This window comes from Esox lucius, chromosome 16 (genome assembly GCF_011004845.1).
Source record: "Esox lucius isolate fEsoLuc1 chromosome 16, fEsoLuc1.pri, whole genome shotgun sequence".
Classification (NCBI taxonomy): Eukaryota; Metazoa; Chordata; class Actinopteri; order Esociformes; family Esocidae; genus Esox; species Esox lucius.
Window position 1 is genome coordinate 1,545,981 of NC_047584.1, and position 288,358 is coordinate 1,834,338.

General features: G+C 41.6%; 2 protein-coding genes and 1 long non-coding RNA gene across 9 annotated transcripts in view; 1 reads left to right on the forward strand and 2 right to left on the reverse strand.

The window, feature by feature from the left end:
- LOC114841027 overlaps positions 1-14,200 on the reverse strand; it is a 14,592-nt gene extending 392 nt beyond the window's left edge. The window contains exons 1-2 of the long non-coding RNA XR_003782995.2: positions 13,952-14,200; positions 3,228-3,344 (exon numbers count right to left, since the gene is read on the reverse strand). This is a non-coding gene — a long non-coding RNA (uncharacterized LOC114841027). The remainder of the gene's footprint in view (positions 1-3,227; positions 3,345-13,951) is intronic.
- A 41,884-nt stretch (positions 14,201-56,084) lies between these two features.
- Positions 56,085-169,981, forward strand: klf12b (Kruppel-like factor 12b). 7 transcript variants are annotated; one of them, XM_029125846.2, is made up of 8 exons: positions 56,085-56,271; positions 85,485-85,656; positions 91,089-91,171; positions 109,773-110,337; positions 135,454-135,589; positions 141,100-141,156; positions 160,748-160,905; positions 163,798-169,981. In XM_029125846.2, exons 3-8 carry the CDS (start codon positions 91,106-91,108, stop codon positions 163,977-163,979), a joined length of 1,164 nt encoding a protein of 387 aa, XP_028981679.1. In that variant the 5' UTR covers positions 56,085-56,271; positions 85,485-85,656; positions 91,089-91,105; the 3' UTR covers positions 163,980-169,981. The 7 variants fall into 7 exon arrangements, with proteins under 7 accessions (XP_028981679.1, XP_028981677.1, XP_034142599.1 ...); XM_034286708.1 differs by lacking the exon at positions 56,085-56,271 and adding an exon at positions 65,795-65,950; XM_029125844.2 differs by lacking the exon at positions 85,485-85,656.
- Positions 169,982-173,003: 3,022 nt separating this feature from the next.
- Positions 173,004-178,928, reverse strand: klf5b (Kruppel-like factor 5b). The gene is made up of 4 exons (XM_010865962.4): positions 178,582-178,928; positions 176,567-177,461; positions 175,012-175,071; positions 173,004-174,664 (listed from the first exon to the last, which is right to left on the reverse strand). The coding sequence occupies exons 1-4, from the start codon at positions 178,780-178,782 to the stop codon at positions 174,486-174,488; spliced, it is 1,335 nt and encodes a 444-aa protein (XP_010864264.2). The 5' UTR covers positions 178,783-178,928; the 3' UTR covers positions 173,004-174,485.
- Between the last annotated feature and the right edge of the window lie 109,430 nt (positions 178,929-288,358).

Consider the following 288,358-nt stretch of genomic DNA (forward strand, 5'->3'; position numbering starts at 1 on the left):
GGTTATGGAGGACCAAACATGCCAACATTTGAAATAAATAAATACATGTATCAATAAATATATTTATGCATAAATGTATTAATCAAATATTATTTCCCGATTTATTTAATTCCTTGATCATTCATGTAATGAGGACTTGCGAGGGTGACGCACGCTCTCTCCCCCGGCCTGGTGTTTGGCGTGTGTCATCACCGGCCTTCTAGTCACACCGCTTCTCCTCCCACGGCACTGTCATATCTTGTTATAGCACACACCTGGTGTCCATTCCCTCGTTAGGTAACCTGGGCGTGTTTGTGAGGTATTGTTCTATGTTTGTGTAGTAAAAATGGTGCCAGAAAATGCCAAACTCACAGCTTCCTGCGGTTTAAAAATCGCACATGTTCAAATTGTAATTTCAATGTGATTTTTGATTACTCTTCAGTTGCACTTCTTATATTGCTCTTGGAATATTGATTCAAAAGAATTTTGCAGCCATGTCAAACGCTCTGACATCCCATGAAAATTGACAACATTTGCCTGATAAGCTATTTCATTGGCTTCAAAATCCATTATTCAGATTGGAAACATGACTTTGGGATGAAAATATTGTGCAAAAATGCAATCAGGTTCAAATTATTTTGATCAAGCAGTTATGTAATAATTGCAACAGCCCTGGTGTAGCCTATCTATGTTCAGTTTGCAACGATTGTGAATGGTTCATTTTGCTGACTAATTTAGTAGAATTCCAGCCATAAAGAACCTGTTATATAGTAGGCTATTATGTGGCTATGTAAAACATATGTCCAATAACGGTTCTTTATGGCCGGAATTCTCTAATTTTAACAGCCATATTGACAGTCAAAAAAGTGGTGATAGGCCCAACCGCATTGGGCTTAACTGACTTTTGAAAGCAATTTCAAATGTTTTTTAAGTAGGTTAGTCTATACTTCCATGGCTTAGTTATGTTAGATTATGGTTAAACTGATAGCTAAATTATTTAGTTTGATGTAGAATTTAATAGCATAATTAGTGTAAAATCTCTGCCTTCAAATATTGTAGTTGTCAGTGTCATCTCAGCCTAAGACAAACTAAGCCTAATGAAAATGTATTATGTTTGCAAGGGCAAACGGATAGCTATCACCCACACTTTGCACTGAGATTTATAACTGGCTGTCTTATCATTTATAGGAAAAGGTAAAGGCGTTCCTCTCTAAACTGAAACAGTAACATTAATTATTAAAAACCTAACTGGATGAAATCTAATATTCGAGATAAATGCAGATTGCGCCTTATACTGGGACTGATGCATAGTTTATATAGTAGGCCTATTTAGAATTCAGTTATTAAATAACAACAATCCCAGATAGCAATGAGCACTGATAAAAGTAGCCTATTACTTTGACCAGTGCAAATGTATGCCAGTTAGCCTATAGAAAAACAGAGAGGGTTTTTTAGAAAGTCAATACAGGCTACAAAAACAGCGTGTCTTTGCGTGTCTCTCGAAGGGGATCTGATGGGGATAACGTGTTGATTTCAACCCCAGTGCATAAGTCTTAACACAGTGGAGTTTGGGGAAAATACAAAGTCTGGTCGTCCTATGCACTGGCACTGAAATTAAGAATTGGGTTTTCCAGCAGGAGAATGCTCCATGCCACACAGTCAGGTCAATCAAGGTGTGGATGGAGGACCAATAGATCAAAACCCTGTCATGGCCAGCCCAATCTTCAGACCTGAACCCCATTGAAAACCTCTGGAATTCATCACAAGCCATCAAACAAAGCCAAGCTACTTGAATTTTTGTGCCAGGAGTGGCATAAAGTCACCCAACAACAATGTGACAGACTGGTGGAGAGCATGCCAAGGCGCATGAAAGCTGTGATAAAAAATCAGTGTTATTCCACCAAATACTGATTTCTGAACTCTTCCTCAGTTAAAACATTTTGTATTTTGTTGTTGAAAAATGTATATTATTTTTTTTTTCTTTGCATTATTTGAGGTCTGAAAACAATGCATATTATTTTGGTTATTTTAACCAGTTCTTATTTTCTACACATAAATACTCTAAATGACAATATTTTGGGGGGAATTTGGGAGTATTGTCAGTAGAATAAATCAAAACTGTAGGTATGTGTTTACATTTTACTTAAACACATACCTATGCATAGTAAAACCATAGAAACTGATAATTTTGCAGTGGTCAACATTTTTTCTAGAGCTGTATATACAGAGGATATAAAAAGTCTACACACCCCTGTTAAAATGCCAGGTTCTTGTGATGTAAAATAATGAGACATAGATAAATCATGTCAGAACTTTTTCCACCTTTAATGTGACTTATAACATGAACAATTCAATTGAAAAACAAATGTAAATCTTTGAGAATTTTTTTTACTCACAATTACCTGGTTGCAAAACTGGGGATGTGGTTTATATAGGTTTATATATGAAACCAAATTACAATTTTAATAATACTTTACATAGGTTAAAGAATATTATAAAGTGGGGCCCAATGAGAAATGGTTAGAGCTTATATAAGCTAATGTCAAGAACATTATCTAATATTTAAAAAATTGATGTTACGGTATTCCCTGATGGCATTGGCTTCTTTCAGTAGGAAAATGCGCCCTTCCACAAAGCAAAAATGGTTCAGGAATGATTTGAGGAACACAACGACAAGTTCAAGGTGTGGACCAATCGAGCATCTGTGGGATGTGCTGGACAAACAAGTCTGATCAATGGAGGCCCCACCTCGCAACTTACCTACCTAATATTTGGCAGGTGGTCATAATGTTTTTGTTGCTGCCAAATGCAGTAAGGAATGCTGACAAAGAAATGCTGAATGTGTAAATGCATAAGTTACAAGGTTTATCAATATCACTGCCCCATCATTAAGGCACAACAAGTGTTAATGTTCTGCTTACATTAATTCTTATGGCATGTAAGACAATTTTTGCCGGATTCTTTCAATTGCGGCCCTGCCAGTGTTAAGCGTTTTCAGTAGAACATTATTCATAAATATAGGAAGTGAAAAAGTGAAACATCAATGTACATTTGAAAGGACTCCTGGGTAGGGAGAAAGATAGTCCAACTGTGACACCTGTGCTGTGTAAATATTTCTATATGTGCTAAAAAGGAAATTACCTTTAACTGTACAGCCTACTGCTTTTTCTGAATACACTTGGTATCTATGTAGGCACTGTAGACATACTAGTATGACCAAACAATGACCATCCTTTTTTTTCCGTTACCTGAACTTTGATGCTGTGTAATGACTTGTGATTAACAAAATCGCCTTCATTCTCACCCAGCGATGCTGTTTATCAGAAGATGGGTGCAGTCTATGGCACAGATCACTCTGGGGAACCCTATGAAAGGAGTATGCTGCATTTAATACACAACAGTAAACTTCATATGGTCTACATTATATATAGATGAAGTAGTCAACGTAAGTTATTGTATACCTGCTATTTCATAAAAGCCCTCTTTAATAGACTGCGTGGGCAAGTGGCCTGGGAACACAACAAATGTATCATGTAGCTCTGTTACAGCATGAACCACCTTGCGAATTGCATGGCAGACAGTGTTTTTGCTTTGGTTCTTTGCTTCACCAACAGCATATATAAAACTACCTGTAGCGAAAAACGCAACACTATGCATACAGCCTGTGGAACTGTAAGCACATGACTTCAATGTGTCGCATTGGCAACATACAGCTCAAGAAGCTGACAATAGGTAATTCCTTCCGCTAATAGTCTATAACTTTCATAAAGATACTCATCAAAAAAAGCCAACAGGTTTTGTCAGTCTCCAAATATTCTTGCTTTTCTAAGAGACTCACTATCCACACACTGAGCTCCACAGGATATTGTAAGAGTGGTGAGGCCATTTTTAGTAGAGAATTGATTGGTCATTAGGTGGTGCTTTTATACGCGTTGATCTGTTATCTCGATTATAACAAGCTCTGGAGCAAGTTAGGTGTGCAGCATAAGTTATCATGGCGATGTTACCCAGTAACAAGTGAACCACCGTTGAAGTAAGCTCGCTGACCCCAAAACCTGCTTCATAGTATAGGCATCAGGTCACAGGGTTGCTTAACATTACTGACCTCTTTGGTAAACAGTGTTTTCATGTTTAACACCCAATGATACGATAATATCACACACCTCTAAAATGCTAAAATTATTATACAAAAGGACAAAGAAAGCAAGGGGTATCATAAAAATGGATAGGTATCAAGCGGATCGCTTTCTCAGTGTACTGCATAGGCTAGCAGCAGGGTGTGATGCATTGTTTATTGTGACACATTCCTCACGTAACCGTCATTAAAATGTTCTGTGGCTTGTGCCACAGTAGACTTTCTGTCGGTTCAGACCAGATGGGATAGCCTTTGTTGCCCTCGCGCATCAATGGACCTTGGGTGCTCAACACCCTGTTGCCGGTTTGTGGTTTGTCCCTCCTCGGACCACTGTTGTTAGGTACTCACTGAGGCAGCCCAGGAGCACTGGCCTTAAACATTTGTCCCTTGTCAAAGTCCCTCAGGTCTTTACTCCGGCCCATTTTTCCTGCATCTAACACGTTGACTACAAGAACTGATTGTTTACTTACCATCTAATCTACCCAGACCTTGATATATGCCTTTGTTAGGAGAAGATCAACGTTATTCACTTCACATGTTAGTGGTCATAATGTTTTGCCTCAAAACAAAACATTAAGTGTAGAAGTAGGATGATAGAAAGAGAAAGAGAGCCAAAGGAGAGACAGATGGAGTGGGAGAGGAGAAAGTAAAGTGACTCTGCTTTATAAAGGCTCTTAGGTAGTAAGGAAATGTTTTCAGGTTGTTCCTTTCACATTCCCTCAATCTCAGTGTTTTGGCATATATTTGATACATTTCTCATACTCACACATATCTACTGTCCACCTCTAAACAAGATATAAAGTAAGTAACGCATTACAAATACTGATGTTACTGGAATTGAGGGTTTTTCTGATACTTGTAAGTTTGAGTACTGTACTCTAACTCAGTGATTTTACTTCTACTTTAATAAAATGTAATTAAAGTAACTGTACATGTATTTGAATAGGATATTTCTGTAGTCCTTCCACCGTTTGTGAGCAAGTAAAAGAGGTAATTTGTTAGTGATTCGCAGTGTGTGGGAAAAACTGTAATGGAACGCTATGTATTGCACATTTTCTTATTTTTTGCATTTAAACAAGAATACAACTTTATATTTTCATCAAGTGGATATGTGAAATGTAGAATGTACGTCATTAGGCAAATGTACACTTCCTTCCCAATCAAAATAAGAGATTGTGTTAGGGTTATGTAAAAACAAATGCTTAGATGTACAGTGGGGAGAACAAGTGTTTGATACACTGCCGATTTTTAAGGTTTTCCCACTTACAAAGCATGTAGAGGTCTGTCATTTTTATCATAGGTACACTTCAACTGTGAGAGATGGAATGTAAAAATCCATAAAATGGAATATCACATTGTATGATTTTTAAATAATTAATTAGCATTTTATTGCATGACATAAGTATTTGATCATCTACCAACCAGTAAGAATTCCGGCTCTCACAGACCTGTTAGTTTGTTCCCTCCTGTTCTCCACTCATTACCTGTATTAACTGCACCTGTTTGAACTTGTTACCTGTAAAAAAGACACCTGTCCACACACTCAATCAAACAGACTTCAAACTCGCCACAATGGCCAAGACCAGAGAGCTGTGTAAAGACATCAGGGATAAAATTGTAAACCTGCACAAGGCTGGGATGGGCTACAGGACAATAGGCAAGCAGCTTGGTGGGAAAGCAACAACTGTTGGCTCAATTATTGCTCAAACCAGCGCATGTCCATGCCCGTCTGAAGTTTGCCAATGACCATCTGGATGATCCAGAGGAGGAATGGGAGAAGGTCATGTGGTCCGATGAGACAAAAATAGAGCTTTTTGGTCTAAACTCCACTCGCCGTGTTTGGAGGAAGAAAAAGGATGAGTACAACCCCAAGAACAACCAGGGCAACTAAGGAGTGGCTCCGTAAGAAGTATCTCAAGGTCCTGGAGTGGCCTAGCCAGTCTCCAGACCTGAACCCAATAGAAAATCTTTGGGGGTAGCTGAAAGTCTGTATTGCCCAGCAACAGCCCCGAAACCTGAAGGATCTGGAGGTCTGTATGGAGGAGTGGGCCAAAATCCCTGCTGCAGTGTGTGCAAACCTGGTCAAGAACTACAGGAAACATATGATCTCTATAATTGCAAACAAAGGTTTCTACATGCTTTGTAAGTGGGAAAACCTGCAAAAACGGCAATGTATCAAATACTTGTTCTCCCCACTGTATGGTTGATTACCTAGAGAGACAATGGAAACTGCTGTAAGTACAAAACAAGTATTAATGAATGTATTTCTAAATTTCTAATATAAATTAAGATCACAACAATGATAGTGATATTGACCAATTCATGAACAACTTTTAATGTAATTGGTAAGCTAACTGATATATCCCAGCTCCTGTTGTAAGTAGGGTTGCCACCTTCAATGTGGAAAAATAAAGGACACCTTGCCAGCGGCTGCAAGCCCGTGGGGTCTGTTGGTCCTCCCTGATGACGGATTTTTTTATGCACCAATTTGTGCTTGATATGCATCAATTTCAAAATCTTCTGCTACTCTCAACATGAATGTAATGTAAATAGTGAATAAGAGGAAAGAACAGTCATCAATTATATTAAGGATTAAATCATCAGATAATAGACATGGGCAAGAAGTTTGGTCTTTCAAAATAAATTCGGAAAAAGCAAGAACCCACACTCCAGGAAGGATGGGGTAGCCCAGCTTTTTTGTTGCTGTTCCCATGATCTGGAATAGTCTCCCATCCCACATAAAGTCCAGTTCCACCATTGACAGTGTTAAATAAAATTTAAAGACCCACCGTTTTTCTCTTGTTTTTAGTTCAGTCTGAGGTTGTCCCTTGGTTTTTGTCCAGTCCATTCTTTACTTATTTTTATCATCCTCTTACTGTGTTTTAATCTGTTTTTGGTTTTATTCAATTTCTCTTTAACTTCATCATCATCATAATTTTCTTCTTATCCGGGGCCGTATCGCAGGGGTAGCAGTCTAAGCAGAGATACCCAGACTTCCCTCTCCCTAGACACTTCCTCCAGCTCTTCCGGGGGGACACCAAGGCATTCCCAGGCCAGCGAGGAGACATAGTCCCTCCAGAGTGTCCTAGGTCTTCCCCGGGGTCTCCTCCCGGTGGGACGGGACTGGAACAGATGCCCAAACCACCTCAGCTGACCCCTCTCGATGTGGAGGAGCAGCGGCTCTACTCTGAGCTCCTCCCGGGTGACCGAGCTTCTCACCCTGACTGAGCTTCTCATCTCTAAGGGATCGCTCAGCCACCCTGCAGAGAAAGCTCATTTCGGCCGCCTGTATCCGGGGTCTTGTCCTTTCGGTCATGACCCAAAGCTCATGACCATAGGTGAGAGTAGGAACGTAGATTGACCGATAAATCGAGAGCTTCGCCTTGCGGCTCAGCTCTTTCTTCACCACGACAGACCGATACATCGACCACATTACTGCAGAAGCTGCACCAATCCCCTCACTCGTGAATAAGACCCCTAGATTCTTAAATTCCTCCACTTGAGGCAGGCACTCTCCACCAACCTGAAGTGGGCAAGCCACCCTTTTCCGACTGAGGACCATGGCCTCGGATATGGAGGTACTGATTCTCATCCCCACCGCTTCACACTTGGCTGCAAACCGTCCCAGTGCATGCTGAAGGTCCTTGCTTGAAGGGGCCAAGACGACATCATCATCCGCAAAGAGTAGAGACGAAAACGTGTGGTCCCCAAACCTGATACCCTCCGGCCCCTGGCTGCGCCTAGAAATTCTGTCCATAAAAATTACAAACAGAACCGGCGACAAAGGGCAGCCCTGCCGGAGTCCAACATGCACTGGGAAAAAGTCTGACTTACTGCCGGCAATGCGGACCAAGCTCCTGCTTCGGTCATACAGGGACCTGACAGCCCTTAGCTAAGGACCCAGGACCCTATATTCCCGAAGCACTCTCCACAGGATGCTGCGAGGGACACAGTCGAATGCCTTCTCTAAATCCACAAAACACAGGTGGTGAGCCCACGGGAAGGTGGCCCCACGTCGCTCCAACGGGCTGAGCCCGGCCGGGCCCCATGGGGAAAGGCCCGGCCACCAGGTGCCCGCGTACGAGCCCCAACCCCGGGCCTGGCTCCAGGGTGGGGCCCCGGCTGCGCCATACCGGGTGACGTCACGGACCTCAAGATTGTTCTCATCATTAAAGGGTTTTGAACCGCTCTTAGTCTGACCCGTCGCCTAGGACCTGTTTGCCTTGGGAGACCCTACCAGGGGCATATAGCCCCAGACAACATAGCTCCTAGGGTCACTCGGGTACTCTCTTTAACTTCTTATTGTATTACTTTGATCTGGATTTGTTGTCTTACGTGTTTTCCATTTTAGCCCTCTATGTATTATGTATACTATTGTATCATATTATGTATTGTTGCCTTTAATGTATTATTCCGCTAATCGTGTACGTATACAGACCAAGGTGGCAAGGGGGCATTTCCCCCCCAGCGAGAATGCTTTGCCCCCCAAAAATAGTTGTACTAATACTGTACTTCATTTATTACTGGTGGGAATGTAGGGAATGTCTGTGTATTTTCTAAGCCCATATAGCGTAATTTAAATGACAAAGAAATCCTCTCCTCTTGAAAGTCATTAGCCCCTGGACAACTTTTGTACATGGCAGCTACATTTATCTACTACCTTGCTGGTTAAAATGAACTATCAGCTGGTTACTCCTCTCCTTGAACTGCCACCTTAACGTGGTGGAGGGGTTTGAGTACCCGAGTGACCCTAGGAGCTATGTTGTCTGGGGCTATATGCCCCTGGTAGGGTCTCCCAAGGCAAACAGGTCCTAGGCGATGGGTCAGACTAAGAGCGGTTCAAAAACCCCTTAATGAAGAAGAAAATTGTGTGTCCTGTGAAGTCGCCCGGCATGGCGCAGCCGGGGCCCCACCCTGGAGCCAGGCCCGGGGTTGGGGCTCGTTCGCGAGCGCCTGGTGGCCGGGCCTTTCCCCATGGGGCCCGGCCGGGCCAAGCCCGAACGAGCAACATGGGGCCGCCCTCCCGTGGGCTCACCACCCACAGGAGGGACCATAAGGGGCCGGTGCAGAGAGGATCGGGCGGCAGTCGAAGGCGGGGGCCTAGACAACCCGATCCCCGGACACGGAAACTAGCTCTAGGGACGTGGAATGTCACCTCGCTGGCGGGGAAGGAGCCTGAGATGGTGCGTGAGGTTGAGAGGTTCCGACTAGAGGTAGTCGGGATCACCTCTACGCACGGCTTGGGCTCTGGAACCACACTCCTTGAGAGAGGATGGACTCTTCACCACTCTGGAGTTGCCCATGGTGAGAGGCGGCGGGCTGGTGTGGGTTTGCTTATAGCTCCCCAGCTCTGCCGCCATGTGTTGGAGTTTACCCGGTGAACGAGAGGGTCGTTTCCCTGCGCCTACGGGTCGGGGATAGGTCTCTCACTGTTGTTTGTGCCTACGGGCCGAACGGCAGGGCAGAGTACCCGACCTTCTTGGAGTCTCTGGGAGGGGTGCTGGAAAGTGCTCCGACTGGGGACTCTATCGTTCTACTGGGGGACTTCAACGCCCACGTGGGCAACGACAGTGACACCTGGAGGGGCGTGATTGGGAGGAACGGCCCCCCTGATCTGAACCCGAGCGGTGTTCAGTTAGTGGACTTCTGTGCTAGTCACAGTTTGTCCATAACGAACACCATGTTCAAGCATAAGGGTGTCCATCAGTGCACGTGGCACCAGGACACCCTAGGCCGCAGGTCGATGATCGACTTTGTTGTCGTTTCATCTGACCTGCGGCCATATGTCTTGGACACTCGGGTGAAGAGAGGGGCGGAGCTGTCAACTGATCACCACCTGGTTGTGAGTTGGATCCGATGGCGGGGGAGGAAGCTGGACAGACTTGGCAGGCCCAAGCGTACTGTAAGGGTCTGCTGGGAACGTCTGGCCGAGTCTCCTGTCAGAGAGATCTTTAACTCCCACCTCCGGCAGAGCTTTGACTGGATCCCGAGGGAGGTTGGAGATATTGAGTCCGAGTGGACCATGTTCTCCACCGCCATTGTTGAAGCGGCCGCTCGGAGCTGTGGCCGTAAGGTCTCCGGTGCCTGTCGAGGCGGCAATCCCCGAACCCGGTGGTGGACACTGGAAGTAAGGGATGCTGTCAAGCTGAAGAAGGAGTCCTATCAGGCCTGGTTGGCTTGTGGGACTCCAGAGGCAGCTGACGGGTACCGACAGGCCAAGCGGACTGCAGCCCGGGTGGTTGTGGAGGCAAAAACTCGGGCCTGGGAGGAGTTCGGTGAGGCCATGGAGAAGGACTATCGGCTGGCCTCGAAGAGATTCTGGCAAACCATCCGGCGCCTCAGGAGAGGGAAACAGTGCCCTACCAACGCTGTTTACAGTAGAGGTGGGCAGCTGTTGACCTCAACTGGGGATGTCGTCGGGCGGTGGAAGGAGTACTTCGAGGATCTCCTCAATCCCGCCGTCACGTCTTCCATTGAGGAAGCAGAGGATGAAGGCTCAGAGGTGGACTCGTCCATCACCCGGGCTGAAGTCACCGAGGTGGTTAAGAAACTCCTCGGTGGCAAGGCACCGGGGGTGGATGAGATCCGCCCTGAGTACCTCAAGTCTCTGGATGTTGTGGGGCTGTCTTGGCTGACACGCCTGTGCAACATCGCGTGGCAGTCGGGGACAGTGCCTCTGGGATGGCAGACCGGGGTGGTGGTCCCTCTTTATAAGAAGGGGGACCGGAGGGTGTGTTCCAACTATAGGGGGATCACACTTCTCAGCCTCCCCGGGAAAGTCTATGCCAGGGTTCTGGAGAGGAGAATACGGCCGATAGTAGAACCTCGGATTCAGGAGGAACAGTGTGGTTTTCGTCCAGGCCGTGGAACACTGGACCAGCTCTATACCCTCTACAGGGTGATGGAGGGTTCATGGGAGTTTGCCCAACCAGTCCACATGTGTTTTGTGGATTTGGAGAAGGCATTCGACTGTGTCCCTCGCGGCATCCTGTGGAGAGTGCTTCGGGAATATGGGGTCCTGGGTCCTTTGCTAAGGGCTGTCAGGTCCCTGTACGACCGAAGCAGGAGCTTGGTCCGCATTGCCGGCAGTAAGTCAGACTTGTTCCCTGTGCATGTTGGACTCCGGCAGGGCTGCCCTTTGTCACCGGTTCTGTTCGTAATTTTTATGGACAGAATTTCTAGGCGCAGCCAGGGGCCGGAGGGTGTCAGGTTTGGGGACCACACGATTTCGTCTCTGCTCTTTGCGGATGATGTTGTCGTGTTGGCCCCTTCAAGCCAGGACCTTCAGCATGCACTTGGACGGTTTGCAGCCGAGTGTGAAGCGGTGGGGATGAAAATCAGTACCTCCAAATCCGAGGCCATGGTCCTCAGTCGGAAAAGGGTGGCTTGCCCACTTCAGGTTGGTGGAGAGTGCCTGCCTCAAGTGGAGGAGTTTAAGTATCTAGGGGTCCTGTTCACGAGTGAGGGAAGGATGGAACGGGAGATTGACAGACGGATCGGTGCAGCTTCTGCAGTAATGCGGTCGATGTATCGGTCTGTCGTGGTGAAGAAAGAGCTGAGCCGCAAGGCGAAGCTCTCGATTTACCGGTCAATCTACGTTCCTACTCTCACCTATGGTCATGAGCTTTGGGTCATGACCGAAAGGACAAGATCCCGGATACAGGCGGCCGAAATGAGCTTTCTCCGCAGGGTGGCTGGGCGATCCCTTAGAGATAGGGTGAGAAGCTCGGTCACCCGGGAGGAGCTCAGAGTAGAGCCGCTGCTCCTCCACATCGAGAGGGGTCAGCTGAGGTGGCTTGGGCATCTGTTTCGGATGCCTCCGGAACGCCTTCCTGGGAAGGTGTTCCGGTCCCGTCCCACCGGGAAGAGACCCCGGGGAAGACCTAGGACACGCTGGAGGGACTATGTCTCCCGGCTGGCCTGGGAACGCCTCGGTGTCCCCCCGGAAGAGCTGGAGGAATTGTCTGGGGAGAGGGAAGTCTGGGCATCCCTGCTTAGACTGCTGCCCCCGCGACCCGGCCCCGGATAAGCGGAAGATGATGCAGATGCAGCTGGTTACTGTCCTTATTTGCTTACCAGTCAAGTAGATACAGGTCGGTAACAAAATGTGATTTCTAAATTTGGGCACTTTATCCTACTTACCAATAATGATTAGCAACTTCAGCACAATGGACGCAAAGCTAGTAAATCTAGCATGTATGGCTGCCTAATTCTATGGGCTATTAGGCTATTGTCATTTGACGTAACAGTGGAATAAAGCGATTTATCAAAAGGCTTACAACACTAGTAATTACGGAAACATGAATACATGGTGAATGAAACCATCAAGGATGTACAGTTCCATTATGCAGTGTGACAGGACGCAGCAACACAAATATAAATCTTAAAGCCCAATTCAATGACATTACAGTTACCAAAGAAATAAGAATGTACTCACAAAAACAATGTTACTTCGACGCTGTAAGCCAGGTGTAATTTTCGCACTCGATCGAATGAAAATGTCACACAAATCCTTTCATACAAAACCTTTCCCTGACTGAGGCAGTTGGTTTCTCGCAATTTCCATGTTTTCTCGAAAAGGGTGGGCCAGTAAATCCACCAACAAATCCAATTCTTCTCCTCCATAGTGTGTTAAAAAACAACAGGGCTCAGAACAAATCTAAAAACAATCTAACAGAAAGCACTGCATCTACTACATCCTTACCCTGAACGGTTGCTAGTTGGGGCCTGGCTCTCTGACCACACCACCTGAAAAAAGCGTATGTCTGCAATTAGGCAAGCTTAGAAGTCTGCTACCTGCCAAAAAACAGGCTCGTTATGGCGAACTCGAAGTCGGATTGGTTGAAGAATATGACAATCAACAACCTCCTCCCATTTTGCTTCAACAGAAGATAGGACAGACAAAATTCTATAGGCCTCAGAATAGATTTTCACCCGGAGACAGCACATGTGGAAAATCTGATTGGATAAAAGCTCTGATATATCTGAGCTGCACTGGAAACAGCACTACTGAGGGAGAGTAAAGCAATGAAACTATGTCAGTAGACTGATGAGAACGAACTTTGTAAAATACATCTAGCATTAAAGAAAATATATACTAAATTAGCACTAAGCCAGCAAAAAGTGCCTCAGCAGCAGTTTGGAAAAATATCTTCTTGTAAATCAAATAATAACTTTATCAGGTGGTCAATGTTTTGTAATTATTAGCAACATTAAATGTTAACTACAGTATCATTCAAATAAAATCTAAAAATTTTATTTTATATTGTGCAAGATGCATACAAAAAAAAACATGCATTATACAGCATACATACAAAATAAACATGAATGAATTGAAATAAAAATGTTACAAAATCAAATAGTAAAGAAAACAAGTCCAGCAACAGATATAGTAAAATTACAAAATAAACATAATTCAATACAAAATAAACCATGGCTAGAATGGCAGTAATATACATAAGTATGACCTAGAAGCAATCAATAGTTATTGAATATCATAGATACATCAGTGCAATAAGCTTATGAATGGTGGCATAACACTACAACTAAAGTCAGAATTAAGAACATTCACACAGAGCTATAGATATATTAAGAGGATAATGCAATCATATACACTCAAAACAATACTGTTTTTTTCAAGCTCAGTTTCTATAACTTGTTTTCCCGCCAATGGTTTTGAACTTGCGTTCAGCTACCAGTAACTTGACTAAAGAATTTGAATGTTAATGTAATATTGCGAACAGTCATTGTTTAAAACAAAACAGTCATTACGTTCTTACTCAGTAACCTAACAACACTTAACGCTAGTTATTTATAATAGAACAGAACAGAACTCACCATAGCTATGTAGGTGACTCGGCTTTCAACAATTTTCGGTCTGATGTCCAAATAATCCTTGATATTCGTTTGTTTCGGGAGTTCATCAAATTGTAGTAAAACAATGTGATAATCCACATGTTGTATTGTCCAATTCAGAGCATATACTGTAGCTTATACTTTACACACTTTGAACAAGAATTGTTCCTGAACGAAAGAACCCACTCACTAAAATGTTCCTACTAGTTTTGACTCTACTAAAGCGTAGGATCCAAATGGCGACTGTCTTGCCCATAGACATATGGTCTTGCCTTACACATGCAATTCACTATAGCGCCATCTACGGTCATGGCGGTGTTTAAACACAGTAAAGAACTGTCCCCCATGAAGCATTAAAGTCGAGGCTATAGGCGAGTAGTTGAGCCGGTACCATGCAGTGGAAAATGGCCTTTAGTTCGGGAAAATATTATGGTAAGCAATGGCAAGATGTGATTACTGTACATGTCTACACAAAGGTCCTTTACACAAGCAATAGTGCAATAGCCAAAGTCTATTTTAATTATAATCTACCAATGTTGACCAAAATTCTGTACACTAAGATTTAACAATGTTAAAATAAATCAAATAATCAGTACAAGAATAAAAGGGGTACCATAACATCTCTGTTGGAAGAAAATGGCAACACAAGCAGATACAGCCTCTTTTCGGCGGCTAGCCGCCAGCATAACGCAGTCGGGCCGTTTGTGGAAAGCCACCTGAGATGCAAATTAGCTTATGCAAATTGAGATCAGGAGAAAAGCAGCAAAAGCTGGTGGCCCGCTGGCTGTACGAAATTATAGCCGCCGGCGACCCGCCAGCAGCAAAACACCGGCGGCGTGCCAGCGATTGCTCACTGGGTATTGATGTTGCAAATGACACACTAGAGAGTTTTACCTACCTTACTTGCGGTCAAGTAAAAAAAAAAGACTGATCGACTTAACATTACATGTGGTATTTTATTATTTACAATTTGTCTGCTAAAGATTGTTTATCAAACAACGTCAGATACAGGTGACAAGATGAGTGTCTCACAGACAGAAAGGTAATCAAGACTTGAACTTCCGGTCAGATTGGTCAATCATCTTGATCAACCATCTTTGATCGCAGACATTTGGTCCCAGATTTCAGTGGAATAAAAACAAAAATGGCTGCGCACGTAAACAGTAATTAGCCAAACAAGCTCAACATAACCTTCATAAAGGTGTTTTTCACTGATCGTATTTTTCCATTACTAAATATGGAAGAATTGGAATTTATAATTTTTTAACATCCTTAGAATTATTAACACACAAACGTTTGTCTGCTTGTTAGCATATGTTTTATTGATAAGACAAGTGGAGTGATCATGAGGAAAATAACACATCTTAGAAGGGCGGATCATAAAATATTCAGTATACTCTTTAACAGTACTACTGCCCCAAAATTGTTTCAAAATATAATTTTAACCAGTTGAAATCAGAATACTGCTCCATATCTAATAAGCAACATGGTGTTAATGGGCTGCTGTGGTGGCAATTTTTTTTGTCATAATAGAAAATTCTTGAATTGTCAGTGCATACTGAAATAATATACATTAAGAAATCAAGAGGCCTTCAGTGATATTTTAAAATGTACTTGTGAAAAGGTTTAAATCTGTCATTTGATGCTACAGAAGTAGCGTTTGAAGCATTTTTCACAAATTCAGAATTGCTGAAAAACCATTACACCTGACTTAATGGGTCCCAATTGCAAATATGTTATTTGGGAGGAAATTGACTCATACCTCTTTTTCAAGATTTTATTTTAAACATGGTGAGCGTGGTGAGCTTGCAAATGTGGGGAACCCCATTAGCGCCACCGTGTGGTTGACAATGGGTAATTTCTTTCCATAATGTCCTTGTTTAACATACGTACCAAGTTGAATTATTATATCATTATCCTTATAGGAGATGTGTCTGTATATGTGCAAAACCATGCCCCTGCACATGTTCATCTGTCAATGGCGGCCATGTTTTTCAACATACTGGCTTCATTGATACAACTTTTCAAGACCATGGTCCCTAGATGCCAAATATGAAAGTGCATGGAGATCGGACATTAAGTGCCAGAGGAGTAAATTTTTTTGTGTTTTTCACAAATTCAAGATGGCTGTGAAACCATTAAAGTGAAGTTACTCAGTCCCAATTGCAAATATGTTCCTCATGAGGAGACGAACCTATCTACCTCCTGTCACTGCACCAGAAGTTGCGGCTCCTTTCAGCCATTTAAAAACACCCTTTTTTGACGGAATAATAATAATCATAATTACAGCTGCAAGTAGCGTTTCAGGGGGCCAAGCGGGGCACAGGAAGCATTTCACTGAATGCTCTCACTAGAGAAATGTTTTGCTATTTAAAAATGCCCAATGCCGCTAGTAGTCAGGATGTCCAATCGAAGAAGAGGAAATCAAAACAAAACAAAAAGACCTTGAAACCAGAAAAGGAACAAGGCAATCCGAGTTCAGCCGATTAGAAGGGATGAATATTGTTGTATGTGGCAGACTGTCTTTAATCATTACGCTATTTAAACAGCAGAATGCATCTTTTACCTCAGCCATTACATTTTTGCTGAAATAACGTGGACAACAGAACAATTATTAACGGAACTGAAGAGTAGTCTTGCACAAAGACTGTATAGATAATAGCTATACAGCCTACTTATAACGAAAACAATGACCCCAATCACTCCAGGGCTGATTCGTCTCTTTGGAAAACAAAAATAAAGAGACAAATCAGCCACGTGAAACACCTAAAACAATTATTCTCCTAAATATATGGTATTACAGATGGGATATATATTGTTGGGTGAAGGCTGAAAAATACCGAGTGGACATACATTTCTGAAATACAAAATTTGGAACATCTCAGAGGGGAATATTGAAGGGTCAGAATATTGAAGAACAGGGATGTCCCAACAACACCACAGGGGCTACTGGTTGTCCCAACAGCTTTCTATCCTCTCCAAATGTACATTTTAACCCAGCCACTATAATTTTGCTGAGATAAAGTGGGAAACAAAACATTTGTTAATGGAACTAAAGTGTTCTGTTTTAAAGATTACTATAGATGGCTAGCTATTAGCTATACCGCTTAATTATAACGAAATCAATGACTCCAATCACTCCATGGCTGGTTCCTTTCTTTGGAAAACAATAACAGTATAAAATGGTCACGTAATACAATTATTCTCTCAAATATATGAAAATCATGGTATTACATATATGTATTATTGTGTGAAGGCTGAAAAGCACCTAGTGGATAAACATTTATAAGATACAGAATTTGGGAATTGAACTGGGGTCACAATATTGAAGGACCGGGATGTTCCCACTACACCACAGGGCCTGCAGGCAGTCCAAATAGTCTGAATGGGTTGTTATCTATAATAACCCAAATAGCATACACAGGCGCATTTTTTGAAAATCCATTTTTTTGTTTGCTGAGTGACAGGAGAATGTGTGTGTCATTTTATGTGGAGATATGGGTGTGTGTAAAGAGAGACGAGAGAAAGTGTATTTGGAGGGAAGGAGTAGAGGGTAGGGTAGGAATATGTGTGTGGAGCAAAGAATGTGTCTTGGTGAGGAGTGGGCTGAGGAGAGTGTGGATTGTGTGTGAAGAGAGAATATAATGTGTGTGTGATAGTGTGGAGGGAGGAGTGCTTATATTAGCCATCTAATGTTAGCCACCCTGCATTAGCCACACAGGTGAGTGACCACTAAAATCCTCTTCCTCTGACGTCACATGCACACGCAGTGGCCAAAATGATATGTCACCCTGGTTGAATTCCTAATACCATTGTCTTCGAAAGGGAAAGGATTTAGCTTCTTAAACTGAAGAATGTTTCGCTCAGTTACCTCATTTAGTGATTAACATCTCCAGAAAGTTAAATCCTTTTTTTGTATTGGTCTTAAGTAATATAAAATTTTTCTGAGATACTGTATTTGGGGTTTTCATTAGTTGTCAGTTATAATCATCAAAATTAAGAGAAAAAAACACTTGAAATATATCAGTCTGTGTGGAATGAATGCATACATTATACAAGTTTCACTTTTTGAATGGAATTACTGAAATAAATCAACTTTTTGATGCTATTCAAATTTTATGACCAGCACCTGTATTGTTGTCTGGCTATACTAGTCTCCTCCTGGCTATACTAGTGATCATATCCCCTGTGCATTCCGAAAAGGAGGGGGTGTTGCTAATATTTATGACATTAAATATACATTTACTCTCAAACACATCACAGATTTTCATTATTTTGATGTTTTACTCATTAAAGTTAACCAGGCTGATAAATCGTTTTACATAGCTACTATTTACAGGCCCCCCAGGCCATAAACAATGTTCCTCAATGAGTTTCCAGAACTCTTGTCCAACCTTGTAGTCATGGCTGATAGTATTCTAATGTTTGGCGATTTCAATATTCATATAGAAAACTCCAATGATCCTCTTCAAAAAGCCTTTGAAGCCATAATTGACTCAGTGGGTTTTATCCAACACATTGCCACAATCACACCTTAGATTTAGTCCTGTCACGAGAAATAGATATTGTAGATCTAATAATTTACCCCCCCAAATCCTGGATTATCGGATCACTGTCTTATTAAATTTACTGTTAAAACAAGAAATCCACTTGCTCCTCAAACAATGAGTTTCAAAAGCCGTACTATAAATTCTCAGACTACAAATAGATTCCTTGATATTCTTACAAGTTCACTCATCAATAAATAAATCTGCAAACGATCAAATATAGGATCTAAACTCAACACTGCGAAATACTTTAGATACAGTTGCACCACTAAAAACAAAAGAAATAGCAACAAGATACTTGCTCCCTGGTAAACAGACAATACTAGAGCACTCAAGCAAGCCACCAGAATATTGGAGCAAAAGTGGCATTCCACCCTGTTGGAAGTATTCAGACTAGCCTGGATAGACAGTACACTACAATACCGAAAATCACTCACATTCGCTCGATCAGCTTATTCCTCCAACCTGATTGAGGCAAACAAAAACAATCCAAAATGTATCTTCGATGCAGTTGCAAAGCTAAAAAAAACAACGCTCAACAAATGAAGTGGGTCTTCACTTTAGCTGTAATGAATACATTAACTACTTTGATGAAAAGATCATCACCATTAGAAAACAATTAACTGACTCCTCCTTAAATAGTTATAGTCCCCAAAATCTCAGTTGTCCTGAGAATGTCCTGAACCTCCAAGACCAGGTGTCAATGGGGACACTTGAATTTTTTGATATGGTATCGCTCAACACATTCACAAAATTTCTAATGAGTTCTAAATCCACAAATTGTCAGATAGACCCGATTCCAACTAAATTACTCAAGGAGCTATGTCCTGTGCTAGGTTTGCCAATGTTGAACATAATACTTTGCTCCCTTTCCTCCAGATGTGTACCAAACTCACTAAAAATAGCGAAAATTAAGCCTCTTCTAAAAAAATCTAATATGGATTCCAAAATATTAAACAATTATAGGCCAAAATCGAACCTCCCGTTCCTCACTAAAACCTTAGAAAACTGAATGCGTTCCTGAAGACAAATAACATTTATGAAATGCTCCAGTCCGGTTTCAGACCCCATCATAATACTGAGATTGCACTCGTAAAGGTAACAAATTACCTTCTACTGGTCTCAGACAAAGGTTCCGCATCCGTTCTGTTACTTCTTGATCTTATTGTTGCTTTTGACACTATTGATCACTCACTTCTCTTAGAGAGACTGGAAACACATATTGGGCTACGTGGTTTACATCTAATTTTATTATTAACCTATAAATCATGGATTTGCTCCTACTTACCTCGCTGAAATGATCCAGCTATACATACCTACACATAACCTACGATTGCAAGATGCAGGCCTTTTAATTGTACCTAGAATCTCTAAACAAACAGCCGGAGCAGGGCCTTTTCTCATAGAGGTCCACTACTTGATTTGTCAATCAAGGTTAGAAATGCAAACTTTCAAGTGTCTACTATAGACTCATCTCTACAGCACAGTCTATAATTAGGTGTAGCTTGGCCAAGGGGCGTGCATGTGACCAGAAAGGCTTGATACTGTCCACCCTTGCTGTCTTGCCAGGTGGGCTCTCATCGCCATTGGGATGACCTCCCTCCAATGCTTTTTGGGGGCAGAGTCACTGGCTTGATGTTTTCTCTCTGTTGTGCACTTGTGCAATTGGGCTGTACTCTGCTGGCAATACTCGGCCCTCATTCAGGGTGGTTGCGGTTGGTGGGTGGATTGATTTCCTGCCTGTTGGGCCCTGTCCGGGGCCTCCCCTAGATTGGGCCACAGTGTCGCCGGACCCCCTGTCTCTGTCCCAAGGTCTTACACTGCTATATTATTGTACTGGGGGTCAGTTCTCCTTCTCCACTAAGTTCTCCTTCTCCACTATAAGTCCTTGTTGATATGAATATTGCATTTTTTGAATTTTCCCTGTCTCCTCCCGTTTTGAACTTAGGAGGGCATGAGGTCCCTGCCCACATCTGCAGAGTACCTGGCTTGGGGGACCCGTTGCTGTCCCTGTCCAGAGTCCTCCTGGTTGTGTCGAGACGATGCCTGACGATTTCAGATGACACTGTGCTGACACCTCCCCTTCCCCCGTGTTGTCCCTTTCCTAGTCCATCAGGTCATGCTTCCAACCTGGACTAAGTTTAAATAGACTTTAGACTCAGCCCACATGCATTTATTAACTATTACAATTATAATCTTAATATGTTCACCTGGCACAGCCAGAAGAGGACTGGTCACCCCTCTGAGCCTGGGTCCTCTTTAGGTTTATTCCTACATTTTGGCATTCTTAGGGAGTTTTTCCTAGCCACTGAAATTCAACACTACTGTTGTTTGCTCCTTGGGGTTTAAGGCCAGGTGTTTTGTAAAAGCACTGTGTAACATCTGCTGATGTAAAAAGGGCTTTATAAATACATTTGATTGATTGTCTGAACAACACCTAGTGGATAAACATTTCTGAGATACAGAGTTTTGAATGTTTGAGAAGGGAATCGAACTGCGGACACAATATTCAAGGACCAGGATGTTCCCAGTACACCACAGGGCCTGCTGGCAGCTCTAATAGTCTCAAGGGGTTGTGATCTATAAAACCCCAAATAGTATACACAGTTGCATACTATGAAAATCCACCAGAAACATTCACAACATGACCGATAACCATTTTGTTTTAGGCATACTATAACATAGCTACTAGCTAAGGTTGCAGCCTTGTCTATTCTGAATAAATCCTAATATGTACTTGGTTTTGTCTGCAGCTATTTAACAAGGGATAACCTCTCACTCCCTCACTTACTAAGTCAGACATTTTATTTTCTTGGCTGGCTTCACTTGGGCGGTCTGGCAAAAAACATGTGTATAGAATGGAGAATGTGTGTACAGTGGGGAGAACAAGTATTTGACACACTGCCGATTTTGCAGGTTTTCTTACTTACAAAGCATGTAGAGAGGAATGTGAGTGACGGAATCTAAAACAAAAATCCAGAAAATCACATTGTATAATTTTTAAATAATTAATTTTCATTTTATTGCATGACATAAATATTTGATCACCTACCAACCAGTAAGAATTCCGGCTCTCACAGACCTGTTAGTTTTTCTTTAAGAAGCCCTCCTGTTCTCCACTCATAACCTGTATTAACTGCACCTGTTTGAACTCGTTACCTGTATAAAAGACACCTGTCCACACAATCAAACAAGATTCCAAACTCTCCACAATGGCCAAGACCAGAGAGCTGTGTAAGGACCATCCATCCATCTTCTTCCGCTCTTCGGGGGGACACCGAGGCGTTCCCAGGCCAGCCGGGAGACATAGTCCCTCCAGCGTGTCCTAGGACTTTCCTGGGGTCTCCTCCTGGTGAGACAGGCCCGGAACACCTTCCCGGGAAGGCGTCCCGGAGGCATCCGAAACAGATGCCCAAGCCATCTCAGCTGACCCCTCTCGATGTGGAGGAGCAATGGCTCTACTCTGAGCTCCTCCCGAGTGACCAAGCTTCTCACCCTATCTCTAAGGGATCGCCCAGCCACCGAGATCTTTCTGACATGACCATAGGTGAGAGTAGGAACGTAGATTGACCGGTAAATCGAGAGCTTCGCCTTGTGGCTCAGCTCTTTCTTCACCACGACAGACCGATACATCGACCGCATTACTGCAGAAGCTGCACCGATCCGTCTGTCAATCTCCTGTTCCATCCGTCCCTCACTTGTGAACAAGACCTTTAGATACTTAAACTCCTCCACTTGAGGCAGGAACTCTCCACCAACCTGATGTGGGCAAGCCATCCTTTTCCGACTGAGAACCATGGCCTCGGATTTGGAGGTAGTGATTTTCATCCCCACCACTTCACACTCGGCTGCAAATTGTCCCAGTGTATGCTGAAGGACCTGGCTTGAAGGGGCCAACACGACAACATCATCCGCAAAGAGCAGAGACGAAATCGTGTGGTGTGGTCCCCAAACCTGACACCCTCCGGCCCCTGGCTGCGCCTAGAAATTCTGTCCATAAAAATTACGAACAGAACCGGCGACAAAGGGCAGCCCTGCCAGAGTCCAACATGCACTGGGAACAAGTCTGACTTACTGCCGGCAATGCGAACCAAGCTCCTGCTTCGGTCGATACAAGGACCCAGGACCCCATACTCCCGAAGCACCCTCCACAGGTTGCCGCGAGGGACACAGTCGAATGCCTTCTCCAAATCCACAAAACACATGTGGATTGGTTGGGCAAACTCCCATGAACCCTCCAGCACCATGTAGAGGGTATAGAGCTGGTCCAGTGTTCCACGGCCCGGACGAAAACCACAATATTCCTCCTGAATCTGAGGTTCTACTATCGGCTGTATTCTCCTCTCCAGTACCCTGGCATAGACTTTCCCGGGGAGGCTGAGAAGTGTGATCCCCCTATAGTTGGAACACACCCTCCGGTCCCCCTTCTTAAAAAGAGGGACCACCACCCCGGTCTGCCTTCCCAGAGGCACTGTCCCCGACCGCCACCTGATGCTGCCGAGGCATGTCGACCAAGACAGCCCCATAACATCCAAAGACTTGAGGTACTCAGGGCGGATCTCATCCACCCCCGGTGCCTTGCCACCGAGGAGTTGCTTGACTACCTCAGTGACTTCAGCCCGGGTGATGGACGAGTCCACCTCTGAGCCCTCAGCCTCTGCTTCCTCAATGGAAGACGTGACGGCAGGATTGAGGAGATCCTTAAAGTACTTCTTCCACCGCCCGACAACATCCCCAGTTGAGGTCAACAACTGCCCACCTCCACTGTAAACAGCGTTGGTAGGGCACTGTTTCCCTCTCCTGAGGCGCCGGACGGTTTGCCAGAATCTCTACGAGGCCTGCCGATAGTCCTTCTCCATGGCCTCACCGAACTCCTCCCAAGCCCGAGTTTTTGCCTCCACAACCACCCAGGCTGCAGTCCGCTTGGCCTGCCGGTACCCGTCAGCTGCCTCAGGAGTCCCACAAGCCAACCAGGCCTGATAGGACTCCTTCTTCAGCTTGACGGCATCCCTTACTTCCGGTGTCCACCACTGGGTTCGGGGATTGCCTACTCGACAGGCACCGGAGACCTTACAGCCACAGCTCCGAGCGGCCGCTTCGACAATAGAGGTGGAGAACATGGTCCACTCGGACTCAATATCTCCAGCTTCCCTCGGGATCCAGTCGGTGCTCTGCCGGAGGTGGGAGTTAAAGATCTCTCTGACAGGAGACTCGGCCAGACGTTCCCAGCAGACCCTTACAATACGCTTGGGTCTGCCGAGTCTGTCCAACTTCCTCCCCCGCCATCGGATCCAACTCACCACCAGGTGGTGATCAGTTGACAGCTCCGCCCCTCTCTTCACCCGAGTGTCCAAGACATACAGCCGCAGGTCAGATGAAACGACAACAAAGTCGATCATCGACCTACGGCCTAGGGTGTCCTGGTGCCACATGAACTGTTGGCGCAATTATTAGAAAATGGAAGAAGTTCAAGATGACGGTCAATCTCCCTCGGTCTGGGGCTCCATGGAAAGATCTCAGCTCGTGGGGCATCAATGATCATGAGGAAGATGAGGGATCAGCCCAGAACTACACGGCAGGACCTGATCAATGACCTGAAGAGAGCTGGTACCACAGTCTCAATGAAAACCATTAGTAACATTAATGCAGCGCATGCAAGGTACCCCTACTCAAGCCAGCACATGTCCATGCCCGTCTGAAGTTTGCCAATGACCATCTGGATGATCCAGAGGAGGAATGGGAGAAGGTCATGTGGTCTGATGAGACAAAAATAGAGCTTTTTGGTCTAAACTCCACTCGTAGTATTTGGAGGAAGAAGAAGGATGAGTACCACCCCAAGAACACCATCCCAACTGTGAAGCATGGACATGTAAATAACATTCTTTGGGGATGCTTTTCTGCAAAGGGGACAGGACGACTGCACCGTATTGAGGGGATGATGGATGGGGCCATGTATCGCGAGATCTTGGCCAACAACCTCCTTCCCTCAGTAAAAGCATTGAAGATGGGTCGTGGCAGGGTCTTCCAGCATGACAACGACCCGAAACACACAGCCAGGGCAACTAAGGAGTGGCTCCATAAGAAGCATCTCAAGGTCCTGGAGTGGCCTAGCCAGTCTCTAGACCTGAACCCAATAGAAAATCTTTGGAAAGACCTGAAAGTCCGTATTGCCCAGTGATAGCCCCGAAACCTGAAGGATCTGGAGGTCTGTATGGAGGAGTGGGCCAAAATCCCTGCTGCAGTGTGTGCAAACCTGGTCTAGAACTACAGGAAATGTATAATCTCTGTAATTACAAACAAAGTGTTCTGTACCAAATATTAAGTTCTGCTTTTCTGATGTATCAAATACTTATGTCATGGAATAAAATGCAAATTATTCTCTTAAAAATCATACAATGTGATTTTTTTTGATTTTTGTTTTAGATTTCCGTCACTCACAGTTGAAGAGTCCCTATGATAAAAATGACAGACTTCTACATGCTTTGTAAGTGGGAAAACCTGCTAAATTGGCAGTGTATCAAATACTCGTTCTCCCCACTGTATGTGTTATGTGTAGAGATATGGGAAATGGTGTTTGTGGGGGAGGAGTCGGATTTCTTGGATGAAAATGGGAATGTCTGAATGCTTAGTGATAGGAGAATGTGTGTGTGATTTTATGTGGAGATACACTCACTTAAAAGATTATTAGGAACACCTGTTCAATTTCTCATTGAGAAAGTTGCTTCAATGCATTTAGAGGTGTGGTCCTGGTCAAGACAATCTCCTGAACTCCAAACTGAATGTCAGAATGGGAAAGAAAGGTGATTTAAGCAATTTTGAGCGTGGCATGGTTGTTGGTGCCAGACGGGCCGGTCTGAGTATTTCACAATCTGCTCAGTTACTGGGATTTTCACGCACCACCATTTCTAGGGTTTACAAAGAATGGTGTGAAAAGGGAAAAACATCCAGTATGCGGCAGTCCTGTGGGTGAAAATGCCTTGTTGATGCTAGACGTCAGAGGAGAATGGGCCGACTGATTCAAGCTGATAGAAGAGCAACTTTGACTGAAATAACCACTTGTCTCCACTACAAATAGGAAAAAGAGGCTACAATTTGCACGAGCTCACCAAAATTGGACAGTTGAAGACTAGAAGAATGTTGCCTGGTCTGATGAGTCTCGATTTCTTTTGAGACATTCAGATGGTAGAGTCAGAATTTGGCGTAAACAGAATGAGAACATGGATCCATCATGCCTTGTTACCACTGTGCAGGCTGGTGGTGGTGGTGTAGGGGGATGTTTTCTTGGCACACTTTAGGCCCCTTAGTGCCAATTGGGCATCGTTTAAATGCCATGGCCTACCTGCATTGTTTCTGACCATGTCCATCCTTTTATGACCACCATGTACCCATCCTCTGATGGCTACTTCCAGCAGGATAATGCACCATGTCACAAAGCTTGAATAATTTCAAATTGGTTTCTTGAACATGACAATTAGTTGACTGTACTGAAATGGCCCCCACAATCACCAGATCTCAACCCAATAGAGCATCTTTGGGATGTGGTGGAACGGGAGCTTCGTGCCCTGGATGTGCATCCCACAAATCTCCATCAACTGCAAGATGCTATCCTATCAATATGGGCCAACATTTCTAAAGAATGCTTTCAGCACCTTTTTGAATCAATGCCACATAGAATTAAGGCAGTTCTGAAGGCGAAAGGGGGTCAAACACAGTATTAATATGGTCATCCTAATAATCCTTTAGGTGAGTGTATAAGAGTGTGTAAAGAGAGATGAGAGAGTGTATTTGGAGGGAGGGAAGAGAGGGTAGGGTAGGAATAGGTGTCTTGGTGAGGAGTGGGGGGAGGAGAGTGCGGATTCTGTGTGAAGAGAGTATATAATGTGTGTGTGATAGTGTTGAGGGAGGAGTGCGTATATTAGCCATTTTGCGTTAGCCACCTAGCATTACCCACCTTGCTTTAGCCACGTCGTGTTAGCCAACTTGCCTTGAGCTTGCTAGCTACCTGAGTGACGGCTAAAATCCTCTTCTTCTAGCGTCACATGCACACAAAGTGGCCAAAATGATATGTCATTCTGCTTGAATTCCAAATACCATTGACTTTGAATGGGAAAGGGTTTAGCCTGTTAAGCTGAAGAATGGTTGGTTCAGGTACCTCATTCAGTGATAAACATCTCCAGAAAGTGGATTTTAGGTGAATTTCTTGAAATCTGTGAGGTTTGTAGCACCACCATGAGAGCTAGCTGTTCATGCCTTTCAGGCTTCATTCCTGGTCTTGGTGTTTATCTGTAAAGCAAGTAGCATCTTTCTTGGATAATCCTTTTAGGATTTATAGCCTTATATTGAGGCCAAATCGTTTGAGTTATCAACTTTTTTACAGATGTTTAGAGATAATGGTCCACAGATCCTTCACAGCAAACAACTTGCCGATCCATTCAATGGTCTCAGAGGAGATGTTGTTAACAAGTTTTTCACAAAATTCAAAATGGTGGAAAATCCAAGGGGTGAATTTGAAAGAATTTGGTCAGCATGAGAAGGGGTATATCTGGAACTTGGTTGTGTATCTCTACGAGATTTGGTTCATGAGATCTGAGCTTCACTTTTTCCATTTTCGACTGAGTGCTACAGCTCCACCACGAGGAGTGTGGGTACCATTATGTCTACAATCAGGCAATGTTTGGAGCGTTTTGAACCAGAGGGGACCGAGCTATGGATCTCTGAAAATGGCCCTGGAGAATAATAATCATAAAACGTACAAACATAAGAGGGTTCCAGCAACTTCGTTGTTTGGCCCCCTAATAATGAATCGGAACAAACACAATAGGGTTTCACCATTGAACTGCTGAAACCCTAATAAAACCAACAAAAACAATAGGGTACCAATACCTATAGTCTGTGGTCCCCTAATAACAGCTTTGCTTTGAACATTATGCACACAAGCCAAACTGAATGAACAGATGTAAATATATATTTGTTGAAAAGACTGCAGGCACGTACTGTATTTACACCTCAGGGTTCAATTAGTGCCATTTAAAGTTTAAGACAAACATCAGCTACAAAAGTTCTAAATACTAGCAGCCTTTACAAATTCAGTTTTTTGCTAACAGATAGACAGAACACTTCAGTTTTGTGTGAAAGTGCAGTGCAGTATGTATGTGACTGTGCAATGTTTTGTGTGGTTCTGTGCTAGTGTGTGGGTGTCTGAGTATGCATGCTATTGAGTGCGTGTGGTGAAGTGGTTGAGTGTGTGTGTGTTGGCGTCTCTGTGTGCACGAGTGAGTGTGCGTACTAGTGTATGTGTGAAAGAGAAATTAACACATTTCTATATATTTGGGTAGCTTAGTTCCAAGACATAGAAAAGCCCCATCAGGTGCTGTAGGTATACATGTGCCATTTCAAGTTAAAAACAAACATCAGCTCCAAAGGTTATAATGGCTAGTAACCTTCCATTAACATTTATTTTTGCTAACAAATAGACAGAACACTTCAGATGTGTAAGTACAGTATATGTGCGACTGTGCAATGTTTTGTGTGGTTCTGTGCTAGTGTGTGAGAGTCTAAGTGTGTGTGCTAGTGAGTGTGTTCGGGTCTGTGTATGCACCAGTGTGCAAAATAGTGTATGTGTGAAATAGAAATTAACATTTTGCCAGCTTAACACAAACGTATAAACCTGGAGTCTTAACTAGTGTTCAAGGATGTCTACTACAAAACCATTCCTGACAATCCAATACATTTGTCTCTTAGGCAAGCATAACCATTATCATGGACCTTGGTTGAATTTTTTTGTTCAAATCCTCCAGCTCAAATTTTCTGTAAAACCTCAAACGTATATATATTTTTTTGGGTAGCTTAGTTCCAAGGCATAGATAAGCCCCATCAGGTCGGTGCATGCATGTGCCACACTGGGAATACCAGAAAGTATATCTGCTCCCTCGATGACTATCTCAGCTTGCTTGGTGTCTTCATCACTGGGTTTGCTGAACACAAAGATGTTGAGGATCTTTGTAGCAAGGTCCTCTTGGATGGTAGCCGTATCTTCATCAACAACCTGGAATACACAAGAGAAAATGAACTTTTAACATATTGAATTCAAATGGGAATGATGCATATAGCTCTAGCGCTCCCTCCCCTTTGAAGATTGGATTGGCATAGTGTAGTATGGAGTGGAGGTTATGGTGAAGACAAATGGTGTAGAAATTCCCACACACTGCTGTTGCAAGTTTCACACCATTTAGCAAATTTGCAAATCATTCTATCAAAGAGCTTTGAATTATAAAAATGGCAGGTTTTTTTTTTACTCAGTAGTCTTTGATGACCCCAATCTGAAAGAGAGAGAGAGAGGGGTTAAGGAAAGAGACGGGAAAAACACGTAAAGGGAGAAAAATCTGACAGAGCAGGAGAGACAAGTTATGGCATTACTTGTGTCATAAAAAAAGGATCAACAAACCTGGGAGGGCTCAAACAGAGATGGCCATCGAGCTTTAAAGATGATCACAGGTGGTTTCTTCAGAAAGACATTGTTTTCGATGCAGTGAGAATGTTTTTGCCATCTTCTCATTGGTGAGTTGCTTATTGTTTCATTTCTTACACTTATAGAGAAGTTCCACTCTCTCCTTTTCAAGAGCTCTGTAATTCCCTACTTTGTACTTGAGGCTGCTGAGCCAACCACATAACTCATTGAAGGATACTGATGTGCATGTCCTCCTAAAGTTTAAAACGGGAGGAGACTAGGAAATTTCAGAAAATGCATTCCTCATATCAACAACGATTTATTGTGGAGAAGGAGAACTTTGTTTGCACTGTTAATCCCAGATGCATCGATGCGCCGTTTTTGCAGTGTTAGTATAAGTATAAAACATTAAATTGTGGTAGAAAGAAAAAAATCCAGCAGCTGAAGAAAGGCTCGGTCCTGTAGTTTTTTTAAAGTTCCATCGTACAGTGGGTGGCCTTGGAATGCGTCTTTGTGTTGCCTCAGCAAGTGCTGCAACACGTTTTAGAGCGCCAGAGATAAAGGTGGCAAAAGCAGTTAAATCTGCAGAAAACACCTTCAGGAAGCTCATCCTTGCAGAACAAAGTTGCTGCAAGGTCAGGTTCAGCTGGTGAGCATGGCAGTGAACAAACTGGGCATGTGGGTATGTCTCTTTCATTAGCGTCTGTACCCCTCGCATGTTTCCACTCATTACAGCCGCACCATCATAAGTCTGAGCGATCAGCTTTTCTCCCAGCTTCAGTGGTTACAGCACACCCTTGAGGCCAAGTGCAGTTTTATCTTTGACTTCCACAAACTCCAAAAACCTCTCTGTCACTGTATTGTCAGACAACATGTATTGCAACACAACCACCATTTGTGATTTACAGGAGACATCAGTTGTCTCATCTGCCTGTATGGCAATAAAAGATGTCGCGTCCACTTGCTTGGCTATCTCCTTCCTGTACACTTCATATATACAGTCTAACAGTTTGTTTTGTACAGTGCTGTATGTCCCTTTGAAGATGGGCTAAGCGTCATAGTGCCTCTGAAGTCTCCAATCGCCCTCACACATAGTCTCGAAAATGCATTTGAATATTCCTGGATTCAGGGAGTCCACTGACTTGTCATGCCCCCACAGTGCAGTTTCACATTTTCCACACAGTTTAATACATGTTATGATCTGACTGAGAACATACCTGTTTTCCACTGTGGAATCTGAGCATTAACAATTACAATACGAATGTACGTTTCATTGAAATTGCATGTGTCTAAATAATGAGAACAACAGAAACATCTCTGTTTAGATTATCTCTCTGTAACAGAAACCTCTCTGTTTATCTCTCTGTAGGAATGTTTACGGTGGTCATATGATTTGGGGGGTTGACTTCTAAAAACATGGTCTTTGTTAGTTAGAAACGCCTTCAATGTATATATCAGTTTGTAACCAACATTTCAGTGAGAAGAAAATAATGGAACGTTCACCGAATGACATCTGTGCTGTAATTTTCCAATAAACTTGAGCGAACTTCTCCCTCGATTTGATACGGGTTCTACATTATTTGACCACTATATGAAACCGCCGATTTCTAACACCTCCATCTGTTTGTTATGCTGCTCAATGGAGCGCCTGTATGCGCTGTCAACTAGGGCTGCAACGTTTACCCTTCCAAGTAAGCCCAATATCACAGCATTGTCCAGGTGACTCCCACTGCTCTCATGTTTTGCAATCCTCTCAGAAAGATGTTTCAAATCTTTGTAACCCGTCCTCAACCAATTACCATCTCCACCAAATAGCAGACATGGAAAACAGAAGAGTGCCTTCTTTTGTATGCTAACCGTTAGCCACTATTTCTTAAGAAAACACATTTACCAGCAGTTTGAGTGATGATAATATCCCATGCATGATGGGCACCAAGTTGCTTTACTTCAAGTTTCTCCTCCAAATTTAGAGTTTCAAACAGGTGCTCAAGTATGAAATCCCCTTTATTAATTTTCTCAAGTTATCTGTCGTTTGTGAAGCTAACCAGCTAGCTAAGACAATCTACCCTCCTCGCTCTTCTTGCCGACTAATGTTGGCGCCAGACAGACATACAGCCAATCAGGTCTGAAATACGAAATTACGCTGTAGTGGGGCTACCGGCTGTCAGCCCCACATGTACCATGTACATTGCATTGTGAGAGAGGGGGTAGCCCCACATTCACGCTTAGCCTATGGCCTACTACTTCAAACTTGTATTGGCAGAACACAGTCTGAAGCAGCAAGGCAACGACCAATGAACATGAAAGAAAATCCTAACACAAATGATATGCAATTTAGGAAGATGCTATATTCATAGATCATAAATTATATCATCATAAAGTAATCTTTGAGAAATAAAAAGAACATATCTTTATTGCAGTTGCCCCACCTGCCCCTAATGACCAGTCACCCGTGGTCCCATCTATAGCACTAACTCCACCAGGTGTTCCAGCTATAGCCATGAAGTCTGCTTTGTTTCTTTGTAGTTTGCGAATGAGGAAACTGAACAGGTTTTTGGATGAATATGGGGTCTGGTGAAGCCATTTATTTTTTGATGTAATATTCAAATGACAGATGACAGAGATATACATAGTTCATCTGCACTGCATAGCTGCATTCTCCCTGTAGCCAAGTAGCATAGAGTTGTCACAGCCTTGATGTCCGGTGTTATTGTTTGGGATGTTTCTGTTTGTTGGTGAAGTGACAGCCTCCCTGATTAGCTCTACTATGATCATAATACCCTCGCGATTAAGCCGATACCTTTTTAAAAGCTCAGTATCAATAAATGTTTCTAAAATGTTGGCCGGATTATGAGGCAGATTGCCAGGCAGCCTTTAGGATTGTTTGTGATTTGGTCTTAGTGACTTAGGAGTCCTCTTGACTAATCCTAACTTTTCCCAGATTTAAGAGCTGGTTTTAGTGCTAAAACGCTTTGTGAAATACTCTTAGGCCTCAAGTCCTACAGCCACACGCCACTTTTTTTAATAGTAACTCTTAAATCAGCAAGTTAGGAGATACTTTTAGCCTTAAGATGTTTTGTGAATACGGCCCCTGATCTCTGGTACAGTCAGAAGGGTGGCTTTGTTAGATAAGGGAAATACTTGTTTAGTCTAAGATAGGGTCAAAAGTTGACTGAGCTATTGTCTTCTGAGACGGATTGCAGAACCTTGAGCATTTGTCATGAAAATATCTGATCTCTGGTACAGTGTCAGGTCAGACATTGCCCTGAGTGCCAGATGGTAAGCTTTCTGCCAGGTAGGAGAGAAAGAGGCTGATCAGTAAATCTGAGAATGACCCCTAGCTTGGAGAGCGCCAGACAACAGCCTAAATGGACTAAAAGGTGACTAACTGGCACCCACACAAATACGATAGGAGCGACATTCAGTACCTGGCTTGGTGAGTTAACCAGTGTGACTCAAAATAATGTTGAGCTGAAGGAACCGCAGCTCAACCGCAGGAACCCAGAGTGGCAACATACAGTGAGAGAAAAAAGTATTTGATCCCCTGCTGATTTTGTACATTTTGTCACGTCCTGGCTGTGCCCCTAGCCATCTCTGCGCTGGGCTCGGGGCATAGCCAGGACAGGACAGGAGGTGGCCTTTAGCCACCTCTACTCCTTTTTTTGGTTTCCCCAATTGGAGGCAGGTGTTAGTTATTGCCTCCAATTGGGGACCCTATTTAAGTTTAGTTTGTAGGCCCCAAGGCGTGGTTCATTTTGGTTTTGTTTGTCCTGTGTAAGGAATACCCACGTCACTGGTTGCTGCCTTTTTGTTTTGTTGGAGTCCTTCTTTCCTTTTTCATTAAAACATGGATTACCCTTGTGACCTTCAGTCTGCGCCTCTGTCCTTTAACCACCACAGCCGTGACACATTTGCCCACTGACAAATAAATTATCAGTCTATAATTTTAATGGTAGGTTTATCTGAACAGTGAGTTACAGAATAACAACAACAAAAATCCTGAAAAATGCATGTCAAAAAATGTATACATTGATTTTAATTTTAATTTATCCCCTCTCAACTAGAAAGATTTCTGGCTCCCAGGTGTCTTCTAAACAGGTAACGAACTGAGATTAGGATCACACTCTTGAAAAGGAGTGCTCCTAATCTCAGCTTGTTACATGGAGAAAAGACACCTGTCCACAGAAGCAATGAAACAATCAGATTCCAAACTCTCCACCATGGCCAAGACCAAAGAGCTGTCCAAGGATGTCAGGGACAAGATTGTAGACCTACACAAGGCTGGAATGGGCTACAAGACCATCGCCAAGCAGCTTGGTGAGAAGGTGACAACAATTGGTGCGATTATTTGCAAATGGAAGAAACACAAAAGAACTGTCCATCTCCCTCCGTCTGTGGCTCCATGCAAGATCTCACCTCGTGGAGTTGCAATGATCATGATAACGGTGAGGAATCAGCCCAGAATTATAGTCACCAAGTAAACAATTGGTAACATATTACGCCGTGAAGGACTGAAATCCTGCAGCGCCTGCAATGTCCCCCTGCTCAAGAAAGCACATGTACAGGCCCGTTTGACGTTTGCCAATGAACATCTGAATGATTCAGAGGAGAACTGGTGAAAGTGTTGTGGTCAGATGAGACCAAAATCGAGCTCTTTGGCATTAACTCAACTCGCCTTGTTTGGAGGAGGAATGCTGTCTATGACCCCAAGAACACCATCCCCAGGTCAAACATGGAGGTGGAAACATTATGCTTTGGGGGTGTTTTTCTGCAAGGGGACAGGACAACTTCACTGCATCAAAGGGACGATGGATGGGGCCATGTACCGTCAAATCGTGGGTGAGAACCTCCTTCCCTCAGCAAGGGCATTGAAAATGGGTTGTGGATGGGTATTCCAGCATGACAATGACCCAAAACAAACGGCCAAGGCAACAAAGGAGTGGCTCAAGAAGAAGCACATTAAGGTCCTGGAGTGACCTAGCCAGTCTCCAGACCTTAATCCCATAGGAAATCTGTGGAGGGAGCTGAAAGTTCAAGTTGCCAAACATCAGCCTCGAAACCTTAATGACTTGGAGAAGATCTGCAAAGAGGAGTGGGACAAAATCCCTCCTGAGATGTGTGCAAACCTGGTGGCCAACTACAAAAAATGTCTGACCACCATGATTGCCAACAAGGGTTTTGCCACCAAGTACTCAGTCATGTTTTACAGAGGGGTACAATACTTATTTCACTCATTAAAATGCAAATACATCTATAACATTTTATAAAATGCGTTTTTCCAAATTTTTTGTTATTCTGTCTCTTACTGTGCAAATAAACCTACCATTAAACTTATAGACTGATCATTTCGTTGTCAGTGGTCAAACGTACAAAATCAGCAGGAGATCAAATACTTTTTTCACTCACTGTGTGTTGCCACTCTGGGTTCCTGCGGTTGAGAGGTGGTTCCTTCAGCTCAATATTATTTTTAGTCACGCTTCTTTAGAACTGGTTCACTCACCGAGCCAGGTACTGAATGTCGCTCCTATTGTATTTGTGTGGGTGCCAATTAGTCCTTCGGTCATCTTTTTAGTCCTTTGGTCACTGTAAAACATTCCTCCATCGGAGGATTGATCAATAGTACCGTTCCAGACTAAGGAAGTGTGTTATAAGCTAGGGTGGAAGTTAACTGACATTTCAGGGGTCAAGTTATGCCATACGCTATATTCCACCACCTGGTAAACTGAGTTTGGTGTAATCCCTCCAACAACAACATCACCTGATCCAAACTGAGAACTGATAATTAACAGGAGGTACGTTTAAAATTCTATGGCCTGAGGCTACAATAATACAAAACACAATACAAGACAATAATGAATGGCCAGGCCAACAAGCACACCTGCAGTTCACTCCTCTCCCAGCCTCTTTCTGTGGTCTGCCAGAAATGTACTTAAAAACCTAAAATTCATAGATGAACCAAGAGTTCCATAAATAAGACTGCATATTTCACCAGCACCTCCCTGGACGGAGAGGCATGGCGAGCAGGGGTACCATGGGTCATCATCGCATTCTAGCACGTCCATTATAGGAGTAGGTTGCGCAAAGGCTTGTGATTTTGCCCTCGGACTGATTGTGCTTCTTGTTTGTTCAATCTTTGTGTAAAGAACAACTTTTCGGCTTTTAGTAGGATAGAGACGCATCCCTGTGTATTCCCCCATCTTTGTTCCATTCTTCAAAGGAATTTCTGAACCAAGAATCAAGGAAACAAGTACACATTAAGCCACAATTTGAAAGCAGGTTGAATGTTTTTCTAGAGAGTGCCAGAGTTGTCATGATACCCTGATCTTGTTCAGACACATCCACTTGACTGAGAGGTTCTGATGGGTGGTGACATACTGTAGTGATGGGCAGAACGCCGCTCTCCGAAACACAAAAACAATCAAAAAATGTGTGTCAAGACTTTACAAAATAAATCAGATATGCAGTGTTACAAATGGATTTTCCTGAATTGTTGAAAGATATTTTGTGTCGCTACAGTTTGGTGAGTGTGCCCATTAAAAAGGTAAACCATGTGGGGGTTTGTATCCCACATTTATCTTGCTGTTACAGCTTGCTTTACATTTAAACAATCATTCATTATTATGTTTGGAGGATTAAGGCAGAGTCAATAATTTAAAAACAATAAATGGTGTTTCAATCAGGCTTGGAATTTTGTCAGTTTAGGGACAAGGCCGTCTGGCCTTTGGTATCAAATATTCTTTATGGGCACAAAGGCCACATGCCAGGGCACAAAGGCCATTGAGTGAAATCAGAGGATTTGGAGCTTACAAATAAACAACTTGAATGGCTGATTCAACAGGTTTTCCCCGGTGGCCTTGAAAAACTAAAAACTCTAGTCATCGGCGATTCCATTATCCACAGTATTAGACTAAAGAATCAGCCGGCGATCATACACTGTTTACTGGGGGTCAGAGACACCGACATAGCCGCAAATCTTGGGCTGGTGCTAGCGATGTCTAAAACTGGCAAGTATAGAGAGTACAAAAATATTGTTATTCACGTTGGCACCAACGATGTTAGGATGAAACAGTCTGTTAGCCAGCCTGCTAGCATAGTGGAGTCTGTCGATAGCATAGCCAGAGTAGTTAGTACAGCTTTACCTATTGCCACTGTGACTCGTTCCAGGCTGAGAAAAGTTAAACAAGGTAGTGCTAACAAAAACAATCCTATTAAGATAAAACCTTCCTCCACCTCAGTCACAAATAAAAATAAAAATGACTGTATCACCTCGCATCTCAAAATGGGACTCCTTAATGTTAGATCCCTTGCTCCAAAGGCATTTGCAGTAAATTAATTAATCTCTGATCATAAACTAGATGTTATTGGTGTATGTGAAACGTGGCTAAAGCCTGATGAATTAATTGCCTTAAATGAGGCCTCTCCTCCTGGCTATACTAGTGATCATATCCCTCGTGCATCCTGAAAAGGAGGGGGTGTTGCTAATATTTATGACAGTAAATATACATTTACTCTCAAACATATCACTGATTTTCAGTCTTTTGAAGTTTTACTCATGAAAGTTAACCAGGCTTATCAATCATTTTACATAGCTACTATTTATAGGCCCCCCGGGCCATACACAATGTTCCTCAATGAGTTTCCAGAATTCTTGTCTAACCTTGTAGTCATGGCAGATAGTATTCTAATTTTTGGCGATTTCAATATTCATATGGAAAAGTCCAATGATCCTCTTCAAAAAGCCTTTGAAGCCATAATTGACTCAATGGGTTTTATCCAACATGTCTCAGGTCCAACACATTGCCACAATCACACCTTAGATTTAGTCCTGTCACGAGAAATAGATATTGTAGATCTAACAATTTCCCCCCAAAATCCTGGATTATCGGAACACTGTCTTATTACATTTACCGTTAAAACAAGAAATCCACTTGCTCTGCAAACAATGAGTTTCAAAAGCCGTACTATAAATTCTCAGACTACAAATAAAATCCTTGAAATTCTTACAAGTTCCCTCATTAATGACAGAGTAAATAAATCTGTAAACGATCAAATCGAGGATCTAAACTCAACACTGTGAAATACATTAGACACAGTTGCACCACTAAAAACAAAAGAAATACACAGCAAGAAACTTGCTCCCTGGTACACAGACAATACTAGAACACTTAAGCAAGCCTCCAGAAAATTGGAGCGCATGTGGCACTCCACCAAGTTGGAAGTCCAGACTAGCCTGGATAGACAGTACACTACAATACCGAAAATCACTCACGCTCGATCACCTTATTTCTCCAACCTGATTGAGGTGAACAAAAACAATCCAAAATGTCTCTTTGATACAGTTGCAAAATTAACAAAAAAGCAAAGCTCAACAAGAAAAGTGGGTCTTCACTTTAGTTGTAATGAATACATGAACTACTTTGATGAAAAGATCATCACCATTAGAAAACATATAACTGACTCCTCCTTAAATAGTTATGGTCCTCAAAATCTTAGTTGTCCTAAAAATGTCCTGAACCTCCCTCCCTGTCCCCACAAAATTACTTAAGGGGCTATTTCCTGTGCTAGGTCAGCCAAATAATAATTTGTTACCTTTCCTCCGGATGTGTACCAAACTCCCAAAAAATTGCGGAAATTAAGCCTCTTCGAAAAAATCTTATCTGGATCCCGACATATTAAACAATTATAGGCCAATATCGAACGTCCCGTTCTTCTCAAAAATCTTAGAAAAATGTGTTTCCCAACAACTGAATGCCTTCCTGAAGACAAATAACATTTATGAAATGCTCCAGTCAGGTTTCAGACCCCATCATTATACTGAGACTGCACTCGTGAAGGTAACAAATAACCTTCTAATGGCCTCAGACAAAGGTTCCGCATCCGTCCTGCTGCTTCTTGATCTTAGTGCTGCTTTTGACACTATTGATCACTCCCTTCTCTTAGACAGACTGGAAACCCATATTGGGCTACGTGGACATGTTCTAGCCTGGTTTAAATCTTATTTATCTGAAAGATATCAGTTTGTTAGTGTGGATGGCATATCCTCTGACAAGTCAAAGGTATGCTTTGGTGTTCCTCAAGGCTCGTTTCTGGGCCCATTATTGTTCTCACTGTACATGCTCCCTCTGGGCGATGTAATCAGAAATCACAATGTACATTTTCATTGTTATATATTTCAATGAAGCTTGGAGAAATTAGCTGCTTTGGAAGCATGTGTTTCAGATATTAGGAAGTGGATGACAGAGAACTTCTTGCTCATAAACTCAAGAAAAACAGAAATGCTTGTTTTAGGACCCAAGAAACAAAGAATGTTGTTAGCAGATCTCATTGTGAACCTCGACGGCTGCATGGTCGTATCCCAAAAAACTGTAAAAAACCGCTCCTTTGAAGATCATATAAAATATGTCTCAAGAGTTGCTTATTTTCATCTTCGAAACATTGCAAAAACGGATGCAGAAAAATGTATCCATGCTTTTGTTACTTCTGGACTATATTACTGCAATGATCTTCTTTCCAGCTACCCTGACAAATCAATAAATAAACTTCAATTAGTGCTGCACACGGCTGCTAGAATCCTAACTAGAACAAATTTTTTTTAACACATTACTCCTGTCCTAGCATCCTTACACTGGCTGCCTGTTAGGGTTAGGTTTTACTCTTAACCTATAAATCAATACATGGACTTGCTCCTACTTACCTTAATGAAATGATCCAGCCATACATACCTACACGTAACCTACGATTGCAAGAGGCAGGCCTTTTAATTTTACCTAGAATTTCTAAACAGGGCCTTTTCTCATAGAGCTCCACTACTGTGGAATGATTCCCTCCCTCCAATGCCTTTCTGGGGAAGAGTCACTGGCTTGTTGTTGTCTCTCTGTTGCACACTTGTGCAATTAGGCTGTACTCTGCTGGCAATACTTGGCCCTCATTCAGGGTGGTTGCGGTTGGTGGGTGTCCCTTTGGTTGATGCCTGGCAATGTGGGTGGATTGATTTCCTGCCTGTTGGGCCCTGTCCGGGGCCTCCCCCGGGTAGGGCCACAGTGTCGCCGGGCCCCCCCGTCTCAGTTCCAAGGTGTTACGCTGCTATACTATTGTGCTGGGGGATTGGGTCAGTTCTCCTTCCCCACAAAGTTCTCCTTCTCCACTATAAATCGTTGTTGATATGAATTTTCCCAGTCTTCTCCCGTTTTAAACTTTAGGAGGACATGAGGTCCTGGTCCACACCTGCGGAGTACCTGGTTTGGGGGGCCCGTTGCAGTCCCTGTCCTTGTCCATCTGGTCATACTTCTGACCTAGTCTAAATTTAAATAGACACTAGATTTAGCCCAGATAAATGTTTTAATTATTCCAATTGGACTCTTAATATCTCACCTGGCACAGCCAGAAGAGGACTGGTCACCCCTCTGAGCCTGGGTCCTCTCTAGGTTTCTTCCTAAAATTCGGCCTTCTTAGGGAGTTTTTCCTAGCCACTGAAATTCAACACCACTGTTGTTTTCTCCAAGGGGTTTAAGGCCGGATGTCTCTGTAAAAGCACTTTGTGACAACTGCTGTTGTAAAAAGGGCTTTATAAATAAATTTGATTGATTGATTGATCAGAAAAAAACACATGCATGACATAAAACCATATACATTATTCACTTTTTAATATCATATTTTGAATAATAACTTATTATAACTGATAGGTTTTTTCCACATAAAAACGTATTTATCATGTTTTAATCCTGGAAATTACATCTACACTCAATATTTTTATAGTGGAATCTGTTTAATTTCAGAAAGTTTTATTTGGGAGCGTTCACAGGACGACCACAAACAGGCAACGGTATTGACAGTTACATCCAAAGCGATAACATTATGACCATTGACAGGTGAAGTGAATAACACTGATAATCTTTTTATCATGGCACCTGTCCCCCTTTTGCCCGCAAAACAGACCTGACTCGTCGAGGCATGGGCTCCACTAAGCCTCTGAAGGTGTGCTGTGCATCAAATCCTTCAAGTCCTGTAAGTTGCGAAGTGGGGCCTCCATGGATCGGCTTGTTTGTCCAGCACATCCCACAGATGCTCGATTGGATTGAGATCTGGGGAATTTGGAGGCCAAGTCACCTTGAACTCGTTGTTGTGTTCCTCAAACCATTCCTGAACCATTTTTGCTCTGTGGCAGGGCGCATTATCCTGCTTAAAGAGGCCCAAGCCATCAGGGAATACCTTTTACCATGAAAGGGTGCACATGGTCTGCAACAGTGCTTAGGTAGGTGGTACATGTCAAAGTAACATCCACATGAATGGCAGGAAAAGTTTCCCAGCAGAACATTGCCCAAAGCATCACACTGCCTCCCCAGTTTGCCTACTTCCCTTAATGCATCCTGATGCCATGTGTTCTCCAGGTAAGCGATGTACACGCACCCGGCCATCCACGTGATGTAATAGAAAACTTGATTCATCAGACCAGGCCACCTTCTTCCATTACTCCATGGTCCAGTTCTGATGTTCATGTGCTCATTGTAGGCACATACACAACAAACTGCGATCCACTGCGTTCTGACACCTATATCAGTACCTGCATTTACCTTTTCAGCAATTTGAGCTACAGTAGCTAGTCTGTTGGATCGGACCACATGGGCCAGCCTTCGCTCCCTACGTGCATCAATGAGCCTTGGCCGCACATGACCCTTTCGCCGGTTTACTGCTTTTCCTTCCTTGGACCACGTTTGATAGGTACTGACCAGTGCAGACCTGGAACACCCCACAAGGGCTGTAGTTTTGGAGATGCTCTGACACAATCGTCTAGCTATCACAATTTGACCCTTGTCAAAGTCGCTCAGATCCTCACGCTTCCCATTTTTCCTGCTGTATAGAAGAGAAAAAAAATTCTCAGATCCATACCTCAATACCTCAAAATTAATTGGATTGCACTTTACCGTGCAGTAGCACAATGACATCAAACATTCTGCAAAAGCAACCAATGTATTTTTGAAGGACATTGGAATGTTCTTGATTTGTTAAAAAACAATAACAGTCTATGTTGGACAGGGTTTGGCCTTTAGTTAATTGGGCTTGATTTGGACCGTGCTATAATTTTCCCGGGCATAGATCTTGCTTTTTGCAAGGAATTCCTCTGGTGATTTGGCTGTGTGCTTCAAACTGTTGCCATGTTGAAAGGGAAATTATTTAGCCTTCTGGCAGGGAGTTGCAGGGTTTGTGTGAAAATATCTCTATTTAGAGAGATTCATTTTCCCCTCTATCCTGTCAAGAAACCATGTCCCAGCTGAAGAGAAGCAGCCCAGTAGCATGATGCTTCATCCTATACACAGTACTATGTACTTTGGGTGAGGAGTCGTGTTAGGTTTGTGCCAAACATGTTTTGAGGCATACAAGTTCTGCCTTGGTCCAATTATGCCACATTTCCACTGGTGCTTTACATAGGTACCAGAGCTACACTGGTGATTTATGCTAATGTTGGCTCTAGACATCCCTGTTTCAACTATACATTTGGTACCAAGGACTTAAGGAGGGGCTCAGGTGGGGAGGAGTAAACTATCAATGCAATTTGGAAATATAAGAGGCAATATTTTTAAGGTAGGAAAATAAAATAAACAATAACACCATGCTCAATTTGTTCATAGTATTTTATATGGTGTTTGAACTTGAGTAATAAAACAAATTTCTTCCTCAAACTTTTGTGACTGGCTCCTCCACCTACACTCGGGACACTGCAACTGTAAGCCAGTGTATTAATTATTTAGTTTAAGTATTATGTCAAAAGAATCAACCCTTAATACAAGGATTTGGGAGAATCCTGAGGTAATTTTGTGTTGTTCTGCAGGCTACGTCTTGGTCTCAGCGTTCCGTTTTTCTATTGAGTCAATGGCAACGCACCACCTCCGGTCATTCCCACTCTTTCTGTTGTGTCTTTGCTTCCCTGTACTGTTGCTTTAATTTCTTTATTTTATCAGGGATCTGTTTGTTAGATCGGATAAAAACCATTACGAGAAGCCTAAAGACGAAGCAAATGATACATATCGCTATTCGAATAGCACAACATGCAGTGATTTCTATTGAGTCAATGGCGTCGAACCACCTACGGCCATTCCAACTCTTTCTGTTTTGAATATTTGCTTCCCTGTACTGTTGCGATATTTTCTTTATTTTATCAAGGATCTGTTTCTTAGATTGGATGAAAACCATTACGAGAACACATCACTATTTAAATAACACATAATGCGGCATTTTCACTGCACGTAACGTGTCAACCCTAAGTCCTAAAGTCCGGGGCTTGGCACAAAGTGAGAGCCAGGCCACTTGGCCATGTCAAAGGAAACAGAAACAGTAATGGACTTTAGGGTAAAACACCAGTGTTTAGCACCAGTGGAAACGAGACCGTAACAAATTTCCCCAATGGTTTTGGGAGATCAAATGTGCTACTGGAAAAATTTAATCTGGCTTAAATGTTTTTTTTTAGGGCAAAATGGATTCTGCTTTGCCTCCCTGAAGCTCAACATTTTGGAAGATATGTGCAATGATTGCAATAAGCAGGGAGTGCCCAATTCTTGACAGAAAGTCCTGCAACTCCTGAAATGATTCCATTGGCCTGTTATATGTAACCCCTTTGATATTATCCTGTTGCTCTTTTGTTAGCTCTTTGTCATTTATGCAATGCAAGGCAAAGATAATCTTACATTTTTTTGATACCCAGAGAAATCATTGATTAATTATTTCTATAAATTATTAAGTTATTGAAGATAATAAAAATGTTTGACCATATGTTTTGATATTAGCCATCAACAAAACCTACTTTGTCAATAAGGTTGTATAGACTTTTGATGTCCACAACACAATTGTATTTATGTAACGGTTCAAACAATGTAAATAAAGATTACTATGCTCTGATCATTTCTACATGCATTTACATAATTTATACACTCACCTAATGGATTATTAGGAACATCTGTTCAATTTCTCATTAATGCAATTATCTAATCAACCAATCACATGGCAGTTGCTTCAATGCATTTAGGGGTGTGGTCCTGGTCAAGACAATTTCCTGAACTCCATACTGAATGTCAGAATGGGAAAGAAAGGTGATTTAAGCAATGTTGAGCATGGCATGGTTGTTGGTGCCAGACGGGTCGGTCTGAGTATTTCACAATCTGCTCAGTTACTGGGATTTTCACACACAACCATTTCTAGGGTTTACAAAGAATGGTGTGAAAAGGGAAAAACATCCAGTATGCCCACAGTCCTGTGGGCAAAAATGCCTTGTTGATGCTAGACGTCAGAGGAGAATGGGCCGACTGATTCAAGCTGATAGAAGAGCAACTTTGACTGAAATAACCACTCATTGCAACCGAGGTATGCAGCAAAGCATTTGTGAAGCCACAACACGCACAACCTTGAGGCGGATGGGCTACAACAGCAGAAGACCCCACCGGGTACCACTCATCTCCACTACAAATAGGAAAAAGAGGCTACAATTTGCATGAGCTCACCAAAATTGGACAGTTGAAGACTGGAAGAATGTTGCCTGGTCTGATGAGTCTCGATTTCTGTTGAGACATTCAGATGGTAGAGTCAGAATTTGGCGTAAACAGAATGAGAACATGGATGGTTGTGACAACTGCGACCTCTGCTGGTTCACCTCCCCCTGCAGCGGGCGGGCCCCAGCGGTCGACGTCACTGGCTTTCTGACACCACCGTCTCATCATACATTTCACCTGTGTCTCGTTTAATGCACCTGTTCCTCATCATCGCTGTTTCCCCCGGTATATATGTTCCCTCTGCTCCCCCTGTCTTTGTGTGTAATTGTCTCCAGTGCCGAAAGGAGCTGTACGACGCTTCGTCACCTATATATATGTATATCTATCTATATTGTATATTTCGTAAGGACGCCATTAAAAGATCCTTCCACCACGCCTTCTCCTGCTCCTCCTTGTTCACCCAAACCCCGAAGCCGTGACAGAATTACACACCTACCACTACAACAAGGATATGGAGCAACAAGGAGCCACAGGCGAGGCCGGTGTTGCGGAGGCGGTAAAAGTACACTTAACCTTGCTGGCCAGCCTAGGCGCCGCTATGGACACTGTGTTGAAAGCGGTGCAGCGCCTAGAGCTGAGCCAGTGGAACCCCGCAGCACCGGCCATCTCTCCACCTCCCCAAGCCGCGCCGCCCAGCATGGGAGTGATGCCCATTCCGCTGCCCAGGGCCTACGACGGGGCGGCGGACCGCTGCCAGGGTTTCCTGCTGCAACTGGACATCGCGCTCCAGGCGATGCATCCTGCGCCGACCGAAGCCCAGAAGATCTCTTCACTCGTCTCCTGCCTGTCCGGGAAAGCCCTGGAGTGGGCCACCGCCGTTTGGAACATCGAGCAGCCCACCCAGGGCAGCTACGCCGAGTTCACCCGCCGCTTCCGAGTCGTGTTTGACCATCCTCACGAAGGGAGAGAGGCGGGTGAACGACTGTTCCACTTACGGCAGGAGACGAGATCGGCGCAGGAGTTCGCTCTGGAGTTCCGGACCCTGGCAGCGGGATCGGGGTGGAACGAGCGGGCTCAGATCGACCACTACCGGTGTAGCCTTCGCGAGGACGTCCGGAGGGAGCTGGCTTGTCGAGACGTGTCCCTCTCCTTTGACCAACTGGCGGACATGTCCATCCGTCTCGACAACCTGCTAGCTGCCCGAGGACGTCCCGGAAGAGGCCCGCCCGTTCCACCCTGCCAACCAGACGCCGCCGTCCCCATGGACCTGGGGGCGGCTGCGCTGTCGGGCAGGTGTAGGGGAGGAGAGGTGCGGAGTGCCTCCAAGAGGAAACGAGGCCGTACAACCGCGCCGCACCGCACCTCCCTCCCCGAGTCGAGAGGTGACAGGCAGGGCACTTCTGCATCACCCCAGGTAGCACATGCACATTCGCCACTAACCTCTTCCCTCTCTATGTGCACTGTCCCTGTTAGGTTCCCCGGCTTTCCGCTGCTTTCCCGGTGTAAGGCGCTGGTAGACTCAGGCGCAGCCGGGAATTTCATGGATAGATCCTTTGCCCTGCGGTCACGCATACCCCTCCAGGCCCTCGACACCCCCCTGCCCGTGAGAGCTCTAGACAGCCGGCCACTAGGGTCAGGTCTGGTCACAAGTTGCACTGTTCCCCTCCTCCTGGTTACCGACAACCGACACAGTGAAACCATTTCATTTCACGTGATCGACTCACCCATGTTCCCAGTCGTTTTAGGTTTCCCCTGGTTGTCCCTACATGACCCCGTCATCTCCTGGTCTAGTCGACGTCTGTCGGGGTGGTCGCGGAAGTGCCAGGGTAGGTGTTTGGGTGTTTCCGTTGGCTCGACCTCGGTGGAAAGTCCAGACAGTGCGCCCGCCGTGCCCATTCCCCCTGAATACAGGGACTTGGCTACGGTTTTCTCCAAGGCCAAGGCTGCTGTGTTGCCACCACACCGGCTGGGGGATTGTGCGATAGACCTCGTTGACGGAGCCGCACTCCTGAAGGGTCACGTGTATCCACTGTCCCGCACCGAAACGGAGACTATGAACGTCTACGTTACGGAAGTGTTGGAACAGGGCTACATTAGGCCCTCCAAGTCACAGGTCTCCTCGAGTTTCTTCTTTGTGAAAAAGAAGGACGGTGGTTTGCGCCCGTGCATCGATTACCGGGCGCTGAACAAGATCACCATTCCGTTCCGCTACCCTCTCCCTTTGATCTCTGCGGAGGTGGAGAGGATGCACGGGGCCCGCTTTTTCACTAAATTAGACCTCAGGAGTGCCTATAACCTGGTGCGTATCCGGGAAGGAGACGAGTGGAAAACGGCCTTTAGTACCACGTCCGGCCATTACGAGTATTTAGTGATGCCGTACGGGTTGATGAATGCTCCTTCAGTCTTTCAGTCCTTCGTCAACGACGTATTCCGGGACTTGTTGTGCGAAGGCGTGGTAGTGTATATTGATGACATCTTGATATTCACTGCCACCCGCGCCAAACATGTCTCGTTAGTGCGCAGAGTACTGGCTCGACTGCTGGAGCATGACCTGTACGTGAAAGCCGAGAAGTGTCTGTTTTTCCAGTCGTCTGTGTCCTTCCTGGGATATCGCTTTTCCAGCACAGGTGTGGCTATGGAGGAGCCTCACATTGACGCCGTGCGTAATTGGCCGACCCCAACCACAGTTAAGGACGTGCAACGTTTCTTAGGCTTCTCTAATTACTACAGGAGGTTTATCCGGGGCTTTAGCCAGGTCGCGGCTCCGATCACCTCCCTTCTGAAGGGGGGGTGACCCGGTTGCGGTGGACCGTGGAAGCGGAGCGGGCGTTTGTGGAACTGAAACACCGTTTCACCACCGCTCCGGTCCTGGCCCATCCCGACCCGTCGCTCCAGTTCATCGTGGAGGTGGACGCGTCCGATTGTGGGCTCGGTGCCATCCTCTCCCAGCGGACGGGGTGTCGTAACACGCTCTGTCCCTGTGCCTTCTTCTCCCAGAAGCTCAGTGCGGCGGAGCGGAACTACGACATTGGTGATCGTGAGCTGCTGGCCGTGGTTCGAGCTCTGTCGGCGTGGAGGCACTGGTTAGAGGGGGCTAAACACCCTTTCCTCGTCTGGACTGACCACCGGAACCTGGAGTACATGCGGGCAGCGAGGAGGCTGACCCCTCGCCAGGCAAGGTGGGCTATGTTCTTCACCCGGTTTGTGTTTACTCTTACCTACAGGCCGGGGAGTAAGAACGTCGGGGCTGACGCGCTGTCCCGCCAGCATGACACGGAGGAGAGGCCAGTGGATGATGCTCCCGTGCTCCTGGAGTCATGCATCGTGGCACCGGTGGTATGGGAACTGGACGCGGACATCGCCAGAGCGCAGCGCGACGAGCCCTCTCCGCCCACATACCCTGAGGGCCGTACGTATGTGCCGGCGTCTGTCCGCGACCGCCTCATCTACTGGGCGCATACATCTCCCTCCTCCGGTCATCCTGGCATCGGGCCAACAGTGCGCGCCCTGGCCGGTAAGTACTGGTGGCCCACTTTAGCCAAGGACGTGAGGGTATACGTCTCTTCCTGCTCGGTATGCGCCCAGAGTAAGGCACCCCGGCACCTACCTGTGGGCAAGTTGCACCCCTTGCCCATTCCACAACGACCATGGTCCCACCTATCTGTTGATTTTTTGACTGATCTCCCCCCTTCCCAGGGCCATACCACCATCCTGGTCGTTGTGGATCGGTTCTCGAAGTCCTGCCGCCTCTTGCCTCTGCCCGGCCTTCCTACTGCCCTACAGACCGCGGAGGCCCTGTTTACACACGTCTTCCGGCACTATGGGGTGCCCGAGGACATCGTGTCTGACCGGGGTCCCCAATTCACGTCCAGGGTGTGGAAAGCATTTATGCAGCACCTGGGGATCTCGGTCAGCCTGACCTCGGGCTACCATCCCCAGTCCAACGGGCAGGTGGAGCGGGTAAACCAAGAAGTGGGTAGGTTCCTCCGGTCCTACTGCCAGGACCGGCCGGGGGAGTGGGCAGAGTTTCTGCCGTGGGCAGAATATGCACTGAATTCTCTGCACCACTCCTCCACGGGCGTGACGCCATTCCAGTGCGTACTGGGCTACCAGCCGGTCCTGGCGCCCTGGACGCCGAGCCAGACCGGTACCCCTGCGGTGGACGACTGGTTCCGGCGGGCAGCGGGCACATGGGAGGCAGTACAATCCCGCCTCCGGCTCGCTGTCCGCCGTCAAAAGACCTCTGCGGACCGCCACCGCGGGGAGGCCCCGGTGTATTGGCCGGGCGACCGGGTCTGGCTCTCGTCCAGGGACCTGCCCCTCCGCCTGCCCTGCCGGAAGCTGGCCCCGCGGTTTGTGGGGCCCTTTAAAGTCCTGAGGAGAGTCAACGAGGTAACATATCGGTTACGCCTTCCCCCCGACTACCGTATTAACCCCTCGTTCCATGTGTCTCTCCTCAGGCCGGTGGTGGATGGTCCCCTTCAGGGGTGTGAGGTGCGGGAGATTCCCCCTCCCCCTCTGGACATCGAGGGGGCCCCGGTGTACTCTGTCCGCTCCATCATCGACTCGAGGCGCCGGGCGGGGGCCTCCAGTACCTCGTGGAGTGGGAGGGGTACGGCCCGGAGGAGCGGAGCTGGGTTCCGGTGAAGGACGTCCTGGCTCCTGTCCTTGTCCGCGACTTCCATCAGCGTCGGCCGGATCGCCCTACTCCGCGCCCCCCGGGTTGGCCCCGAGGCCGGTGTCGTCGCGCGGCTGGGGCCGCGCGTCAGAGGGGGGGTACTGTGACAACTGCGACCTCTGCTGGTTCACCTCCCCCTGCAGCGGGCGGGCCCCAGCGGTCGACGTCACCGGCTTTCTGACACCACCGTCTCATCATACATTTCACCTGTGTCTCGTTTAATGCACCTGTTCCTCATCATCGCTGTTTCCCCCGGTATATATGTTCCCTCTGCTCCCTCTGTCTTTGTGTGTAATTGTCTCCAGTGCCGAAAGGAGCTGTACGACGCTCCTCCTTGTTCACCCAAACCCTGAAGCCGTGACAATGGTGGTGGTGTAATGGTGTGGGGGATGTTTTCTTGGCACACTTTAGGCCCCTTAGTGCCAATTGGGCATCGTTTAAATGCCACGGTCTACCTGAGCATTGTTTCTGACCATGTCCATCCTTTTATGTCCACCATGTACCCATCCTCTGATGGCTACTTCCAGCAGGATAATGCACCATGACACAAAGCTCGAATCATTTCAAATTGGTTTCTTGAACATGACAATGAGTTCACTGTACTGAAATGGCCCCCACAGTCACCAGATCTCAACCCAATAGAGCATCTTTGGGATGTGGTGGAACGGGAGCTTCGTGCCCTGGATGTGCATCCCACAAATCTCCATCAACTGCAAGATGCTATCCTATCAATATGGGCCAACATTTCTAAAGAATGCTTTCAGCACCTTGTTGAATCAATGCCACATAGAATTAAGGCAGTTCTGAAGGCAAAAGGGGGTCAAACACAGTAATAGTATGGTGTTCCTAAGAATCCTTTAGGTGAGTGTATATACAATAACAAAAACACTTATTGTAGAGAAGCATTTTGGCTGATTACACCAAACAAATATTACAAGGACTTGATAACAGATGGCCTCACATTCTCCTAAAGACCTTTCTGATTCCATTGTAAATTCAAGGTTGACTCAATGATGGCAAGTTGGCCAGGCACTGAGGCAACCCCAAACCATAATACCACCACCTCCATGCTTTATGGTTGGAATGAGGTTCTTCTGTTCTAAAGCCATGTTTCATTATCCCCAAACGTGGAGTTCCCAAACAACTCCACCTTTGACTCATCTGTCCATATACTGGACAATACTGTTCCATTTGTTTTGGTCTTTATCCAGGTGTTGTCTAGCAAACATCCTTCTTGTCTTGCATTCTTTTTGGAAAGCAGAAGCTTCTTCCTTCCTGATCTCCCATGTAGTCCAAATTTGTGTTGTCTCTTTCTGATAGTTGACTTATGCACTTCAATATTAATTGTAGCAAGAGTCCGGTAGATCTCATGATGTTACTCTGGGGTTTCTTGAGACTTCTATCAACACCTTTGGTGTAAAGACCTGTCCTATTTATTTTACCAGTGGTCTGGAATTTTCAAAATGTTTAGATAAAATGGCTTTGTAAATAATGGGCATTAAACTTTTGAGGGCCTGGTATAGGTTTTTTGATCTTGGCAACAATGTTTCCACACACCCAAATGGTTAAGACCAAACCAAATCAAACCAAGTTTCTAATGTCTAATCTAAAAGAAGGCCGGACCCTCCAAAGTTACTCACTATTATGTTTCTAGTATCTGATGGTAAAGGTAATGGTGTACAAATGTTTTCTGAATAAGGAAATTGCATATCTGTTCATTTTAATTTAATAAAATTGGGTTAAATTTGATAGATTGTTTATTGGCTATTTATAGATTACGATTATGAGTGGATTACATAAAAAAAAACTTATTTTAATATGTAGGAAGTTGGAAGAAAATGTATTATTAATGCAAATATTTGTTATTGCTGTTTTCATGTTATGATTTTTTACTCAAATGTTAGCCATAGTACACAAATAATATCCATTTGTTCATGGTAAAATTCAGAAGAGTACTTCTACTTTAATAGGATATTTCAGTACTCTTTCTACCATGTACTCTCTCTCTTTCTTGGACACAGCGGGAAACAGGCTGTGTTAGCCCCCACCACTACCCTTGCCTCCCTGTGCAGTGGTCTGCTCTTGAACTGTCATGTCTAAAGTTCAGCCAGAAACAACAGGGTGCCATCGCATGTCAGATCACTCAGCATTTCACAACACAACAGGCTGTTTTTTGCTGAGTCAAATAAACCCTTCTTTTCCTTTAATGCACTCTGTTTCAAATGTGTTTGCCTTAATAATTAACTGTATGATTTTAACGTTGGCAACATTTTTGACTGCTGCTTTATTGATTTGGATTTCTCACTTAGACTTAAATTAAAATTAAATAAATATTATGATTGCGTGTGATTAATCAAATTGAACGGAAAACCTTGACTGTCAGTTAGTGGCACATGTTGCCATGGAAGAGTGCTGGAGAAAGAAGCATGTCCTTCACGGGGGATTATGTCATGGTCTGCAATGTGCAGCATACCTGTCAAGCACCTCAATCATAGATTTTGCTCCAACTCTTTTTTCTATTTTCCATCTGTTACTTCTCTTCCCCCTCTCTAAGTCCTACAGTATACAGCTCTGGAAAAAAATTAAGACACCACTGCATTCTGTATTCTGAGTTCTGCTATTTCTCACTCTCTCTGTTTCTTTCGATCCATCTCTGTATTTATTCCTTTCACTGTTATTGCCCCCTGTTATGTCTCCCCTGCTCGCTTCTCTCACTTTCTATGAACCCCCCTTTAACCATTTCCGTCAGACCTGGCTTCATCCCACTGCCTTTCTCTCAGGGCATTGTGTAGGAGTCTTGCCCAGTCGGAGTGGCCTCGGGAGAGGCCCTCATGGCTGTGGTCTTTCATAAGCTCTGCTGGGGAGCTAGGAAGAGGGCTGGGAGCCCTGGCTCTGGTCCACCACCCGTCCATCCCACCTCCCCCCACATCTGCCGGCAACCACCCCCGCCTCCAACCATCTTCTCCGACCCCAATCCTCCCAAACACCCTCTATCTCCTTCAATCTCCCTGACCAACTCCCCTCCCCCTCCTCACTCACCTCCTTTCCCAACATCTCACTGGAATTTCCACCTGTAACCCCTCTCCTTCCAATTCTACACATCCACATCATCAGAGATGGAAAAAGATACATCAACATGGATTTTAAAATAAAATACCAAATACCTTAATTTTAAATGTATGAAAATAAACTACAAAATACAGCAGCTATGTAACAAAATAAACTACTGTATTTTTGTATTAAAATACTAAAATACTTTTACAGGTGAGGATGAAATCACTTTGCAAACCTTCCATCTATTGGCCTATTTCATCTGTCCCTCAGTTGATTAAGTAGAAAATGTTTCATTGCAACAGCTTTACTCTGCCTAACGAGTCATGCGATAAATCTGACATATGCAATCAGTTAACAGATCGAATATTCACACATCCCTGTGATCACCCAGATGAAGTAGTGTGTATGGCCCCCACGTGCCTGTATGCACTCCCAACAACATCTGGGCATGCTCCTGATGAGATGGCAGGTGGTGTCCTGGGGGATTTCCACCCAGACCTGGATCAAGGCATCAGTAAGCTCCTGGACAGTCTCTGGCGCTACTTGGTGGCGTCGGATGCACCGATACATAACATCCCAGAGGTTCTCAATTGGATTCAGGTCTGGGGAATGTGAGGGTCAGTCAATGGCATCAATATCTTCGTCATCTCGGAACAGCCTACACACTCTGGCCACATGAAGCCGGACTTTGTCCTGCACCAGTGGGAATCCAGGGCCCACTGCACCAGCGTAAGGTCTGACGATGGGTCTGAGGATTTCATCCCGGTACCCAACAGCAGTCAGGGTACCATTGGCTAGCATGTGGATGTCTGCAACCCTCCAAGGATATGCCTTCCCAGACCATCACTGACTGCCAAACCGGTCATGCTGGATGATGTTGCAGGCAGCATAACGTTCACCACGGCGTCTCCAGACTCTTTCACGTCTGTCATATGTTTTCAGTGTGAACCTGCTCTCATCTGTGAAGAGAACGGGGCGCCAACGGTGGACCAGACAATTTTGGTGTTCTCTGGCGAATGCCAGTCAAGCTGCATGGTGCTGAGCTGTGAGCACAGGTCCCAATAGAGGATGTCGGGCCCTCAAGCCACCCTCATAGGTCTGTTTCTAACAGTCTGTATCTGACAGTTTGGTCAGAAACATGCACAGCAGCACCCTGCTGGAGGTCATTTTGTAGGGCTCTTACAGTTCCTCCTCGCACAAAGGAGCAGATACCGGTCCTGCTGCTGGGTTAATGCTCTTCTACGGCCCTGTCCAGCACTCCTTGTGTAATCTCCTGGTATCTCCTCTATGCTCTTGAGACTGTACTGGGAGACACAGCAAACCTTCTTGCGATGGCATGTATCCTAGAGGAGATGGACTACCTGGGCAACCTGAATAGGTTGCAGGTACCGCCTCATGCTACCAGTAGTGACAAGGACACTAGCAAAATGCAAAACTAGAGAAGAATCAGTCAGGAAGGATAAGGAGAGAGCAATTTTCTGTGGCCACCACCTGCAAAACCATTCCTTTTTTGGGGGTTGTCTTGCTTGTTTGCACCAAAACAGGTGGCATTTATTCACAATTGCTTATGCTTCCTAACTGGACAGATTGATATCCCATGAAGTTTAATTTACTTGGTGTTATACTGTGATGATTATGTGTTCCCTTTATTTCTTTGAGCAGTGTATAATAATAAATTGTGTCAGGCAGTCAGTGCATTTTGCATAGAGGACGGGGCATGTCTAATCACTGCCCAACCCTCCCCACAAAGAAAAAAAATGTAGAAATGTATATGTGCTTGTAGAGTCGATTGATAAGCGTTGATCTGTGATGATTGAAACGTGTTGACTATGATGATCAGACCAGGTCGAATTCATATACAATCAGCTGTGTATATGGGGAAACTAAACTGAGGGGGCATGACTTTCTACCTGAGGGGGCAATGCCCCCTTTTGCGGCCCCGTGGAACCGGGCCTGCAATTAATATACAATAATTTAGCAATCAATTAATTATTTATTAATAATTGGACACCTATTTGGAAGTTGAATACAAAAATTTTAGCACTTTTTCAACAATTATTAAATGATCAATATGATTTAATTTTAAATATAGCCAGATTTTAAACTGAATCAAAAAGTAGCAACAGAACTTGTCAAGGAGTATTAACCCAGCTCCAACCACTGAATCTGTTGAAAGCCTAAGAATATAGGTATAGAAGACACAAACACAATAATAGTGTAGTAAAAACATTTACTTAAACTCAAATAAAGAATACTACAATAGAGAATACTACAGACCAGGTATTCCAAAACAGTTCAAAAGTTTTACCAAAAATATGTTCTTATGTCTGAGTGTGGGTGAGAGAGTAGGCGTGTGTTTGAGTGTTATTGACAATAAGGCACACATGTGCATTTAACAAGTTACACCATATTGTGGCATTACAATGTAATATTGTACAATACTGAAAGGCTTTTTTCTTTTGTGCACAACCGACAAAACTTAACAAGGGCAGTAAGTAGCAAGCTAATGTTAACTGTAAGGGTGGCTACTTGGGTCAAATAGTTAGTTAGAACATTACATAAATTGGTAAACGATTTAGCCTAGGCTACTAAAAGGAACATCAAAACTTAACATGAACTGATAATTTTTTTAGCAATTTATGCAAAAAATCCATGGAAAGCTAGCAACCTACATGTTTCTCACCTTGAACTTCTTCGGGTATGGATACATTTTCTGTTCTGATCTCAACAAGTCTGGGCAAATTACTGAGTAGAGATAGCAATTTTATGATGTCACCATGTACACTCTCACAAAGTCTTTTACAGTATTTTTAAACTACAAAATACAAAACACTTAAGTATTTTGATACAAAAAACGATGCCATTTTCATAAACACTATCAAATACAAATGACAAAATACTATTATGTATTTGAAATACATAATAAATACATTTACCACTTTCTATATCATTATGCCCATCTCCTTCCTCACTTTCTCAATGTCCCTGTGCATATGCCAGGGGTTCCTTTTGAGCCTTTGTGTGTGTGTATTGGCAGAGTCTGGTCCCCAAACCCAGCAACTTACATTAGCTTACTAGAGATGTCATTATTTGGTGAGCTCACCAACAATCACGGCAGGCTGGCAGCCACAGCTGCTTTACAGCCTTAAAGAAAGGACCGTCAGGCATCGTTAACTATGAAGTCACTCAGATCATACAATTCAGTAGCTGGAATAAATTAGGCCACAAATATGGAATATTCAAGTGCTACATTTTCTTGTGGATTATTTTGGTATCATGACAATGGGTCTTACCACTGTACATCCTCTTTTGTGAACTCAGTTATAAATACCTATTTTATTATACAATAAAAACATTGACACATTGAACGTACATGTTGGAAGCATTGTACTGTTTAGTTCAGCTAATTATCAGAGACTCTTGAATGAGCATAATGGATCTTTAATAGTCTTTAACAGTCTTTAATACTCAAGATTATCGATGTGTCCAATGGGAAATAGAGAGACTCTGTCAATTATGAATCTTAACATGATATCTAATTATTAAGTGAAGTCATTAATTTTGTAATATTAGCGTGTCTGTGGATTTTATGTGGATTTTTTATGTTGACAATGGCACTGTAGGCTACTGCTGAAAATCCTTGTTGTAAAGCGAACTGTAGGAAACACCTTCCAGTAATTATAACCCATTACAATTAACTTGACCCACAGAGAGCATCGTTCCTTCCGTCCGTCCATCCCCTCTCCCTCCATCTGTCACCTAGCTCCCTCTATCCATCTTTGAATCTCTTCTTGCACTCTATCCATCCATTACCCTCTCTCTCATCCATCCTACGTTTAATTAATTCAGCCTAACCCTTACATCACCAACTGTTCCTGACGTTCTTCCTCTCCTTCCATCTATCTGCCTCCTAACTCTCTCCATCCATCATGCATTTCTATCCTTTCATCCATTTCCTGTTCCCGCCATTCTTCCACTTCCATCCATCCTTATCCATTGATCCATTTCCGCTATTCATGTGTAGACTATTATTGAGTGACGGAAAGAGTGTTAAGTGAAAAGAACCAATATCTACAGTAAAACAGGGTGAATATTTAGTAGGGAGCAGGTGGACCAATCTCACTACTACATTGCAATATTTTTTCTAACAAGCTCTCTCGCTCACATTCTCTTAATGTATGAAGTGTATGTGTGTGAGCTTGTGTGTGTATTAAGCATGAGAGTAGGCTAGTCTGTGATCCTATAGTGGTAATGGCTAATGCTCTAGCTAGCTGCAGGGTCTATCAGCCATGCAAATGAGCCCTGGTTCTTTTACCTTAATTAACAGTCCCAGGGGAGAGACTGCGAGTGGTGAAGCTCCCTTTATCTCCAATCTTCCACTTTCCAGTCTGCAGTGACAGGCATCGCAAAGCACATTTAAAATAAATTTTGGTCATTAAGCAGACCTTCTTAACCCTAATTGCTCATGTACTGAATTCACTTGGGATAAGTGACTTGCTTAAGGCCACAATACAGATTTTCGGTTAATGGATTAGAAGCAGTGACATTACTGTTCATTGGCAATCGCCCTAACAACTAAGACTAACACAATCATACCGTATTTTGAAAGCAGATGTTTGTACCAATAATGTACTTCATTGTGCTCAGAAAGTTGTAGAAGAGAGGGCAAATAACAGTGTTCATCCTCATTCTGAGAGAGTGAGAGTAAGACCATAACAGCGAAAGCAAGTGAGAAAAAGAATGACTGCCTGCCAGAGTGGACCACAGACGTGTCGGAAACCTCCCGCGAAGGGCCCCGTGTAATTCGATGCACGCTGTTCGAGCTTAGAGTATATTGTCTTCCCCTTGCTTATGAAGCCTCCACCCACTGGCCCACCCTACATTTAGCTGATCATGTGACGCGGGCCGGCTGGCTAAGTCATTTGCAAGTACAACAGTTCTCTGTGCGGCTCCCCATTCATTTCCTGAGAACTGCGAGAGCTCAGCGGCTGAGAGACAGAAGGGGAGGGAGCTCCACACAGAGTGAGAGAGGAGCAAGAGAGCAAGAGAGGACTGGAGAAGGGAAAACTGTTTTCTACTGCTCTGCAGCTTCTGACAAGGTCTGTGCATATTTCTCCTCCTTCTGTTGTTCTTATGCTGTGTTTTTCATTTGTCATGTTAGTGTGTGTGTGTGTGTCTGTGTGTGTGTGTGTGTGTGTGTATCGTTGTGTGTAAGAGAATGTGGTTTAGCTGTCATTGCTGTGACAAGGGGTATGACAACTGCTGGTCACCTAGCGACCTACCGCACACTAGCTGATCGGTGTCCGTGCGTGTCTTTGTTTTTCAGTTAGGAGAAAATTGAAACAGGAGCCTATAGCACTGGACTCAGTGCTAGGACTTGCAACACCTATTTTTGGTGTGAATGCACAAGCTGTCATAACACAAGAGGATAACAGTGAGGAGTAACTGTATACGTTATCAGCATCATAGCCATAGGTTGTGGTGGTCTTTAAAAATTTTTTCATTTCACGTTTTATGGCAATGCTTTTGCTTTTTAACGCAAAAGTTGTTTATGATTGAATTATTTATTTTACTATCTTTTGTGTTGGACAATCATGATATTATTTTGTGTTTGGTAAATTAGCGGGTGATATTAGGGTACGAGTAGCTATTGACCAGTGGCTGGAGAAACAGTGCAGGTCTTGCCTGAAAAAGTTGCTTAGTTGTCAAAGCTGGAATGCGATAGCTGCTTATGTTTTTTCTGTGATTATGTGTAAGTTTGTGTTTATCTTTGTATGACAGCCTTGTTTGCCTCCCGTAGCAGCAGCAGAGACATAAAGAGAGACATGTCTGTGAGCAATGGGTTAAACATTGAGAGGCTCGGGTAGCGGAGGAAGGACACCGAGGGGGAGGTGTGTGAGCGCGTGTGTGTATATGTGTGTTGCGGGTGTTACATGGGTGGTGTCTTGGATGTCATCAGCAGTGGCTCTCTCTTCTATAACGGTAATAGTCATTGGTATTGATGGGTAGCTGTCACTGTACTCAGAGACTCAGACAACCCAGGAAGGACTATGGGAGTCTGGCTCAGTGAGGGCTGTGGTGGGGGTGGCTGGAGGCGGGCCCATGCCTGTTCTTTTCAATTACAGGCGACCGGGCCAAAGCTGACAGCAAAGGCATTTGTACACTGGGGTTGGGGGGTGGGGTGAGGCAGGCAGAGGAGGAGGGCCGCAGGGGACTGAGGAGGGAGGGAGAGAGAGATGGGGGAGGAGAAGAGACTCTGGCCCCTGTTCCTGGATCTGATGTGGAAACTAAGCGCTGACCTCTGTGACTTTACCCCTGTGTTGGAAAGAGGCCCGCCACAACTTTAACACTGTGACAGCCGTAGTGTGTGTTTGTGAGTGTGTGTTTGTGTGTGTGTGTGTGTGTGTGGTAGGGTACTATGGAGGAGAGGGGTACAAGCACACCCCCTGCTTCTCAAGGGTATTCAGGAAGCCAGATTAGTGCCCATTTAAACACTCACTTTTAATCCATTTATCCTGGGCCCCTTTTGCTCAGCAATAGTGCAGAGTAATTCTTTATGCCTTATCATTTACACAATACATATATATCAAATTCATTTAAAATAATGATATTTGTACATACAACATATATTAAAATGTTTAAAAATTTACATTTAAACACAATTTGGTCCAGATTTAGCATAAGACTAAACCTAAAAGGATACCCAAAGAAATTTTTTAATGAATTTAACTAATTTTAGTTGTGGAAAAGGCTGATTTGCTGTCTGGGTTGGTAAACCAAAGGCTGGTTTCATATCCACAAAAGGTTTAATCAGCGTCTGTGAAATCAGCCCCAAAAGTGTGTATATCACTCTTAATTACAGAATTGTATGAAAGTTAGACATAGATCCCATTAAATGATTTGGAGAAAACCCTATAAACACTTTGAACTTGATGACAAAAGTTGAAATGCATGCTACTTAACTGTCTTACATTCACTTAAAAAAAAAATCCAAGGGGTTAAACATCTATGGGTGAAAACATAAGCAAACGTCTAGAGGTGATGGACGACAAATTTAGCATGGGCTCTGCAAAGGATGTGAAGATAAGAATGGCCCATGCAGGGTTAAGTTAGGGTTGGTTATTGAAGGTAGACTCAGCAAAATGACGTACGGCATTTTAGTGGGTCAATTTTAGTAACAACTATTGAGAAGGAAGTCTTGCATCGTGCTCATCTCTATCTTCTATGCTTCTTGTGGGAACGTCATTTTGCTAAGTCTACTTTTAAGGTTAGAATTGGTCAGTTGGGTATTAATTATGAATGTTTAAGGTTTATAGTTTGGAAAAAATTTTAAACAAATCTCCTTAGATTTGATGTTCTAACCTTTGAGTCAAAGACAGTGGCTAAAATGTTACCATGCCATGCTTTAGGAAACCCCAAGTCAAAATATCTGAGAATATGTAAATGTATTTTGAAATGAAAAGTGATGCAGATTCTGATTCAAATGTAGTTGTGCACACGACTGTCCCTAGTGGCTAGTTTTCAAATAATATGTGGAAGTGTTCCACACCTTGACAAATGTCTAATATGAATGTGGATCTATGATGATTTGTCTCAAATTAGTTTTCTGACTATTTGACCAAAGTTATAATCCCACCAGTGTTATAAACCTGTACCATCAACCTAGGACATTTAAATTTCCTTCCTGGGGCTGCTATCAGTAGTTCCAAAGGAGATAGATAGATAGCCATCTGCCTTTGTAATCAATTAAGATGGAGCAATCAGTAACAGGCAGTCTATCTGTCTGGTAACCAGTGGGCCTAGTTTGTCAGTTAAGTCAGTAGCAAAATGTTTGTCACCAATCAAGACCTAGTCTGTCTAATCAATTAAAAAGAGCCAATCAGCAATGGACCACAATCTAACCAATCAGTATCTGACCAATTGGTTCAAAGTCAAATTATAATTGCTTAACAGGATCCTGCCACATAATTTGTCTGATATCTAGAGAAATATCAGTGACAAATGTGATAATTTGTGGACAGATGGAAAATTATGAAATGCTACATATTATTCAAAAATATTTTTTTTCAGACTGGAAATTGGAATGTCTCAAACACCAGAATAAGGAAGACAAAGCACAAGTATTTATTATTTATTTTAATATTAAATAAAGTAAAAAAGTGTATATATTGTAACGTTAATATACTGACCTAATTCAATAGCAGAGAACTCTCCAAAAATGCAATCTTGATTCATTGTTCTGTATAGTTTGTAGATGATCTCATTTGGATGCAGTAAGTATCCTGCTTGTCTGAGCCAATTGGGCCAGGGGGTTAGGGCCGAGGCAATAGGGGAGTGCACTCTCACCTAGAGTGCATTGGTGATTAGCCCTGGCTTGTCCCCATCTGTGTGTGTGATGGCCCTTGGTGTGTGTCTGTCTCTGGAGCTGTCAGACCAAGCTATTTACCAGGACAGGACAGAAGCCTCATATTTGACACAAACAACGTAAAGATTCCAGCAACTCGCACACACACGCACTCCCTCCAGCAACACATAAACACACTTTGTCACTGATTTCCCAATGGAACCAGCAAAGCTATAACACATCTACTACATATACACATTTTAAACAGTTGGATCTTGTGTGATACAAATTGCTGGTGAGAGGTTACACAATCGGTGAAAGGGTGGGATTTTTGTGTTTGATTGATGGATTGACTTGTTTGTACAGACCGTTGATTGATGCGATTTAGTGAAAGGAGGTTGAAATCAGAAATACATCAGCAAATCTGAAATTGATTACGGTTGAACACCTCTTGAAGGAAGTCTAATTGGATGTTTGTATAACATTGATGTATTAAGTGGTTCAGAATGTTTCATTGAGAAAGGTAGGAGAATTCATTCATACCTTTGGAAACAGGTTGCATTAATTTCCTATTCATCACAGGTTATTTATCCCCAATCGGAAACCTAGAAATATTTAGAGTATACACACATCCATTTTAGTAAAAGGTTTTACAATGTAATGTAAGAATGATATATATGATATATAAACATACAATCTGAAATTAGTTTGTGTAGGTGTGTGTTTATATAAAGGCTATGTTCAGTCCCTCCTCATTTCGACATTCATTAAGTTGACAAAATGTTCTATCTCCGTGTCCACTTGTATATTTAATCTTTGACCTTTGTGTCCAGCCCACTTTTGTGTACTGAAGCTGTAGGGTGTGTGTGTTTGTGTGTGTTTGTCTGCAAACACCCACGCCCGAGGACAAAGAAGGCGATTCTGGTTATAGTTGTTGACACAAATAGTAATATTATCATCACCTGAAACCATTGACAAAGAGATTATTTAGATTCTAAATGTTTAGATTCTGAAACTTTCTGGGTCAGTGTGTTTGCTATGAGCTATTGGACTAAGGAAGCTTGAGAAAAGTGAGTGCACTTGTTGTGCAATCAGACAACCCTGTTTTTCTGAAGAAAGAGTGAAAACGCATTATAGAACACTGCAACAGATTGCTGCATAGTGACAGTCAAGGACAAACAACAGTGTACATCAAAATGAAAGAAGCCAAGATTGATTGTCGCAGTGTAGACATGGAATAGAAATAACTTACAAAAGAAATTCAGCCACTCTGTGAAAAACAGAAGAACAAAAGGACAAACTCTGTTGGACAAAATATATTTATACCTAGATAGACCTGGGGGAAGAACTTAGCACATTCTAAAAATAGCCACTGTGTTTTCCAAACATCTGTGTGGTTTTAGATAGAGGCTTACTCGTTTGTAGAGATGTATCATCTGACTGACAGTAAATCTTTTCCAAATCTTATTCAGTTCCTTTCCATCTAGTTGAGGCTTTAACATCATCAAATCTAGGCAATATCATTGTCCTGAATAAGGCTCCTTGGAATGGCCTGGGTGATAACCTGGTGCGAATTACTAGAAATGTTGGCAACCATGGAATTAAATAAAAAAGATTGTTTTTTCCCTTTCTTTTTAACTTTCTCTATCATATATACAAAAATTTGAATAGGACTAGTTCTCTATGGTCCTTCTAAGATACTACAGCTTTACACATAAAGCACATCTATTGCCTAGTATAGCCTTGTGCCCAAATGCTGTACAGATCAGTGTGAACTCACTTTCCAGTTGTAGGTCAAGCGTTAGGGGTGGAAAATTATGCAAACAACATGTGGAATCCATTAGGAAAGCCTTTGGCATTCCAGAACCCAGAGCTGGTGTGCATCCCAAATGTGATCCTAGTCCCAGAGTATGCACTACTGTAGACACGAGCCCTATAAACCTTAGTCAAAAATAGTGCACTGTGAAGGGAATAAGGTACTTTTTGGGTTGCATGATAGGTTCAGTTTTAACAGGTCGACAGCCATGTTAATATATGTTCATGTTATGGACCATAACTCCTTCAATTAGTCCGCTAAGCCACAGTGATTAGCATTGACTGTGATAGTTGATAATGAACTGAGAGTAAGAATTGTTAAAGAAAAGCGGGAGTGTTTTGTATTTTTGTGTGTATATGTGCAACAGGAGAGCAAAAGACTGAAAGTTGGATGGATAAAGCAAAAGCAGGATATTTAGACCTAACCAATTCATGAAAAATAAATTAATAATAATAATGAATCATTTTGCACATTAGAAATAATACACCCAAAAGAAAGCAAATTGTAATGCTACCTGACACTATACAGAGTTCACAGTAACAGAATACCAGAACACTGTGACTGATCCAAAATGATGAGAACTGTTTATGTACAAGCATGGCCTTGATAGATTCTGCATAGGGCAGACCAGGCTCTCAATTGAAGATTGGTGAACAAGGTGAAAACTGAGACAAAATAATGCAGTTTACCATCACAGATTTGTGACCTGCTGCAATACAAAATTGACAACCAGGGAAACACTAGAGAGAAAGTGCGAGAGAGAGAGAAACCAAAAGAAACACAGATTATGGTTTTATTAAGTGGCAAGTGTGCTGGAATAGTCTAAAGTTTGGGGGGAACAATTTTTCCCAGATTTTTTGAAATACAGTAGCCACAGTAAGATTTTATATAATGAGTGTGTCAGTGAATAGGAATGTTTTACTTGGTGCAATACTGTATGTTTCCATGCACTGTGTGTGTGCATGTGTGTGTGTGTATATGCATGTCTGTGTGTACATGCATGTCTGTGTGTGTGCAAGTAAGGAGGTTTTTAATGTGTCAGCGTAAATGCTGAGGTCTATATCCTTACTATTCTGAGGGCTCCCTCATAAGACCGTGCAAATAGTAGTGTGTGTGTGCGCGTGTGTGCACTGGTGTGTGTCGGAGAGAGTGAATGTGCTTACCTGAGTAAGCATTTGACTGTAATTGTCTGTATGTGTCTTAATATCTAGTTGCTGTGGATAATAAACCCTTCTTTCACACTTCAGCAATAATCTATAATATATAACTGTTCATAACTTTCGCACATACTTGAGTGTTTGCCTGTGTGTTTACAAGCTAGGTCAGTGTTACAGTGTGTTACATGCACAGCGGATGGTTTCTTTGTGTGTTTCTTTGTCTGTGCGTGCACATTCTGTGGTTATCTTTCAGTCCATGTGCTATAGTATAAACTTGATGGGCCGTTGTGTGAGTGTGTGCATGTACATTCTTTTACACACAAGAAGAGAGATTTGGTACATACACACACTGAGGGAAAGCACGCCCTGAGGGAAATAAGGTAGTAGCCATTTCTAAGATGCCCCCCATTAGTACGATTGTACACCCATCCGAGAGAGGGTGAGAGGAAAAGAAAAAGAGAGCTCTGCCTCTCTTCTTCACTGGCCCTCTGTCACCCTAGGTCCAGCCTACAAGAGCAATCGCTCCACTAAGCTGCATTAACTTATTCGTTAAGTACCATATACCATTATACAGTATTAATGTCTAACATACTATGTGGTTACATTAAAAACACATTTACTTACAATGGTTATGGGTCATCAAAGGGGCCTTCTATCACATTACCTATATATGTGAAATGTAGTATTGATAACATCTACAATGTTATTTGACAGCCCTGGTATTTCAATGAATAGACTCATTTAAATGTGTAGTTGCAGACGATCACCTAGACTTCGTATGAAGTTTGTATACATTTTCCCTTCATATATTTCCTTCATACCGCTAAGTTGAAATGAAAAAAGCCAGTGAGATTTCACACTTTCACTTTCCATGGGCTTTGCTATCACACAAGCAATCAATGGCAACAAAGCAGGGGGGCGACCTATGTCAATTTTCATAAAAAGCTGTCATAACACTTCTCCAAACAACTCAGCTTGCTCAAGAAAGTAATGAGGAAACGAGTCGATCACTCAAATGCAATGCCAGGTGGGGAAAGAGCTTCATAAAGTAACTTAAAAGGAACAGGACTTTCACTTGTTCATCTCATTAGTTCATAAACCCCATCAAAAACATTACACATTACTAAATACTAGGGGTGTAACGGCACAGTTCAGTATGTATCAAAACCTTTAAGTCACGTTCAGCACGATTTCCGAACAGTGGAAAAAAACTGGCAAAATATGCTAAACTATAAGCTAGCAACCAGTAACCAAAAGCTCAGGTTAGCAAGACTAAGAATAATGTCAAACTCTGAGTTTGCACTTTTTGGAACTTGTAATTCTATTTTTCATATTACTATTCGGAACGTCATTCTTTATCAGGCATTGGTGCGGAACCACTTTCTGAACGGTGAGTAATTGCAAAATGCTGTAATAGTTTTTTTTACTGAAAAAAATCCAACCTACTGCATGCTTTAAATACAGTGGCAATGGGCAAAGTTTATAACTTAGAAATGAAAAACATAACATATATTTTAATTTTTGTTTCTTTCCACTTTACCCAAATCATAGTGAACGTCACTTAAAAGTTTCGGTACGTACCGAACCGCGACTTCTGCATACCGTTACACCCCTACTAAATACTCATGAAAGCTATCTGATTATAAAATGTGTTACTGTCTCACACTAGTGAAATGTGAAATATCTGAAGCCATGTTGTGACTTTTGCACTCCTGCAATACAGATGCATCTGCAATACATTTATATACTGGGACAATTAAGACTGATTTGAATTTAACTGGAATCTGACTTTTGCCAAGGAGCTACTTTAGTTGATGCAGCTTAAGCCCTCTGCAGAGAGAGAGACAGGGAAAGAGAAAGAGTGAGGGGGGAGACAAGTGGAGCAAGACAGGGGAGAGAGAGGTGGAGAATGGGAAAGAGAGGGAGAGAGACTGGAACAAAGTGAGGGAGTGCGACAGTGAGGTATACAGGGATAGAGAGAGGTGGAAAGAGGAAGAGGGAAAGGGTGCAGAACATTTGGATGAGTGGTGAAGAGAGGTTGGGGAAAGAGGGGTACAGTGTAAAAGGGAGAGAGGAAGGGTAAATAAGTCAGTGGAGTCATTAAGTGCATTACCTATTGATCTGTGAGAAATTTGACTAACGCATGCGCGCACACAGACACACACATTGTCTACCCATTTATTTCCACTCACATCTGTGTGTGTGTTGGGGGTTGGTAAACAGAGGTAAGTCTTTTTCAACATGCTTGACCATTAAGTCGTGGCTAAGCAATAAAAAGGAACATTCTACTTTCAGTGGAAGTGAAACCCGTTTGCCATATAAGTCATGATCCCTTCAGTGGGTAGTTTTTCAAAATGGGTACCAAAAAAGTTCTGGGGATGTCCTAATTACCCTTTTTTGTTTGCCGATATAATTTATTTTCAATTGTGACTCATTACAATAATTGTTTTTAAAGCTGTTTTAAGTTTTGTCTTCAGAACTGCCATGAGCACAGTTTGTTTTGCTGTTTCACCGCCAGATCTGAGGAACATGATGCAATCTGACATTAGGCGGCTCTGTTTACCTCTTTCAGGAGTACTGTGTGTGTCTGTGTGGGTGTGTGTCTGCTTGCTGAGAGTTTTCACTCAATGGTTAAACAGGTCTCCCATGGTGCTACTTGGCGTGAAGTGTGTGTGTACAGCGTGGTGTGTTTGTGTCTCAATGTGTTTGTTGAGCATTGTGCACATTGTTCTACTCACCCAGGGGGACTCTGATGTCTAGAGACAGCAGCATGTGGGAGCTCTGTGTGTGTGTGTGTGCCCATGGATGTAACACAGGACAGGGTAGGTGCAGGCAGGGGTCACAGGAGTGTATGCATAGCAGACATTTAGATATGGAACCAAAGCGGGTGGAGGGGGGTGTGCAAGGAAGACAGACTTTACAAGAAGTGGGTAAAACCTCTAACGCAAACATTCAGACATGACAGAAAATCCGCATGCGCATTCACGCTCTAAAAACAAAAACCCCCACACAAATATATACACACACACACACAGACACAAACACACAGAGGACAGAACCCAGTTGACTCCTACTTTCAGTCTGACTGTGTTACCTCAAAGCTGAAGAGGAGTTCTTTATTTCCCACAGTTTGACGAGACATGTGAGACAGAGATGGTTAGATGCATTGTCTATAAGCAGCCCTGTTACTGTACAGTATGACCTTTTAAGGTAGAAGATAACTTTTGCTTGTTACTTATTTTATTTTACTTTGAACATAAATAGTTTTTTCATGCATGGATATCTCGCATGCAGTGAATGACTGGCTGAGAAGACATGTTGTTTGTGGAGTGAGTAGTAATCAAAAGGCAGTCAGCGTCTAAAACCAGCTAGACAATGTGCAGAGACACACTAATGACAACATTGCCATACTTGGATTAGAATTTCAACAGCAGACCCTCGGCTTGGACTTCTGATTAGAGGTGTGTTGGTGTGTGTGAGTGGCTGTGTGTTCATGCCTTTGTGTGTGTGTTTTTGTCCATTTGCACACAGTGGACTTGAGCTGCATCCGGCGACCTCATCAACCTCATCATGGTAGCATGACTGACACAGGATCCCCCTTGCAGAAATAGACTAGACCCAAGGGCAATCCACTGGGATGTAGGGACTTCCGTCCTGAAGTGTGTGTTTGTGTGCGTGTGTGTGTGTGTGTGTGCAGGTGTTCATGTTTTACAAACCTGGTTGGCACAAAAAAATCCCCACTAGCATAATAAAACTAGGAATGATGAGTTCAGTTGAGGGTAACAGATACAATTTTTGAAAGAAAAGCAAATTCCTTGTCCATTATAATTACATCAAAATGATCAGAAATACAGTGTAGACATTGTTAATTTTCAAAGTAAAATCTACAGCCTGTAATCAAACCCACAAACACTGGTGCTTCAGATATTCAACTAATCTAAAGTTCATTGCTTCTTTAATCAGCACAACAGTTTTCAGCAGCGCTAACATAATCACAAAAGGGTTTTATAATGATCAATTAGTCTTTTAAAATGATAAACACAATGTGCAATTAGAACACAGGAGTGATGGTTGCTGATAATAGGCCTCTGTACGCCTATGTAGATATTCCATTGAAAATCAGCTGTTTCCAGCTACAATAGTCATTTACCACATTAACAATATCTACACTGTATTTCTGATCAATTTGGTGTTATTGGACAAAAACTTTACCTTTTCTTTCAAAAACAAGGACATTTCTATGTGACCCCCAACCTTTGAATGGTAGTGTAGATATTATCACTCTAAAAATGTAGACCCTGCCTTGGGGTGTTAATGTATGTGTGCAATCTAACCTGACCTGTCTAGCCTGTCATCATCATGATCAAATTAAGTTTTTCATCTTTGATGTGGTGCATTTCGTTCTCTTTTTAAATCTCAACTTTATTTGACCAGACCAGTCGGTGGAGAACTTCTGATTTACAGTGATAGCAATCTGGGAAATTTTAAGGCTTTATACCTCCAATATTGTGTTTTAAAATCTTTTATTACGTTTCATCAAATAGGTTTGAAATTAAGAGACTATTTCTGCTCCCAATAGTTATTGCATTACTGTATGTGGTGTCTGTTGTATATTGTTACATATTATACCATTCAATATGTAACCTTCACAACCTTGCTTCATTTAGGCAGAGCAGTCTGCAGTTACATTCCAACGTCCATTCCAGTACACTACTTTGAATTCATGCTCATTGCTAGTATAATGCAAGTATGTGTAATGTAATGGCAACTTTAGAATGATGGATACTGGAATGTAGGGTTGGGCTGTAATGTATGTTTATGTTTGTTCCTCTCAGCGCTGACCTTTATGCCCCTCCTTGGTCCGATTGTCTGCTCTACCTAAGTGCTGTGTTGTTAGTTATTGGTGAAGGCTTTCTCATACACCAAAAGGGGAGGTCAACTTGACGAGTGTTTCTAACACTGTGGTTTAGAAATGTATGTTTTGATGCATCTTTGTTGTGATGCTCCTTTGGTGGGGGAGGCTAGATAAGTAATGCAGTGAAAATACAGTATGTTAAACTACCTGGCCAAAAAGTCTAGAAGTCACATTTTAAATGTGGATTTGTGCCCCTAACCTTTCATTTAACAGAAGGTTTTAAACCAAACATGAAAGGAAGTTGGTTTGGCAGGGTGGTTAGGTGAGCGTACAGTTGTGCTCAAATGTTTGCATACCCTGTCAGAAATTGTACAATTTTGGCAGTGATTTTTAAAATATGACCTCTTTTATTTAAGGATTGTGATCATATGATGCCATTTATTATCACATAGTTGTTTGGCTCCTTTTTAAATCAGAATGATAACAGAAATCACCCAAATGGCCCTGATCAAAAGTTTACAAACTAAACTTTTGGCCTTGTTACACACAGAAGGTGACAAATATCTGTGACTTTTTAAATTGCAATTAGTATCTGTGTATACATAGTAAATTAGTATGTTAGTAAATTACTTATTAAAAAGTTCAGGGTTCTCTTGATACCAGGCCAAAGTCAGGTAGACCTAGAAAGATTTCAGCCAAAACTGACAGAAGAATTGTTCTGGATACAAAGTAAAACCCACACGTAACCTCAGGAGAAATACTGGCTGCTCTGGAAAAAGACGGTGTAGATGTTTCAAGGAGCACAATACAACGATACTTGAATAAAAATTAACTGCATGGTTAAGTTGCCAGAAAGCCTTTACTGTGCCAATGCCACAAAAAAGCCTGGTTAGAATATGCCCAACAACACCTTGAAACGCCTCACAGCTTCTGGCACACTGTAATTTGGAGTGAAGAGACCAAAATAGAGCTTCATGGTCACAACCATAAATACTGTTTGGAGAGGGGTCAACAAGGCTTATATTGAACAGAATACCATCCCCACTGTGATGCGTGGTGGTGGCTCACTGATGTTTTGGGGGTGTGTGAGCTCTAAAGGCACGGGGAATCTTGTGAAAATGTATGGTAAGATGAATGCAGCATGTTATCAGAAAATACTGGCAGACAATTTGCATTCTTCTGCATGAAAGCTGCGCATTGGACGCTCTGGGACAAGGCCAATTTGACCCTCCAGTGGCTACAGCAGAAAGTTTCTGGAGTGGCCATCACTGTCTCCTGACCTTAATATAATCGAGTCACTCTGGGGTGATCTCAAACCTGCGGTTCATGCAAGACTTTGCATGACTTGGAGGCATTTTGCCAAGAAGAATGGGCAACTATACCACCTGCAAGAATTCGGGGCCTCATAGACAAGTATTACAAAAGATTGCACGCTGTTATTGATGCTAAAGGGGGCAATACACAATATTAAGAACTAAGGGTATGCAAAATTTGGAACAGGGGTCAGTTAATTTGTTTTGCCATGTTTTGTTTTATAATTGTGCCATTCTGTTATAACCTACATTTGAACGTGAATCCCATAAGAAATAAAAGACATGTGTTTTGCCTGCTCACTCAAGTTTTCTTTACAAAGGATACATATATTACCAATTCTCCAAGGGTATGCAAACTTTTGAGCACAATTGTAACATGAACGTCCAGCTACCAAAAGCTTGTGCTTTACAGTCATAACATGGCACAACTTGGAATTGTTCCCACATATTGCATATGCATGCAACATTTTACAAACCCGATTCTAAAAAAGTTGGGACACTGTACAATTGTGAATAAAAACAGAATGCAATGATGTGGAAGTTTCAAATTTCAATATTTTATTCAGAATACAACATAGATGACATATCAAATGTTTAAACTGAGAAAATGTATCACTTTAAGGGAAAAATAAGTTGATTTAAAATTTCATGGCATCAACACATCTCAAAAAAGTTGGGACAGGGCCATGTTTACCACTGTGTGCCATCCCCTCTTCTTTTTATAACAGACTGCAAACGTCTGGGGACTGAGGAGACAAGTTGCTCAAGTTTATGAATAGGAATGTTGTCCCATTCTTGTCTAATACAGGCGCACCTTCCTCTTTATGATGCGCCAAATGTTTTCTATGGGTGATCTGGACTGCAGACTGGCCATTTCAGTACCCGGATCCTTCTTCTATGCAGCCATGACATTGTAATTGATGCAGTATGTGGTCTGGCATTGTCATGTTGGAAAATGCAAGGTCTTCCCTGAAAGAGACGACGTCTGGATGGGAGCATATGTTGTTCTAGAACTTGGATATAACTGTCAGCATTGATGGTGCCTTTCCAGATGTGTAGGCTGCCCATGCCACACGCACTCATGCAACCCCATACCATCAGAGATGCAGGCTTCTGAACTGAGTGCTGATAACAACTTGGGTTGTCCTTGTCCTCTTTAGTTCGGATGATATGGCGTTTTCCAAAATGAACTTCAAATTTTTATTTATCTGACCACAGAACAATTTTCCACTTTGCCACAGTCCATTTTAAATGTTCCTTGGCCCAGAGAAAACGCCTGCGCTTCTGGATCCTGTTTAGATACGGCATCTTTTTTGACCTATAGAGTTTTAGCCGGCAACGGATTGTGGATTGTGTTCACCGACAATGTTTTCTGGAAGTATTCCCTGAGCCCATGTTGTGATTTCCATTACAGTATCATTCCTGTATGTGATGCAGTGCCGTCTGAGGGCCCAAAGATCACGGGCATCCAGTATGGTTTTCCGGCCTTGACCCTTACGCACAGAGATTGTTCCAAATTCTCTGAATCTTTGGATGATATTATGCACTGTAGATGATGATAACTTCAAACTCTTTGCAATTTTTCTCTGAGAAACTCCTTTCTGATATTGCTCCACTATTTTTCGCCGCAGCATTGGGGGAATTGGTGATCATCTGCCCATCTTGATTCTGAGAGACACTGCCACTCTGAGAGGCTCTTTTTATACCCAATTATTTTATTGCCAATTCACAAAATAAGTAGCACATTTGTCTCACTTGTCTCATGTCTCACTTTCAACATTCGTTATGTTATCTATATTCTATTGTGAATTAAATATAAGTTTATGAGATTTGTAAATTATTCCATTCCTTTTTTACTCACAATTTGTACAGTGTCCCAACTTTTTTGGAATCGGGTTTGTACAAATCAGAATTCATAATACATCATATAAATTGAAATGTCATGAAAAATGTGATATGTCATTTTAGGATGAAAGAATTATACAGTAAAGTAATTGGTGGATGCAAATTCAGGTTTGCTATGTTATTTTGACCCAGGTTGCAATAAGAGAGAGCTTGGGTCTTGTGTTAGAAGAATGTTCTCACAGTCTTAAGTTATTTCTTGTTAAAGTAAACATGTACATCATTTTTTCTGTCCGTGAAAGAGATTTGTGCTCTGTGACAAAGGCATGGATTTTGGTGTTTTAAGGTAAAGTAGATGTTGAGTTTATTCACAACCAGAGTTTGAAGTCTTTTAGAGATTCTCAGTGTACAGTTATTTCCACAAATGGAACCGGCTAATAGTGATAATAATACATTATTATATTTTTAATGCACTTTATAATTAAATTATAATTAATAATCTCAAAGTGCATTAAATAAAAAAAAAACAATAACAGATTAATACAAATACAACTAAACAAAAAGACAATAGACATAATATACACATATCATTTATATGGACATGAGACAACAGGACTTACACAGCAGACACTGCAAGGGACATGGGAAACAAGGATCACAGCAAAAAAGACTTCCTACAGAAAAAGGTATTCAAGCCCATTCTACTTTAAATGACCCCAGGGTCTGTGGTGTCTTCAAGTGGTCCAGGGGGGCATTGCAGAAGCCAGATCCATCAAAGAATGTGGCTTGTTCCTAGAGGCCAGGAGCAGAAGGCAATCACTTTACCTAGGGGTTATGGAGGGAGTTCAGTTCTTTGAGGTATTGAGTAGTAGAGCCATAATTACACTGGAATGTCAGCAGCACTGTTTGGAATTATTCACAGAATGAGACAGGGAGCCAGTACAGAGTTGCCAGAATGATGATGTGATGGTATTTCTGCACTCTCGTCAGGATGTTGGCAGTTTTGGATGTATTTGAGGTTGTTTCATGTGGCTGAGGTTGCGGCAAAATCAAGATCCACAAACAGATCCTTCTGAGAAACCCCAGGTAATTTGGATGTTCCAGCTCTTGTTATATCTAGCAATACTAAGTCAATCCACTCTGAGAGTTAGATGTCTTACGAGGTTGGCGTTATTAACAGGGTGAAACACTGCACTCAAGTCAAGGAGGTTCAGGAGAAAGACTACATCAGACACTGTCATTGGAGATACTGATTAAAGCTGGCAATAAAATATGGTGTAGCTAACTTTTGTTTAAATAAATAAATTACGAATATGTTACACTGCTCTTCCATGTCTCAAAGATTGACGTGGTTGGAGTAAAATTTTAACTGTGCCATTTTCTGTGCATCAAAGTATGCTGGAAAGACTGGAGTTTCAGAAAAGCGTGCCAGGATGTGTTTGGTGGATTTCAATTCTGGAGTAAAGCAGGGAGCTGAGCAAGCAAAAGTGACGTCTCATGTTTTCATGCGCAGGAATTGATAATAAAACACCTCTCCACGAGAAAGAGACAGGTACAAGATGATGTTCTGAAAGGTTGGCTTAGTCAATGTTTTCCACTTCCACATATATCTGTAACACTTGGACATTTGTTAGAGGTGGAAGGAATGTTAAGTCCAGGTCAACTATTTTGTGGAAACACACCGAGTTTATAGACCTGCATGTTGTTGATGGGGTGGAGTCAGTGATGTCTCAAACTCAGCAGCAGTGTAACAGAGTGACAGAGACAGAGTGATATAGAAAGTCAATGTGAATATTGAAATCTCTTAAAACATTTTTTTTTTTTTAAATGTCATGTGTAAAAAGGCTATGGGAGGTTGATAAAAAAGATGACCATGGAGTAGAGTGGTTTTACAATGCAATATCGGGGTCAGGGGTGGGCTTCACAGTGCCTTCAGAGCTGAGTGGAGGTTTCAGTTAAGCATATGCTGTCAACCTCCATGTCTACTGTGGTCATTAAGTAGCATTATGTAGCTCCAAGTTGATAATTAAGGGTGCTGTAGATGAAATTCGAGCTGCATAGCTGCATCAAGTCTGTAATGGTCTCTGGGTACAGATGTCCACTCCTGGCCAGTAGTCTTTTTCATCCAACTCCAGAGGCCATATTACACAGCTTTCATTGGGCATCTGCACATTAGACTTCATTTTATTTAACTGATGTTGTCTATATTTGATCTTGTTGGTAAAGAATAACTAGATTTCAGTGTTCAATTGCACATAGGAAACACTATTAAAAACAATGAATTATGCATTTGCAGGAGTAAACTTCTAAGACTGCCATAGGCACCATGGCAACCATAGTGATATAATACATTGAAAATAGTGTGGTAGTCAGTATCTGGTGCTCCATACCAACTATTTTTATTGTGAATTCAGACTGTTGTTTTTATTGTAAATGTTATTTTTTGGCTCCTGACAATTGAATTGATAGAATCAATAACAATCTCCAGTGTGCTCCTGAAATGGAAGGGGGAGAAAAAACTGATGCAGGGCACTATGAGGTAGTAGCACTCTGCTCTCTTGAGTCTGGTCCAAAAATCTCCCAGAAGCATCCAAAAGACTTTGCCTGCCATGCCTGCCAAGGAAAATATGCCTTATGAAATGGAAATTCTGAGGCCATTCACAGAGTACCAGAAAAAAACAACAACATTGTAACTACAATGGTGTCCATCTGAGTACATCCAGGTCTGAGAAATGACAGAATTCATAAACATATTTGCAGTTCCATGCTGTGCACACACACACTAAATGTGAACACAAATACTGTTTCCACAAAGTAGGACTATGTGGAGAAACAATTTACAGGAGTTTGTAGAGTTGAGTTCTGTCACTGTGTTAATTGAGAGAGAGCTTTTTGACAGCCATTTTTGGTGATCTTGATGTAGGGTACTCCTGGAATATGATCATCCACAGGGAGCTAGTTAATATGGAGATTAGATTAAGCCATTATAGAGCCATTATATATCACTGTGTCCGATAACTGTGAAAAGTTGCATATCAGGATTTTGTTGAGGATTACTGTTTTTCTGAAACCATTGTTGTTTGCCAACAGATATCCCAAAACGAACAAGCAATATAGCAATATAGGTATATTTTAATATACTGCTCAAGTCGAATCGATTCCTTATTTTTTTGGAGGGTAGAGAAATGGGAAGTGAATTCTTGCATAGAAATTAACGAAAAGATATACAATAAGAGCTAAGAAGCCACCTCTCTCTCCCTCTCTCTTTCTCTCCCGCTCTGTTTCTCTACTCTCATTACATCACCACATAAGACTCCTGCTTCTGAAATGGACTGGCTGTGCTACTGATACATTCTCAGATCATTAAAACATTTGTTTTTAAACTAGCTGTCATTGTGTCAAAGACAGTATGTGTCTATTTTAACACATATGAATCAATCTTTATATATATATATATATATATATATATATATATATACAAACAAATATTTGTAATGAAGTTCAAGTTGGACAAGTTGTGGGTTTTCATTGAAAATATCAGCAGGCTTTAATTTTCCACTAACCATGGATAAATAGAATAATCAAGCTACTCAAACTTTTATTTTACACAGTGGAATTAATAGCAGAAGTTTAATATATGGCATATTAGTCGCTGAAACCTCTAAACCCCCTTTGGCTATGGTGGTGGAGGGTCTGTTGGCATGCTTCTTGGTGCTTTGAGCTTGGCTGGGCTTTGGCTTCAATCCACTGGGCTCCACTGTACCCCTCTCCCTTCATTCTTATCTGCTTTGCTTTTTCAACCACCCACAAGCTAACAGCTCTACTGTTTGTCCCCTTTTTCAAACCTCTGTCACCCTCCCTCATCCTGTTGGTCCTCTCCCTCTCTCATTCTCTCTCTCTTTTTAAAACAAAATTATCTCACAGTATTTTTGTCCAGGAAGAGGTAAGCATCTATGGCATTGGTTTTCAACCCTATTAGATGTAGAATAATTTTTTCATTAAGATTGTATAATGTTTCTGGATTGTATTGACAGTCAGCTCAACAGCTATAACAATAAATAAAAAATAAATTAAAAAAAATGAATGTACCTACATTTTACCCACCTGAATGCATGTCTAACATACACCTCAATCTAGGATGATATTTATCTTATACTGTGGTTTTGGGTGGCCTCTTCTCAGCTTAAGGTCAACATAAGACATTTCTCTTGATGGTGAACGTGTGTAGTATATGATCTATGAAGCAGCCACTAGGACAATGATTAGCCTTATTAAATTTAAATAAACTGGCAGTTTTCTAGGGCATTGGATTGTGGATGGGCTATTAGGATGCTGACTTTGCCTAGAAAGGTTGTGAGATCAAATCCTTGTAGAGACAAACTTATTCTTTAAAATATATATTTTTTAAACAATTTATGATTGATTAGTTCGATACAGTGGTGAATGATAACGGCTCAGACCATTGGACCAACCTTGAACATTGTTTAAAGATTTGCCAAGCATTTTTGAATGCCTAACCCTAAACATAACTTGAACTTAAAGACATTCCAGTGCAGCCATGCCAATTTTCATTGTATTGTTCATTCCTTAATTTTACTAATAGGGGTATTTTCTCCACAAATCAAATTGGACAATGACACAATTGTTTTTGGGCTAATTAGGAAAATATTTTTGCTTTAATTTCCGGTTCTTTTCACCTACATTGGATGAGTCATGTAGAAATTACAGCACATTTCTTATGAAAATGACAGTGGGGCCATAAAAGCTCTGTTTCAGAGACCTATGAACTACAATGCCCCTTGTTCATTGAATTGGTCACAACTGATACATTTTGTGGATAAAAACACATGAAAACATTAAGTAAACTGAAAGTTAGGCAGGGGTTTTATGGCTAAGGTTAGGGTTAAGATTAGGGTTAGTGTTATTACATTAAAACCTACGGTTTAGCATCTAATTTAACTTTAGCTTTGTTTCTTCTAAACCTGAGATTTTAATCTGACGTCTGTCATTTTTTGCACATTTTGATTTTCGATAGATTTATAAACTTTTTGCATGAGATTGTGTTGAATGGCTAGGTTACAGTTTGCTAAAGAATTACAGAAAACAGCCTGTCTAGTTCTGGAACACAGTGTTTGAGATTCACCTGTACCAGAGAGATGAAAAGAGGAAAGTATGGAGGGATAAAGAAATGGCCTATAGTACAAAGTATTCTACCTCATCTGTGAAACATGAAGATGCCACTGAAACTGGCTCCCCTGTCTTCATTGATGTGACTGCTGAATGGATGCTAAAGTGTACAGAAACAACTTCTCTGCTTAAATACAACCAAATGCCTCTAAACCCATTGAATGGCACTCTATCATGGAGCAAGCCAATGACCACAAACAAATTGCCATAGCTACCAAGGGGTTTTTCAGGCTCATAAAGTGAAACGCTCTTGACTAGCCAAGTCAATAACTCGATCTGAATCCAATTGAGCATTTCTTTCACATTGTGAAGACGAGACTGAAGGCAAAAAGGCCCCAAAAAAAGCAGTAACTGATAATGGCTGCAGTACAGACTTCAAGGAACGATAACCAGTGTCTGGGTATATGCAATCAAGTATTAAACATGACAACTTAACTGTACATAATTAATCTATCAAAATGGTTCGGTACCTTAAATTGGGAGACTACAGTATCTCACAGGAGTACACCCCTTCACATTTTTGTAAATATTAGATTATATCTTTTCATGTTACAACAATGAAGAAATGACACTTTGCTACAATGTAAAGTAGTGAGTGTACAGCTTGTATAACAGTGTAAATAGGCTGTTCCTTCAAAATAACTCATCACACAACCATTAATGTCTAAACCGCTGGCAACAAAAGTTAGTACACCCCTAAGTGAAAATGTCCATATCTCCAGTGGCCACTCCAGAACCTTCAAATATTTCTGCTGTAACCACTGGAGGGTCAACTTGGACTTGCTTAGGGTCATTGTTGTTAGGGTCAAGTCCAAGAGTGTCCCATGTACAGCTTTCGTGCAGAAGAATGCAAATTATTTTCTGAATACATGCTGCATTCATCTTGCCATACATTTTCACAAGATTCCCGTGCCTTTAGAGCTCACACACCCCCAAAACACCAGTGAGCCACCACCCTGCTTCACAGTGGGGATGGTATTCTGTTCACTATATGCCTTGCTGACCCATGTCCAAACATAGCGCTTATGGTTGTGACCATGAAGCTCTATTTTGGTCTCGTCACTCCAAATTACAGTGTGTGAGGCATGTCAAGGTGTTGTTTGGGATATTTTAGCCAAGCTTTTTTGTAGAATTAGCACAGTAAAGGCTTCTTTCTGGCAACTAGACAATTTTTGTCATATTGTGCTCCTTGAAACCACCACACTGTCTTTTTCCAGAGCAGCCTGTATTTCTCCTGAGGTTTTTTTCTTTGTATCCTGAAGAATTCTTATGTCAGTTTTGGCTGAAATCTTTCTTGGTCTACCTGACCTTGGCTTGGTATCAAGATCCCTGAATTTTCCACTTCTTAATAAGTGATTGAACACTACTGACTAGCATTTGCAATATCTTTTTGGATATCTTTTTATATCCTTTTCCATCTTTGTAAAGTTCCATTACCTTGTTACGCAGGTCTTGTGACAGTTCTTTTCTGCTCCCCATGGCTCAGTATCTAGCCTGCTCAGTACATCCACATGAGTGCTAACAAACTAATTGATTATTTATGCACAGACACTAATTGCAATTTAAAAAGCCAGAGGTGTGGGAAATTCACCTTTAATTGTCATTTTCACCTGTGTTTGTCTCCTTGTGTGTCTGTAACAAGGCCAAACATTCAAGGGTATGTAAACTTTTGATCAATCAATCAATCAAATATATAAAGCCCTTTTTACAACAGCAGTTGTCACTAAGTGCTTTACAGAGACACCTGGTCTTAAACCCCAAGGAGCAAACTACAGTAGTGTTGAATTTCAGTGGCTAGGAAAAACTCCCTAAGAAGGCCGAATTTTAGGAAGAAACCTAGAAAGGACCCAGGCTTAGAGGGGTGACCAGTCCTCTTCTGGCTGTGCCAGGTGAGATATTAAGAGTCCAATTGGAGTAATTAATTAATTTCTCTGGGCTAAATCCAGAGGCTATTTGATTTTAGACTAGGTCAGAAGTATGACCAGGTGGACAAGGACAGGGACAGCAACGGGCCCCCCAAACCAGGTAATCCGCAGCTGTGGACCAGGACCTCATCTCCTCCTAAAATTTAAAACTGGTGCATTCCTCATAAAAAAAGTGCATTCCTCATATCCCCCAGCACAATAATATAGCAGCGTAACACCTTGGAACTGAGATGGGGGGGTCCGGCAACACTGTGGCCCTACCCGGGGGAGGCCCCGGACAGGGCCCAACAGGCAGGAAATCAACCAAAGGGACACCCACCAACCGCAACCCTCCTGAATGAGCCAGCAGCGTACAGCCCAATTGCACAAGTGCGCAACAAAGAGTCAACAACAAGCCAGTGACTCTTCCCCCGAAATGCATTGGAGGGAGGGCATCCCAGTGGCGACGAGAGCCCACCTGGCAAGACGGCAAGGGTGGACAGTATCAAGCCTACTGGTCACCTTCACGGCCCCGGGCCAGGCCACACCTAATTATAAACCATGCTGTAGAGATGAGTTTTTAGTAGACACTTGAAAGTTCCAAAGGGACATCAACCAACTGCAACCACCCTGAAATCAGTACAGAGTATTGCCAGCAGAGTTCACCCCAATTGCACAACAGGCGCAACGAAGAGAAAACAAGCCACTGACTCTGCCCCTGAATGGCATTGGAGAGAGGGCACCCCAGTGGTGATGAGAGCCCACCTGGCAAGACAGCAAGGGTGGACAGTACTAAGCCTTTCCGTTCACCTTCATACCCCTGGGCCAGAATGCACTTAATCATAGACCATGCTGACGAGATGAGTCATTAGTAGACACCTGAAAGTTTGCACTGAGTTTGCATTTCTAACCTTAATTGGCAGATCATTCCACAGTAGTGGAGCTCTATGAGAAAAGGCCCTGCCGCCAGCTATTTGTTTAGAAATTCGAGGTACAATTAAAAGACCTGCATCTTGCGATCGTAGGTTACGTGTAGGTATGTATGGCTGGATCATTTCAGCAAGGTAAGTAGGAGCAAGTCCATGTATTGATTTATAGGTTAAGAGTAAAACCTTATCAGCCCTAACCCTAACAGACAGCCAGTGTAAGGACGCTAGGACAGGAGTAATGTGTTCAAACAGTCTAGTCTAGAAGTAGCGAAAGCATTTTTCTGCATCAGTTTTTGATAGAAAGTTTCTAATTTTTGCAATGTTTCGAAGATGAAAATAAACAACTCTTGAGACATATTTTATATGTTCATCAAAGGAGAGGTCAGGGCCAAGGGTAACGCCAAGGTTTTTTACAGTTTTTTGGGATACGACCATGCAGCCGTCGAGGTTCACAGTGAAATCTGCTAACAATGCTCTTTGTTTTTTGGGTCCTAACAAGAGCATTTCTGTTTTCCTTGAGTTTAAGGGCACTTCCTAATATCTGAAACGCATGCTTCCAAAGTAGCTAATTTAGGGGCTTCTCCATGCTATATAACTGTGTGTCAGCAGCACAACAGTGAAAATTTACATTGTGATTTCGGATTACATCGCCCAGAGGCAGCATATATAGTGAGAACAATAATGGGCCCAGAACCGAGCCTTGAGGAACACCAAAGCATACCTTTGACTTGAACAATGCAGTTCGAGAGTTCAGCCATTTGATCAGGGCCATTTGGGTGATTTCTGTTATCATAATGATTTAAAAAGGAGACAAATAACTAAGTGATATTGAATGGCTTCATATGATCACTATCCTTAAATGTTTTTTGTTTCTTTGCATGATCAGTCATATTTTCTAAATCAATGCCAAAATTTCACAATTTCTGCCAGCGTATGCAAACTTGTGAGCACAACTGTATATTATTGTGGATAAAAATATATAAGTAAACAGACATGCATTTTTGTTGAAGAAAATATACACTACTGTTCAAAAGTTTGGGGTCACTTAGAAATGTTTCTCTATTTAAAATAATATCAAATTGATCAGAAATACAGTGCAGACATTAATGCTGTAAATGATTATAGTAGTAAAGTAGTATTGTAGGAATATCTACATAGGCGTACAAGAGGCCTATTATCATCAACCATCAGTCCTGTGTTCCAATGGCACATTGTGTTTGCTAATCCAAGTTCATAATTTTAAAAGGCTTATAACAAATTCTTAAATTATCTAATTGATCATTAGAAAACTGTTGCAATTATGTTAGCACAGCTGAAAACTGTTGTGCTGATTAAACTTGAACTTTGATTGAAGTTGAACGAAAGAAGCAATAAAACTGGCCCACATGAGCAATTGTGGGTTTAATTACAGGCTCAAAATGGCCAGAAACAGGCAACTTTCTTCTGAAATCCGTCAGTCTTTTCTTGTTCTGAGGAATGAAGGCTATTCCATGTAAGAAATTGCCAAGAAACTCAAGATCACATACAACACTGTGTACTTCTTCTTTCACAGAACAGCGCAAACTGGCTGTAACCAGAAAAGAAAGAGGAATGGGAGGGCCCGGTGCACAACTCAGCAAGAGGACAAATACATTAGTGTCCAGTTTGAGAAAGAGATGCCTCACAAGTCCTCAACTGGCAGCTTCATTAAATAGAACCCACAAAACACCTATCTCAAAATCAACAGTGAAGTGAACTTTGGGATGCTGGTCTTCTAGGCAGAGTTGCAAAGAAAAATACGTATCTCAACCTAGCCAAAAGAAAGGATTAAGATGGGAAAAAGTCCGCAGACACTGGACAGAGGAAGAAAAAAAGTGTTATGACAGACAAATCTAAGTTTGAAGTGTTTGGATCACAATGAAGAACATTTGTGAGCCAAATTAAAAGATGCTGGCTTAATGCCATCTGTCAAGCATGATGCAGGCGATGTGATGGTCTGGGGGTGCTTTGGTGGTGGTAAAGTGGGAGATTTGTACAGGGTAAAAGGGATCTTGAAGAAGGAAGGCCATCACTCCATTTTGCAACTCCATGCCATATCCTGTGGAAGACGCTTTATTGAAGCCAATTTCCTCCTACAACAAGGCAATGACACAAAGTACAGCTCCAAACTACACAAGAACGATTAGGGAAGAAACAGTCAGCTGGTACTCTATCTATAATGGAGTGGCCAGCACAGTCACCAGATCTCAACCCTATTGAGCTGTTGTGGGAGGGGCTTGACCGTATGCTACGTAAGAAGTGCCCATCAAGCCAATCTTATATATTTAAACAAAATGGAAGTGTCAAAAACAGCATTAATTATTTTTTTTGGACTGCTAGTTATTTTTCAATTGGAGTTAATTAGATATTTTCATTTGATTTTGATCTCTTGCTTTCTTTCTCTAGCTCTTACACACACTTGTGCGGGCACACTCACACACACACACACACACACACTTCCCTTCCTCTCCATCTCCCCCTCTCTGTTCTATCCCATTCCCATGTGTTTCCCCCCACTGGCCCATGGCAGCAGGTCCAGTCTCTGTGACACAGATGCACAAGATTGCTCTGGGCGCTCGACATGGGAACAAAGCATTGGCGGGGCCGAGTAGGCCCGTCTGTTTGAGAGCGAGAGAGAGATAGAAAAAGGATAGAGAAAAAGAGAGAGAAAAGAGGACTGTGTGTTTGTATGTGCACTCCTCTCCTGAAAATATAAGCAGATAAAACAAGAACGCAGAGGAGAGAAAAACACTTGTGCTTTTTTGGTTTAAGCAATATCATTCTATTCTATTTCCAGAAAAAATGAATAGTTTAGGTCCAATGTGTATTTTTACACCTGTTCTAGGTGCCAGAGAACCCATTGTTCATGTCCAAGTTACTAAATGTTCCCTGTGTTTTGAACTTCAAAAATATCAATGTTTTATTTACTACACACGTCCGTGCAGACTATACCCCAATTACCCTGAATAAAAAAATTGACCTTTGTAAACAAGCAGGTGATTAGCAATGAACGATTGCTTATTAAATTTAACAGATCATAGACTAATTCATTTCACCCTGACACAATACCACTGGCTTTGCACTGGAATAGATTAAATTCTAATGAAAATAGTTTCAGTTGCTCAATAAAGGGACTGGAATAGCCGGGTTAAGGATCACACGAACGCTCATAGAATCACTGTGTGCGTTAATGTGCATTTGTTTCCTAATGCACCCTTTCGCTCATGATTGGGCCTTTGCATGTATGCATAAGTGTGTGTGTCGATATGAATATTGGGTCAGTTTGGGTTCCTAAAGGTCAGGGATTTCTTCTGAGGCCTGTCACCTTCTATTGATCCACTAGTCGTCCTGTTTTGCTGTGTCTCACTGGCCCTTATCCCTCCACGCCAGCCAATTGGCTCAGTCAGCATTGCGCTGATAGCCATCAGGGAGTTAGAAGTGGAGATAGAGGGAGGAGGAGGTTAGTGGTGGGATATTAGGTGCAGGATTGGATGGAGGCCTCAGTTGGACATACAGTCTGAACTGCTAAGATATAACCACAGCAAAACAGTAAAACAGAAACGCATGGACTCACAGACACGCACATAGAGACAAACACACATGCAGTGGATATCAAAAGTCTACACACCCCTGTGAAAATGCCAAGTTTTTGTGATGTAAAAGAATGAGACAAATATAAATCATGTCAGAACATTTTACACTTGTGACCTATAATGTGATCAATTCAATTGAAAACAAAATAAATCTTCAAAGGGGAAAAACAAAAAATAAAAACCTTACAATAACCTGGTTGTATGTGTGCACACCCTCTTATAACTGTGGAAGTGGCTGTGTTCAGAATTTACCAATCACATTCAAACTCATGTTAAATAGAAGTCATTAAACACCTGCCATCATTTAAAGTGACTCTGATTAATCACAAAAAGTTCAGCTGTTCTAATAGGATTTTCCTGTCATTTTCTTAGTTGCATCTCAGAGCAAAAGCCATGGTCTGCAGAGAGCTTCCGAAGCATCAGAGGAATCACATTTTTGAAAGATATCAGTCAGGAGAAGGGTACAAAATAATTTCCAAAGCATTAGATAGACCATGGAACACAGTGAAGACAGTCTTCATCAAGTGGAGAAAGTATGGCACAACAGAGACATTACCAAGAACTGGACGTCCCTCCAAAATTGATGAAAAGACAAGAAGAAAACTGGTCAGGGAGGCTTCCAAGAGGCTTACTGCAACATAAAAGGAACTGCAGGAATGTCTGGAAAGTACTGGCTGTGTGCTACATGTGACAACAATCTCCCGTATTCTTCATATAAATGGGCTATGGGGTAGGGTGGCAAGACTGCAGCCTTTTCTTACAAAGAAAAACATCCAAGCCTGGTTGAAGTTTGCATAAACAAACATCAAGTCTCCCAAAAGCATGTGGGAAAATGTGTTACAGTCTGATGAAACCAAGGTTGAACTTAACTCCAAAAGGTATGTTTGGCGCAGAAACAACACTGCACATAAACCAAAGAACACTATACCCATAGTGAAGCATGGTGGTGGCAGCATCATGCTTTGGGGCTGTATTTCTTCAACTGGAACACAGGCCTTAGTCAGGGTTGAGGGAATTATGAACAGTTCCAAATACCAGGCAATTTTGGCACAAAACCTTCAGGCGTCCATTAGAACGCTGAAGATGAAGAGGAAGTTCACCTTTCAGCATGACAACAACCCAAAGCACACATCTAAATCCACAAAAGCATGGCTTCACCAGAAGAAGATTCGTGTTTTGGAATGGCCCAGCCATAGCCCAGACCTGAATCCAATTGAACATCTGTAGGGTGATCTGAAGAGGGCTGTGCACAAGAGATGTCTTCGCAATCTGACAGCTTTGGAGCACTTTTGCAAAGAAGAGTGGGCAAATATTGCCACTTCAAGATATTCCATGCTAATAGACTCCTACCCAAAAAGCCTGAGTGCTGTAATAAAATCAAAAGGTTTTTCAACAAAGTATTAGTTTAAGGGTGTGCACACTTACGCAACCAGGTTATTGTGAGTTTTTATTGTTTTATTTTTCCCCCTCAGAGATTTCAATTGAATTGTTCACATAATAGGTCACATTAAAGGTGGGAAACGTTCTGACATGATTTATCTTTGTCTAATACTTTTACATCACAAGGACTTGGCATTTTAACAGGGGTGTGTAGACTTTTTATATCCACTGTACAAAACCTCTGATTCTCAAATAAACACTCTCAGACACACACACTCATACAAAACCTCTGACGCACACAAAAACACTATCAATATCTCTCTCAGAACAACAGACAGACACACACACCCTTTCACTCACCCATCCGCTTCAATTTCCTTTCTTTATGGGTGGGGGTGTAGGATTGGCCTATTTCTAGACTGGTTCCTGTCTTGGTATTTGAGGAGAGAGGGTGTAGATGCCTCAACATTCCATATCCCACAGACCACCTCAACCACCCCCAACAGTGCCTCCCTCCCAGTCTTTCTCACACCTGGGATGGTCATTTCAGAGCGGAGCAGGGCAAATGAAAAGATGATCTTAATCTCCTCTCCATTTTCTCTGTCTCCATCTCTCCCTCTCTCTTTCCATCTTTCCCACACACAGAGCCATATACTGCTGATGGAAAGAACAGCACTGGCTTACATAGTCTGGAGAAAAAACCTAAATCCATTGTGTGTGTGCGTGTATATATATAGCTGCTATTGTCCTTATAAGGCAAGGTTCCAAATTGTAACCATTTTAGTCACAATCCTTGATTACAGTGTGTTAGATTTTGATGTATTGGTCAAATGCTGCAAGTTTTAACTGGTTTCATCTTTTTGGGGATGGCTAAAACTCTGATATTCTATCTTATGTTAAAGTAACAGGATGCTTTTACATTGATATGTTTCGATGCATCACAATCCATTATAGCAAGAGTCTGAAAATATATCTTCCAATTAATCAATACCGGTTACCAATGTTGTTTGACATTATGACCTGCAATTGTATTCACTTTTTAAATATAAATATACGTTCTGTGTGTTATATTTTAGCAATTTGTTTGTGTAACAAATGAAATATGTAAAATATTATCAGAATTGGTTGTGCCTATGATAGTACAGTGCATATTTAAGAGAGACAGAGAGAGAAAGAGAGAGAGAGTGTCATTCCATTTGCTCATTACTCAGTGCTTACTCTGCTGTTTTCTGGATGGTCATTACATAAATGACCATTGTCCTGCTTTGGCCATTGATTTGCTATGGGTAGCTGCTTCTGAACAGTTCATCAAGGTAACTGATCTGAGAACACTGGATTAGCCTAAAGACAGTCACTTTGAAAAGATACCATAAAAAACACATGATACTGTAGAAATAATAGAAAATTGTTTTCCATAATGAAAGAAAATAAGAGGAGTGTTGATTCAGAAGAATTAATAATAAGTCCAAAATAATCTAATAATTCTAAGTTAGAAGTCTTACCTAGACTTCTAAGTATCGGCCATTGTATTTGAATGGTGACAGTCTTATCAATGGAAACTTTCACAGATTCTCAAGCGCTTACTGTCAACCATAGGTTTCTTACTGTATGCAAGTATCATTACAGATTCAGTGCCAACAATATTCAAGTTGAACTGTAAATAATGAATACAATAAAATAGATGACCTCTGTTCTGATGGTCTTACATTATATCAAATAAAATAACATTAATCTGTAAAATTGTAAAATTGAACAATATATTTTGAAATATCAATCAGAAAATACCATTTTTGACAGCATCATTCTACTTCGTAGAATATAATCACTGGAATTCATTATGAATTTGATACAGTGTGGTGTCAAACCTTGAAAAAAAGCTACGGTTTTAGACGGTGGTGTTTGTCTGTGAGGTGGTCATTTAGAAGGTGAGGAAAAAACTCTCACTTCTCTCTCCTTTTCTCTCCATATGACTAGAGGCAGGAGTGAGGCTCCACCCATGGTTGCCATGGCAACGCTATCTGTGGCCACCAAGACCTAAAGCCGAAGGACATCCTGGACAACAATACAATAGGTCCACAGCCAGGAGTACCTGGGGGACTCAGATACACAGACACACACAAACACAAACAGAGCTCTACAGCCAGAGGTAGCTGGAGGATTCAGACCTGCTGAAGATAACTGCACACTAGATACACATGACAGAAAATACACCTTCACAAAAACACAAGAGAAAATACCTACAACACTTCACAACCTGTAAGCAAAAGCTACAGTGCTACATATTCTTAGTGTGACTTAAACATTTATTAATGGAAATAATTGAAGTCCAGTTCAAACCCTACCAAAAAGGTTTTCAGCCAAGTATACTCTCATCTCAACAGAGTGCTTTCCATTGGAGTGCTGAGTGGAGACTTGCGCCACACATCCTGTTACCACTGCCAGAAGTGGAGTGTAACTGAGATGTTTAGAGTGTATTTGCTTTGCTTGCATTCCTCCTTGTACTCCTTGTTAAAATAATAAGGGGAGTGGGTTACCTCAGGTCAAACTCAGCCTGGAGAGAAGGAACATGCATTGTTGTCATCGGGTCCTTCTGAGGAACTGTTTTGAAGGCACAGTCGATGCTTGACGCTACAAAGGCTAAGTGAGTTGTTTTGACTCAAACTCATTGGACACATCTCTGTGCCATTTTTAAATCCAGTAGTTGATTGAATAGCCAGTTGCTCTGGGAGGTGTATGTGGGGTAGAGGAAAGAATGATTGGTAACATGGATGTATGTAAGATCTGCTCTGAAGGAAGAAATTAATGTAATAAATGTCCAACGCTTAAGAGATAAGGTTAGGGTTAGATAAGGGTTAAGGTTAGAGTTCAGGATCAGTAAAAAGGCACTGACCCTGGTCCTCTGCATTCAGCCTTTTTCAAATGCAAGCTCTGCCCTCTGTTTAAAATGCAAGTTGAGTCACAAAAACCTCTCATTTCACAAAAACCTCTTATAATCTTCTGAATAAACTGTACCTTTTTTACTACATCATAGTACATTTTCACTTTATTAGGAAGATTAAATGACAATCAATGTTTGTCACTGCATACATTTCTGAGAAATTGCATTACAACATTTGCATCTGTGCCCTAGTATCATTAGATTTGTGTTGTCCAATGCTAGCCTATCACATCAAAATAATTACTGCTCTACTGCAAAAGGAAAGTTGTCATAATGTTTCCTCTAGACAACTGTGTCTCCAAGACCTATAAATTAAGTCTCATAATATTTTTTTAAGAATGTGCAATGAGTTTTGTTTAGGACATTCAAACAGTTCATAAGTACTAGACATTAGTTGAATCACACGCATGCACAGACGTGTGTACAGACAGGCATACACACTGAATGTACAGCTTCTTTGTATTGTCACTTTGGATGAAACTCACCCGTCAATGTCAGCAAAACAAAGGAGATGATTGTTGACTTTAGGAAGCAGAGGAGGGAACATGCCCTAATCCACATCAACAGGACTGCAGTAGAGAGTCAGCAGTTTTAAGTTCCTCATATGCTGCCGTGGACTTGTCATGAACCATCAACACCATTAATGTCGTCGAGAGGGACCAACAGGACTCAACTCCTGAATGCAAATAAAGAAGTTTGGCGTGCCACCATGGGTCCTCTCCTAATATTTCCCTTGCACCTTCAAGAGTGTCTTAACAAGCTGTGTCATGCTCTGTTATGAGAACTGATCCGCCATGCTCTGTTATGAGAACGGATACAGCACAACTTAAATAACAAATACATATATTATTTCACACTCATTTTGATAACTGGATTGTATGCTCATGGTGTATTGGCAACCATGAGCATACAAGAGCTTTTACCCTTAAGAGAACCGTTTAGAGTCACCAGGGCCAGATGGCATTCCAGGCCGTGTCCTCAGGGGGTACACCGACCAGCTAGTGGAGGTTTTCACTTCTATATTCAACCTCTCCCTGACTTTGTCTGTAGTCCCCACCTGCTTCAAACAAACCACCATTGTCCCTGTACCAAAGAAACCTTCCATCACCTGCCTGAATGACTATCGCCCTGTAGCTCTGAACTCTATCATCATGAAGTGCTTTGAGCGGCTGGTCAGAACCCAGATCTGCTCTTCCTGACACCTGGGACCCCTTTCAATTTGCATAACGACCCAATAGATCTACAGACGATGCCATTGCTTTGACGACACACTGCCTTCTCCCACCTGGAAAAAGGCAACACATACGTGAGGATGCTGTTTGTGGACTACAACTTAGCATTCAACACCATTGTGCCCGCTAAGCTTGTTCCTAAGCTCAGGACCCTGGGACTCAACACTTCCCTTTGCAATTGGCTTCTGGACTTCCTTACAGACAGACCCCCGGTGGTGAGAATGGGCAACCTCACCTCCTCTGCACTGACCCTAAGCCACAGAGCCCCCCAGGGCTGTGTACTCTGTCCCCTCCTGTACTCCCTGTTGTACTCCCTGGCTGTGTTGCCACTCCTTAGTTGCCCCATCTTCAATGCTCTTACTGAGGGAAGGTCAAGATCTGGCGATACATGGCACCATCCATCCTCCCCTCAATACGGTGCAGTCGTCCTGTCCCCTTTGCAGAAAAGCATCCCCAAAGAATGATGTTTCCACCTCCATGCTTCACGGTTGGGATGGTGTTTTTGGGGTTGTACTCATCCTTCTTCTTCCTCCCAACACGGCGAGTGGAGTTTAGACCAAAAAGCTCTATTTATGTCTTATCAGACCACATGACCTTCTCCCATTCCTACTCTGGATCATCCAGATGGTCATTGGCAAACTTCAGATGGGCCTGGACATGCGCTGGCTTGAGCAGGGGGACCTTGCATGCGCTGCAGGATTTTAATCCATGACGGCGTAGTGTGTTACTAAAGGTTTTCTTTGAGACTGTGGTCCCAGCTCTCTCCAGGTCATTGACTAGGTCCTGCTGTGTAGTTCTGGGCTGATCCCTCACCTTCCTCATGATCATTGATGCCCCACGAGGTGAGATCTTGCATGGAGCCCCAGACCGAGGGAGATTGAGCGTCATCTTGAACTTATTCAATTTTCTAATAATTGCGCCAACAGTTGCTGCCTTCTCACCAAGCTGCTTGCCTATTGTCCTGTAGCCCATCCCAGCCTTGTGCAGGTCTACAATTTTATCTCTGATGTCCTTACACAGCTCTTGGCCATTGTGGAGCGGTTGGAGTCTGTTTGATTGAGTGTGTGGACAGGTCTTTTATACAGGTAACAAGTTCAAACAGGTGCAGTTAATACAGGTAATGAGTGAAGAACAGGAGGGCTTCTTAAAGAAAAACTAACAAGTCTGTGAGAGACGGAATTCTTACTGGTTGGTCGGTTATCAAATACTAATGTCATGCAATAAAATGCAAATTAATTATTTAAAAATCATACAATGTGATTTTCTGGATTTTTGTTTCAGATTCCGTCTCTCACAGTTAAAGTGTACCTTTGATAAAAATTACAGACCTCTACAGGCTTTGTAAGTAGGAAAACCTGCAAAATCGGCAGTGTATCAAATACTTGTTCTCCCCACTGTATATTACACTATTCTTGGCTGCAGATCCACTTAAATTTAACATTTACATTATTGAAAATGGGAACTGTTTCAACAGATAGTATTACAGATCACTGGCAAGGTAGGAGAATGCAGTGGCTGTTGGATTCAAGCTACTGGTTTCGGGCTGTGAACAAACTTTCTGTCTTAACTACTTGGCATCATTAGCAACTGCTAGGTAGTAGTGCTACATTATTGGTAATTGCCTCTGGTCATCCCCATCAAAGTCTACCAGCGCTTGGGGGTGTGATTACAGAACACTTTTTCTTCAGCTCCAGCACCTGCTGAATAGATGGAAATTTGCTTATTCAGTTTTCAATCCCAACAGTAAGACTGTCACCTTCTTCACAGAAACAAAACAGTCACAATTTGCTTGGTTGTTGTTTTTTAAACTCAACACTAAAACTTTTGAAAAACAAATGAAGGCTCAGGTGCTCAAACATGAGTAGAAGTACAGTCAGTGTGTTTGAAGTGTGTGTCATGTCTGGATAGAGTAGGCAATTAGAAGTGAGTTGAAGAATGTTGTTTGCATAGATACAACAATGTTAGTCCTGGTCCTGGAACACAAGGACAGAGGCAGAGAAATATTAGGGGTTGGGAGTAAGACAGAAAGTAGAGTGATAGAGAATGGGAATGGCAGAATGACATAACAGAAATGAGTGAGAGACAAGATGAAGACATGTTCACAATGTAAGTAATCCAAACACACTAAAATACACCCTGCTGCATTCCAGGTGTTTGTGAATATACAAGTGAGAGTGAAACACAAGGTTTTGTATTTTGATTAACTGAATTAGTAAAAAAAAAATAGTCAGATAGCTTTCATGTAGCAGAGCTAGTTACTTTCTAGCCACCACTAGCCAACTTACTACTAGCCTTGCTAAATAGATGAGTGGAGCAGAGAGATTACATGGTTGTCTGGCTAGGTAATGTCTGGCTGCTATTATGAATAGAGATGAGATGATCACAAACTAATGAAATAATAAAAAAATACTATACAAATCTGAAATATTTAACTGATGTCAATACATGGTGGTTAAGTGTGATAGGCATTGCAGTAATGGGCACAACCAACTACACAAATCACTTAATATAATTATTTCATAATGCAATTAGTTTAAAATTATAATAAAAAATTATAAATAAAAAATCTCAGTTGGATTTTAATAATCTAAACGAAACCAAACCGAGCTCAAAATGGATCTCTCACCACTAGTGTGTTAATGGACAGAAATTAGCGTATACAAGAAAACCTAACACAGATGTGATATGTTTATACGTTCATGGATTGGTGTGTTTCTGTGATTCCTAGTGACCAAGCTGGCCTCTCTCTTTCCTATCACTTTCAACTCTTAAATCATGACTGTACCTTTTTATTATTAACCCACAACAACCATTATCAACAGGTGGCGGTACTGGGGGGGTCTGCCATCTCATTCGCCTGACAGACTGCAAGCAGTTTCCCCTTGCGGAAGTATTTTGAGGCGAGCTTCTCCAGAGGAACACTAAGGAGAAAGAGAGGGAGGAAGAAAGGGATAAAGAAAGAGAGGAAGGAAGAGAGGATAGATGGAAAGTAGACAAAGAAAAGTATCTATAAGGTCAAATGCAGGTTGTGTTGCCTTCATATAAATACTCCCGAAGACACCCTTATAGAGTTGGGATACAACCTGCATTCGGTCAGTATTGACAACAACCTTAAATCACTTTATAAAATATAGCAGGAGCTCATTTATAGGCAAGGATCTGAGATGCAGTGGTGCTCTGACATCTGACTCTTTGTATTAGTAGACACTTCTAAAACAGTCAATTTTTAAATTTGTACCTGTGCTAATATTTTTCTATTCATTGGATGCTGTCGATTTTGTGAAGTATATGTGTGTGTCAAATGTACATATTTTATTTAATGACATTATGTGTGTCAAATTAAGAAGCTTAGTGGTCAAACTCAGCGTCCATCTCACACCTTCTCCCCCTCCCTCTCTTCCTCCACAGACGGCCCCAAGAACAGGATGTTAATGCTTGATGGAATGCCTGCAGTCCGAGTCAAAGCTGAGCCCCTGGAATCGGAACAAGGGGTAAGAGAGACGTTCTTTTCCAGACAATTCCCTTTTTCCTTCCTCCTTCCTTCTCCTGGCAATAGTCCTGTAATCACTCCCAGGCCTGAGTAAGAGAAAAAGACAGTGTGTGAGATAAAGGACAGAAACATTTTAATTGACAGAAGGAAGGAGAGAGGAGAGAAAGAAAGAGATTGAGGAAGGAAGGGATTGAGAGGGAAGAAGTAAGTGAAAGGGAAAGCTAGTGAGTGACCCAGTGAGAGGGAAAGAAATGGAATGAGAGAAGAGTGCAGGGTCTATCCCTATGTCTCTTTCTGGAATATGTCATTCTCAGTCCTCTGCCTGAAACCCACACACTCTGTTTTACCTCTTTATAAACATCATCTTCCCTCCATCCCTCTCTCCGACTCTCTCCTCTTTCCCTCACTCTGTCTCACAAGCTTTCAGACATACCCTCAGTTTCACTCCTTTCTCAGTCCAGGTCAATTCAATTGAAGACTAACATGAGAAAAAAAAAATTCAACAACAGAATAGAATCTTGCATTATCAGTCCTAGCATAATATGAATAGTCATCTTGATACACTTCACCATGATGCTGTTGTCCACCTGTGCATACCTGTATAAAAACTGGCACATTTTAATGGATGTTTTTTAGGTCTCATCTTCTGCAATTGCCTTAAAAAAATCAAAGATGTTAACTTCCTTTTGTAATACCTTGTTCTGCCTTACAATTACATAAAAAAAGACTAAATATTTCTTTCATAGAGATCTACACAACCTACCACACATTCAAATAGAAAGAAAGTCATTTTATTTATTTATGAAAAACAACTCGAACATGCAGCTCATTTTGGTTCATCGTATTGTACTCCTTGAAGAATCATCGTATTGTACTCCTTGAAATAACCACACCGTCTCTTTCCAGAGAAGCCTGTATTTCTCCTGAGGTTACCTGTGGGTTTTTCTTTGTATCCCGAACAATTCTTCTGTCAGTTTTGGCTGAAATTTTTCTTGGTCTACCTGACCTTAACTTGGTATCAAGAGATCCCAGAATTTTCCACTTCTTAATAAGTGATTGAACACTACTGACTGGCATTTGCAAGGCTTTGGATATCTTTTTATATCCTTTTCCATCTTTGTAAAGTTCCATTACCTTGTTAAGCAGGTATTGTGACAGTTCTTTTCTGCTCCCTATGACTCAGTATCTAGTTTGCTCAGCGCATCCACGTTACAGCTAACAAACTCATTGACTATTCATACACAGACACAAATTCACCTTTAATTGCCATTTTCACATGTGTGTCACCTTGAGTATCTGTAATAAGGCCAAACATTCAAGGGTATGTGAACTTTTGATCAGGGCAATTTTGGTTTAGAAAATATGACTGATCATACAAAAATAGGATAATGATCATATGAAGCCATTTATTATCACATAGTTGTTTGGGTCCTTTTTAAATCATAATGATAACCAAAGTCGCCTCTTCACTGTTAATGTTGAGACAGGTGTTTTGTGGGTACTGTTTAATGAAGCTGCCAGTTAAGGACCTGTGATGTGTCTGTTTCCCGAACTAGATACTCTGATCTATTTGTCCTATTGCTTAGCTCCTCTTTCTATTCTGTTTAGAGCTAGTTTGCGCGGTTCTTTGAAGGGAGTAGTACACAGTGTTGTATGAGATCTTGAGTTTCTTGGCAATTTCTCACATGGAATAGCCTTAATTTCTCAGAAGAATAGACTGACGAGTTTCAGAAGAAAGTTCTTTCTGGCTTTTGAGCCTTTCATTGAACCCGCAATTGCTGATGCTCCATATACTCAAATAGCCTAAAGAAGTTTTATTGCTTCTTTAATCAGCACAACAGTTTTCAGCTGTGCTAACATAATTGCAAAAGGGTTTTCTAATGATCACATAGCTTTTTAAAATGACAAACCTGGATTAGCAAACACAATTTACCATTGGAACACAGGAGTGATGGCTGTTGATAATGGGCTTCTGTACGCATGTAGATATTCCCCTGAAATCTTCCAGCTACAATTGTTATTTACAACTTCAACAATGACTACACCATATTTCTGATCAAATTGGTGTTATTTTCATGGAGACAGAAATCACTTTTCTTATGAAAAAATTTAACATTTCTAAGTGACCCCAAACTTTTGAATGGTAGTGTGTGTGTTTATTTCACCTTCTCATACTGTACATTACAGTAATGTTAAGTGAATGCTATGTTGTTGATCCCTTGGTATTTTCAAGTGGTAGAAGCAACATGTTACACGTTTTTTTCTCATCTGCATGACCTGGGGAGTTTGTTAGGATTCAAATGAATATGAAAAGTGCAGGACCCAGGTAAGATTTAAGAGAAGAATTTGACTTATTATTAGGCCAAGACACATAAGTTTTTGCTTTCCAGAAGGCACTGAGTGGAACTGAATTGTCCAGTCTCTGTCCTGACTTAAATCTGTTTTAAAACCAAAAACAATACAGAACCATGGATTTAATACTGCTGTCCATCAATAACTGATTCCCAAACCAAACTTGCTGCACTTGAACCAGACTGGATAGACAGCATGTGTCCGAGGAGTATAACGTTTGTAGAATTGTATTCAAAATTAATCGCAGCAGCAATGACTGACAAAATTCTTACAATATGTATAAAAAAACAAAGGAGAAGGTCAAGGAGGAAAATAAAATCAAGAAGCATTGAATAGTTGTTGAAGAGGAACCCGACTGTGAACCTCCCGTCTTTGGGATGTGAATACAAATACAATCATCAAATCTGCATTATGTTTGAGTAATAAGGAAAAAAAAATATTATTATTTTTTACTTTGTAAAATGTGGTGTAGGATGTTTAAATATAATGGAAAAATCTTATTGTTGATTTAATTTCAAGGCAACAGAATGTGAAGAAGGATATTTGCACTTTCACTATTTACTGCAAATGGATTGTGGATTTCCTTTAACTTTCATTTTGTTTCAGGCTGTTTGTTTCAAATGCAGTTATATCATTGCAATTATTGGCTGCTGGCTTAAGTCATTGTATAAAAGTCCAAAATTATGCTATATCATTGTTTTTAACAGTTAAGTGCTCTTTGGTCTAAAATTATCAGATAGACATGAAGTGGTCTTCTCCTGTGGAGAAGCTGTTGCTAGGTTACAACAGAGCTTTGTGTAGCTGTTGCAGCTGTGTGTGTGCAGATGAGTCCAGACAATGTTTTATTTTTTGTGTGCTGTCGCCATCATGTTTTCTACATTATAATATATCCAGAAAGGTGTTTTCAATAACGTTTTGATCACATGTAATATCAGATTGGCATCAATTCAGAATAAAATAGCAAATTATGTTTTTTATTGTCAATTAAATGACTGAATTTGGGTCGGCCACATGCCACCGAAAACAATATTTAAAGTAGAATGTGTTTCAAAATTAGATTTTTTTTTCTTATTATTTCATGTAGAACATTTTTATTTTGACATGATGTATGGTAATGTTTAACATGTTCTTGAAAAGTGGTCTGGAAATATTAAGATCATTTTATTGATTGTTTGTAAAATTTAATAAGAATTGTGACAGTATAATTGATTTGAAATGACAGTCACATGGACCAAGGTTTGAGCCTGAATCAGGGTTCCACCCTAATCTACTATATTGGTGTCAGTTGTTGGACAGCAACATTGAAAGCTTGTTCCAGTTTTATAGAAGAGCAGGTCTACCATTTTCTTTTTGTAATGAATGAGCTAAAATATAGCACTATACTGAACTTCGTCTGCTTCCATTCAGCTTAAATTTGACATTTACCAAATGAAATTTTCTTGGTGTTATTTTTCCATTATATTTAGAAAGTGAACTTATTATTATGAATAACTTAATATTGTTGTTAGTTTTGTATTATGATAAATGTCAGGGGATCATCCTTTAAGCTTGTATGGCCTTCATTAAATAAAATATGTACATTCTTATGTAATTAAATACTATGAAAATAAAATACATTTACCAGAAGGCATGAGATCAAACACTCTTACCTGAAATTGTGCCCTTTTTATAAGCTGCATTTGACATTAGCATGTAGAGGCACTGTCTTGGTAGCTGTCGACCATATTGCTTTCTCTTGTGCTATGTTTGCAAATCAGTGTAGTGAAATACAAGCGATAAAAGACAGGATAAGAAAATCAGGCCACTTCATTGAGACCAAGCCCTAGTAGCTAAACGCCTCGTTGCTCTCACCAATTCTTTGAAATTTGTAAAGACTTTATAGTGGATTTTACCACAGTGGTGGCTAATAGGCCGGCAACAGGGATCAATACTTGGAGACGCTACATATCCTTGACTCTATCAATATTACTTCTACGAATAGGCTGTAGCCTATGTGTTATCATTCTTTGAAATGTTTTATGTTCATCAAGCAACCATGCTTTACAGATGTCGCTCATCTAATCACAGCATTTTCTTACCACGATAAGACCAGGTAGATTGCGTCAACATGTGCTAGATTACCTCAAGCTATAATTTAATTACCTTAAATTTTCACTTCCTGTTTTTTTCGTTCTACAATGCTGAATAAAGCTTTAGAATGAGAGTTCAGTTTTTGGAGAAACAAAACTATTATATACTTTTCTGTGTCAAACTATAAAACCAAGCACAAGCAATAAAACCAAAAATATGATACTACATTTTTATACTATATTTTACAAAAAAAATCTGCTTAACCAAATACAGGATTTACACTATTCTACAACCTCCAGTTCTATCAGATCCCCAGTATTAATGTGGTTTAGCATGGTTAGCATTTACTAGTCTAAAAACGAATTACAGGATTTGTTTTAAATGTCAAATTAATTTGAGGAATACAAAAAATGTACATTATTAAATGTTTCCTACTTATAGAATTTACACTCCTACATTTTAGTCGCTAAATTACAGGGGTAACACCTTGTATTATGTGATCAATGTAGTTGTAGCAGGCCTTTAGGCACTTGCAGAAGGCCCGGTAAGCGACAAGAAACGCAAAAATATTCTGCCTACCATGTGTATTATACAGTGGGGAGAACAAGTATTTGATACACTGCAGATTTTGCAGGTTTTCCTACTTACAAAGCATGTAGAGGGCTGTAATTTTTATCATAGGTACACTTCAACTGTGAGAGAAGGAATCTAAAACAAAAATCCAGAAAATCACATTGTATGATTTTTAAATAATTAATTTGCATTTTATTGCATGACATAAGTATTTGATCACCTACCAACCAGTAAGAATTCCGGCTCTCACAGACCTGCTAGTTTTTCTTTAAGAAGCCCACCTGTTCTCCAGTCATTACCTGTATTATCTGCACCTGTTTGAACTTGTTCCCTGTATAAAAGACACCTGTCCACACACTCAATCAAACATACTGCAACCTCTCTACAATGGCCAAGACTAGAGAGCTGTGTAACGACAACAGGGATACAACTGTAGACCTGCACAAGGCTGGGATGGGCTACAGGACAATAGGCAAGCAGCTTGGTGAGAAGGCAGCAACTGTTGGCGCAATTATTAGAAAATGGAAGAAGTTCAAGATGACGGTCAATCTCCCTCGGTCTGGGGCTCCATGCAAGATCTCACCTCGTGGGGCATCACAAGATCTCACCTGAAGTTTGCCAATGACCATCTGGATGATCCAGAGGAGTAATGGGAGAAGGTCATGTGGTCTGATGAGACATAAATAGAGCTTTTTGGTACAACCCCAAGAACACCATCCCAACCGTGAAGCATGGAGGTGGAAACATAATTCTTTGGGGATGCTTTTCTGCAAAGTAGACAGGACGACTGCACCGTATTGAGGGGAGGATGGATGGGGCCATGTATTGTGAGATCTTGGCCAACAACCTCCTTCCCTCAGTAAGAGCATTGAAGATGGGTCATGGGTCTTCCAGCATGACAACGACCCGAAACACACAGCCAGGGCAACTTAGAAGCATCTCATGGTCCTGGAGTGGCCTAGTCGGTCTCCAGACCTGAACCCAATAGAAAATCTTCAGAAGGAGATCACTCAAAATGTTCCTTTTCAACTTTTTTGGAAAGAAAAGTAAAAGATGCAGTGGTCTCTTAAATTTTTTTAAAATTTTTCCCTGTTAAAATGTGAGGTCCTTGTGATGTAAAGGAATGAGACAAAGATAAATCTTTGTCCACCTTTAATGTGACCTATAACGTGAACAATTCCATTGAAAGACAAACTGAAAACTTAGAGGGGGAAAAAGAAAAAACTCAGAATAACCTGCTTGAATAAGTGTGCACACCTTTAAACTAATACATTGTTGAAGCAACTTTTGATTTTATTTCAGCACTCAGTCTTTTTGGGTAGGAGTCTATTAGCTTGGGACATCTTGACGTGGCAATATTTGCCCACTCTTCTTTGCAAAAGCACTCTAAATCTGTCAGATTGCGAGGACATCTCCTGTGCACAGCCCTATTCAGATCACCCCACAGATGTTCAATTGGATTCAGGTCTGGCTCTGGCTGGGCCATTCCAAAACTTCTTCTGGTGAAGCCATGTTTTTTGGGATTTGGATGTGTGCTTTGGGTCGTTCTCGTACTGAAAGGTGAATTTCCTCTTCATCTTCATCTTTCTAACGGACGCCTGATGGTTTTGTGCAAAAATTGCCTGGTATTTGGAACTGTTCATAATTCCCTCCACCATGCTTCTACCACCATGCTTCACTGTAGGTATGGTGTTCTTTGGGTGATGTGCAGTGGTGTTTTTTCAGCAAACATGCCTTTTGGAATTATGGCCAAAAAGTTCAACCTTGGTTTCATCAGACCATAACACATTTTCCCAGGTGCATTTGGTGGACTTGACATTTGTTTTTGCAAGTTTTTTTTTGCAATCATAAGGGTGTCCATCAGTGCACGTGGCACCAGGACACCCTAGGCCGCAGGTCGATGATCAACTTTGTTGTCGTTTCATCTGACCTGCGGCCAGATGTCTTGGACACTCGGGTGAAGAGAGGGGCGGAGCTGTCAACTGATCACCACCTGGTTGTGAGTTGGATCCGATGGCGGGGGAGGAAGCTGGACAGACTCGGCAGGCCCAAGCGTACTGTAAGGGTCTGCTGGGAACGTCTGGCCGAGTCTCCTGTCAGAGAGATTTTTAACTCCCACCTCCGGCAGAGCTTTGACTGGATCCCGAGGGAGGCTGGAGATATTGAGTCCGAGTGGACCATGTTCTCCACCGCCATTGTCGAAGCGGCCGCTCGGAGCTGTGGCCGTAAGGTCTCCGGTGCCTGTCGAGGCGGCAATCCCCGAACCCGGTGGTGGACACCGGAAGTAAGGGATGCTGTCAAGCTGAAGAAGGAGTCCTATCAGGCCTGTTTGGCTTGTGGGACTCCAGAGGCAGCTGACGGGTACTGACAGGCCAAGCGGACTGCAGCCCGGGTGGTTGTGGAGGCAAAAACTCGGGCCTGGGAGGAGTTCGGTGAGGCCATGGAGAAGGACTATCTGCTGGCCTCGAAGAGATTCTGGCAAACCATCCGGCGCCTCAGGAGAGGGAAACAGTGCCCTACCAACGCTGTTTACAGTAGAGGTGGGCAGCTGTTGACCTCAACTGGGGATGTCGTCGGGCGGTGGAAGGAGTACTTCGAGGATCTCCTCAATCCCGCCGTCACGTCTTCCATTGAGGAAGCAGAGGATGAGGGCTCAAAGGTGGACTCGTCCATCACCCGGGCTGAAGTCACCGAGGTGGTTAAGAAACTCCTCGGTGGCAAGGCACCGGGGGTGGATGAGATCCGCCCTGAGTACCTCAAGTCTCTGGATGTTGTGGGGCTGTCTTGGCTGACACGCCTGTGCAACATCGCGTGGCAGTCGGGGACAGTGCCTCTGGGATGGCAGACCGGGGTGGTGGTCCCTCTTTATAAGAAGGGGGACCGGAGGGTGTGTTCCAACTATAGGGGGATCACACTTCTCAGCCTCCCCGGGAAAGTCTATGCCAGGGTTCTGGAGAGGAGAATACGGCCGATAGTAGAACCTCGGATTCAGGAGGAACAGTGTGGTTTTCGTCCAGGCCGTGGAACACTGGACCAGCTCTATACCCCCTACAGGGTGATGGAGGGTTCATGGGAGTTTGCCCAACCAGTCCACATGTGTTTTGTGGATTTGGAGAAGGCATTCGACTGTGTCCCTCGCGGCATCCTGTGGAGAGTGCTTCGGGAATATGGGGTCCTGGGTCCTTTGCTAAGGGCTGTCAGGTCCCTGTACGACTGAAGCAGGAGCTTGGTCCGCATTGCCGGCAGTAAGTCAGACTTGTTCACTGTGCATGTTGGACTCCGGCAGGGCTGCCCTTTGTCACCGGTTCTGTTCGTAATTTTTATGGACAGAATTTCTAGGCGCAGCCAGGGGCCGGAGGGTTTCAGGTTTGGGGACCACACGATTTCGTCTCTGCTCTTTGCGGATGATGTTGTCGTGTTGGCCCCTTCAAGCCAGGACCTTCAGCATGCACTTGGACGGTTTGCAGCCGAGTGTGAAGCGGTGGGGATGAAAATCAGTACCTCCAAATCCGAGGCCATGGTCCTCAGTCGGAAAAGGGTGGCTTGCCCACTTCAGGTTGGTGGAGAGTGCCTGACTCAAGTGGAGGAGTTTAAGTATCTAGGGGTCCTGTTCACGAGTGAGGGAAGGATGGAACGGGAGATTGACAGACGGATCGGTGCAGCTTCTGCAGTAATGCGGTCGATGTATCGGTCTGTCGTGGTGAAGAAAGAGCTGAGCCGCAAGGCGAAGCTCTCGATTTACCGGTCAATCTACGTTCCTACTCTCACCTATGGTCATGAGCTTTGGGTCATGACCGAAAGGACAAGATCCCGGATACAGGCGGCCGAAATGAGCTTTCTCCGCAGGGTGGCTGGGCGATCCCTTAGAGATAGGGTGAGAAGCTCGGTCACCCGGGAGGAGCTCAGAGTAGAGCCGCTGCGCCTCCACATCGAGAGGGGTCAGCTGAGGTGGCTTGGGCATCTGTTTCGGATGCCTCCGGAACGCCTTCCTGGGAAGGTGTTCCGGTCCCGTCCCACCGGGAAGAGACCCCGGGGAAGACCTAGGACACGCTGGAGGGACTATGTCTCCCGGCTGGCCTGGGAACGCCTCGGTGTCCCCCCAGAAGAGCTGGAGGAAGTGTCTGGGGAGAGGGAAGTCTGGGCATCCCTGCTTAGACTGCTGCCCCCGGATAAGCGGAAGATGATGCTATGCTATGCTATGTTGTCAGAATTCTAAACTCACAAATGACAACTATTTAGAGAGTATTTACCTATTTTTTTCACCCTATTTTCCGAAAGCCAACAGCCCACGGCACTTAACGATGGTACCCATGCATGATGTCAGTGGATGAAGGCACCATACTCTCAGATTAATGAGTTTTGGTTGAATTTGAATTAACTTACAAATGAAATACAACTTTTCCATGACATTCAACTGTTTAATTAGGCTATTATTGAAATATAATACAAACGATATAGACTACTTGACAATTCAACATATGTAACACACTTTACAGTCAATAGGAGATACAGCTACTTGTGTAGGCTAATTCATCAAATGTCAATCTAAAATGTCAATCTAAATATATATTTTCAAAATGAAGTTCCAACGATCACCAATTATCAATTCAACAAACCTATTACACTGTTAATGTTTTTATTTGGAGAGAAAAACTAAATCGCATACACACCCTGTCACCTCCCTTTGAATTTTCTCTGCTTATTTTACTGAAGAATAAGATTCTACAAATGTATTAGGCTAAATAATTATTCATAAAAATAAAGATGTAAAAGGAGGTACTCGTCGTTGGCATGTTGCGGTGTTCTACAATCTTTTAGACATGGCTGCTATCAACGCACATGTGCTGTACAAGCAATGTCTCAACAAGACAATCAGCAGAAGACATTTCATAATGGATCTGTCATGTGAGCTACGTGAAAACTACATAAACGCCAAGACAGCCAAGAAGCAAGCCGCCAAAGAGGCAGTACGTCCCACTATTCCTCTTCCCAAGCCTCGGCACCTCACACCATGGCAAGAAGACAGTGTCAAGTTGGCAAGTGCACACAGAACAAGACCAATGAGAACTGTGTGCGGTGCAACAGTTTTGTTTGCCGGTCATGCTCAAACAAACCCCCACAGCTGTGCCGACTGTGGGGTAGAAGTTTGAAGTTTGAGCAAGATGTACAGGTGCTGGTCATAAAATTAGAATATCATCAAAAAGTTGATTTATTTCAGTAATTACATTCAAAAAGTGAAACTTGTATATTATATTCATTCATTACACACAGACTGATATATTTGAATTGTTTATTTCTTTTAATTGTGATGATTATAACAACTAATGAAAATCCCAAATTCAGTATCTCTGAAAATTTGAATAATACTTAAGACCAATACAAAAAAAACTTTTTTTGAAATGTCGGCCAACTGAAAAGTATGAACATGAAAAGTATGAGCATGTACAGCACTCAATACTTAGTTGGGGCTCCTTTTGCCTGAATTACTGCAGCAATGCGGCGTGGCATGGAGTCGATCAGTCTGTGGTACTGCTCAGGTGTTATGAGAGCCCAGGTTGCTCTGATGGTGGCCTTCAGCTCTTTCTGCATTGTTGGGTCTGGCGTATCGCATCTTCCTCTTCACAATACCCCATAGATTTTCTATAGGGTTAAGGTCAGGCGAGTTTGCTGGCCAATTAAGAAAAGGGATACCATGTTCCTTAAACCAGGTACTGGTAGCTTTGGCAATGTGTGCAGGTGCCAAGTCCTGTTGGAAAACAGGACTTGGCACCAGGGCACAACAGGCAGGAAATCAAGCCACCCACATTGCCAGGCATCAACCAAAGGGACACCCACCAACTGCAACCCCCTTGAATGAGGGCTGAGTATTGTCAGCAGCGTACAGCCCAATTGCAAAAGAGAGTCAAAAACAAGCCAATGACTCTTCCCCCGAAAGGCATTGGAGGGAGGGCATCCCAGTGGCGACGAGAGCCCACCTGGCAAGACAGCAAGGGTGGACAGTATCAAGCCTACTGGTCACCTTCACGGAATGAATGTATACATTATACAAGTTTCACTTTTTGAATGGAATTACTGAAATAAATCAACTTTTTGATGATATTCTAATTTTATGACCAGCACCTGTATAAATGCATGGGTTTTTGTAGCCCACATCATTCAAAGCAATGACAAATAACCGATAAACATTTAGTGATCCAAATGCAATTAGTAAATACATTCTTTGATCCGTATTTTGCTGTTTTTCTCCCAGGATACCAGCAGACAAATGAATCTAGCTGATCCATTTAGAATATGTTGACCTCCCATATATTCTCTTAAATCCTCTTCATTAGCTTACTCCGGTTGAAATATGTATGGTGCAATATGCCAGTTTAAAACTTATCTGTCTTGATGAGAAGCCATACAGCTTGTAATGACCTGTTCGCCGACATTTCCTGTCAGTGGACTGCCGCAGTCATGACTAAGTTGGTGGACCAGCTGCTAGCCAATAGTCATCAATGACTTATCAGTTCACTTGTATTTTTTTTACACCTTATAGCACGATCGGTATGAAACAGAACACTTATTTTTCAGTCTGTTGTTTGGTGTGCAAAAACTATTCTGCGCTCCTTCTGGACAATTCTGTGTGATACAGTCTATGTCCTAGAAATCTCTTAGACATGATACACACCACCTAAGGTCCCCCAAGGGTGAAGTGCCCCTTTAAAATGCACCCCTTGTCTCTGACAAAAATATTTTTAAAAAGGGGAAAGCCTTCAGCAGTCAGTGACAGCATTGCCTTTCTAGTCATAATCTGCTCTGGAGTGTCGGAGTGCACTTGTTCTGTTAGCTAATAGCTTGTGATTGAAGCTGTTATCCGTATGTATAAAGATATCAGCAGTGTCAGTGAGAGGCAGGATGTGAACAGCCCACACTGGCTTTGAAGTGTTCCAAGATGATATCTTGCCCCTAACTGACAGAGCTTCACTTATAACACACACACTCAAGAGGGCAGGCATGAGTGCACAAGCATGCACACATATGCGAACACACACACAAACAACAGACAAACTTGCTCAGACACACACAATTCTCTTCAACACAGACCAGCAGGTAGGGAGGCAGGCAGACAGACAGACAGTCAGACAATTTAGACTGCAGAAACATGGTCTTGATTTGGGTGGCGGGGGGCCAAGGCTTTGCTGGAAATGGTCTGTCTCGTTAGAGAATTCACCCGCAAGGGCCTGGAAAATCTGCCCTGTCTTACCAATATCCCCTAATAAAGACAATGAGATCAGGACAGAGCCAGGCGTGTCCTGGTGAAATTTGTGTGGGGGAGAGTATTTAAATGTCTTTTTGTGAGTGTGTGCATAGGTATGCTTGTCCAACTATGTACACGTAAGAGACTGCATGTTTTTGTGAAAGAGCAACTTTGGGAGTTTTCGAACAATTTCCATCTCATTTGATATCCATATACAAGCCCACACTAATATGATTTTTGTTTTTAACAAAACCACTAAAAGACCAACAGATACCAGTTAATTTGTCATTGTCTTTTCATTGTTGTGATTAGGTCTATTTATCGGTGTGTTGTTGCATCCATCTTCATGATAGCTAGGTGGAACAGTGCATACATGGCTTGAAATACTATTTTTTTTTAAATCTGGTAATAGTTAAAGAAACAAAATAAGCAAAACAAAACAGTAGTCTTCCACAGCTGCATACAGTGGGCTCAGATTCCTCTGGGTACTTTTGCTTGGGGCGCAAAACACTGTCTTGTTAACACGCACAGAACAAACACAGGCCTGTTAAGCACCCTAGTCCAGTTTAAATTGGAATAGATTTGTTTGGATTAGGAGAACATATTGATATGTTTTGGTTCATGGGAATGTAATTTGTTGCAGAAACACATTTCTGTTCTGTTCTAAATTAATTGTTGATTGAGCTCATGAGCTAGTTTTCTGAGATCATTTGCCCTGAGCTGACATCTTTGTGCTGACATACAGCTCCAGTAATATTTAAGAGGTAATATTTTTCTTTCCTTTCCAGAAAAGTCGAAAAGTAAGATTTTGAGTGAGGAACTGAAGGGTCAAAATTAAGAGACCATTGCAAATTGAACACTTTTGTTCCTCAACCAAAACTTTCCCTTTCTACTTTTTTGGAAAGGAAAGAAAAAGTGCAGTGCAGTGGTCTCTTAATTGTTTCTGAAGCTGTGTGTATGGTATGTGTCTTCATGGCCGTGGGAAGATGCTTTGATCATGGGGTGCTGATGATGGCCAAGCTCGCGTTGGTATGCAATAGATACAGATGACGTGTGCCCATCCGCAGTATTGATGCATGTCACTCGACGTATGCCCATTGGTAGCACTGACGCACACCACACTGAATGAACGGACAGACACACAAAGTTTGCACGCTGATCAGTTAAGATCAAACTCGTCCAGTGGGGCTGAGGCTACAATAGGAGGGCTTGCAGCATTCCCATCACCACTAATTCCCACGGCTATGGGGAGTAACCAACTTTGGTCGTAGTGGGCTGAAACCTTTTTGTTTTTACTTGGTAGTTAATTGCACTGACCTGGTGTTTCTGATTAGAAGGCTGGAATAAAAACATGAAGTGTTTCAGCCAACCAGGAACTGAGCAGCCTAACCCTGCTTGTAAAAATGTTTGATGGTTCTTTGTCATTGGGCTGTTGCTTTCATTGGCATGGAGATGCCAATGAATAATCCTTAATAATTTGTATAAATGGCATTGTGAACTTTTTGAGGATTGAGGATTGTTTTGCCCTGGTTGCCTCTGCTAGAAGGATTAAATATGGCCACACTTGGATATTTTAGAAAGACTAAAATCTTAAACACTTTTAAGAATTTACAACTCTCTAACTCTCCAGAAATCACAATTTTGCAATTACCATCCTAATCTTTGAACTTATAACTTCTGGTTTGAATAATGGAGGACATTAAATAAGCTCAGATAAATTGGTATATCAATGATCTGGATCCTAATTCAACTCTTATTACTTTGACCTTATACCCCTGACCCACACTTGACCCATGCCAGAGTTGAGAGGTCAGTGAGGCTTCTCAATAATTTCATAGCTCAGAGAAGGGTTGTTTTCCAAACCCCAAGCAGAGAGAAACTTCCCTCTCTTGCTAATTCACAAGGTTGTAACTTTTCCTTGGCTGAAAATGAGTGTACTAGGTCTATTGGATTAAAAATAGGACTTGAGAAGAAAAAAAACACAGTCACATGAAAAACCACCCCCTCGACTGTTGATTGTAATTCATTACAGATCTAGAGCATTACAAGTAAGGAAAGAAATGCTGTGCAAAAAATTGTGAGGACCAACTGAAACCCTTCACCAATCCCACCAGAAAAAACATTTATCACATCTGTTGTGGCAATTGGAGCACAGAAGAGAAACTCTTCCCCTCAGACTTACGAGCTGTTGCTTCATGATTAGAGTGTATCCAGCAGATTCCTCTCCCTGATGGACTCACCAAGTCCTTGCCAGAAACTACTGATTAGAACATAATACTATTCACCACCAGATTTGACAAGATGTGTTGTTTTCTAGGTTCTGGTTTTAGTTCACATTGTATAGACAAGCTACAGTGGACATAAACAGTTCTTTAACATGTTATGCTAAGTACTGTAGGACAGAGTATAAAATAAAAGTTTATTCAACTTTTAACATTTAATCCTTATTGCTCCTTTAAGTTGTTCTAGATAACAGCTTCTGTCTATTGGCATGAATGTAAACGTAACTATTGATATTGTTAAATCAATATCATTCTTTGTTATCATAATGTATAATTGTCAAAGAAATACATAAAGTTTGAGCATGGAAGTTTTTATACAATGTGTTTAAGCATACTTATATACCATATACCTTGTTGTTATCCACTTAAACCCTGGAAATACTTTACTGTAGGTGTTTTATAAGAGCTAAACACATTTGCATTTTCATCTTATCTATAGTGACTTTCAGTTGCTATCATCTTAATCATTTAACATGGCTCAGACAACCATATAACCCAGCAATAGTACATTCTACTCACAGAGTCAAGGCTAGAATCAATTTTCAAATAAAGTCAAGTAAGCATTAGTATACTCATGACAAATATTGTTTCTTAAGTAGTTTGGATGTGTATCCTCGTTGATAACTGGTGATATTTAAATACTATGTTTGCAGCAATGGCTCAAACAGTGTTTTTGTGTGGATGTACTTTGTGAAGTTTCATAGAGAACTTTTCATGAAGCCAAGTTCTGGGAGCCATGTCTATTGACAGTATGAACATAACAGTGGACAGCGGTATATCCTAGGAAGTTACGTTGAGGTCAACAGTGTTATGAAATCCTTCTGGACTGACAGAACAGCGGGTCTTGGAGGCCCAGGAATGTGTTAAGTATGGGGTGTGTGGAGGGACAAACTGAACCACCAGCATTGGCCTGAAGAGGCATGGGACAAAAAGAAAGAGGGGAAAGAGACAGAGGGAGCAGGAAATTGGGGCCATATGATTTGTTTTCCACCATAACAAAACTGAGATTTAGGAGATAAATGAGAGATAAATGAGGACCAAGAGAGCTGTGTTCCTGTGGGTGGGACAGAAACCAGGAGGGAGAGAGAGACAAACTCCAGGCAAGCGAGACATTAAGGTGGTGAAATAAAGGTTGGAAATAGAAGAAATGGAGCGGGGCCAAAAGAAGGAGAACATGAGATATGCCCAATAAAAGTCGACAAGAGTCAGAACAGTTAGAAACAGACCAGTAGAGAGAGAGAGGATACCAAAGTTGTTCATCATTTTCTCTCAGTATAGTATGACATCATGGTTACAGCTGATGAATCATATTTGGGAGCTGGCGGCTTCCATGAGGCAGAAGATAGCAATACGGACAGTTTTTCACCCTGTTTAGTCGTCAATTAGTCTTTGCATAAACACGTCTGTTATGTCTTTCATCTTGTTATCTTTACAGTGAAATCTGTGAATCTATTTTATTCTACCTTTTAATGGAGATTGGAAAATGGGTCTGGCAGCTGTTACAGTGGTCTAAAGCATTCTTACATAGCATCTAGCTGTTCAGCACAGTCTAGATTTCAGCTTTGAATCTGCCATAAGCTAACTAGTGGCTGGGAGTTTGCAGGGGCAATGCATTTTGGCTAGGCATTGCCGGATTGTGGGGTGGAACAGTTGCTACATTTTCCATGACACACTGAGCTCTAGTGACTCCTTCAGGTGGTATGGATGCTAACTATGTTCATCATTTGAATGAGTGTGACCTTGCATGTGACAATCTCTAATAATGCCTTCTTTGACACACAGTGAGCAATAAAAGCAGTATGGCTTGAGGTAGAGAAAAGCACAATAAATACATCAGTCAATTAAAAAAAAGGAAGTGTAACTGAGACTGAAATATCGAAAATGTTGTATGTATAATAGATCCAACACCTTCTTCACACTTTGCTTGAAGAGTAACAATGTCAATTTTTACATAATTAATAATAATGAAAAATTACATTTGTAGAGCGCTAAGTGCATTAAAAAAATATATGAAATAAAAAAAGAAAAGAGAAGAAACATGTAAGGACAAGAAAAGCACTGTTATCGTCAAAAGGCCTGGCTATATAATAATGTTTTGCTCTACAGGTAGTCATGCAACCAACTGTTGATAAGACACTGCTTCCTAAGCTTACTGATAGAATAGGAGTTACATTAAGAATAAGGGGAATGTTAATGGGGACTGTTACATGATTATCCATCTGAAATCTCATTCCATCTAAGTCCCACTTTACAAACAAGTAATTGATTCAAAAAACAACTGTAACTTTAATTTTTTCCTGAACCCCAACAATAACTATTACTTTTCGAGTTTGATCTATAGAAACTCACAGTAACTATAGGTAACCAGTCGCCATGTCCATATCTATGTATGTATCTTAGTGTGTACGTGTATGTGCGGTAAGAACAAAACACAGGTCAATAAGCAAATGTTCAAACTATATTACAGGACAAAGCCTACAACTAATAAGTTCTTCTACTCCCACCCAAAGTCCACTCCACAATGTCCACTCTAACACAATGCTGATAAAGTCCAACTTCATTAAGAATCTTCGCCAGCCTAAAGAAAACACTGGCGTGGCAAATAAAAAAGAAGGAAAAATTAAAATTCTGTGTGGAAGGAAAAGCAGAATTTCCCCTCTGGCCTTCTCCCTAAACATAAAACCTAACATTTCTATTTCCCTTTTACCTGTCACTTCCCCATCCCCATAATTCCCAAGAAAAAGGATGAGTAGAACCCCAAGAACACCATCCCAACCATGAAGCATGGAGGTGGAAACATAATTCTTTGGGGATGCTTTTCTGCAATGGGGACAGGACGACTGCACCATATTGAGGGGAGGATGGATGGGGCCATGTATCGCAAGATCTTGGCCAACAACCTCCTTCCCTCAGTAAGAGCATTGAAGATGGGTCATGGCTGAGTCTTCCAGCATGACAACAACCTGAAACACACAGCCAGGGCAACTAAGGAGTGGCTCCGTAAGAAGCATCTCAAGGTCCTGGAGTGGCCTAGCCAGTCTCCAGACCTGAACCCAATAGAAGATCTTTGGAGGGAGCTGAAAGTCTGTATTGCCCAGCGACAGCCCTGAAACCTGAAGGATCTGGAGAAGGTCTGTATGGAGGAGTGGGCCAAAATCCCTGCTGCAGTGTGTGCAAACCTGGTCAAGATCTACAGGAAATGTATGATCTCTGTAATTGCAAACAAAGGTTTCTGTACCAAATATTAAGTTCTGCTTTTCTGATGTATCAAATACTTATGTCATGCAATAAAATGCAAATTATTTACTTAAACATAATACAATGTGATTTTCTGGATTTTTGTTTTAAATTCCGTCACTCACAGTTGAAGAGCACCTATGATAAAAATTCTACATGCTTTGTAAGTGGGAAAACCTGCAAAATCGGCAGTGTGTCAAATACTTCTCCCCACTGTATGTAGGCATGTGTGTAACTGTTGTTAAACAACAAAGTGGTGTTAATATCCTGGTCTGTTTACAAACACAGAGCATTGCACCACCTTCCCCGAACAACCTGCTATACCTGAACCTTATATTAAATGTCATTAGTGGTGATATTTCTAAGACAAGGTAAACTCACTTAGAGACAATGTGTGATTTTGGAAGAGGTTGGCCAATTGACTGGGGTGATCATCTGTTTTTTGTTCCCCTTCAAGGGTTAGGGATAGAGTTAATCTAGGGGTTAAATTTAGGGGCAGGATAAAGATAATGTGAAAGCAAGGCCCTAGGATACAGTGTTACCACTTTTCCTCATCTAATGTGGTATAGGGTTAGGGTTAGTGGAAATAATCTCCTAGAAACTGGCACTTGTGTGGTGTTTCCAATGGGCTGTTTACAGTATGTTTCCAAATATAGACATTCAAATAATTATATATCACAGGGATCTTTTAACTCATGTTTCTCTTTCCTTCCCTCAATCCTCCTAAGGTCAGTCATGAGTTTTTGGCAGGTTTTTGGGGTATGCATACCAAAGGCCCAATCATCACATGTCTAATTTACAGTAAATTCAGAGTCATTGATCTAAAATGTGTTTCTTCTGCTCTCCAGTCTCCCAAAGTACACCGCTACCCCATGATGGACACTGTCCCCCTCCTCCTGAGCAAAGTCAAACCAGAACCTCCAGAGGACCTGCTCTCCCACGACCCTCACTTCCAGACCGAGCCTGTCGACCTGTCAATCAACAAGCCCCGCCCCTCACCCCCCTCCATCATCTCCACCACTTCTCCTGTCACGTCCGCTTTCTCTCCGTCCTCAATATCGTCTACATCCTCATCATCCTCCTCTCCGTCTGTCATCACCTCCGCTTCGTCTGTGCTCACGCCCGGGCCCCTAGTGGCCCCTGGAGCTGGTGTCCGGGGTCATCATCAGCAGCAGTTTTTGCACATCCTTCACCCTGCACCGCCCTCCAGCCCCGTCAACCTAGGAGGGTTACAAGCTGGAGGTGTAGGAGTGGGCGGGAAGATGGGTGGTCACCACGTGCATCGTATCCCTGTGGTGGTGCAGTCACTGCCCCTCATGTACACCACGGCGGTACGCTCACCCGCCAGCCTCCACAACAACGCCATTATGCTACCTCTGCTGGACGACCACAAGAGCCACCATCATGTCAAAGGTGAGACAGAAAGCAGACTTGGTCTGTGTGTTTTTTCCTAATATGCTCTCATTATTTTTCTCTCTCTTTTGACATCCTGAAGATCCTTGTGAGACATGGCAGAACTCTTTCTCTCTGTGATTTCATGTTTTCTTCCTCTGTGTTCTGCCTTCTCTCTGTACAGGAATGTATATGACAAAAGTGGGACATGGATACAGAATCTCACGTTAAATATATCAAGTGCCTTTAAGCGTAAACTATGAGCCCAGTATGAAAAGAAGTATGCAAATAGAAGCATTCACCACTGTGAATTGCTCTAGATAATAGCATGTGTAATATTAATGTTACAATCAATGTTAAATGTAAATGTGTAACTAAAATTTTTTAAAACACATTTTCTTTTAATTCAAATTTATTTGAATCAGCGACCAATTTCTCTGTTAAAAAGTGGGGCCCACAGTTACAACAACATGATATTCACACAACTACTGTAGATACAATGCGTTTACAGTATGTCCCCCAGTGCTTGACAGCATCTGGACAAGCTAAATAATAATACATATACACTCACCTAAAGGATTATTAGGAATACCATACTAATACTGTGTTTGACCCCCTTTCGCCTTCAGAACTGCCTTAATTCTACGTGGCATTGATTCAACAAGGTGATGAAAGCATTCTTTCGAAATGTTGGCCCATATTGATAGGATAGCATCTTGCAGTTGATGGAGATTTGTGGGATGCACATCCAGGGTACGAAGCTCCCGTTCCACCACATCCCAAAGATGCTCTATTGGGTTGAGATCTGGTTACTGTGGGGGCCATTTCAGTACAGTGAACTCATTGTCATGTTCAAGAAACCAATTTGAAATGATTCAAGCTTTGTGACATGGTGCATTATCCTGCTGGAAGTAGCCATCAGAGGATGGGTACATGGTGGTCATAAAGGGATGGACATGGTCAGAAACAATGCTCAGGTAGGCCGTGGCATTTAAACGATGCCCAATTGGCACTAAGGTGCCTAAAGTGTGCCAAGATAACATCCCTCACACCATTACACCACCACCACCAGCCTGCACAGTGGTAACAAGGCATGATGGATCCATGTTCTCATTCTGTTTACGCCAAATTCTGACTCTACCATCTGAATGTCTCAAGAGAAATCGAGATTCATCAGACCAGGCAACATTCTTCCAGTCTTCAACTGTCCAATTTGGGTGAGCTCGTGCAAATTGTAGCCTCTTTTTCCTATTTGTAGTGGAGATGAGTGGTACCCGGTGGGGTCTTCTGCTGTTGTAGCCCATCCGCCTCAAGGTTGTGCGTGTTGTGGCTTCACAAATGTTTGCTGCATACCTCGGTTGTAACGAGTGGTTATTTCAGTCAAAGTTGCTCTTCTATCAGCTTGAATCAGTCGGCCCATTCTCCTCTGACCTCTAGCATCAACAAGGCATTTTCACCCACAGGACTGCTGCATACTGGATGTTTTTCCCTTTTCACACCATTCTTTGTAAACCCTAGAAAAGGTTGTGCGTGAAAATCCCAGTAACTGAGCAGATTGTGAAATACTCAGACCGGCCTGTCTGGCAACCATGCCATGCGCAAAACTGCTTAAATCACCTTTCTTTCCCATTCTGACATTCAGTTTGGAGTTCAGGAGATTATCTTGACCAGGACCACACCCCTAAATGCATAATTTCATACCTGTCTTAAAAAGAATTCCATGGGGGACGTATGACATTTCTATAGCTAATATTACAAAAACTAGACACAATTTGACATGTTTTATGTGTAGATACTATTGATGAGTTACTTAACAGAATATATTGGGGCCCTTTGGTGGTCTAGGACCCCGGGGACTTGATGATGAAGATTTATTTCTAAATACATGGGTGCATATACAGGTGCATCTAAAATAAATTGAATATCGTGGAAAAGTTCATTATTTGTTCTGTAATTCAAATCAAAAAGTTACACCTTTATATATTCTAGATTCATTACACAAAGTGAAAGATTTCAAGCCTTTTTTTTTAAATCTTGATGATTACGGCTTACAGCTCATTGAAATTAAAAATCCAGTATGAATATCTGGAGTCTGTATAATAACCCTGCCTTGTCACCAAGGGCGTAGGAGTGATACTGGGATACACACATTTGACTACAGTGTTAATGTTAATGTATTCACCAAATACATTCTATTTAATATGTAGTTCTACATGTTTTTCCACTTCTAGAATCCACTTCTCGTTAAATTCTCTTTGTCCATGCCTACGTTAGATATAGACATGCTCTGGTTAAAAAAGGCGCTGGCATTATTGACCAATGAAGTGTGAATAGGACCAGTGTGACCAACACATTTTCTCTCTGAGGTAGTCTGGTTGAAAATACTGGGGGTGATAATTGTTTCAACAACACTGCCTTGCAATACTCATTATGTCTGGAAAGGGTGTAGCAAGTAGATAGTTTCCCTAAATAATGTTGTCTTTTTGAACCGAGGCCTTGCAGATGTTGATAGGACTCAAGCCTTCAGTGTGAAAATTGCAGTTTGACTTTAAGAAAGTAGTGATTTCTGAACATGCAATAGTCCTAACTAGCACTGGTAAATTATACTGTGTGTAATATGAGCATTATCAATTACAATGTGAATGTACATTTCATTGGAAGTGAACGTGCCTAGATAATGAGAACAACAGAAACCTCTCTGTTTAGATTATCTCTCTGTAGGTTGCACTCTGATAACCACAGGAATGTTTACACTGACCATTTGGAAACCTGATCTTTGCTAGGTAGACACACCCTTCAATTAATATATCAGCTTGTAACCAACATTACAGTGAGAAGAGAATGAGGTTGTGTAAGGAAGACCAGGTCCGTAACCAAGACTATTAAATGCTGCAATAAATAACTGAATTACTCACTCCCTTGACAACCGGGTATGCGATAATTCTTTTAACCACTATACGAAATGGCTAATTTCTAATCACTTTCTAATCAATTTTTTGCATGGTGGGACTTTTCAGCTGGAAAGTCATTTCAGATAGATGATAATGTAACAAGATTGCATCTTTTAAAATGACTAAAACTACAATGATGTTGGTAACATCTCAGTCAGGCATGTTAGTCCAGCTTTAAGTTTTCCAATCTGCTCCTACAGACCGCCTTGAATTAATATTTCTCACAATCTTACCTGTTGGTTTGGGGCCTCTCTCTCCCATGCTCTGGCTAACTTTCTGACCAGTGTTATTGTTATGACTCTCTTCTGCATAAAGTAAACACATACAGTACAATTGTAAATTCAGCAGCTGTCCTTTTATCAAAGATCCCATTCAATGACTGATTGATTTACATGATTACTGATCAACAGTCTGTTTTGGCATGGCACTTATCAATGATTTTCCTGTTGGTTTGTGCCTGTTTGTTCATGTTTATCACTTTCCTGCTGTGATCATACAGTGGGGAGAACAAGTATTTGATACACTGCTGATTTTGCAGGTTTTCCTACTTGCAAAGCATGTAGAGGTCTGTAATTTGTATCATAGGTACACTTCAACTGTGAGAGACGGAATCTAAAACAAAAATCCAGAAAATCATAATGCATGATTTGTTTAAAATTTATTTGCCTTTTATTGCATAAGTATTTGATCACCTACCAACCAGTAAGAATTCCAGCTCTCACAGACCTGTTAGTTTTTGTTTAAGAAGCCCTCCTCTTCTCCACTCATTACCTGTATTAACTGCACCTGTTTAAACTCGTTACCTGTATAAAAGACATGTCCACACACTCAATCAAACAGACTACAACCTCTCCACAATGGCCAAGACAAGAGAGTTGTGTAAGGACATCAGGGATACAATTGTAGACCTGCACAAGGCTGGGATAGGCTACAGGACAATAGGAAAGCAGCTTGGTAAGAAGGCAACAACTGTTGTCGCAATTATTAGAAAATGGAAGAAGTTCAAGATGACGGTCAATCTCCCTCGGTCTGGGGCTCCATGCAAGATCTCACCTCGTGGGGCATCAACGATCATGAGGAAGGTGTGGGATCAGCCCAGAACTACACGGCAGGACCTGGTCAATGACCTGAAGAGAGCTGGGACCACAGTCTCAAAGAAAACCATTAGTAACACACTACACCGTCATGGATTAAAATCCTGCAGTGCACGCCCTGCTCAAGCCAGCGCATGTCCAGGCCCGTCTGAAGTTTACCAATGACCATCTGGATGATCCAGAGGAGGAATGGGAGAAGGTCATGTGGTCTGATGAGACAAAAATAGAGCTTTTTGGTCTAAACTCCACTCGCCGTGTTTCAAGGAAGGAAAAGGATGAGTACAACCCCAATAACACCATCCCAACCATGAAGCATGGAGGTGGAAACATCATTCTTTGGGGATGCTTTTCTGCAAAGGGAACAGGACGACTGCACCGTATTGAGGGGAGGATGGATGGGGCCATGCATTGCAAAATCTTGGCCAACAACCTCCTTCCCTCAGTCTTCCAGCATGAAAACGACCCGAAACAAACAGCCTAGGCAACTAAGGAGTGGCTCCGTAAGAAGCATCTCAAGGTCCTGGAGTGGCCTAGCCAGTCTCCAGACCTGAACCCAATAGAAAATCTTTGAAGGGAGCTGAAAGTCCGTATTGCCCAGCGACAGCCCTGAAACCTGAAGGATCTGAAGAAGGTCTGTATGGAGGAGTGGGCCAAAATCCCTGCTGCAGTGTGTGCAAACCTGGTCAAGAACTACAGGAAACATATGATCTCTGTAATTGCAAAAAAAGTGTCTGTACCAAATATTAAGTTCTGCTTTTCTGATGTATCAAATACTTATGTTATGCAATAAAATGCTAATTCATTACTTAAAAATCATACAATGTGATTTTCTGGATTTTTGTTTTGGATTCCGTCACTCATAGTTGAAGAGTACCTGTGATAAAAATTACAGAATTTGTAAGCAAGAAAACCTGCAAAATCGGCAGTGTATCAAATACTTGTTCTCCCCACTGTATTAAACAATTATAGGCCAATATCGAACCTTCAATTCCTCTCAAATCTTAGAACAAAGTATTTCCCAACAACTGAATTCCTTCCTGAAGACAAAAACATTTATGAAATGCTCCAGTCCGGTTTCAGACCCCATCATAGCACTCAGACTGCACTCATGAACAAATGACCTAATGGCCTCAGACAAAGGTTCCACATCCATTCTGTTGCTTCTTGATCTTAGTTCTGCCTTTGACACTATTGATCACTCCCTTCACTTAGAGAGATTGGAAACCCGTATTGGGTTCTTAGCCTGGTTTAAATCTTATTCATCTGAAAGATATAATTTCATATGTGGGGATGGCATGTCCTGTGACAAATCGGGTCGGTTGTGGTGTTCCTCAAGGCTTGGTTTTGGCCCATTATTGTTTTAACTATATATGTTGCCTCTGTTGGATGTCATCAGGAATCACAATGTAAATTTTCAGTGTTATACTGATGACACACAGTTGTATATTTTGATGAAACATGGAGAATCCCCAAAATGTGTTTCTTTTGAAGCACGCATTTCAGATATTAGGAAGTGGATGACAAAGAAAGAGCTTTTAAACTCAGGAAAAACAGAAATGCCTATTTTAGGAGTTTTGTTGGCAGACCTCTGATCCTAACTTCTCCTTTAATGAACATATAAAATGTATCTCAATAGCAGCTTTTTTCCATCATCTGATCATTGCAAAAATCTGAAACTTTATAGAAAAACGAATCCATGCTTTTTATATTTCTAGATTAGACTACTTCAATGCTCTTTTCTCCTGTAATCCTGATAAATCAATAAATAAACTTCAGTTTGTGCAGAACACGGCTGTTAGAATCCTAACTAGAACAAAAAAATTTGGACACATTACACCAATACTACCCTCTTTACACTGATTTTAAGATTTTGTTGTTAACCTATAAAGCAATACATGGACTTGCTCCTACCTCACTGAAATGATCCAGCCATACATACCTCAATGTAACCTAAGATCGCAAGATGCAGGCCTTTGAATTGTACCTAGAATTTCCAATAGCCGGAGGCAGGACTTTCTCTCATAGAGCGCCACTACTGTGAAATGATCTGCCAATTAAGGTTAGAAATGCAGACTCAGTGCAAACTTTCAGGTGTCTACTAAAGACTCATCTCGTCAGCATGGTCTGTGATTAAGTGCATTCTGGCCCAGGGGTATAAAGGTGAACGGAAAGGCTTAGTACTGTCCACCCTTGCTGTCTTGCCAGGTGGGCTCTCATCACCACTGGGGTGCCCTCTCTCCAATGCCATTCGGGGGCAGAGTCAGTGGCTTGTTTTCTCTTCGTTGCGCCTGTTGTGCAATTGGGGTGAACTCTGCTGGCAATACTCTGCACTGATTTCAGGGTGGTTGCAGTTGGTTGATGTCCCTTTGGTTGATACTTGGCAATGTGGGTGGATTGACTTCATGCTTGTTGGGCCCTTTCTGGGTCCTCCCCCGGATAGCGCCACACTGTCACTGAACCCCCCTTTCTCAGCCCCAAGGTTTTATACTGCTATATTATTGTGCCGGGGGAATAGGGTCAGCTCTTTTTCTCCACTTGTAAATCTTAAGAATGCACTCTCAAAATGTTCCTTGTCTCTTGTTCTGTTTAAACTTGAGGTCTTGGCCCACACCTCCTGAGTACCAGGCTCAAAAGACTTGTTGCTGCCCCTGTCACCCTGTCCTCCAAAGTCCTCTTCGTTGTGTTGGAGATCAAGGCGATACCTGACGATTCCTCTCCCCTGGGTCGTCCCTGTCCCTGTCCTGTCCATCTGGTCATGCTTCTGACCTGAATTAGGCTTTATAGACTCTGGACACAGCCCACATGCATTTATCTTAGGAAGTCTTGCACCTTGGGGTTTCAGGCTGGGTGTTTTGTAAATGCACTTTGTGACAACTGCTGCTGTAAAAAGGGCTTTATAAATACATTTGATTGATTGATGTACTAGATGTGAAGAGATGGAGAAATGTTTGGCAAGTAGTAAAGTGCAGCTATTTAATTTTCTCCTTACTGTTTGGAGGTGTCTTGATGTGGCTAGTATTATGCTGTTGGTCTTTGTTTGACAGATGGCCAGATGACCATAGCACAAAAAAAGAAACCATCTGTGGCAGGATTTTTTTGGTCTTTATTCATCTGTACTGCCTGTCTGCTCTCCGCCTTCCAGACAATAATTTTTTGAACATTGGTTCAGAGATCCGCATTGATTTAGACTGCATACTTTTTAGGCCTAGAGTTGTGTAGGTTGTCGATGGAGGGCGGGTGGCAGCCAATTGCCCTTTTTGTCCTCTGCAACATCAGATACAGACCCAATCCCTAACCAACCGCTAAAAGGAAGGAGCTGAAGATGGTTTCAGTTGAGTGTGGAGCCGGGTCTGGATAGACTGGGAGATTTGTAGTTTTTTCAGCAGCTGTAATTTGTACATCCGCTGGTGTGCCTTCTTAATCCTGTTGTCTTTCCACCTGAGATTGTGACCATATGGGAGATTAAGAATTTGAAGGATTTTGCAGAGATGGCAGCTAACCCTTCGTTCTTAAGATGTGGGTGTAGGTCTAGCTCATTCCCAGACACTTCCACACAAATTCATAAAAGATCTGGTTGAACACTTTAACCTACATTGCCTTTATTAGCCAATAAGAAAGTCCTTTAAAAATTCAGGCACAATAGGCATTGGTTTAAAACCATCATTTCTGAGCTCAGAAAACACAAGGATACTGACACTCTGGAACAGCTGTGTCAGTATACAGTTATGCTCATAAGCTTGCATACCCTGGCAGAAATTGTGAAGTTTTGGCATTGATTTTGAAAATATGGATGGTGATCATATGAAGCCATTTATTATCACATAGTTGTTTGACTCCTTTTTAAATCATAATGATAACAGCAATCACCCAAATGGCCCTGATGAAACATTTACATACCCTTGAATGTTTGGCCTTGATACAGACACACATGGTGACACACACAGGTGAAAATGGCAATTAAAGGTGAATTTTCCTCACCTGTGGCTTTATTAATTGTCAATGACTTTGTTTGCTCTCAAGTGGAAAATTCTGGGATCTCTTGATACCAAGTCAAGGTCAGGTAGACCAAGAAAGATTTCTGCCAATAATTATTATTATTCGGGATACAAAGAAAAACCCACAGGTAACTTCAGGAGAAATACAGGCTGCTCTGAAAAAAGACGGTGTGGTTGTTTCAAGGAGCACAATACAACAATATTTGAACAAATATGTGCAGCATGGTCAAGTTGCCAGAAAGAAGCCTTTTCTGCACCAATGCCACAAAAAAGCCTGGTTACAATATGCCTGACAACACCTTGACACACCTCACAGCTTCTGGCACACTGTAATTTGAAGTGACAAGACCAAAATAGAGCTTCATGGTCTCAACCATAAGCGCTATGTTTGGAGAGGGGTCAACAAGGCCTATAGTGAACAAATACCATCCCCACTGTGAAGCATGGTGGTGGCTCACTGATGTTTTGGGGGGGGTTGTGAACTCTAAATGCACAGGGAATCTTGTGATAATTTGTGGCAAGATGAATGCAGAATTATATCAGAAAATACTGGCAGACAATTTGCATTCTTCTGCATGAAAGCTGCACATGGGATGCTCTTGGACTTTCCAGCACAACAATGACCCTAAGCACAAGGCAAGTTGACCCTTCAGTGGTTACAACACAGAAATGTGAAGGTTCTGGAGTGGCCATCACAGTCTCTTGGCCATAATATCATCGAACCACTCTGGGGAGAGCTCAAACGTGCAGTTCATGCAAGACCACCAAAGACTTTGCATGTCCTGGAGGCATTTTGCCAAGAAGAATGGGCAGCTATACCACCTGCAAGAATTTGGGGCCTTATAGACAGCTATTACAAAAGACAGCTATTACGGGGAACTTTCCAGAAATCAACCAGTACCAATAATATTTTGTATGTGTTAAGTATCAGGTTGTTCTGACTGTAACAGGCCGTCAGCTGTTCCACGGTACATGGTCACAAAATCGTCAATGATAAGAGTAGTGTCATCTGACAAACTTTAGTTTGTCAGATGCATTGTCAGAAGTAGAGTGGTTGGTAGAGCGGTGAGAGCACATATTATTGTAACACTTCAGTGCTGAGGGACACAGAGTCCGAATCAAGCTCTCCTTTTAGAGAGAAGATGAGATTTAGTGGATGAAAAATTATCAATGTGTGGATTCTTCTCCCTGGTCAGCCTTTTGCCTCTAGTCCAGGTAACTAAGCCCAGACAGGCTGCTGTCTCATTCCCCTAATCTGAAACACATCTGGGCTAGTTATACTTAGATTTGAGATAGAAGAGAAGAAATGAGTGGGACTGAGAGTGTGTGTGTGGACTGATTGTACATTATGTGCATATATGCATGCATGTGTGTGTCTATGGATGTGTACATACTTGGCTTGCGCAATACTGACTGAACCTTCTGTTTCAGGGTAGGTTGCCTTCCTACAGGGTGTGGTTTTACAGTCGGCGTGTGTTAACCACGAGTGACTGGGTGTTTCTGTCAAGTGTACTGGAGCTGGACACTGGGGAGTGGTTTGTTGTAAAATAACCTTGTTTATCTGAGCTTGCTGTCCGTCACTCCCTGCCGGATTGACAAACACGCGCGCACACACACACACACACACACACACACACACACACACACTCATTGGGTAGGCGGGAGAGTCCACTGAGACGGGCGTTTTAAACGCTGGGTGTCTGCTCTTTGGGAAAGAAGAGAGGATGAAAGAGAAAAACAAGGCTTGCATAACAGGGTGGAGACCGATATTGGTTGGCACTCATTGACAGCAAACACACATAGACACTCATGCATGCACTGACACACACACAGCAACATCAGCAGCTCCACCCAGAGTGTGAAAGGAGAGCAGGGGAATCAGGGTCAGCGCTGGGTGGGGCAGACACAGTCACTGTGGTAATACCGCCAGAACACTAGGCATACAGAGAACAGCATTGTACTGTATAATCAGTGTATGTGTGTGTGTGTGTGTTTACATGCATGAAACAGCAGAACATGACACAGGCAGACGATTGCATTGTACTACTGTGTTATTTGGTTGAGTAGTATTCATGCAGTGGTGTCTAAACATACTCTTTCTGGTTGGAAAAAGCACTCCAAGGTGAGACAAACTATGCCACCTCATTTGTAAAATATCTTATCAAGATTTTGTTAGGCTCTTTAAATGTGTAGCTAAATAAGCTCTAAAAGCTAAAAGAAAATATTTTTTGGGTGATTATTTGTTCCTTTATGCATTAGCTGTATTGAACTGTATCAAAGTGCTGTTCGATGAGGAGAACGGTTGGAGAACAGCTCTCTTTTCTTCCCTCCCTCATGCTCACACACATACATGCACAAGGCCCCACGCCCACCCAGCCTCATACACACACTCAGGTTGGCCATCCTCTTTCAGAGAGAGGGTGTGTGCTTTTCCTCTCGGAGTGCTCCGGTCTCCTGCAGCAGGTTGCTATGGAAACTAGGCTTGACTGAAAACAACAGGCGAGAAGGAACGAGAAAAGGAAAAAGAAACTCACCAGGGCTCTGCCCACCTCCTCTTTTGTGTCCCCTTCCTTCACTCAGCTTTCAAATGAGCGTCTCCACTAATCAGCCTGTGTAATTAGGAGCCTTGTTGAGAATGTAGATTCTCGTTGTTGAGGGGAAGGAAGACCATGTAAAGGAAAGCCAGAGACGTTTTTCAGTATTGGCAATGTTTTGGAATAGCAATTTTCCAAAATATCTTTGAGCATTTCCTTAAGACTGTCTGACATACCAACGTTAGTTGAGACTGGTTTCAAATTCTTTTGAAAATATGCCTTTGATTTAGTTACACTAATCATGCTCAGTAACTTAGGTAATGAAGGGATTGCTTATTTACCCAGAGTCATGTCTTTGGATGCAGTTTGGAAATATTGAAAGTTAGCATTTTGTTAGCTTAGCTTATTAAAGGAAAGTCTCCCGGTAGAGTTTTACAAGCAAGGTAGGCCTAAACAACTTGCTCCAAGGCTGGGTGGTTTGCCATTTATAGAAGTGGTTGTCAAACCTATGCCTGAAGACTGTCAGCAATTGAAAATATTTAATATTTTCCAGGGCTTTCACAATGGATGCTAGTGTATCTAAAACCTTAATCACCGAATGGGAGACCAGATGCATATATTCTCAATGATCTTACCTGGTAAAATCAGTGGCCTGGGGTGATCCAGTGGTCTGGGCTGCTGCCTTTTGTGCACTGCTGTGCATGGTTTTGGGTCTAACCAACTTCTCCTTCATCAGGGGATCTCTTTCATTCAACACTGTCTCTGTCAAAGGCCTAAAAAAATATGCCAAATGTATCATTCAAATTCAACCCTGTTTCCAAAAAAGAATGCAATAAAGACAGAATGCAATTAATGTGCAAATCATTTATCCCTAATTTAATTTAATACTCTGTAAGAATTCGGAAACTGAGGAGACCAATTGATGTAGTTTTGAAAGTGAAATGTTTTCCCATTCTTGCTTAATAAAGGTTTTCAGCTGCTCAACATTTCGTTTCAAAATGCAGCAAATGTTTTCAGTGGGTGACAGGTATGGACTGCAGGTAGGCCAGTTTAGCACTCTGACTCTTTTACTCAGGAGCCATGCTGTTACAATACATGCAGAATGTGGTTTGGCATTGTCTTGCTGAAATAAGCAATGCCTCCCCAAAAAAGACATTGTCTGGATGGCAGCATATGTTGCTCCAGAACCGAATAAACAAATATATTGTTCAGCATTAATGGCGTCTTCACAGATGTGCAAGTCACCCATGCTATGTACACTAATGTACCCCCATACCATCCCGGATGCTGGCTTATGAACTGTATGCTGATAACAAGCCAGATGGTCCCTCTCCTCTTTAGCCCAGAGGACGTGGAGTCCATGATTTACAAAAATAATTTCACACTTTCATTTGTCAGACCCAAGGACAGTTTTCCACTTCACCTCAGTCCATCTTAAATGAGCTCCGCCCCAGAGAAGGTAGCAGCGGTTGGTGGCTCTTGTTTATATACGGTTTGCATGGTAGAGTTTTAACTTGCATTTGTACTGTAGGATTGTATTATTGTATAAGCTCAAGCTGTTCAACTCAAATACAGTATGTGTCCACTCAACTACTGTACTGTCGGCAGGGGGAATGTTTTCAGCACAATCCCAGCTCTATATAAATGATAGACTACTTGTGTGTAAAAAGGCGTTGGTTTTGGGGGATTCGTCTACAGCTCTAAGTTGCTTGTAAAGTAATAGCAAGGTTAACATTGTCAGAACAGAAAACAATAGCTAGATAATTGACCGGAAACAAAGAAAGGCGGTGATGAAAAAGTTTGAGAAAGCAGAAAAAGGATTCTTAAGTCCGATGCTGCCAAATGCGTACAATTTTAAAAAATATTGAAAAGTTTGAGTTTTTTTTTTTGAGTGCTGTGTCTGAGATGGAGACAGATGGAAGATCAGTTGCTGCTGAAGCTTTAGTGGGGACAGTAGTGCAGTGGATGTAGGAAAAAAAAGACCCCTAGCTCAAGTCATTTTCATGCAGTTCACACTACTTCTGCTAGTTACAGTGGATATAAAATGTCTACACACCCCTGTTAAAATGTGAAAGAATGAGACAAAGATAAATCAAGTCAGAACTTTTTCCACTTTTAATGTGACCTATAATGTGAACAATTCAATTGAAAAACTGAAATATTCGAGGGGGAAAAATAAAAACCTTAAAATAATCTGGTTGCATAAGTGTGCACACCCTCTTATAACTGGGGATGTGTTCAGAATTAACCAATCACATTCAAACTCATGTTAAATAGAAGTAATTACACACCTGCCATCATTTAAAGTGACTCTGATTAATCACAAATAAAGTTCAGCTGTTCCAGTAGGATTTTCTTTAAAGGTATATTGTATTAAACTGCTTAGACTAATTAGCAAAGAACTCCCATATATCAATATTTCATTCTTTCATGATAATTGGTTACGTAGTGACAAGTGATAGCAAGCGTGTTACTGAAACACATTATTGAAATATGAGTAGATTAGGTGGAATTTGGGGTAAACAGACTGGGCTACTTGCAATATAGTCTAACATGTTGAAAACATAAATTATAGCAATAGCAGCCTACTACTGTAAACATTTGTACAGAATTTTACATTGAACACAAGTAGCTAGTCATGTATTAACATGAAACATTGAATAAATGCATGAATACAGAATGTATAGGCTTCCATGAAAGGCACTAATTTGCAATAGTTTTTGTATAGCCTGTTAGATAAGGTATTATAAGCCATTGGCGTACTTATGTTCTCCTTTTTCTGAATCGTGTGTTCATCTATTCACTACTACAATGTTGTTGGGCGCAATGCAGACAGACAAGTTTCTGCACCAGGGTCAAATGCAGCGGAGGTAGGAAGACAACATTGAGAGACACGCTGACACTTATGTCACCAGTTTTTTATATTAATTTACCTTTAGGATATGAGGTACCTGTCAATGTGTGGGTAGGATCACACTCCTACCCTACACCACTCCTACCACACACAGATCACACTCTTATGCACCTTCCCTTACACCACACATATGCATGCACTCGCAGCTCACACTAGGCACACACAAACACCTTAGCATACCCTTAATTCACAAATAACTGTATAGCATAAAGGATTTAAACATTTTGAAGACTGTTGGTACACACAAACACTATTACTGCTGCTACTACTTATTGTTTTTGCATATTTTGTAGAATTAATTTTAATTAATTAATGATTAATTAATCATTCTACACATTGCTATTTTGTGTATATGTGTATATGTTTTTATTGTCTTTGTATTCATGTGAATTCCAATGTTGAGAGCAGTCTGCGAGAAAGCATTTCACTGCAACATTTACATCCTATACTCTGGGCATGTGACAAATAGACTTTGACAACCAGCCACTTGTTGCTAAATTACTTAACAGTGTAATGGATCAATAGGAACATAACATGGATGTATTAAAACATTTGTCCTGTGGTCTTCTAGTATCAGTGTGGTGAGGAAGGATGCTAATGTAGGCCTAGCAGAGACAGGGAGGAGTGTGGTAGAGGCAGGAAGGAAACAGTGACACACAAATTTACTTTGGGTTTCTAATTAACTCTAGAGTAGGGGGAACAGATATGACAATAATGCTAATGATGTCTGCATGTAGATATGTTTTAACTTAACTGTACATTAATAACAAGGACAATCAGACCGACAGACAAGTTCACAGAGTGATACCAAAGGGGAACAAGGAGAATCAGACAGACCAACATATTGTAGAATGAGAGTAAAGACAGTGACAGCAGATAAAATGTATAGACAGACAGCACCCAACAGTGGTACAACAGACTCAGATGCACAGCCATTGTTTTTTAAAAATATTGTACGGCATGGCTGCCTAACCCTGTTCCTGGGGATCTACTGTACCGTCCTGTAGATTTTTTTTCCAACCCTAATTTAACACACCTGATTGTAATAATTAACTGGATGAAAAGCAAAATCAGGTTACTGGCAACTGGGGTTGGAGAGAAAACCTACAGGACAGTAGATCTCCAGAATTGGGGTTGGGAAGTCCTGTTGTATTGTATGTGTGTATTTGTTATAATCATGCTCTTTAAAAAGTAGTGAGCATCGTCTGCCACTCACTTATAAGTTAAAGGTTTAAATAACTGTGATATACTGTATTGCTTATATGTACACAAACGTAAGTAGTGAATGCGTGTGTCCATGGGTGGGAATGTGCAGGCGTGGTAATGTGGGCTGGTGTGGCTACAGTGCCAGGGCAGACTTTTGTCCCTGTCCGCCACAGCCCAATCATGTTAGTGACCTTTAGCCAATACACCTAATTAGTTGTGAGATCTTCCACCAGGGTTTTTTTCACATCACACAACTTTTCCAGTCTTTTGTTGCCTGTGTCCCAGCTTTTTTGAAACGTGTTGCTGGCATAAAATTTAAAGTGTATTTTTTTAGAAATCGATTTTTTAAGAAACAATAACATTTCTCAGTTTCAACATGTGATATGTTGTCTTTGTACTATTTTCTGATTAATATAGGGTTTATATGATTTGCCCATCATTGCATTCTGTTTTTTTTCACATTTTACACAGCGTCCCAGCTTTTTTGGAAACAGGGTTGTAAATTAAAAAAATTTCCAAACTACAACCAGGTGAATTAGTTGAGATACTATGATTCAGAGCTATAGCAAATTGGAGAATTAAGGTTAAAGGGGTCCTGGAGATAAGGGGTCCTGGAGAAGAGGTTTGAGAACCACTTATTTATAGTCAAAGCTTTATAATCTTTTCACATGCTGAATTTGATAAAAAACTAGATTACGTCAATTCTGTCCTATTATCAGTTTCCCAAAGCATCGACTTTTGATGCCACACACCGCTTGAACCTACAATGAAACAATGAAATGTGAGGAACTGCAAATAAATCAATTATTTAAACATTATAGCTTAATGTGTACTTGTAAACTGTATAAATATTCCCTGACTTTGAGTGGAGCTGGCTATTGTACCATAGGACTTCCAACAATTGTCCTATGCTAAGGTTTGATTGATTATCTCCAAACTATGTATTAAATGACAGTCGACATTGGGTAAAGACTGACATCTTGAAATCTTGGTTTGAATACCATCTGAACCCTGATTTGTTAATAACACTATGTCTACTTCCTCCAGACATGTATTATTAGTAACCATTATTGTCACTGTCTGCTCAAATAATTGATTTTGTTGCACCATTAACGAAATTTTGCATGGCAATATGCAATCTTTTTTTTTTTATTGGTCTCAACATTGTTCAAATGAGGATAATTTTCGCTTTTTGTAGGTTTCATGTGGTTTTTTTGTGGTGATTTTACTGTTTCTTGGGGAAATAGTGCAGTGATTGGTCAAATGCAAGCAAACTTTAGATATTTCAAAGATTGCAGAATCCTGAAGAGACTGGCTAGTCGATGGGTGGAGTGGGAGTAACATCAAGATAGCATATACATATACAGTACATAACTTGTAATTTCAATGTTTTGTTATGTAAACAGGGTTGGATGGAGAAGCTCCTCCCGGGTGACCGAGCTTCTCACCCTATCTTTAAGGGATCGCCCAGTCACCCTGCGGAGAAAGCTCATTTCGGCCGCCTTTATCCGGGATCTTGTCCTTTCGGTCATGACCCAAAGCTCATGACCATAGGTGAGAGTATGAACGTAGATTGACCTGTAAATCGAGAGCTTCGCCTTGCGGCTCAGCTCTTTCTTCACCACGACAGACCGATACATCGACCGCATTACTGCAGAAGCTGCACCGATCCGTCTGTCAATCTCCCGTTCCATCCTTCCCTCACTCGTGAACAGGACCCCTAGATACTTAAACTCCTCCACTTGAGGCAGGCACTCTCCACCAACCTGAAGTGGGCAAGCCACCCTTTTCCGACTGAGGACCATGGCCTCGGATTTGGAGGTACTGATTTTCATCCCCACCGCTTCACACTCGGCTGCAAACCGTCCAATTGCATGCTGAAGGTCCTGGCTTGAAGGGGCCAACACGACAACATCATCCGCAAAGAGCAGAGACGAAATCGTGTGGTCCCCAAACCTGACACCCTCCGGCCCCTGGCTGCGCCTAGAAATTCTGTCCATAAAAATTACGAACAGAACCGGTGACAAAGGGCAGCCCTGCCGGAGTCCAACATGCACAGGGAACAAGTCTGACTTACTGCCGGCAATGCGGACCAAGCTCCTGCTTCGGTTGTACAGGGACCTGACAGCCCTTAGCAAGGGACCCAGGACCCCATATTCCCGAAGCACTCTCCACAGGATGCCGCGAGGGACACAGTCGAATGCCTTCTCCAAATCCACAAAACACATGTGGATTGGTTGGGCAAACTCCCATGAACCCTCCATCACCCTGTAGAGGGTATAGAGCTGGTCCAGTGTTCCACGGCCTGGACGAAAACCACACTGTTCCTCCTGAATCCGAGGTTCTACTATCGGCCGTATTCTCCTCTCCAGAACCCTGGCATAGACTTTCCCGGGGAGGCTGAGAAGTGTGATCCCCCTATAGTTAGAACACACCCTCCGGTCCCCCTTCTTAAAAAGAGGGACCACCACCCCGGTCTGCCATCCCAGAGGCACTGTCCCCGACTGCCACGCGATGTTGCACAGGCGTGTCAGCCAAGACAGCCCCACAACATCCAGAGACTTGAGGTACTCAGGGCGGATCTCATCCACCCCCGGTGCCATGCCACCGAGGAGTTTCTTAACCACCTCTGTGACTTCAGCCCGGGTGATGGACGAGTCCACCTCTGAGCCCTCATCCTCTGCTTCCTCAATGGAAGACGTGACGACGGGATTGAGGAGATCCTCGAAGTACTCCTTCCACCGCCCGACGACATCCCCAGTTGAGGTCAACAGCTGCCCACCTCTACTGTAAACAGCGTTGGTAGGGCACTGTTTCCCTCTCCTGAGGCGCCGGATGGTTTGCCAGAATCTCTTCGAGGCCAGCCGATAGTCCTTCTCCATGGCCTCACCGAACTCCTCCCAGGCCCGAGTTTTTGCCTCCACAACCACCCGGGCTGCAGTCCGCTTGGCCTTTCGGTACCCGTCAGCTGCCTCAGGAGTCCCACAAGCCAACCAGGCCTGATAGGACTCCTTCTTCAGCTTGACGGCATCCCTTACTTCCGGTGTCCACCACCGGGTTCGGGGATTGCCGCCTCGACAGGCACCGGAGACCTTACAGCCACAGCTCCTAGCGGCCGCTTCAACAATGGCGGTGGAGAACATGGTCCACTCGGACTCAATATCTCCAGCCTCCCTCGGGATCCAGTCAAAGCTCTGCCGGAGGTGGGAGTTAAAGATCTCTCTGACAGGAGACTCGGCCAGACGTTCCCAGCAGACCCTTACAGTATGCTTGGGCCTGCCGAGTCTGTCCAGCTTCCTCCCCCGCCATCGGATCCAACTCACAACCAGGTGGTGATCAGTTGACAGCTCCGCCCCTCTCTTCACCCGAGTGTCCAAGACATACCTAGGGTGTCCTGGTGCCACGTGCACTGATGGACACCCTTATGCTTGAACATGGTGTTCGTTATGGACAAACTGTGACTAGCACAGAAGTCCAAGAACTGAACACCGCTCGGGTTCAGATCAGGGGGGCTAGTTTCCGTGTCCAGGGATCGGGTTGTCTAGGCCCCTGCCTTCGACTGCCGCCCGATCCTCTCTGCACCGGCCCCTTATGGTCCCTCCTGTGGGTGGTGAGCCCACGGGAGGGCGGCCCCATGTCGCTCGTTCGGGCTGGGCCCGGCCGGGCCCCATGGGGAAAGGCCCGGCCACCAGGCGCTCGCGAACGAGCCCCAACCCCGGGCCTGGCTCCAGGGTGGGGCCCCGGCTGCGCCATGCCGGGCGACGTCACAGAACACAAGTTAGTTTTCATCATTAAGGGGTTTTTGAACCTCTCTTAGTCTGACCCTTCGCCTAGGACCTGTTTGCCTTGGGAGACCCTACCACCACGTTAAGGTGGCAGTTCAAGGAGGGGATTAAGAGGCATTAGAAAAAAAATTAAAAATAATAATAATTTGATTAGCCTATAACATTGAACATCGTTTGCGGGATCAATCAATGTTAGAGGTTACAAAGCTGGCAAAAAACGGAATCTACATTTAACGTATGGGTTATGTACAGTGCCTTTGGAAAGGGTTTTTAAACCATTGCTTTCTACTTCAACTATTGGGCTACATCTCTACACTACATGGTAAAGGTCTGTCAGATATTCAGTTGTTACAATTAATCAAATAACCCTCGATCTTCCAGAACCTGACTGTTTATCTGAACATAACCCAAAATCGAATGATTTGTTAGCCTATTGTGATGTTTGTTGTATTCATGTTTTTAATTGGCTCAAAACATTGTTGAAAAAATAAATGCAATTTCTCAAATTGTTGTATATTAAAATCTATAAATCCGTAGCTTTTCGAGCATACACTACATCTGCGGTAGACTGATGTTTGGCTCAACAACCACCAACATTGTCAAAACGTTGCAGAAACCCCGAACGCGAATACGTTTTTTTGCCGCACCAACGTAACCTGTGATTATTAGGCTACCAGCGACTGATATTTAAAACGCTAATGTAAGAAATAATCTATGATTATACACCTGCAATATAGCTTAAATTAAGTCAACGTGGTCAGCAGCCACTGATAATCAATGGATGCAATTTTCTGAGATGCAAAGCAAGCAGAATCACATGGTCTACCTGTTTGGACAGAGTTGAGGTGGCTTTGTCAAATGCAAATCATCCTTCGGCAGATTGCTTTCCAACACACCCTTTTCTCCTTAAATATAGTGATACATTCCATTAAATGTTTTTTGTTACAGCTATCTAACAAATAGTTGCCTAATCTTCAGTGCAACTCTTCCTGGCTGTGTTGTTCGTGCATTTGACAAATAAACGTTGAAACCTGAAAAATATATAATACGTAGGTCTATCGCCTATCATTGTTCTGAGAAAGATGCGACAAGTAGATAACTAAATCACATTTAGAAAGATTGGCTAATATTATTGTACACTCTTTTTACTAAACTGGTTATGTATTTAAAACATTACATAAAAAAATAAGCATGTAACGTGTCATAATTATGGTGCACATTTATTATTTTTCAATTGAAGTAATCCAAAGGTAATCATAATTTTTGTATCTGTAATACGATTACAATATTTTCGTTGGTAACATAACGGAATCCCTTACTCGCCAACTCTGTATATAAATATTAGCATGTTTTCTTGTCTATAATGGTTCTGTAAACTGTCACGTGCAGTAGCTAATGTATTGCTGGTAATCAATACTTATTTGGAGAAAAAGTGTGTACAAATTTGTCAAATACTATTTGATCAATGAAATAAAGTAAAACCCTCACTTTTAGTGTACTATATGAAAAACGTTGCAACGTGATTGGGATCAATTCTATTTCAATTCAGCCATTAAGTAAATTGATATTCCAGCTTTCCTGCTTGATTACGATTCCTTTTTTTACATGCTAGGGTTCCTATCTACACTGATTATATTGAAATAGTGTTTAACTATTTCAGTGACATTTTACTGTATAAGCTAGATGAAATGCCACACATTTATATTGGATTGGTCAGGGTTTTCTTCTAGGATTACTCTGTGTCTGACTGTTCAGTATTTTAAGTCAAGGGAATGCTTAACAGGACATGGGCTAAAGGCCCTGGGGATGATCCAATGAGTGACCTATGGAGAAGTTGTCACAACTTCAGGGCAGTGTACAGTATCTGAATTTCGCTTGCAACAAAAGGGCATTGCTTCTGTTGGTTGGATGTAATCGTCTGGCCAATGAACAATTCACAAGCGTAGAAATTAACTTGGTAACTAAGGAGAAATGAGACTTAAAATTATCAGAAGTGGACAACACTAGTCCTAGTGCAGCAATAGTATACTTTTATTCTAGTACAACACAAACATCTTACAGTGTTTTAAATGTAGATTATGCAAGCTTTCCCTTTATCCCACCATAAGATATAAAGTGAGATTTTTGGGGGGATTTTGCTGCCTGTGTAAATCTCACATTTGCACAATACCCAAAAGCATTTTCTTTCAAAGCAATATGCTTAGTAACATACAGTGGGGAGAACAAGTACTTGATACACTGCCAATTTTGCAGGTTTTCCTACTTACAAGCATGTAGATGTCTGTAATTTTTTATCATTGGTACACTTCATCTGTGAGAGACGGAATCTAAAACAAAAATCCAGAAAATTACATTGTATGATTTTTAAATAATTAATTTGCATTTTATTGCATTACATAAGTATTTGATCACCTACCAACCAGTAAGAATTCCGTCTCTCTTAGACCTGTTAGTTTTTTTTTAAGAAGCCCTCCTGTTCTCCACTCATTACCTGTATTAACTGCACCTGTTTGTCCACACACTCAATCAAACAGACTGCAACCTCTCCACAATGGCAAAAACCAGAGAGCTGTGTAAGGACATCAGGGATACAATTGTAGACCTGCACAAGGCTGGAATGGGCTACAGGACAATAGGCAAGCAGCTTGGTAAGAAGGCAACAGCTGTTGTCGCAATTATTAGAAAATGGAAAAAGTTCAAGATGATGGTCAATCTTCCTCGGTCTGGGGCTCCATGCAAGATCTCACCTCATGGGGCATCAATGATCATGAGGAAGGATCAGCCCAGAACTACACGGCAGGACCTGGTCAATGACCTGAAGAGAGCTGGGACCACAGTCTCAAAGCAAGCCATTAGTAACACACTACGCCGTCATTAATTAAAATCCTGCAGCGCACGCAAGGTCCCCCTGCTCAAGCTAGCGCATGTCCAGGCCCATCTGAAGATTCCCAATGACCATCTGGATGATCCAGAGGAGGAATGGGAGAAGGTCATGTGGTCTGATGAGACAAAAATAGAGCTTTTTGGTCTAAACTCCACTCGCCGTGTTTGGAGGAAGAAGGATGAATAGAGGTGGAAACATCATTCTTTGGGGATGCTTTTCTGCAAAGGGGACAGGACGACTGCACCGTATTGAGGGGAGGATGGATGGGGCCATGTATCGCGAGATCTTGGCCAACCACCTCCTTCCCTCAGTAAGAGCATTGAAGATGGGTCTTCCAGCATGACAACGACCCGAAACACACAGCCAGGGCAACTAAGGAGTGGCTCCGTAAGAAGCATCTCAAGGTCCTGGAGTGGCCTAGCCAGTCTCCAGACCTGAACCCAATAGAAAATCTTTGGAGGGAGCTGAAAGTCCGTATTGCCCAGTGACAGCCCCTAAACCTGAAGGTCTGTATGGAGGAGTGAGCCAAAATCCCTGCTGCAGTGTGTGCAAACCTGGTCAAGAACTACAGGAAATGTATGATCTCTGTAATTGCAAACAAAGGTTCTGTACCAAATATTAAGTTCTGCTTTTCTGATGTATCAAATACTTATGTCATGCAATTACATGCAAATTAATTACTTAAAAATCATACAGTGTGATTTCCTGGATTTTTATTTTAGATTCCGACAATTGAAAAGTGCCTATAATAAAAAAAAATTACAGACCTCTACACGCTTTGTAAGTGGGAAAACCTGCCAAATCGGCATTGTATCAAATACTTGTTCTCCCCACTGTATTGTGTTGTTTTTTTCTGAATCACAGACAGCCCATACTAGTCCTGGGGGACATCACATGTCTTTTTATTGTTATTATTTGCTCTCACCTGATGTCACTGGTCTGAATTATTCACAGATTGGAAGGAGAGAATAAAAAACAGAAGCGCTTCGGCTCTCCACGACCTGAGTTGGGCAGAACTAGTTAGCTTATCCCACATGAACTGTGGGCAAGTAAACACTAATACGCTTAACAGGCTATGACTATCACATGGTCCCCCACCCACTGCTCAAAGACAACAGCAAAAACCCTGCACACTGCACCACCCAGCCTCTTATCTACAGGGCAGGGGTGATAGTAGCTGATAACGCCTGTGACGGTGGGTGTATTTGAATGTGTGTATGCATGTGTGTGTGGCCATCTCTGGGATATGCCCATCCTCAGTACAGATCCTGCAGGCACTTCCTGTCAGAAGCTGTCAATCAAATTGGAAATCTGGCCTGAGGGCAGGACAGCCTTTAGCATAGCATCAGTGTCACACCCCGTAGTGCCACACATACAGCGGTTCAGACTTTGTCTACCATTCATGGTGTACTGGGAGTTTTCAGCATCTATTGTAGTTTGCTGACAGGTTGGAGGCACAGGAGGCTGGGACACCCCCACAGCCACTGCGAGGCGGGGGGGTCCCCCACACCCCTAGGCTCCCGCCCTGCATAGCAAAAATAATAAGCTAGGCCTATATAAAAAAAAAATTTAAGGAAAAACTCCTCTTGTTGAGAGCCCTTAGTTTCGACTGCCAGGTAAAAGAAGCCTGTGAAGGAGGGTACATAACACATCTTCTACCATATTGCTTCCAGTCGAAAAGAGGTCTAAATAGTCTCAAAATCCCTGAATCTGGCAACAGTGGCCTTTGTATATCTTACGTGCATTACCTCAACAGACTGTCAAGTGATATAAATGCCCCTAAAACTGAAAATATTTTAGTCTGGATGACTAAAACTAGACTAAATCAACCAGGCAAGCCTTGTTCTGCCGGCCTGCGATTAGAAGTGATGAATATCGTTGTCCTCACTGGATTCGAACCTGGGAAACCCACGTGAGAGCCGGCCTGCGATTAGAAGTGATGAATATTGTTGTCCTCACAGGATTCGAACCATATGTACAGCTCCGTGGCGTAGTGGTTAAGCATTGTGTTAAACTGACTAACGTTTCTTATGTAGTTTACCTCCACCACAAATAGCATCTATGAACTGTATGGCTATTGCCACTGGCTGTTTTAACAGCTTATTATTCAGTAATAGGCTTACTAGTATCCACTAACTTACTACATGGAATAGACATAAGAATTGAGCAATTTCTAGCGAGACTGAAGATGAACTTTACACTGCCAAAGCAATTTCATTTCATGGCACAACAACGTTTACTTTTCTTTCATTTGTGAATGACATTGATACAATAAATGGAAAAATAGGTGACGATAACTGACTTTTTCGTCAAGTGAAAAGACGAGAGAATCGTGGAAACCCTTACTCTTTTTACTACCCAAGGGGTTGTGATTTAGCCTACATTACCCCAACAAGTATGTACGGATGCGTACCTCAAAAATCCATCAGAAATACCTCAAAAATCCATGTTTAAGCGTAAACAGTTGTATTTTAGGCTTACTATGATAAAGTCAGTCGGTCAGTCACTCAATCAGTAAGAGACATTCGATCTTCTTGGCCTTATGCGGTCTGGCAAAAAAAATTCTCCAAAATGAACACTGCATGACATCATTGCCTTGGTCCAGCAGAAATTGTAGCTTTTCTTCTCCTAATCTCCCCCCAGCACCGAGCTATATAAGGCAACAGTGGCCTTTGCATATCTTATGTGCATTATATGTTGAACAACACAATATTATAAGAGATATTACAATATTCTGCACTAATGCACCCCCATACCAACACGGATGTTGGCCTTTGAACTGTGCGCTGATGACAAGCCGCTCCCTCTCTTCTTTAGCCCAAGGACACAGCGTCCATGATTCAAAAAATTCATCAGACCACAGGACAAGTTTCCATTTCACCTTACTCAATCTTAAATGAGCTCGGGCCCAGAGAACGTGGCAGCATTTCTGGATGTTGTTTATATCTGGTTTCTGCTTTGCAGAGGGTCTGGAGATCACGGCCATCCAATATTGGTTTTTGGCCTTGTATCTTCTGTACAGAGATTTCTCCAGATTCTCCGGATTCTCTGAATCTTTCAATGATATTATGTACCGTAGATGATGAGATCCCCAAACATTTAAACATTTTACATTGAGAAATCATGTTACTTACTCCACAATATATATATTTTTTGCATTACTCAACTTCTCCAGTCTATTGTTGCCCCTGTCCCCGGTTTTTTAAATTTGCTGCTGCCATCAAATTCAAAGTGGGCATATATTTTTCAAGAAACAACATTTCTCAGTTTCAACATTTGATATGTTGTCAATGTACTATTTTCTATTGAATATAGGGTTTAAATTATTTGCACATCATTGCATTCTGTTTTTCTTTACATTTTACACTGTGTCCCAACTTTTTTGGAAACAGTGTTGTAATTAGGGGTTGTTGATAGCCAATGACACATTGTAATTTTTGCATTTTGGCCATCAAGTAGACACTCGTGTCCATAGTACTTTACAGAAGCAATTTGGTTTAAGTGCCTTGCTCAAGCGAGGAACAAAAGATTTGTTGTACAATGTCAGTTTGTGGAATCGAACCAACAACTAATGATCCTGCCTACTAGGATATCTGCCACCCCACTATTACAAATCGTTTTAATTTCTCTGTTTGGTAGCTACAGTCAGCTTATACTGTAATTCGGGACATTCAGTCATTGTTGTCAACATGGTATGTCTGACACGTAACCACACAAAAGTACCACAGTATATTGTGTAATATGGTGAATAACTCCTCTCTGTCTCCATGGCAGCACACACAGACCACAATGGCTTGTCACCACGACACATCAAGAGTGACAGTGATGATGACGACCTGCCCAACGTCACCCTGGACAGCGTAAATGAGACAGGCTCTACCGCTCTGTCTATAGCACGAGCTGTGCAGGAGTAAGTACCGAAGTGTATGTGTTTATTACAGTTTTTTACAATTGCTAACACTAAAACTTATATATATACAATATAAAAAACTATTTTGCAGAAGAGCATTTACCCCAGTCCATAAGCAATATTCACCTTTTTTCACACCCTTTTTGCAAAACCCGACATGCAACACTTTTTGTAAAGCACAGTGGTTATAAGCACAGTGGTTTCAATATACCGAACTCAAATCGATGCATGTCTAACTCTCAACACAAAGTTGTCGAGGTGTAAACACGATGAAGCATAACTAGTCAACAACCAATCAGGATGTTGGAATGTATAAAGGTACGCTCATTTGTGTTTTGGAACAATGGATGGAATCATCAGAGAGAGAGAGAGAGGAAGAATGAGAGGAGATGAATGTGAGAGGAAGTGTTTAATGAGTTTTGAAACACTGTATTTGATCATGTTCTTGTGCATGGTATTGTTAGATCTAGATATTTTGAAGCATTAGGCTAATAGTTGTTCATGCACAGGTGAAATAATAAAGCAGGGTATGACTATGACATTGAGGGAAGCTGGCCTGAGAATACAGCCAATCCTGTGATGTTTCACTGTTGTATCGATTGTCTGGACTTTTCGAAAATATTTTTGGCACTCACATGTGTAAACACACGTATTCCCTCTTGCCAGTCCTGGGCTGAACTGTTGATTAATTACAGCACAAAACCCCCCACAAAAAGTAACGAAAATGGTATTTGTGTATTGTCTATACTCTTCAGCATACTCTCTAGACAAAATGTAGAGTCTATAATATCATGCAAAATGCATACGTTTTGGAAAAATGTATGGTTCTTGATTCATGCTTTTTTTAATTAATATTATTGTTAATTCCTCTTGGCTATGTGCAATGGGTATTCAGTAGTGTCATGTACAGTTGTGCTCAAAAGTTTGCATACCCTTGGAGAATTTATAATATGTGTACCATTTGTAAAGAAAACATGAGTGAGTATGAACTGACCCCTGTTCAAAAGTCTCCAAACCCTTAGTTCTTAATACTGTATTGAGCCCTTTAGCATCAATGACAGCGTGCCGTCTTTTGTAATAATTGTCTCTGAGGCCCCGAATTCTTGAAGGTGGTATAGCTGATCAATTATCTTGGCAAAATGCCTTCAGGTCATGCAAAGTCTTTGGTCGTCTTGCATGAGCCACATGTTTGAGAACTTTTTCCGCTGTAACCACTGGAGTATCAACTCGGCCTTGTGCTTAGAGTCATTGTCGTGCTGGAAAGTTCAAGAGTGTCCCACGCGCAGCTTTCGTGCAGAAGAATGCAAATTGTCTGCCAGTACTTACCTTCTGCTGCATTAATCTTGCCATACATTTTCACAAGATTTCCTGTGCCTTAAGAGCTCACACACCCCCAAAACACCAGTGAGCCACCACCATGGTTCACAGTGGGGATGGTATTCTGTTCACTATAGGCCTTGTTGACCCCTCTCCAAACATAGCGCTCATGGTTATGACCATAAAGCTCTATTTTGGTCTCATCACTCCAAATTACAGTGTGACAGAAGCTGTAAGGCATGTCAAGATGTTGTCAGGCATATTGCTCAATGCATCCATGTGATAGCTAACAAACTCATTGACTATTTATACACAGACACTAATTGCAATTTAAAAAGCCGTAGGTGTGGGAAATTCACAGTGGCTTCATATGATCACTATCTTTAAATAAAATAGTTTGTTTTCATGATCAGTCATATTTTCAAAATCAATGCCAAAATTTCACAGTTTCTGCCCGGGTATGCAAATTTATGATTTTTTTTAATGATTTTGTCTTGCATTTGTGGGCAAAGTATAATTCTTAAGATAGATCATTTTATTTTGAGAAGACTGTTTCATTTTGTGTGAGATGGGAGGGTTTCAATCAATATGGAGTACATTTTGTGTTTATTTAGTTGTGTTTATTGTTGTGAGAAAATGCAGTACTTATTCAGGAAAAGTGTGTTAGCAGTTGTTAAAGTACTAGCATGTGTATGTTTTGTATGTCTTGTGTGTGCTTGTTTGCACATTCAGTGTCTGTCCGTATAGCCTTAAACCAGCTTCTCGATTGTAAGTGTCTAGTCTGTGTATAAAAAGATGAGTCAGGGCTTCCCCATTCCTCCTAGCCCAGTCTTATAATCAGAACCAGGGTTTCATTCGGCTCTGCTCCCCCCAAACCTCCATCTCTAGTACTCAGTACATACTTTAACCACCAGACTCAGGACATCCCCCTTCTGTTGAAGCCCAGTCAGATGATCATAACCAGGGCTCATAGTCTGAGCTCCTCCCTTAAACCCATAAAGCTCCAGACACAGAACTACAGTCTCTGCCCAGACTCTGTACTGTTACCCGGCAGACTGGCCAGACTTATACAGATAGGTCCAGAAATATTTGGACACTGACACAATTTTCATAATTGTGTCTCTGTACGCCACCACAATTGATTTGAAATGAAACAACCGAGATGCAGTTGAAGTGCAGACATTCAGCTTTAACTCAAGGGGTTGAACAAAAATATTGTATGAACCGTTTAGGAACTGCAACAATTTATATACACAGTTTATATACACAGTATCAAAATAAGGTTATTTTTGGTCAAGGTTGGCTAAAGGTACAGTGGGTATAGAAATGAATCACCCACTTTTTTAAAAAAATCACATTTTGTTGCTTTGCAGCCTGAAATGAAGACAGATACAGCTTTTGTTTCATTCAGCTGTATTTACTCAGTGCAACTTATAACATCCAAGTGAAAGATATAAAACCGTCATGTCAGAAAAAAATATAATAATAAAACAACATAATCACTGAGTTGGAAAAAGGATCACCCCCTTGTGTCAGTATTTTGTTGAACCACCTTTTGCTTTAATTACATCCTTTAGTCTGTTGGGATATGTCTCTACTAACTTTGCACATCTAGACGTTGCAATATTTGACCACTCTTCTTTGTAGAACTGCTCAAGTTCAGTTAAATTTGATGGTGACCGTTTGTGGACTGCTGTCTTCAAGTCATTCCACAGATTTTCAATGGATTTTCAATTAAGTCCGGGCTCTGACTAGGCAATGCAATGACATTCACCTTTTTCTCCTTAAACCACTGTGTTGTCAGTTTTGCTGTGTGCTTTGGGTCATTGTCATGTTAGAAGGTAAATCTTCTTCCCATTGACAACTTTCTGGCAGCGAACAGCAGATTTTCCTCAAGAATTTGACAGTATTTTTCCCCTTCCAGTTTTCCTTCTATCCTGACAAGTGCTCCAGTCGCTGGTGCATAGAAACAACCCCATAACATGATATTACCACCTCCATGCTTTACTGTAGGAATGGTGTTATTTGGATAGTGAGCTGTATTGGATTTTCGCCAGACATCGTTTGGCATTGAGGCAAAATAATTACATTTTAGTCTCATCTGACCATAACACCTTCAAGGTACGTTTTGGCAAAGCTCAGTCATGACTGCATGTGGCCTTTCTTGAGGAGTGGCTTTTTTCTTGCAACCCTCCCATACAAGCCACATTTGAGGAGAATTTGTGATATTGTTTTCACATGCACACAATGACCACTCTTTGTCATGAATTCCTGCAATTGCTTTAGAGTTGCTGTAGGCCTCGTGGTAGCCTCTCTGACCAGTTTCCTCCTGGCTCTTTCATCCAGTTTTGAGCGACGTCCTGACCCAGGGAGGGTCTGTGTTGTACCAAATCCCTTCCACTTCTTAATAATAGACTTCACTGTGCTTCTAGGCACTGATAAAGCCTTTGAATTTTTTTTGCCTTGCCACCCATAGTTGATTGTTTTCTTCAGTTGCACTACCAAGGACTGAAATGTTCAGGAAAAGCTTGTTTCATGCTGAGCTAATCAAAATGACCACAGCTGATCACAACTGAAAGTCAATTGGCTTTGTGTGCTATTGAGAAGGTGATTAACTACACCTGGTTGGGTTTACAGGTCATTATTAGGAGGGGGGTGATTCTGTTTTTGAATTTGTAATTTTTTTATTCTGACAAGTTGGTATTATATCTTTCACTTGGATGTTATAAGTTGTAAATACAGCTGAATAAAACAAATTTTTTTTTGTCCGTTTTCATTTCAGGCTGCAAAGCAAGAAAATTTGATTATTTTAACGGGGGCTGATTCTTTTCTATACCCACTGTATACCGGCCTCATAGTTTGTGTTAGACACTGATATAATATGACAATGTCTATCTAAATAAAGATGTTAAAGTCTACTCTGTCTTCATCCATCCAACACCTACAAAAGTCACAAAAACGGCTGTACTATGTAGTCAAAATACTTTCTTTAAATATAGTTTATAGTAAATGAACATGTACATACAGTATATTCTGTTTCTAAGCAAGATTTCTCAGAATTTTTCTGAATCATTTAAAAAACACATTTAGTCATTAGCCCATTAATCTCAAAATAAAGTAATTAAAAAAATTATCATAATTTAACAACCAGATCTCCCTTGGTCTGAACAGAATATATTGAATTATGACTATTTCAAAACCAAACAAAGATGAATCTGTGAAACACGCAGTTTTGCACCCGTGTTCCTGATGATTATTAGTGACATACAAATGATAGCTAGCATGTCATTTATGGGAAATTCAATTTCGAGATCTTGTCGATTTCCAAAACCACCTATCTGTTTTCCTTATTCATGTCACTTATAGAAAGATCTTATATGCCAATCAACTCGATAGCCCCACTACAACCCCTGGGAGAGACGTGCAATGACGTGCTGTTCACAGCCTATTCATTACGGACCTCGTCTTTTTCTATGTATTCTTTTTTGTTCGTTTTTTTGGTATGATGAGACGTTCAATACAAACATATTCTTGTATTTGTCAAATTCATTAACCATTTAAAACTAAAAAAATATGTAATTCATAATTATTTTGACTGTTGTATATACACTCACCTAAAGGATTATTAGGAACACCATACTAATACTGTGTTTGACCCCCTTTCGCCTTCAGAACTGCCTTAATTCTACGTGGCATTGATTCAACAAGGTGATGAAAGCATTCTTAAGAAATGTTGGCCCATATTGATAGGATAGCATCTTGCAGTTGATTGAGATTTGTGGGATGCACATCCAGGGCACGAAGCTCCCGTTCCACCACATCCCAAAGATGCTCTATTGGGTTGAGATCTGGTGACTGTGGGGGCCATTTCAGTACAGTGAACTCATTGTCATGTTCAAGAAACCAATTTGAAATTATTCGATCTTTATTATATGGTGCATTATCCTGCTGGAAGTAGCCATCAGAGGATGGGTACATGGTGGTCATAAAAGGATGGACATGGTCAGAAACAATGCTCACGTAGGCCGTGGCATTTAAATGATGCCCAATTGGCACTAAGGTACCTAAAGTGTGCCAAGAAAACATCCCCCACACCATTACACCACCTGCACATTGGTAACAAGGCATGATGGATCCATGTTCTCATTCTGTTTACGCCAAATTCTGACTCTACCATCTGAATGTCTCAACAGAAATCGAGACTCATCAGACCAGGCAACATTCTTCCAGTCTTCAACTGTCCAATTTTGGTGAGCTTGTGCAAATTGTAGCCTCTTTTTCCTATTTGTAGTGGAGATGAGTGGTACCCGGTGGGGTCTTCTGCTGTTGTAGCCCATCTGCCTCAAGGTTGTGCGTGTTTTGGCTTCACAAATGCTTTGCTGTATACCTCGGTTGTAACGAGTGGTTATTTCTGTCACGATTCCCGGGACTCAGAAGCAGAGGTAGGATCCAGAAGCAGATACAGACACCGGGGTAAAAGGACAATGATGATGATTATTGTAGTAGTCCGAGATGACAGTGGAGATACGTGAGAATTACGTAGGCGGGTATGAATGTATTGTTGGAGGGTGGATAGTGGGTAGCAGAGGTACGAAGTCCGGGAGGCAAGAATGGTCGAATAGTCAGGCAGGGTTCAGTTAACAGAGCGGGGAGTCAGTCCAGGCGAAGGTCGATAACGGGAAGGCAGAAAGGTGGTTGGGAGGGAGGTACAGGACGGGTCTCGGAACAAGGGGCTGGAAACGAACGGGGGAAAAAACACGGTGAGCAGAAGATAACAAAAACAGAATACTCGGGAAATAGGATAGCTTGCTTAATTAGGTAGAGAACACTGTAATAATTACGTGGCTGTACAATAATCCGGCAGGGACTGAAAGCAGAACTCTCCTATTTATAGGGAGAGTGGCAATCAGCCCCCCAGGTGTGTAGACTGGTGCAGGTGCTCAGGATCAGTGGTGATTATGGGTGCCTTCGTGGAGTGCCGGGAACAAGGAGACTGGTACTTGGGGAGATGTAATGACAGACAAACAGCTCAGGAGGGCTGAGTCCTGACAGGACCCCCCCTCGAGGGACGCCACCGGGCGGACCACCTGGGGCGTCGGGACGGCGCCTGTAGAAATCCCGGACGAGAGAGGCGTCCAGGATATGGCCGCGGGGAATCCAGCACCTCTCTTCAGGCCCGTAACCCTCCCAGTTGACGAGGAACTGGACCCCCCGGCCCCTCCGTCGGGAGTCCAAAAGGCGGCGGATGGTGTAGACCGGACCCCAGTCGATGATGCGAGGAGGCGGAGGCAGAAGGGAGCTGAGACAGACAGGCTTGAGCTGGGAGGTGTGGAAGACCGGGTGTACCTTCATGGCAGGTGGCAGTTTCAGACGGACACAAACAGGGTTAACGACACGGTGGACAACAAAAGGACCCAGATAACGGGAGGAGAGTTTGCGGGAGTCCGTTTTAACGGGAAGGTGCTTCGCCGACAACCATACCTTGTCTCCAGGCGAGTAGACGGGGGCTGGGGTCCGTCGCCGTTCAGCTTGACGTTTGTAGACATCGTTGTTGCGTAGCAGCGCCCCCCGTGCACGGTGCCAGGTCCGATGACACAGACGGATGTGGGACTGCACGGAGGGCACTGACAGGTCCTTCTCGTGAGTAGGGAACAAGGGGGGTTGGTAACCATATAGATTCTGAAATGGGGACATACCTGTGGCAGCTGTGGGAAGTGTGTTGTGGGCGTAAGCGACCCAGGGGAGTTGGGAGGACCAGTGAGTGGGATCAGAGGAGGCCAGGCAGCGAAGGGTCGACTCCATCTTCTGGTTGGCCCTCTCTGCCTGGCCGTTCGACTGAGGGTGGTACCCAGAAGACAGGCTGACCGAGGCCCCAATGGGGTGTCAGAATTCCTTCCACACATTGGACCTCGGTCGGACACCACATCTGAGGGCAGGCCATGGTGTTGAAAGACCTCTCTGACAAGAAGGTCTGCCATTTCACTGGCAGACGAGAGCTTGGGCAGAGGAATGTAGTAGGCTTATTTCGTGAACCGGTCGACAATAGTTAATATCACCGTGTTACCGTCAGAGGGGGGTAATCCGGTAACAAAGTCCAAGGACAGGTGGGACCAAGGACGTTTCGGGACAGGCAGGGGGTGTAGTTGACCGGAACTGGGCTGGTTGGAACCTTTGTTTAGAGCACAGATGGGACAAGCAGTAACATATGACCTGACATCCGTATTGACAGATGGCCACCAGAACCTCCTATTAAGAAATGCTTTGGTGCGGCTGATGCCAGGGTGGCAAGTCAGGCGGGTAGCATGGGCCCATTTCAACACTGTAGGACGGAGGGCGTCATGAACGTACAGGAGGCCAGGAGGTACGTTACCGGGGCCAGGGTCGTTCTTGAGTGCTGCTCTTACGTCCTCCTCCACCTTCCAGGTGATGGTACCGATGACGCACTGGCTGGGGAGGACGGTATCAGGGGTTCGGGAAACAACCTCCTCCTTGTCGTAAACCCGGGATAGGGCGTCGGGTTTCCCGTTCTTGGAACCGGGCCTGAAGGTTATGGAAATGGAAAAACTTGCAAAAAACAATGCCCACCTGGCTTGACGGGAGTTGAGGCGTTTTGCCGTCCTGATGTATTCCAGATTCTTGTGATCCGTCCAAACAATGAAAGGGTGTTCAGCCCCCTCCAGCCAGTGATGCCATTCCTCTAATGCAGCCTTGACTGCCAGCAACTCCCGGTTACCGACATCATAGTTCCTCTCCGCAGGTGACAACCTGGTGGACAAAAAGGCACAGGGATGCACCTTACCATCCATAGCGGAGCGTTGGGACAGCACTGCCCCGATACCAGTTTCGGATGCGTCGACCTCAACGATGAATTGTCTGGTGGGTTTGGGTTGGGCCAGAATGGGCGCAGAGGTGAAATGCCTCTTTAAGTCCTGGAAAGCAGTGTCTGCCGCGAGCGTCCAGATGAAAGGACGGAGTGTTGAGGTAAGCGCTGTCAGGGGAGAAGCCACTTGTTCGAAGTTACGGATGAACCTCCTATAAAAATTAGCGAAACTCAGAAAGGACTGGAGTTGCTTACGGGTCTCCGGGGTTGGCCAATTTAGGACAGCAGTGACTTTGGTGTTGTCCATCTTGATCTTGCCCTCCTCAACGATGAAGCCCAAAAAGGAGGTGGAACGGGTGTGAAAAAGGCACTTCTCTGCCTTGACATACAACCGGTTCTCCTGTAGGCGTTGTAACATCTGTCTAACATGGCGGGCATGGGTGGCTAGGTCGGGAGAAAAAATAAGAATGTCATCCAGATATACAAACAATCCAAGAAAATCGCGCAAGACATCGTTAATAAACTGTTGAAAAATAGCAGGGGCGTTGGTGAGGCCAAACGGCATAACGAGGTACTCGAAATGACCCAAAGGGGTGTTAAAACCTGTTAGCCACTCGTCACCCTCCTTCATCCGTATAAGGTGGTAGGCGTTCCTTAGATCCAGCTTGGTGAAGATAGTAGACCCCTGTAGAGAATCGAAGGCGGAGTTCATTAATGGTAGAGGATATTTGTTTTTGACGGTGATGTCATTGAGACCTCGGAAGTCTATACACGGGCGGAGTCCCCCATCTTTTTTTCCCACAAAGAAAAAACCTGCCCCTAGAGGTGACGACGAAGGGCGAATATGACCAGCTGACAAGGACGCATGAATGTAGTTCTCGAGTGCCTCTCGCTCAGGCTTAGACACGCTATACAGTTTGGGCTTGGGAAATGTGACATTGGATAATAACTGTATAGAGCAGTCATACGGACGGTGGGGTGGTAATTCTAGGGTATGGTCTTTACTGAAAACCTCCTTCAGATCGTGATACTCAGAGGGCACAGCAGACAGGTCTACAGGGGGTATGTCTCTCTTGGTTTTGGCGGTGGCTGGGGAACAGGCTGACGTCAGACATGAGACGTGACAAGTCGGACTCCACTTGATAACACAACCGGTGGCCCAGTCGACAACAGGATTGTGCTTAACAAGCCACGTGTGCCCTAATATGACAGGGTTTTGAGGTGACGAAATAACCAGGAATGCAATGGACTCGAAATGGTTACCAGATAACTGTAAGCGGATAGGCTGTGTCTTAGTGGTGATATGGGAAATAAGCCGTCCGTCTATGGTCCGGGCATCAATGCTTTTCGTCAGAGTGAGTGTAGGTAATCCCAATTGGTGAATGAGCTCTTGATCGATAAAGCTATCGTCCACCCCAGAGTCGAGTAAGGCATGACATGGAGTAGAATGTCCGGTATAGTGGATTATGGCAGGAAATGTTGTGCGTGGTCTGGAGGAGGGCCCTGATGTATCGTGGCTTGCTAGGGTGGTCCCTACGTCCTGCGAGCCCGGTAGTTTCCCGGTCTAACAGGACAAGATGATAAAAAATTACCGGATTCCCCACAATATAAACAGTTCTTATTTTCCATGCGCCTCCTCCTTTCAGCCTCGGTAAGGTGAGACCGGCCGAGTTGCATGGGTTCCGGCTCGAGTACAGTGGAGTGAGGTGTAGACGGCTTCGGGTTGGTACTCCCAGCGCTCTGATAAACACCGGCTGAGAGAACCGGTGGATGGGAGCGGCTCTCCGTCTGTCGTCTCTCGCTCTTGCGTTCTCTCATGCGGTTGTCGACCCGGATAGCCAGATCAATGAGGGCGTCTAAGGAGTTCGGCTCAGGGTAGGATACCAACCCGTCTTTAACGGCATCTGACAGCCCATTTTGGAACGCTGCCTGAAGTGCTTCAACATCCCAGCCGCTCTCTACCGCTAGGATACGGAAGGAAATTGAGAAGTCTGCAACGCTGTTAGCTCCCTGTTTGATGTTCAACAAACGTCTGGAAGCCTGTTTACCAACAGTGGAGTGGTCAAATACTTTCTTCATCTCTGTAGTGAATGAGGCGTATGACTCAACTCCTAGCTCCAACTTCTCCCAAACGGCTGCAGCCCACCTCAGTGCCTCTCCTCCGAGCAGGCTGACAATGAAGGCAATCTTAGATCGCTCTGTGGCGTTGGTACGGGGCTGCTGATCGAAAACCAGGCCACATTGCAACAAAAAGGTGCGACAACCCTCCACATTCCCCTCATACCTTGCAGGAGGAGATACCCATGGTTCACGGACAACGTCAAGTCGGGGTGAGGGTTGAGCAGGAGCGACTGGTGCTGGAGGAGCGGGAACGATAGGAGCGGGTGTGCTATAATGCTGTCTCATTGAAGCCAGGTCGGTCGACAGGTCCTGGAGTGTCGATATGATCTCCTGGAGGGCAGTACTGTGAGAACCCAATAGTGCCCCTTGGTGGGACATGGCTTGACGTACGGCGTCCATCTCCGCTGGATCCAACTGGTCGGATTATTCTGTCAAGATTCCCGGGACTCAGGACAGAGGTAGGATCCAGAAGCAGATACAGACACCGGGGTAAAAGGACAATGATGATGATTATTGTAGTAGTCGGAGATGACAGTGGAGATACGTGAGAATTACGTAGGTGGGTATGAATGTATTGTTGGAGGGTGGATAGTGGGTAGCAGAGGTACGAAGTCCGGGAGGCAAGAATGGTCGAATAGTCAGGCAGGGTTCAGTTAACAGAGCGGGGAGTCAGTCCAGGCGAAGGTCGATAACGGGAAGGCAGAAAGGTGGTTGGGAGGGAGGTACAGGACGAGTCTCGGAACAAGGGGCTGGAAACGAACGGGGGAAAAAACACGGTGAGCAGAAGATAACAAAAACAGGATACTCGGGAAATAGGATAGCTTGCTTAATTAGGTAGAGAACACTGTAATAATTACGTGGCTGTACAATAATCCGGCAGGGACTGAAAGCAGAACTCTCCTATTTATAGGGAGAGTGGCAATCAGCCCCCCAGGTGTGTAGACTGGTGCAGGTGCTCAGGATCAGTGGTGATTATGGGTGCCTTCGTGGAGTGCCGGGAACAAGGAGACTGGTACTTGGGGAGATGTAATGACAGACAAACAGCTCAGGAGGGCTGAGTCCTGACAATTTCAGTCAAAGTTGCTCTTCTATCAGCTTGAATCAGTCGGCCCATTCTCCTCTGACCTCTAGCATCAACAAGGCATTTTCGCCCACAGGACTGTGGGCATACTGGATGTTTTTCCCTTTTCACACCATTCTTTGTAAACCCTAGAAATGGTTGTGCGTGAAAATCCTAGTAACTGAGCAGATTGTGAAATACTCAGACCGGCCCGTCGGGCACCAACAACCATGCCTCGCTCAAAATTGCTTAAATCACCTTTCTTTCCCATTCTGACATTCAGTTTGGAGTTCAGGAGATTATCTTGACCAGGACCACACCCCTAAATGCATTGAAGCAACTGCCATGTGATTGGTTGATTAGATAATTGCATTAATGAGAAATTGAACAGGTGTTCCTAATAATCCTTTAGGTGAGTGTAGTTTGATAATGTCCCAGTAGATGAACTGATGCTCTGGCTGGATGGTGATGCTGCGGAGGAGAATGTGTATGGGACGATTTGTATACTAATAGGGACGATTTGTATACTAATGAAACCAAACGGCGTTTGGCTCTGGCGGTTACTGGGGGTCAAAAAGGCCTTGCGGTTCTAATGTTAAAAAACCCCTGGGTTGTTTTCACAGTATGTTTTGGATCATTGTCCATCTGTAAAGTGAAGCGCGGTCCAGTCAATTTAGCTGAATTTGGCTGAATCTGAGCAGACAATATATCCCTATACACTTCAGAATTTATCCAGCTGCTTTTGTCTTCTGTCACATCATCAGTGAACACTAGTGACCCAGTGCCATTGGAAGCCATGCCCATGCATGCCCATGCCATCCCACTGCCTCCACCGTGTTACAGATGATGTGGTATGTGTCGGATCATGAGCCATTCCAAGCCTTCTCTACACTTTATTATTCCCATCATTCTGGTACAGGTGATTCTTAATTTCATCTGTCCAAACAATGTTGTTCTGAACTGTGGGGACTTTTTATATGTTTTTTGGCGAAGTCTAATCTGTTGTTTTTTGGCAAAGCCTTTCTATTTTTGAGGCTTATAAATGGTTTGCACCTTGTGGTGAACCCTTTGTATTTGCTCTCGTGAAGTCTTCTCTTTATGTTTGACTTGGATAATGATATGCCTACCTCCTGGAGAGTGTTCCTCACTTAGATAAAGGTCACACTGACAATGGCTCCGCATTCACGATGTAGTTTTTTGCTTTATTTAGTTTTTATTTGTGTTCATGCTACACCAGCACATTATCACAGGATTTTACACAAATTCTGTATTTGAAGATCGTGACATGCACACATAAAAGGCATTTATTTCGTGTGTAGGACACTATTTTCTTCTTATAGCGAATCACATACTGTAGGTATCCACTTTTCGTGTACATGAAAAGATGTTTGTGCAGGAGTCTGAGGGAAATAATAATTTGTTAGTTAATTCTTCTGTTACCTCACAAGTAGTCTATACTGAGACCATCGTTACAAAGCCTGCAATGTATTCCCATCCATTCCCAGATCAAATGTGTTCCAATTAAATATCTTACAGTTTTTGTGCAAACATTATAAAGACGTTTGTGTAATATGCACAAAAAACTGAAACTTTTGTTGAAAGAAATTATGAAGAAAGTAGTGTAATATACATTAAAACTAGATCTGTATATGATCATGAATCATGAATCATGAAGAAAATAGTGTCCTGTACATGAAATCAACTGCCTTATGTTCACTAGAAAATTGTGTCATGTACACAAAAATGCCTTTTTACGTGTGCATGTCACGATTTTGTAATACAGAATTTGTATAGATGTCACAAAATCCTGGGATCCTCTGTTGGCTGCACTGTTGCTCATACAGTATGATCATTTAACACTTTTGGAAGTTCATTCATCACCGAATACAGACTTTTTCTCTACTTACCGGAGCGCTTGCTGTGATTCCTTTTTCCTATTGCTGATTTGTTATCTATACGCAGACGGATGAGAAAGAAGAGAGGCAAACGTGCCGGTGGCCTATATAGATCTCAGACAAGATATTGCACTCCGCCGTTACCGAGCATTTTACTCGCAAATGTTCAGTCACTGGACAATAAAATGGACGAACTACACGCTCTGATTAACTTCCAGCGGGGCATTGTGAACTGCTGTGTGCTGGCTTTTTTTGAGACCTGGCTAGACCCTATGGTGCCTGACTCGGCCATCAACCCAGCTGGTTTTTCCATGCAGGACACAATTTCTGAGTCAAGGCGGAAGGGTCTGCATTATGGTTAACTCTTGCTGGGGCTCGGATGTTGCAGTACTTTCAACACACTGTTCATCAGACCTGGAGCTAAATTACAGCCCTTCTACCTTCTGTGGGAATCCGCTATAATCACAGTAGTCTGCATACCCCCGCAGGCGATATGAGGAAGTTTTTTTCCTAAATATCACTTGCACATTAACTTTCCTACCCATGGGGACCAGACTCTTTGTAATTCACAAATACGGAACAGTTGCAAGCCCCACCCCCACCCGACATTTGATAAGGTGGATCACACCTCGATTCTGCTCCTCCCATCATACAGACAACGCCTAAAGCAGGAAAAATTGTTTTTTTTTGGCGTCTCAACACTGGAATGAGGAATCCATTATCACTCTCCAGGACTACTTTGAAACAACAGATTGGCAGATGCTCTCATAGACTATAAAAGGAGAAACAGCAATGATGCCCAGCCTGCCGCCTCTCTCCCTGTCGAGCTCAACATCTTCTATGCCCGGTTTGAGGTGACCAACACCAATCCTTCTGGAAGGCTTGGTGAGGACCACAAAGACTGCACTCTGTTCCTAACCACGGCTGATGTTAGGAGAGCTTTTTAAAGAGGGAACCCTAGAAACCCTCTGACCCACCTGGGCCAAACGGCGCATCCTCAGGGGGTGCGCCGACCAGCAAGCGGAGGTTTTCACCTCTATATTCAACCTCAGCCTGATTCAGCCTGTTTCCCACCTGACAGTCATGAGTGCATCGCCTGACTGCTGAGATGGACCAATCAGTGGACACCCCTCCTAATTGCACCGCCTGTTCCTTTTTCCATTACCCAATCACATCACACATCCCTGGTTTAAAAACCCAGTCAGTTGGTTCTTTATCCCACATGGATGCTATTTTGTCCGCTAAGCTTGTTCCTAAGCTCAGGACCCTAGGACTTAACACTTTCCTTTGCAATTGGATCCTGGAACAACAATGATTAAAAGCACAATTAATGCATTGTCCAAACTTTCTTGATTTTGGATATAGAGCGCATATCCTTTTGCAAAATGATCATTGCAAAACACATCGGTGGACACACATGCAGTGGCAGTCACTACAATTAGGCAAGGTAAGCAGCTGCCTATGGCCCCAGAAGGCCTTGGGCCCCATGAAAATTCTAACTGAAATAAAAATAAATAAATGTAAAAATACTTTTTTATATTTATTATTTCTCCTAAGATCTGATCACATTACTCAAAATGATGCTCAAATTAAATCATGCCTTCTAGTATATTTTTTAGGTTTGAGACCGAACCAACCCTGTCTTACTCAAATGGTCTGTCCCAAATAGTTTTTCACCGTGGTAGCCCAAAAAATTTTAGGTAGCTTACGCACTCAGCCTGCTACACTAGACCAGAGCTGTATAGCAAAGTTTTGAAAATGTGAAATCCTTGTATGTGAGCGGGGCCGAAAATAGAAGGAAGGAGGAAAATACCATGAGTGTCCATAACTGGAGTACCTCAGCAGCGACTACTACTTGTGTCACAAATGTGAATAGCTTAGCAGCTGTGACTATTACTGAATATTAAGGTTTGACAGACACATAAAAAAGATGTTTACCCTCCCCTGGCTCCCCATGAAAGTTTTACAGTAGTGACACACAGTGTAATGTCTGATCCAGTTATATGTGGCCCTCCCAGCTGACAGATAGGGAAAGGTGCAAAACAAGTGAGAAAAGGAAGGTATATGAATGCACTTGATTGATCATGTTTAAGAATCTGTACACTTGAACAAAGTGACTAAAAGCTTTGTGCTTTACTGTAGTCGTAAAGCATAGATGATGTTGGAGTTTCCACCAGTCTCAGCCTAGGGCACCCAAATCACTAAAACCACCATTGCACACACATTTCTTTAAAGAATGTTATCACAATAATGTGTGTAATCAGGAAATAACTTGTGCACAAAATTCTACCCTTCAGTGCTATATCATTTACAATGTAGGCAGTGATCTGGTAAATGGGGTTTGTCTCATGTTTATGATTAGAGCTAAAGAATACCCTCCCTACACATACACACACACTTTAAATTACAATAAAATAGTATTTGAACATCACTAAAGTTATAATGTGCATTGACACTTAAGAATTCAAACTGCAACAATTTGTTGCCTTAATATAATAAGTTAAAAAATATAAATATACTTGAGTACAGGTAGTTACTTTAAATTTTATACTGTAGTAATTAATTAAACAAATTATGTCCAACTGGGTCCAGATTTGAGTTGTGTTAGCTTACAACCCTGTTTCCAAAAAAGTTAGGACACGGTGTAAAATGGAAATAAAAACAGAATGCAAAGATGTGCAAACCCTATTTTCAATCTAAAATAGTACAAAGAGAGCGTATCAAATGTTGAAACAGAAAATGTTTATTGTTCCTTGAAAAATATATGCCCACTTTGAATTTGCTGCTAGTTTACTGCCATATTTGCCATATCTAAATGTTCAGTAATACTACCCAGATTGCTGCTAGTTTACAGTATTATTTTTTAACTGCTGCTAGTGTACAGTGTTATGTATATTGTAGCTTTATTATGTAATTTTTTGTGTGGCTCAATTTTTGCTTATATATTCTTCTTCTTAAATCCCACTATTTTGTTGTCACGTGCCATGTCATAAGACTTTCATTGTGCAGGATGATGCTGTGTTGCTCAGCGCATTTGACAAAAAGCCTTGAAACTTAAATTTGATGCGGGCAACACATTTCAAAAAGGCTGGGATAGGGGCAACAAATGACTGGAAAAGTTGTGTAATACAAAAAAAGAACCTGGTGGAACAACTCACAACTAATTAGGTTAATTGGCAACAGGTCACTAACATGATTGATTATAAAAAGAGCATCCCAGAGAGGATGAGTAAAGATGCGGAAGGGCTCACCACTCTGTAAAAGACTGCGGAGACACGAAGTGCAACAATTTAAGGATAACATTTCTCAACGTGTATTTGCAAAGAGTATGGAACTCTCACCATCTACGATACATAATATAATTAAAAGATCCAGAGAATCTGGAGAAATCTCTGTACGGAAGGGACAAGGCCGAAAACCAATAATGGATGGCCGTGATCTTCAGGCCCCTCAGGCAGCACTGCATTAAAAACAGTCATGATTATGTAGTGGAAATCAATGCATGGGCTTAGGAACACTTCTGAAAACCACAAATTCAAGTTGAAACTCGACCATGCAAAGAAGAAACCATATATAAACAAGTTCCAGAAACACTGCTGCGTTTACAGGTTCAAGCTAATTTTAGATGGCTGAGGCAATGTGGAAAACTGTTCGACTGTAATTATTTTTGGGATTCATGGGAATCTGGGCTAAAAAGGGACCATCCAGCTTGTTATCAGTGTACAGATTAAAAGCCAGCATCTGTTATGGGGGTGTACTAGTGCACATGGCATAGGTGACTTGCACATCTGTGAAAGCACAATTAATGCTGAACAATATACACTCACCTAAAGGATTATTAGGAACACCTGTTCAATTTCTCATTAATGCAATTATCTAATCAACCAATCACATGGCAGTTGCTTCAATGCATTTAGGGGTGTGGTCCTGGTCAAGACAATCTCCTGAACTCCAAACAGAGTGTCAGAATGGGAAAGAAAGGTGATTTAAGCAATTTTGAGCGTGGCATGGTTGTTGGTGCCAGACGGGCCGGACTGAGTATATCACAATCTGCTCAGTTACTGGGAGTCTCACGCACAACCTTTTCTAGGGTTTACAAAGAATGCTGTGAAAAGGGAAAAACATCCAGTAGCCGGCAGTCCTGTGGGCGAAAATGCCTTGTTGATGCTAGAGGTCAGAGGAGAATGGGCAGACTGATTCAAGCTGATAGAAGAGCAACTTTGACTGAAATAACCACTCGTTACAACCGAGGTATGCAGCAAAGCATTTGTGAAGCCACAACACGCACAACCTTGAGGCGGATGGGCTACAACAGAAGACCCCACCGGGTACCACTCATCTCCACTACAAATAGGAAAAGAGGCTACAATTTGCACGAGCTCACCAAAATTGGACAGTTGAAGACTGGAAGAATGTTGCCTGGTCTGATGAGTCTCGATTTCTGTTGAGACATTCAGATGGTAGAGTCAGAATTTGACGTAAACAGAATGAGAACATGGATCCATCATGCCTTGTTACCACTGTGCATGCTGGTGGTGGTGGTGTAATGGTGTGGGGGATGTTTTCTTGGCACACTTGGGCATCGTTTAAATGCCACGGCCTACCTGAGCATTGTTTCTGACCATGTCCATCCCTTTATGACCACCATGTACCCATCCTCTGATGGCTACTTCCAGCAGGATAATGCACCATGTCACAAAGCTCGAATCATTTCAAATTGGTTTCTTGAACATGACAATGAGTTCACTGTTCTGAAATGGCCCCCACAGTCACCAGATCTCAACCCAATAGAGCATCTTTGGGATGTGGTGGAACGGGAGCTTCGTGCCCTGGATGTGCATCCCACAAATCTCCATCAACTGCAAGATGCCATCCTATCAATATGGGCCAACATTTCTGAAGAATGCTTTCAGCACCTTGTTGAATCAATGCCACGTAGAATTAAGGCAGTTCTGAAGGCGAAAGGGGGTCAAACACAGTATTAGTATGGTGTTCCTAATAATCCTTTAGGTGAGTGTATTTGTTTATTCGGTTTTGGAGCAACATATGCTGCCATCCTGACAATGTCCCTCATTCATGAAACGTGTGAACGATAAAATTTGATCTTAAAATTATCATATGATAATTTCACCAACAGAGCTTTTATTCATCAATATTATCATTGTCGTATCCTTACGATCAAACTCACGTCTGATCGGAGACCATGTAAACCAACATACATTTTTTTATATCATGCTTGATTCGCAATAAGACCATCATAATCACAAAAAACCACACTCATAACAGCCTCAGTAACAACAACCACAATTATAATAATAGGTAATATTAAATGAGATGTTGAGGATTAAAACATATAAAAACGTACCACAATATTAAATATTATATCACTATCGCTATTATTGTATTACTTATTTAACTTGGTTCTGCATAATCTCTCTTATTTCTGTTGTTCACACGTTTGTAAGATTTGAAATGCCTTTGCGTATGTAATGCGCTAGAGTAATAAACTTGCTTTGCCTTGCTTTTCCTAAGTCACTCAGGCCATATACTGGGAGATCATAAATTGTGGTTATAATTTTGGTGGCTGACATCTTGATTAGCTAACAGGTCTTAAACTGACTAGTGAGAGGATAAATAAACCAATGGGTCTGGGTTGAGCAGTTACCCTAATGATGGTAGAGCTTGCTCTTTTAAAGGACTTTGGCTCTGGACTGAGGCAAAAATGTGATCTCAGTCACTTTTGTGACCTGCGCTGATTATCGTCATAGAGAATGACGAATGGTTAATTAGCCATTTCAGGCTATAATTTATGTTCAAATCTGTAAATTCATAGGTTGCTAATCGCCACATCCTCATAAATTCCAGGTGTTATTAATCTGCAATGACATCTACTCTCACTTCGACCAGGTGCGACAGGTTCGTGAATCACACTTAGAGTTGATCGTAAGTCTCTCCCAACATCTTTTCTGAGAAGGTTTCATGAATGAGGGCTAAATGTCTTTTTCAGAGAAGGCCTTGCTTATTTCAGCAAGACAATGTCAAACCATATTCTGCACGTATTACAACAGCATGGCTCCGTAGTATGAGTCCAGATGCTTTACTGGACTACCAGCAGTCCAAACCTGTCACCCATTGAAAACATTTGGCGCATTATGAAACAAACAACATGACAAAGGAGACCCCAACCTGTTGAGCAGCTGAAATCCTAAATCAAGCAAGAATGGGAAAACTTTTCACTTTCGAAACTACAGCTATTAGTGTCTTCAGTTCCCAAATGCTTACGGAGTGTTGTTAAAAGAGGAGGAGATGCAACATAGTAATAAACATGCCCCTGTCCCAACTGAAATTTGTTGCTGGCATGAAATACGAAATGGGCATATATTTTTCCAAAAACAATATAATTTCTCTGGGTCAACATTTGATATGTTGTCTTTGTATCATTTGATCAGTACTGTTCAGAGTGATTTTCTGTTGCAGCCTGAGGCCAGTCCAGTGGTACTGGAGCTGATATCGAGCAGTTTTGTTCTCGATGTAGTAACAGATGTTCCATCATGGGGGGCAGAAAACCTCCACACACACAATCACACACAAGAAAACATTTTACTGTGTGCACACAGAAACACTTACACACATACTGGTTGTCCAAAGGAGAACAAAGGTTGCCAGGACCCAACCTTTCACGGCTCGAACTTTCACTCGGCTATGCCAATGCCTTTCCTCACTCAGCTGTGTGTGTGCGTGGTTTGCGGTATGTATGCAAGTGTGGGGGTATGTGGGTGCTTGTGTATATGGTTGTGCATGCTTGTGTGTACAAATAGATGTGTAGTAAACCGTGTGTATATATGAATGTGTTTTTGTGTGTGTGTGTGCTTGTGTATGCTCCTATGTACATGAATGTCCCTGTACAGAGGACACAGCAGCTGGCCTCAGAAAGAGGTCAGTTTGATTGTAAACAGGAAGGCTGATATGTACTGTATGTTTGTCTGTGGACAACAAAGCTCACTCAACTACTCAGAGTTGGTTCTATGGTTGTACCAAGGAACCAGAAATAATTTGTTGGTTTTAGTACTGCTCTGAAGTTAGCATTCTTAGCCTTGGTATAACTGTGAAATATTATATTATATTTCATGAAATATTTTATTATACCACATATGTATGACTTGGAATACATTCTCATTTTCAGCAACCATTTGAGACTGATTAGGGTTAACTGCCTTGCTCACTGATAGAATGACAGGGACACATTGCTGGCACAGGGATTCAATCTAGCAATGTTTTGTTATGTTTCCCTGCCTCCCCAACTAAAGATTACATTTTTCTGGCTTCTAATACCTAACATTGCTAACCTCATTAACTAATTAACCAGTATGGTTTCTTCAGATATGATATGTAATAATTAGTATCTCTAATGGAGTATATTAGCCCTTAAAATGGGAAATGGCGTGTTGATAAAACAAATTTATGTTGTGCTGTTAGTTGATTTACTGTACAGTACAGGCTGTTTGTTATCCAGCTCCTTATTCAGTATAAATTATTATAAAGGGCTGATTTATTTTTGGTATGATAAACCACTTATTTTTACTAATCTGCATTGATAGAAATAAGGCACAGTATGGTTTGAGGTATGTGACCAATAAACTACAGTTAATAACGCAGCATTTCTGAACATCTTGTTTTGTCTAGCTGTACTGTCATCAATCTGTGAATACCAACAGTAAATGTTGAGGATGAGAAAGAGAGGAGGCCCTCATTTTATTTGAGGCCCGACTAATCTACATAGATACAGAACAAGAAATAAACAAATAGGGAGAGAAAGAGGAGAATTCAGCGATCATGGATTCTACACAGGCTTCTTGGGCAGCCTTCTACATATTCCTGTTTTTCCTTGGGGAAATGGTGAATGGACGATTGTGGGGAAAAAGGGGATAATGGAGAGCCGCAGAGGAAAAGAGGGAGATGGAGCTTAAGACAGAAGGGTAGAGATAGTGGGGAAGTGAGTGGAGAGGGTGCTGTGGTGATTTCTGTCTGGTCCCCAAGTGCCTGAGGCTGCAGAGCAGGTGAAGGGAGAAAAGGAGATGGCGTGCAAATAGAGAAAGGTTGTGTGTGTGTGTGCGTGTGCACATGTGTGCGTGAGATTCCTCTTGGGCTTTTGGAAGTCCCCACTCCATTAATTGTGTGTGTGTGTGTGTGTGTGTGTGTGCGCGCGCGCGCGCGTGTGTGTGTATGTATGCACTTTTATGCTTGATTTTGTGTTTGGTACTCTGCCTCAATTCCGTATGTGATGCTCTCACAAGGCTTGTTTTCTGAACTTTGGTGTTATTATCCCCCTTTCCTCTGAGACACTCAGGGCCACTGTCCTGTACAAAGAGTTGGTGACACACACAAATGCTAACAACCCCTCCCCCCACCAGCACATGCGTACATACGGATAAGGGTGAAGGGAAAAGACAAAACAAAGGGACAAAAACAGAGCAGAGAGTTGGAAAAAAAATATCAGCTGCACAGTTTCCTTCCTGAGCATTGGTTGGTTTTGGAGAGGCACACACAGTCTTTCACACAGGCTGGGATGGCAGGGTTGCACCGGGTTCAAGGTTGCCGCTCTGCCACAGCTCTCAGAAGCTATTATTACTGCCAGATCTATTGTTACTACTTCCACAAATGTGGCTATTATTGCTATGTGTAGAACTAGAGTAGTAGGGATAATAATAATGGATGATTTTACCCCCTCAAAGAACCTTTTGAAGAAACATATGGGGTTCTGTGTTTTCTTCAACGAATTTTCAAGGATCACAGCTGGAGAATTGCAGACGTTAGTTGGGTCTTGATGTCAGAGAGTCTCCAAAACTACGATCAGACGCCACCTACATAACCACGTTGTTTGGGAGGGTTGCCATAAAAAAGCCTTTTCTGTCATCAAATAACAACCTTAAGCGCCTACATTTTGTCAAACATTACTGCAAATTAACAAAAAATAGAGCTTTTTGGAAACAAACAGCAGTGGTGGATTTGCCATAGACATGAAGATAGCCATGCAGAAAAGTACATCATCCCCACTATGAAGTATGGATTTTTGTTCTGGGAGTGTTTTCCTTTCCAAGGCCCTGGACTACTTGTTACTATACATGGTATCATGGACTCCATTAAGTACCTGCAGATATTAAATCAAAACCTGACTGCCTCTGCCAGAAAGCTTAAATTGAGCCATGGCTGGATCTTCCAGGAGGACAATGAGCCAAATCAACACAAAGATCATTCACTGACCACAGAATCAAGGTTTTGCCGAGGCCATCCCAGTTTCAAAACCTGAAGAGGAGATATTTTTTATGGAAGAATGGTCTCAGATCCCTTGGCATGTGAATACTCAGAGCTGTTATCTTGGCAAAGGGAGGGTGCACAAAGTTTTCTAGTTAATATTTTGCATGAAAGATCAAGGAAAAAAAAAAAATTCACAGCCCGTTTTGCTCCTATATATCAAGGGTGCCAATATTAGTGGAAGGTACTGTAGATCCAATTGAGTCTGATCAAATTTCAATGCAATTTTCAAAGAGCAAAATGCTGAATATCAACATGCATGTCATAATGGCCACACACAAGCTGTATTACATAGACTTAGAAAAGTGATGATTGACTAAAATAAATATGATAGTTGACCCTATAATGTTAGATTTGTTATTGCTCATCTTTAAAAAAAAAATCTACTTTGCGTTAGCTTAACCATTGAAGTCCTTGTACTCATAAACACACCACTTTCGCCTGTCACTTATAAGAAAATTAACTGATTCCCATAATGGGAAAAAAAGGCTTACAGTAATGAGTATTTTAGTTTTCATACTGGTTCCAAATGGAATTCTAACCTAGCCCCTTAGTGCTACTCTCTTACAAAGCGATCATTAAATAAATGACCAGATGGAGCCCAACATGGTTTGCAACTCTCAAACATGTCTGTTTCATTTACAGGGTATTTACTATTATATGGACATTTAATTATTGTTCCTCATGCAAGTGGGATTGGGATGACCTCACACATGACCATCAGACAATGCCTTGCTCCTTGATGTTTATGCTTCTATTTTGCTCTAAGCATATTTACATTTAGTGTGTGTACTTGACTGTATTTCTACTTATTTCTTCTTTATAATACGTTATTCAACACAAAAAGAACAAAAGTCCCTGGAGGATATCTTTAATGCGATATTAAAAGCAGAAGTAATAATAATAACATAAAGAAAGTAGCAGCAGAAAATATCTGTAATCTAAACAGAATTACAATCAACCTTAAACTATCCTTTATCCTCTGCTTAAAAACCTGTCTGATTCATAGTGTCCTCAGTTATATCATAATCATGGAATCACTTTGGGATAAAGTCAGAAAGTAAACATCCTCCTCCTCTCTTCTGCTGGATGAGTTCAGTGTTTCCACTGTAAATCCTTCTCTTCTCTTGTTGTCATCCCCTTTTCTTTCACTGCTGGTGTATTTTGTAGGATGTTTTTAAGATTCTGGTTATTTTTTTTAACTACAGTAGGCTTCTTGTCAGTTTTCCTTTAGATACATTATTTTGAGTAAATCGGTCAGTTTATGTAGAGTATGGCTGACTTTGACAAAGTTTAGAGAGAAGAAGTGGGAGAGGCTGTACAGAGAAAGAGGTAGAGGGGAGCCGGAGTTCAGTATCATATCTGACCTATGTGCTCATTTCCTGTTTGGCCCCAATGTGGCAGATGGCCAAGAGCAACAGGTGATCCCTGTGTGTGTGTGTGTGTGTGCGTGTGTGTGGGGGGGTTGAATCTCTGTTGTATCTTTGTTGCGCGTGCGTGTGTCTACACACAGCAAGACAGGAAGTGGGCTGCATGTGGTGGAGACAGTTCACTGGAGGGCCTGTCTGGCCACGCCCCCCTCTTTACTCAACCACCCAAATAGACCCGTCCAGGCCCCCAGTAGACACGGCCGCTGCTCCTCTCTCTGCTCCCCCTCTCTTCTGTCTGCACCCCCTAACCTCATCTCTTTTCCACCCTTGAAAGAGGCCCCTCATGCACCCTCCAGAAAAAACAGACCCCACCAAGACTGCTTCTCTTGTTCCATTTCTTTCCTTTGACTAGCCCTCTCTTACTCATGCCCCCAATTCTTTAAACACCCAACACCCTACCTCCAAATATACTTTGGGTGCTTCTTATTCTCCTCCATGCGCCTTACTCTTCCACTCTTACTGTAAGAACCCCTCACCCCAATTTCATCCACTGAAAAGGCATTGTGGGTATCCTGGTTGACAACAATCGATAAGGAGACTAGGACCAGTTACATTTAATCCCATCCCTTTCTCCTCCTGATATCCCTGCCTTTTGTGTACAAATTGTGTTTGTATGCATGTAACAGAAAACCTCTGTGCGTGTCCGGGAGTGTGTGAGACTGTGGCATTGTGTTAGTAGTGACACAAATCTGTTAACTCTCCAATCCAAGTGGACCAGCCAGTGATTGTAACCATTACTAGAAACATGCACTGTTACATGTACATACTCTCCGCATTTCCCCACAGCAACTAACACAGATAAACCTGAATACTTTAGTTGGCAGGGTTTCTCTGTGTACCAGTAGCTTTATTTTTATACACTGTGTTGTGAACCTTTTGTTGTGTGAAATATGTAATATATGAAAAGGTCATGGCACATTTTAACATACTAAACAACTCAACAGTCATTATGTTTAAGAAATTGCATGAAGAAAATAAATATTACTCTGTCCTACATTAAGTCATACCTTATCTAATTTTCGGCACCAGTTTCCTGTGAAACTACTAAGGTGTTAGTGCGCCATCTAAAGGCCATTTCAATATTTTTACGCATGTTGAATTTACTGAATAAGAATGGATCCTTGTCATACAGTTCCTGACGAATAATATAAATTACATTTGCTGAATACATTAAATCCTAATGATCCACCTTTTATGTTGCAGTTCAATGTCACCATTCAGTATTGAGAGCCTACGGCGCCCCCGGAGGTCCGAGTCACCAGACTCCAAGAAGAGACGTATCCACAGATGTGACTTTGAGGGCTGCAATAAAGTCTACACCAAGAGCTCCCATCTAAAAGCACACCGGAGGACTCATACAGGTGAGTCTGTGTTTGTGTGTGTTTACTCTTCTACTCATTACAATTGTCTTCATCTCTTCATGTTTTCCCAAACTCCCATGGAAGGTGTGTCATGATAGCATTGATTTATAGAGAGATGTTATTGGATTAACAGTACAAAGTAATCACTGACAGGTTTCTACTCATTCACTCCAAGTTGATTCTGGTCCAGATACACACACATTGATGCAGGCTCAGCGCCAGGACGAAGGACGATTTTTTTTTGCTACTTTATTATAGGGTATTTAAACCATTTGATGCATACAATCACACCAGTGTGATCAGGCTAAAGTGGTCCCTGAAGCATACAATCATTGGTCAGATTGTGCTATATTTACTCACATTTAGCTTAAACCGTGTTTATAACTTTATTTCCTCATTGTAATTGTCTGAAGATCTACACTATGATATTAACGAGGTAGCGAGTGTTCAAATCAGGACAAGAAGGGTTACTTATGTACCAACAGGCAGCCATATTTTTGTAAAATAAACATAATATGTCTGACACAAAAACAAATGATATTAACGACTAGAACATCTTGCCATATCCTGGGAGAGCAGACAATCGGTCAAAATAATTTTGTAAAAACTTAATAGAAGTTACTTTACCCCTTTTTCGACACTGATATGTTTGTTTATCAACCAAAAATAAGGAAAGGTGATAAGAACTCCGGATTATTATTATTATTATTTGTCCCTCCCCAATATATCACTGTACACATAACTATGTCATTTCAGTAATGTTTATAACATGCAATGAAAGCACTTGATTATAGCACGCTGATTATAGATACTTAATAGCGTGTTTTTAAGTTTCAAAAGAATTCGACTGCCGCCCGTTTGCCTCACAATGGTTTGGTCCAGTCCTCAACAGTGTCACATCATGCAGGTACTACATAACTACAGTGCATGTGTGGGAATCTGAGGGACTGTGTTGTTGGTGGCTGTCTATCAGTAACTATATCAAACAAAGTATATGTTAGACATTTCTTTACTTCTACCACTCAATACAGTAGGGCACATGTATAACCGTCAACTTAATTTTTACTGCATTGAATTACTGGTCACACTGTTAGCTAGCGGTTAGCTGATGTTTCCTAGCTACAATAACACTAACCAGTGTTGACTATGTCTCCCGGCTGGCCTGGGAATGCCTCTGTGTCCCCCCGGAAGAGCTAGAGGAAGTGTCTAGGGAGAGGGAAGTCTGGGCATCTCTGCTTAGACTGCTGCCCCCGCGACCCGTCAATGAGAAGCTTGCAATGCAATGTGTGTAGTGTTCCCTAGCTGGCAAGGTGACTGTGTTCATGTCAACCGTCCGAAAGGCACTCAATGCACGTAGCTAATCCAGTCAGTTTATTTTAGGTTGGGAGGGTTCACACACACAATAGCTTAATTTGCAGAGCTACAGTAGCGAGCAAACGGATTGTGGAAACTAAAACAGTATTACAGCACTACTTTTCGTGTCCTATCACCTATTTCCTGATAGTTAGCTTATGTTTTATTAATACAAGTGAAGCGTGTCAGAATCTTTTGCGCTGCAAAAGGAAAGCATGTTTTACGGTTGGTCAATGATTATTCAATATACTTTTTTTAATGTAGCCTATTTCCACCAGTAGTAGTTTCCTGATATAATTTAAATAAAACATTTGATGCATTACTAGTAAGCAGCATGATGTTTTTGGGAAGCGGTGGATGAAATGTATTGTGATGGCATAAGCACATTCTGGAACAATGAGTACTGAAATCACGCGAAAAAAAATGTGTTAAGTGATATTTGAAACGTATGCGTGAAAAGGTTAAATCTTAAACTGGGGGGGCAGAAAATACAACTGAGGGGGCTAAGCCCCCTCTTGCCCCCTCGTGGCGCCAGGCCAACACTGACGCCACACTATCGAAATGCGCTCAACTAAAAACAATGCTCCTTCTATTATTAGTATTGTATTCATCCTGAACTCTAAAACCCTTTTTTGGGGTTAATCAAATGAAAAGATCCCTTCAAAATATTTCTTTAAGAACCCCATTTTAGGGGTTCCACAAAACATTTTTTATAACTTTTTGAAATTCAATTTGAAGTGGGTAGGTTCTCCCTGTAGTTATTTTCTGAAACATCATAAGGAGTTTTTAGAAAAACAGTCAAAAAATGTTTTTTGCGCCTGTTGCTTTCTGTGACAGCGACAAATAAATGTTGGTTTGAAATGTGAGGTAAGGTCGTTCTGTACCGATGTTGTACAGAATGAACCTGCAGATGCAAGTCACTGATTTTTGTGGAGAACTACAGGGTGTTTTCCTGGGTCCCGTAAAGGTTCTTGACACTCTGGGTGGTGAACACTGTTGATTTGTCAGCCGTGATGTAGGGATTTTGGAGCGTTACCTGGGAGGTAGAGCAGCTCTGTTTTTGGTTGAGGTGGTGGGCCAGCATTTTTGTCTGTCATGCATGCAGAGATGCACGTCACCCCTAGTTGTCAGAAGTAGGAAGCTGAAAAGTAGTTGAGAATATGAAGACATGACGGATATGACTGAGACAAGTTGACTTGATGTAAAGAGAAGCAGAACTGGCTTGCTAATGTCATTAGCTTTCAGTATGACCCTAGCATAGAGAATAATACTCAGTGAGTATAATGAGCCAATTCAGGAATGTTTATTTAACTTACGCAAAAGCAATGCATACACACGAGCTGCCAGTATAAAAATGTATCGAACCCTCAATTCTGGCATCCTTTTACCAAGTTAGCTAAACAGGACCGCAACATTAAAATGGCAGATGCCTTCAATCCGAATATTCATTTCCTCACAGACTCTGTAATTGTAAATATTAGTATGTTATGAAAGTCGCCCTTTTACAAAGTCTCTGTCTGTTTGTGTTGACCTGTCTAGGTGAGAAGCCATACAAATGCACCTGGGAGGGCTGCACATGGAAGTTTGCCCGCTCTGATGAGTTGACGCGGCACTATCGGAAACATACAGGTGTCAAGCCCTTCAAGTGTGCAGACTGTGACCGCAGTTTCTCACGCTCAGACCATCTTGCCCTGCACCGACGGAGACATATGTTGGTGTGAGACAGTAGCTGGATGATGATGTCGTCAGTTGGAGTAGAAACAAACACATCTCCGCCGGGGGGAGCAGGGTCTCTCCCTCAATGTGGTTCAGCTGGACTGGACACACCGTTGTCTGTCAGTGAGGCGGAGAATAGAGAGGAGCAAAATGCACAAAAAGGCATCTCTGTCCACAGAGCAAAAAAATATATATAAGAAAACAGGGTCGATTCCGGATCCTCGTTGACTGAAGAGGGTCGGAACCGGATAAGGCTCTTTTGTTGTAATTTTGAAGTTTGGAGTTTCTACAGAAACCTGTATTTTTTCCTAGCACTGTTCTTAACTGGTTTCACTTTGGAGTTTTTTCTTTTTCATGTTCTTCTTCGTTCAGTTGGAAGGAAACAGCAATCAAACAGTTTTTTTTTTCTTAGTGTCTTGGTTTTTGTAATGTTGTTCAAAATGGCTGCTTTTCTCGCATCTATAATGTGAAAGAACTCTGTGGATTGGATGGCTGGATGTATTGATTTAAGGGCTGTGTGATTGTGTGTTTTTAAGTATAAGGCAGACCTTCACCTTGGATTGGACAATGGAATTATCAAATATTTTGATTCCATCAGTATTGTTGCACAGTTCCCCTCTCTGTCAATTACTCCCAGCCATGCTGTGATTTAGGACAACCGGCATCAGAGGGCGCCATCCACTCATCAAAGCTGATTTGAGTGTCCAAGAAAGAGTTATTGTACCATTGTTCTAGATTCAGAAGCTTGTGGAGCATCCCAATGGGCCAGTGAAATGGCTATAAGGTTGGCGGTGTTAGGCCCAACCCAAGGTCAGCAAACGGGCGAATGAGATATACCAGTATATTCACAACCGGAGAGCATCAACAACCTCACTTCTCAAACTGATCCTTGCATATTACCATACATACAGTTTTAGTATACCTGCGTTTTGTTTTTAGAATTTGTTTTGTTTTTAATACAATGACTCCACCACATGCTGTTCATCACCTTGAGCCTCATTCTGTAAAAAACTAACAAACAAACAAAAAAACTGTTGGTGGATTTTGTGCTGTGATTAGCAATCAGTAAAGTGCAATCTCATTGGGTACATGTAGTTTCAATATGGAGACTTATTGTTTTTAGTTTATCATATCTTTGTGTATGTGTACGCCTGCTTTTGATACATTTCACAAAGAAAGTTCAACCCCACACCTTAATGTACAATGAACTTTAAAACAATCAAATGAACATATCTGTTATGTGAAAACAACTTTGCACCTTACAGATTCACAACTTGTATATCAATTCTATAACATTCAAGGATTTTGTTTTGTATCCCGGCTCTTTACAGTGAAAAGGATTGGCATTGTGATCAGTTCTGTGTTAGTAGTCTAGAGCTAAAGCATATGGAACAGGGAAATGTTCTTGCAACCGTTTTCTGATTACTGATGTCATACCTGATCGTCCTTGATCACAGATTTCTACCAGTGCCAGTACCAGTTTTTTGATTCTACAATATGCTAATAATATCTATATTTCTACTGGATTTGTAGTTATAGCACGAATTTAGGTTTTGTAGCTAGAGCACTGTTTTAGGCAAGCTCATTTTATGTAGATACCCCAACCCTTAAACTGTTTGGAAAAGGTCACATTAATGATTGGTGGTTGAAGAACAGTTTTTTTTTTTACATATGTATCTTTTGAACTGACCTACATATATGTAAAACCTCCACTTCCATTTCTACATACTGTATTACGTGTACGCGTGGACAGACAGATGGATCTGTAGCTGAGTCTTGGCTAGTGGGTAAAGATAGCAGTGTTACTTTTTCTGTCCACAAAATAATGATGTGAAATACTCAGATCCAGCTTTTCTTACATTTTGTCATAAATGTCCCACAATGACAGAATGAGATACCAGTATTCATATTATTGTTTCTTCTGTGTCATCTACCATATTCATTGTAAAGGTTTATGCAACACTCTAAAACCAAATTATCTGCTATTAAACTGATTAAAAAGGCATCTACTGCTAAATATAGATTTTTTTTTTTTACTGGGCAGTTCTGAATGTTGATTGGTGGAAAGTTGTTGTACAGTCAACTCAAGAAGTATTGGCACGCTTTAAAAGATGAGCAAAAGTGAATGCAAAAAACACAAAGTTATATTTTTGTTTGGTTCAAACGTAAGGGGGAACCATATACTTGAATTTTTAACACAATAACAAACAAAAAACACTTGAGTGGTACAGTTGAGTGGTACAATTTCTTCTTCTACAAAAGTATTGGCATCCCAAACTAATATTTTAAAGAAAAACAAACAAATTGGCTTCTGTTATGAAATATCAGATTTTAGTTGGTCTCAGTCTCCAGGATCTGCATTGAGGCCTTTCATCTGTTTTTGTTTCCCTGGGGTATGAAAATGAGGTTGCACGCATATAACATCCCTTTGTCATCCATCACCATGGATAAAACCAAAGAGCTATCAACTTAAAGAAGATAGATGGTAGTTGACATACACAAGTCAGTTAAAAGGCATAAAAAAATACATGAACATTTGAAAATACCTCTAAGTACACACAAAGCAATACTCAAAATGTTTCAGATGTCTGGAAAAGTTGAAAATTTGCCCCAAAATTGGACAGTGAAGATGGTGAGAGAGGCAAAGAACAATCCTACGTTCACAGTTTCAGAACTACCCAGTCGAGTGGAATTCTGGAGTTGTCATGTCTCAAATCAACTTCTAGACTGGCTTTTGATGTCAACAAGCTCTAAAGGTTACACGAAAAAAGCCTTTAACTCAGCCCAACCCAAAATATCAGTGCCTCAACTCTGCCAAGTGTTATTAGAACTACAATTAGAATTGTGTTTTGTGGTGAGATTATATATTTGCTGTTTGGGAATGCACACCATTGGCATGTTTGGCGACAAAAGGTTACTGCATACAAGGAAAAGCACCTGATACTCACAATGTGGTGGATTATTGATGCTTTGGGGCTGTTTTGCTACTAATGGTCCACAGGGTCTTGTTAAGTCTGATGGCATCATACATTTCAGTACCCAAAGCCTGGTTGCCTCAGTCAGGAGATGCCATTACTTTTGCTACAAATAATAATTTATGTTTGAGAAATTATGTATTAAAAAGTACATGGCTCTCCCTAAAGTTATTGTTTGTGTGGTTGATTATTTTGCATTCACTTTCATGAAGGAAGCCTATACTTCTTGAGCTGACTGTTTATGTGAAGGTATAAACAGGAATTAAACACACTTTTTACTTCTGTAATTAAATTGGTAACCAGTTTTTAATAGCAATAAGGTTTGTAGTACATGGCCAATTATCCACAGATAGGAGCTATAACGGGGGACTCAGCGTTGCATTGTGCCTAAAAACAGTCGTTAGACTGAATATTGGCCATATACTACACCTTCTCAGGCATTATTGCTTAAATAAATAATATAATAGTGATTTACAGCTATATACAATATATAATAATTCTAACAAATAATTACGGTTCAGCTTTCATTTAGTCTTAGCTATGACATCAACCACTTATGTTTAAGTTTCACAAATATTGACATCAACTGCAAATAATTGATTGAAGACAATTTATCCAGCAAGTTGGAAAGGGACATACACCTAACACTACTTAAACCTTTCTAAGATTAAAGCAATATTTTCAACATTTCTTATTACTGCAAGTTTAGCAAATATAGCTTTTTACAATTATGTGACAGATCTGACAGAGTCTATCATTATCAAAGCCATTGTTAACAGAATCCCATATGTGTGATAATTGTGTGTTCAAAGTATTTGTGTAGCGCACTTCAATTCACATTATAGTCATACGTTGCATATGCTGAATCCCTGCTTACAGTTTTAAAAGCTTCTTTCAGAAGGCCAGTAAGTTTGAGGAAATATTCACAAAAAATATTTTTGTTTCACTTTAATTAGGCTACTGTTAAACAGTCCAAAACTGCTTCATGTGAGCAATCATGTCAGTTTTCAGTATATATCACTTTAAAAAGTGTGTATATATACACAGTATGCAGCCAGTTTTGATGCTGTTTATTAAATGTTATATATTTCAAAAATGTCAGTGCTGACATGAAACATTTTGTATTAGTGAACTAATGATAAAATATATATACACACTTCGGGGGTCGATCTTTAATGTTTTTTTGAATCTAGTGCATATGGACACATTTTCTTTGGACCTTAATAAGACACAGATACACCAGTGTAGTGGTCCTCTACTAGAATACAAACCTGTTTATCCGAACAAAAATTTATTTTGCAGAAATATTTGCCCAATTTGTCTCTTTTTTTAGTATTCTGAAGTATTATAATATATGTAATATTATGTCATATGTTGTGTGAACATTTTTAATTGTGTTGCCTTTTTTGGGCTCAAGAATATCATTGTTTATGATGAAGTATAATTTTTTTATTAATTTTAAATGTTAAGTACATTTATACATAGTAGTAATTACCATCGTATTTTATTACTCATATACTGTACTTTTCCAAAATGAAGGGCACTTCAACTTGCATATAAAGATTTCTGTAAAAAAAAGATATTTTAAAATGTTGTAATATATGTGACAGTAGAAATAAAAAATATAACTCTGTTCTACAGGTTGTACATACATACAGAAATAGGGCTTTTGATTATTAGATATGAGGAAATTAATGTATACATGTAAAATCTTTTTCAGAGACACTAATTTATCTGATTTGATATACAATAAGATGGGGCTATTGATGCTGACCAGTTTTGTTATCTAAAATACTAAGATAGACCCTAAATGACAAATGTGATGTCAGAAATTAGCAATTTGTATTTAATTATTTCTCAAAACCAAGCATTTTCCACAAGTGTATTGTACCTGTGGCTTTTATATATTGATCAAACCCAAATATGTCATTCTCCGCCCAGTCATGTTAAGTAGAATTATCTTCCAAATACAAGTACCGATTAGTATCTACAATATATACTGTATCAAACTTTTATGCTGTCATTTTTGGACGTAGGATTTTTATTTACATTATCATCATTAATCCATGATGATGATGATGATGATGATGATCATTAATCCAAATTCTACATTTTATTTTATTAAACTTCACCTAAAGGGTATAGCTAATATTTTGCATGTGAACACAGAGGCTTTTTGTATGAATGCTTTACCACTCCCCTTTGGCATTATCAAAATGTTTTACAAGCATAATTTTGTATTGGTAAGCAGGGTCAAAGTTATGCAATAATGAATAGTGCCTCCAATCACAGCAAATATCCTAAACGTTTCTACATGAACACAATTTACATGTATCATATAATTCAAATAGACCTTGCACTTCATACTCAGAGAAGTATTTGTACAAATAATTAAAAGCACATCAACTCTGATACCATCATGCAAACACCCACATCCCATGTTTAGGTTTCGTTTTAATGCACTTAGTCTTGCCACATTCTTTCAAATACAATAACCTAAAATACCAGCTTTTTAAATGATGTATGTACCTCCCATGGAAGCTGCATATGATTTTCATAGATGCATTTACAGTATTGCCATCACTTAGATTAATTAATTATTGTATAATTTCACTATAATTTGGGTTTTTACCTCTCTGATATACTGGTCATTTGTTTTTGTTTTTCAAAATCAGTCACACCATAATGCATTACGTGAAAGCACAGAAGTGAGAGCCATTTTAATCAACCGATTTTACAGTGTTGAATGTGTGATATACTGGGAAAGCTTTGTTGAATGTGTAAAGGCCGGAATACTAACCCTTGAGGAGCACCTTCTGAAATAATTCTGATTACATTTCTGTATCCGTTCAATATTTCTTTAATTTCAATTTTGGTTTCAATTATCTCTGCTTTTGAACAATTATGTAGTGACGCCAATGCCTTTGTTTCAAGTTTACTGCTATTACGTACAGTAATTGTTGTTCCTGTATTTATGTATAGTGACTGTATTGTAAATATATTTAGAGCTTTTCATTCTTACTGTAAAATTGTGATATTGCCCCAACAGTGCTTCAAAGGGAGACCCTAGCTGAATAAATTCTCCAAATTGATTTGGAATCCCAATTTTTCAATGTTTGAAAGAACAAGTGTTTTCGTTCTTCTTTTCTTTAGTTCTTTCTGTTCAACAAAAGTGATCTAAATAGTCTGTCAATGCTTTTTGCTTTCTTTCTCTGTATTTTTTCATATGGATTGGAGCTGTGAAATGAAACCAAGTTAAAACATATACATGTATATTATTATGAATGGAGGCATGAAGGTTAATAAAGTTGCATTTTGTATGTAAGACACTCGTATCAGAACTCATTTAGATGTGAGCCTGTGTTGTTAGTGGTATGTGGTTTTGATTTCACTGGGACATTTGAGCACTATACTCACATTCACTGGCATTCAGAAACCTAAGCTTAGTATTAGGAGAGTTATTTCGAATGATAGCCATACACAGTTGTGTGCAGCTATGAGATCTAATTTGATCACTGAAATGGTAATACAGTACGTCCTAAAATGTAATGATTAGATGGGACATACTCTTTGGTGGACATTATTTGTCCAAGTGACTATACTATCATGGCACATTGCTAGACTTTTGTATGGTCCTTTAAACAGGTACTAGTCAAAAGTTTGGACACGCTTACCCATTTAAGTGAACCTTTTGACTGTTACTGTATATCTTCCAACACAAGGAGCTTTCACTGATCCCTCCAACATAGGTGGAAATCCTGGGGAAAACTATGATTTGTCTACCCCAAAATATATCAATGTAAACATAACTAAGTAATATCAATAATATTACTAATACGCAGTGAAAGCAATTGTGCTCATTATAGACACTTAATAGCGTGTTTTTAAGATTCAAAAGATTGCAACCCCCCGCCCTTTGCCTCCCAATGATTTCATCCACTAATCAGTGGCACATGGTCCACATACAAAAATCTCTCCACAGTTAGTTCACCAAAAAAGTGGTTAATATCTAATTTACTATGACTCATCACATTCAATCACCTGCTTCTTTTCCAGTATAATTAAAATTTAAAAAGTTAAATTATACACTTACCTGGCTTAGTTTCTCAGAACAACAACAATCTTGAACCAATTGTTGAACAACATACAATCATTAAGATACATCTGTATTTTATGGAAAAGGGTTTTAACTGGAACAGTCATTCTATGGACATTAGAATATTTCAAGGCTGTCCTTTATTTTAAAATTGTCTATGATAAGAAAATCACTCATTCAACCTGTTTCAATTGATAAAAAGTGTGTAAAAAGTAGAGAATTGTCTGAGGTCTGACAATTTTGTAGCCTAGTATGGACAATCTCAAGGTTAGAAGTCCATCTAAAGACCTTTATGTTCCTATTCCATTATACATGAACGTCGCTGCAAGAGAAAACTTGATGGAAGACTGCATAGAAGTATTATTGAAATGGTGGCGAAAGCCTGCCAAACAGATTCAAGCTGAACGTAAGACACAGGATACGATAGTATCAAATTCCACCATCTGTCACCAACTCAGTGAAAGGAGGTTTTATGGTAGAAGAATTTTTCAGCAACAACAATTTACTGTTGACAAATGAGACCAAATTCAATGATTTTGGAAAATCACAATCCCTGTGTTTACAGAAAACACAATGAATACAAAAACACATCACTGGTGTTAGGATTTCATTGCTGCATCTGGCTGTGGGTGCCTTGAACATGTCATCATAGCATCATGAAATCAGGAGAATATCTAGGCACATTGGAACGCAATGTCAAACCCATTGTCAAAAAGCTGGATCTCCGTCAAAGGTCATGGGTCTTACAAAATACTTAAAACATAACCCAGGAGTAGTTTTAGATAAAACGCAGGACTGCAGTGAGTCCATATCTACCATAAAGGGTGGGCCAAACTGCTAGTGAAGGAAGCTCATTCATGGCTATAGGAAACACTTGATAGCAGTTTTTTTGGCCAATATTTATGCATCTGTCAATTCCATTTTTGTTTATTCTCTGATTTAAAAGGATATACACTGCAAAAAAAATCTTAAATCACACATCAGGTCTCGATGAATGAAATATATTAAAGATCAAAATATTTACTGTACATGGTGTAATTAATTGAGGGCATAATGATGTAACAACAGTCAATGGAAACCAAAATCACCAACTGATTGAGAACTGGATCGAGCTGCACGGTGCTGGGCTGTGAGCACAGGTCCCACCAGAGGACATCGGGCCCTCATGCAACCGTCATGGAGTCTGTTTCTGACAGTTTGGTCAGAAACATGCACAACAGTAACCCGAAATTTTTGTCATTTTGTAGAGCTCAGGCAGTGGTCCTCCTGTTCCTCCTTGCACAAAGGAGCAGATACTGTTCCTGCTGCTGGGTTGATGCCCTTTGACGGCCCTGTCCAGCTCTCCTTGTGTAATGGCCTGTCTCTTGGTATCTCCTCAATGCCCTTGAGACTGTACTGGGAGACATAGCAAACTTTCTTTCAACGGCAAGTATGGATTTGCCATGCTGGTGGAGCTGGACTACCTGAGCAACCTGAATGGGCTGCAGGTACCGCCTCGTGCTACCAGTAGTGACAAGGACACTAGCAAAATGCAAAACTAAAGAAGTCAGGAAGGATAAAGAGAGAGTAACTGTCTGTGGCCACCACCTGTAAAACCAGTCACTTTTTGGGTGTTGTCTTGCTGTTGCCTCTCCAGTGGACCTGTTGTCACTTTCATTTGCAACAAAACAGGTGACACTGATTCCCAATCGTTTATGCTTCCTAACTGGACAGATTGATATCCCAGCAATTTAACTGACTTGGTGTTATACTGTGATGATTACATGTTTCCTTAATTTTTTTGAGCAGTGTATTAGGTTCTGAAACATATGTTCTGTAATAATAACAGTGATATAAACAATTGTGGAGACCAAATACTTGGTCAATTTCTACTTTTAGACTTGGACATTTTCTACAGAAACACTACGAGTTATTTGAAGAAAGTGCAAGGATGCCAATACTTTTGGCCACAACTGGAATGGGATTTTGCAAAGGTGTGACAACCTAATTTATTTTACATTAAGCCACATACATTTTTGTCTTGGTTTTGCTCTACAAGAAACTGACAAATGACATTTCAAACACAAATAATTAGCAAATGTTAAAAAGAAATGATAAGATAAACAAGTGTTTTCTATGCAAGGCCTATGCAGATTGGTGATGTTCTTTTCTCAGAGGCTAGTGTCAATAGAGGTGTGAGATTCTAAAATGTATTGTTAATACAATATCAATACATGCTTATTCCACATGTACTGTAACATGAAAGCAATAACAACTTTTCTTATTGCATACATTGTAAACCAAACGTTTATTAGATATTTTTTCCTTTTGCTCAAGTAGCTGTCTTGGCCTATATATTTTACAAGTAGGCAATCTCAAAATGCTGAACACATAAAAAATATGTGAAGCACTATTTACAAGTAAGTGTAATTCTAATCTTTACAGTATAGAAGAGCAATAAACAAAACATTGACAACAGCTTTAGAAATAGAGAAAATAATACATATTTACATAAACAAATTAACCTGAAATTATAGCTCTTAATAATCAATTTATTCAATCAAATTATCTATTATAAAAACATATTGTATAACGCAATTTGTAGACAATGTGTCAGCAAACAAATGTACATTTTTCAGTGTAACAGACAATTTCTTTAATGAATTCATAAAACATTAAAAAGGCACTTGGAAAAGCTGTTTTATATTAATTGTAAAACAAGATTTAAAAAAATATTAGAATTCCCTTTGTAAGTTTACAGTATTAAAAGGTGGTCATCCACGTCAATAGCAATACATTCTCAATAATTTGCCTTTCTTTGGCAATACTCAGTAGAAAAAGCAGAGATGACTCTGTAGATTGAGTAAACCCAATTGTTCCACTTGTCCAATATATTCCAGAACTAGCACAACTGAAATGTATTAGTTCTGCCAAACAAAATGTTTTAGTTTGCAAAACCTTTTATCAAACAGAACACTGAGGGACCTACCTGCATTTTTCTAAATAGAAACTATTGCAATAACACAAATTCCAACTAAAACAGCTTGTTTGGAGGGATGATTACACCCTGATTAACTTACCACCTTGTCAACTCCAAGATAAGTTCGATCTGATGTGCCAGATTGGAATAGATCAAATATACTGCATGTTTTGAATGCAGATATTTTAGCAGAGGTTTGGGGATACTGTTCTAAAAGTAGCTTTTGTACCATTATAGTTTGACTTTTTCCACCTTTTTGATTATTCAAAAATAAATCTGCCAATATTTACTGAAATAAATACTTGGAAAATCTACACCCACATTGCAGTGTAAGATACACAGATATAATAAAAAAAAAATTTGTCCTCACATTCCTTAATATTTGTTGTGTTTTTTCTCAGTAAGCACATAAAGCCTAATCCTGTGGGGAAAATAATGTCTTTCATCCAATTTTAAATACATACAGTACATGTAGATTTCTCTAGCTCTGGTGCCTTTTCATGTGTAGTGCCAGGTGGTCAGACCGAGAGAAACAGCGGTTGCACACACCACACTGGAAGGGCTTGGCCCCTGTGTGTTTCCTGAAGTGGCGAGTCAGCTCGTCAGAGCGAGCGAAGCGCCACTCGCACCCCTCCCAGGAGCATTGGTACGGCTTCTCTCCTAGAATACAGCAGATATTATACTACAATAGAAACAGAAGCGATCAATGGCATGTCACACTTTTACAATGCTAAATACTTCTCCGTATTGATTAATTTATATATAAAAACACAAACCGGTTTGAGCCAGGAAACATTTTGGGTTTGTTTGTTCACGTTCTTTCAAAACAGCTTTCCTGTTCGACTATGCATGGAAACATTTAGTGGGCTAGATCTTAGTCAGCATACAGAATGCAGCCGCATGCCAAAAGCATTTTTCTGCCTGGCAACATAACATGCTGGCCCACCAAAATAAGAGACGAGTCGCCCAGAACAGGAATTCTGTAATGTTAACAGTAAAACACTTACCCGTATGGGTTCGCAAATGGGCCTTTAAATGGGAAGACTTGGTGTAGACTTTCTTACATCCTGATTAAAAAGGATGAAACAAAATAAATATCATTACAACATAACCATTTATCAATAATATAAAAAAAAAAAAAACATCCAATATCTGACAGAGGTGTTAATGACCATTATTAAATTACAAGCACACAATGATTTAGCCTATAATTTAATTGTTTCTTCATCCTTTCAATTAAATTCCAGTTTGAAAAAAAGTTATCAGGCACTTACAAGCCTTTATAACTCTAGAGCAAACCAAAGCCTATATCCGACTACATGTTTCTCAAAAACATCATATTGACAAATAATTTCACTTAGTGAAATGTGCATGAAAATGTGAATGACCTACAGACTCAAGGTAAATCATCATTGAAGTAATTCTGTAAGTCCCTTAGAAACAAGTGTACAGTACATCTGTGTAGTACTGGATAAGTGGAAACAATATGGATCCTTCATCTTGCCCACTGGTACATTAGGCTAGGTGGAAGTTTTCCATATTATTCCAAACACCTAATAAATCCCTTTACATCTCCTAGCTAGGGCAGGACACTCTAACCATATTGGATGAAAGATAAAATCCTGTAGGTTTTCAATCATCTTAACAACCAATGAATTATTAGGACATACAGGTGGGCTGCTGTCCAGGAACTCAGTTGAAGAGGCTTGTGCTTCACTCTAAAAAGTAACTTTTAGGAATCATTCACTTAAAAACTGCGAAGCAACCTGTAACGCAGTGGTTAAAATGGCCCATGTGCACCATCATGCGCCAATAGATTTTTTCTATCCCCATCAGATGCTTGTGCTAACCCATACCAAGATGGAATTCGCAGAGCAATGAGTGCGTCAAAGTGAACCAGGTCCTAATGGAGCACCTAGCAAGCCTGTCTGACACACCTAGATGTTTAGATACAATCATTAAACAACTTGTTTGTGTAAATGTATTTAGCAACATTTGCACAAATAGTGTGGTTATTACTTTTCTGATAGTTCCTTAAGTAACCTTTTAAAGAACGCATTGGGGTTCATTTTTAGTATGCTCTTCAAATGGTTCTTTAAAGAACCTTTGAAAGGAGTTTTTGAAGAACCATTTTTCAATCACAAAAAAAACTTTGAGGGGTTCTCCCACAGTTTCAATGAAAAAGCCCTAAAAGATTCTCTAAGAACAGGGGGAATCAAAGATCGAGACGTCCTCTGATGCACATCTCACCAAGCTGTTCTGCTTTAGGAACTTGATTGCTAAACCAGGAAGTATTAGTCGGCACATACACTCATACCCTACCAGAATGAATCACCAAAGCGCGTCGAGACAAGGCAACCTTGTCTCACCTCAACCAATCCAACAGGGGGAAGAGCTGAGACAATTTATGCCAGCACTGTCAGTATGCTACAACCAGGATTCAAACTTCTGATCACAATTAAACAGAGAGAATAACATGGACCACTGTGCTACTTAGGGGCCCTTCTTCCGGTAATATCTATCTCTGTCTATGTATTGGGACTCCCAGTTAAGTCTCCTTACCTGGAACATCACAATGATGTATCCTCCTCCTCTCCAGGTCAGGGTTATTCCTACGGTTATACCTGCCTGGGCCAGACTGGGCCAAAGTTGGGGACACTGGCCTAACACCAGCGATCTGGCCTGATCCATGACTAGAACTTTGCCCATGTCCAAGATCTGGAACCTGAGTTTGTCCAAGACTGGAGCACTGAACTGATCCTAGAACTGTGCTTTGGAGTGGCTGAAGACTAGGACTCAATTTGGAGGCAATACTTGCAGCGTAAGATGGAGGTGGAGAAGGATTCTGTCCTAGCTCTTTTCTTCTGTCTGGACTCCCTGGCTCAGAGTTGGGCGGGGACGGAGGAAGATAGGCTGGTCTGTGCTGCAAGTGGCTTGAGAACTGATTTGTCAGAGGATAGCTGCCATTTTGTGGACATCCCATTAAATTGACTGCAGTCTGGGGGGGCGATAAGTGGATGTTACTGAAAGGGACAGATAAGGTGGATACAGGGACTTCACGGTGGGGATTGGAGTTCACTGGATGACCGGGAACTGGCTGGTCCAGCTCAGAGTTCAACAGCTGGAACAACGGAACATCTGGGAAGTCCAGGGAGGGCATTTCCTGTTTGATGAACACATTACTTCCTGTACCTATTGAAGTGCCATAAAGCTCAGGGTCTTCTGGAAGGGTTGTTGGACCAGGGTTATCCTGACAACTGAGGGAGTGGGAGAGAGGCTCTGTCTTGATGGGTCTCATAGGCCGACACAAGCTGGGGCGCAAGTAGTTAACATCAGGGAGGAGGAGGCTCATGTTGATGCTGTATGGGGTACTAAGGTCCTCTGTGAAAGATGGCTGTCGGGTGTCTGGGACTTTCTGAGGGTGAGGTGACAGATATTTGTCCATCTCACATTTACCCTGAAGATTAAAATGTTCATCATTAATGTATTGACTTTTTTATGTGAAGTATTTGTGAGTTACAAAATGCAGTTTTGTGAACATCCATTACATTGTGACATCATAAAAAGCCATTAGGACTATCAAGCTACTTAGTTCCAACAATCCAATCCTTCAAAATCATGGCCTATAAAGTAGATATAGATACATGTTTAGCTTTAACACAGGGCAATAACAAAATAAACCATGTGAAGGCTCCTGGAACATGAAGTTGCATATGCCAATTGCTACATATCTCTAAAATGAAATGCAGCCCTATCAGAAAGGAGTGGTGGCCACGTTCATTTCAACCAGTCAGCATTGAAACAGTGAATATGAACAATACACTTAACTCCTCACTCATTACATAAATTCCCTCTTCTCCCGTAAAACCTTGAATTTCGCTTTTCCAAAGACTACGCTGACCAATGCAATACATGATCACATTGCGCAACATTGGTCCTCTGGTTATAATCAAATAATATTAAATTAAATGGACAGTATCTAGGAAAACCAAACATCTGGAATCAGTGCGAAAGGTTTTGGGAAATTATCGTGCTCCGATGTAGGTTACCGAAAGCTATTACCACCCTCTAAGCATCCGGGCATCTGAAGATGTGCTCCTGTCAAGGCTATGGGAATCTATGTCTGAATATAGACTGTCCAGCTGCTGCCTGCATCTCTGTCATAAGTTTTGAAATGGAAAAAAAAATGTAACCTTATCAGTCCATCATCTGTTTGTAAACGTAGTCCTTTTGCTTGCTTATTACATAGCAAAATAGAATCCTATACGATAACCGAAATATTAACGTGTTCATACTCATAATGACACCCGCTGTCGTCTCAGGGTGTAGTAATGTGGCATATAGCCAGGATACTACAACCTGTCTATGTGATATGGGTAAACACAATTTCGGTATTTTTCTTTACAAATCTAATGGGCTACATACTTAGAACTATTAAAAAAGACCCACGCCGTCAATACACTGTTTTCTGCTACCTTCCTCTTATAAAACTGGGCGTGATAGTGGCGGTGCGCCAACGATGGCATGCAATATTGCTCGGTGAAACTGTAAACTCGTTTTCTAATTAAGTACCCTACCAGATTGTAGTCATGAAATGAAGAGCTTCCACTCATTATATTTCTCATGTTGTAGAGGACTTGACCATATTCTTCTTTTTCTGCTTCTCCACCTCCTCCCCTTAGCCTGCCCGTCATTGGTGGTGCGGCGGGTTTACAGTGGTCGAGCGCGTCCTGCCCCGGAGCGACCCAAACATTTTTGGTTAACAAGTCACTGGCCATAAACGCTGATTATATTACGTGCAATAGTCCGTTAAATTAGCCCAATAAGAATAACTTCAGATAGCACTAAATCTTATATCAACAAATATCTGAAGCCAGACAACTGTCAGACGCAGCTCACACTCTTGTTTTGCGCTTGTGCTTGTCAAATTACGCAACTGCGTGATAGCAGTGCGTCTGCCTGTATAGGGCGGGGCTGGAAATGTAAAAAAACACAAGCTATGTTTCAATAATAAAATGGGCAAGACATAAACCTTAAATTAACGCGTAGCTTAGCTTTTACATTCAAATTCAAGATGGGAGTAAGGAGAGAAATAGACAGAGTGGAATGACAACAACGTGACATTAACTTCTTAAATGAGGGGAGGATTTTAAAATTTTATTTAGGCCTACATATACAACGCATTTAAAAAAAAAAAGTAACATCTTGACTCATGAAAGCTATTTTCCAACATCTTTTGTGGGAATTAAATATTTGTTGAACTAACATTGTCATACTTGTCACTTTGTGACACCAGGCTTTTTGTGTGCCATCATGAATTCAGTACAGGTCTATGCTATCAATCCATCATGTTAAGCCTCTCTATCAAATCATTTATGCCCAGTATCCATATCATTTACTGAATAAAAATATGTTTAGTCCCTACTTAATCTGAGTCTAGGAAACCAGGGCAAATAGTTGCCAATTTGATGATTTTTTATTTTGTTTCTACTAAATTGGCCAATAAGATTTTAACTGTAATAGAGAAAAATATAGCCTACTTCATGTGTCTAAGAAAACGTCTCAATCTTGAAGTGTTATGATGAGTATAATTAATTCTTTAGTGAAATGTGCTTGTGTCAGTGAGAGTGCTTGGGTTCCTCCTAGTGCTGGAATGTGTCAGAGAAACTGGTCTTTCTGACCATATATATTGTTTACCATTAGGAGCACCATTAACTCTGATTCTGTACATTTACTTATATTTCTTAGGTACATCTTACAAAAGATGAAATACCAAGAGTTCACAGATTTCAGATTTCAGATTTTTAAATGAATGTATTGAGTTCTTGTTTTAAGAATGTTTAACTGACTTTAATTTGCTGGGTTTTCTTCAAGCAACAATATGAGATCTTTAAACTAACATGAAAATTCATTATTATGTGAACTAGTAGCTTTTGAATGAATTTGTTCAGTTTCATGCAAACTATTGTCATGCATATTAACTTGAGATATGTATTTTTACAGATCAGGCATCATCATGGCCTGTATAAATAAATATAAAACAATCAGAGTTCTACAACATAAAAATAGATACAATTATCTTACCAGAACTAAATGTTTACATTAATTTCGAATGCTTTTTCCTGGGATGTAGAACATCTTAAAATATGTACAGAAAAGACAAGTGCAGGCGTTGTTGCAAGAAAGCTAAGGTCAAAAGCGTGTTTTTTCTCAGTGATGCTTATATAACAGGTTATAATATATATTGTATTTTAAAGTATTTTTTGGCCTTTTTCAACCTTAGGTCCATGTTCCGTCGGAACAAAACAGAATAAATAACCTAGACAGTATGTTCTACCTGTACCTGTCCATAAAGTAACACTCAGTTGTGTTTTCGGTGTACCCCTAATGAACAGGACACTGGGCAGTGGACCAGTGCTGATCACTGTAATTTCACTAACTATTCTTAAAGACCAGAGTCATCTGCATCACTTAACAGTTTAATCAAAGCTGTACTTCCTAAGGACGAGAACCACAGACGGACCATTAGACCATAGCTGGTAGTCCCTGTTCCAAGAAGGGTTGAGAACTACTGCCTTATAGAACATATGTCTTGACAGTCTGGTCGGGTCTCTGGTCAGGCATGTTAAAAACGCAACTGCAGTGCAGCTGTCTTACAGGACTGCATATTTTATGCCAACATTCCAGTGGCAGCCGTGATGTCTGCAAAGACTCTGACAGGGGGCGACATTTAGGGGATGTTTGGATGAAAATAGCTCCACATTTCATTCAGAAACACTTTATGCAACATACCAATCATGTATTAAGGAACTGGTCTTTATGGTCTGGTATTTAATTTTGAGTTTCATGTTTATATGTTGTTCATTGTTGTGCACTGTTAACATGTCGTTCATTGTTCATGCTATAATGCATTATAAATACATTGATCAGCCATAACATTATGACCACCTGCTTAATATTATGTAGGTCCCCCTTTTGCCACCAAAACAACCCTGACCAGTTGAGGCATGGACTCCACTAGACCTCTGAAGGTTTGCTGTGTTATCTGGCACCAAGACATTAGCAGCAGATCCTTTCAGTCCTGTAAGTTGTGAGGTGGGGACCCATGGATCGGACTTGTTTGTCCAGCACATCTCACAGATGTTCGATTGGATTGAGATCTGGGGAATTTGGAGGCCAAGTCAACACATTCCTGAACCATTTTTGCTTTGTGGCAGGGCGCATTATCCTGCTGAAAGAGGCCAATGTCATCAGGGAATATCATTGCCATGAATGGGTGCATATGGTCTGCAACAATGCTTAGGTAGGTGGTATGTGTCAAAGAAACATCCACATGAATGTCTGGACCCAAGGTTCCCCAGCAGAAAATTGCCCAAAGCATCACACTGCCTCCGCCAGCGTGCCATCTTCCCATAATGCATCCTGGTGCCATGTGTTCTCCAGGTAAGCGACGCACACGCACCCGGCCATCCACGTGATGTAAAAGGAAATGTGATTCATCAGACCCGGCCACATTCTTCCATTGCTCCGTGGTCCAGTTCTGATGCACACGTGCACTTTGAAGGCGCTTTCGGCAGTGGACAGGGGTCAGCATGGGTACCCTGACTGGTCTGCGGCTAAGCAGTCCCATACGCAACAAACTGTGATGCACTGTGTGTTATGACGCCTTTCTATCAGTACCAGCAATAATATTTTCAACAATTTGAGCTACAATAGCTCGTCTTTCGGATTGGACTGCACAGACCAGCCTTCGCTCCCCAAGTGACTGCCCATGATCCTTCCTTGGACCACTTTTGATAGGTACTAACCACTGCAGACCGGGGAACATCCTACAAAGGCTACAGTTTTGGAGAAGCTCTGACCCAGTCATCTAGCCATCACAATTTGGCCCTTGTCAAAGTTACTCAGATCCTTATGGTTGTCAATTTTTCCTGCTTCTATTACATCAACTTTGAGGACAGAATGTTCACTTGCTGCCTAATAATCCCGATAGATTTACTCATCATCTGTAGTTAAGATAATAAAAGTTGGTTGTTAGGTTCAGTTCCCACACACTTCACTTGACTACTAACAGGCGTTTGTGTAACCTGTCCTAACAGGAAACACAGGTATGTGTTGGCAAAGAATACAAAACGTGAGGTTCTGGGTAGTTAATAACACAAACACACACACACACAGAAACACCCTCACCCACACAAGCACACAAAGACAAGTTCATTAAAATAGCAAAACATGACCTCATGTTGCCACTCCCATCCTTTAGGGGTTTTCTGTTTTGTCTCTTGACTCCTGACACTTCTTAAAATCACCTTCAAACATATTTTGGAATTGTGAATGAATGTACAGTACCAACAGCAGAAAAACAACTGAAATGCATATCGTAGAATAAAAAAACAACAACTTTGAACTAGATCTACTATTATCAATGAATATAACATTCACTGTAAAGTGTTTTGTTAAAATATGTTTTCAGTTGTTTTCAGGAGAAGAGAAAGGGTTGCAAATCTGTTCACTATTTTTGTAAATGAGCAAAAAATAATGCATAAAAATTATTAGTAGTCATTCAGTTACAGTGTAACATTATTATTTATATGATTGTTTATGCAGAGAATGCTGTTGTACACATATGGTTTAATTCAACTTCTCCTGTCCAACATTGTGATTTCAATTGCAAAGCATTGCTTTGTTGTGGCATATGGCCTAAAGTATATTTAAGGTTTAAAGGCTGAAAGCCTGGCAACTCGTTCTTATACTTGCCATTCACCTTTACGCCCCTGGGCCAGACTACAGTTAATCATAGACCCATAGCGAAGATATTATTCTTCAATAAAGACTTAAATGTTGACACTGAGTCTGCATCTCTCATGTATCGACAGTTAATAAAAAAAATTGTTTTGCTCTACCTGTCTCCAGCAGTTCTAGGAACAGAAAGTAGGCATGTGTCTTGTGACTGAAGTGTATGTAAACTGAATAACTATGGTATGACTCATTTGGAAAGATAAGTAGGAAAGATAAGTCTATGTAATGCTTGTTTTTTAGGTTATCAGTAAAAACCTGAAATCACCCTCAGCCTTAACAATCAGCTAGATTTATAAATTAGTAATGGAAGCCCATTTTGTGTCTCTAGTCAAGATTCTGGAAGTTTTACTAAACAGTACTATTATTTAGAGTGAGAACAACCTGGCTGAGAGCTGCAAAAGGGGGCTCTTGAAAGCACCTCAGCTGCCACCCCAAGTCTCATCTAGCAAAGTTAGTTAGTTACTTGTTGAGTTCTGTGGACATATCCGTTTTTTGTGTATATAGTGGAAAATGGTATGCCACAGAGAAGTGTGATAAACCCTTTATTGTTTTTGATTATGATTGAGGATGTTTTTGCTACCTGAAATAATGAGATGTACACTCACCTAAAGGATAATTAGGAACACCTGTTCAATTTCTCATTAATGCAATTATCTAATCAACCAATCACATGGCAGTTGCTTCAATGCATTTAGGGGTGTGGTCCTTGGTCAAGACAATCGCCTGAACTCCATACTGAATGTCAGAATGGGAAAGAAAGGTGATTTAAGCAATTTTGAGCGTGGCATGGTTGTTGGTGCCAGACGGGCCGGTCTGAGTATTTCACAATCTGCTCAGTTACTGGGATTTTCCCGCACAACCATTTCTAGGGTTTACAAAGAATGGTGTGAAAAGGGAAAAACATCCAGTATGCGGCATTCCTGTGGGCGAAAATGCCTTGTTGATGCTAGAGGTCAGAGGAGAATGGGCCGACTGATTCAAGCTGATAGAAGAGCAACTTTGACTGAAATAACCACTCGTTACAACCGAGGTATGCAGCAAAGCATTTGTGAAGCCACAACACGCACAACCTTGAGGCGGATGGGCTACAACAGCAGAAGACCCCACCGGGTACCACTCATCTCCACTACAAATAGGAAAAAGAGGCTACAATTTGCACGAGCTCACGAAAATTGGACAGTTGAAGACTGGAAGAATGTTGCCTGGTCTGATGAGTCTCGATTTCTGTTGAGACATTCAGATGGTAGAGTCAGAATTTGGCGTAAACAGAATGAGAACATGGATGGTGGTGGTGTAATGGTGTGGGGGATGTTTTCTTGGCACACTTTAGGCCCGTTAGTGGCAATTGGGCATCGTTTAAATGCCACGGTCTACCTGAGCATTGTTTCTGACCATGTCCATCCCTTTATGACCACCATGTACCCATCCTCTGATGGCTACTTCCAGCAGGATAATGCACCATGTCACAAAGCTTGAATCATTTCAAACTGGTTTCTTGAACATGACAATGAGTTTACTGTACTGAAATGGTCCCCACAGTCCAAATGGACCAGATCTCAACCCAATCTTTGGGATGTGGTGGAACGGGAGCTTCGTGCCCTGGATGTGCATCCCACAAATCTCCATCAACTGCAAGTTGCTATCCTATCAATATGGGCCAACATTTCTAAAGAATGCTTTCAGCACCTTGTTGAATCAATGCCACGTAGAATTAAGGCAGTTCTGAAGGCGAAAGGGGGTCAAACACAGTATTAGTATGGTGTTCCTAATAATCCTTTAGGTGAGTGTATATCAACTGAGATCTGGTTAGGTGAACTGAGAATTGTTAATGAACTACTCTTTCAAAGAAAAAGGAGGAGCAGGAGAACGGCGTAATACTTCTTAGTGTATCTTTTAATAATTGTGAAATACAAATGATGAAGCGCAACACTGCTCTTTTAAACAGCGAGACAATAACACACAAAGACAGGGGAAGCAGAGGGAACATATATACTGGGGGGAATGATGAGGATGAGAACAAGGTGCGCTAAACAAGACACAGGTGAAATGCATAATGAGATGGACGGTGGTGTCAGAAGGCCGGTGACGTCGAACGCTGGAGCCCGTCTGCTGCAGTGGGAGGTGAAGCAGCAGAGGGCGCAGTTGTCACAGAGAGTGATACTTCAATGTAAGCAAACTATCTTACCTGATGATGAGTAATTGAAACAGCAATGGGAAATTGAAAATCATTCTTCTGTTCTTTTTGTTGTTTTGTTAATTGTTAGTTGTTAAACCGACAATAGAAAATAGTGGAATTGTTATTTTGCTACACTAGCAGAACAGAAGCACCAAAATGTTAATGTTTTAACTATACTGTTACTGTTTAAAACTGTTTTAATCTATATAGACAAAGGAAGCAGAAAGATATTGGAAATATACAGTGGGGAGAATTGTATTTGATACACTGCTGATTTTGCAGGTTTTCCTACTTACGATGCATGTAGAGGTGTAATTTTTATCATAGGTACACTTCAACTGTGAGAGACGGAATCTAAAACAAAAATCCAGAAAATCACATTGTATGATTTTTAAATATTGATTTTGAATTTTATTGCATGACATAAGAATTTGATCACCTACCAAACAGTAAGAATTCCATTTCTCACAGACCTGTTAGTTTTTCTTTAAGAAGCCCTCCTGTTCTCCACTCATTACCTGTATTAACTGCACCTGTTTGAACTCGTTACCTGTATAAAAGACACCTGTCCACACACTCAATCAAACAGACTCCAACCTCTCCACAATGGTCAAGACCATAGAGCTGTGTACGGACATCAGGGATAAGATTGTAGACCTGCACAAGGCTGGGATGGCCTACAGGACAATAGGCAAGCAGCTTGGTGAGAAGGCATCAACTGTTGGCGCAATTATTAGAAAATGGAAAAAGTTCAAGATGACGATCAATCTCCCTCGGCCTGGGGCTCCATGCAAGATCTCACCTCGTAGGGCAACAATGATCATGAGGAAGGTGAGGGATCAGCCCAGAACTACACGGCAGGACCTGGTCAATGACCTGAAGAGAGCTGGGACCACAGTCTCAAAGAAAACCATTAGTAACACACTACATTGTCCATACCATACCATACCATCTTCTTCCGCTTATCTGGGGCCGGGTCGCGGGGGCAGCAGTCTAAGCAGGGATGCCCAGACTTCCCTCTCCCCAGACACTTCCTCTAGCTCTTCCGGGGGGACACCGAGGTGTTCCCAGGCCAGCCGGGAGACATAGTCCCTCCAGCGTGTCCTAGGTCTTCCCCGGGGTCTCCTCCCGGTGGGACGGGACCGAAACACCTTCCCAGGAAGGCGTTCCGGAGGCATCCGAAAAAGATGCCCAAGCCACCTCAGCTGACCCCTCTCGATGTGGAGGAGCAGCGGCTCTACTCTGAGCTCGTCCCGGGTGACCGAGCTTCTCACCCTATCTCTAAGGGATCGCCAGGCCACCCTGCGGAGAAAGCTCATTTCGGCCGCCTGTATCCGGGATCTTGTCCTTTCGGTCATGACCCAAAGCTCATGACCATAGGTGAGAGTAGGAACATAGATTGACTGGTAAATCGAGAGCTTCGCCTTGCGGCTCAGCTCTTTCTTCACCACGACAGACCGATACATCGACTGCATTACTGCAGAAGCTGCACCGATCCGTCTGTCAATCTCCCGTTCCATCCTTCCCTCACTCATGAACAAGACCCCTAGATACTTAAACTCCTCCACTTGAGGCAGGCAATCTCCACCAACCTGAAGTGGGCAAGCCACCCTTTTCCGACTGAGGACCATGGCCTCGGATTTGGAGGTACTGATTTTCATCCCCACCGCTTCACACTCGGCTGCAAACCGTCCCAGCGCATGCTGAAGGTCCTGGTTAGAAGGGGCCAACACGACAACATCATCTGCAAAGAGCAGAGACGAAATTGAGTGGTCCCCAAACCTGACACCCTCCGGCCCCTGGCTGCGCCTAGAAATTCTGTCCATAAAAATTACGAACAGAACCGGTGACAAAGGGCAGCCCTGCCGGAGTCCAACATGCACTGGGAACAAGTCTGACTTACTGCCGGCAATGCGGACCAAGCTCCTGCTTCGGTTGTACAGGGACCTGACAGCCCTTAGCAAAGGACCCAGGACCCCATATTCCCCAAGCACCCTCCACAAGATGCCGCGAGGGACACAGTCAAATGCCTTCTCCAAATCCACAAAACACATGTGGATTGGTTGGGCAAACTCCCATGAACCCTCCAACACCCTGTAGAGGGTATAGAGCTGGTCCAGTGTTCCACAGCCCGGACGAAAACCACACTGTTCCTCCTGAATCCGAGGTTCTACTATCGGCCGTATTCTCCTCTCCAGAACCCTGGCATAGACTTTCCCGGGGAGGCTGAGAAGTGTGATCCCCCTATAGTTGGAACACACCCTCCGGTCCCCCCTCTTAAAAAGAGGGACCACCACCCCGGTCTGCCATCCCAGAGGCACTGTCCCCGACCGCCACACGATGTTGCACAGGCGTGTCAACCAAGACAGCCCCACAACATCCAGAGACTTGACCGGGTTCGGGGATTGCCGCCTCGACAGGCACCGGAGACCTTACGGCCACAGCTCCGAGCGGCCGCTTCGACAATGGCGGTGAAGAACATGGTCCACTCGGACTCAATATCTCCAGCCTCCCTCGGGATCCAGTCGAAGCGCTGCCGGAGGTGGGAGTTAAAGATCTCTCTGACAGGAGACTCTGCCCGACGTTCCCAGCAGACCCTTACAGTACGCTTGGGCCTGCCGAGTCTATCCAGCTTCTTCCCCCGCCATCGGATCCAACTCACCACCAGGTGGTGATCAGTTGACAGCTCCGCCCCTCTCTTCACCCGAGTGTCCAAGACATACGACCGCAGGTCAGATGAGACGACAACAAAGTCGATCATCGACCTGCGGCCTAGGGTGTCCTGGTGCCACGTGCACTGAACATGGTGTTCGTTATGGACTAACTGTGACTAGCACAGAAGTCCAATAACTGAACACCACTCGGGTTCAGATCAGGTGGGCCGTTCCTCCCAATCACGCCCCTCCAGGTGTCACTGTCGTTGCCCACGTGGGCGTTGAAGTCCCCCAGTAGAACAATAGAGTCCCCAGTCGGAGCACTTTCCAGCACCCCTCCCAGAGACTCCAAGAAGGTCGGGTACTCTGCACTGCCGTTCGGCCCGTAGGCACAAACAACAGTGAGAGACCTATCCCCGACACGTAGGCGCAGGGAAACGACCCTCTCGTTCACCGGGGTAAACTCCAACACATGGCGGCAGAGCTGGGGAGCTATAAGCAAACCCACACCAGCCCGCCGCCTCTCACCATGGGCAACTCCAGATTGGTGAAGAGTCCATCCTCTCTCAAGGAGTGTGGTTCCAGAGCCCAAGCCGTGCGTAGAGGTGATCCCGACTACCTCTAATCGGAACCTCTCAACCTCACGCACTAACTCAGGCTCCTTCCCCGCCAGCGAGGTGACGTTCCACGTCCCTAGAGCTAGTTTCCGTGTCCAGGGATCGGGTTGTCTAGGCCCCCGCCTTCGACTGCCGCCCGATCCTCTCTGCACCAACCCCTTATGGTCCCTCCTGTGGGTGGTGAGCCCACGGGAGGGCGGCCCCACGTCGCCCGTTCGGGCTGAACCCGGCCGGGCCCCATTAGGTAAGGCCCGGCCACCAGGCGCTCGCATACGAGCCCCAACCCCGGGCCTGGCTCCAGGGTGGGGCCCCGGCCACGTCACGGAACTCATAATTTTAATCATCATTAAGGGGTTTTTGAACCACTCTTAGTCTGACCCGTCGCCTAAGACCTGTTTGCCTTGGGAGACCCTACCAGGGGCATATAGCCCCAGACAACATAGCTCCTAGGGTCACTCGGGTATTCAAACCCCTCCACCACGTTAAGGTGGCAGTTCTTGGAGGGGCACTACATTGTCATGGATTTAAATCCTGCAGCGCATGCAAGGTCTCCCTGCTCAAGCCAGCGCATGTCCAGGCCCGTCTGAAGTTTGCCAATGACCATCTGGATGATCCAGAGGAGGAATGGGAGAAGGTCATGTGGTTTGATGAGACAAAAATAGAACTTTTTGGTCTAAATTCCATTTGCCGTGTTTGGAGGAAGAAGAAGGATGAGTACAACTCCAAGAACACCATCCCAACTGGGAAGCATGGAGGTGGAAACATCATTCTTTGGGGATGCTTTTCTGCAAAGGGGACAGGACGACTGCACCATATTGAGGGGAGGATGGATGGGGCCATGTATTGCGAGATCTTGGCCAAAAACGTCCTTCCCTCAGTAAGAGCATTGAAGATGGGGTCGTGGCTGGGTCTTCCAGCATGACAACGACCCAAAACACACAGCCTGGGCAACTAAGGAGTGGCTCCGTAAGAAGCATCTCAAGGTCCTGGAGTGGCCTAGCCAGTCTCCAGACCTGAACCCAATAGAAAATCTTTGGAGGGAGCTGAAAGTCCGTATTGCCCAGCGACAGTCCTGAAACCTGAAGGATCTGGAGAAGGTCTGTATGGAGGAGTGGGCCAAAATCCCTGCTACAGTGTGTTTAAACCTGGTCAAGAACTACAGGAAACATATGCAATCTGTAATTGCAAACAAAAGTTTCTGTACCAAATATTAAGTTCTGCTTTTCTGATGTATCAAATACTTATGTCATGCAATAAAATGCAAATTCATTACTTAAAAATCATACAATGTGATTTTCTGGATTTTTGTTTTAGATTCTGTCACTGACAGTTGAAGAGTACCTATGATATGATACTTGTTCTCCCCACTGTAGGGTTTGAGTGTTTGGTAGGACTGGGTTCTAATGCATTAACAAGATGCAATAAACTAATGTAATGGACATATTTCTGATTGTGTACTGTGCAGTTGCAACTAATCTTCTCAATGAGAATTCACTGACAGGTACCCGACACTTGAAAGCAATTCGGCGATAGAGGACTGGTTGGAGCCCAGAGAGACTGAGTTTGGCTTAAAGGACAACTGTGAGGTGGGCTGAGATAAGATGGATCTCTCACACACACACACCCACAGACTGTCCTACAGCTACAAGCGGACTCTACCCTGGGGTGCCACACGTCTACAGTAATGCCTGCTTCCTGACAGCTGGTCTACTTCTAGTACTGATGATTCTGCCATGAGATGGAGAAGGCAACCTCCAACCGAGAGGATGGAGGCTAAGGAAAGCTCCGGTTCTAGACAATGTTTACTGGGGCGCGGTAGACCAACTGCACCAACCCTAACCCTACCAGGCACTCTTCATCTGCCATCCAGGTAGCTGAGAGAGGAACCTGGGGTTGACGACACATGCTTCAGGAGGGCTTCTGTGTTTAAAGATAAGGCACAGTGAATTGAAGTCACTGAGGGAAAAGTGAGTTTCTTTAGTAACTATCACTTCCAACCCGGCCTGGTAGCACCAAGGAGAGCACACAGATTCTCCTGACCCGGCTGATAAAGCAGCTAGAATGGAGACAACTAGAACTGTGTCATTGTAACCTGTATTTGAGCTATGAAGGACATCTTGGAATATACATCTGACTTTCACGTTCTGTTACAATGGTCTGCCAAGAAATGGTTCACAACTGGCTGTCTGGCGTTTGGAGGAGTGGAACATTTGTGATGACTTTGGAAGTACATCTAATTGAAACCACGAGAGGACTTTTCAGTGAATCAAGTAATTGGCATGAGAGGACTTTGTACTAGTAACAAATTGAAGGAGGCATTCAGTGGTAGGTGTTTACACACCCACGTGTCGATGCTACATATCTGCATACTGTCAATATGTGTCACTTGAATTAATTTCCTTTTACCAGTGATTTTGACATAAAAGGTTTTTGCTGTACTATGTTATAGTTCTGTATAATGAAAATGTGTGATTGTGGAGTTAATACGAATGTTAATGGTCTTGAAGCATGTAAATGAGGATCCAGACATTTCAGATTTGTTCTGTTCTCTAATCATTAGGGTAATGATATTGACTGGGTCTTGTTGTTACAGAGTACTGTTTTGTTGCGGTCTACATCCTAATGAGTAAACTGTTTAAGGATTGATACCAAGGGTTGATTTGGTATCAAGAGGATTGATTTTTGTGGAAATCTGATGTGTACTTGGTCCTATACATGAATGGGACCAAGTATGAATGGGTTACTAGTTAAAGGAACTGATTCCCCATGTTTGGATAAGAAAAGGAATGAAGGAGAGGGGGATCTGGTGTTTAGGGTCATTATTGACTGGTATCAGCAGATTATAGGGTTACTCGTAAATCTGCCTATCTATTGTTTGTCCAGATGCTGTGAGTCTTCTCATAGAGTTGAAGAGGTTACCCATGTTGGGGAGGATAGCTTGCCCTTTGTGTGAAGCCTAGGTATTGATAGAACAAAGGGAATTAGTTTTATTGACAGGACAGCTGGGCAGAAACTTACCACACCCCTTTAACTGTAATAAAGACTGTTCATGTATCTACTTTAGAGACTCCTCGGATGATTATGTTTGTAAGCGTTTGACACGTCTCTGTATTTACAAATAAACTGTTAATTGTGCCAAGGAAATTTTTTCTCTGTACTTCCTCCTTTAAGAGTGTCGATTGATGGAATTACCATCACACAGCCCCTGAGAGGTCACTGTTGAAAGATGATGCAGACTGTCTGCTGTACATAGGGATTCCACTACTAGAATTCAACACTCTTGTGTTTTGCTTACAGTGTTTTGCCCCCACGTCATCAACAATGCCCGTTGTAGACCAGATTCTGTTGACACTAATGAAACTTTGTTATAGTTGATTTAGCAAGACGCTTCAAAAGGTCACCCGGTCAGGTCAGTAAAACATTGAAATTCTGGATAGATATAATTGCTGAGCACTCCAAGGATCTTATTCCATGGCTGCCTATTGAGACAATAAATGCTACTATGTCACAGGTTTTCAGGATAATTTTTCAAACACAACATGTGTTATTGACTGCGCAGAGAGTGTTTTGCAGAAGGCAAACTATTTTGACGCAAGAACTGAATCTTACAGTCAGTACTATGCCAGTAATACTGTAAAATATCTAGTTGCAACTGCTCCATCAGGAATGGTTATGTTCATTTCAGAGGCTTGTGGTGGGAAATGTAGCGATACGTTCATTTTTACAGAACTCGAGGTGAAGGGGTACCGTGGGTTCACAATTAGGGACTTGCTAGAGGAACTTGGTCTTACCAGCATTTACACGCAAGCGAAGTCAGTTGACAAATTCGCAGGTCACTCGCACACGGCGCTTTGCTAATGTATGTATTCATGTGGAACGAGCAATAATGTGTCTTAAAGTATACAAGATTCTCTTTCAAACTGTGCCTATTAGTTTGGTCCCAAAAATTGAGAAGATACTTAAAATTTGTGCGGCTCTTGTAAATCTGAGAGGAGAGCTTATTTCTAGCAAATAGACATAGGTTAACACAATCAACATGACTAACAACATGCAGTGATCGTTTATGTATTCCAAACATGTACATAACTTTATTCCTGTTAATAAATGGCAAGATATTGCCAGAATTTGTAACATTCTCTTATTCCAACTGTTAGCTGTATGTTTTAAATCATTGTTTGGTCAACTTGTTTATTTTAACTTGACTTTGGTACTAGGAAATTTACTTTGTACTATGAAAAATAAACTGGTGAGAGATCATTACACTGTGTTTTTGTAGGTACATCTCTTACTAAATTGATGATCTAATAAGTTATGATCTTATGTATTATTTATATATTTATTAAAACAGTAATTCATAATGTTCATGCTAAAACTAATGCTAATGCTCACCCCAATTTTCTTAAAGAGCTCCAGGTACATTGGACAAAGATCTTCTTTTCAGCAAAATCATCAGCCAACCTGTCTAAAAAGTGGAACTTCTTCAGCAGTTGCACATGTGCATCTGTGAACTCTTTATCAAATGGAATTTCCACTTCTATGTGCTGGCTTGGTGTCCAGATGACCTGCTTGCAGCTCAGTAGGCCCAGGCACATCATGGTCACGTGCATCTGAAAGCAGGAATAAGAAAGCTCATTGCCACAAAATTGTGATTAGTCTGAGTTTAAAATACGATGTTCAATACTTGTAATAATACAGATAATAATCTGTTTTCTTAACGTTTTACCCACCTGAAAGTAATACAGTAAACACCCAGCTATCCGCGGTTCCACATTCGCAAACTCAAGTATCTGCAAACATTTTTCAAAGTTCGAAATTCTAAAAACGCGCTAATTTCACCCATCCAAGCGTCAATCTGGGTAACTGCATGAAGTGCAAATCTAAAGAAAATATAAAGTAAACTGTCCATTACATAACGATTATGCAAATAAACGGTCACACACACGATATGTTGTTTTCCTAGATGCGATTTTGTTGAATTAATACTTATCTGCGATTTGTGTCACTTTTCCGTGATTTTCCACATCCACGAGGGTTCGCAGAACTGATCCCTCACGGATATGGGGGATGTACTGTATCCATCTTTTCCAGTGGGACAAATTACACTCACCTAAAGGATTATTAGGAACACCTGTTCAATTTCTCATTAATGCAATTATCTAATCAACCAATCACATGGCAGTTGCTTCAATGCATTTAGGGGTGTGGTCCTGGTCAAGACAATCTCCAGAACTCCAAACTGCATGTCAGAATGGGAAAGAAAGGTAATTTAAGCAATTTTGAGCGTGGCACGGTTGTTGGTGCCAGACGGGCCGGTCTGAGTATTTCACAATCTGCTCAGTTACTGGGATTTTCACGCACAACCATTTCTAGGGTTTACAAAGAGTGGTGTGAAAAGGGAAAAACATCCAGTATGCGGCAGTCCTGTGGGCGAAAATGCCTTGTTGATGCTAGAGGTCAGAGGAGAATGGGCCGACTGATTCAAACTGATAGAAGAGCAACTTTGACTGAAATAACCACTTGTTACAACCGAGGTATGCAGCAAAGCATTTGTGAAGCCACAACACGCACAACCTTGAGGCGGATGGGCTACAACAGCAGAAGACCCCACCGGGTACCACTCATCTCCACTACAAATAGGAAAAAGAGGCTACAATTTGCATGAGCTCACCAAAATTAGACAGTTGAAGACTGGAAGAATGTTGCCTGGTCTGATGAGTCTCGATTTCTGTTGAGACATTCAGATGGTAGTCAGAATTTGGCGTAAACAGAATGAGAACATGGATCCATCATGCCTTGTTACCACTGTGCAGGCTGGTGGTGGTGGTTTAATGGTGTGGGGGATGTTTTCTTGGCACACTTTAGGCCCCTTAAATGCCACGGCCTACCTGAGCATTGTTTCTGACCATGTCCATCCCTTCATGACCACCATGTACCCATCCTCTGATGGCTACTTCCAGCAGGATAATGCACCATGTCACAAAGCTCGAATCATTTCAAATTGGTTTCTTGAACATGACAATGAGTTCACTGTACTGAAATGGTCCCCACAGTCACCAGATCTCAACCCAATAGAGCATTGACTCTTTAGGAATCTGCATGATTCCTAAAGAGTCGCAGGGAGGTTATGGAATCGTCCTGAGATGACGTTGATGGGCCTGGATATGTGTGGTGGGGTCAGTGATGTTTAAAATGTATGTGTTTTGCCTTCCTCAGCCCTACATTCATCATCCACTTCCTTTGCACATCAGTGCATGCCATTCCTGTTTCGCCTTGACTTACTGCACTCTCAACCTAAATTGAGAAAAATATGTTTAGTTATTATCTAACCCAGTGTTTCACAAACCTCTCCTGGAGTACCCGTTGTCCTGCACTTTCATTTACAGTGGATATGAAAAGTCTACACTCCCCTATTAAAATGCCAGGTTTTTGTAATGTAAAAGAATGATACAAAGATAAATCATGTCAGAACTTTTTCCACTTTTAATGTGACCTATAATGTGAACAATTCAATTGAAAAACAAACTGAAATCTTCGAGGGGGAAAATTTTTAAATAAAAACCTTACAATAACCAGGGAGAATCTGAACGCTTTTTGAAAACTCAGAGTAGTAACGTTAGGTTTGACATTACTCAACATGGTAGCGTTTGTGGTGAAAGATTAGAAAACAAGAATTACTTGCTCCGCGCAGGGAACAGTATATTTTTTTCTTTAGGTCATACTCAATAGCACAGGTGATTGTGATGTTTAAACTTACTTTTGGGTAACTGAAGAAATGTTATGCCTCTGGCTAGCCAGCCTTAACGTTACTTAACTGCCAACACCGTAGCCTTTTTGTTGTCGTCATGTCAACGCTCCAAACTAAAACTTCTGAAATGAAACAGATTCCAGAATCTATAAAAATGTTGAGGGGGAGTAGATTTTATTTCAAGGATTAAAACATGACAGTTTAACTTTTTATGTGGAAAAAACATCAGTTATTTTAAAATTTATATTTGAAGCTTTTCGATCATAAATTAAATTAAGTATTGTTTATTTCAAACTGGAAACATCGCACATAATTCACGCAAGGTATCATGGGACACTGGAAACTCGTGGATACACTTTTCTTTTTTTTGCTGGACCGCGTTAGCGGAGCCAGCCATGAAGAGCAAAGGTCTCTGACTGAGTGACTTTGTGACTAGTTAATTGTCCCTTGTGAAATAGCGTAGTGGTTAGAGACACAATCTGCCATGCAGTTGACCAGTGTTTGCCGACAACTCAAATTATACATTAGGATTTGTTCAGAATTGACAGAGACTTTGCTGGCTACAAGCATCAGTAGCTATGTTATAGTAAGCCTAAAACAAATTTTTTTACAGTTGGTGGATTTTTGAAGTATGCATCCGCGTATGCTTTTTGGGGTAATATATATCACAACAGCTGGAGACAATGTGGAGGTGCAGCAACAGCCAGCAGGACCTGTGGTGTCAATATTATGATACTGGTTCGATTCCCCATTCCAAATTTTGTCTCTCAGAAATGTTCCACTCTGTACTTTTCAGCCTTTGCACAAAATTATATATCCACTCTGTAATACCATGATTCTCATTTATTTAAGAGAATAATAATATTATGTGACCCTTTTAAACTGTTATTGTTTTCTAAAGAAACAAACCAGCCATGGAGTGACTGGAGTCATTGTTTTTGTTATAGGTAGGCTGTATAGCTATTAGCTAGCCATCTACAGTCATCTTTGTACAAGAGTACACTATAGTTCTGTTAACAATTGTTCTGTTGCTCACGTTATTTCATCAAAAATGTAATGGCTGTGGTAAAAGTTACATTTGATTATGTGGGAATATCCCTGACCTTCAATATGTTGACCCCGGTTCAACTCCCCTCTCAAACGTTCAAATTTTTGTCTCTCTGAAATATTTATCCACTCTGTACCTTTCAGCCGTCGCACAACAATACATCCACTCTGTAATACCATGAATGTCATATATTTCAAAGAAATGTATTACGTGACCCTTTTTTTTTTTTTTTTTTACTGTGCTTTAAAAGAGACAAACCCAGTTAGCAATCGATGGCGGCCCACCAGCGTTTTGCTGCTGCTGAGCCGCAGGAGGCTCTAATGTCCTTTAGCCAGCGGGCCACTAGCTTTTGCCGCTTTTCTCCTCATCTCAGCTTTCCACCAGCGGTACGACTGCTTTACCTTGGCGGCTAGCCGCCAAAGAGAGGGCACGTGCTGTGATTTGCTGTATCTGCTTGTGTTGCCATTTTCTTCCAGCAGAGATGCTATTGTACCCCTTTTATTCTTGTACTGATTATTTGTATTAACTTTATTTTAATATTGTTAAATCTTAGTGTACAGAATTTTGGTAAACACTGGTAGTAAATAAATAAAATAGACTTTGACTTTTGCACGGCTTGTTTAAAGGACCTTTGTGTAGACATGTACAGTAAACACATAGAAACTGCCGTCTCTTGCGATTGCTTACCATCATTTGTTTTGTTTTGTGCTTTTTCGCATATCAACTGTTGAACAGGTATGGTAACATCGTTAGCTAACATGTCTAAATTGTGTTTCAACAAGTTACAATGTAATAATATTTGTGCTGATTCCTTGTAACTTTTATCAACTGATATGTAACGTTAGCTAAATCGTGTTTCTTTGTGTAACGTTATCCACATCATGTGGATAACGTTACTCTTTGCAGTAACATTTAGCTAGACTAGCTAAACCTGCACTTGTAGTTCCAAACCTGTGGCTCAAAGGGGGAGTTTGCTACTGGCCACCACACTGCATCACCAGCAGGAAGTCCTTCAGCCACAACAAGTTTGCCAGAACCTGATACCAGGGAGGCTGTCCCTTATAAGCTCATCAAGCATGCATGTGAATTTGAAAATGTAATAACAATTTGAAACCTGGAAGGAAAATATGTTTTGCAGGGTAAATGCTTACAAAACCTTAATTTTTGACACATGAGAAAATGGACAGTGTGTATCGCCAGAAGAGTGAAATTTGTTCCAGTGTAGGCCCCTACCGCCCCAAGGACGCACATCTACACCACAACACCCCGTGGATTGCAGCCCTGGAGCTATGTGAATTACATGTTGATCTGGTTTTTGCTGCAATGTTTACTGGGTTTCACCATATTTACCTGTTCACCAACTTTTGTTCATTTTTAGGATGGAGCAAGCACAGTACTCCAAGGCACCAGAGGTACTCCACACCACCATGTGGAGGACTGCTACATAGGTATGTGTGGGTTAATTCACTTAACCCAGATGCTTAACTTGTTATTAAAGCATTTTGCTTTACAATTTTATTTGTCAATTTAAATTACATTTTAAGGGCAAGAAGGCAGAAGTCTTAGCTCTGCACATGGCGATTTGAGTTCTGATTGTAAAATAACCAGATATTTATGACTGAATACTTAACTGTCTGTCTTCGGTTGAAGTAGTTGTGCAACGTAAAGCTGAACCTGGAGCAATTGTCGTTATCATTTAGGAAAAGAAAGAAACATTGAAATGACTATGCGAGAGCTACAAGTGAAACTATGACAACATAGGATGGCTGGCTGGATAGCTGGCTAGCTAACAAACTATTGTTGGGGAAGTTTCTGAAGCCTGATGCATTCTTACTGATTAAAGGACTTGAGTCCCATTGTTTAGATAGGTAAAGGAATGTGGGGAACTGGTATTTGCATAGAGGGCATCTATTGTCTGTTCGGGTTCAGTTGGAACTCTTAGAATTGAAGAAGTTACCTATGGGGGGAAGGAGAGCTTGTCCTTTGTGTGAAGCTTAGGTAGTAACATAACAAAGGGAATGTGTTTTATTGATATAGGACACCACACCCCTTTTCACTGTAATAAATACGGATTGTGCATGTTTTGAGTTAGAGACTCCTCAGACGATTTTGTGTGTGTAAGCAGTTGACTCGTCTCTCATATGTGCATAATAGTTAATAAAACTGTTAGAATGTACAAAGAGAAATTTGTCTCTGTGTCCCTTACTCCGAGTGTTGATACATGGAATTTCCATCACACTACTTTGACAAGGATAAATAAATAGGGCTGAGAGTGTCGCTACTGTACCTAGTAATGAAGCCTATACCCGGTTAACTAGCTAGTAGCATACCGATACAACGCTAGATTTTTGTCAGACACAAAACAAACAAATAGCTAGTTGGTTACAGTAGATATCAAGCCATTTCTTCCAATGATGTTTATATAAACAGCTTACCAGTTTTCTGCATAGTTGACTTCAGGAAATATCACAATTTGTGGCTCTCAAACCAAGACCTGATGTAAGACTAAAGGCAAGGCTCTGATTGGTTGGAGCACAGGCCAAGATGGTGTAAAGAAAGCTACCGAAGAGATCGTACAAATCATTTTTGCAAATCTAATGCGGAATGTTTGCGTCAAAATTCTGTAAACAAACCAGAATCAATCCACAAACGCAGTCGGCTATCCACAAATACGATACGTTCCACAAACTCAAATGTCACTCACAAGTACCTCTACAACTGATGAAAATAGTTTGAAGATTCTGAATTACACTTGTGGACCGCGTTTCCTATTTACAGATCATGATGTATTTGTTTGTAGAATCTGTGCAATTGTAGGTTTTTATGTAGTATAAAACATCGCAAAACTTGAGTCAAAATGTTACAAACAAATAGGAACCAATCCAGAAATATAATGTGATACAAAAGTAGTGAATTCACTCTTCAAAGGTGCGAGGGAATAGCAAATACTTTTTCATATATTAACATTCTTGCTTTGAGGTACAAGTAGAAAGGAGTTTATTTATTTGTGGATTGTGTTTTGTATTTGCAGATCATGAGACATTTGTTTGTGGATGTTACATTTATTTGTAAATTGTATTTTCTCTGTACACATTGTAATACACATTTGTAAATTGTGGTCTGCACATTTGCAATAATTTAGAAGCAATTCTATCTCCATATTCCTCCATTGTATTCACACTTTTACATGATTAGGGTTGTGTTTCTGCTTCAATTAAATATAAAAATATTTATAAAGAAAGGGGCACATGAGTCCAGGGATCTTGATGATACCAGTAAAAAAATTCTGCAAAGTCGTGACCCCTTTAATTGTTGCATATGCATATTCGATGATGGTTGAGTTACTTCTAGTGACATATTGATTGAGTTGTATAAAAATATAATACAGTACATCCCCGTATCCGCGAGGGATCGGTTCTGCAAACCCTCGCGGATGTGGAAAATCGCGGATAAGTGACACAAATCGCGGATAAGTATTAATTCAACACAATCGCATATAGGAAAACAATATATCGTGCGCGTGACCGTTTATTTGCATAATCGTTATGTAATGGACAGTTTATTTTATATTTTCTTTATATTTGCACTTCATGCAATTAACCGGATCAACACTTGGATACTTGAGTTTGTGAATGTGGAACCGCAGATAGCTGGGGGTTTACTGTATAACAATAAGACAGACTAACTTTCTGTTAGCTTTGATTGAAGAGCATATATGTCTGTTTTTGTAGTTATCGTATAGGTTCACAGAACTGGCTAGTGCTATAACAGATTGGCTTATTCTGAGATTAAACACTCACGATCAATGCCAAAATCTAAGCAATGCTGGTCGTTTCATTTCATACTGAATAACAATCACATAGTAAGTTCTGACTTCTATTGATAACATCTCTGTTACTCATTAGTAGGTAGCAATAACATATTTTGACGACATGTAAAAGATAAAGGAATAAACATTCATGAGCAGTGAAAAAAAATATAAGTGATTAAAGTGACTTTCTATGATGTTTCCAGCACCATGAATCCTTTTTGAAACCATTAAGAAATAAAAATATATCCGCAAGTGGAAATAGCGGGGTCCTTTCCTTCCGGGACCACCATGGCACCCATTTATTCTTAATTCATTGTCATTCATTCCTCAGTAACTCCCATTCTTTCCCCACTGACTCCCATTCCTTCCCTATAGACACCCACTGAATAACCACTGACTCCCATTAATTCCCAATTGACCTCCAGTCATTCCCCATTGACTTCCATGCGTTCCCCATAGACCACAATTAATTCCCCAATTCCCCCCATTAATTCCCCATTGACTTCTATGCGCTCCCCATAGACTCCCACTGAATCACCATTGGCCCCCATTCATTCTTAATAGACTCTTATTCATTCCCTATTGACTTCCATTCCTTTCCTATGGAGCCCTATGCATTTATTGATCAATCAATCAAATGTATTTATAAGCCCTTTTTACATCAGCAGTTTACAAAACACCCAGCCTGAAACCCAAAGGAGCAAGCAACAAAAGTGTTGAAGCACAGTGGCTAGGAAAACCCCCCTAAAAGGAGCTGTTTTGGAATTTTGGAAGAAACCTAGAGAGGAATCAGGTTCTGAGAGGAGACCTTCTGGCTGTTCCGGGTGATCATTTTAAGAGTATAAGTTAATTCCAGAATCCTGGCGCCATTTTTGAACAGCAAACATCACGCTTATCTTATGCCTTGGGAATTTAACATTCCCGAACCCTGCCACCCTATTGCTAAACATCAGACTTCTCGTAACATCAAATGTCTGGTGAATTTAACATCCCCAGAACCCTGGAGCCCTATTGTTAAACATCAAAGCCACCATAAATATAATACTAACTGCACACCCCCATACCATATTTCATCCCCCCAGACATGCATATGTCATACAGGAAGTTACACCCCTTAACATACGTCACACAGAAAGTACCAGCCCGGAACACACGTCATGCCGGAAGTCCCACTCCGGAACATATATCAACAACGGAAGTCACCTACCTCCCTGACAATGTTCCTTCTCTGTTGAATAGTTCTTTGTTGTTGGTTTTCTTGATGGTGAGCATGTTGGGGTCTTCCTTGGTATAGCAAGTCATTTTCTAAGATAACCAGTGCTTTCATATTCTTAAAGTACCAAATCGTTTTTTTGGTCAACCAATCATTACCGTTTTGGGATGGCTCTGATTTATTTTGTTTAATCTACATCATGATGGTAAGCTAAACAGGGATTGATACTTCTTAGTAGTTAATATAGGATGCCTTCTGTCACTTTTGGATGATTCATCAAAACCTCATTCCATCAGCAAGGGCTTTGAAGATGAAACATGGCTGGGTCTTTCAGCATGACAATGATCCCAAACACACCACCCAGGCAACGAAGGAGTGGCTTCCTAAGAAGCATTTCAAGGTCCTGGCCAAAATACCAGCAACAGTGTGTGAAAACCTTGTGAAGACTTACAGAAAACGTTTGACCTCTGTCATTGCCAACCAAGGGTATATAACAAAGTATTGAGATGAACTTTTGTAATTGACCAAATACTTATTTTCCACCATAATTTACAAATAAATTCACAAGAAATCCTACAATGTGATTTTCTGGATATTTCTTTCTCATTTTGTCTCTCATAGTTGAAGTGTACCTATGATGAAAATTACAGGCCTCTCTCATCTTTTTAAGTGGGAGAACTTGCACAATTGGTGGCTGACTAAATACTTTTTTGACCCACTGTACGTTACACAGGATGTCCCCATTCCAAGGCGGAAGTCTCGCCTATAAACCGGAAGTCCCGCCTACTGTCAATTAATCATCCAAAAGTGACAGAAGGCGTCCTATATTAACTACTAAGAAGTATCAATCCCTGTTTAGCTTACCATCATGATGTAGATTAAACAAAATAAATCAGAGCAATCCCAAAACGGTAATGATTGGTTGACCAAAAAACTATTTAAGAATATGAAAGCATTGGTTATCTTAGAAAATGACTTGCTATACCAAGGAAGACCCCAACATGCTCACCATCAAGAAAACCAACAACAAAGAACTATTCAACAGAGAAGGAACATTGTCAGGGAGGTAGGTGACTGCATAGATATCATATATAAAGGCTAGACGTCTCATGGCGCAGTCACTTCCGGCATCACCGGTGGCCATCTTGTGACAGGCAGGCTTCCTGGCGGGCTCTGTGGTACCTGATGTAAGGTGAGTGATCAGCACTAACAGAAATACTCTTATCTCGCTGAAACCTTGACGGATTTACAAACGGTTTGGTTTCTTACAAACGTTATTAACGTGGCTATAATTCTGAATGCTTGATAATGTTGAAATTCCAGCTTTTCTTTTCTAAAAACGTCTTAATCGTGCATAGTTGGATCACGGCTACTTGCGCAAGTTATCAAGGCAGATATCACAAACAAGCTGTTCGATTATAAAGGTTTTACTGACACCAATAACGATTTTATGACAACTAATCTTTTGTCTAAATTACAATATTTGTGGATGTGGTTGTACTTATTTGCTGGCTAAGAACAATAAGCTTTGAGTGAGACCTATCGCATCTAACGTTACAGTCAGGTTGGTTCCTGTGCTGCTTGAAGGACAGCGATATGTCCTGACCTACAGGTTCAGCCAGGACCACTTGGAGCTTCTCTTCAACTCCATCAGAGCATCTGGTAGGGTTCATAATTTATATTTACCAGGCGCAACACTAAGTAACACAGTGTCAGCAAATGCTTGTATTGTTTTCAGTTTGTCGGTCCATATGTTTTTTTACTTTTGGTAAAATGTGTTTTCTGAAGACATACCCTAACCCTAAGACATACACAATACCTGGAAGTGTCACAAACCATTTTGAGTATTTAGAAAAATGCCTGTGTTTGACTATTTGTTTGCAGAACTTATCATCACTGATACAGTCTGAATTCTATGATAATGTCATTCAACCTATTTTATGTGGAAAGATCATTCAGGGGTGGCTAATTCTAATAAGTATTTTTTTGTAAAAATGTTTTAAGCATAAAACATTTTAAAGCATGTATTGAATATCTGTGTACTATACTCGTATATCTTTTTTTTTTTAACGATGGCTGGAATAACAACCCTAATGCCAGCCAGTTCAAGTACATCTTTAGGATGTAAAGCTGATGGCCCAGTGTGTGGTTGTTAAACCATGCAGAGGCAAGGTGACGGCACAGGATGACACTGAGTCCCTACCAGCTATCATCGACACCTCTACAAGCCTGTCAGCGGTAGATGTGTCCTCTGCAGCAGGAAGAGAAGATCTTCTATCCCCGTTTGCTGAAATTCCTGCCCTAGTACATGATCACAGCTACCTTCCCATCCACTTCGATGGTCTTGTGGACAACGCTCTCATGTACATTTCAGGTGAAGGCTAACTGAAAGTCAATTTTCCCTATAACCAAAAGTGCCAATAGTCACAATCTGGAGAAAAACAATCTCACGATTGTCCAAAAAGAGAAGTGTTCCCTTAATTTCCCCATGCTTATTAATTATTATTGTTATAAGTTATGATATTACTAACTCAAATTTCAGGATTTGTTGTGCGACAGGCTCTGAAGAAGCTGTCGTGTGATGTCTGCCGTGCCAGCCTGGTGACAGATGCTGCATCTGCCATCAAGGACCAGAGCTACCACCTGCTGACTTTAAAAAACAATGGTCTGGTGATTCCATCAGAGGGAACCGTGAGGGTCGTCAGGGCAGCACAGTGAGTCATTCGGCAGTCATCAGGCAATACCAGACGATCACAGCCAATCAAACTGCTTGAGGTTGTTTACATTGTCTGAAAAAGGATCGGTTCAGAGGATGTTTGTGTTGGGATAGACAGTATGGGATAGACAGCCACCACCATAGGCTGTTAAAAAAAATTCTGTCCCTGTTTTTTAAGTTAAGGCTGCACCACATCGCCAGAATTACAATCCTCAGCTTACAGAGCAACAACATGCGACAGAAACTTAATAAAACTGTCCTTTTCAAAGGGAGTAAGCTCAAGGTATGTGTTTTCAAGGTACTGTCCTCTTTTACTTCAACAGTAGTGTAGTTCTCTCTACAGCATTTCTTTTTTGGATATTTGTAAAGGGGAATCATGTACCTATTTTTTTTTTCGTGTGTGCAAATAAATGTCACTTTTATAATAGTTTAAAAATAGAGACTTGTGTAATTATTCCATATTTTTTGTAGTCATTCTATATCAGAACCCCTGACATACAATCCAAATAGTATACAAGTAACATCAGTGTTACCTATCATTTGATTTCATTTCAGTATGCTTCTACACAAAGAGGTTGCTACACAGTAAGCATTTTATTGTCAGCATTTTGTCTGACCAAAAGTCCTATGGGGAGTTTCCATAGGGCATTTTACAATACGCATGACCATACCTTGGCAAATAATGGTCTAAAGTACTCAATTTCATTCTATATTGATCTGCTTTTGCACACAGCTTCACAAGACCTGGTGCTATGGCTCAGTTGTGTTTCTAAAGTCATATCAAGTGACCTAGAGGGCTGAAATGTGGTCAGTTCAGAGATGCATGTTATCCGGCAGAAAGAAAAAACATGGAATAATTAAAATTATTTTATTATAATAGTAATTTTATTATAATAGTACAAAAGTGTATATGTCTTGTTGCCATTCTGTAGCCTATTTATTGATTTAACATAAATACCTTGTGTTTGTATATTCATTACACCTATCTGGTTCTGTTCAAAGATATTTTCATATGGAAGTCCATGGTTTTAATGGTTCATATGTATGCAGTGTCATAACTTCATCTCTGACGTTTATAGCAAATCAAACCCTTTGAAAATGTTATGTTTTTTTAAATAACCAAGTTATGGTTATTTAAAAAGTACATGCACCATAAAACACAATGTTACGAGTGAGCGAGCGGCCTGTGGCAAGATGGCCGCCATGTGCGGACGTTGACCTCCATTGGCCAACAGCATGGATAACTGCAGCTTGCACCAGTCGCTCACGCTGCGCCCCCCGCTCACACCGCACAGCCCCCGCTCAAGCCACGCCCCCCGCTCACGCCGCGCCCCTTTGTTTTCTTTGCCTTCAAAATAAAAGCCCCTTTCTTTTTTTGGCTGTACAAAAAATGTATTTATAATTGTTGTATTGGATTAGTTTTTGTATTTGCTAATGTATAATAAATTGAACTGCAAACAACAAAACTATTTAGAAGTAAGCAAAAACACATGACAATAAATAATAAGTCTTAATAAGTGGATGTGGATGTAAGTTATGTACTATGTGACAGTACTGTCACATAGTGGGCTGGTCACAAGAGGACTAGAAGGCTCTCTCTGGGTCGAAGCACTGAAAGAAAAATCCTCCACTGCAGTTTACATGTGATTCCAAAGGACTTTATGCTGATCAGTATCTGTACGTAGATGTAGGCCCTTTAATCCTGTGGGTATGGAAAAGTCAGACTGTCTGTATTATTATATTAACAAATGATAAATGTACAGCTCTGGGTAGAAATCATATTGGTGCAATGCATTCAATAAACCGGATCACCAGTTGTACACACGATCTCCCCAGTGTTCAGAAATGGACTCAATATTCAGAGGATTTGAATTTTATTACACATTGAACAGGACGTTATTAAAACCAAAAAAGCATAAAGTAGACTCTCAATAGATGTTAGTTTTAACATTTTTTAAATTATACAAAAAGTTCACCCAAAGGTTGTTTAAACATATGACATCTCTTTTTTGTCATAACCAATTAATTAACAGTCTGTAATAACACTGGAGAATTCAAAATCCAATCCCAAGTTTCCAGCCACAAATTGTCACGGGGGCCTGCAGCTTGAAAAACACCCAGCTGGCTCAGGGTTGTCTGCCAACAGTTAGTATACGTGTCCGTTCTCACTGAAAGAGAAAATAAGTAAATAAATGTAGCAAATACATATTCAATTATTTTTTTCCCCCACACCCCTTTGTTACACACAAACACCTTATTTTTACCTATTGCATTTGGCGGCAAAAGTGATCGCAGTAACCTGGATGTGGGTCTTCTGAGTAAACTGCTTCAAGTACACCCCTTTGTCCTGTTCTAACATATCCTGTAAAAGAAAAAACAGAATGATGATTATACTGACCAGTGACCACTAGACTCAGGATGTGGTCTAAGCGTAGTTATGACATCAATACTGAGTATAATGACATAGATTCAAATCCATCCAGTGTTAAGATGTTTACCAGGTGTGCAGTTTTTTAAAAGCATTCCACATTCACGACAGGTGTCCACGGTGTACATGGTGTAGAATTCTTTTCTTTAGGACTCAGAAAACCTGCTCCATGTAGTGACACCTGTGAAAAACAAATTATCAATCAAAAGTGAACATTTCCATAAGGTTAGTGAAAACACACGTGAGGTACTCAAGTATTGTATACCACAGCACCCTTTATTTAAACACTAACTGTCAAGCCACTGAAAATGTGCCCGTCTCCTGAAGGAGTCAGTGGACACACAAGAGCCAATCTTAAGTATGCCTTATCTCCTTCCTGTAGTACCACTTCATTTAGGATTAAAGAAAGCACACACGTTGGTAACTGTAAAATACAGGTCAGGCAAAATCAAGCATAGTAAAGACAACACACTGACTACACTATTGCCTGTATAAATGGCAACAATCATAGTATAGCAGAAATATGAAAATTAACAATTATTGGTGAGAACATCTATCATAACACATTGCCCTGATATTGATATGACTGTACTAAGGGATGTATAAGCATGAGACTCTTGCAGTGACAGTGCAATTATTGTGCATAAGGTGCTCTATAGTGTGTGTCATGGTGGTAGTGTAAATAAGTCCAATAGTGCAAGGATAAAGGGAGGTGTTGTGCCATGTTTATTGGCCAATATAGCCAGTAAAAAGTGTAAGCAGTAAGTAAACATTACCTCCAATATGATGCACCTGTCATCTTTTTCTAATCAAAACCTTTTGAGGAAAATGATATTATATAAAAAAAAGAAAATTATATTATAAAAAAAACATAAGGTTGTTTTATATATATAAAACAACCTTACGTTTTTTTTTTTTTGAATTAATCAAGACAGGATAAGGCCACTGGGTGTCTTCTGCCATCATCATGCTCACCTCATGTTCCCTCTTGCTGACCTTTGGGACCCTGTATATCGGCTGCAGTGAACCTTGGAGCAATGCTCTGGCCTCATTAGTCCAGTATGCAAACCTCTGTCCATGGCTTTTGAGTAAGATATTAGTAAAATAATAAAAAAAGTAAACTAATGTAGAAGCAATGTATTGTAGGAAGTAACATTTAGAGTTGTCTTACCCGTCAGTCTGGAACCGTTCCATTAGACTAATGCACCACCATTTTCGGATGCGTGCCATGTCCCTCTAAAAGAAATAGAATATTTAAGTTGAGGAGGAATGTTCATGTTCAGTCACAAATCACTATTTGTCTGCAAACCATTGGCATGTCAATTACAGCAGAGTACAAAAAGTTATAGAGCCATGTTAAATAGTCCCACAAATAGTTCTTTGATGTGTGGTTAATACTGTAGTGCACAGTACTTTATAGATCATGCTTAGTTAGACTTCTGGAAATTGTAAACAATTAACCAAAGTCAATGTCATGTTAGGGTGGATTTAAGTTTGTCTTATACTTGCTCCTATGTGAGAAGAACAATACTGACCTCAATGAACCAAAATGGAGCCTCTGTGCTCAGGCTGAGTGCATACTGTAAAGTGTAAAAGGCAAAGATCTGTGAGGTTATATCATTTTCAGATAATAATAAAAAAAAAAAACTTTAATCAGAGACTAAAAAGAAATTTACCATCAACAGTAAGATGCCACAAGAATTTACAGTAGTTTGATGAGGGAAACCCTGCAACAATTGGGCAAAGTGTTAAATAAGCAATATAAAAGTATTTGGGTCAAATCAGAAATATAGACATGTGCATCCAGGTACATAAGTTGTTGGAGAGATGCACCTCAATGTCTTTGCCAAATTTAGTTGTCCACTGGCCCAGAGCAATGTGATGAGCTAAGTCACTGTCAAAATCAATCAAAATTACACACCTTATACTTGTAATAGTATCAGAAAACTGAAGACAATTCATATTACTCTATTCCCTTATATTCAAAATACCACTGTATGCTATTGAAATAGAAGAGTTACAATAGCCACCCACAGGGCTTAAACAAAATAAACTAACTTATATAGCCATTGAACGAGGCTAAACATTAAAACAGCCTTTGAACAAGGCTTTACTTTCATGCTTATGGAATCCAAATACAAATCATAGTACCCTGTTGCAGACCTGTTGGTTGTGAATTTTGTTATTGGCCAAATCTGGACAATTTGTACCTGCATTTTTGGAGTACTATGAATTCTATAGGATTGCAATACTGAACAAGCCCCAGAACAGGGCTGATTGTTGTCATGTTACGAAACCTAAAGATGGTATGGTAACAACGATTGCCAAAGCCAAAAATATCAAGCGAAGTACCTCACTCAAACTAACACACACACACTACGCTAGCATACATGTGCATACACATAGGTATTTTAAGCTAACGTTAGCATACTTTTAAAACACCCTTTTAACTATAAGCAATCGTCAACCTGAAATCAATAGCTATCGGTAGTAGCCTAATATTAATTTTAAACAAACCGTAACGGGCTAAATAACTCCATATTGCTATTATCAGTAACTTACCAGGTGCTTCCCGGGAGTTGTTGCCGCCATGACTCAATATGGCAATCATAGACTGTATATAAAATGGACGACGCCCTTTCGCTCTTTTCCATTGGTGAAAAATGAAGCCGCCAGTGTCCCAATACGACGCTGACATCTTGGACTTGCGTCTGCGCAGATAGCGATCTTGGGACCAGTTCTGCGCAGTAGTTATGCGCAGTAGCGAGCAGGAAGTAAAGCCGTAAACCTGCGAAATCAACGGCCCCTCCCCTGTGCCCCGCCCTCACTCTCCCTCGCAGAATGCGCATACCGTAATCAATCGCAAGTCCAAGTACAGTACAACCTTTGCTTGTTAAACCTAGACGATATGTTATAGCCTAACTTACATCATGTTTAACCTTAATTTGGAATAGGCCTAATACAAAAATAATTGGTAACTTCTAGCTAACGATCACCTGCTAGCTATTAACGAGGCTTGTTGTCTTTTAGCTAACGTTAGCTAGCCCATTACATTTATTTACTAATTAAATAGCTTATAAATTTAACTTACCGAAAAAAATTCTAAGATCGATTGGAAATGCCAGATCGGTTAGCACAATGTACTGCAGAACAACCCATTATGTCCGTGTGAAATTATATAAATTATAGAAATTTAGAGATTAAATGTAAAGCTCCAATCTCCTCAGTCCTCCGAAGGAGGATGGCGCTTCAGTGGCTCCTTGGCTCAGATAGCTGTCAATCAAAGCTGTGAATCACGACATCACACCACCGTTTTTAGAGCATTAAATAACTAACTAAAAACCAACTTATTTTAAAAACAAACTCTTGAATTTACATTAGCGTAGCGTGATACAAACTACAGTAAATGACAGAAACCAGCTTCGGAAAAAAGATAATTGAAGGGTAATTTAATTGTTTAGTTGGTCTCGCGTCCCATTGAATAACATGGGGAGGGCGGGGTTTATGACCTATACTGGGACCACTCACCAGGGGGCGATCGAGACGTTTTGGCTTCACTTTTCAGGGCTTGTGCGGCACGCTTGATGGCAATATGGTCCATCTGCGTCTTGTAAACAAACCGTACATGTCTGAAAGTCGGAAGTTGCGTGCCAGCGGGGGCGCGGCGTGAGCGGTCGCGGCGTGAGCAGGGGGCCTGGCGTGAGCGACTGCTGCAAGCTGCAGTTGGACCCTTCTCGATCCATTCGCCTTATTCACCTACGGCACTTCCTTTAAACCAAAACGAGGCTGTGGGGAAGTAACGTTGGCCCGCCCATCTGTAGACTTCTGTCATAACGTTACCTACAATGCCGCCGCATTGTTGTGTTCCCAAATGTACGTGTTCAAAGAGAAAGAAATCCTATACAGGTCAAACCTTCCATTGTTTCCCCAAAAATCCTGTACTTTGCTGTGAATGGATTCATAAAATAAGATCCCGGTCGCCATTTCAAGGTAAGATATTAACATTAGTTTACGATGCTAACGTTAGCCATATTTACGTTAACTGTCATATAGATAAACCTTCTGGCTAAATAGACATGACTTGATTAGCCACAAACCGGTCCTTTTTAAGTTGTAACAAGCGAAGGGCTGATTCGGGGGTAACGTTAAGCAAGTTGTTGCTCTTTTTACTAGCCTGGTCAGCTAACGTCCTGCCGTGGGTAGCCTACAGCAAAATATAAACAAGACGTGATCTGTGCCTGTTTATGATAATAATGTTGAGATAAATGTAGTTTAAATAATGCTGATTTAATAACCATGTATTCTTATGTTTTTGTTTTATTAAATTGTATGCTGCAGCCAGGTTAGGGAAAAATATGATTGAATACAATAACCATAAAAAGTTTAGAACTCCAAACATTACACTCAGCCACACTCACTCAGACTTTACACCTGGCTCAGATAGAGAGACAGGATTAAAACCCCACAATTAACATACAAATGAAACTGCCCCCTATACAGCACAAAGAGACCTTCTGTCTCCAGCCCCCTGATGTTCTAGTCTAGGTTAGGACAATAGAATGTAAATTACTGTAACCTGATTAAGATTTCACACCTGTATGCAAAGAACCTGTTGATCTATGACCGAGAGTAAGAGCATGTCCATCCTCATTGGATAGCGAAAACCAAGAGATTCGTCCAACATGTCACCATGCCAACGAAGAGCCAATAAGGATGGGTCTTACTCACGAGAGTGAAAAGTAACCGCCCCTGTGGCGGGAGTATCAAAACCGATGTTCGATCTTGATTCGGGGCGAATATTTTGTGGAAGCTCGAGAGTTGAGCAAATATTTGACCGCTGCAGTGTATTTCATGTATTTTGACTTATCAATTCATATTAATAAATCTTTGTGCTATTTCCATTTGGACCGGAGCCTCGTCCTTCTTCAGAAATTCTGATACACGTAAAATTCTTAACAATAAACATTGCTAATCTAGACCATGTTAAGCACACAACTACGTATAAACAGTAACATCCATTTTACTGGGTTTGTGCATCCCAGTAGACAACATTACTGATTAGTTTTTAGCATCTCTGTTACCTGTGAGACCTGAATAGTACCTTCCCCAACCCTACGTAACATCGCTATGTGAACTGAGCAACCCATGCCTGTAAACAAATTAACTTATACTTAATATTTATTCATTTTAATAACCAACAGTAGCACCCTGCCTTGCTTTGTAGTGACACATTGGAAACAAGCTATTTTGACTGATGGTTCCAATACACTTTTAGCTAAAGATCACATCAACTGCACATAACATGTTATTTTTAGTCTAGCAGAGAAAGATGAACTGTTGATATGAACGATCAAGATGAACTGTTGATATGAACGATCAAGATGAACATTTGGCAAGCGTATTTGTTCTAGCAGTGGCACCACTCCGCAAACTGAGCAGTCATGATACCTGAATGTTGTAAGGTGCCTCGTTTTTTCGCATTGAGTGAAAAGACTTCGCTCTCACACTGACTGTTTCGCTCCTCTTGACTGTCGGTAAAATAATTTATTGTTAACACTCAAAATAAGCCATTTTGGTGTGGTTAATATATCTTAACAATGCTTAGCATCAGCTTGTAATGTTGTCACGTCCTGTTGTTTTATCTAGCTAACAAGCTAACTTTAAAAGTAACGTTAACTAATGTTGATTTCAGAAAAAAAGCTGTGATCGTCCGTGCATTACCTTCCACGTCGTGCACATATCCCTCGATCCAGTTGCTGTATCCTTTCAGCAAAACAGCCCGGGGAATCATGCAGTCCTTATTGGCCCATTTTTCGACATAGTCCACTGTTATTTTGGGAAGACATGAAAGATTTGATGTTCACACAGGTATCGCTATGATGACAGACGCCCGCTCAAGATGGAGGCGCGGTGAATAAGGTCAATTGCTTTGGTCTGAAGTAGAGTACCTGGATAGAGACGATGGAGGATCTCCGTGAACTTTCCAGGGAGTTGGTGAGAGACATTTTAAACTTAGCAGAGGATGTAGAAGCAGGACCTGCTTACCCAGAGCATGTAGCATGTAGCTAGTACATTTCCTCAGTCGGAAAAGGGTGGCTTGCCCACTTCAGGTTGGTGGAGAGTGCCTGCCTCAAGTGGAGGAGTTTAAGTATCTAGGGGTCTTGTTCACGAGTGAGGGAAGGATGGAACGGGAGATTGACAGACGGATCGGTGCAGCTTCTGCAGTAATGCAGTCGATGTATCGGTCTGTCGTGGTGAAGAAAGAGTTGAGCCGCAAGGCGAAGCTCTCGATTTACCAGTCAATCTACGTTCCTACTCTCACCTATGGTCATGAGCTTTGGGTCATGACCGAAAGGACAAGATCCCGGATACAGGCGGCCGAAATGAGCTTTCTCCGCAGGGTGGCCGGGCGATCCCTTAGAGATAGGGTGAGAAGCTCGGTCACCCGGGAGGAGCTCAGAGTAGAGCCGCTGCTCCTCCACATCGAGAGGGGTCAGCTGAGGTGGCTTGGGCATCTTTTTCGGATGCCTCCGGAACGCCTTCCTGGGAAGGTGTTCCGCTCCCGTCCCACCGGGAAGAGACCCCGGGGAAGACCTAGGACACGCTGGAGGGACTATGTCTCCCGGCTGGCCTGGGAACGCCTCGGTGTCCCCCCGGAAGAGCTAGAGGAAGTGTCTGGGGAGAGGGAAGTCTGGGCATCCCTGCTTAGACTGCTGCCCCCGCGACCCGGCCCCCGAAAAAGCGGAAGAAGATGGATGGATGGACCACTATATCCTCAAAATAAGTAGCCAGTGAGTGTGTGGTTATTCATTTTAATTTCCTCCCCTCAGTCTCACAACTGCAAGAGTCTTTACGCAGAGTTGATGCAGAGGGAGTCTACATGAGACGTCTGAGGCTGCGTGTATTAAGGCGACGGCAGTATTCTGTTCCTGGCCCAAACTCTTTGTGGCATATAGATGGCCACCATAAGCTCATCAGGTCAGTGATATTAGATAAACAATGCATCTTTCTAGATGTTTCATTACATGTTTTACAATAAAGTTTTTTTTTGTGTGTGTTTTTTTCATGTGTTCACAACAGGTGGAGATTTGTTGTCCATGGTGGGGTGGATGGATTCAGTCGTTTAGTGGTCTACCTGACTGTGTCTGGCAATAATAGAGCTCATACGGTCTTACAGAGCTTTATCGCCACTGTTGAGCAGTATGGGCTGCCATCAAGGGTACGGTCTGATAAAGGGGGGTAGAATGCAGATGTAGCAGAATTCATGATCAGAAGCAGAGGTACTGACAGGAATTCACACATCACAGGCAGAAGTGTCCACAATCAGCGGTTAATAAATGTGTTTGGCAACTAGGCTTACACAACTAACATACCAGTTCAATGTACCAGTTCAGGTCACATAAATTAACATTTTGCAATTTTATCCTAAACACAGAATAGAGAGGATGTGGAGAGATGTTTATGAACATGCCCTGGACCTCTTCTATCAGATCTTCAATTCATTGGAAGATCAGGGAACACTGAATCCAGACAATGAAGTCCATCTTTTCGCTGTGCACTGTATCTTCCTTCCACTGGTTCAGAAAAGCCTTGACTCTTTCTGAGATGCTTGGAACTTTCATGGTCTTAGAACTGAAAGGAATCAGTCCCCACAGCAACTCTGGAGAAGTTACAGAGAGCAAGGCCCTGAGGAGGATCCTACTGAGGTTAATGATTAACTTTAAACACTTTTTAAAATTGTTTCTCCAAAAGAATTATAGGAGAAAATATTGCGCTAAATGTGGTACTTTAAATGAAACATTTATTATAGACTATTGTCTCCCCAGCTTTCAAAGATCAACCTGTGAGCTGTAGTTTCTACAGTGCTTACTATGCACAGCTGTATTATTTTACAAAACTGAATTTAATAACTAACATTTCATTTCTCACCGACTTGGTGACCAAAAATAGCAATCTTGTGTAATGACATGTCAAACTAGTTTTAAGTACAAGATTGGATGAAAAGCATAATCATTCAGGTTCCTGAAGAGTATGGGATCGACTGGAACGGACCTCACAGCCTTCATGGAGGCACTGTGTCAGTCCCCGAGGTTCAGCTGGCCCGTGAGCTCTCAGGTCGCAATTTTGCCAGCTCCAGTAATTTCTGTTACTGATGCACTTAGACTATATGTAGAGACTGTGGAAGTGTTATCAAGAATCTTAGCAGACTGATGTCCAACCCATGTTTTTATTTGTTGTGTTAAAACAAGCAAGGAAAAAAAAAAGAAAAAAGCTGTTTTACTTTGAAGCTTCCTGTCTCATTATGGTCCACAGAATGACTAACATGAATGCTGTACTGTTAGCACTGAAGGTGCATAACTGTTTGGTTTCAGTAAATGGAAAAAAATTTAGAATAATTTTCAAAGACACTGAATTTGTGTCAATTCATCTGAACCACATATGCATCGACATCGGTCTAAAAAAGCTTAAACAAGCCCAAATCCAGTACATTTTCGTGCAGCGACAAGTGCTTTCTCAAAGTCCATGTAGTTTTTGAAATGAGCTGGCAGCTTTAGTGTTTCAAAGAATGTGGAGGATGTAGGAAGGGTTCCCCCAGAAATCTCTACTCTCAGTTCAGGACCGCTGACTTGGGCCAGGGTCAGCAGCTGGGCCAGGGTACCTGATGAAGCTAAAAGTCATAAAATGGATTAAAGACATTTAGTTCAACTTTAATTGATCATATCTATCCATGAGACATAGAAGCATTTGTAAAGAGAGCAAATAAAGTGTTTATACCGGTTTCAATGGACATCCTTAGAAAGCTAGTGATGCGGCAGGTGGAGTCTAAGTCAAAGTCTTCATCCTCGCTGTCCTCAACTGGCCATGTGATTTTTTTCTAGGAACATCTTAAAGAAAACAAAAACATTTACTATTTTAAAGGGAGAACTTATTTTGGTGAAGGAATATGCAGATCACATTCTTGTAAAATGGAAAAATAACCAGCTCAGTCATTGAAAATACACGTAAATTCCTCCAGTTAAGTCACAAATATAAATACATTACTGACTTACCTGGGGTGTGAACTGCATTTCAGCCATTTTGGGGAAAAGTGGGACAACATCTGGCCTAGATGTCAGCAGGGGCCACACCATCACATCTTTCAGTCCCTTTCTCAACTGTTTAATTTGGCACACAGTCCTCCCAGTGACCCAAGAGACAGACCGACCCATATTACAGCCCAAATCCTTAACCCAAATTTGACAAAAGATGGGAACATTTTCATAAAAGCACAATAAAGTGCTTCATAAAATCCATTAAAACTCTAGTACTTAAACTCTTGTGTTAACATTACAAGCCAGGGTTCACAACACATTGTATAATTTCAACAAGTACAGCAATTAATTATGTCACTTAACCAGCAGGAACTCACTGCATGGAGTAGAAGTTTGTTATGTAGCCATCTCCGATTTGTTTTGGTGACTGCCGGAAGATCCCAAGACATGGAAAGATCTGAAACTGTGTCCTTCTGTTCCAGTGTAAGTTCTTCATGTTCAAGCTAGAATTTAGACCATACAAGTTATTATATCTGCCCAAACAATACAATTTTAAGCTTTTTATGTTACATGCCAGTTCTATGATGCTCCTGATGTGCAGATCAGAACAGTCTTCTGTAACAACAGTTGCCATTTCAGGGTCCCCATTGAACAGTACATGAATTACAGCAGGACTTAATCCTGTGACATGGGGACCGTCATGCAGAAAGGTATGGGCCAACATCCTTCCTGCAACCCAGAAGAGGTTGCTTTCAATAAGTGCCTCTGATGTTGCTGGAACAAGATGGTCAGGTTCACCTTCAAATAGCAGTGTTCGGCCCATTCCTCCTGTAAAGTACCAAGAGAGAAGGGGATATAGTCACAACAATTAACCTCTTAAATACATAAAAAAAATTACTTCATATTAACCTTGAAAATAGTAAGAGACTTACCAAGATCTAGACTGAATCCAAACTGGAGTTTGGATATGATTGTTGTCATAAAGTACTGCATCACTCCCTCTCTGATAGCCTGAAATAAAATACTGATAATAACACAGTGGAAAAACAGTGGCGGACTAATACAGGTAACTGCATTAGGTAACATTTAACAAGCAAGGGAGAAAAAGTAGTAAAAATTCTATTGGCTGTAATTCTAGAATGGCATCCTTAATATTGATTCTTCCAGATAACAAGAGTATATTGTGCACAATATTCACGTACATATTTTCATCAATTATATAATTTTGTGCTTTCCATTCTCCCATTTAACAATTCCATCTAAGCTACTTGAGTGGTATAAACTGTACTGATGTATTTATATTATAAACTTTATATTACTTACCAACCAGAGTACAATTAAGTGGACATGCCCATTCTTGCTGCTGTTTATAGAATAAGAGAAGTTGCCGTTCCCTTTCCTCTTCAGAGTCCCTTACATCCATCTTCATTCTAAGTGGTTTCCCAGTTGCATGTTCCCTTAGCAGACTCTCTTTGAAAACTTTGGCAGCTTGAGTGGGTTCTTTAATAAGCTTCCATTCTGAACAAACAACAATAAAAAGTTATCTATTCCAGAGAGACATGTTGTGAGTTGGCATGTTACCTGCAGAAAGATATTTCCTCTCACTCTACAGAACAGGAGGAAGGTTCATTTCACTGACAAAACGTGAGACCCAACATATTCCGAATCTGTCACAACGCTGAGTTGACATAAAAACAGCATTCTGAACAAAAACTAAATATTAGAAAAATAGAAAAACCCAGTTGCATGTTATTGTCTGTAACTATATTATCTCATCTAATTATATCTTATACAGGTGTTATCTTTCTATTGACTTTTCAGTGACACACAATCTTATAGCAACACTACTGTGATGACACAAACCACTGTCTGTTTCTTTGCCAGCCAACTCCTTGTTGACAATCACTGCTGGTACTACTGCACTCTCAGCTGATGTTTCAGGCCTCACTGGAACAATGTCACTGACTAGGGCTGTCTCACTAAAAAAAATTTCACTTTGGCTCCCCTCTTGTTCTCTTTCTGATTCCTGCATGGGTGTCCTTGAAGTTAACACAATTGAAATGATGATCTTACCCACTTATTTGTGTGCACAACATTCAAAGAGAGACATATTCCCAAAGAAAATGAATATGCTACCCTTGCATTGCTTTAGGAAGTACATACCCATTGCAGCTCAATCTGTGCAGCTTCATCTCTGAAAAAGGAACTTCCTTCTGACAAGTAATGCAGGGGATGACTGGACCAGAGGCAGGATGTGAGCTCTCCTAACAACAACAAATGGCTTTTAATTAATGATTAAAAGTCACCAGTAATCGTTGTTTTCATTATGTATTAAACTAGGTCTCTGTAAATTTATGTACACAATCTAAGGGTAGATCCTGTTGAAGTGCCGATTAGTGAACTAGTTTTATGCTCCCCCATTAGCAATGAACGTGTCACGCATGAAGCCTCATGAGCCTATACCGCATACAAATACATTTTCGAGTCGATCTAATTTAACCCACACGTGTGTCCCGAATCATTAATTAGTAGCACACCTGGCTAACATGAAAATACTTAGCTTACCTTGGACAGGTGTACGTGATTGAGCGGCAGGTCTCTGCTGTGACTGAGGCGCCGGAGCCTCGGGAGCCGCCGGAGCCCTGCTCAGCGCTTCCTCAATCAAATTAGCTGCTTCTCTCAGCAGCTCCGGGCAACTTTTAGACATTTTGTCCTGCACCTCGTACGGCGTCTCAACATTGGGGCTAGCAGGACAGAGTCTTCTCCTTGATTTTTAGCCGTCGCAATGAAAGTTCTGTTTAACAGAGTATCTAAACAAACGTAGAGGTGAATAGCGCAACCCAGTGTATTGGAATGTGTTCAGTAGCTCTGTATCAATCCATTATCTGGAATTGATTTGTCTTGGCTTGATGCACAGGGTAACCAATCAGGCGTTAGGTTCCGCCTACCAACTTTTGATGGGTCTGTTTGACTGTTTTAAGTCATTCATGAGGCACTGCAACGCAGGATCATGAAATGTAAATTGTGAAATAATTATATATGTATTTTACATAAAATGAATTAGTATTTCCTGAATTAATTAATTCCTGAATTAATTCCCTCCATGAACTGCCACCTTAACGTGGTGGAGGGTTTTGAGTACCCGAGTGACCCTAGAAGCTATGTTGTCTGGGGCTATATGCCCCTGGTAGGGTCTCCCAAGGCAAACAGGTCCTAGGCGACGGGTCAGACTAAGAGCGGGTCAAAACCCCCTTAATGATGAAATAAATTATGAGTTCCGTGACGTCGCCCAGTATGGCGCAGCCGGGGCCCCACCCTGGAGCCAGGCCCGGGGTTGGGGCTCGTATGTGAGCGCCTGGTGGCCGGCCTTTCCCCATGGGGCCCGGCCGGGCTCAGCCCGAAGGAGCGACGTGGGGCCGCCTTCCCGTGGGCTCACCACCCACAGGAGGGACCATAAGGAGCCGGTGCGGAGAGGATCGGGCGGCAGTCGAAGGCAGGGGCCTAGACAACCCGATCCCTGGACACGGAAACTAGCTCTAGGGACGTGGAACGTCATCTCGCTGGCGGGGAAGGAGCCTGAGATTGTGCGTGAGGTTGAGAGGTTCCGACTAGAGGTAGTCGGGATCACCTACACGCACGGCTTGGGCTCTGGAACCACACTCCTCGAGAGAGGATGGACTCTTCACCACTCTGGAGTTGCCCATGGTGAGAGGCGGCGGACTGGTGTGGGTTTTGTGATGGCAATTTCTAAAGTCCAAATAGTTCTATGAAAATGGTAGGTAAGACAGGAGAAATCAATTGTGCAATAAACGGTTTTAATTTTACTTGCAAGGAGAAAGTATACAGGTTACAAGGTAACAGTGGATAGTCTCTAAATAAAACATCATTTCGACAGTATTATTACATAGGAAAAAGGGGTGTGGTAAGATGCTGCCATCTGTCTTATGTCAATCAAACACATTCCCTTTGTTCTATCACACAAGTCGAATGCTATCTTCCCTCACCTTATCCTTCCTGCCATAATGTTTACTGTAGTGTTTACCCAAAGGGGCCAACTGACCTTACTGCCCCCTGTTGTATCTTCTCCCATCCTGTCCTAAAACCCATTGATCTGCATCTGGACAGACAATAGATGCCCCCTATGCAAATACCAGATCCCCCACATTCCTCTACCTATCTTAACAGTGGGACTCAGTCCTTTACTCAGTGAGAATACATTGTTTAAAAACATTTCCACAACAATCCATCCTCTTGATACCATGTCAAACCTTGGTATCAAACCTTAAACAGTTCACTCATTAGGATGTAGACTGCAACAAAACAGTACTCTTTAACAACATGACCCAGTCAATATCGTTACCCTTGATGATTAGAGAACTGAACAAATCTGAAATGCCTGAATCCTCCTTTACATTCTTCTAGATCATTACCTTCCGTATTAACTCCAAGATCACACATTGTCATCATACAGAATCATAACATAGTACAGCAAAACTTTTATGTTAAAATCATCATAAACACCTATCACTGAATGCATCCTTCAATTTATCACTGTTACAAAGTTCTCTCATGCCAATTGCTCGATTCACTGAAAAGTCCTCTCCATGGTTCCATTTGGATGTACTTCCAAAGTCATCACAAATGTTCTGCTCCTCCAAACGTCAGACAGTCAGTTATGAACCATTTATTTGGCAGGTCGATGTAACAGAACAAAAAAGTCAGATGTATATTCCAAGGTGTTGTCCTTCATAGCTCAGATGCAGACACAGCTCTTGTTGTCTCCATTCTAGCTGTTTTATCAGCCAGGCCAGGAGAATCTGTGTGTTCTCCCTTGTGAACTCCAAGATGACCAGTTTTAGCTAAAGGTTCTAGAGCTAAAGGCCATGTAGAAAGTGACTGGTTACGAGCACCAGAAAATTCACTTTTCCCTCAGTGACTTCAATTCCCTGTGTCTAACCGTTAAACACTGAAATCCTCCTGTAGCGTGTCGTCGACCCCAGGTTCCTCTCTCAGCTACCTGGACAGCAGATGAGATGTACCTGGTATGGACCCAATCAGCGTAGCATGATGTTGTGCAGTAGATCTTTCCTACGCCTCCATCCTCTCGGTCGGAGGTTGCCTTCTCCATCACATTGCAGAATCAGCAGGACTCAAATCAGTTCAGCTACAACCTTTTTTCCTCATCATTCACCTCAAATAAACCTCTGTTAACCATTAACTTTCCAATGATTGCCTACTAGGACAGAAATGTAATACCCAATTTTGATAATGTCTGTTTCTCTTCTAAAGAGTCCAAACAAGTTAAAATCCACCTCAAACTGTTTTTTTTTTCCTGTCAGTGAGCGGAGTGCTACAGGGTGTCTGTACCTCTCTTTATGCAATTTAGACTATGTAAGACTTCTCAACTTGGTTTTCCCGAAATATAACTTGATGCAGAATTATTTTCTCAATATCAAATCAAAACATGGCAAAATTTAGTAAACATGTAAGAAATAACAAAATGTGCTCCCGGCACGTTTTTACCCACTTATTCCATAATGCATAAGATTAATATGATTACTTCTAATCAAATATTAAACTAACTGAACAGTAACACACCCATCAAATTAGTTATTGCTTAGCTAAACCATTTCAAAATGGCAAGATGTATTCTACTCAACCATAACCATGTTAGATTTCGCATAAAACATACTTTTCAAAAACCCAATTTGACAAACTAGATTATTCACGTAACTTCTTTAAGTACCTATTTAATTTGCTTTGAACTCTTAAGTTCAACTCTTTTCCACTATAGATAATCATTTCATACAATCCCCCCTGCTTTCAAGACAGAGTCAACGACAAATGACTCTAAGCTTGAAAGCAGAACCATTACAGAACCGAAATTAAAAAGAAAATCGATAGTTAGGAGGAATCTAACATACATCCAGTAAACGTCGCAAACTGAATATCCAACCAAAACAACCGAAAATAAGAAAAACATCCTCAAAGGAAATAAAAACAGCACCACACACACGGTCGCTCGTGTGAAGGAAGCATATTGAAACATCTCCCAAATTAGCATATCAAAATTAGCAATTCCACAGGCAATGGCCAAACTAAGTTGAGACCAACAAACATCATGACTCAATTTACCTCCTAAAGTCTAGGGAATTTACTCAATTTTAGATGTCTATGTAATTCAAAATAGTGGCGGACAGCCAAAATTGCTACTTCCATGTATAAGTCATGCAAAGACATCAAATTTGTTCTCAGCAATTAACAATGTTGGATGACTTAAGGTCTCCACCCTTCCAACAATTTGATTCGAAATCATAAATGTAAACATTAAAGCAACCAAAAGGAAAACTCATCCAGCTTTCACTTAATGTTTTATCATCCCAAACTGAACATGCTCGTGTTGGTAAAATTACCTCGGGTGAGAACAGGCTGAACACTCGAATTCAACCCTTACTAATATGCTACCTTGATATAATGTTAAGGGTGGCGGAAGCCATCCTAGTGGACCTGCCCACCCTTCCTGAAGCCCTGAGCTCCACACATATATGGTGAGCCATTTAACAAGGCCAAATGTTCGTTTATGGTCCTCAGACTATCCTATCAATTTAGCCTACATCATTCGTTAACTGAAGATTTTAGATTTAGTGTCCAACCTATCTAATATTTTCGCAGTTTGTAAAAATGTGCTTATCATTATCTATACAAAAAATCTACAGAAAACAGACATATGACTTCACTAAAATCAAGGAACAATCAGTGAGCGAACCCCATGATACCCCAGGCTAGAACTCTAAACGCAGACACATCAATCAACCCCATGTGTCAGTTTACCAGGCTAGAATTCATAAAGCCAGCAACGGGCATCAGGCATAGGCCCGAAAACACAAGAATTAACCCAGGTATCATTGGAAATACAAATAAGAGAAACTATATTATTTAACCAAACTCAATTTAGCATTTAAAATAGGACGTCTAATTTTACGGGTTTATTTAAACGGGGAATAAACTGGCTTTGGCTATTTGGGGAATAAACGGGCCGTAGTCATTTTACCCTCTTTTGCAGGCTATGACTATATTGGCTGAATCCAGTCTTCATTGGAAACAGCATGTTATCTTAATACTAAAAACTTTCGCTATCGTCTGCATCCCACTCCATACAAGGAGAGAGAAAACACTATTTTAACCCCTCATTACGAAACCACAAGACCATATTTTACCAAATCACAGAATCATCATTATACCAATTTCTAAGCTATCCCTCTAATTATATTTATGCCATTATTTTCTTAAACTCCTAAGTTAGCAGGCTAACACTCCCACGTGTGCCAGCCATCAGCACTACACCATAAGGCAAATTCAATTTCACAATTTCAGCACAAATAAGGCAAAAGCCAAAAGAGTAGGCTTTGCATAATAACCATATTAACAACGCAATGTAAGCGTTCGCCCAAACGCACACCAAACAAGACGAAACATTGCGATTACAAAACTTCCAAGTTAACACCAACCTCGGTAAACGAGATCCAATATTCTATCAAGGAATATACAATGCAGCCAATCGGATCCCTCGTGGACAGGGAATACCAAAATGGACTAATGCATTTACTAGACCAACCACAACCAGACAATGACAAATGCCCGTGACTCGGGCCATAACCGCATACAGAACAAACACAAGTGGCGCGTGCATATACAACTTCTGTAGCAACTACTGATCCAAACCATAAGCTGACTAACAATTGCGGCAATTTACAGGAGCCTTCTACAGGCACTGAAAGTATGAGATCCAATCTCAATTGCATATTTAAATCCACCCTAAATTGCAGATGTTCAAGCAGTCCAACCGCTTATAATCCAGCACTAATCGCAACGCAATAGGTTAGCTGCATAGGAATGGTTGTCAGGCCTAACTACAGTCACTATTAGCACGCTATACTCCATCACGCAGTCCAACTGCTGCACGGGAATTGGTGTCAGGACACGGAACAAAAACGGCATGTTTCTAACTACAGCCGCCCTGACTGCAAAACTTCTAGTCACCATACTTACTCAAATCCATCTATCAATTTCCACAAAACCATCAAAGCTGACTTACAAAAACCAACCACATTGTTTACTAAAGCATATGAAAACTGTATTAAGGAACAATTTCACCGGTTGATGCTCCCCCTGGTCCCCTGTTTCCCCTGGTTCAGCGTTCCTGCGTGTTCCCGTTGGATCGTTCATGGCGAGGCCAAAGAGAAGCCGAAACTGTCTCTATTCTTGTGGGAACAATACGTCTGTAGAGCCGTTGTCTTGATTCGCACAGGCATCTTCCCAAATCCAATGTCCAGTCGAATGTCCAGTGGTAGCTTCATAACTTTAAACGTAGCGGTTAGCAAAGTTTCTTCCTCAACCCCGGGTCTGTAGTCTTCTTTGGTTTCAGCCGCAAACACCGGAGATTACGGGTGTGTACATCTGGTGTGTACAACTCCCCACTTTTGGAACTTCTCTTGAAACGCGTAGACATGCTCAACACTTCCAAAGCGGAGCAGAAAACGGCCTCCAGCGGCCCACAGCATTTTCACATTCACCACGAAAAGGTCCACAGAGCTTGGCCACGTTATGACTCCAACGATGCAGTGTCCCGAGCGGGCCTCCAAGGAGACCCACCGATCGGTCCAGCTGAACTCCGCGGGGTGGGATGATGGGCGATCAGAGGAGAACGAGCCATCTAACCTGAGCAAAAAAACTACAACACAGATCAATATACTCCACACAAACTTTCCCAAAGCTTCCATCACTCCACACTGTCTACACACCATAGCCTACGCCTTCCAAACAACTTCACATACGTTACCACGTCCATCTACCTACAATCAGCCCGACAGGCCGCGCATCCATCACCGAACGAAAACGCCAGTCGCCGGAAAACCTAATAACACTCAAAGAAACATTGTTCACATGTCCAAACACCATAAACGTCAGTGATAATTTTTGCCGGTCCAGCGTAACACAAGAGACCGGCAAAGATTTACTTTCGCACTTCCCCATGTTCCAGATTTACCCAGTAAATCTAGTTTATCTCAACCAACCAGAAAGCGAAGTCGAGCTCGTCAGCCCACAAATGAGATTTTATAAAAGGTCCAACCTTTTACTGCAGATATTAAACTATAAAGTCCAACTTTAAGTTTTTAAACCGCGGTTTAACTGTATTGTGTTCTTACCTCCAAATTCAATTTCCGCAGGAAACCTGTACTGATCAGGCACGAGTCACAGCTCCTGTCAGGCACTTTCTCAGCCCGTCAAAGGATAAGCCTTTTCTGGACGATACTAGAATTCCAGAGCTTTCTCTGGCCGTGCACGGTTAACCTGTTAGGAAAGGGAGTCGAACCGATCAGGATTAGGATCCCGGACGTGCCCCCAAAATGTGATCAATTGTGCAATAAAAGGTTTTAATTTTACTTGCAAGGAGAAAGTATACAGGTTACAAGGTAACAGTGGATAGTCTCTAAATAAAACATCATTTCGACAGTATTTATTACATAGGAAAAAGGGGTGTGGTAAGATGCTGCCATCTGTCTTATGTCAATCAAACACATTCCCTTTGTTCTATCACACAAGTCGAATGCTATCTTCCCCCACATTATCCTTCCTGCCATAATGTTTACTGTTGTGTTACCCAAAGGGGCCAACTGACCTTACTGCCCCCTGTTGTATCTTCTCCTATCCTGTCCTAAAACCTGTTGATCTGCATCTGGACAGACAATAGATGCCCCCTATGCAAATACCAGAGTTTGCCCAACCAATCCACATGTGTTTGTGGATTTGGAGAAGGCATTCGACTGTGTCCCTCGCGGCATCCTGTGGAGAGTGCTTTGGGAATATGGGGTCCTGGGTCCTTTGCTAAGGGCTGTCAGGTCCCTGTACGACCAAAGCAGGAGCTTGGTCCGCATTGCCGGCAGTAAGTCAGACTTGTTCCCAGTGCATGTTGGACTCCGGCAGGGTTGCCCTTTGTCGCCGGTTCTGTTCGTAATTTTTATGGACAGAATTTATAGGCGCAGCCAGGGGCCAGAGGGTGTCAGGTTTGGGGACCACACGATTTCGTCTCTGCTCTTTGCGGATTATGTTGTCGTGTTGGCCCCTTAAGCCAGGACCTTCAACTGGGATGGTTTGCAGCCGAGTGTGAAGCAGTGGGGATGAGAATCAGTACTTCCAAATCCGAGGCCATGGTCCTCAGTTGGAAAAGGGTGGCTTGCCCACTTCAGGTTGGTGGAGAGTGCCTGCCTCAAGTGGAGGAGTTTAAATATCTAGGGGTCTTGTTCACGAGTGAGGGAAGGATGGAATGGGAGATTGACAGATGGATCGGTGCAGCTTCTGCAGTAATGCGGTCGATGTATCGATCTGTCGTGGTGAAGAAAGATTTACCGGTTTACCGGTTCCTACCTTCCTACTCTCACCTATGGTCATGAGCTTTGGGTCATGACCGAAAGGACAAGATCCTGGATACAGGCGACCGAAATGAGCTTTCTCCGCAGGGTGGCTAGGCGATCCCTGAGAGAGAGGGTGAGAAGCTCGGTCACCTGGGAGGAGCTCAGAGTAGTGCCGCTGCTCCTCCACATCGAGATGGGTCAGCTGAGTTGGCTTGGGCATCTGTTTCGGATTTTCGGAGGAGACCCCGGGGAAGACCTAGGACACGCTGGAGGGACTATGTCTCCCGGCTGGCCTGGGAACGCCTTGGTGTCCCCCCGGAAGAGCTGGAGGAAGTGTCTGGGGAGAGGGAAGTCTGGGCATCTCTGCTTAGACTGCTGCCCCCGCGACCCGGCCCCGGATAAGCGGAAGATGATGGAATTAATTAATGACATTTAATAACACATTTATGTATTTAATTCTAATTTTAATTAATTAATGACACATTTAAGTAATTATTTAATGGTGTATTCATTTATTTAATTGTGGCAATTTTAGTCCTCCATAGACAACTGGGTATCATTATTTCAACCACTATACGAAACGGCTGATTTCTAACAAGCCTCAAAAACACGACTGGAAAGTTCTGGAAAAATGTATAGTGGACAGATGAGACAAATACAGCATTGTAAGTACACTCTAAAACAGTGATGGCAATAGGAACGGGTGGTGAAAAAAAAAATGATAAGGTAGAGTGGGTGTTATGCTATGTGCATGGTATGAGTATGGCTGCTACTGGAACTTTTCCAATACTTTTCTTCATAGAGTATGTAATTGCTGACAGCTGCAGTAGAATCAATTCTAAAGTGCACAGAAATATCATTATTTTGTCGTTTTGCTAGGGAAATGGTGGACGGGCATAAGTGACATTGACTCAGACACCAATGTTTACAAGTTTGAATCAAGAGAAAAGTGCAGGTGATTTTTATTCTAACCTGACCCCTAATCTTAATCATAACCTTTACCATATGGGGTATTAGCAAACCTTAACCTGCTGCACTACAAACAAGTATTGTAGCACTTTCCTCTGTGTGAATCCACATTTGGGAGTCAAAATTATCTGCACTGTATTTAGGAATTCTCTAATATAAAAGTTATGAACATAGCGGATGGACGATCGATGAAAGTACTCGTTCAGCATAGACAGGTATCCAACAATCAGATTAGTCTGAGAGTTGGAACAAGGACCAGGAACTTCCAGAATAAAAGGTTGGTGGCATGAAAACCTGGAGGCATGTAGGCTAAACTAAAGAGACTATATAATAGTAATTATTTGAACTTGTATAGCACTTTTTATAGGTACTCAAAGAATTTCACGGGGTGAGCATACAGGGTAAAATCAAAACTAGGGAGTCATGAGATGGATGGAATGCAAGAGAAGGAAAAAAATTCTTGTTTTTGTATTAGCAAGGCTAATTTAAAGTCATTGAAGGCCAATGACTGTTCATCAGGGCAATGTTCTGACCATCCTATGAGCCAGTTAGGTCTGTGTATCATTTTCCTTTATTAATTTAATTTAACTTTATTTAGACAGAGTCAGAAAGAGACATAGATCTTTTTTTACAGTTGAGCCCTGTGTTACAGCAAATAAGAAACATTAAATAAGAAACCAGGCAAGCCTAGTTCAGCTGGCCCACAATAAAAGCTGATGATCATTGTTGCCTTCAACTGGATTCAAACCAAGTTCACCCATGTAAGAGGCTGTGTCTTTAACCACTACACCATGGAGCTATACATCTGCTCAAAGTTGGTATAACATTTCAACATTGAATACATTTGTAACACATTCACATCACGCCGACTTTGAATATGTCGCTAGACACCATTAGGCATTGTGTTAAACTGAGTAGCTTTTCTTACGAAGTTTACATCCATAACAAATAGCATCTATGACCTGTATGGCTTTTGCCACTGGCTTTTTAACAGCTTATTAGCCATTTGTGAATGACATTGATGGACATATTAGCCATGGGTTAAAGTGTCCCCCCCAATAATTTTGTTTTGCATAATACATTTATTTTGAAAATTTTGAATTACGCTTTGGAACTTGTCACGTCTCCGTCACAACCGAATCCAACATTCTCATTCATTCTTTCATGACGAGCAGTTTGTGTAGGCTGGCTAAGTGGATTACTGTAGCTATAAGTTGTTTCACAGTATGTACAACATGTATAAACATCAATTATTTTCATAGCTATAGAACGAATGAACGTAATAAAATATAAGCTTTCTTCTGGCAAAAAAAATAGTTGAGACGTAATTAGCTAGCTATCTTTCTTTTCAAGTTAAGATAGACTGTTGATCTGTCATCATGTCAATCAATCAGAGTCATTGAATAGGATCTCTGATAGCAAGACAACAGCTTAATTTAGGATTGTACTGTACACTCATTTCATTCAGAAGAAATCAGAAAGGTAGGCTGATCGAGGGAGGGAGAGGCCCCAAACCAATGGGTAAGATAGAAAGAAGTTATAATTCAAGGTGGTTTATAGGAGTAGATTGGAAAAAGTACAGCTGGACTAACATGCCTGACTGAGATGTTACCAACATCATTGTAGTATTAGTCATTTTAAAAATGCACTCTGGTTACATTATCATCTATCTGAGATTACCTTCCAGCTGAAAAGACCCACCATGCAAAGAAGTCACACAAGGTATAATTTACCAATGCTAGTTAGGACTATTGCATGTTCAGAAATCACTACTTTCTTTAAGTCAAACTGGAATTTTCACACTGAACGCTTGAGTCCAGTTATCACCCCCAGTATTTTCAACCAGACTACCTCTGAGCGAAACTGTCGGTTGCACTGGTCCTATTCGCACTTCATTGGTAAATAATGCCAACGCCTTTTTTATTACCAGAGCATGTCTATATCTAACGTAGTCGTGGACAAAGCGAATCACACTAGAAGTGGATTCTAGAAGTGGAAAACACAGAACTACATATTAAAAATAAATGTTGCTGAATAAATTAAAATTCACACTTAGTCAAATGTGTCCTCACTAACATCAGAGTCACTCCTATGCCCTTGGGAACATCATACTATAAAGAATAAACACGTGCGCAGAACATGATCCGCACAAGCTTCTGGCTCTATTGCACCAGAGATACTATTGAGCAAAAGGTCAAAGACAGTCCAGATCCACAGCGATGGCCAATAAAATATTACAAGGCATTTCAGTCTTCAGACAGGAATTTAAAGCTACTCGTACAATATAAATACATAATTGTATATTTACAATCACAACAGCAAGCATAAACATTTTAAACGTCACTCTCTCCTGTATCCCAAACCATGTAAAACACCTCATTACGAACCTGGGGTCTTAATTGTCCATACCCACACTTTTATTTGGCAAAATGAGTCCATGACCACAAGAGAGCGACAAGACAGAGCAAGATTTGCATTTGGGTGCTTGGGTGGTTGTGATGCGTTGAGCACATGCCTGGCATTCTGGCATTCCCTCTGATCTACGGTCCAGTTGTTAGGCATATTCTAAAGTTTTAATTCTGGGGATCTGTGGGTGAGCTCAGCTCACTTTCACCGTAGAGGAAGACCCAGGGCCAAGTATGACAGTTGGTTCATTGAGATGCTCCAGGATTTAAATGGCAACGGGTAAAGGTCACTCTCCTTCGTGACAGTCCATCAGTCAATTCTTAATTTGCAGATCCCATTAATATACAGTAACATACATTTCAGATTCCTGTAACCATTTATAATTAAACATTCAATTCATAAGCCATGTCTACAAATGTATACATGCGTATGGGAACTTCATAAACTAACATAAATTCAATAAATTCACATACATTTTAATGATTAGATCTTTTTAGAAATAAATTACATTTTGTTATTGCATATTATCGAAATATTATGTGAAAACATACAGAAGATTTTGAACTTTCTTACGAGTAAAGACATTTAAGAAATCCATAAATCATCAAATCTATCAATAAGTCTTTTTTTAGATGTAAGTGTGGCAGATTCATACCATACCCAGCAGATGGCAATAGTAAGCTGTAGAGTAGGGATCTATTCATTTTGCATGTCTGAATTAAAGGAAAATGGTATGGTAGGCCTATGCTGTCTGTAATAAAGGTATGGACACAGATCTATTAACTACAGTACAAGTAGCTACCAGTGAAATTGCTTTTGTAGTCATGTCTCTTTTTTTGGGGCAGTTTATGCAGTATATTTGGGACAAAATCATTACATAATATGTTTTTACTCATACATTGTAAAATGTATAGGTTTATAAGTATAAGTATTGCTATAGATAATTACTCCCATCTGGGCAGGGAGAGGAAACTGAAGGTAATTTAATGATTCCTGCACTGCACATATCCAATATTGCATAGTTGCACGTGTACATAGTTTAGATATATATTTTTCATATTTTAAATCTGGGTTCATAATTGGATTTGTAGCCAAAACTACATTTACACCTCTGACAGGTTTCAACAAGTGTGAATTCTATAAGCTGCTTACTATTTAAGTTAGTTGTTATACCTACCTCATGTCTGTTTGGTGTTAAGTGTGAGTAACTTGTGTGTGTACGTTCTGCTGTTGTGAAACAGAAATTTCTCTTTGGGGATCAATGAAGTTTTATCTATCTAAATAAATTATTTTAGTTTAGACTAAATCATAAACTCGAGCAACAGCAAATTCATACCAAGCTGGGAATATAATATTAGCTGTACTGGAAAACTGTGCACATACTCAGGCCTAATCAAATGTTCAGTTTCACTTAAAACAGATTAGAAGTAATCTATAAAAAATGATATAGCTTCATATCGATTATTTATATAACTACAATGTGTATTGACTGTACTCAATTATAAACATAATAAATTGATATACAATAATCAAACAGTTAGTATAAGTTTGGGATTTGGCCAATTATATATTGTGGAATACACTTGAATATTTTTTTTGCATTGATCTGATGATTGTTGAATTGAACGGGTCATGTAATGGGCCGGCACTTTTCTAAAGCCCTTTTAGATCATACACAGACACTCAAATCACATGCTCTCTTGGACACCCTCTATTTGCAATAGATTGAATATCATCATAGAAGTCTATTCTGGTCTCCTCATTCTCGCCGAGGATTGGCTAAGAAGCTCTTAAGAATTTATCTTATCTAATATCATTTAATTTGGCTTTAGTAATCACTTCATGCCACACACACATACACATTATTGTTGCTGATGTTTATAAAACAGCAGATGAGGCTAATGCAGTTCTCCTGGGAGAGGTTCAATATAATTTGTTCATTAAATGGAATAATTTAATTACACTAACTCCAAAAGAATTCATCATTATAATTGTTTCTGGAGCTAACCAAACTAATTGAGCTCTAAGTGAAAACAACTTTGTTTCTAATGCTGGTAATGTGCCGGCTGACACAGTTGTCTAGTGTTGCATTTGTTCCTTGTTCCGATCATTTTACCCTGCCTTTCTCTTTACACTGTTTTCTGTTTGATATCCAGCCATAGCACACCAGCTTAATTCGAACAATCATTGCTGCCATTTTAGTTACTCTCTACAGGTAGGCGCAAAAAGAAATCAACAGAAAATAGTTTGTTTGTATAAATACAAAAAATATACAAATTTGAACATATAGTTAAATGCATTTATTAAAGAAACAGAATTTGTTTTTATCTTATTAGCATTTAGGCGCAATAAATAGGTGTACTACTATTTAAGCTAAAACTTTCCAACTGATATGGTTTTATATGTATTTAACATTTAATTTGGAATTTTAAGTTGGAATTCAATATTAATATTACATTTTGAATTGTAGGTACTTTCTTCTAGTGTGTGGAGACAGACAGTAAAGACTATTTGACCATGGCCAAAAAGGCACTGGTCTTAAGTATATCCCTGTGTAGGGGATAGTGCGTTATAGGGGATGAAAATGATTGAACTCATCCTAACACCATTTTCTGTTGACTTTCTCATTTGACTTTCTCTGTTGCCCTTTCATAAAGTGTGTCAAGATTATTAACCTATACCAAACATACCTCCAAACTGTAAAACTGGATTTCACCACAACAAACCAGAGAGTCCAATTCATCTTTCGAGGGCCAAAATAATCAAATGTAATTTTGCCTGTAATCTGCCTGAAGAATGTGTGCTGTTTGAAGTTGACATTGCTCAATCTTTTGCAGGGGAATAATTGCCTATTGACTGAGACAGGAGGGCCCACTAAGGCAAGAATCTCTAAGGTCTGCACCTTGCAGGTGTGCCCTTGGACACACAGCCGGCTCCTTGTTCAAGAAAGGGTGAATGGAGGGGGGAGTCTAGATTGAAGGAATACATCTGACAGTTGAAACTTTGCTTGGCAATGGAATGAATATCAAGAGACAAAATACGAGACAGTATCTAAGCCACATGGAGCAGAAACAAAGATATGTTGGTTCTCCATCATTCTTCCTGTCTAATGCACCTGCAAATGTCTTCATAATAAAATGTTATCCATTTGTTGGACAATGTCTCCAAACTGCCCAGGGTTTAATCTTTGATTTGGGCAACGGGACATTTCTAGGGGGAAAAACGACTTGATAAGAAACAATGGTAGTTATAAATAACTTATAATTTACATTTTAGACCTTTAGCAGATGCTCTTATCCAGTGAGATATACAGTTATTGCATTCATCTTAAGTAAGATAGATTTGATAAACACAAAACAGTTACAATAACTACATTTTAGTCAATGAAGTTGCTAACAGCAGAGACATTGCTAAAAACAACAATAGAAAACAGTGCAAAAATGGCAACAGTATTCATTATCGATTGGACTTCAATTACTTTAACATTAGAAAATTACTCAATAATTGCATTATTGTTAGAACAGTTTCTTATTTGTTTATACAAGGTATGTTTGAGATTAAACATTACAGTATCAGTATCACAATTATCTATTAAAATCACCCAGTTTGCATTGAAGAATGCTGTACTTATTATAGCTTCACCAATTGCTTTTCTTCATTATGTCAGCATTGCAAGAACACACAAGGACATTTTCCACCACGTTTAAGAAAATCTGTAGGCAATGTATATCTGCATCATTCGTCAAACCTACTCATGACTTTCATGGGCCTAATAATTGAGGGCAGAAATATGTTTCTCTCAAGACATGGCACTGAAAGCTGGCGAACAGCTGTTCCAACCCCAGAGAATCATATGGAAGAATGCATTATCAGCCTTGTTTGAATATTCGCTCCGATTTGGAATAATCAGGCAGCTATTCAATTGGTGCGATAGCCAAACACAGATGCCAAAGCAAAGCTGAAGTGAATAGTAAATTGCTGCACCACTGAATCACCACCAAGAACAAGAGAATGCAAGTAGAAAATACAAACACAAGTGTGCTATACACAGTTTACAAACCTTTTTATCTGGTAAATTTACTAAGACCTGCAATAAATTATTTTTAACTGCCTTGCTCAATGACAGAACAAAATATATTTCACCTTATTGGTTAGGCTGTCACTCCTTTTTACAAAAACTTATTGGTACAATGATAGTCACCTTGCTTCTCAAACACCTGCGCAAACCTAAGAGCACACATTTTCAAAAGAAACATATTCAAGCTATTCTTTTTTTATTTATTAAATAGAGACAGTGGGGAAAGATAAAGGAAAGAGTTTAATCTGAAATAGCAGTGACAGGGATTCAAACCCAAGCTGCAGCTATACTTCTGCATCTCTGGGCAATCTAGGTCACTTAAAATCTTCTTCAGCGGTTTCTGTAAAACAATATATGTATTTTGGCTCTAGGGAGAACCTGGAAAACAAAGGGTTAATTTTCTATTGGAAAAAAATATATTATTACCTTTAACAACTAAAGGTTACTAAAGATACTAAAGTTACTAAACATTTTTACTATCCATTTGCTTTATTATTTTACTTTTAGATTATTCTCTGTCCTTCCGTCTTCACCACATTCATGTATTTCCAACTTCTTCAAGGTGATCTGTTGATTATTAGGACTACACATTAATATTGATCACACTAAATTATTAGATATGCATCCGTCAGCAAATTCAGTCTGAGATAAATTTTCTTAGATTAATTAATTAGTCTGTGCATTTAATTTGATTATATAACAATTTGCAAATGGTTACACGTATCTGAAGAAAACATGCTATCAGAACTTTAATGTGGACTGACATAATTGAATCTAGTAGAGGCAGGCCTGGAGTATTAGTGGCATTCCTGGTAAATGTATTATCCTAAACATTGAATATACTGTATAACAGATTGCAGCCACTAACCACCTCAACCTGTCCCTGAGGCTTGACATCTGCAAGGAAGCAGGCTGCAATTACATGTAACACTTAAACACATCTTAAATTGTCATGTGGCTATGTAACTTCCGAGTAATTCAATGTTGTTTCTACACTTACTACATAGGTTACAGGTCGCCCAAAAATTACCTGTGCTAATTCTACTTTCACGAGAATTAGATACCACCTTTTTACATTACTTTTTAAATGTGTTTGTGTATTTTTCCCATTTAGCATAGTAATCAGGTAACATATTAAACAGGTTTGAAATGAAGTGACAGAAAAACAAAGTAAATGCTGCCATCTAGTGTACCACAGTCCCCGAAAAGTTCCAGTCCACCTCAAGTCTTGCTGAGGTCCAGTCTAAATAGTTATTAGGCAGATTCTTAGATCAGTCCTATTTCAGGTCACAAAGGTACAAGTTATATTTTACACATAAAAAAATATCTACAATCAAATCTCTGACCAGTAGGGGTGCCTATAGGCTTGTTTGTACAAAAAGGTATTCATACTTTGGTACTCTTTCACAGTACAGGATTTTTTTTAATGTGAAGCCTGTCATCACAACTCATTATAAAGTGCATCCTCCACAACTACCTAACTTCTATGAAGCTTCTTTCATATTCATATCTCAAGCAGCAATAATCTGACAAAGTCCTTCTCTATTAGCCTAAGCCCTTCAGTCTACAGGAATTCACTTAAGAATCTAGTGTTTCTTGTGCTCCACCCATTCATTGCCCTGAAAGTTGATACAATAGCAAAGCATGACATAATTAAGATAACATCCTATGGTTCCCATGTATGGAGATAGAGTTCTATCAAAATGTTGTTAACTTGTATGTAGTCACAAATATGCAACTGTCAAATAAAAATCACTGTCAAGAAATATATGCATGTAGTTTCACAAACATATGTAAAAACCCAAAATCAAAAAGATGATTAGCAAATAAATGTAAGACTGTGTTCTATGTTGAATTATGTTTTTCTGAATGTTACAGCATTTGTCACCTGCATTTTACAGATTTGTAACTTGCATTACATTTATGAGTGGTCTTACATATTTGTGAGTTGCTCCACATATTTGTGAGGGCCGCTACATATTTGTGAGTAGCATTGCATATTTGTGAGTCGCATTTTATGGATCAGTTGCATACAGAATCCAGATTAGGACCTCTCGAGATCTGTTCATGCTTAGGCTCCAGAACCCCTATACAGATGTCCAGGCCCGGTGCCAGGACGAAGTGACTGAGGGGGCAGAAAATAATGGCGAGAGGGCGAACCTTCTTTTTTTAAAACTTAAACTGGGGGGGCAGATAATTCAACTGAGGGAGCTAAACCCCCTCTTGCCCCCTCGTTGCACTGGGCCTGCAGATGTCGTTCATCTAATTCCAGTGCCAAGAGGGTGGTCCATGACGAGGCATGCTTCGTTGTACTGCGGCGAGTTGCAGTGCCTTGCGGCATGGACAAAAACATAAAATAAAAAATAAGAATGGTCACCAGGGGGCATCTGTGAGAACGTCAATACCCGCCTGCATATTTATATGGCCAGAATAAAACATTCAAATTGGAGGAATATTGTCTACTATGATCCTGTTTTTGGATTTCTCTGTTGCTGTGTTTAATTCCATGTTGCTGTGTTATTGTGCTTGATTAACTGTTATTTCTGAGAATGTATATTTAATTATAGGTCTACAAAACATGAATCTCGGGTGAGACAAAGTGTCTGTTATAATACTTGTACTGTTACATGCCTAATCAGTTATTAAGTAAGAATAAGGTGTAAATAAACGGTATTTCATCTCTAAATAGTTTTCGGTTTGTGAGTTTAGAATTCTGACAACGGAACGGATATGCTACACCTATTTAGGACAAGTCATGGAATGAGGGTGTAACCTTCCAAATGGTAGGCCCTTCCAAATCAATTGCATTGCCAAATAAATAAAGGTTAGACTACAACAGTCAGGCAAGTAGGCCTGACAATTTTATTTCGATGAAATAATGACAAAAAAGTAATATAAAAATCCAGATGTTTAATTAATATTTGAAATAATGTACATTCTTAAATTTGTATTGCCTAGACAACAATCATTTTGCACACTATTTTGATTCCAAAATCATGTTTCCAGTCTGAACAAGGGATTTTGAGGCCAATGTTAGAAACAACTCAACAAATAGGCTACCATGCGAATTACGTCCATTTCCATTGTATGTCAGCTCTGGGGAAAGTTATAGGCTATAGATGATTTAGGCTACTGAAACTCCTTTGCGTCTAAATTCCAGTATGTTTAAATCAAGTTGAGAATAGTTTTGCAATGCCCCATAATGTAGCCTAATTTGGCAACATGATTATTTAATAGGCAAGCGCGTTTCAGTCGCTTATTTGTCTTATCAAAATTCCATAATTCCAGCCATATAGAAGAGCTACCGGACATACGTTTTAAATAGCCATACTGTATAATAGCTACACTTCAACGGCAATAAAACACAAAATCTATGATCCAACAAATGTTTTTTATTTAAATAAGTCAGCAGAATGAACTCTTCCCAATCTTTGTGAACTGAGCACATAGGCTACAGTACACCTACTGATGGTGCAACTGAGGCCAGCAAACGAGATTCAGTAAATGATCTGAGCCTATAGTAGGCTATTATTTTCTGCAAAGCCTGTCAAAAGCACTTTGGCACGTGTGGGCTAGACATCCTATGGAAACGGTTGTGTGGTATTTGTTGAGATGTTTCTAACATTGACCTCAAAATCCCTTTGTCAGATTGGAAACATGACATTGGAATCAAAACATTGTGCAAAAAAGATTGTTGTCTATAAAAATAATTGCAATGTCAAATAATTTCGACCAGGCAGTAATGTAATAATTGCAACCAAGGGCGTAGGAGTGACTCTGATATTGAGGGGGACACGTTCACAAAGTATGAATGTTAATGTATTCACCAAAATGTCTATTTAATATGTATTTCTATGTGTTTTACACTTCTAGATTTTAGTTCAATTCTTTGTCCATGATTACGTTAGATATGGACAAGCTCTGGTTAAAAAAAGGCATTGGCATTATTTACCAATGAAGTGCGAATAAAAAGACTTGTTGCTGTCCCTGTCCAAAGTCCTCCTGGTTGTGTTGCAGATCAAGATGATACCTCACGATTTCAGATGCCACTCTGCTGAACCCCGTCCCCGGGTTGTCCCTGTCCTTATCCATCTGGTCATGCTTCTGACCTAGACTAGGTTTAAAAGACCCTGGACTCAGCCCACATGCATTTTTGCCAGACCACGTAAGCAGAGCCGGCCAAGAAGAGTGAATGTATCTTACTGAGTGAGTGATTGACCAAGTTCGTATCTCCTCGCAGGCGAAGCCAAGTACGCATTATGAATTATTCCGTTTAGACGAAAACTTTGCTGGAATTTTACGGTTATATTATGACTGTTTCTGGTGGATTTTTGAAGTACCCGTACGAGCAAGCGTTTTGTTCTTATATATATGTTCTTATGCCATGAAATGAAATAGCTTTGGCAGACTCGCTAGTATTTGCTCAATTCTTATAACTATTCCAGTAAGTTAGTAGATACTGGTAAAACCTATTACTGGCTAATATGCTGTCAAAATGCTGTTAAGAAACGTTAGTCAGTTTAACTGTATCAATGTCATTCACAAATGGCCAATTATCAGTTAAAATGGCCAGTGGCAAAAGAGGATTTGTTCAAAATAAACACAAGAGGCTATACTGACAGGGGCCAAAGTATTGCTGTGTGGTGTAGTGGTTAACAACACTGCCTTTCACGTGGCTGACCCGTGTTTGAATCTTGAGAGGGCAACACTTTTTATTGCAGGCCGGCTGAACTAGGCTTGCCTGGTTTCTTGTTTAATTATTACAACTTGTACTCTTAAAATGTTCACCCAGCACAGCCAGAAGAGGACTGGTCACCACTGAGCCTGCTTCCTGTCTAGGTTTCTTCCTAAATGTCAGCCTTCTTAGAGAGTTTTTCCTAGGCACTGACATTCAACACTTGTTGCTTGCTCCTTGGGGTTTCAGGCTGGGTATTTTGTAAAAGCACTTTGTGTCTCTGATTGATTTACATGATGACAGGTCAACAGTCTATCTTGCAGTGGCACTTATCAATAATTTACCTATTGATTTGTGGCTCCTTTCTCTCTCTCCTTGCCAGTTTGTTCATGTCTATCACTTTCCTGCCATGATCATACATAGCATGAAGTAACATTTTTAAATCCTGAAAACACTGTAGCTATGTCTAGATGATTCAAAATATAAACTGAAGTAAAAAAAATAGCCAGCTCTTGTTACCAAGAACCTTATCTACTTACACTCCATTCTTGACTGGTGGTGGCTCGTCCATTACTTTGCTAGCTACTTGCAGACCCTATGGTGAAGACTAAGACAGAGATTGTGCAAATCATTCACTATCACTTTCTCACACACCCATTGGAACTACTGTGTTATCTAGCAAGCAACCTACTATAACGTTAGTTGGATTAAACTTGAAAATAAAGATAGCTAGCTAACTATAGCTATATGGCTACAATTCGGGAATTTTAAATGTAGAGTAAACTCTGACAATCTTTTGTTGGTTTTCAAGTCAATTTGCCAATTGTCACAAGACGTGTTTTTCCACCATGCCGTACTTCAAAACTATGATCGTTACAAAGTTATTCTTTCTATTTTATTGCTTAAGGTAATTCAAACGTTTAAACAAATAGTTTTTATGGTCATCATGTCATGTCATCTTCTTCCGCTTATCCGGGGCCGGGTCGCGGGGGCAGCAGTCTAAGCAGGGATGCCCAGACTTCCCTCTCCCCAGACACTTCCTCTAGCTCTTCCGGGGGGACACCGAGGCGTTCCCAGGCCAGCCGGGAGACATAGTCCCTCCAGCGAGTCCTAGGTCTTCCCCGGGGTCTCCTCCCGGTGGGACGGGACCGGAACACCTTCCCAGGAAGGCGTTCCGGAGGCATCCGAAAAAGATGCCCAAGCCACCTCAGCTGACCCCTCTCGATGTGGAGGAGCAGCGGCTCTACTCTGAGCTCCTCCCGGGTGACCGAGCTTCTCACCCTATCTCTAAGGGATCGCCCGGCCACCCTGCGGAGAAAGCTCATTTCGATCCGTGCGGAGAAGCTGCACCGATCCGTCTGTCAATCTCCCGTTCCATCCTTCCCTCACTCGTGAACAAGACCCCTAGATACTTAAACTCCTCCACTTGAGGCAGGCACTCTCCACCAACCTGAAGCGGGCAAGCCACCCTTTTCCGACTGAGGACCATGGCCTCGGATTTGGAGGTACTGATTTTCATCCCCACCGCTTCACACTCGGCTGCAAACCGTCCCAGCGCATGTTGAAGGTCCTGGTTAGAAGGGGCCAACACGACAACATCATCTGCAAAAAGCAGAGACGAAATTGTGTGGTCCCCAAACCTGACACCCTCCGGCCCCTGGTTGCGCCTAGAAATTCTGTCCATAAAAATTACGAACAGAACCGGTGACAAAGGGCAGCCCTGCCGGAGTCCAACATGCACTGGGAACAAGTCTGACTTACTGCCGGCAATGCGGACCAAGCTCCTGCTTCGGTTGTACAGGGACCTGACAGCCCTTAGCAAAGGACCCAGGACCCCATATTCCCCAAGCACCCTCCACAAGATGCCGCGAGGGACACAGTCGAATGCCTTCTCCAAATCCACAAAACACATGTGGATTGGTTGGGCAAACTCCCATGAACCCTCCAACACCCCGTAGAGGGTATAGAGCTGGTCCAGTGTTCCACGGCCCGGACGAAAACCACACTGTTCCTCCTGAATCCGAGGTTCTACTATCGGCCGTATTCTCCTCTCCAGTACCCTGGCATAGACTTTCCCGGGGAGGCTGAGAAGTGTGATCCCCCTATAGTTGGAACACACCCTCCGGTCCCCCTTCTTAAAAAGAGGGACCACCACACCGGTCTGCCATCCCAGAGGCACTGTCCCCGACCTTGTTGCACAGGCGTGTCAACCAAGACAGCCCCACAACATCCAGAGACTTGAGGTACTCAGGGCGGATCTCATCCACCCCCGGTGCCTTGCCACCGAGGAGTTTCTTGACCACCTCAGTGACTTCAGCCCGGGTGATGGACGAGTCCACCTCTGAGCCCTCATCCTCTGCTTCCTCAATGGAAGAAGTGACAGCGGGATTGAGGAGATCCTCGAAGTATTCCTTCCACCGCCCGACGACATCCTCAGTTGAGGTCAACAGCTGCCCACCTCTCCTGTAAACAGCGTTGGTAGGGCACTGTTTCCCTCTCCTGAGGCGCCGGATGGTTTGCCAGAATCTCTTCGAGGCCAGCCGATAGTCCTTCTCCATGGCCTCACCGAACTCCTCCCAGGCCCGAGTTTTTGCCTCCACAACCACCCGGGCTGCAGCCCGCTTGGCCTGTCGGTACCCGTCAGCTGCGTCAGGAGTCCCACAAGCCAACCAGGCCTGATAGGACTCCTTCTTCAGCTTGACGGCATCCCTTACTTCCGGTGTCCACCACCGGGTTCGGGGATTGCCGCCTCGACAGGCACCGGAGACCTTACGGCCACAGCTCCGAGCGGCCGCTTCGACAATGGCGGTGGAGAACATGGTCCACTCGGACTCAATATCTCCAACCTCCCTCAGGATCCAGTCGAAGCTCTGCCGGAGGTGGGAGTTAAAGATCTCTCTGACAGGAGACTCGGCCAGACGTTCCCAGCAGACCCTTACAGTTCGCTTGGGCCTGCCGAGTCTGTCCAGCTTTCTCCCCCGCCATCGGATCCAACTCACCACCAGGTGGTGATCAGTTGACAGCTCCGCCCCTCTCTTCACCCGAGTGTCCAAGACATACGGCCGCAGGTCAGATGAGACGACAACAAAGTCGATCATCGACCTGCGGCCTAGGGTGTCCTGGTGCCACGTGCACTGATGGACACCCTTATGCTTGAACATGGTGTTCGTTATGGACAAACTGTGACTAGCACAGAAGTCCAATAACTGAACACCACTCGGGTTCAGATCAGGGGGGCCGTTCCTCCCAATCACGCCCCTCCAGGTGTCACTGTCGTTGCCCACGTGGGCGTTGAAGTCCCCCAGTAGAACAATAGAGTCCCCAGTCGGAGCACTTTCCAGCACCCCTCCCAGAGACTCCAAGAAGGTCGGGTACTCTGCACTGCCGTTCGGCCCGTAGGCACAAACAACAGTGAGAGACCTATCCCCGACCCGTAGGCGCAGGGAAACGACCCTCTCGTTCACCGGGGTAAACTCCAACACATGGCGGCAGAGCTGGGGAGGTATAAGCAAACCCACACCAGCCCGCCGCCTCTCACCATGGGCAACTCCAGAGTGGTGAAGAGTCCATCCTCTCTCAAGGAGTTTGGTTCCAGAGCCCAAGCCGTGCGTAGAGGTGATCCCGACTACCTCTAATCGGAACCTCTCAACCTCACGCACTAGCTCAGGCTCCTTCCCCGCCAGCGAGGTGACATTCCACGTCCCTAGAGCTAGTTTCTGTGTCCAGAGATCGGGTTGTCTAGGCCCCTGCCTTCGACTGCCGCCCGATCCTCTTCGCACCGGCCCCTTATGGTCCCTCCTGTGGGTGGTGAGCCCACGGGAGGGCGGCCCCACGTCACCCATTCGGGCTGAGCCCGGCCGGGCCCCATGGGGGAAGGCCTGGCCACCAGGCGCTCGCATACGAGCCCCAACCCCGGGCCTGGCTCCAGGGTGGGGCCCCGGCTGCGCCATACCGGGCGACGTCACGGTACTCATAATGTTGTTCTTCATTAAGGGGGGTTTGAACCGCTCTTAGTCTGACCCGTCGCCTAAGACCTGTTTGCCTTGGGAGACCCTACCAGGGGCATATAGCCCCAGACAACATAGCTCCTAGGGTCACTCGGGTACTCAAACCCCTCCACCACGTTAAGGTGGCAGTTCTTGGAGGGGTTGTGTCGGCTATTTGTGTATTTATTAAAACATTTAGTAATTATATCAGTGACGAAATTGCAACTACAAACATTTCGCCTTCTGGGGACGGATTAGGCACATCCACCCATGCACTATGCGTATCAGCATTACATATTTTCAAAACGGTTTGTGATAGAGAGATTCGGTTCAGTTTTCTTTACTGTTTTCCTGATATTCCGCTGAAATGGCCATATGCTTTGTGTTTACGTGGCACATTTCCTGGTTGTCATCATCCATCCAATGTAGACGAACCCTAAGGCACACCAGGTTGGGCGGATGGCACAAATGAAGGTCCCTGAGGGGAGACACGACCTCCCCATCCTGGGGAAAACTATGATTTCCATCCTGGGGAAAACTAGCTTCAGTAAAATAAACCAGTGTTTGCCGTTGTTTGAATTCGAGTCAATGAGAGAAGCTTAAAGTGTAATGTAGTATACCTTAGCTGGCAAGGTGATCATGTTCGTCTCTATCATCTGAAATGCACTCAATGCACGTAGCTATTGTTAGGTTAATCCAGTAAGTTTGTTTAATGTTGGTAGGGTTCACACACACCTGAATTTGCAGAGCTACAGTAGTGAGCCAACCGATGGCGCAATTCCGGATTACATCACCCAGAGGCAGCATATATAGTGAGAACAATAATGGGCCCAGAACCAAGCCTTGAGGAACACCAAAACATACCTTTGATTTGTCAGAGAACATGCCATCCACACATACGAACTGATATCTTTCAGATAAATAAGATTTAAACCAGGCTAGAACATGTCCACTTAGCCCAATATGGGTCTCAAGTCTGTTTAAGAGAAGGGAGTGATCAATAGTTTCAAAAGCAGAACTAAGATCAAGAAGCAAAGGGACGGATGGGGAACCTTTGTCTGAGGCCATTAGAAGGTCATTTGTTACCTTCACAAGTGCAGTCTCAGTACTATGATGGGATCTGAAACCGGACTGGAGCATTTCATAAATGTTATTTGCCTTCAGGAAGGCATTCAGTTGTAGGGAAACACATTTTTCTAAGATTTGTGAGAGGAATGGGTGGTTCGATATTGGCCTATAATTGTTTAATATGTCTGGATCCAGATTCTATTTTTTTAGAAGAAGCTTAATTTTGGCTATGTTTGGTGAGTTTGGTACACATCTGGAGGAAAGTGAGCAATTTTTTATGTTCAACATTGGCTGACCTAGCACTGGAAATCGATTCTTAAGTAATTTTGTTGGAATCAGGTCTAGCTGACAATTTGTGGGCTTAGAACTCATTACAAATTTAGTGAATGTGTCGAGCGATACAGTATCAAATTCTGAATTCAAGTGTCCCCATTGACACCTGGTCAGGGAGGTTCAGGACATTCTCAGGACAACTGAGATTTTGGGGACTTTAACTGTTTAAGGAGGAGTCAGTTATTTGTTTTCTAATGGTGATGATCTTTTCATCAAAGAAGTTCATGTATGTAAGTTAATGTAATGTCTGTATGACTGTGTAACAAAATATTGTCCGGTTCATTTGTATTTTGAGGTGTGGTCTGTTGATATGTGTAGATGTTGATGGTCGTTCTATGTCTGGTCTGATGTTATCTTTATCTTTCGCCATATCTCTGGCTTAACGTGTAAATAATGATCCACTTACAGGTTAAAATATTATTTTAACTCTAACATACATTTACATACATCACAGTTTTGATGAGTTGACTGTAGATATGTATTACCTTCAGCTTCCAAGCATTGTGTAATGGGGTAACTGTGATCAAAAATACTTTGACACTGTGCAGCCACAAGGTGGGGGTCCATAACTGAACCCATTATGGTGATGTAGTGTGCATCATCAGCAGGTCCTCACTCTGTTGGTTGATATACAGAGTACAAAGATTCAGCTGTGTGCATATTGTGGTAGTGTTAATAAAGTTTTAGTACAAGGCAAAACATTTCTAAATAATTATACTTACACAAAAAGTATCTGTTCAGGATGTGTAAGATCGCAACTGTGCAGTTCAATCAACACTGTTGATGGTTACTTGGTCTGAAATTAAAAAAAACGGGGTAACAAGCGCATACAGGCATTTAAAGCTGATTAACAATAAGGTTAAAAGACTGCTTACCAAGGTCTGAAAGGCCAAAAAAAAAAAATCCAAACATGGCTGGGTTTAATTCCGCTCAACCTAAACCAGAGAGATAAAACAGACAATATGACAGTAGGACACGCCTCTTACCTTTGTCAATGGTTATAGGTCATCGTTCTTCACTTTAGTGAACATGTTAGTGAACATTAATGTCTTCAACATTTAACAAACACAAGTCCATAATACAGCAATAAAAAATCGGATTTCACAAGTTGCTTCAAGTCATTACAAGAATGCTGCACATCTTACAAGGAAGACCCAGCATCCAACCACACTAACACAGACGGGTATTCTCAAACTCGCAAAAACTCCAGTTTGTAAACATCGTTGCCTGTCAAACATTTCTACCAATGTGAAGAAAATCTCGCATTAATCCCAGTTGTACAATTTCATAAGACGCCTTCACAAAAGTTTTGTTTACCTGACATAACATATCTTGGCCTGTCAACGAATCACCATTGTTCATGCAAATTTATACTTAACCTTCAGGGAAACATTGTAACATTTTGCTATATAATGCTACTTAAAAGTTAATGCTGGTTTAAAACACTAATTTCAGAAATCATCATTGCTCATACATACATGTACCAATATTATCGTTTTTATTTTTAACAATATTTTAAACTCAACCACGATACAATCAACCTAGTCATGTGTGGTCAACCCAGGTGTTGTATGTCCCTTCAAAATAATAGCATTGCTCATGCCATGTTTGTTTACCGTAGTGTTTTGGTGGACTACAAACCATGTGTGGAACACAGTATGTTTTTCAACCTGCATATACTACAGTTTGTACTTGTGGTTATTTAGCGACCATAACTATGGGCAGATCTGATCTTAAGGCCCATCTCTTTTTAAAATGAAAAATGGGCAAAAACTGATTAATTAAGGAAATGAAAAAATAATGATGCTTTTAGACAGGTATACGGCATGATAGCATTAAGCAATATACATCCATCATGCTCTGTGTTACAGTGGGGATAACATGTATTTGATACACTACCGATTTTGCAGGTTTTCCCACTTACAAAGCATGTAGAAGTCTGTCATTTTTATCATAGGTACTCTTCCACTGTGAGTGATGGAATCTAAAACAGAAATCCCGAAAATCACATTGTATGATTTTTGAGTAATTAATTTGCATTTTATTCAATGACATAAGTATTTGATACATCAGAAAAGCAGAACTTAGTATTTGGTACAGAAACCTTTGTTTGAAATTACAAAGATCATATGTTTCCTATAGTTCTTGACCAGGTTTGCACACACCGCAGCAGGGATTTTGGCCCACTCCTCCATACAGACCTTCTCCAGATGTTGCTTGGGCTGTTGCTGGGCAATACGGGCTTTCTGCTCCCTCCAAAGTTTTCTATTGGGTTCAGGTCTGGAGACTGGCTAGGCCACTCCAGGACCTTGAGATGCTTCTTACGGAGCCACTCCTTAGTTGCCCTGGTTGTGTGTTTCGGGTCGTTGTCATACTGGAAGACCCAGCCATGACCCATCTTCAATGCTCTTACTGAGGGAAGGTTGTTGGCCAAGATCTCGCAATACATGGCCCCATCCATCCTCCACTCAATACGGTGTAATCGTCCTGTCCCCTTTGCAGAAAAGCATCCCCAAAGAATGATGTTTCCACTTCAATGCTTCACGGTTGGGATGGTGTTCTTGGAGTTGTACACATCCTTCTTCTTCCTCCAAACACGGCTCATCAGACCACATGACCTTTACCCATTCCTCCTCTGGATCATCCAGATGGTCATTGGCAAACTTCAGACGGGCCTGGACATGCGCTGGCTTGAGCAGGGGGACCTTGCGTGCACTGCAGGATTTTAACCAATGACGTCGTAGTGTGTTACTAATGGTTTTCTTTGAGACTGTGGTCCCAGCTCTCTTTAGGTCATTGACCAGGTCCCGCCGTGTAGTTCTGGGCTGATCCTTCACCTTAGTCATGATCATTGATGCCCCACAAGGTGAGATCTTGCATGGAGCCCCAGACAGAGGGAGATTAACCCATTTTCTTATAATTGCGCCAACAGTTGTTGCCTTCTCACCAAGCTGCTTGCCTATTGTCCTGTAGCCCATCCCAGCCTTGTACAGGTCTACAATTTTATCCCTGATGTCCTTACACAGCTCTCTGGTCTTGGCCATTGTGGAGAGGTTGGAGTCTGTTTGATTGTGTGGACAGGTGTCTTTTATACAGGTAACAAGTTCAAATAGGTGCAGTTAATACAGGTAATGAGTGGAGAACAGGAGGGCTTCTTAAAGAAAAACAGGTCTGTGAGAGCCGGAATTCTTACTGTTTGGTAGGTGATCAAATACTTATGTCATGCAATAAAATGCAAATTAGTTATTTAAAAATCATACAATATGATTTTCTGGATTTTTTTTTTTATGATAAAAATTATAGAGCCTGTACATGCTTTGTAAGTAGGAAAACCTGCAAAATCGGCAGTGTATCAAATACTTGTTCTCCCCACTGTATGTATAAAAATGCTGAGCAGGCCCAATTGTTTAATTTAGCTGATCAAGACTATTACAGGTGGCAACAACAAAACCAATACCTTCCCAGATTTGTATTTGTATGGAAAATACCCACCCTATTCTTACTGTACATTTTTTTTTGACTTTGCTAGGGCATGGGCAAATACAAAGTCTACAAACCTCTGTGAAAATGCCAGGTTTTTGTGATGTAGAATGAGACAAAGGTAAATCATGTGAGAGCATTTTCCTCTTTCAATGTGACTATAATGTGAACAATTCAATTGAAAAACAAACTGAAATCTTCGAGGGGGAAAAAGGAAAAATAAAACCCTACAATAACCTGGTTGCATAAGTGTGCACACCCTCTTATAACTGGGGATGTGGCTGTTTTCAGAATGAAGCAATCACATTCAAACTCATGTTAAATAGAAATAATTACACACCTGCCATAATTTAAGCGCCTCTGATTAATCACAAATTAAGTTCAGCTGTTCCAGTAGGATAGTGCTGACATTTTCTTAGTTGCATCTCAGAGCAAAAGCCATTTTCTGCAGGGAGCTTCCAAAGCATCAGAGGGATCTCATTGTTGAAAGATATCAGTCAGGAGAAGGGTACAAAATAATTTCCAAAGCATTAGATATACCATGGAACACAGTGAAGACAGTCATCATCAAGTGGACAAAATATGGCACAACAGAGACATTACCAAGAACTGGACGTCCCTCCAAAATTGGTGAAAAGGCGAGAAGAAAACTGGTCAGGGAGGCTTCCAAGAGGCCTACAGCAACATTAAAGGAACTGCAGGAATTTCTGGCAAGTACTGGCTGTGTTCAACATGTGACAACAATCTCCCATATTCTTTATATGAATGGGCTATGGGGTAGGGTGGCAAGACGGAAGCCTTTTCTTACAAAGAAAAACATCACAAGTCTGGCTGAAGTTTGCAAAAACAAACATCAAGTCACCCAATAGCATGTGGGAAAATGTGTTATGGTCTGATGAAACCAAGGTTGAACTTTTTGGCCATAATTCCAAAAGGTATGTTTGGTGCAAAAACAACACTGCACATCACCCATAAAACACCATACCCACAGCAAAGCATGGTGGTGGCAGCATCATGCTTTAGGGCTGTTTTTCTTCAGCTGGAACTGGGGCCTTAGTCAAGGTGGAGGGAATTATGAACAGTTCCGAATACCAGGCAATTTTGGCACAAAACCTTCAGGGGTCCATTAGAACGCTGAAGATGAAGAGGAAGTTCATCTTTCAGTACGACAAAGACCCAAAAGCACACATCCAAATCAACAAAAGCATGTGTTGTTGCTAAAATACAACTCAAATGTATTTTTAATTTTACTGCCATGTCTATAAATTAAACATGCAATTGATACGTTTAGCCATCAGTTAGAAGTGGAATTATAAAAACAAATGAAAACAGAGAAATTACTTAACTACTGGGAGTGGATTATCTACTGAGGCTTGAAAACAACACCCTCTCTACCAAAGGCACAGTTTTAAAAGTTCATGTCACCAGAATGATTTAAGGTGAACTAACGCTGGCTTAGACAAACTTTTCTAGCAATTATTTTTGATGAAAAAATCATGGCAACATTGCTTTCCACTAAACATTTGCCTATATTAGCATGTCATTGTACAAATGACAACAGAGAATTAACTTAGCTACCTGAGCATAGATTAGCTACTGAGGCTTGAAAGAATAACACCATTTTTAAAAGGTCATATACATTTTAGCTAATCCGTATTTTATAAGGTTCATGTCCCCAGAATGATTTTAGATGGACTAACGTTAGCTTAAACTGAGGTTAGTTTAAAATATTTGTGTTAGCCAAAGTTACTAGCTAGATAACGTCATTAACATTTATGGCTAACGTTAGCGTCATTAGCAATATTTTTATTGATTCTGAAAGCTAGTTCTGTTAAAAAGAATAATCATGGCAATGTTGTATTCCACTAAATATGCCTGTAGTAGCAAGTCATTGTACATATGAAAAAAGTGGATTAACTTAGTTGATGAGCATAGATTAGCTACTGGGGCTGGAAAAATAGACACCATAACTAAAAGGCAAATGATTAGTAGCTAAACTGTTTATAATTTTCATATCATCAGAATTATTTTATATGGAGTAACTATCTTGCTAACATCGTTAGTATAATTGCTAACGGTAGCATTGTTGCTATTGCATTTGTTATTTCTGTGGCACGAGTAGGGTTCTTTTGTAGTTTGGCTGTAAATGTAGCTGAGATAGTAGATTGATTGAGCGTTTTCTTTCCACTTTTATCAGTGTCTTTGTGATGCTCATTCTCAATTAACTATTATCTAAAACTGTGAATCTCCTACCAGACTCCTAATAAAAACCAATAGCTTCTAACTAATGAGGCAATATGAATTCCATGTACAGTAGTGTGTTGCATTGGGGGTTAAAGAGGGACTAGAACATTTATTTTTGCTGGATGTAGCACAGTGCCCCATGATTTCACATTATATTTGTAATTTTACAAACTTTCTAGAGTGTTTCGTGTAATATATTCACTGCGGTACTGAAGTTTTTTTGCAAAAACTATCCCTTGTACATTACAGTGGGGCGATGGAAAATATAGTGTGGTTGGATGTATTACACAATCCCTCTCCAAAGCTAATGAGAACAAGCAATTGAACAACCACAACATCAAAATGTGATTTTTTTAATATTAATGTGCTCCAACCATTCTTTGTGCTCCACCTTATAATATTCCTTAACTTATGTAAAGTATTATTGAAATAGTAATTTTGTTTCATTTATAATTTCCCCCACATAGTTTGCCTACACATTACAAACTATGGACACACCGCAGACCTTTATTTTGAAGGCAACATGAAAATCGAAAGTCTTATTGTTGCAGTCAAATCCTTTTCCTGAATGGCTGCAAGCTAGGGGGTTGGTCGACCCTTCCTCAGTGGCGGAGCTTAACCTTCTCTCCCATGGGTGCGAACCTTAGCTGCGGAGCTTCCCCCCATCGCAAAAGTCTTGCTATCTGATTTCCCAACTAAAAGATATGCAGATATTATGATAAATATTTAATACTATTCTCCCAAATATTTATGAACATTTCATGTACCATGATGAGCAGAGGCTTGTTATTAGGCTACAACTAAATGTACCTGCACATACAAAACTTTGCTGCTAGCTGCTTTTGGACCTGGATCATAACTGTAATCTCTTTCGCTATGAGCTGCGATGTTGCTCCTGTCATTGTAATGTCAGATCTATGAATTTTCTCTTGCTTCTGCTGCTCAACAACTTTACTAAAGACGTTTCTGAAGGGCACGTATCATTATATTACATTTTTATAATTTTTTAGCTTTTCTTTCCTCTGAGTGGCAGACATTTCTACATTCCATTTTTATGTTTTGTTACTTAATTTTCCACTGCTCAAATCAGTGGCGTCGTTTGACATGGGCGTCCGGGGCTATAGCCTCTGATCTTTTATGAATAGCCCCGGATCTTAAATTGACCAAATATTATAATACAAAAAAAATTGCCCCATATCTATTAATCTATAACTACGATTGTGCATTGTGTCATTGTAGACATGTAGGCCGCTAGTGTGTACATCAGAGTTTTCCATGTGTACATTCAAAACCCTTTACTTTCTGTCCCGGACGGGGCAGATGGGTGGGCTATGTCCCGAATGTATTGTGATCCTAGCCTCTGGTTCAAATTCTTAGCAAGTGAGCAGACAAAATCCGACGTTATACCCAGGGTTCCCAGATTCACTGACAGTATAGGCCCAATCATCCGCGGACTCTACATAAAAACTGCACACTGTCATTAAATATACCTGTATACATGTAGGAATGTTTCGCGGCATACTGAAACAATTACATATCCTCTGATTGCATACAAAGTCCTTTGTTGTTTGCATTAAGTCTGTTGACGGTGTTTACAACGCATCTTTTCGCTACCATCCACACTCAAGGAGATCAGTACTCCAATAATCTATGCATCTTTTGTTATCGCTATCATAACTGCCATGATTGTCCTTTTCTTGTAAATGTAATCTGTGGACAGATGTTTTATGCAAGAGGAACCATTGGCACTGCAATGAAATGTTAAAATTTTGCCTGAAAGTTTTTAACAGTATCAAAGTCTGGGATTTCCTCATCGTCGTCCGATTCATCTTCTGAGTCATGGCATCACTGTACTACAGAAAGTAGTTTCTCACAACTTTGTTGATAACACCAGCAAAATTCAGGGCAATGATGTGATTCACAGCTGTAGCAATGGGATCACTGTTTTCCATTTTTGAAAATCCTGGGATCACAATGATTTATTGACCAAGCATTTGTGTTATGACAAAAGCTGTTTACATGATAGACCAATCAGAAATCAGTATGTCAGCATGTCCAGCCCCTTCATTATTTCAGCCAAAGGAAGGAAAAGTCCTGTATTTTCCGCAGGCTAAACAAGGGTTTTAGTTAAAAATTGTATTTGCATTTACACTTCGCATACTAGTTTGTTATGAAGTCACATTGAAGTTCACATCTTCAAGAAGGCATTTCTGCAAAAAAGACAAAATGTTTTTTCTTCATATTAACGTCTCTCCTGAAAGCCGTTAATATGTGACATAAGCCCAGTTTCCTGAATTCTGTCAAGATTATGCAGGAAACATTCCCATCAGGCAACGCTGGCTATACTCCCACGGTCACATTACAGAATCATAAAAAATATTAATGTTTATCACATCAGTGTCAGCTAAATAGTATGTAGCAAATTAATCATAATATAAAATTTTTCTGCTTGCTATCATTTTTTCATCCATAAGATAAACTTCTTGGGGGCCCCTGTGATTGGCTGCCATGGGTGCACCATCGCAGCCATTAAAACTCCTCTGCCCTTCCTCACAATAACCATGTTTTTAAAAAAAAGGCTTTGCCAGTAAATCCGCCACAAATCCATTTCTTCTCCTCCATTGACAACAAAAACAACAAGTCTATGTAAAAATCTAAACTAAAAATCTAAAGGAAAGCACTACATATAAAAATCTAAACATAAGGAAAGAAAGTTAAAATAAATATTAGATGTTCCTACATTACGTATTAACTAGTTTTACCTCAGTTAGGTAGCTGGCTCGCCAATCACACCACCTGAAAAATGCACACGTAGGCGACTAGGTGAGCTAGAAGGCTAATCTGTGTGAAAGAATATGCTTAACATGGTAAACTCTAAATCTGATTGGTTGAAGAATGACAGTCAACAAAATCCTCCCTATTTGCTTCAACAGCAGATAGGATTCAATTAATTATATTGGCCTCAGGGTACATGTTCACCCGGAGACGGCACATGTGGAAAATCTGATTGGATAAAAGCTCTGTTTTATCTAAGCTGCACTGGAATCGCAACTGGAAGTGTAACTGAGGGAGCGAATAGCAATGAATATAAATGAAACTACGTCAATAGACTGATGGGAACAAACTTTTGTAAAATACTTATAGCGTTAATGCAGGAAGAAATTTAGACCACCGCACCTTTTCGTTTCCAAAAAAGTAAAAAATTAAGAGACCACTGCAAATTGAACGCTTCTGTTCCTCACTTAAAACCTTCCATTTCAACTTTTTTGGAAAGGAAAGATAAAGGTTCAGTGGTCTCTTAATTTTTTCCGGAGCTGTATATTGCAATGCATACAGTCAAGGGTTGTCATTCTTGTTTTGTAGAGGAATGTTGGTTCATTAAAAAAAAATCTACAATGCATCCATTAGTAGTTAGTGTAGGGTATATTGTGTCAGAATGTTGATTTATGGCCCTGGGGGGCGGGACTTCCATATTGATGTGACAGGTGGGCGGGACATCCGGTTTGTAGGGTGGGACTTCCGGTATGACGTATGTTAGGGTGGGACTTCCGGTATGACGTATGTTAGGGTGGGGCTTCAGGAGTGACGTATGCATGTCCGGTGACTTTGATTTATGATTACATTGATGTGTCAGTGTTTGATGTTTTACAACGCCTGATGAGCAAACCAGACTAGTGTTATAACAGGTGGGTTATGTTTGATGATTAACAAATGGGGCTTAGGGTTCCGGAATGTTAAATTCCCAGGCAGTAAATAAGTGTTGTGTCAGCGGTAAGTTGTTTGGTGTACAGCAAATGGTGTTCGACAAATATAAAACCCTGGTGTTTTATCTTCTGACAAGTGTTGCAACAGCTGGCATACAAACGGTGTTTGTTAACCTTTCATGTTTTATGGGTTGACTGGCGTGGTATGTGTATTTAAACCACGCTGACATCGGGGTTGGTCATTCAGTCTTGCCTGAGCGAACTTACCTACACATTACAAAACATGGAGGATTGTGCTGCTATCAATGTTTTGGGTGAAACACCGGTGAAAGCTAACAGCTTAAACGCAGCTCAGCGATTTGGTAAGAAATTGCAAATGGACCGCAGAGATGCAATCAACATACCAGCCCCGAAGAAACCGATGCAGAGTTTAACCCGAATCCATCAATTACACCCGGATATGGTGGCACAGGAGTGGAAATTGGACGATGGTCGGATCGGGGGATACATATTCAACCCAGAGCAACCGGAGGTTGCATTTTATGAATTACCCGAAGGCCAAGTGTTTAAGGCTGGTGTGACTGATCAAATGGTTTTTAATGCCCGTTTATGGGCCACCTTTCGAAAAGTGTTTTATTTGGGGCCAAAACAAGGCCCACATAATACAGTAGATGTACTGTTTAAAGTTGTCGAGGGGCTGAAAGAGTATGACTCTGTCAGATTGGAGTTATTTCCGGAAAATATCGGCGTTAGTTTGTGACTGCGGACTGATCGACTGACCTAAGACCCCGAAGCCCCGCCTTAAGCCAACACCTTCATCAGCACAGCATAAAAACCGACAGACCGCCGGTGACATTCAAGCAGTCGGAAGAATTTACGAAACATGTCTCAAGATTACAACCAAGCGGTGATTGAAGAACCCAAGGCTGAGGACTGGCTGTGTGACGCCTTCTACGGAACCCCCGACCCAGACAGCTCGACTCCACCGGCATACCCAACAAGAAACTACCATTGGATTGACAGGGTTGGTGATCAACTAGGTCCTCTTAAACTGTCATACCTTTCAAATGCTAACAAGAGTTATCACAAAATGGACAAACAACTTGCACCAAAAATTTTAAAGATCATCAAAGCAACAATGGGTATGATTCTGGAAAACGTTGTTGGGGCTATTCTACACAAAGCATGCATCGGATGCGAAGTGGACCACCCGAGCCAGACAAGACATTCATGTCTCGAACCGCCTGAGTATTTTTTTGAGGCCCATTATGATGACATTGTGGCGACAGTTTTAACACCGCGACTGAAACATGTGTTGGTCAAGGCTTTGAACGCATCTGGTTTTCACACACCGATGACTGATGTTCACGAGGTCGCTGAGAACTTTCTGCACGAGCTCAAGTTGGAGCCGAACATCACACAGAGACAGAGTGAGAACAGGGATGAGTACATGGACAAATTTAATGAGGATGTTGTATGCGACGCAGCGGGGTCATGGTGTGATGAAAGCAAAGAGTCTGTTTTCTAAGGCCAGGGTAGCTTCAGTTCTCATGTTAACATGTATATAAACAAAGACTATGAGAAATCTGAATGTTTGTGTAACTTTTCTGAATATATTGGTTGTGTAATTTCGAAAACTCAAATAAAACATTGTTAAACATGTATTAATTCTCATTATTGCTCGAACACTCTACGATGTCTGAACAGGTTATGAAAAGTATTTACTATGACCCGGCAAACCCAGGTGCTTATGTGGGTAGAGAGGGTTTGAAAAGAGCATACTTGGAAAAAACCGGGGAGATCCTCAAAAATGGTGAGGCCGATGACTGGCTGCTCGCCCAGGATACATACACGCTACACAGGCCTGTAGCTATACATTTTAAAAGAAATAGAGTTATTGTTCATGATATAAATTCACAATTTCAGCTGGATTTGGTTGACATGAGTGCTTACAGTGTGGAAAACGATAACATGAAATTTATGTTAACATGCATAGATGTATTAAGCAAATATGCATGGATTCGCATGCTGAGAAATAAAAGCGCTATAGAGGTAAAGCGAGCATTTGAAGACATATTAAAAGAAGGAAGAACACCACAAAAAGTCCAAACGGACAAGGGGAAGGAGTTTTTTAATTCACATTTTGAAATGTTGATGAAGAAGTACAACATAAAACATTTTGCTACAGGAAATGATGTCAAAGCGAGTATCGTTGAGAGGTTTAATAAAACCATTAAATCACGAATGTGGAGGTATCTGACAGCAGCCAACACTCACCGCTATGTCGAGGTTATTCAAGATTTAGTTCGTGGGTACAACCATAGCTACCATCGGTCTATTAAGATGAAGCCTGCTGACGTTTGTGAAGAAAATGTTAGATTAGTTCTCAAGAACCTGTATGGCACAACATTAACGAGAAATGGTAATCAAAGCTACAAGTTCCAGATTGGGGATACTGTGAGACTCTCAAAGCTGAGAGGTGCGTTTACAAAAGGCTATGAAAAAGGGTACACAGATGAATATTTTACAATAACAGAATGCATTCCTCGGGTACCTCCTGTATATAGAATAAAAGATTACGATGGTGATGTGATAGTTGGGACCTTTTATGAACAGGAATTGCTGAAAATAATCGTGGCCAAGGATAAAACTTTTAAAGTGGAAGCAGTTTTGAATGAGAAAGTACAGAAAGGGAGGAAAATGTGTCTTGTGAAATGGCTTGGTTGGCCTGAGAAATTCAACAGCTGGATACCATCGGAACAAGTGGTTGACCTAGAAACTGGATAAAACTCCAGGGTTTACAGGATCACGTCATTTACATTGACTGCGATCAGCATGGGTGACGGTGGCTTCTACATAACGCTGCCCAGTAACTCATCGAGACATGTCTATCCAAGCAACACAAGTTCGTGCTATACCACTAAATTTGCCAAAGGTATAGATTTGAAAGGCGATTGGGAAGTATCTTTGATAGAGTTCCAATACCCGCATACGTGGAATACTTTTACACGGGGCGAAAACGCATTTGAACTACATGACTTGAAAAATGACAAAACTTGGAAATATGCACTCGACACCGGTTATTACAGCAGCATATTAAAACTAGTGATAGAGCTCAACACACATGGTTTATCGGTGGGGTACGATGAATTTAAAAATAGTGTTTCTAAAAGGTGAACCACAGTTTAGTTAGAAATTTAGCGCAAAACTGGAACAGATATTGGGGTTAAAACCAGGCAAGCGGTGGCCCGCCACATGGTACGGAACATACCCCACAGATATTCTGGCGGGGTTTAACACCCTATACATCTACACAGATATAATTGATTATCAATGTGTTGGTGACAGTCATGTCCCACTGCTGCGAACTGTACATATTACAGGGAGAAAGAATGAAGTTGTCACAGTGACGTACGACAAGCCACACTACGTACCTCTTAGTAAGAGACAATTTGATGAGATCTGTATTGAAGTAAAATCTGATCAAAACCAGCTGGTTTCATTTGTAGTGGGGAAGGTGATTGCAAAATTACACTTCAGACCCGTCAAACAATCTTTTAGAGTTTAAGATGCAGCCGCAGAAGCTCTATGATGATCCTCAAAGGTATGTTGAATACTACACAACACAGGCCGGTAACGGTTTACCAGGGTATCATGGTAGCTCAGCAAGGGCTTTTCCGGATGGCAATACCTTTGCTGAAGCGCGGGTTCTCCATAGCAAAACCACATCTGAAGAGTGCGGCTAGGAATATAGTCGCCGATGTTGTCAACAGTGTTATGTCACAACAAACAAAACAGCAGGATGGTTCTGGATTAATGGTTATGTCTCGAGGTGTTAGAAAGAGACCACCTGGTAGGCGGAGCCTACCCGAGAGTAAAAAACGCAAGAATGAGACAAAAACAAGAGCCAAGGTTAAAAGAGGACATACACCCCGGAGGACACTCAAAGGGAACACGATAAATCTGATTAAGAATATATTTTAGAGAGATGGCACTCCTACACCGTATGTCTGGCGAATGTATGAAGACAGAGTTGGATTTATTCACAGTTCCATTCACACAGACATCTATCGAGAAAAATACATACATTGAAATACCGACCCTATGGAGTTCTTTATTGCCGGGAATGGCGAAGACTACGTTGATCTAAACAATACTTTGCTGTACCTACGTGTAAAAGTCACTAAACCGGACGGAACCAATATTGATGCCGGAGCACGTGTTGGGGTTATCAACTATCCGATAGCCACCCTATTTTCAAAAGTGGATGTCTCCTTGGGTGATCATTTAATTAGCCAGAGTAGCAACACATACCCCTACAGAGCCGTTATAGAGAGCATTCTGAATTATGGATGTGATACATTAAAGACACAGTTTTCAGCTGGGTTGTTTTACAAGGATGCCGCAGGTCACATGGATGTTACGGACCCTGCAGGCGAGAACGATGGACTTACGAAAAGGGCAGCCTATTCGGCGGATAGCACAACATTTGAAATGATCGGCCCTGTTCATAGCGATATCTTCTTTCAAGAGAAACTTATGTTAAACGGCGTTGACATAAAGGTTAGGATGGTGCGCGGTAAAGATGAGTTCTGCCTTATGGGGGTCGGGGATGTGCGTTATCGTTTGCATATACTATCAGCATCACTATTTGTCAAGAAAGTGTCTGTTTCGCCAGCCGTGAAACTTGGACACGCTCAAGCGCTACTCTCAACCAATGCCAAGTACCCAATTGAAAGAGTGTGTATGAAGACGTTTAGTTTACCGGCTGGGGATCGTGTTTGTAACCAGGAAAACCTATTTTTAGGACCTCTGCCAAAATGTATTGTAATCGGATTGGTGGACAATGACAGTTTTACCGGAAGTTACACAAAGAATCCATTTCATTTCAAACATTATAATTTGGAGTTTATGGCTATGTATGTAGATGGTCAGCAATTTCCTAGCAAACCATTCCAACCAAATTACACAACAGGGTCAGCAGTGCGTGAATTTTACCAATTGGCCTTAGCTTCAGGAAAACACCTAAAGGACCAAGCCTTGGCTATTGACAGGTCGGACTTCTTACACGGCTATGCCCTTTATGCATTCAACTGCGCGCCAGACGAGGAATGTGGTCAGCACATATCCTTGATCAAGTCAGGGAATGTACGACTTGAGATGAGGTTCAGACAACCACTACCCCACACAATTAATTTAGTTGTTTATTCAATCTTTGACTCCATTATCGAAGTGTCAAACCGGCGACAAGTCATGGTTGACTACTATTAGGAGTACTGTGTGGAAATGAATACCGCAGAGTTGACCAGTGTGGTGAAACAATTTTCATCTAGGACCCACTTCTATGGTGTGCTGGCAAGTGACCAACTACCTAGGGTGCCTGTCCGAGATGTTGCATCAATGATGATTGTTAATACACACCCAAGCAATCAACCCGGGGAGCACTGGCTGGCTATTTACATAACGGATGATGGCATTGGAAGGTTTTATGACAGTTTTGGAAACCCCCCGGATTTTACATATTTTCCCAAGTCAATCAAGGCCTTTCTGAAAACCTGTGAGAATGTGGAATACAGCTCAAAACAAGTACAGGACCTGGTTTCAACCACGTGTGGACAGCATTGTGTGTTCTTTCTCTTTCTAATGACAAAAGGTCTGAGTTATAAAGATTTTATGTCTTTTTATGCTGATGATTTACGAGAAAATGATGCCCTAGTCTCAAAGTTTGTAGCTAAGATGTACCAGAGTAAGCGTGATAAGCAAATGTTTAATTGCATACAACATGCTCAATCTTGTGAAACGTTTAATTTGTGCCATGGTTGTTGAAGAAATAGAAAAGCCAATCACGTGTATGTCAACTTTATTATTCAAAAATAAAAACATTTGTAAAACCACATCAATGTTTACATAGTATTTTTCATACAACATTTATTCAAGATAAAACAAACATACAATGTATCACAAATAAAATAAAAACACATTAAAATGGAAGCCATTTTGCGGGGTCCGTGGTATGAGGTTCAAAGAAAGCTTTGGTTGTTTGAAAACCAGTTGCTGGTGGTGTGGCTAAATCATCCATTGTGTCACCAGACTTTTGTTTATACAAATTGATTTTACGTCTTACATGCACATTTGGAATAGTTGTAAAAGGCATGTTGAGACATGCCATGGCCTCTAAAAACACACCCCACCCCAACGGTCTTCTATCGTCAGCAATTTTATTGGTAGCTGTCACACTTTTAACAAGATCCAATAGGTGCGAGCCCTTGATTATCTCTCCTTTGAAAACGAATTCACCATTAGAATTCCATGAAGTCAAATCTTTAGACCTGTGCATTCTATTAAGAATATATTCAACATTCTTTCTACACTTCACAGGCACATTATCCAAAATTTCATCAACAAGGTCAACATTTCGGTCAACAGTTTGCTTATTCTCAGTCACGTTTACTACAGCAGTCCCGGTCTCAGACCCGGGTAGACTTAAAGTCAGGGTGTTTGTATCAAGCTCCCCCTGGCGCACAACAGTCAAAAATCTTTGTAAAATGGCAGAGTATCTTTTAGCTTTCTCATGTAAATCCATATCAGGCTTCAACAGTATATTGCGAATCGATGAGTCCAAATCATTTTCAACAGACTGTCTTACATCGGTGCTAGTCGTTTTGGATTCTCGCAGTTTTTCTAACTGATGTTGTGGCACCAGAAACATTTTCTGAGCATGCTCCATGTTGTTTAACCCTGTCTCGATGCAATTAGACTGGTTAAGAATGGAACTGCAACGCTTAGTAACGGCAGTAGAAAACCTCCAGATTGGTTGATGGTTTTTCTTTTCCTTGCAACTGAAGTGTTCTTTCTAGACATGTATATAATTTTGGCTTTTTGTCTCTTTACTTTTCGGAGCTGCGACTCGGTTAAGGGTATATTACCGCGCCTTAGATTAAGCGCTATTTCACAGAGTGATAGAATGAGGTCGGTGGATGCTGATTCTAAAATAACTTTTCGTTGACTTGCCGGTGCCTTAAATATCATTTTCAAAAGTGGTACATTTCTACAAATGCGTTTAGACATGATCAAACTTTCTTAGGAACGTACACGACAGGCCAATCCCCTGAAAATAACCCTGTTCTCAGACGGTAGTATTCTGGTGTTGTAGCTTTAAAGTCAATAAGTAAATAACCAAAAGGCGGATGTGTTGCATCTTTAAAACTCTCCATGAAGAATCGAGGAAGACCGGGGTATATCTGTCTGCCTAAAATACTAATCTGCTGATTGTCGCGGGGGTTTTTAAACAAGATGAGGTAGTTTGTGTTCAAGTTAATAGTTCTACTAGATTTGCCTTTAACAAACATGTTTTGGACGAGGTAAATTGCACTCAGGTTACGGTGGTGTGAATATTGTGTGAAAACTCGCTCCATCTCCAAACTCTCTGATGCACTTTTCATTAAATCGTCAATAATTAAAAGGTTGTTTTTCTGAATCGGTAGCAGATTGTCATCACACAGCGATGTTGGTAGACCTTCTATGAAATGTATCTCCCTTACTTTCAACAGTTCGTCATACAGCGGTTGCCAACATGAATAAACCCAGACGATATTTTGAATTTCTTTGGAGAATATAACCTCTGCATTATCCAACAACATTTTCACAAAATATGTTTTACCAGAGTTACTGGGGCCACTAATGACACAGCTGAACGGGTGTTGTAGTCGCGGGTCAAAACAGCTATCCATCCTAGACTGTGGTTTAGTACCCATAAGGCCTTGTGCTGTAATCAGGGAGCAGTACACGCTTGTTGTACACAACTCTGAAACGCTTAGACACTACTCGGTTTTTCAACATGAATGTTCTTTTATCGCTAGCAATTGTGTCTGCATTAGCAAGGACATGATCATCATCACCGCCCTCACCCCGTACAAAGTTGTCAACCAGTCGTGTCAGCGTCTCCAAATTAACAACGGCTGTGTTGTAGCTGTTGAGCGTAATGCCTTTTGCTTTGAGACAGGTCAGACCTTTAACGGTTTTGTAACCATATGTCTTTGGCCCGCCACTAACAAATTGAGCTATGCTGTCACCATCCGGTAACTCATCGGTCAAGTCACCCAAGAACGGGCCCAGTGGGGGGACCCAATCCCCATGGCGTGTGACAAAGATCACGGAATCAGTGTCTGTGTAGAGTACACGTCTATCCAACTTCTCCAAGAGTGAATACAACTCGAGTCTAGCATAAGCGGTTGTGAACGCGGCAATAAAAATTTTGCCCGTTACGTGGTTTGATTGGTGTCTGTTTTGTGTAACGCCACTGTACCATCGCAACAGTGTCTGAGATGAACGAGAAATAACCAACATCTATTTCACTGGAAAAAAGGTAGTGGCTAAACTCCTCCGGATCTGTAATTAACATTGTGTTCATAAGGTTAGTCCGCTCACCCATCTGACCCCAAAGACTATTCATTGCCAATTTAGCTAAAGATCGCCTAGCACTGTTTACAACAATGTTTTCCTTGTCAAGCTGCACACCCTCCTTTTCATGATATTCACAGATATACCGGTCTTTAGCCTCATCGTCAACCACAGATGGTGGGAAGCCACTAGCTTCCTGCTTGTGCTTCAGGAATGTTCTCATGTAATCTGCAAAAAGATCATCTGATGTCCTGGTGAAATCCCAGACTTCAAATATTTCCACAATGCGATAACCTTTCTCAACAGCCTTGACCAGCTCAATAGAAACCCAGGTACCGGTTAAAGATCTTTCTGAATCAGTATGTGAACAATCAGTTACCTGGTTTTCAGACTTTGCACATAATCTACACAATGGAAAGAACAGCTTACCGCCAACCCTGTGTGGTAAAACGGGGTGATAAAGGCCTTTCGGTGGACACACTGTAGCCTTAACAATACCAAAGTAGTTGTCTAGTGGTTTGAAATCTCGAAAGATTATGTCTGGATGCCCAATCGGATAAGTCTTTGTCTTGTTGCAGAATGGGTAAAGACTACAGACATTGTTATACTGAATAGTCTCCCCTTCTCGAGCCGTAAACTTCAGATGAATCGCATTAGTACGACCACCAAAAAGAGCATCCCGAGGGTCAAGGCGCTCTGGAGAACCAAAGGTCTTCAAGAAAGCTTTGACATTTACGGATGTGTTTTTAAGCCGGTTCCACTCACACTCCCATATGTATTGAACATGTACGTTGTGTTGTTCTTTCAAAGCCTCTAGCTTTGTCAACCATTGCTGGTGCATCAACCCATACTGAATCTTTGTCATTGGATTGATGCTGGTTGAACAATGACACTTTGGGTGACCGTGCCAGAAACAACCTAGAAATTCATAGACCGTGCTAAAACCATCACGTTCAGCATAACCATCAACGTAGTAGGGACCGATTTTCACTTCACCCCTGTTCAGGGCGTGCTGTATTGATATATTCTCATCAGAGGCCACATATTCAAGCCACTGGATTGAGCTGTTTGAGAATGTCTTCTGACAACGGTTGTAGTTGTCTGAGGGGACCAATGCAATGGTGTCCTTGTTGAGGAATCTGTTGCAAAAGACTTTCATGCAAGCCGAAGCAATCGTAATTGACCGGAATGGGTCAACACCACCACACTCCAGGAACTCGAGTCTGTAGCGCATACAACCCTCTCTCAAGATGACCACATCATTCACGCAGTAAGCCTTTATTTCATCCTGCATGACAAAGGGGTCTGCGGAAACAGTTGCATACCATTGCAAAAACTCATCTTTTTCTTTAGCCATCATGGTATTCACGCCATAGTAATGCGGTTCCGGATGGGGGCCAACATAGTTCTCATTCTCCTTGATGTTAAATTTGTAAGGAAAGTAGCCTTTTTTCGAATCCTTAAAACCCATAGCACGTGGCAAGGCTGACCGCTTCATAGGTAGAAAGGAATGACTATCAATGTATCTCTGATTGAAAGTGCTGTCTGTAAAAATCATGAGCTTGCTACCATTAGCAATAAGTGTCGTGCCAATACCATTGTTAGCAAGGTACTGCATCAAGATGTAACCATTAATTCACAGCCACATATAAATGTCTTTTTTTTTATTGATAATCTGATCTATCAACAATGTTTGAGCTTTGCGTCGCGGGGCACCACCCTCACGGTTTTTGACAATTTGTACCACCAGTTCTAGTGATTCATCAATCATAAGCTCAGTATTACTCTGCATAACACTTTCAAGTAAATTACCAAACGTGCGTTCATTATATTCATACGCTCTCATGGTCACATGTACGGGATCTATCAGAGATTCACCAATCAACTCAATCTGCAGACGATCACCGGGCCCTTGTACAAAGTCTGAGGCTCTAACAATCAAAGTATCCAAGCCTGCCATAATACTTGTGTAGAATGTGCCAAAATCACCAACTTCACCAGTATTTTGTAGATTTATCAACTGTCGTAATTCAACATTGTCAAACGCATTACGCTGTATAACTCTAACATCGCCATCACTGCACTGAGTTTGCATCAGAGAGCTCGAAGGAGTGTCAACTAGATAGTGTGAAAAATGGGGGCTACTAAGCTCAGTTAACAAGCCTTGTATCTGAGGATTATTGTGCGCATCGCTGTGTAACAAAGTAGCGGTTGGTTCATTTGTATTTTGGGGTATGGTCGATTGATTATTTGTAGAGGTTGTTGGCTGTTGGCTGTTGTTAGCATTATCTTTCGCCATTTCTCTGGTTTAACGTGTAAATAACAATCCACTTTTCAGATTTGAATATTCTAACTCAAACATACATTTACATACAGCACAGTTTTGAAGAGTTGGCTGTATTACCTTCAGCTTTCAAGCCTGAAAGAAAACAAAAACCCCCTCACGCTGTGCAGCCACAAGGAAGGGTGTATTATTGGAACATTATTAACTGTTTCCAAGCCTCCAACATCCAGCACACTAGTTGGCTGTAATGGCAATCAACCACAGTCTTAAAACAACAAATCCTCTGATTGTAACCTAAATTCAGACATGAAAAGGTAGCGAAATGCAAATCCCATATTTTCTGGATTGAGTACCGAAACAATAGCGACTTGATGTGGTCTCTCTTTCTCCGTACCCATCTTTCATCTGATCACTGACCTCCCTTCGGGACTGAAGTTGACAACAGACCTTGGGAATGGGATGACGTTCAGAGTTCCCGAAATAACAATTCCGAGGCTCCCTCTTCCTCTCCTGCTCAACAATTCAATCACACAATCTCCTCTGCTTTTTCTCATTGTTTAATTTTCTGACTGAGGCCTATCTTTGATATCTCTAGCTAGCTGTTCTTATCTATGACCTTCAGCTTGTTTCTTTTTTGCCGCTTCCCCCCACCTACTCACTGTGACCTTCACAGGGGTGTCATTACTCCGTGACCCCATCTGACAATCCTCTCATGTGGAATGTACATATGCCTGAATCACCGTGAATCGCTGCAGATCGCCACAGCATGGGGTGAAGTGAAGTACTTAAAGAAATATGACTTGACATGCTTTATCAAATGGGGAAAGATGGAGACGAAACAGCTGCCGGTGCTGTCGTAAGCAATCTGGCCGTGATTGAATAAAAGTGTCAGGAAAAGGGCCGCTTGATGGTCTTTTGTTCTCCCCCATCCAGCTTGATGTTAGTTTGAGCTGTCAGGAGGGAATCACAGCTGGGTGATTTATCAATACTTAGAGTGACCTTGCAGCCACACTGCACAGACACGTGCATGTGTGTTAGTGTGTACTTGCAGGCAGCCACCAAGAATCCCTGGATTAAAAACAGTTAAAGAGGACAACGTTTGCACAGTTTGCATTTCATACACATAGATAGACACAAGCAAATGCCTTACATCCTTCAACACACCACTGGTTTGACAAAGTCCATTTTCTTCTAAAACACAGTAGGTTTCTTTAGTTATAGGATTTATCTTATAACTAAAGTCTACAAGTATTTAATGCTCATGAGATGTCATAACTGGTTAAGAAGCTCTCTTGATTTCATAACTGGTTAAGAAGCTCTCTTGATTATGTAAAAAGGCTGAAAGTCATTGATTCCTTAACCTTAGACTGGTAATTCCATTGGAGTTGTTCAAACAATGTTTTTATATTTCTGTATGATCATCCCATTATTAATCTAGACCTACATGCAACGTAATACCTATTTCTTAATACAATCTAATACCTAGCTCTGTAGCTCAAATGGATGGGGTACTACAGACTTTTTCGTAACTTGTGACTTTGTGACAGAAAATGTACAATGCAGTGAGTACTTTACTTTAGATTGCCCCTTGCTTATGAAAGACAATCATTTATCTGAAGGTTACTCACCAGTGGGTGGTGCTGAAAGACAGAATCTAAATCATCTTTGTTGGAGCAGGTGCTGGTTTATACAGAAAGGGGCATTCGTTTACTAACACTAATGGGAAAGGCCAAAATGCAGCGGAAGGGCCAACTATTGTTAACTGTTGATTTAACTCAGTGTTATGTTGTGAAGCAAACATTATAGCTTCCCATCATAGTTGTTACGAGATTGCAGTTGTTTAAAGAAGGCTGTAATCTTTTACTGTATGCTTATTTAGCTTAAATTTTATGAATGCTACGGAACTGTCAACATTGACTGTGATAAACTGTACTGTATATAATGTGTATTTATTATGGCCATGGCGGAAATGAAAGCAATAACACTGGTAGTGTAATATAAAAGTACAGGGGTCTCTATCGCTCTCTCTCTCTATATCTATCTATCTATCTATCTATCTATCTATCTATCTATCTATCTATCTATCTATCTATCTATCTATCTATCTATCTATCTATCTATCTATCTATCTATCTATCTATCTATCTATATATATATATATATATATATATATATATATATATATATATGAATTTCATATCACGCTGCATGATATTAATGCTGAGCCAAGAACATTCAGTAAGTACTATGACTGCAAGTTAAATACAGATTTTTTTTTAAACTTTGCACTGGTTGTGTAATATGTTGTTCATCGCATTATCTATAAGCAGAATCACTTTCATACCTCAGATAGTAAGACGTTTGACACCAAAAGGCTTTGATGACATGGAGCACACATTTGCAAAAACATATTCATGGGCTTTATTGTTTGGCTCAACAGCACCACTTTTACTACCAGTGGCCAAATATCACAGACTGCAACTTGAATAGGTTGGTTTAATATACTACTGCTATTTAAATGAGGTACCACCTTTCCTTTGACATCAGAGTTTGTAATTTTGTTTCGGCAAGGTAGTCCAAACTTACCAAACTTTGTTGAGAATGACACCTATACATCTGCTGAAAAATAGAAGATGCTTACATCAAGACAAGTACAGCTCATTCCAACTTGCTGTTGGCCGAGCTCCCAGGAATGCAGTTAGTGAGTATACTATCACTGCCTATTCATGGAGGCACAGCTGCTGTGGACATATGCTCTCCACCAAAGGAGGAGGACTTCAGTGGGCCCACCTTGCACAGGTTAACAGATGAATGGCACCCCCTTCTTTGACAGTCTGTCCTCTTCTCTCTCTCTTTCTCTGTCTTTATCTCCTTTTGTGCTTGCTCGACAGTTAACTTACCCTCAAAATCCGTCAGAAATATGAAACTTATTTTCTCTCATCCAAAGCAGATGAGATGAAAGGTTATTATTTTGTATTCCCTTAAATGAAAGTTGGTATTATTTAGATATTACAATTTCTACATTTACATTTTACTCATTTAGCAGACATTTAAATCAACCAAGACTGACAGGAGGAATTTGGGGTTAGTGCTTTGCTCAAGGAAAAAAATAACAATTTTCCATTTTGTCTGCTTGAGGATTTGAATAATCAATCTTTTGGTTTCTGACCCAAAGCTGTAAGCTCTAGGCTATCTGCCTCCACCATACAACATTACAATATTAATATTCTGGATCGCAACTCTTCTTCCCAATGTGTGTTTAGATGTGTAAAGTATTCTTTATGATATACAATTAATGTAAATTGTTTCCCATTAGATGAGATGTGAGTTTTTCATGGTCCATTACTGACTAACATGACAATCCTAAAAAGTGCTGAAATCATCTAAATGATGAGCCCAAGGATCTGTGTGCGTCCGTTTCTGCCTACCCAACGTCTTTCCTTGGCTTTATTAAGGAGGTGAGTGGGGTCAGATCAATATGCATATAATTTGGGGTTACAGACAGTTACTTGGGATTTAAGCTCCTTGATGAAAGACCGCTATGAATAAATGTAATCTCTTCTCTCTCATTTCTCGTCATTTGGAGCCCCAGCCTAGGAGTAGAATCTTAGTGGCTTCTGTTAAAAGCTCTGAAGAATATAATGATGGCAGATGCTATTTGCACCCAGGTGTCCGTAGCTAACAATGCTATTTGCACCCAGGTGTCTGTAGCAAACCATGACATTGGCACCCGGGGTGGAAATAGCCCATGTATCTACACTCACCTAAAGGATTATTAGGAACACCATACTAATACTGTGTTTGACCCCCTTTCACCTTCAGAACTGCCTTAATTCTACGTGGCATTGATTCAACAAGGTGCTGAAAGCATTCTTTAGAAATGTTGGCCCATATTGATAGGATAGCATCTTGAAGTTGATGGAGATTTGTGGGATGCACATCCATTGCACGAAGCTCCTGTTCCACCACATCCCAAAGATGCTCTATTGGGTTGAGATCTGGTGACTGTGGGGGCCATTTCAGTACAGTGAACTCATTGTCATGTTCAAGAAACCAATTTGAAATGATTCGAGCTTTGTGACATGGTGCATTATCCTGCTGGAAGTAGCCATCAGAGGATGGGTACATGGTGGTCATAAAGGGATGGACATGGTCAGAAACAATGCTCAGGTAGGCCGTGGCATTTAAACGATGCCCAATTGGCACTAAGGGGCCTAAAGTGTGCCAAGAAAACATCCCCCACACCATTACACCACCACCACCAGCCTGCACAGTGGTAACAAGGCATGATGGATCCATGTTCTCATTCTGTTTACGCCAAATTCTGACTCTACCATCTGAATGTCTCAACAGAAATCGAGACTCATCAGACCAGGCAACATTCTTCCATTCTTCAACTGTCCAATTTTGGTGAGCTCGTGCAAATTGTAGCCTCTTTTTCCTATTTGTAGTGGAGATGAGTGATACCCGGTGGGGTCTTCTGCTGTTGTAGCCCATCCGCCTCAAGGTTATGCATGTTGTGGCTTCACAAATGCTTTGCTGCATACCTCGGCTGTAACAAGTGGTTATTTCAGTCAAAGTTGCTCTTCTATCAGCTTGAATCAGTCGGCCCATTCTCCTCTGACCTCTAGCATCAACAAGGCATTTTCGCCCACAGGACTGCCGCATACTGGATGTTTTTCCCTTTTCAAACCATTCTTTGGAAACCCTAGAAATGGTTGTGCGTGAAAATATTGTGAAAAGATTGTGAAATACTCAGACCGGCCCGTCTGGCACCAACAACCATGCCACACTCAAAATTGCTTAAATCACTTTTCTTTCCCATTCTGACATTCAGTTTGGAGTTCAGGAGATTGTTTTGACCAGGACCACACCCCTAAATGCATTGAAGCAACTGCCATGTGATTGGTTGATTAGATAATTGCATTAATGAGAAATTGAACAGGTGTTCCTAATAATCCTTTAAGTGAGTGTATTTACACCCAGGTGTATATACTAGCAAATGTTTACCTGTCTGTCCGTCGCCAACTACACTGGTGGTAGTGCTGCTATAGTTTTTTAGACATTGAAGAATATTTCACTGGTCATTCTGAGATCACTCACCCCAACGTACTTCAAATTCACCCAAAATAGTCTTGTTTGTTTGTGCTAGCCGCCCAACCTGCTCCGAATTGACTCACAATAGGCACAATTGTCATTTGTGCTGGTACAGTTTCTGGTACATAACCTACTGTTCTACTGGATAGCGCTTTGGCTTTACTCTCTTTCCACTTTAGCTCTGTCATTACTTCTACTGTTTTGGTAAGAAAGTCGCAAAAACTATATATTAACCGGCACAAATGGAACACAAACGATTTAGTATATTTTGAGTGAATTTATAGCATGTTGGAGGCCTGAGTGACCTCGGAATGATCTATAAAATATTCTTTAGGACTAATATCTAAAAAATTACAGCAGCACATATGGAGCACAAACAATTAAAGGTATTTTACCTGCGTAAAAATGCAAACTTGGGCAAATAGGCTTAATCGTATGTGCTGGTTTGTGCCATTAACATTTTTGTGCTGCTTTCATCTTTTAGCAATAAAATTATATTTTTTAGTTCAAATTTGCTCAAAATAGTGCTCCATTTATACCGATTAAAGGTTTGTTTTTGCGACTGCTTTCTTACCAATAGTGACAGAGCTATAGTGGAAAGAGAGTAAAGCCAGTGCATAAACAAAAATGTTAACAGCACAAATAAACAAGACTATTTTCGTTGAATTCGGAGGATGTTGGGGGGCTGAGTGACCTCAGGATGACCTATAAAATATTATTTATCTATAAGCACAAACATTTTAACGGCACAGACTAGCACAAATGGAGCACAAATGATTGAGCCTATTTTACTGAAGTTTTCCGTTGGGTGGGGGGCTCTATATTCACACAAGCTCTATATTCACACTTTGGTGTTGGCTGGCTAGCACAAAACATGCATATCTGTGCTGAGCTTGGAATCATTAATCATATATGTCAGAAGAACCAGTGTATAAAGTCAAATCCAGGTCATCAAAAGCACCTTAGAAACTTTGATAATATATATTGTTAGAAATCTGCAGTTTCGTATAGTGGTCAAATAATGTAGAACCCGTATCAAATCGAGGGAGAACTTCGCTCACGTTTATTGGAAAATTGCAGCACAGATGTCATTCGGTGAACGTTCTATCTTCTTCTCACTGAAATGTTGGTTACAAACGGATATATACATTGAAGGCGTTTCTAACTAACAAAGACCATGTTTTTAGAAGTCAACCCCCCAAATCATATGACCATCGTAAACATTCCTATAGAGAGATAAACAGAGAGGTTTCTGTTACAGAGAGATAATCTAAACAGAAAGGTTTCTGTTGTTCTCATTATCTAGGCACATTCACTTCCAATTAAATGTACATTCATATTGTAATTGTTAATGCTCAGATTCTACAATATGTATATTCCCCCATTTCCCAATGTCCACATCTTACATTAGCTAGTTAACATCATGACAGTGGACACATTATTACAGTCTAATATTGAACCATTAGCCCATTTTGCCCAAGCATGTTCAGCTGTAGCCAGTTAGAGCTAGCTAGCTAGCACTAACACTACTAGTTAGTAAAATTACTGTATGCCTTCATCATTGCTGGCTAACATTTGCTAAATTAGCTAACCATAGAAGTTTGCACATTGGATCATTTTAGTTTAGTTATACAAACAGCGAGAAAAAAACAACGTTGTTGAAAAGTTTATATTTTGTGTTTTATGTAGCCTACCTTTTTAAATGTAATCCTCCTGTGGCACCTGCACTCATAGAGGCACGTAGATAACAACTTTTGTATTTTTTTTACTTTGACATTGAACAAGCACAGTACACCGAGATGCAGTAAAAGCCATGCCACCCTGCGAGGATCGAACTCACAACCTAGAGATTACAAAACTGACACCCTACCTACCTAAGGAGTCAGCTGCCGCTGCCAAGTGACAAGTATCCTTTGGCGTCTGTTGCCGTTGATGCACGTAGCTATCCATAATGTTTTGCGTTGGGTGGGTGTAAATAGCCGATTAACTGCCGTGTGGCTATTCTCACCCAGATGCAAATAGACACTCTGTATAATGATTGCTGTACTTCTGAGACAATTGGAAAATGCTATTTGTGCAGTTATTAGTGTTTCATGTGGTTATGCATATTATTTGGAATGAATAAACAAACACACGCCATCACACTGTAAAATGGCAATCATGTTTATTTACATATTCAATGGTTCTTCATTATTTATTATAGAGATGTATACCTATCTACTTAATTTCTGTCCTAGTAGGCAATCATTGGAATGTTTACATTTAACATTTGTTTCTGTAAGGTGTGAATGCAGGGACAAAAGGTTTGTTTGTTATTGCCTAGCCTGCTTGTTTCTCAAGATAACACCACTCTCATATGACATGGTCCCAGAACAGATCGGAATGTTGCCCTAATTGATAAGGGGTCTATTCTTCAGGACTAGTTTTGTTGTCCTTAGGTCAGTAAACCAACCCCCACACTTTTGGTTAGGGGATATAAACCAGAGTGGAGTTTAGCAAAGCTCTCTTGCATTTTTCCTAACATCTGCATGCTTCATTGCTCTTGCAAACCTCTTAAATCTCCGGAGAACTTTGATGCTTGTACCGTAATTGTAATACTCTATATATTAAATTATTTTGTTATATTAATTAATTGACTATTTGGAATTAATCTAAAATGGATCAAAATTCAGTTCCTTGAATTGCATTTTACCTTTGACATTTCCATAGTTAAACATTAGCAAACACGGTTCTCATTTGTCAGGTACTGTATTTATACAGTTAGTAAGCATCACTTGACATGCGGAACGTTAAAAACCTAAACGCCTACCTAGCTCCCTCCCTGTGTTGATAAGTTTTTTACACACTGACCATCACACTAAAGACAGCTGATAAGAGGCATTTACACATTGTGTTGAGGGGATTGAATTAATTTGCGATTGAATTGCTGTGTTTAATCCCGAGTGAAAAGCTATTATGCCATAAAAATGGCAGTTCCAGTTTGGGGCTGAGCCCATCTGTCACCTGAATAACTGTTTGTTAGGCACAATGCTGGAACCCCAGATGGGGATGTAGAACAACCCCCATCTCTCATGGAGACAAGTCCAGGTAGTGTCCTCCTCAAACTGTCGGGGCAATTCGGTACAAAGAAAAGTTAAGGTAATTGACTGGAAAGCCATCGATGGGACCAATGAGTACTCTCCAGCCTTCTGCACCATCAGACAAGGTCTCCTTTATTGGGAAATTTGGTGGAGGGGTAAGGTAAAAAACTACTCATGGTAGTGACTGGTGGGGCCCCGTCTCAAGTCGGCGCATGGGCATGAATACATTCTGGTAAAGGTGGAGTACATTACAAAGTTCCCCGAAACCATCCAGCTCAAAAGCTATAGTAAAAGAGCAATTTTTCTGGCCAGAGACAGCAAAGATTGGAACAGATGTTGTTAACCCACTTGATGTTTGCACTGAGAGAAGTAACCCTAAGCGTCAACATGATTCTACCCATTTGAAATATTGTATGGCAGGCCATCTATCGGGATCCTTTTAAGTCTACCATTGAATATGTAACTCTCATGATGGTGGCCCATTGGAGTATAATATAACCCATCTCGAAGGAACACATGCAGAAGGCTCAACAAGCGCAGGAGCATGTTTAAAATATCTGAGCAGTACAGTTGTGCTGATGAGTTTGCATATCCTGGCAGAAATTGCAAAATGTTGGCATTGATTTTGAAAATATGACTGATCATGTAAGGATCGTGATCATATGAAGCCAGTTATTATCACAGTTGTTTGGCTCCATTTTAAATCATTTACACAACAGAAATCTCCCAAATGACCCTGATCAAAAGTTTACATACCCTTGAATGTTTGGCCTTGTTCCAGACACACAAGGTGACATACAGAGGTTAAAATGGCAATTAAAGGTTAATTTCCCAAATCTGTGTATTTTTCAAATGCAGTTAGTGTCTGTGTATAAATAGTACATTTGTTTGTTAGCTCTCACGTGGATGCTCTGAGCAGGCTAGATACTGAGCCATGGGGAGCAGAAAAGAACTGTCAAAAATCCTGCGTAAAATGGTAATGGAACTTAATAAAGATGGAAAAGGACATAAAATGACATACAAAGCCTTGCAAATGCCAGTCAGTACTGTTCAATCACTTATTATGAAGTGGAAAATTCGAAGGAAGATTTCAGCCAGAAGAATTGTTTGGGAAAGAAAAACCCACAGGTAACCTTGGGAGAAATACAGGCTGCTCTGGAAAAAGACAATGTGGTTGTTTCAAAGAGCACAATATGACAATACTTGAACAAGAATAAGCTGTGTGATCAAGTTGCCAGAAAGAAGCCTTTACTTCGCCATTGCCACAAAAAAGCCCAGTTACAATATGCCCAACAACACCTTTGCATGCCTTGCAGCTTCTGGCACACTGTAATTTGGAGTGACGAGACCAAAATAGAGCTTTATTGTCACAAACATAAGCATTATGTTGGAGAGGGGTCAACAAGGCCTATAGTGAAAACAATACCATCCCCACTGTGGAGCATGGTGGTGGCTCACTGATGTTTTGGGGATGTGTGAGCTCTAAAGGCATGGGGAATCTTGTAAAAATTGATGGCAAGCTGAATGCAGCATGTTATCAGAAAATAATGGCAGACAATTTGCATTCTTCTGCACTAAAGCTGCGCATGGACTTTCCAGCACAACAATGACCCTAAGCACAAGGCCAAGTTGACCCTCCAGTGGTTACAGCACAAAAAGGCGAAGGTTATGGAGTGGCCATCACAGTCTCCTAACAGTCTCCTGAATATCATCGAGCCACTCTGGGGAGATCTCAAATGTGCGGTTCATGCATGACGACCAAAGACTTTGCATGACCTGGAGGCATTTTGCCAAGACAAGTTGGCAGCTATACCACCTGCCAGAATTCAGTGCCTCATAGACAACTATTACAAAAGACTGCACGTTGTCATTGATGTTAAAGGGGGCAACACACAGTATTAAGAACTAACGGTATGGAGACTTTTGAACAGGGGTCAGTTAATTTTTTCCTTTGTTGCCATGTTTTGTTTTATGATTGTGCTATTCTGTTATCACCTGCAGTTGAATATGAATCCCATAAGAAATAAAAGAAATGTGTTTTGCCTGATCACTTGTGTTTTCTTTACAAATGGTACATATATTATCAGTTCTATAATATATGTATGCAAACTTTTGAGCACAACTGTAATTCAACAGTGTGCCATTGAAGACAGTTTGCCATCAGACACAGTTTACTAACACAGCGGAAGGGGCCCTACAAAGTGGTAGAGTGAGTCTCACTGGTCAACTACCCACAGGACCAACCAGGGAGAAGTACGGGTGTAATTCTCTTTAAAAAATAATTTGGAACGAAAGGTTACCCTCCTACTAGCAACAGTGTCAGAAAAGGAGAAAATAAAGACTAAAGCTTTCATAAGTATGGGGCAAAACCTCAGTGAACCGCACTGAACCAGGGAAGTAGTTGCATATAAGGAAATACTGAATCCCCAAGACTCATCATGCTCTGACCTTAAAAAAGATCAGGCAGATGCATCATTTGGGGATCTTCGAACCATCCACCAGCACCCGGGGATTAAATCCTATATCATTCTGTGATGCATATCCCTTGCCTAGAGTGGCCAAGGTTATTATTATTGAACAGCTAGGGATAGCTAAATACATTTCTAAGGGGTACTGGCAGGTGCCAGTGGCACCCAAGGACAAGACAGTAATCGCAACCCCATGCAGCTACTTTCGATATGCCTTCCCTTCAAGATGCAGGGCGGGGCTGCCACATTCCAAGGCTGATGAATTCGGGACTACGACCACATCAGAAATTACTGAGTATCTTGTCAAACTTTATGGAGAAACAATGTATTTTCTTTACTGTCTGCCTACTCTCTTCTGTTCCCTTTTTGCCTTTAAAGGTCAAAGGTGGGGCCCTGAGTTGTGTAGTGTTCTACTTCACTGCCTCGTAGTACATCATTTATGCCAGCTGTTTGAATTATGGTCACAATATACCCAACAGTGCCATAGAGTACGGCTGAGGGTGACGTAAATTGGCTTAGTGCTGCCCAGAGTGGACGAGGTGATTCTGGACAGGGTTTCCTTATGTCGTTTACCACTACCGCTAGCGATATATGTGGTTGGCCAGGCTCCTGAGACCTCAGTTTTTGTTGTTGACCAGAAATGTGTTAATGTTTAGCGAGTGTGTGCAGGTAAAAACATCCTGGCTAAAACAATTCCACTGAGGCTGTCGTGAGAAAGCTCTTTTGGATCTTTTGCTGAATGGAGGAGTGGAGGATAGCTCATCAGTTGCCTACAACAAATTCACACTCCACTCGACCACACCAGCACTTATTATTTTAGTGGTCATGGATGAATGCAATTCTAGACAGCAGAGGAAAGAGAAATTTGGGGTGCTTACTCCACACTGGTTTGTTTTCTTTTTTTCTTTTTATACCGTGCACTATTGTTATTAATAAAATACTTTCCAGGGCCCTTAACACTGGTCCTGGAACAGAAATATAAATACTGTCTGTTCCATGTGTCTTTCCCTGTTACACAGTATAATAATTATATTTAATATATACACTACGGTTCAAAGGTTTGGGGTCACTTAGAAATGTCATTGTTTTCCATAAAATGGTTAGAAATAATAAATAAATAATAAACTCAATTTACAAAAAAGTTCTGACAACATATCAAACAACATATAAATTGTTGAAACTGAGAAATGTTATTGTTTCTTGGAAAAGATATGCCCACTTTGAACTTTATGCCAGCCACACGTTTCTAAAAAGCTGGGACTAGGGCAACAAAAGACTGGAAAAGTTGTGTAATGCAAAATAAAAACTGATTGAACATAACTAAGGAGGTCAGTTGGCAACAGGTCAGTAACACGATTCGGTATATAAAGTTCATTCCAGAGAGGTTGATTATTTCAGAAGTTAAGATGGGGAGGGGTTCAACACTGATACACTTCCAAAAACCATTGCCTGTGAACACAGTATGTCGCTGAATACACAAATGCAAGTTCAATCTTTACCAAGGTAAATCTCTACCAAAGAAAAAACCATATACAAACAAGATGCAGAAATGCCGCTGCCTTCTCTGGGCCTGAGCTCATTTAAGATGGACTAAGGAGAAGTGGAAAACTGTCTTGTGGTGTGACATATCAAAAATGTAAATTATGTTAGGAAATCATGGACACCTCAACCTCCAGACTAAAGAGGAGAGAGACCGGCTTCTTATCAGTGCATGGTTCAAAAGCCAGCACCCTTGATGGTATGGGGGTGCATTAATGCACATGGCATGGGTTACTTGCACATCTGTGAAGGCACCATTACTGCTGAACAATATACACAGGTTTTGGAGCAACATGGGAAGACCTTGCTTATTTCAGCAAGACTGTCCCAAACCACATTCTGCACATATTACAACAGCATGTAATTTTCCTTTAACAATTATATTTGTCAGTTTATATTTTGTATTTGTACAATTTTCAATTAAATTTAGGGATAAATTATTTGCAGATCATTGCATTCTGTTTTATTTGCATTTTATGCAGCGTCCCAACTTTTTTGCAAACAGTGATGTAAATAATAATTGTGTCCTTCAAACTTTGGTTTTGTCAAAGAATCCTCCATGTGCAATTATAGTTACTGCCTTGCAGACCTTTGGCATTCTCTTTGTATTTTGCTGAGTTAATATGAGGAGATTCCTGAAGCACCTCCCACAAGTTGGATTGGCTTGATGGGCTCTTACGTATCACACAGTCAAGCTTCTGCCACAACAGCTTAATAGGGTTGAGATCCGGGGACTGCAGGCCACTCCATTATAGACAAAATACTAGGTGACTGCTTCTTCCCTAAATAGTTCTTCCATAGTTTGGATATGTGGTTTGGGTCAATGTCCTCTTGTAGGACAAAAGCCCCGTCCACAGGGTATGGCATGGCGTTGCAAAATGGAAAGTCAGAAATAAACTTAGATTAGAGGAAGGATTACATTTAACTATAATCAATGTAATTCTTGGTTTTACATTTGGTGCAACAACATTTATAGATTACCCTCCCTTAGATTCACTTTGGTGCACACACAAATACCGTAAATTCCCATTGATACAATGTATGTACGAGTCAAAGCAATAGGTTCTGTGCACCAGCGTACCCAGATAGCAAAAAATATCCGCACAGCTTCTTTTTGCCGCCGGCCCTAAGCTGTCGGCTATAGGTGCGTCCTGCTGGCGGGGATGAAACGTTTGCCGCCGAATACGTCACTCCCATTTCTTGCGAGATTTCTTGACTGCTTCATTTTCTCTGGCGGTTGCCTCGGTCTAAAGGACCGCGGTCCTCCGGCGGCAAGACACTTTTAAATACAAGGCTACTCTCAAAATCGACCGGCCATGTTGGTTTGGACACACATTTGCATCAGTTCGTCGCTCAATCGCAAGTTACAGCCTGCAGTTTGCTAGCTAGCAAAGTCATCGACTACCATCGTTTAAGTAAGTACATGTTTCCTTTTTGTGTAACGCAATATTATGTTTACATTGTTTTTAGTTTATATATTTAAAATGTGTAGTCATCTTTGTTCTTGCTTAACTAGCTACGCAATTGTTCTTGCCTTGTTTACGCAATGTTGTTAGTACATGTAGAATTTTAATGAGCTATAATAGGTAGCAAAAGCTTTACATCTAGAAAGACTAAGTTTAACTTTTTGTGTTTTCTTACAAAAATAACGATGTATATATGTTATTTAAATTATTTTGTTTGCCTGATCAAGTATGCTGCTAGTCCAGTGGCTAGAGTGGCTAGTAAGTGTTAGCTAGCACATGCTGTTTTGCCTTTGTTACAGTACACACTGTGGCTAGCAAGTTTTGTGCTGTGTTGCTACTGTACTGGATTTAAGGCGATTATGGTTTCTAATTCTCTGAACTGCTGTACTTTTTATGTTTGAGGAACATTCTGTGTTCACTTGAATCACAACACTCGGTGAATACATTTTATTTTTAACAATTTCACTGTTCCACATTTGGCTGATAATGTTTCCCCCCCACAGCAAAGTTACTGTATATTCCTAACATTAACAATCCGGTTTTGTTCATGTTTTCTTGCAGATACCTTGGCCAGAGCATAACCGGTTATCTTCACCCAAGAGACCTACTGTTGGTCAATCGTTTTGGTTTTAAAGGTAAATGCATTGTTAGTCACAATGTTTAGTTACTGGGCCAAAAGGAAAATAATATTGAAAAGAGTTGAGAGGGACAAACAGGACATTCACTTGAATCACTACATGCTACAGAAGTTGCATCGATTCCAGAAAACCAGGAAAATGTTCAGCCATCTGTAGACTTCAGAGCTGGTATGTAAAATGTATTGCTGTGATGCTTAATGTGTGATCCTGTAACTAAACTATACACTTTGTTTGATTTTCAAATTTCTGTTCCCTCTTTCTCGGAACCAGGTTTCTCCCCAGTAATCCAGACTCCACTTCACAGAGCCAAGAGTTTGGTACAAGTAAGTGATGTTATTTGTGACGTTTTTTGTCTTGGAAACTATTGCTTCTATTTAAGGAATCCTTTTATCCATAATCTGTTTTTCATTAGGGCACTTGACTTTCTGGATAAAAGGTGTCGAGGTGTGTTGTATATATCATTAGATTTGCACAGTTCAATTATTGTTTCATTACTGAATATGCAATCTCTGCAGTGAAATTAAAGCTGTTATGTTTGTTCCCCCAGCTCGTCAAGTACTAAGCTTTACACCACCAGCAGCAAATTTACCCTGGCAGCATATGGGTGAAAACACTGGAGGTATGTAATACGTTGCGCTAAACTAAGTTTTACATTTAAGGCCAATTCATTAAATGTATGCAATTACTTCAAACATTTTTACGTCAATGATTATCAATAGGAGAAAGTCATCGCTTTGTTATTGGCCCTTGGACGCCCCTGGCATCTCGTGTACAGCACAAAGTTTTCAGCTATGAAGGTATATTCAGGCCTATGTCTTATTGTCCAGTGTTTTACCAGTATTGAAAATATTGCCTAGTAGTTCTCTCTCTTCTTCTTCCGCTTCATCCGGGGCCGGGTCGCGGGGGCAGCAGTCTAAGCAGGGATGCCCAGACTTCCCTCTCCCCAGACACTTCCTCCAGCTCTTCCGGGGGGACACCGAGGCGTTCCCAGGCCAGCCGGGAGACATAGTCCCTCCAGCGTGTCCTAGGTCTTCCCCGGGGTCTCCTCCCGGTGGGACGGGACCGGAACACCTTCCCAGGAAGGCGTTCCGGAGGCATCCGAAACAGATGCCCAAGCCACCTCAGCTGACCCCTCTCGATGTGGAGGAGCAGCGGCTCTACTCTGAGCTCCTCCCGGGTGACCGAGCTTCTCACCCTATCTCTAAGGGAACGCCCAGCCACCCTGCGGAGAAAGCTCATTTCGGCCGCCTGTATCCGGGATCTTGTCCTTTCGGTCATGACCCAAAGCTCATGACCATAGGTGAGAGTAGGAACGTAGATTGACCGGTAAATCGAGAGCTTCGCCTTGCGGCTCAGCTCTTTCTTCACCACGACAGACCGATACATCGACCGCATTACTGCAGAAGCTGCACCGATCCGTCTGTCAATCTCCCGTTCCATCCTTCCCTCACTCATGAACAAGACCCCTAGATACTTAAACTCCTCCACTTGAGGCAGGCACTCTCCACCAACCTGAAGTGAGCAGGCCACCCTTTTCCGACTGAGGACCATGGCCTAGTAGTTGATTTTTTTATTTATTTTATGTAGATTTCCAGTGACTCCAGAATGAAAACCAAGCTCTGAGGGACGAGAACCAAGCTCTGAGGGAATGCAATGCACAAGCAGGTGAGAACGTGCACTCTTTCTTAAATTTTACTTTTTTGAGTGTAATGTAGGTTCAGAATTACCATATGCCTTTGATTTTGTAGCTTTGTGTTGACAGCGGCTCACTTCAAGAGCAGGTGAAGCAAGTAGGGACAATGTTGAAGACGTTTGCTCTCACTGGGCAATCAGGTACAACTTGCAAACAACACCTGTGGTTGTTAGTTTAATACCTGTACATGTAGTAGACCTAGATATAAATGTCGTAGTTTAGTATCTGAGGGACCAGGACTGACTACTTTATTCTTTTATTCTGGGAACCCCTGTAGGTGCATTACCTGAAAGGAGCATCTGACCGTGAAGGCAGAAAAAGCCGCACAGCTGAGAAGGACCTACAGCCGACCCCTTAAACCTAGGCTGACTACTGACACCCCAGCATCACTGAACTGGAACACTTTCTTTATCCTGCAGTCAGTAACATCAAGAAGCCAGAAGTGCCAGACTACACTCACCAAATCCACCCTGTTTTTTTTTTGTATTTTAACTTTAGTATTGGCTTATTTCATACCGTCTTAACGATTCTATTATAGTTTGTAAATCCTATTTCATACCTGTTACTTGATATTGCACATTAACTAGTACCAACATTTTACTTTCATTTCATCAGTGTGCTTAACTGTTATTCTATTAATAATAGCTTGGAAATACTATTTACTTCCTCTGATACTTAATACTGTACATTACCTGGTACCAAATATTCTACTTACTGTTTTTAACATCACCATTTTTCATTCCATCACAGTGCTTAACTGTTATTCTATTGTTAAATATAGCTTGTAAATCCTTGTGCCACAGGTCAGCATTGCAGTTATAATGGTCTGTTCTACTACTGTTTTTACCTCCGTATTTTTATATAAATATATATATCAAGTTTTGTTTATCACAGATACAAGAGACACAGATCTTATTGCAGCACGGTGTAAATCTTGTGCTCCAGGTCAGCAATGCCATTATAACGGTCTATTCTACTGTAGAGCTATACTATAAATTATTACCACTTTTCCTATTGTTAGAAATGGCTTGAAAATGTGATGTTATACCTTGATTTTTGGTATCCTGCACATTCTTTGGTACCAAATATCCTCATTACTTATGTTTACTGGTAATTATTTTCATCCCAGAGCTGACGTCTTTATATTATTAACAATTATTGTGTTTGTGTTATAATTTGCTTGTATGGCTGTTTTTTACCAAAATTTAATTGGAAACCTGCATGTTCTGTAGTGTGTATTTATATGTATATTTCTTTTCTGCCTGTTATTTATTTCAGTGATCTGACACATCTTGTTTGAATTACAGTTACTATACTTTGAAATGTGGAATTAAAACACCAAATGGAAATTTGTCTGGTAAGATCAATCATTATTCTCGATAAACTGCATGCTATAAATATTAAATATATATATATATAAATTCGGCAGATCGCTCGAAAATAGTGTTTGCCGCGGAAGGTCCGCCTTTTAAAAAGCGGCTGCCGCCGGCGGTGAGCCGGCAAACGTGTTTGCGATTTAGACATTCTGACGCTTCTACTGTCTTTGGAGGACCGCCTCCGGTCCGCCGACTCATTGCTATCTGGGTAGTAACGAACTTCCGCTCTTGTCTAGAAGTCTGCATTGCAGTTTCCGGTTTACTTACTAATACTCATCCGCATTAGTAAACACCTAAACTCACAACAAGATGAGTGATGCTGTTGTACGGAGAAAAAAAAGAAATATAATGTACGTGACTCATTTAATTTTCAAGGTACAAGTGGGGCATCATTTTAGTCAGGAGAATGTCCTCTTTTTAATAAAATATGGCTTGCGCCATTCAATGACTTCAAACGCTAGACTAGAAAGTCAGGAAAGGCGATTTTTTATATACTTCCACGTAACGCAGGTTTAAGTGCAATTAATATCATATAAGACCAGATGTTTACTTCCTATGCCAGTTATTTTTCAGTTTCGTTGTGAAATGAGGTTACAGTAGTAAAATAAAAGAGGAGACCTGTTTTGGTGCTTTTTTGAGGCTATGGAATTTTAAGCTTAATTCAGGTTAGAAGAGGCTAAACAAAGGTTTGTTTCAATTCACTTGCTATGGGGACGCGCTAGCTTCCAGCTCAGCCAGCATTCTTTTGCCGTTTTTGAGGCTGGGGTGAATTTTAATGCGTTCTATTGTCCTGCCTAATACTACACTAAAAAGAAACACATCGCTAACTAGCTTACACCACAGTAAACTACTTACCCTCGTAGTTGTGCAGATAACTCAATACGTAGCGTTTGAATCCCTTGTTCCGCTTGCTTATTGCAGCAGAGGACCAGGCATCAACAATTCGATGGACATCAATGCTTATTTTAGGCAGGTCTTGGAGACATCTACTAAAAACAGAAATTTTGGGCGACGCGGGTGATCGCCTTAAGTAAACCAGAAACTGATATGCCGGCATCTGGCTAAAGCGGAACTTCGTCCATACGCTTGTGCACAGAGCCTATAAAAGGTGCCTTATGCAACTTAACGCCACCTATCGGCAGTGAGTTGCATAACCGTTCTATAACTCCATTAGGATGTGACATTGTCATTACTAACTACAGGCATACTGACCGGTTTGAAGCAGTGTCACCTCCAACCGTTGATACTGGAACAGTGAACACAGACTTTCATTTCAAATGGGGGTAGAAACCTTCTTAAAACATATCTGAGCTCATAAAAATTTAAAAAACAAGATTTTCTGCATAGTAGAATAATTTTTCCGTCATCAACGATCTAGTAACTTAGAAAGATTTCCTTGACTATCTAGTCAACCAGCTAAATCAGGTGATGTAACCTACTTGTCAAGTAGAAAGGTAACCATCTCTGCATCACTGTTCACAGAAACTTCAGCTCTCGCCATCAAATGCAAAAAGTACCCTTGTTTGGCTTATACTTGCGTTGCTTCTGTATATTTTAATTTCTACAGCGTTCAGTGTAGGCTGCATGGACCCACACAACGCTTGTCATTGGCCTTCGCCTCACATACCTTCAAGGAAGTACACGCCTACGAACATCCTGGCCTTCTAAGTTTTAGTGTCAGTCCCACACTCTGCCAGAGACTGTGTTTTAACGTTAACTGGTGGTATGTAAGGGTTATTATCAGATATTTTACATGGAAAATGCTGCATAAGGCACTTTTTAAATTGATGGTGTGGGTTATAAACGGGGAATTAAGGTAAAAATGTCCTCATGTTATTAATAAAAACTGAACCATGTTAGTTAGTACAAGATCATACAAAATCAGTAGTAAATTATTGTTAGTCATTGGCTTTCTCATTCATATCCATGTGATTAGGGGTGGGCGGTATTCCGGTATGAACACATATTCCGATATGGCGTGGTGTCATGATATGGATTGTGCCATATCATGGATATCACAATATATTAATGAATGTATTAAGTAAAGTGTTTCTGTTTGTTATAAAATATAAGTCAAGTGATAGAGCCTAATGGGCTAGTTCAAATGTGTATATTTTACCCAAAAAAAATTTTTTTCATGGACGCTGCACGCATTGGGCCAGCCAATGAAAGTCAACAAACAAGCATGAGCAACCCAAGAGGAAGCAAACGTTCATAGGAGTAAGCTGCTTTAGTTAGGAAGAGTAAGCAAAGCATTAAGTGTGTCTGAAAATAACGCCAGTGGGGTCATTGTGCCGGACGAACAAGAATTGGCAAAAAAAAAAAAAGGGGGGGGGGGGCAATTATGTCGTTTGGAAATGGTTTGGTTTCAAATTATTCGACATCGACCAACAAACAGTACTCTGCGCGAATATGAACAATCTACTAGATTAATGCGTTTAACAAATCCTCAGAGCAGCGGAGCAATTCCCAAAATGTCCACAAGCCAGACACACACTCAGCTATCAATCGAGGCATCATTTGTTACTGGTATTCCCTATGACAAGAAGAGCAAGAAGTGGAATGAAATAACGAGAGCAATTACATAGCAAAATACATGCTACCAATTCAAACAGTGGAGAAAGATGGTTTCAGAAAGCTGATTCGAACACTAGACCCAAGATACAAGATCCCGAGCCGTAAATATTTCACCAAGACATCATTCCATGTAGAGACACATCTCTACATGGAATGCAAGGACGAGTTGCTGACGAGATCAATAAAGCTGTATTCTTCTCCCCCACTGCAGACCTATGGCCAAGCTGGACCACAGAGCCTTACAATTCATTATATTGACGACAACTGGAAGCTGCAAAGCAAGTGTCTTCAGACCTCATATTTCCCAGACGACCACACCGGAGAAATAATTGCAGCTGGGCTGAGGGAGTCGCGTCGAGTTTGCATGACTACCGACAGCGGAGCGAAAATGGTCAAAGCATTGGCTCTAAACAGATGGAGGGTGTTTCGGACACAGGCCTACACATCGCTATCGGTAAGTAAGTTTCAACGTCCAATACACGTTATAGCTGACTACCCTGCCTGATCCTATGCTTTAAGATGAATACAGTTTGAGATAAATGAAGTTTAAATATTGCTGATTTAATAACCATGTATTCTTATGTTTTTGTTTCATTAAATTGTATGCTGCAGCCAGGTTAGGGAAATATGATTGAATACAATAACCATAAAAAGTTTAGAACTCCCTACATTACACTCAGCCACACTCACTCAGACTTTACACCTGGCTCAGATAGAGAGACCCTCGAGGGTTGTGCAAATATTTGACCGCTGCAGTGTATTTCATGTATTTTGACTTATCAATTCATATTAATAAATCTTTGTGCTAAATTTCCGTTTGGACCGGAGCCTCGTCCTTCTTCAGAAATTCTGATACACATAAAATTCTTAACAATTGGTGACCCTGTACACGTGATTTCTGATAGGAGGACGGAGGAACGAGTAGATTCAAAAGGACTGAAAGGTTGATGCTGCTGCTTGACTTTTACATGGGCCCATCTCAAAGGTAAGCCATTCCTGTTTAATCGAATTTGGTGTAGGATTATGTAGAAATATTAGATGTAAGAGTCAACAGCCGTCAACTCGTAAGTCTATTAAAATCTGTAAAAGTAATTGATAAAAGTAATATCCAATTGAAAACTATTTTGAAAATGATAAGTCAAAAGCAATGTCTGTGAATTGTGTGTGATTGTCTGGGTAAAGCTTAAAAAGACAGAAAGAGTTAAAAAGCCAGAGGAAGGGTTCCTGGTATAAGTGCACATTAGAAGTTCGCTAAAGTCGACCAGGGTACATGTATACATTTTTGGGTGTATGTGATCTATTTAAAAGAAACCTTGTTGAACCTGGATACAATTTCGAATTTACGTGAATAGATTATTTTGAACCGGTGTAAATTCTTAAATTTATATCATCTAATTAAAAGAGACCTGGTTGCATGTGTACATTTAAAAATGTATGTGATCTATAAGGAGACCGTGTTATGCCTGTTAAATTTCAGGAAACGTCAAAAGTCCGGATTGGGTAAACATTAGAAGTCCGAATGGGGTCGGCGGAGTTAGACTCTGTAGACTCTGTTAGGCACGAAGATAAAACTAAGACTTTTTTAACGGTGTTGTGTGGCAGCGCTGTTTTTTAAAGCCAGCTTTAATAGTTGTAGGTGATCTACTTGTTACAGCTGTGGAGGTAAGGACTTGGTAACGCTGACGTTGGCGTGACGACGGACGTAGATGCGGCATTTGGAAGTGCTTCCAGTTTTTTCCTCGTGTTAATAGCCAGAAATAGGAATCAAATTGAACATAGGTATAGCGAATTGTGTGAAGATACACTTAGGAAATGTACAGAGGCCTAATGTAAATATTTTGAAATAGAATGGTGTTGATAATTTGAGTCCGTGGCAGCGACTCGCGCAGTGTGTGTTTTGTGATAAACTGTAAATAACTAATTGCATAAATAAGATTGGGTTGTTGAAATGGGAGCGAGCGAGCTCAAGCAGTGTGGTTTTAAACAGGAGAAGCGTCCATTAGCGCCAATTCTGTAGTGACTGGGGAATGTGGGGAGGATTTTTAAACTGAAAAAACTTATCAGAAAGGTCTGTTTGAAGTAACACATTCACGAAGTATAAGTGTCCGCCTGAAAATGGTAGAAGCCTGGCTTTATATTAAGTGAATTAAGTGTAAGAAAACAAACAGATCTTTGAGTTTTACTCTGTGGCAAAGGGGGTGGGGAAGTGTGTGTAAACTAATTGTGTATCGTGATTGGACTGGAGCAGCAGACTGCGTCTAGACCTGTGTGATTAGAAAAGTTGTTCCCTCTTATGGACAAAGTAACACTGGAAATATGGTGTAATTGTCTTAATTTACTCAATCCAGACCAACTAAAATAAATGCTACAATTCATCATCATCATCATCTTCCGCTTATCCGGGGCCGGGTCATGGGGGCAGCAGTCTAAGCAGGGATGCCCAGACTTCCCTCTCCCCAGACACTTCCCAGGAAGGTGTTCCGGAGGCATCCGAAACAGATGCCCAAGCCACCTCAGCTGACCCCTCTCGATGTGGAGGAGCAGCGGCTCTACTCTGAGCTCCTCCCGGGTGACCGAGCTTCTCACCCTATCTCTAAGGGATCGCCCAGCCACCCTGCGGAGAAAGCTCATTTCAGCCGCCTGTATCCGGGATCTTGTCCTTTCGGTCATGACCCAAAGCTCATGACCATAGGTGAGAGGAGGAACGTAGATGGACCGGTAAATCGAGAGCTTCGCCTTGCGGCTCAGCTCTTTCTTCACCACGACAGACCGATACATCGACTGCATTACTGCAGAAGCTGCACCGATCCGTCTGTCAATCTCCCGTTCCATCCTTCCCTCACTCGTGAACAAGACCCCTAGATACTTAAACTCCTCCACTTGAGGCAGGCACTCTCCACCAACCTGAAGTGGGCAAGCCACCCTTTTCCGATTGAGGACCATGGCCTCGGATTTGGAGGTACTGATCTTCATCCCCACCGCTTCACACTCGGCTGCAAACCATCCCAGTGCATGCTGAAGGTCCTGGTTAGAAGGGGCCAACACGACAACAACATCTGCAAAGAGCAGAGACGAAATTGTGTGGTCCCCAAACCTGACACCCTCCGGCCCCTGGCTGCTCCTAGAAATTCTGTCCATAAAAATTACGAACAGAACCGGCGACAAAGGGCAGCCCTGCCGGAGTCCAACATGCACTGGGAACAAGTCTGACTTACTGCCGGCAATGCGGACCAAGCTCCTGCTTCGGTTGTACAGGGACCTGACAGCCCTTAGCAAAGGACCCAGGACCCCATATTCCCGAAGCACTCTCCATAAGATGCCGCGAGGGACACAGTCGAATGCCTTCTCCAAATCCACAAAACACATGTGGATTGGTTGGGCAAACTCCCATGAACCCTCCAACACCCCGTAGAGGGTATAGAGCTGGTCCAGTGTTCCACGGCCCGGACGAATACCACACTGTTCCTCCTGAATCCGAGGTTCTACTATTGGCCGTATTCTCCTCTCCAATACCCTGGCATAGACTTTCCCAGGGAGGCTGAGAAGTGTGATCCCCCTATAGTTGGAACACACCCTCCGGTCCCCCTTCTTAAAAAGAGGGACCACCACCCCGGTCTGCCATCCCAGAGGCACTGTCCCCAACCGCCACGCGATGTTGCACAGGCGTGTCAACCAAGCCCCACAACATCCAGAGACTTGAGGTACTCAGGGCGGATCTCATCCACCCCCGGTGCCTTGCCACCGAGGAGTTTCTTGACCACCTCTGTGACTTCAGCCCGGGTGATGGACGAGTCCACCTCTGAGCCCTCATCCTCTGCTTCTTCAATGGAAGACGTTACAGCGGGATTGAGGAGATCCTCGAAGTACTCCTTCCACCGCCCGACGACATCCTCAGTTGAGGTCAACAGCTGGCCTTTTTATCTCAACGTATATTCATGCTTGTTCAAATATCCAAGTTAGATCAATTTTACGCTTTGTTTTAATTTCCTTTCTTGATTTCCACAATAGGTTAATTTTACTCTTCTGCTTAAAATCTATTTGTTATTTTTTAGAACTCCCTAGTTTCATTTATTTCATTTTATTTAGCAACTTCGAATAAGAAAAGAGAAATCATTATAAAACTCACAATAGATTAATTTTACATTTTTGTTTAAAATTGTATTTGTTATTCTAAGAACTTTCTGGTCTCATAGATTTTTATTATCTTTAGTTTCAAAACACTTACTGATCACAGTCTAGGTTAGCACAATGGTAGACAAACAGCCCCTAGAGTTATTCCCAAACAAAATGACAGAAGACTGGAAGAATAGGATTTTCAAAAAAATTGAAGAGGAATATAGGGAAAAATAGTAACTTCAGCCATAACCAGTTTCAATACTAGTGTTGGGGTGTACTTGGAGTGTAAATTGTGTAAATATCTTTGATGCGTTTGATGTTGGGAAAGTGTTGTGTTACGTCTTTGGCGGCAAAGTAAGTGTTTAGTTGTTTGGGTATGTGAACAAATGTTTCTTCGAGTGTTATTAGGTTTTCCGGTAACTGGCGTTTCCTTTGGTGACGGATGCGCGGCCTGGCAGGCTGTTTGGAGGAAGATGGACGTGGTAACGTATGAAAGTTGTAGAAGGCTTAATATTAAGTTGTTTGGAAGGTGTAGGCTATGGTATGTAGAAAGTGGTGACTGATGGAAGCTTTGGGAAAGTACAGTTTTCATATGCTTTAGTAAACTATGTGGTTGGATTTTGTATGTCAGATTTGAGGGTTTTGTGGAAGTTGATAGAGGGATTTGAGAAAGTGTGGAAACTATAGGTTATTTTTGGAGTATTTTAGTTATAAGCACATGTAATTAGAATTATGTCGTTTTGTTCCATGTCCTGACCACCATTCCCTTGCAGCTAGCCTATTGCGTTGCGATTAGTACAAGATTTTAGGCAGTTGGACAGCGAGATGGAAAAGTTGAGTGCTCCTGTATATAGTTACAACCTGCAAAAATACAAGATGGGTTGGACACTAACTCAAAATCATCAGTTAACGAACATTGTTGGCTCAATTGATAGTATAGACTGAGGACCATAAACAAACAGTTGGCCTTTTTAATGACAGTAATAAATGTGTGGAGCCCAGAGCTTCAGGAAGGGGGGTTAAATC

Coding starts and splice junctions, on each gene's coding strand:
- klf12b (XM_034286706.1), top strand. CDS start 85,706: ATGACAGAAAATACACCTTCACAAAAACACAAGAGAAAATACCTACAA. Junction 91,172..109,772: donor CCCTGGAATCGGAACAAGGG/GTAAGAGAGACG, acceptor TCTGCTCTCCAG/TCTCCCAAAGTACACCGCTA. Junction 110,338..135,453: donor GAGCCACCATCATGTCAAAG/GTGAGACAGAAA, acceptor TCTCCATGGCAG/CACACACAGACCACAATGGC.
- klf5b (XM_010865962.4), bottom strand. CDS start 178,782: ATGGCCAGTGACTTGTTAACCAAAAATGTTTGGGTCGCTCCGGGGCAG. Junction 175,072..176,566: donor ACATCATTGTGATGTTCCAG/GTAAGGAGACTT, acceptor CTTTTTAATCAG/GATGTAAGAAAGTCTACACC. Junction 174,665..175,011: donor CCATTTGCGAACCCATACGG/GTAAGTGTTTTA, acceptor GCTGTATTCTAG/GAGAGAAGCCGTACCAATGC.